This window comes from Chenopodium album, chromosome 22 (genome assembly GCF_948465745.1).
Source record: "Chenopodium album chromosome 22, dcCheAlbu1.1, whole genome shotgun sequence".
In the NCBI taxonomy this organism is placed as follows: domain Eukaryota; kingdom Viridiplantae; phylum Streptophyta; class Magnoliopsida; order Caryophyllales; family Amaranthaceae; genus Chenopodium; species Chenopodium album.
Window position 1 is genome coordinate 386,891 of NC_137855.1, and position 224,465 is coordinate 611,355.

At 34.8% G+C, this 224,465-nt stretch overlaps 28 protein-coding genes and 1 long non-coding RNA gene across 37 annotated transcripts; 11 read left to right on the top strand and 18 right to left on the bottom strand.

Annotated features, from left to right (window-relative positions):
* The first annotated feature begins 7,218 nt into the window (after positions 1-7,218).
* Positions 7,219-9,377, top strand: LOC145603486 (phytoene synthase 2, chloroplastic-like). Its single transcript, XM_081659400.1, has 6 exons — positions 7,219-7,612; positions 7,702-7,752; positions 7,845-8,008; positions 8,096-8,331; positions 8,419-8,611; positions 8,859-9,377. Exons 1-6 carry the CDS (start codon positions 7,291-7,293, stop codon positions 9,018-9,020), a joined length of 1,128 nt encoding a protein of 375 aa, XP_081515526.1. The 5' UTR covers positions 7,219-7,290; the 3' UTR covers positions 9,021-9,377.
* Positions 9,378-9,656: 279 nt separating this feature from the next.
* LOC145603492 (serine/threonine-protein phosphatase PP2A catalytic subunit-like) lies at positions 9,657-15,509 on the bottom strand. Its single transcript, XM_081659405.1, has 11 exons — positions 15,168-15,509; positions 14,174-14,230; positions 13,175-13,258; positions 12,860-12,931; positions 12,104-12,175; positions 11,931-11,971; positions 11,133-11,199; positions 10,814-11,005; positions 10,631-10,720; positions 10,428-10,535; positions 9,657-10,277 (listed from the first exon to the last, which is right to left on the bottom strand). The coding sequence occupies exons 1-11, from the start codon at positions 15,258-15,260 to the stop codon at positions 10,212-10,214; spliced, it is 942 nt and encodes a 313-aa protein (XP_081515531.1). The 5' UTR covers positions 15,261-15,509; the 3' UTR covers positions 9,657-10,211.
* Positions 15,510-17,051: 1,542 nt separating this feature from the next.
* On the top strand, positions 17,052-22,631 carry LOC145603484 (F-box/kelch-repeat protein At1g55270-like). The gene is made up of 3 exons (XM_081659396.1): positions 17,052-17,341; positions 17,650-17,745; positions 20,765-22,631. The coding sequence occupies exons 2-3, from the start codon at positions 17,683-17,685 to the stop codon at positions 22,013-22,015; spliced, it is 1,314 nt and encodes a 437-aa protein (XP_081515522.1). The 5' UTR covers positions 17,052-17,341; positions 17,650-17,682; the 3' UTR covers positions 22,016-22,631.
* A 456-nt stretch (positions 22,632-23,087) lies between these two features.
* On the bottom strand, positions 23,088-23,627 carry LOC145606169 (uncharacterized protein At5g01610-like). Its single transcript, XM_081662219.1, has one exon. It carries the CDS (start codon positions 23,625-23,627, stop codon positions 23,088-23,090), a length of 540 nt encoding a protein of 179 aa, XP_081518345.1.
* A 550-nt stretch (positions 23,628-24,177) lies between these two features.
* LOC145603502 (uncharacterized) lies at positions 24,178-25,400 on the bottom strand. The gene is made up of 2 exons (XM_081659416.1): positions 24,858-25,400; positions 24,178-24,338 (listed from the first exon to the last, which is right to left on the bottom strand). Exons 1-2 carry the CDS (start codon positions 25,314-25,316, stop codon positions 24,285-24,287), a joined length of 513 nt encoding a protein of 170 aa, XP_081515542.1. The 5' UTR covers positions 25,317-25,400; the 3' UTR covers positions 24,178-24,284.
* A 225-nt stretch (positions 25,401-25,625) lies between these two features.
* On the bottom strand, positions 25,626-28,491 carry LOC145603499 (uncharacterized). The gene is made up of 2 exons (XM_081659414.1): positions 27,846-28,491; positions 25,626-26,028 (listed from the first exon to the last, which is right to left on the bottom strand). Exons 1-2 carry the CDS (start codon positions 28,344-28,346, stop codon positions 25,981-25,983), a joined length of 549 nt encoding a protein of 182 aa, XP_081515540.1. The 5' UTR covers positions 28,347-28,491; the 3' UTR covers positions 25,626-25,980.
* A 2,583-nt stretch (positions 28,492-31,074) lies between these two features.
* LOC145603498 (non-specific lipid transfer protein GPI-anchored 14-like) lies at positions 31,075-32,456 on the bottom strand. Its single transcript, XM_081659413.1, has 3 exons — positions 32,018-32,456; positions 31,724-31,828; positions 31,075-31,438 (listed from the first exon to the last, which is right to left on the bottom strand). Exons 1-3 carry the CDS (start codon positions 32,355-32,357, stop codon positions 31,296-31,298), a joined length of 588 nt encoding a protein of 195 aa, XP_081515539.1. The 5' UTR covers positions 32,358-32,456; the 3' UTR covers positions 31,075-31,295.
* Positions 32,457-40,403: 7,947 nt separating this feature from the next.
* Positions 40,404-43,688, bottom strand: LOC145603481 (uncharacterized). 3 transcript variants are annotated; one of them, XM_081659394.1, is made up of 8 exons: positions 43,190-43,688; positions 42,867-42,972; positions 42,401-42,493; positions 42,068-42,263; positions 41,814-41,953; positions 41,199-41,404; positions 40,858-41,027; positions 40,404-40,718 (listed from the first exon to the last, which is right to left on the bottom strand). In XM_081659394.1, the coding sequence occupies exons 1-8, from the start codon at positions 43,500-43,502 to the stop codon at positions 40,554-40,556; spliced, it is 1,389 nt and encodes a 462-aa protein (XP_081515520.1). In that variant the 5' UTR covers positions 43,503-43,688; the 3' UTR covers positions 40,404-40,553. The 3 variants fall into 3 exon arrangements, with proteins under 3 accessions (XP_081515520.1, XP_081515519.1, XP_081515521.1); XM_081659393.1 differs by having other exon boundaries at positions 41,814-41,965; XM_081659395.1 differs by lacking the exon at positions 40,858-41,027 and having other exon boundaries at positions 41,814-41,965.
* Positions 43,689-44,517: 829 nt separating this feature from the next.
* On the top strand, positions 44,518-49,349 carry LOC145603473 (uncharacterized). The gene is made up of 9 exons (XM_081659383.1): positions 44,518-44,774; positions 45,779-46,142; positions 46,542-46,664; positions 46,775-46,814; positions 46,893-46,975; positions 47,143-47,220; positions 47,361-47,414; positions 47,519-47,653; positions 47,747-49,349. The coding sequence occupies exons 2-9, from the start codon at positions 45,846-45,848 to the stop codon at positions 49,109-49,111; spliced, it is 2,175 nt and encodes a 724-aa protein (XP_081515509.1). The 5' UTR covers positions 44,518-44,774; positions 45,779-45,845; the 3' UTR covers positions 49,112-49,349.
* A 343-nt stretch (positions 49,350-49,692) lies between these two features.
* LOC145603493 (uncharacterized) lies at positions 49,693-51,630 on the bottom strand. Its single transcript, XM_081659406.1, has 4 exons — positions 51,255-51,630; positions 51,064-51,147; positions 50,191-50,363; positions 49,693-49,977 (listed from the first exon to the last, which is right to left on the bottom strand). The coding sequence occupies exons 1-4, from the start codon at positions 51,568-51,570 to the stop codon at positions 49,783-49,785; spliced, it is 768 nt and encodes a 255-aa protein (XP_081515532.1). The 5' UTR covers positions 51,571-51,630; the 3' UTR covers positions 49,693-49,782.
* Positions 51,631-58,344: 6,714 nt separating this feature from the next.
* LOC145603490 (uncharacterized) lies at positions 58,345-59,706 on the bottom strand. Its single transcript, XM_081659404.1, has 2 exons — positions 59,090-59,706; positions 58,345-58,948 (listed from the first exon to the last, which is right to left on the bottom strand). Exons 1-2 carry the CDS (start codon positions 59,625-59,627, stop codon positions 58,527-58,529), a joined length of 960 nt encoding a protein of 319 aa, XP_081515530.1. The 5' UTR covers positions 59,628-59,706; the 3' UTR covers positions 58,345-58,526.
* A 3,176-nt stretch (positions 59,707-62,882) lies between these two features.
* LOC145603489 (uncharacterized) lies at positions 62,883-64,479 on the bottom strand. The gene is made up of 2 exons (XM_081659403.1): positions 63,912-64,479; positions 62,883-63,744 (listed from the first exon to the last, which is right to left on the bottom strand). Exons 1-2 carry the CDS (start codon positions 64,447-64,449, stop codon positions 63,323-63,325), a joined length of 960 nt encoding a protein of 319 aa, XP_081515529.1. The 5' UTR covers positions 64,450-64,479; the 3' UTR covers positions 62,883-63,322.
* A 4,173-nt stretch (positions 64,480-68,652) lies between these two features.
* On the bottom strand, positions 68,653-70,380 carry LOC145606170 (NDR1/HIN1-like protein 13). The gene is made up of 2 exons (XM_081662220.1): positions 69,883-70,380; positions 68,653-69,153 (listed from the first exon to the last, which is right to left on the bottom strand). The coding sequence occupies exons 1-2, from the start codon at positions 70,378-70,380 to the stop codon at positions 68,767-68,769; spliced, it is 885 nt and encodes a 294-aa protein (XP_081518346.1). The 3' UTR covers positions 68,653-68,766.
* A 1,247-nt stretch (positions 70,381-71,627) lies between these two features.
* LOC145603495 (dirigent protein 22-like) lies at positions 71,628-72,461 on the top strand. Its single transcript, XM_081659410.1, has one exon. It carries the CDS (start codon positions 71,671-71,673, stop codon positions 72,265-72,267), a length of 597 nt encoding a protein of 198 aa, XP_081515536.1. The 5' UTR covers positions 71,628-71,670; the 3' UTR covers positions 72,268-72,461.
* Positions 72,462-74,530: 2,069 nt separating this feature from the next.
* Positions 74,531-75,393, top strand: LOC145603503 (uncharacterized). Its single transcript, XM_081659417.1, has one exon. It carries the CDS (start codon positions 74,787-74,789, stop codon positions 75,228-75,230), a length of 444 nt encoding a protein of 147 aa, XP_081515543.1. The 5' UTR covers positions 74,531-74,786; the 3' UTR covers positions 75,231-75,393.
* An 8,016-nt stretch (positions 75,394-83,409) lies between these two features.
* Positions 83,410-88,260, bottom strand: LOC145603470 (receptor-like kinase TMK4). Its single transcript, XM_081659380.1, has 2 exons — positions 85,920-88,260; positions 83,410-84,367 (listed from the first exon to the last, which is right to left on the bottom strand). The coding sequence occupies exons 1-2, from the start codon at positions 88,162-88,164 to the stop codon at positions 83,853-83,855; spliced, it is 2,760 nt and encodes a 919-aa protein (XP_081515506.1). The 5' UTR covers positions 88,165-88,260; the 3' UTR covers positions 83,410-83,852.
* Positions 88,261-95,195: 6,935 nt separating this feature from the next.
* On the top strand, positions 95,196-95,723 carry LOC145603725 (uncharacterized). Its single transcript, XR_014104899.1, has 2 exons — positions 95,196-95,320; positions 95,459-95,723. It is a non-coding gene; the product is annotated as an uncharacterized LOC145603725 (long non-coding RNA).
* A 549-nt stretch (positions 95,724-96,272) lies between these two features.
* Positions 96,273-102,963, bottom strand: LOC145604532 (DNA (cytosine-5)-methyltransferase CMT3-like). The gene is made up of 20 exons (XM_081660421.1): positions 102,494-102,963; positions 102,375-102,403; positions 102,153-102,258; positions 101,331-101,438; positions 101,102-101,221; positions 100,910-101,009; positions 100,614-100,831; positions 100,472-100,537; positions 100,085-100,342; positions 99,455-99,513; positions 99,317-99,383; positions 98,904-99,233; positions 98,126-98,194; positions 97,920-98,006; positions 97,719-97,806; positions 97,479-97,591; positions 97,297-97,401; positions 96,972-97,015; positions 96,699-96,872; positions 96,273-96,617 (listed from the first exon to the last, which is right to left on the bottom strand). Exons 1-20 carry the CDS (start codon positions 102,788-102,790, stop codon positions 96,443-96,445), a joined length of 2,613 nt encoding a protein of 870 aa, XP_081516547.1. The 5' UTR covers positions 102,791-102,963; the 3' UTR covers positions 96,273-96,442.
* Positions 102,964-107,004: 4,041 nt separating this feature from the next.
* LOC145603509 (casein kinase 1-like protein HD16) lies at positions 107,005-114,659 on the top strand. The gene is made up of 16 exons (XM_081659425.1): positions 107,005-107,788; positions 107,876-107,995; positions 108,276-108,349; positions 108,441-108,510; positions 108,595-108,650; positions 109,752-109,823; positions 109,963-110,057; positions 110,147-110,213; positions 110,304-110,433; positions 110,532-110,750; positions 110,857-110,999; positions 111,193-111,367; positions 111,497-111,587; positions 112,667-112,824; positions 113,804-113,992; positions 114,346-114,659. Exons 1-16 carry the CDS (start codon positions 107,315-107,317, stop codon positions 114,403-114,405), a joined length of 2,193 nt encoding a protein of 730 aa, XP_081515551.1. The 5' UTR covers positions 107,005-107,314; the 3' UTR covers positions 114,406-114,659.
* A 951-nt stretch (positions 114,660-115,610) lies between these two features.
* LOC145604765 (protein PHOTOSYSTEM I ASSEMBLY 2, chloroplastic-like) lies at positions 115,611-118,608 on the top strand. 2 transcript variants are annotated; one of them, XM_081660712.1, is made up of 6 exons: positions 115,611-115,743; positions 116,157-116,263; positions 116,751-116,916; positions 117,412-117,504; positions 117,634-117,764; positions 118,152-118,608. In XM_081660712.1, the coding sequence occupies exons 1-5, from the start codon at positions 115,653-115,655 to the stop codon at positions 117,762-117,764; spliced, it is 588 nt and encodes a 195-aa protein (XP_081516838.1). In that variant the 5' UTR covers positions 115,611-115,652; the 3' UTR covers positions 118,152-118,608. The 2 variants fall into 2 exon arrangements, with proteins under 2 accessions (XP_081516838.1, XP_081516839.1); XM_081660713.1 differs by having other exon boundaries at positions 118,285-118,608.
* Positions 118,609-118,824: 216 nt separating this feature from the next.
* Positions 118,825-122,385, bottom strand: LOC145604553 (metal tolerance protein 4-like). The gene is made up of 7 exons (XM_081660439.1): positions 122,074-122,385; positions 121,116-121,282; positions 120,590-120,788; positions 120,324-120,502; positions 120,086-120,236; positions 119,489-119,619; positions 118,825-119,403 (listed from the first exon to the last, which is right to left on the bottom strand). Exons 1-7 carry the CDS (start codon positions 122,270-122,272, stop codon positions 119,224-119,226), a joined length of 1,206 nt encoding a protein of 401 aa, XP_081516565.1. The 5' UTR covers positions 122,273-122,385; the 3' UTR covers positions 118,825-119,223.
* A 1,490-nt stretch (positions 122,386-123,875) lies between these two features.
* On the top strand, positions 123,876-139,870 carry LOC145606301 (formate--tetrahydrofolate ligase). Its single transcript, XM_081662315.1, has 5 exons — positions 123,876-124,179; positions 124,782-124,931; positions 137,262-138,437; positions 138,794-138,940; positions 139,373-139,870. The coding sequence occupies exons 1-5, from the start codon at positions 124,018-124,020 to the stop codon at positions 139,646-139,648; spliced, it is 1,911 nt and encodes a 636-aa protein (XP_081518441.1). The 5' UTR covers positions 123,876-124,017; the 3' UTR covers positions 139,649-139,870.
* Positions 139,871-141,261: 1,391 nt separating this feature from the next.
* On the top strand, positions 141,262-143,454 carry LOC145606171 (protein trichome birefringence-like). Its single transcript, XM_081662221.1, has 5 exons — positions 141,262-141,434; positions 141,711-141,903; positions 142,025-142,218; positions 142,309-142,467; positions 142,847-143,454. Exons 1-5 carry the CDS (start codon positions 141,262-141,264, stop codon positions 143,178-143,180), a joined length of 1,053 nt encoding a protein of 350 aa, XP_081518347.1. The 3' UTR covers positions 143,181-143,454.
* Positions 143,455-144,701: 1,247 nt separating this feature from the next.
* On the bottom strand, positions 144,702-146,096 carry LOC145606087 (peroxidase 59-like). The gene is made up of 4 exons (XM_081662146.1): positions 145,878-146,096; positions 145,504-145,686; positions 145,216-145,381; positions 144,702-145,123 (listed from the first exon to the last, which is right to left on the bottom strand). Exons 1-4 carry the CDS (start codon positions 146,094-146,096, stop codon positions 144,702-144,704), a joined length of 990 nt encoding a protein of 329 aa, XP_081518272.1.
* A 4,867-nt stretch (positions 146,097-150,963) lies between these two features.
* On the bottom strand, positions 150,964-154,863 carry LOC145604719 (putative plastid-lipid-associated protein 12, chloroplastic). Its single transcript, XM_081660643.1, has 11 exons — positions 154,520-154,863; positions 154,361-154,414; positions 153,635-153,709; positions 153,082-153,201; positions 152,703-152,894; positions 152,456-152,539; positions 152,250-152,339; positions 151,847-151,900; positions 151,689-151,768; positions 151,403-151,510; positions 150,964-151,304 (listed from the first exon to the last, which is right to left on the bottom strand). Exons 1-11 carry the CDS (start codon positions 154,805-154,807, stop codon positions 151,235-151,237), a joined length of 1,215 nt encoding a protein of 404 aa, XP_081516769.1. The 5' UTR covers positions 154,808-154,863; the 3' UTR covers positions 150,964-151,234.
* Positions 154,864-157,289: 2,426 nt separating this feature from the next.
* Positions 157,290-160,045, bottom strand: LOC145605005 (uncharacterized). The gene is made up of 3 exons (XM_081661009.1): positions 159,905-160,045; positions 159,632-159,725; positions 157,290-159,490 (listed from the first exon to the last, which is right to left on the bottom strand). The coding sequence occupies exons 2-3, from the start codon at positions 159,665-159,667 to the stop codon at positions 157,736-157,738; spliced, it is 1,791 nt and encodes a 596-aa protein (XP_081517135.1). The 5' UTR covers positions 159,668-159,725; positions 159,905-160,045; the 3' UTR covers positions 157,290-157,735.
* A 2,198-nt stretch (positions 160,046-162,243) lies between these two features.
* Positions 162,244-189,530, bottom strand: LOC145604584 (callose synthase 9-like). 2 transcript variants are annotated; one of them, XM_081660471.1, is made up of 52 exons: positions 189,309-189,528; positions 188,814-189,018; positions 188,602-188,699; positions 187,882-188,045; positions 186,991-187,114; positions 185,926-186,036; positions 185,703-185,825; positions 184,865-184,954; positions 184,416-184,513; positions 183,906-184,023; positions 183,375-183,500; positions 182,816-182,892; positions 182,640-182,718; positions 181,320-181,442; positions 179,454-179,556; positions 179,232-179,355; positions 178,940-179,111; positions 178,778-178,830; positions 178,294-178,354; positions 177,977-178,058; positions 177,365-177,414; positions 177,096-177,182; positions 176,925-177,010; positions 176,785-176,809; positions 176,492-176,586; positions 176,262-176,343; positions 175,997-176,157; positions 175,761-175,881; positions 174,880-174,977; positions 174,661-174,751; positions 174,417-174,577; positions 174,214-174,323; positions 172,770-172,904; positions 172,291-172,359; positions 172,032-172,209; positions 171,815-171,929; positions 171,127-171,246; positions 170,490-170,605; positions 170,302-170,385; positions 170,047-170,159; positions 168,992-169,044; positions 168,757-168,933; positions 167,646-167,693; positions 167,183-167,341; positions 165,933-166,046; positions 165,603-165,691; positions 165,366-165,524; positions 165,138-165,240; positions 164,025-164,144; positions 163,248-163,298; positions 162,975-163,157; positions 162,244-162,716 (listed from the first exon to the last, which is right to left on the bottom strand). In XM_081660471.1, exons 2-52 carry the CDS (start codon positions 189,013-189,015, stop codon positions 162,480-162,482), a joined length of 5,718 nt encoding a protein of 1,905 aa, XP_081516597.1. In that variant the 5' UTR covers positions 189,016-189,018; positions 189,309-189,528; the 3' UTR covers positions 162,244-162,479. The 2 variants fall into 2 exon arrangements, with proteins under 2 accessions (XP_081516597.1, XP_081516598.1); XM_081660472.1 differs by lacking the exons at positions 162,244-162,716; positions 162,975-163,157; positions 163,248-163,298; positions 164,025-164,144 and adding an exon at positions 164,154-164,307 and having other exon boundaries at positions 189,309-189,530.
* A 1,672-nt stretch (positions 189,531-191,202) lies between these two features.
* Positions 191,203-210,562, bottom strand: LOC145604583 (callose synthase 3-like). Of its 2 annotated transcripts, none has more exons than XM_081660468.1 (42): positions 210,382-210,562; positions 209,584-209,816; positions 208,310-208,410; positions 207,758-207,882; positions 207,569-207,662; positions 207,289-207,399; positions 207,098-207,214; positions 206,863-206,955; positions 206,477-206,568; positions 206,040-206,166; positions 205,303-205,440; positions 205,138-205,214; positions 204,937-205,051; positions 203,795-203,926; positions 203,588-203,705; positions 203,080-203,417; positions 202,920-202,972; positions 202,774-202,834; positions 202,327-202,408; positions 202,180-202,229; positions 202,006-202,092; positions 201,713-201,847; positions 199,691-199,785; positions 199,477-199,561; positions 199,243-199,403; positions 199,030-199,153; positions 198,714-198,926; positions 198,488-198,639; positions 197,644-197,753; positions 197,406-197,525; positions 197,224-197,292; positions 196,926-197,106; positions 196,661-196,820; positions 195,842-195,961; positions 195,618-195,736; positions 195,431-195,514; positions 194,322-194,434; positions 194,013-194,242; positions 193,132-193,929; positions 193,003-193,053; positions 191,934-192,119; positions 191,203-191,659 (listed from the first exon to the last, which is right to left on the bottom strand). In XM_081660468.1, exons 2-42 carry the CDS (start codon positions 209,780-209,782, stop codon positions 191,411-191,413), a joined length of 5,865 nt encoding a protein of 1,954 aa, XP_081516594.1. In that variant the 5' UTR covers positions 209,783-209,816; positions 210,382-210,562; the 3' UTR covers positions 191,203-191,410. The 2 variants fall into 2 exon arrangements, with proteins under 2 accessions (XP_081516594.1, XP_081516595.1); XM_081660469.1 differs by having other exon boundaries at positions 209,584-209,831.
* Positions 210,563-216,633: 6,071 nt separating this feature from the next.
* Positions 216,634-224,058, top strand: LOC145605141 (uncharacterized). 4 transcript variants are annotated; one of them, XM_081661166.1, is made up of 12 exons: positions 216,634-217,009; positions 217,277-217,428; positions 217,760-217,833; positions 218,078-218,147; positions 219,960-220,081; positions 220,533-220,622; positions 220,766-220,855; positions 221,168-221,354; positions 222,112-222,223; positions 222,306-222,386; positions 222,462-222,536; positions 223,732-224,058. In XM_081661166.1, the coding sequence occupies exons 4-9, from the start codon at positions 218,142-218,144 to the stop codon at positions 222,136-222,138; spliced, it is 522 nt and encodes a 173-aa protein (XP_081517292.1). In that variant the 5' UTR covers positions 216,634-217,009; positions 217,277-217,428; positions 217,760-217,833; positions 218,078-218,141; the 3' UTR covers positions 222,139-222,223; positions 222,306-222,386; positions 222,462-222,536; positions 223,732-224,058. The 4 variants fall into 4 exon arrangements, with proteins under 4 accessions (XP_081517292.1, XP_081517294.1, XP_081517293.1 ...); XM_081661168.1 differs by lacking the exon at positions 217,277-217,428; XM_081661165.1 differs by lacking the exon at positions 217,760-217,833 and having other exon boundaries at positions 216,666-217,009.
* Positions 224,059-224,465: the final 407 nt, after the last annotated feature.

A 224,465-nucleotide genomic window follows, 5' to 3' on the forward strand; every position in this document is an offset into this window, starting at 1 on the left:
ATATGTTGTCATAAACGTTCGTGATAGGCTTGAATTTACGAAATCACTGCAAGTTGTGAATGGGTAAAATAACTGTTTAAGAGTATATTGGATAGTTCCACCAACCCAATTGTGCTGCCAAAGGGTATTAGGGACCATGGTAAACATCTTGGCAATTTAAGTTCCAGACGGAAAAAGGTCAAAAAATTATAAAATTGAATGCTATAATCCACGCTTTTTTAGAATTTTTGAGGTTTCGGGGCTCGGTGGAAAAAAGCCTTGAGACTCTAAGGGATACATCTCGAGGTCATATAATGTCGTTTGCAACCACATATGATCATTATATGTTTTCATAAACGTCCGTGGTAGGCTTGAGTTTACGAAATCACTGAAAGTTGTGAATGGGTAAAATGGCCGTTTAAGGGCATATTAGATGGTTTCACCGAAACAATTGTACTTTTGGGGGGAGGGTATTAGGGACCATGGTAAATATCTCGGGAATTTTTATTTCCAAGTGAAAAAAGGTCAAAAAAAATTAAAAAAAATTGAAGGCTATAATCCACGCTTTTTAAGGAAATTTTGAGGTTTCAGGGCATGGTGCTGAAAAGCCTTGAAACCCTAAGGGATATATCTCGGGGTCATATAATGCCGTTTGAAACCATATATGATTATTATATTTTGTCATAAACGTCCGTGGTATGCTTGAGTTTACGAAATCACTACAAGTTGTGAACGGGTAAAATGACCGTTTAAGGGCATATTGGATGGTTCCACCGACCCAATTGTACTTTCAGAGGGTATTAGGGACCATGGTAAACATCTCCGCAATTTTTATTTCCGGGCGAAAAAAGGTCAAAAAATTATAAAATTAAAGGCTATAATCCACACTTTTTGAGGAAATTTTGAGGTTTCGAGGCACAGTGCCGAAAAGCCTTGAAACCCTAAGTGATACATCTCGGGGTCATATAATGCCGTTTGAAACCATATATGATCATTATATGTTGTCATAAACGTCCGTGGTAATCTTGAGTTTACGAAATCACTGCAAGTTGTTTACGAGTAAAATGACCGTTTAAAGGTATATTGGATGGTTCCACCAACCAAATTGTACTCCCAGAGGGTATTGGGGACCATGGTAAACATCTCGGCAATTTTTAATTCCGGGCGAAAAAAGGTCAAAAAAATTACAAAATTGAATGCTATGATCCACGCTTTTTAAGGAAATTGAGGTTTCGTGACACGGTGCCGGAATACTTTAAAAACATAACGGATACATCTCGGGGTCATATAATGTTGTTTGAAACCATATATGATCATTATATGCTGTCATAAACGTCCGTGATAGGATTGTTTTTACGAAATCACTGTAGTTGTGAATGGGTAAAATGACCGTTTAAGGGTATATTGGATGGTTCCACCAACCCAATTGTACTCCTAGAGGGTATTAGAGACCATGGTAAACATCTTGGAAATTTTTACTTCCGGGCGAAAAAAGGTCAAAAAATTACAAAACTGGAGGCTATTATCCACACTTTTTTAAGAAATTATGAGGTTTCGGGCCCCGGTGGAAAAAAGCCTTGAGACTTTAAGGGATACATCCAGAGGTCATATAATGTTGTTTAAAACCATATATGATCATTATATGTTGTCATAAATGTCCGTGGTAGGCTTGAGTTTACGAAATCACTGAAAGTTGTGAATTGAAAAAATGCCCGTTTAAGGGCACATTGAATGGTTCCATCGACACAATTGTACTCTCGGAGGGTATTAGGGACCATAGTAAACATCTCGACAATTTTTAATTCCGGACGAAAAAAGGTAAATAAATTATTAAATTGAAGGCTATAATCCACACTTTTTTAGGAAATTTTGAGGTTTTGGGGCACGGTGCCGAAAAGCTTTGAAACCCTAAGGGATACATCTCAAGGTCATATAATGCCGTTTGAAACTATATATAATTATTAAATGTTGTCATAAACATCCGTGGTAGGCTTGAGTTTACGAAATCACTATAAGTTGTGAACGAGTAAAATGACCATTTTAGGGTATATTGGATGGTTCCACCGACCCAATTGTACTCCCTGAGGGTATTATGGGCTATGGTAAACATCTCGATAATTTTTTGTTCCGGGCAAAAAAAGGTCAAAAAATTACAAAATTAAAGGCTATAATCCACGCTTTTGATGAAATTTTGAGGTTTCGGGGCACGGTGCCGAAAAGCCTTGAAACCCTAAGGGATACATCTCTGGGTAATATAATGCCATTTGAAGCCATATATGATCATTATACGTTGTTATAAACGTCCGTGGTAAGCTGAAGTTTACGAAATCACTACAAGTTGTGAACGGGTAAAATAACCGTTTAAGGGCATATTGGATGGTTCCACCGAAACAATTGTACTCTCGGAGGGTATTAGGGACCATGGTAAACATATCGGCAATTTTTATTTTCGGGCGAAAAAAGGTCAAAAAATAACAAAATTGAAGGCTATAATCCACGCTTTGTGAGGAAATTTTTAGGTTTCGGGCCACGGTGCCGAAAAGCTGATAGGTTGTCGTACACCTGTGAAAAATAAAATCCAAACAAAACCTCCTAATAATGTAGTAGGATAAGTAGGGTCGATTCCACAGAGAAATGGCTTTTTAATCTAACTTCTAAGGATATGGAAAAACTAAATTATGTCACGAAATTGGGATAAAAAGTAGTCTAAATTAGAATAGGAATAAAACAACTAATAAAAAGACCTAGGGTTATGGTTCACCATGCTTGTAGTTCCAAATCTATCAAATATCAATGATAATTCAATCAATCAATTATCTAGAGCAATTGCTAAGCCTACGGTCGGGTCTTTACGCTCTCAATTCAACATATGTAGTTCGATCGTTAACATAATCAGAATTGCTACTTGTAGGTAAGCCTCTAAAAGTAAGATCTTTCGATTCAAACTCTTATTAACAGTAATTAATCAAACGATTGATCAGGTTGCAAGATTAACAATAAAACACTATCAATTAGAGAAATCAAAATATCAATAACATCAATCAAAATCATAATATAAACATCAATCAAGATCATAATACAAACATGGATTCCCAAACCCTAGAAAGAAACTACACTAGCATGAAATAAATAATCAAAGCTAAATCTAATAAAGAAAGCATAATTAAAATAAAGAATAAAATTACGTCAATTAATAAACTCAAGAACAATCCATGAAGAATCCATAAAGTTGCCCATGAGAAAACTAGAGCTAAGAAAACAAACGTAAAAACGGGCTAAAGGGAAAATTAATATCCCTTGAGTATTTATATTATCCTAAAACTAATCTAAAAATAATTAAAGAAAAGTAATAAGAAAATATAAATTACATAAGTTGTAACATAATTGGATGATAAAAGATGACATGGCCCGAAGACTTTGTGATGATGTGGGATGACAAAGCTACTCGAGGCTTCAAGGGCAGCTCGACCAGACCTGCGGGCGCAGGCTGGTGGCCGCGCCGTGGCAGTAGCATCAGCTGGCCTCGAGTGGGCGCGGGGCAAAGGTGCAGCCAGCCCTGCGGTTTTACACCTCGTCGCTGATTGCATTGCTCGGATTAAAACGGTCATATTTGCTGTTCTAGGAGGATTCTTGGGGCCTGAGACCTAGCATTGGAAAGCTCTTGAAGTCTAGTTTTCAACGCAATTTAAATCGCTTCAATTCAATTTGTAGAACTCAAGTTATGATCAAAAGAGTGAACAAGAGTCGGTTTTGCCACTTTGTAAAACATCATTTTTCTTCGTTTCAAACTCAAATTCAATTCCGATAAGTGCATGACGACCCTTGTGGATGCTATATTCATTCCTCATGCATATAAATCTAAACCTAAGCTTCCACAAACACATATCCTTCTTTAAGTGACCTCCATTCATCGACTTTCAAAACCACTCCGAAAGCGTACAAATAGTTATAGAAACGACATGAAACATTAAGAAAACATAAATAGGGCGTAATAGAGCACAAAACAAACAACTTAAGCATTTGCGTCCTAAAAAGCAACCAAAAAAACCTAAAAAGCTACTATAAACATGCCTATAAATGTGATTCACCAAAAGCCTTGAAACCCTAAGGGAAACATTTCGGGGTCATATAATGCCATTTGAAACCATATATAATCATTATATGTTGTCATAAACGTCCGTGGTAGGCTTGAGTTCACGAAATCACTGAAAGTTGTGAATGGGTAAAATGACCGTTTAAGGGTATATTGGATTGTTCCACCGACCCAATTGTACTCCCAAAGGGTATTAGGGACCATGGTAAACATCCTGGCAATTTTTAGTGCCGGGCGAAAAAAGGTCAAAAAATTACAAATTGAAGGCTATAATCCACGCTTTTTGATGAAATTTTGAGGTTTTGGGGCACGGTGCCGAAAAGCCTTGAAACCCTAAGGGATACATCTCGGGGTCATTTAATGCCGTTTGAAACCATATATGATTATTAAATTGCCAAAAACGTCCGTGGTAGGCTTGCGTTTACGAAATCACTTCAAGTTGTGAACGGGTAAAATGACCGTTTTAGGGTATATTGGATGGTTCCACCGACCCAATTGTACTCCGGGAGGATATAAGAGATCATGGTAAAAATCTTGGCAATTTTTAGTTCCGGGCGAAAAAAGGTAAAAAAATTACAAAATTAAAGGCTAGAATCCACGCTTTTTTAAAAAATTTTGAGGTTTCGGGGCACGGCGCCAAAAAGCTTTGAAACCCTAAGGGATACATCTAAGGGTCATATAATGCTGTTTGAAACCATACATGATCATTATAAATTGTCATAAACGTCCGTGATAGGCTTGAGTTTACGAAATCACTGCATGTTGTGAATGGGTAAAATGACCGTTTAAGGGTATATTGGATGGTTCCACCGAACCATTTGTACTCCCAGAGGGTATTAGGGACCATAGTAAACATCTTGGCAATTTTTATTTCCGGGCAAAAAAAGGTCAAAAAATTACAAATTTGAATGCTATAATCCACGATTTTTTTTACGTAGTAAGAAATTTTGAGGTTTTGGGGCCCGGTTGAAAAAAGTCTTTAGACTCTAAGGGATACATTTCGGGGTCATATAATGTCGTTTGAAACCATATATGATCATTATATGTTGTCATAAATGTCCGTGGTAGACTTGAGTTTACGAAATCACTTTAAGTTGTGAATGAGTAAAATGACCGTTTAAGGGCATATTGGATGGTTCCACCGACACAATTGTACTCTCAAGGGGTATTAGGGACCATGGTAAACATCTTGGCAATTTTTATTTCCGGGCGAAAAAACGGTCAAAAAATTACAATATTGAAGGCTATAATCCACGATTTTTGAGGAAATTTTGAGGTTTCGGGGCACAGTGCCGAAAAGCCTTGAAACCCTAAGTGATACACCTCGGGGTCATATAATTTTATTTGAAACCATGTATGATCATTATATGATGTCATAAATGTCCGTGGTAGGCTTGAGTTTACGAAAGCACTACAAGTTGTGAACGGGTAAAATGATCGTTTAAGGGCATATTGGATGGTTCCACCGACCCAATTGGACTCTTGGAGGGTATTAGGGACCATGGTAAACATCTCGGCAATTTTTATTTCCGGGCAAAAAAAGGTCAAAAAATACAATTAAAGGCTATAATCCACGATTTTTGAGGAAATTTTGAGGTTTCGGAGCACGGTGCCGAAAAGCCTTGAAACCCTAAGGGATACATTCATACATCTCAGGGTCATATATTGTCGTTTGAAACCATATATGATCATTATTTGTTGTCGTAAACATCCGTGATAGGCTTGAGTTTATGAAATCACTACAAGTTGTGAACGGGTAAAAATGATCGTTTAAGGGCATATTGGATGGTTCCACTGACCCAATTGGACTCTTGGAGGGTATTAGGGACCATGGTAAACATCTCGGAAATTTTTATTTCCGGGCGAAAAAAGGTCAAAAAATTGAAGGCTATAAAGTATAATCCACGCTTTTTGAGGAAATTTTGAGGTTTCGGGGCACAGTGCCGAAAAGCCTTAAAACCCTAAGGGATACATCTCAGGGTCATATATTGTCGTTTGAAACCATATATGATCATTATTTGTTGTCATAAACATCCGTGGTAGGCTTGAGTTTACAAAATCACTACAAGTTGTGAACAGGTAAAATGATCGTTTAAGGGCATATTGGATGGTTCCAACGACCCAATTGGACTCTTGGAGGGTATTAGGGACCATGGTAAACATCTTGGCAATTTTTATTTCCGGGCGAAAAAAAGTTCAAAAATTTACAAAATTAAAGGCTATAATCCACTCTTTTTAAGGAAATTTTAGGTTTTGGGGCACGAGTATTTACGTCGCCGGATAATGGTCATATATGGGTTTACACAATATTATATGATCCCGGGATTCATCCCGTAGTGTTCCTTGAAATTCCAACACCAGCTCCCGACACCTTTTAAATCGCTCCGATTTTGTGTATTATTGTAGAGTTGTCGATTCGAGTATTCATGTCGAATTTGGGGGTTGGTTAAATCAAGTCTCGGGTTAAATTAGGATCTGGTTATATGTCGAGTCAATATAGCCTCATATCAGGTTCAAGTTCGGGTCAGATCAATTTCAGTTGAGTTTATTCTGGGTCATTCACCTCTTCGGATATATGTCGGGTTCAATTCGAGCTAAATTCAAATCGGATTCAATTTCAGGTTCGGGTTGTGTGTGGGTTCTAATTGGGTCGGGTACTAGTTCGGGTTCAGATTTTTGTTGGGTCGGATGAAATCGGTTGACGGTTACTCTCAGGTCGGGAGCAGGTTCGAGTTCAGGTCAAAAAGTATTGGATCAAACCGGTTTTCGGTTAACATATGGTCAGGTTCAGGGTGGGTTACACGTCACTAGTTTCACCCCATTGTTCGGGTACAGGTTGTGTTCAGATCATTGCCGGTTTTGAACGAGGTCTCGGGTCGGGTCAGTTTTTTACGGCTCTAAGATAATCCAAGAAGCCTTAAAATAGCGTGGGTCATATTTTTCTGTAAAACAACCAGATATATCAAAATCAAGGAACTATTGGCGTACTTAAACTCCTACTCGTGAAAAAAATGTTGAAAATGACTGTTAAAAATATTCTAGTGGTTGTCCATTCTAGACCAAACTTTCACGAAAATATAGTTGGATGACACTATTTATGACAGCCAGTCAAGTTTAAAACTAATGAACCTCCTATTTTATGAGAAACAAAGTCCTACTTTGAGACAACCACTTCTGCTTCAACTAATCAACAAGAAAACCAAAATAATTCGAGTATCATGAACAACTTTTTATTAGAGCTGCAGTTGCTGCACATAAAGCCTACGAGGGTCGTTGCTGCACACAAATACGGCCGTGCCTCATTAGTAAGAAAATCCAAGGTTGCAAAAGCTGTACTCGAGAGCAAGCCAAAAAGCTCCCTTGTTCTACCCTACAAGGGTGTTGATCCTCTTGTAGAGTCAAAAATCCTACAAATCATTGAGAGGCAGTTAAAGGGTTTTGTTTCCAGGAAAGAAACCCGGTTTGATCCTATCGTGCTTAAAGAGGCCTATGAAACTTGCAGACAAATCTGTGCTGAACGTTCAACCACCTACTATCTAGGTACTTACATACACCTATTGTACTATTTTACATCTTAAGAACCTTGGTGCTGTAAATTTTAATTTTTGAGCCTGATAAAAATGGTATAGGAAGTCTGCTGATGACTGAAGAAAGAAAGAAGGCTGTGTGGGCTGTATACGGTACGTTTGTCTCCCTGCTGACCCTGTTGCCGGTGCTATCAAACAAAAAAATGATCAAGATGCCTAACATGGGTCAAATGATACAATTGCAGCTTGGGGCCAGAGGACGGATGAGCTAGTGGATAAGAACCTTGCAAGCGCGGCTGTATTGGATAGCTGGGAAAAGAGGCTTGAGGACATTTTCAATGGATGTCCTCATGACATGGCAGACACTGCCTTGGCTGATACTTTCCAGCGAATTCCCCTTGACATTGAGGTTTAAGCTACACGCATTTGTTCCTAATTTCCTTCTTAATTTCATGCAATTCAATTTTGAGAATAGTTTATCATTCTTGGTGAGCAGCCTTTCAAAGATCTGATGCAAGGGATGAGAATGGACGCATGGAAAACTCGTTACGAGAGCTATGAAGAGCTTGTACTATACTGCTATTATGTGGCTATAACAGGTTGCTTAATGACTCTCCCTATAGCAGGAATGTCACCAGAATCTGAAGCTTCTACTGAAAGCATTTTTCAAGCAGTGGTTTCCTTGGGGATCGCAAACCAGCTAACTAACATCCTTAGAGATGTAGCAGAAGAGTAACTTCTCTATAATACAAGGGGTATAAAATATTTTTGACCTGTCTCTGTTCAAATAAGAATATGATGTGCATTTCTTTGATTCAGTGCTGAAAGGGGAAGAGTATACCTTCCACAAGACGAGCTCAGAGAGTTTGGGTTGACAGACGAGGACATATTTTCTAAGGATGTAACAGAGAAATGGCGAGAATTTATAAAGAAGCAGATAGCGAGGGCAAGATACTACTTCGATCAAGGAGAGCATATTGCTTCTCAGCTAGACATCTCTAGTAGGTGGCCGGTATGCAACATTGTATTTTTTACTACATTGTACATTCCATTTAAATTGTTACATTTGCTTTTTCAGATCAACACAAATCTATCATTGCATATGCATATTCCAAGAAAACAATTGGAATTCATTCTCAAAAATGCAAAAACAGCATTTAATATCCAACATATGAGGATTTAATCAGATTATAGCAACTATAACATAACTCCTGGTGACTGGACAACACTGACAGTGTTGTAATATACCATATGATTAGGTGTGGGCGTCAATGATGCTGTACCGGAAGATTTTGGATAAAATAGAGGCAAACAATTACGACAACTTGACAAAGCGTGCGAAAGTAGGAAGCACGGAGAAGATGCTTATGCTGCCACTAGCTTATGCCAAAGCCATGGATTGGTATTCTGGTACAAAATGAGTCCCTTGTTGATATTTTCTAAACCAGCACAACAGTCATGGGTGTTATGAACTTGTGACTCAGGCGCGTTGCAAACATGGCAATACCGTCTAAATTCTCCTATGAACATGAAATCACATCACTCATTGCAATGGCCAAACCACCCCGCCAATTACCAAAAGACTATGCACCATGTGCAAGTATTTATGACGGGCAAGACCTACCTAACATGTCAACTGCATCATTTAACACCTTTCTTGTTTTTGTGTAATTAAACTTGTTCAAATAGCATCTCAGATTTCTTTAGTTAGTGTTCTTAAACAAGTTAGGCATCACAAAGAACTAAAGCAACACTTGCTACAAGCACAGCTACGCTCACACTCAACTTCATTCATATGATTAGATTTATTTTCTAATTAGTCTTGCACAATGCAAATGCAGATTTTAACACAACAAAAATTTCTTCAACGTTAACGGAAAAAACAAATCTCTTTCAGCACAAAATTTCACCATTGTAATCGATAGTCTTTGTGCATTTCATGGGTATTGCGCATAAAACATTATAACTAGTCACTACAAATTTCACTTTCTAATTTGCTCAAGGCATAGTTAACTCAAGACCTGAACTAAAATCAAAATCAGAAAGCAACGCCCCTCGACAACAATAAAGTAAAGATGCAAACCCAAGAACTTGAAACAGCGAGAAATGTCTCCAGAGCCCATTAAGAGCACAAGATGTAAGATCATAATGCAGCCGCTAAATACATAATTCTTGGGACTATTGAGGGGAAAAAATTATATAAAGCACCCACTGGAATAGGAAATTAACTATTTGTCTCTCTACAGAAACCCCAGCCCACGAAACAACCATTCTTCTACATTGAATAAACAAAAAAATTAGAAGACAAATAAAAAAGGCCAAAAAAGGACCAAGAAAACAAAGAAAATTTGGCGTTAAAGATACCACAAATGTTTTGCTGGAAATTGGTACATATCCTCCTACAAGCTCCCTAGACTCCTCTTTCGCGAAATTCACCATAATCTAGAAGCATGAAGTCAAAAGAAGATTATCTGCTGTATCACATGTGATTAGCACTTCATTCATCACCATAGGAGAATAACCCCCAATCCATGAAATAGCGCTCAATAAACATAGGATCAGGTAGGAGGCTTTCCACCACCAGAAACCATCTTGTCATTGGCAACTTGAAATCACAGGAAATAATCAGGTGTCCTCCTTGTGACATCAGGCTCCCCTCTTCTTGGAGCAGGCTCAAACTGCGATAATATAGAATAAAACTATCAAGCAACTACCATACACGTTTATTATAATAACCAGTAGAATACAGTAGCCTCGACAATTTACAATTACATTGCACAACGGCCGTGGCATCCTATGTAAGATCTAAAGAGTATAAGCATGTATACCTGAATAAATGTGTGACCTTTACAGTCATCAACTTCCAGGATGGATGCCATATTTCCACACCGATAGCAGTAGTTAGGAGCACTAAATATTGTCACAACTTTTTGGTCCTGGGGGAGGATCAAAACAATTTACATACATCACTTAATAATTCATACAGAAAGATTAAGCACAAACATTTCTGATAAGATATATTGTCACTCACATGTGCCCAATTGAATCCCTCCATCACCAGTTGGTGAGCTCTGGCAATCAGCTTTAGGTTATTGGTATGGTTAAATTGATCAGATATGTCCTGAACAGGGGAAAATTAAAAGAGCATGAACAATCAGGCAGCTCCATGAATATGAAAAGAAGCTAAATAAGCAGGGAGGGTGAATATTTTTACTTGGCCAAAAGTGTATCCAGCTCCCCTAGGTGATATACCCCAACCACAACGGTCGTCAGGGTCAGACCACAAGAGATCACACATAGGTCCCTCGTGAGGAACTTCTTGGACACGATCGAAATTCCGTATATTATCAAGGGTTTCAATGGATGGTGACAATCCACCATGCAGGCAAAATATTTCAGATTCCACCTACAACATCAAACAAACTTTGAGAGTAAGACATTTAAAGACATGTCAACACCAAAAGTAACATACACTGCAATGTAATGAAACAGATGAACATAATGCAAAATTAATATAGCCAAGGTGTACTAACCAATGCAGTCAGCGGAAAATAATCAAACAAATCTGTGAAGGTCTTCCAGACATTAGCATTTCCATACCTGTGGAACAAGGGGGATTCAAATACGCATAAGTTTTTGTTCTACATCTGCAGGGTTACAGTACATAACTAAAACAATAATCAACTATTTGTACATGTCATCTATGTATAACCTTCTCAAAAGAAGTGATTAACTTTGCAACAGTTGGGCAATACCAATATATAAAAGCCCACCCAACCATAATATAGTGTCCTATCCCTAAATACATTCCCCTCCATTTTAAGGCACGTACTAACAAGGCTTTCACCTTAGCCGCATAGGCCATCTTCCAGCATGATAGAGCGTCAACATATTGCTGCCCCATAATTCAACCTAGATGGCTAAGTCCATATCCTATCACCATCAAGCCCTCTCATGGGTTACATGTTGGCATAAACATGATGGATGCACCGTCAGCAAATGAAGCAGGGGGGATTGGGAAAGGATTTCATAGATAACTTACACAAGGATATAAGCTATGAGAACAAAATAACAACAGAAAAAACAAACAAACAGACCACAAGTCATTTGGGTGATTACACTAAAGGTAGGGTAGTGCACCTACAGTCAAGTTTCATCAGCATATTGGTAGTTCCATAACAAATACCTTTTAATAGTTCTGTTACAATCATCTCCACAAAAAGAATTTATCTAATCAGATGTATCTAACTGTAAGCAAGGAGTTCTTCATACAACATATGCCATAGTCAGCTGAATACAGACTGGAAAGAGTTTGAGTGATAGATACTCACTTCCGTAGGCATTCATCATAGAAACCATAAACTTGAGTAATCTGTTCAAAATTACCACCAGGAAATCAGATCAAAGGGACCATCAGTTTTACATAAAAAATTTAATGATATAGCAAGTGGCCTTTGGGAATGAAATTACAAATAAGCTCATCTGCCAATGAGAAGAATTATACCTGACGACTTTCATGATTCCCTCTAAGAATGGTGATCCTTTGGGGATATCGGACTTTAAGTGCAACCAGGAGCTGAATGAGGAAAAAAAAAATGTCCAAGCAAAATCAATTTCAACATCAACAGATTATCATCATAAAACATCTTTGCATAATATACAGCATTAATCATACATATTATCCTAGACATGGAAACCAAAATCAGAAGTTCAGAACATCATCAGCGATGGACCAAGATAGGTCTGGTGAACTAAAAGCTACCAACAATCACCATGGACCATGGCCAACCCAAACAACACACACATTAATCAACAAGGCAGAGAAGGGGAAAAAATCAGTCCTATAATCACTAATATCCATGCCAGGCTAGCAAAACCATAAATTGCTACAAAGCCATGTTACAAGTATAGCCAAGCGCAGTTCCTTCCACACCGAGTGGAAAGTAAGCAAAATCTCCTCCCCAACTCCCCAAGAACTCTGGAATGAGTGTGTTTTCGCAGCATAATTAAAACAGAATCCCCTCTATTACCACCCAGTTTTGTAGTGTCAAGAATTAGGGCTCAAAAATTCAATTAAAGTTGAAATTTAAGAAGTAGGATGTACACAACTCCTCTTAAAAGCAGTATTGAATATTGTTTCAGAGATCCGCATAAGCTGCCAAACATCATCCTCACTACAACAAGCATGACATACAACAGAGTATATTCCTAACTTGCTATTGATTTACTTTGGCACGTAAGGCAATAGAATAATACTCACCGTTACAGTCTCCACCGAATAATATCCTCGGTCAACATAATCACCCATAAATAAGTAATTTGTATCTGGGCACTACAATCAAAAGGAAAAGGCCAAAATCAGTAACAAAGGCTACAATAAAATTGCAAGACCACAACAATGTACACACAATAAATTTATATATATAAGACGTATACACTTGCATTGAAATTTAATCTGCTGGTTCAAAAGGAATCTAGAATATTTGAAATTTAAACATATATATAACAATGAAATACTGCACACATTCAAAAATCAACAGCCAATATATATATAGAGCCCCAACCGAATGCATACCTTTCCCCCAATACGGAAAAGCTCTGCAAGATCATGAAACTGCCCATGGATGTCACCACAAATTGTCACAGGACTTTTCACGGGCTGCGTTCAGACAAAATAAAAAACATGAGGATTAGGAAAATGTACTGGCATGACCACATACTAATAAACACCAAATAATTTGGATAAAGAAAAATGTTCACTGATAGAAAGCCAAATCCAATACAGGTTAGAAAGTAATTCAACCAGTAAACATAGATGCACTCATCCAACCAAATGCATAGGACAACATCAGCAAAACGCAAAAGACAGTAATTTTCAATAAACCCTATATGCATCATAGTCTAAAGAGTAATAACCAACTCATAGTCCATGGACGCCTATAGGGAGAGCAAAGATTAATCTATGTTGCAAAATAAACACCAATCCTGCACATCAAGGATATGGCTAGTTCAAGACCGACTTTGTCCCTCATTCATACATCAAGTGAAATGCTGGCAGGGATTGAGAATTAATTAAACTAATTGTCAATTCCAAACACCAAGCTTTTAACATATTGCTCAAATGCTGGCCCCCTCATTCAAATAACTCAATGAAACACTGAAGATTTGAGAGTGGTTATATTCTTCTTAAGGTTACTAACAGATGTATTTCTGAAATTTAAAACAACAGCCACAAATAGTTGGCCATAATCACCATCACCGTAAAACAGCGTTTAACACATCCTATGAATAAGTTAGACATGCGGGAACGGGATAGCAACATCTTTGCAAAATTGCAAAAACAAAAACGAAAACAAAAAAAAAAATATATAAACTAGGTCATGGAAGTCAAACTCCTGTTAATGAATGGGAAAACCACCCTCCAGTCACATGTACTATGTAAAATTGTAAAAGACTTTAACAGCATAAACCAAGGATCTCTGTCACATCTCTAGCAGTAAGCTATCTGATACATTACCAATCAGATAAATAAGCAGGCACTAGCAAACATAAATGTAGCATGTAGACATCACACCTGAACATTGCTTTCATCCATCAAAATCTCCTTTGCCTTCTCACATAACGTCCTAACCTGCACGTTAACAATAACTCATGTAAGATGAATAGGGTGAGAAAAATTGGTCAACAGCTTCTAAATTGTGGCTGCAACTGAACAGATTGGTCTCTTAGTCGACCAATACCAAGTACTTGCAGCTGTTGCAGGTATAACACTTATATAATATACCATCATCCAGATTAACAAATAACCATTCCAATTTAATAAGATGTCAACAGTAAGTAAGAATCATTCTAAAACATCCTAAACTAGAATAAGCAACAACACATTGGTAATTTGCAGGTTAAACTCTCTCCTTGCGTACGACTCGATAAAACGTGACTCCAGCTTACAAGCTTTTACTAGAAAAGCCGAAAAAAAGTATCCTGCATATAATCCTTCCTCGCCAGGATGAACATAACAAGCAAAACACCCTCTTGTTTTCCTGCCATTGTTTTAGTTGTGCCAGTTGAGATGAATTATTCACTCCATGTAATGAAACCCTGGTTTAATTACTTTCCTCACTTCACACTCACTCATCCGACCTGGTTCAATGCATAGATTCATGAATTCAGATACTTGTTCGAGTCAAAAACTCGTTTTTAACGTCCTTGCGCTTCAAATTGCCTCTTTCTTACAACAAATCCACCCAAACCCAGAATTAAAAGCTGGTTCTAGACAACAAGATGAGCCAATCTATGACTTGCCAGTTGCCATTCAAATAAAATCCAAAAAAATTACACAAATAAGGGGTTATAATAGAAGATAACAAACGGATCTAATTCAATTGAAAAGAAATCAACAAACCCAGAACAAATCTTGCAACTTTCACACATTTCCAGGTACCAGAAACCCAGAAAAACAAAAGAAAAAAACCCAAAATGAACAGATCACAAAAGTTGGACCGTAAATTGATGAAAAGAAAGGAAATGGATCTAGCACATTCGAATCGAAGAGAGAGAAAGAAGAAAACCTCTTGTTCGGAAAGAGGCTTGCACTGCATAAGCTGACCGATCTGCTCATCAAGATTGTGATGAGTGTTAGAAGGAACGGGATCGAAGCTCATCTTGTAAGAAGCGAAAACCCTAGCAGATCTTCCAGAAGCCCAGGAACAATGAAACCCTTTTTCTTCTTCTTCTTCGTCTTCTTCTTCTTCTTCTTCTTCTTCTTCTCCTTGAAGATGGTGAGGAGAGAGAAAGTGGGAAAGAGAGAGAAAGTGAAAGAGAGAGAGAGAAGGAGAGAAGAATGGAGGGATACCCAATTTCAAGAGAAAATTGGGAGGAGAGAGAAAATGAATGAACAACGGTGCTGCTGGAACAGAGAAAACTAAACCCTCGCTTTTCTTCGATTACGATTACCACTCCTTTTTTAAAAAAAAAAAAAAAAAATTAATAATTTCAATTAGTAGGAAAAATAATTAAAATATTATATATTATTGAGATTTTTTTAAATTTTGCGCCTGTAATTTTTAAATTAACATGGTTATTGGGTTAACTCGAAACTAGCATCGCCATTTCCAGATCCTCTTGCCTTTTTGTACTACCTGCCCTGTAGCGCGTGAGTAACACTCAATTTGTGGCTATAAGCAGGTTAATAAATTAAAGATTAAGGGTCTGATCTCATACGATTATTTTAGTTCAGTTCAAGTCGGCTCTAATCAGTTCATTTCAGCTCCTAATTTCCTTCTCTTATAAAATATTCAGTTCATCTCTAATCAGTTCAGTTCAGCTCCAATCAGTTCAGTTCAGCTGAGTCAGTCAATGAGAACAGCCCTAAGAGAGTGAGGGATAGTTTAAGTGGTTGGAGTTTCTCTTTCGATTTCATGAGATCTTGGGATCGATTCTCATTCCTGTCCTTGTGGCCCTTTAAAAACTAAAAAAAAAAATTAAAGATCAAATGCTCGCAAAAAAATAAAAACAAATAAAAAAATAATAAAAAAAAAGATCAAATGGGCCGGACCGGGCCAGTGCCATATCAGGTCGAATTTTTGGGCTTATTGTTTGGGTTCGGGTTTCCAGGTCGGGCTTCGAATTAAAGGGAAAATCACCTCAAAATCGACTTTTCAAGCTAGAATGGGCTGAGCTAATCTAAACTTGATTAATTTTGTCCAAATTGGGTTTTTCAACTGAAGTTCTTTAACAAGGCTATTGTTGGAGTTGAAATGTTATTAGTTCTGAAGTATTATGTACTTACCTGCAAAAAAAAAAAAAAAAAAAAAAAAAAAAAAAAAAAAAACCATTATATAATTTGAGATGTAACAAGGCTATTGTGAATTTGGCCACGTAACTATATACGAAGTATAATTTTAAGAGATTTCACCCCTTTTAGCGGATTCTTCTATCTTACTTTTAACTTAATATATATTAAAGACGTTAATGTTATAATCCAACCATTAATAATATGACATAAACTCGAACCATCAGTATCACCGGAAGATTGATATATCAATCCAATTAATAAACACAAAGGCATTCATCAATTAACATATAATAAAAACACACACCAACCCTCATAAATGAATTGCAAAACTTGTGTAGTAGAATAATTTGCAAATTTTTAGATTAAACAACACAAATACATTGATTCTTAATAATATGCGACCTACTACTCCATATTTTACAAAAGACACCATTTCACATATGGATTTCAATTTCAACCATCTCATACAAAATCGTACATAACAACCTTAAACAACAATGCGTCTAGCAAACCAGCAACTATCAAAGTAGCTAGAAATACCAATATACCATAAATAATACGGCGGGTTTGACCTGTAAAAAATTGTAAAAAGAGGATTGAAATTGAAATATTAGGGACCAAATGTTGTTGATGACAAACTACCTTCGTTTTCTATTCTGGTAGTAGTTGGAGAGTAGACGAAGATTATTTATTAACATCTCATTAATTAAAATACCTTATATTCCTCCTACTTTCTCTCTCTTACCACTAGTTTAATTAATTTTACTCATTAATCATACTACAACTCTACTCTACTAGAAATAGTATACTATTCAAAATCTTGCATTCAAATAGCAAGCCTAATTTCACACTTTTTCTTCCTCCAAAGTCCAACCCCCACCATTTTTTTTCACAAAAATTATAATATAAAGTCAAGAATTATGGTAAATATACTGATGTAATTGTAAGGTGGGTGATCCCCAGCTGTAATTATATCTTCAGTTATGCATTGCTACCCCTTTTTTCTGGGGTTGTAGTTGATTTAAGAGAGAGAAAGTTCAGTTTTTTTAAACCCTCTTCCTTCTTGTTTGCATCTGCAGTGAAATTTAGGGGAAAATAAAAGTTGGGTTGGTTTATTTGAGGTTCAATTGTTTGTCTTTATTATCTGGGGTTGGATCAGATTTGTACTTTGAAGCTTAAATTGTACTCGATCTGCAATTATATTTCTGGGATTTTATTTTTGGTAAAAAAAGATAGCAAATTTGTTGTTTTTACAGATTTTATGAAATTTGTGCTCCTGAATTCTGGATATGGAACGAGGTGCTGAAGAATCGCCAAATGCGCCGAGGGGTTTTCGTCTTCAAGCTCCCCTGGTAAACCTTTTGTTTTTGTTTTTGTTTTTTTTTTTTTAGTTTTTTTATATTTTATAATTTATATTATTTAATCATCCGAAATTTTGTGGATATTATTTTGCTGAATTGTATGGAATTGTGTTGGGTAAATTTTATGGAATTTGATGGCTGTTGTGTTTTGGTAAATGGTTAGAAAAGGTTACCCTTTTATCTAGGTAACTTATTTTTTGGGTTGAGGACTTAGGTTATGCAATTTTTGATAGTTTGTTACTCTTTTTAGATTATCTTTATTGCTAAAAAATACATAGGTACTTGCAATTTACTGGATATTGTTCTCAGTGTTGAAATGTTTATATTTCCCTTTTCTTTTCGTGAGAGTTATGATAAGGGAGGAAACTAGGAAAGTGGTGCTTGAATGCTAAAATAATTTATACTTGATGTACCTTTAATTGTTCAATTTCGAGTTCGTTCTCCACTGTACAATTTATCTTGCATGCTTCCTCCACACCCCCTCCTTTCCAAAGAGAAGGTAAAAAGCCTTGTTCCTTATTCCCCAAATTGATCCCTTGGGCCTTGGCGCTACCTTGACATACCTGTGCTACCCACATCTGTACACTAGTGCCTTAGATGGACATGATAGAAAACTTAAAAATGCTTTGTAAACCTATGTAGGAAGCTTCTAAGTTGACACTTCCAAAGAATTTGAGTAGCAAAGGACTGTTACTCCACAATTCCACATTAGGGATGTAATACACAATTCCTTGTATGTAAGAATATTAGATGACTATCAAGCTATGTGAGTATGAGAGTGTAACATTTTGGGTGTTTTTAGGGGTACCAAGAATTATGGATTGGGTCTTGTTACACGAATGTGATGATTTTTGTCTCTTTTCTTCTTGGTACAAAACTTCTTGATTTTGATGCTAATTCAGTGAACCACAGTATCACATGTTAGAGGAGTTAAACATGCTCACCAGGACTAGCCATATCTGGCAAATAACATTCTTAATATTAGTATTAGCATTTTGACCAGGTTAAATCCTAGTTTTCCTGTTTGGTAATTTTTGATATAGACCCAAAATGTTAAAGTGGAAAATGCTAAGACCAAGTTAGAATTTTGTGTGACATGATTTTTGGAATGATGACTCTTACTTTAACACCTACAACAAAACTTCTATTGCTAATTATAACTGTCTACACTAGCAGATACTCCTAAATCTTAATTGCCAAACAAGGCCATAAAAATTGAAGCAAATTCAGAGAGTACTATCAACTTTGAACAATAGGGGCAGCTATTGCAATGATTGATGCTAGAATATATCCTGGTATGATTCACACACATCTCTGTGGAGTCAGTTTGAGGAAGAATAATGAAAATTACCTTCATACTTGTTCTATCTATATAGGCTAAACCAGGATTTTTGTGGCTGGAAAAAGCAGAACGCAAAAGATAGAACTTAAGTTATGGATCTCATTCCCACCTCTCTTGCGTAGAACACTCCTCGAACCTGCGCCCACGTTGAAAAAAAAGGAGGCAAAATCTGAAGGAAGAATTTGTTCTCCAAGTTTCCCGTTCAATTTCATGGGAAGCTGTTTTATGTGCTTTTCTACTATGTCTCAATCCTAAATGCCGTGTCATCCATATATATCTATGACTTTCTATATGCTTAATCTAATGGCAGTAGAAACTAGAATCTTGCTTCTTCTTGATAGAATTTTGTGAATGAACACTTGAGTCATTTGACATTAGAGGTTTTTAGAGTCTAAGTAGTTACTTGGAAAAGCGGCGATGGTTGGTGAGGATCGAGAGAGAGGGTAACTGAATGTGTGATTTAGCATGACTTTCATGCAAAGTTGCTGCGAATGCTGCCTAAGCCCTATATTTAACTTGACTTTATACACATGGGAAAATGAGGTTGGATCGTACTGAGTTTACTGACTATTGACGCATTTGACAGGAACTACTTTGTATTCATCTTAGGTATGTTTTTTTCATGCTGTTGCATGCAAGCATATGATAGGCTGATAGCCAGCATGGATCACTTAATTGTGTCAAAAATAAAGCTGTTTCCAGCTTCCAATCTTCCAGTAGCCTATGTCTGAACTAGTTAAGGGTCCACTTACCCATGACTGATTTTCCCAAGTCCGTGAACGCTTCTCTGAAGATATTCAAGGAGCACTTATGACAGTCAATAGCATCAAGCCCAGCAATTGTTTTCAAGTTGACATGTGATTCTTATGCTACTGTAAAAATACTCATCAAACATAATCTACTTCTTTTGTTTTTTCCAAATACTTTCTCCTTGTTGAACCTTCACCTGGCTAGACTTTCATTGTCATTATCAATCTGCAACCACTCCCTTTTGCAGCAATGAATTACTGAGATAGCCCTGTTTTCAAATCTTTTAATAGCATTAAAAGTTACACCTGCTACAGTATAATTGTCTCCCATCTGTTTTAATTGAGCGTTGGGCTTTGTGAAGAACCTGATATTCCAACCCCCCCCCCCCCCCAGTAATACTATGGGACTAGAAATGCTTTGGTTAGATTTCTCAAATTTTGATATCAGTGTTCTGTTATGGTACTTATGGGCACACCTATCTGTTATGAGTTTCTTATATCAAGCAAGACCGTGGACAAGTTGCGGGCCTTATGGCCGCTTGTAAGGTATTGGCGCACTATCCTAATCAATTGCAACTAATTTGGTTTTCTTCGCTAAAATGCCTCATCCATAGGTAGAAATCTTAGCAATAACATGCTTCTTCAGCTATTGGCTATTGCCTTCCAGTTAGTTTTTTTTCATGGTTGAGTTAACAGATTGAAAAGTTAATGAATTTTTTTTACAAATGAGAAAGCACACCAAGTGCTAAATTATTCCAATAAACTAACTTTCTGATGTTTCATTATTGTCAATTGCAAATAGTTTAAAGTTGTTTGATGTACAAATTTCTCACAGTTGGGAATAGATGCCTTAAAAAAATTGCTGTTATCCAAGTCAATTTTAATCTCTTGGATTCTCATTTGTGAACAAATTTTCCAGGTTGATTCTGTATCATGCTACTGCAAGGTAGATGCAAGTTTAAAAACGGTTGTCGGTGCAAGAAGATTTGTTCCTGGATCAAAGATCTGTATCCAGCCAGATATAAATCCTCGTGCCCATAAGACAAAAAACTCTCGCAGGGAGAGGACCCGTATTCAGCCACCTCTCTTGCCTGGCCTCCCTGATGACCTTGCCATTGCTTGTCTTATCCGAGTCCCTCGAGTAGAACATCGAAAGCTCCGCCTAGTTTGCAAAAGATGGCACCGACTCCTATCTGGCAACTACTACTATTCTCTCAGGAAAAACCTGGGTATGGCAGAAGAGTGGGTTTATGTCATGAAGAGGGACCGTGATGGAAAGATCTCATGGCATGCTTTTGATCCTACTTATCAGGTCTGGCTACCACTTCCGCCTGTTCCTGTAGAGTATTCTGAAGCCAGAGGGTTTGGATGTGCTGTTCTAAGCGGTTGCCACCTGTACTTATTTGGAGGTGAAGATCCGCTCAGGGGTTCCATGAGACGTGTTGTCTTTTATAGCGCAAGGACAAATAAATGGCACCCAGCACCAAGCATGCTTAGGAGGCGCCATTGCTTTGGTTCTTGTGTAATTGATAACTGCCTTTATGTGGCTGGTGGTGAATGTGAAGGAATCCAACGGGCTCTCCGTTCAGCAGAGGTGTATGACCCCAATAGGAACAGGTGGAGTTCCATTACAGATATGAGCACAGGGATGGTCCCTTTCATCGGGGTAGTGTACAATGGAAAGTGGTACTTAAAGGGACTAGGCTCTCATCGTCAAGTCATGAGTGAATCCTATGATCCTGAGAATAGCTGCTGGAACCCTGTGAATGATGGGATGGTTTCAAGTTGGAGAAATCCAAGCACTACCATGAATGGCCAGCTATATTCTATAGATTGTAGGGATGGATGCAAGCTTAGAGTGTATGACGAGGCAGCTGATTCATGGATCAAATTTATAGATAGTAAACTTCACCTTGGGAGTTCTCGGGCTTTAGAGGCTGCTGCACTCATTCCTCTTAATGGTAAGCTTTGCATTATCCGAAATAACATGAGTATCAGTCTGGTTGATGTCTCAAGCCCTGATAAGCATGTGGAGAGTAATCCTCATCTGTGGGAGAATGTTGGTGGGAAAGGTCATTTTAGGACAATGGTCACTAATATATTGTCGAGCATAGCAGGCCGCAGTGGTTTAAAAAGTCATATTGTGCATTGCCAGGTGCTTCAAGCATGAGAATATATGGACGACTTGCATACCTTGCTTCTGGTATTAGAATTCATCCACTTTATGGTCTTACAGATTCTATTGTCAAATTCATTTGAGGTTCTTTCAGCTTAAGAACCCAATTTTTTTGCTGCTCATCCTATCAGAAGGGCTGTTTCATTGCTTTTGTCTTCTGTGAGACTGTGACATATAGCTTACCTTCACAGTGTATATGTTGTTCCAAATTGTGAAGAGAATTTTTGCAACCGGCCATATTTGAAGAAAGCAGAACAGCACCCCCAAAAGTAAGCAAAAGCTCGCCTTTTTACAGCTAGTGTTTCATGTCTTCCTCTGTGGCGTATTGATTATGCAGCTCATGGCATTATCAGTTTCTATTTGTTGAGGACTTGAGGTAGTTACTGGTTTCAAATGGATATGTAAATCCTGTAGGCTGAAATCTGCAGTTGTTTGCAGAATTCTTAGACTCTTGGTCTTTGTAGTAGTAGTACATTAAAAACCAAACAAAAAATTCATGCAGTGATTCTGCAGATGCTTTTGTGAATATCATGTCGAATTGCTCAAAACTGGTCTCTTCTTTGAATCTTTGTCATGATAAATAATACATGCATGGTCTATATTCTTCCAATCCTCGTACCTTTGAAAAATGAGGTATATGCAGTCGCAGATGCAAGAAGTTCGATTTTTGTTCCCAAAGTTTGTTCAGGACAGTGCATCTTGTATGAGTAAAATAATACATTGGAGGTGCAAGGGCTAGTTTGTTTGCAAAGATAGTTGCGAGTTGGACTCTCTTTTTGTCTAGAAACTCCATAGGTTATAGCGCCTGTCTAGGCATATGGTAAGATTTACCCTGTGACGAAAAGAGAATCCGACAAGCGCTATGAGCTATGGAGTTTAATTATATACAACCTTACAGCACTGGGCGAGAAGATTTACCCTGTGACTGATAATTAAGCAAAGCAAAAACATATCAATGGATAATATACATTGAAAACAAAGTTCAAGAATTTCCTTATTACATTTAACATAGTACAGTAAGATTGCTCATGCAGGAAATAGAAAGATTGAAGATGAAAGACAGGAATTAAAGGGAGTTGTAGTAGTTGACCCTAAATGATCTTGACTTAGTAATTGATGCAGAGGAAGCTTCCTTTTTCATACAAGAGGGTATAGCCTCAAATTGTTGAGCAGGAAATTTCTGACTGAATGCTCCAACATAGAATTCAACCATACCTGTGTCCGTATCCATTTCCATACCCGAAACTGGAACCCAGATGAAGAGCTTCTTGGCCTGAATTCCAGAAACATGGGACACTTTACCATAACTGAGCTTCCCCTTGATGACCTTGTTATAGTACACGAGCTGTTCGTCGAGGAATTCGACATAACAAGGGTGTTCCATGTTTACAGTAAAGCTTCCATCTTGATTAGAGAGGGTGTATGACTTGACTCCATTTGGGATGATGCCCTTTGGGAGGTTGAATTCTGGGAGGATGTCATGGATGTCTTGTGAACCGTTGATGGGGTTGGATGGATGGTCAGGATTAGAGATGCAGAGGGAGGAGAGAGAAAGGATGATGAGGAGAGAGATTGAAGGGAGAAGACGCCATGAAAGAGCAGCCATGAATAGAGAGGTATGAAATTATGCAACAAGTGGTGTTGACTATTGTAGACACAGGGCTTGCTTATACGCTATGTTAGGGTAGATGAAGTTTTGGTGTCAATAATCTTGGATACAATGATTCACTACCCTCCAATATTTTATTTGTCTATTAACTCTACTATAAATATATCTTATTCATGACATCAATTGGTTTTATTTGCCAACGAGTGCTTAGATCAAGTGGTAATGAAGTTGTTCTAGTTTAACCAAGGTATCAAATATTTGAAAAAACATAATTTTATGGTAATTTGATATTTCCTAGGATTATGAAAGTTTATATCATAGACTTTTATATTGGGTAGGTTTTCTTTCGTAGGCTATAAATATTAGCCAAGATCATCAATATAATTCAAGCTATTCTCTCATAAATATTTTACGGTTTTCTTCCCGATACAAATCTTAAATTTAAAGTATAAAGGTGTTAGCCACTAAGCTATTATGACATTTAGTAAAGATTAGATTAAATTTTAATAAAGATTTTTATCATATAAATAATACAGTAACTCTAGGCATTGTCTGGGCCCTAAAAACTAGTTATTAACTTATTAAGTATACATAAAAGTACATGCATTAGAAAACCCGATCAATAGACCCTTCAAGAAGTAGTTGACACTCTGTTCATTCAATAACACAATTTAGCATTTCATCAACTCGAGTTGGAAGCCGTTGCACCTAGCCATCAAGGAAAATAAGTCATCAATTAAACTAAAAACTTGACAACTAAATTAGAATGTAGAGAATAACTTTTAGATGACAAATCACATTATTTTTTTTAAAACATACTCGACAAGTTGTATAATATTCTAACCAAGTCAATAAAATAGGCAATTTTTTTATGAGAATGCATATACTTCATAATAAATAATGAGACGCATTTAAGATACTACCTCCGTTACATATTATTTGCAACGATTTGACATAAAGTAGAGAGGAAAAATGTCTAATCGTTGCAAATAATATGTAACGGAGGTAGTACATGGCCTAAAAATTTGACCTTAATAACAACTTGACAGAATCACATTTTACACGACGATTACAAGCAAGGGTAGGTACTATTACACCTAGACGACCTAGTCATCAACCAACAGATTTAACATCAATCTAACACAACAACATTCTGATATATCAATAATTTAAGAAATTTTGACAAATTAACAATAAGAAAATGGTAGGATCAGAGAAAGAATGTACCTTGAACATCCACAAATGCCGAGAACTACATGAATGAATCGTCTGGAACTGATGAACATCAACTTTCTTGTTGACAAGACCAAATTGCAAGTAAATGTTATCGTTAGGAGGCAAATCAACCTTAATCTCATCAAGTTTGAGCCATAGCAATAACCACTTCACCCGAACTCCCTCCAAGTTAGTGATTGATCCCAGCTTGAGGGTGCCTGATATGAGCTCGTCGTAGCTGACTAAGTACTCATCCAGCTGCACATAGCAAGGCTGCTTTTCGAGTTCCACCACGAAGCTGCCATCTTCAGCAGAGAAGGTGTAGTTCTTGACTGAGTCGGGTAAGAGACCCCTTGGGAGCCCGAAGGCAGGGAGAATTTCATGTATGGAGATGGCTGTCGCCGTGAGTTGGGGGGACTGGAAGAGGATTGTGATGAGGGAAAGGAGAGATAAGATGGTCATAAAACCCATGCTTGAACTGGACCATATGCTGTTTCAAAGAAAGGCGTTGGATAATGTATAACACATAAGATGAGGATTGAGGGTGACAGCTTCCCCGTGATAAACGAGCATATGATTTTTGGCTATGTTTGGTATAGACTTTTAAATCAATTAATACTACAAGTCAATGCTGAGTAAATCAATTAATACTGTACGTTAGTGGCCACTTTTTTCTAATGAGCATGCCTTCTTATCTTAAGAGTGATTTCCCTTAGCTGTGAGATAAATCAATCCCAAATTTTACACTTACGAACAGAAATTAGCAGATGAGCCATAAAGTTAAAAGCGAAGCAGAAACTCAAGTAGATAACACGTAAGAAATAGTAGATTCCAGGATGCCGAAAATATCCATCACAGGATTGTTTTACAGTATTACACACATATACTCGGTACTAGGTAGTGGGTATTACTAGGCTACATTTTCTCCGATGCTTTCATCAGAGAAGAATTCTACACTAAATAGCAATACAAGTGTAAGCCCTTGAAGCATGGGTCATGTACATATTATACTTGATCTTAAGCAGTCCGGAGACCAAACTTCCGTCTTACGGCACGGCCATCTCAGCTTCTGCTATTAGACTATGAGGAAAACAAGCACTCTGTGCCTTCATTCATCACTGATAAGTGATTCATTTTATTCAGTCAGCAACATTGGGATGTCTCCATCAAGAGGCGGTGGAAGCTGCAGATCAAATAAGGCAAGATAAGAGAATGATTTTAATAAGGCAAGATAAGAGAATGATTCTAAAAAGAAACTCAGGCAAGATAAGAGAATGATTTTAATAAGGCAAGATAAGAGAATGATTCTAATAAGAAACTCAGTACACAAAAGTTAAGCTGTAGAAAAATTCTATCAATTATAAAGCACAATTCTAATAAGAAACTCAGTACACAAAAGTTAAGCTGTAGAAAAATTCTATCAATTATAAAGCACAGCACTAAGCATCAACTAAATCACAATGTCCAAATCAGTACAAATTAAAGATAGCGGAAATGTGTGGCCTTAGTTTTTAAAAAACGGAACCACTCACTTAGCTCTTTATCTTGATCAAGCAAGACTATATAGCAGCCATTACAATGCCCAGTACTATCTTCAAGTTAACTTTTGAAACACCAGTGGAAACTTGAGCTCGATAAGGCAGCTTAGCTTAAATTTCACTAACTACCATGTTATTTTACCTTGATGGAGCAAGCAGAATATGCAAGAACCACACAGACTACCATGCAGTAAGTTCTTAGCGATTTCAAGCAGAAAATAACAAAAAAAAGGCAGCCTCACTAGTCACTACCAGCCCACATCCTTGTAATGTTTAGTAAGAGAGACATGCTTTTGAATGATTGTCAAGAGCAGAGTCTTTGTTAGTATTTAAAATTACAACAACAGATTTGAATTGGATATTCTAAACTTTTTGGGAATGGAACGCCAAACCACATTATGAAAATAAACAAACTACATTACCACACAAATGCTCTCCTTTTAAAACATTGGCCTATATATTATCTAAGTTTCCATAACCTTAGAGGCCTTGATCCTATCACGAGCAATCACAGTAACACACATATCAGAAAGTTACTAGAAACAAGTTCTTCAATTAGAAACTTTATTGGAGTATTTTGGGCCCTAAGCACGGATCAAAGTATTGCTACGGTGAAAATAAGAGAGCAGCAACATTTGATAAGTAGCAAGTCAGCAATAATGCGTATACTTGGCAAACTACTCCATAGTATGAGTAATAAGTTAGTAACAACAGATCTAACTTTTGAGCAGAAAACAACACAAAATGACAGCCTATACACCAGCACATGTGTCCCGAATGTGAGCAAGAGACTAGTACAAGCCATGTCTCTTATAATAGTTACTGAATTCTAACAAGAATGATCATGAGACCATAATCAGGAACCTTGTCAGTAGTAAAACTTCATCTCTCAGAATAGTATTGCATTGCAAGATTGAACATTAGAACAGAATGTCAATCCATACTCTTCAACCAAGCAAATAAGATGAGCATAAACACATAACAATTTCCTTAAATCATAAAACAGAGACCGAGGATCGACATGAAGCAAGTTCTACAATTGGCAACTCCAAGTCTCCAAGGGTGTAATGAACTACAGTGATTAAGCATAAATCAAATCTTGCTGTGATTAAATTAGAAAGACACAACCTTAAAAAATTTATTACTCAAGTCAACAAATGACGCCAATAATACAAAATTTAGTGACGACAGTTTCACATCTTTATCTTCTCCCACTATATTAGTCATTTTCCTATTTCACATTGTTTGACTAAGATGAATAATTGGGGATTTATTGATTTATCAATTGCCGAGTTTAGTATCGTAATTCTTGATCAACATAATAGATAATCTATGAAATTTATAATATAATCAGCTTCCAAAATCAACATAATCATAATTCTTGCTCATAAAGTTTGATTAAATTACAATAGAAACATCAAAACATAACAATCGAAAGAAAAAAGGCAAGAAATCATAATACCTGGAAGCTCCAAGAACGAAGATTCGCGCCGCGAGAAGCAGAAACGGAATCACGGCAAGAATGAATAGTTTCAAACTGTTGAACACTGAGCTTCTTGTTAATCAAACCAACCTGAAAGTAAATTGAATCGGAAGGAGGCAAATCGACCTTAATTTCATCAACATCAAACCAAAACAAGAATCGTTTGACTTGAATTCCTTTCAAATTAGTAATGGACCCAATTTTTAGGGTTCCAGTGATGCGTTTGTCGTAGTAAACCAGATAATCGAACTGAATGTAGCATTTAGTGTCGAGGTCAACGACGAACGCGCCATCATCAGGAGAGAGAGTGTAGTTGTTGACGCAGTTGGGTAAGAGGCCGCTTGGGAGGCCGAATTTGGGGAGAATATCGAAGACGGAAGGCGGAGTTGGAGATTGAGAGAAGGATGGAGTTGATGAGAGAGAAAATGTGATGATGAAGAGGAGAGAGAAAATGGTGAGGTAGGGTTTTGCTGAAGCCATTGATGATGTTGAAGATGAAGGTTTTTCAGAGGAGAGAGAGGGGAGTTGGAATTTGTAGGAGGAAGGAGGGTGGAGAAGAAAAATGGAGTTACATTAAAAAATGGATTACTGAGTATGGAAAAGTCCAAAAGCTGATTAGGACGATGATCATAGATAAGATTATGCTATGAAGGCAGCATATTCGATCCTAAATATTCGCAAGAGTCACAACACCTGTTTTCATCTAATGATTTTTTTTCTTACCAAAAAAAAAATAAAAAATAAAAAATAAAAAAAATAAATCTATATTTTATTTTAGTATTTAAAAACACAAACCATCATCCTCGTTATAACACATGTAAATTTAATTTTTCACCAATGTCATATGTCACCTCATTTAACCTTTCTCAAAAAAAAAAAAAAAAAAAAACACTAGCTTTCCAATACATGTATAAATGTTTGGTTCACTTTCCTCCAACTTAGGGTCTGTTCATATTTACTGAACTGAACTGATTGGAGCTGAACTGATTGGAGCTGAACAAAACTGAACTGAATTGATTGGAACTGAATTGAGCTGAAATGAATATTTTATGTGAGAGGGAAATTAAGAGCTGAACTGAACTGAACTGATTGGAGCTGAACTGAACTGAACTGAACTGAAATTAAGTAAATGTGAACAGACCCTTAATATATATCTAATATCTTCTATAATTAGGGCCTGTTCTCTTACGTTGAAATTCAGTTCAGTTCAGTTTAGCTCAGCTCAGCTCAATTCAGTTCAGTTTAGTTCAGTTCAGTTCAGTTCAGTTTAGCTCCTAATTTCATTCTCTTATAAAATATTCATTTCAGTTCAGTTTAGTTCAGTTAAGTTCAGCTGAGTTCAGTCAATGAGAACAGGCCCTTACATTCAATTTTCACATTTTCATCTCCTTTATAAACTATTCATTTTCCAATAAAAAAAAACATATTAAAAAAAATAAAAATTTCTATTATATACCTACTTCGTATATAAACTATACGTGCATTGCAAGGGCTAGAAGGCTATTTGCATCTAACTTCACAAGGTTAGAGCATTTCTCAATAACAAATTAATGGTCAAATAAGGTTACATAGAGCTTGTTCTCTTCAGCTTATTTTCAGTTCAATTCAGCTCTAATAAGTTCAGTTCAGTTCACTTTTTATCTTAATTTCATTCTCTTATAAAATATTCAGTACAGTTTAGTTTAGTTCAGTTCAGTCAGCTCTAATAAGTTCAGTCTAATTCATCTCTAATAAATTCAGTCATGTTCAGCTCAGTTCATTCAATCAGAACAAACCCATAGACACATCATAATATATTAGCTAATTTGCTCTCTAGTTAAATTGTATCTCAATGATCAACTATTAGCTTTGCTATTTACTTGTGTTTCATATGTTAAATACAAGTAGTTAGATAACATTCTCCATCATTTTCTAAAACAAATTAGCTTGCCAAATGATTAAGCAATTTAAGCTAATTTTCATTTTTAACTCCAATGATTAAGCTAAAAGCTTGAGATTTTAAAATTACAATGAAAAAATATTTACTATACAAATAACAATACCAATGTATTTAAAAAATTTAAAAAAGGTATGTGAATTAAGTACTTTGTATTAAATTGTGATAGGAGTTATATTGCTTGGAATCTAAAATTGATACTTAATTCCTTAATTCTAAGAGCCGATTTTAGACATAGTTCCAAGCGAGTTTCGATATCTAAAATTTTGAATGAGTTATGAGTATCCAATTATGCTCACCCCTTCCTCGGCTTGGAGATCCATGTACCCCAATAAAATGACAAGTTTTTTTATTGGCCTTACCCCGCTAAGCCCACTTGCTACAATTGTGTAATCCTCATCAACAATCAAGTCTGGCTTATTACTCCGTAAATAAATGTAAGATATATGGTAGATGCCTATGATTTCGGTAAAATTAATATCTCAACGACTAACAACCTCTAAAAGAATTGAAAAATTATGGGCCACAGGCACAGCCATATAGGGCCAATGAAAGTAACATGCCTGCCGATAAACCCAATTGAAAATTCAAAGCAAGGTTGGATCTTCATTCATGCAACATTATATTGATAGTTCCAACTGACCATAAGATAAGATAAGATATTCTCTCTTGTCTAAGTAATTAGTAATGTTGTTGCCAAAATAGCACCATTACCCAAGGATTACTCTTGCTGCAGCCTCCATCCCAATATTAACTCTATGTTCAGAAATCAGCTCATCGACCTAAACTAACTAATCAAGCACTATTTCTCAAAGTTATGAGACAAAGGCCAAATCGCCATCCAACAACTACTACCCGTTGCTTATGGATGGAAACAAGTTGCCTAGGTACAGTTATGGCACATGATAAAACGAAAGCGATATTAAAATTAATTTATTACATGTCAATGTCGAGTATCACACACAAAGAACGTATCATCTAGAATTATCCGTGGTACATTGCCTATTGCAAAAGCAAGGCCTACGTGTTTATTTAATTCTACTAATAACCACATTATGAAAAGCAAAGCTAATTAGATGAGCAATTTAATTAAAATCAATTAATCAATGTAGTTGTGAGGAAAGCAAAACGATAGGTAGAAACAATTGCGTGGCGCCACTAGCCTAACCTCTGGCTAGTTGCGTAACATTTCACCATTGGACGTACAATAACAAAAGGTCCGATAGTACCAATACTAAGAGTCCTTTCAAATAATTGTAAAAGATTTAAAACTTGTTTTTTGTAACAACTTACTTTTATTACCATTATTCAGATGTCAATTGGTCCATAGAAATTACAACTAAAAATAATCGATAGTAATACATTAACATGTACCTTCATAATAACTCACAAGGGCACGAAGAAATTCTTGTAAAATGGACAAAATTTAAGCAGAAGTGAAGATACATCTTAATAAACCTGTATGATGAACTCAATATTCTTCTAAAATCATGTTAAAAGACAAAGTGTGAAACAAAGCACCAAATCAAGGCTCCATAAGTTGTTTGAGCAACCAACCATCCCTTGCCCTTTCCACTATCACTAGTTTCCTTGGCGCTCGCTCCACCACCACCACCACCTCCTCCAGTAGACTTACCTGCAACACAAGATCACAAGTCACAACTTAAATTTTACGACATACATAAACTCCCCGTCCCCTTCGTTTTACTTTTACCATTTTTTGTGAGACAATCACCGTACATAAATTAAATACAAAGTACAGTATAAATTTTTTTTTAAAAAAATCAAATAAGCATGTGTTAGGTGGGCAGATTTGTTCTTTCATGATGCTAATTGTGGGATATAATTAGATGTTAGTACTAATTGAAATGTAGCAGAAAAGAAAAGAAAAGTTAAAAAAGAAAAAGGAATCAAAGTTTACCAGTAGAAGCTGGAGTCCCACTGGTTGGAGGAGCAGCAGCAGCAGCTTTAGCAAAATCATCGAACACCTTAGCCTCTGGAGAATTAGGTGCCAAGTGCAGAAGTGCTGTTTAACCACAAAAATTTAAGGGAGTATTAATAATTAATTACTGATACTCTAATAATTTCTCCGGCTCCTTTTTGTTCTTCCTACTCTGACTTTTTCCGTATCTAAAAAATGAAGAACAAAAAGGAACGGAGGGAGTGCAATTCAAAGGGCTAGAACGATAAGAAGCAAAAAGATATGTACGCGTACCTGGACATTCATCAACACTAGCATTATCAGTAGCATGACATTCCTTAGGTAGACTAAGAGCCAAGGTAGAATTAACCTTTAAGCCGAGGCTCGGATCGTTACGGTCCTTAACAAGAATACACAAACATTTCTTGCTATCCTTGAGCACTTGTTTGAGACCAGTACAACAATCTTGTGTAGGAGACTTAGCCTGACCACCAACATAAGGAAGACATGTTGCTAACCCAACTAGTTGATTTGCACACTCTTCTTTATCCTTGTTTATGTCACAACTACACTCACTTACTAGCAGCAACACTAAAATTGACAATAAACCTACTTTCCTATGTATTCTTGCCATTTTTTTTGTGTGTGAAACAGAGGTAAAATGAAGAGATAAATAACACTTTAGGATTGAGACGTTATTTAGCTTTTGTGAGTAGGGTAGTAATGCTCAATATAATGGAGCATGGTGCTTTATAAGTGTGCCCATATTAAAATGTTGTCCATGTCACCATTTACAGGTGGCAACTGTAGAGATAGAAAGGACAAGCAATTAGCCAATAATAAATGCAATAACTCCATATACCGTCTTTTACTCAATTTTGCTTCACCTTAAAAAAACAAGAGTAATAATAATTTCTCGATTACATTTTCAATTCTTTTCTCACAAATAAAAGTGTTAATTTATATGAATTCCAAAAACATCAATTCTTGTTCTATATACTGACGAAAAAATATCAATAGCGCCTAATTAATTCAGTCTGGCTGAGTATATAGAAGCAATGGTACCTTGGCAAGTATGTGTGGTTAATAATATATTAGTGTTACGGTTATCTAAAAAATTGAATTTAAATAATGAAGAAGACAGTTTGGCTTCCACAGTTCAATTTTATTTATTTTAATTTTTTTTTTTTTGATATTAATTAGTTTTACAACAAGTATGGCTTCTATTATTATTAATTATTATTAAGTGTATTTAACAATAATGAGGACGACCCGCGTCAAAATGAATCATTGCGATTTGCGACCACCCAATTGTCAAAAGAAAATATTGTCAATTCATCATCACAATTCATAGCATTATCTATGTTAGAAGGGATGGACGGGGTAGGTAATGCCGTAATGGGTCTTGTGAGAATTGTAGTAATTCATATTCACATTTGACATTTCTACTATGGTGTGTAAAGAAAGGAATTCGAAACATATATATGCGCACACATGTACGAATGACCGAATGTTAATGATTTATATACATGGGTACGACTGTACGAGTAAGATTGTACAATATATATTTAAACTTCTTCAAAACTTATATTAATTAATTTGATACTAAATGCCGTCATAATTTATCAAAAAAACTTACATTTCATCTTTCTGATTAAATCTTATAGTTATAGATATATGTATTTGATACTATGACGGTTTTTATATGACTCATAAGTGACAAGCATAACGATACGATTTTCTTATAGATAATGAGAAATATTTTTGTCTTTTATATATGCAAAAATGCCAAAATGCATGACTTGGTTGTGTCGTAGAAGAAGGGATCAATCAACGTGGAAACCAGAATATAGATGCTCCGTAGCTCTAAAGGTAAAAATTAAGTCCATACCAAAGGAAAGATGTTTGTCCAAACAACCCGTGAGGCCGTGATAAGATATTTGTCCAAACAGTCTTATGGCCGAATTAGACAAATATGGGTTAATTAATTTCAACCACAAACATCCAAATAAGTATTCACTCATTCAAAAACAACAAAAATGTACTCTTTTATCTCGTCTCTAATTGTTTTTTTACACTCTAGTCATTTTCTTTACAAAAGATTTCAAATGCAAAATATAAAAAGAACGGAAAAATAACAAGGAAGTAGCACATAACGGATTCTACCAAGTACTAATTGACACGGTCATAATTTTCAACCTTTTGCTCATTACTCTTTTCCCTCGACTCTAGTAGACTAGTAATGACCACTTCACTACTAACCACCACCCGATCACCACCCTCACCACACCACCTAACCATTGCCCAACGTCGCAACCTGACTAGTTGCCACCTGCCGACCTCCACTAGTGCCACCCAAACTAAACCTTTATCTATACCACCACCAACATCTAGGTGTCCACGATGTAGCCCCCACATAAGCTGGCGCTGCCACCTGCCTACCCCTACTAGTGCCGCGTCTAATTATATTCATTTGAATGATTTGATTATATAATTATATTATTTATAACACGTAATTCCTGTTTCTATTTCAGGGCAAACGTTTTCCCTTATTATGCGATTGTATGGTATCTTTCTTTAATACAGAATTCAAGTAGAGCTAGTCCTATTTGTTTAGCTTTTTTTGGGTGGATTTTTTAACTTCCTGATTTCAGAAGTATAGTGTTCATAAATAAAAGTATTTAAAGTACATTCACCATGCCAGGGCTGTATACACTACATTACTAGCTAATACAACATACATGCTTGAAACACTAAATTAGAATTCTCATGTTCATTAATGTCATAGTACGTAAAACATTTGTAAATAATCCTTCTTGTGATGAATTAATAGTCGGAGTTAATTACCAAATACGAGTACTATTTTTACTAAAAAAAGACTCAAATATTATAAAAGACTTTGTCGCAAAATTAAGTAGTGTATGTCATAACTTTAAGGAAAATTTCACATTTGCTACCAGGGAAAGGACCCTAATTCACAATTGCTACCCCTTTAATTTTTTATTTTATGTTACTACCACACAAACACACTAATTATTAAAATCACTACCACTTAACGGAATCTGTTGAGATTTCCGTTAAGTTTATTAAAAAAAAATAAATTAAATTAAAAAAAATAAAAAAAATTAAAAACCACCCACCCAAAAAACCCTAGCCCTCCCCGTCAACCACCCTCCCCCCTCCCCCTACCGGCGGCCAGCGCCCAAGCTGCAGCCGCCGCCGGCGATATTGGTCGGAATTGAAGCCCTTCCCCTCCCCACCCAAAACTAACAACCCCTAACCCTAAACACCCTGCCCGAAACCACCCTAAACAAGTTTTAGGGTTTCGTTTAGGGTGGTTTTGGTGGCAGGGAATTGCGATTGACGTGGCTAGAAAAAGGAACGGGGGACGAGGAAGGGGAGGGGGGTCGATTTGGTGGAGGGAACGGGGTTGGGGGATGATTCCGGGGGTAGTTTTGGTTTCGGTTTGGGGTGGTTGGTCGGGGCAGTGAGAACGGGAAAAGGGGAGGGGGGTTCGCCGTTGGCTGCGTAGGGGTGGGGGAAAGGGGGGGTACGCGCCGGCACCGGCTGAAGTTCTGGGCGCCGGACGCCGGCAATGGGGGAGGGCAGGGGGTGGCAGGGGAGGGGGAGGGTGGTTTTTTTTTATTTCAATTATTTTTTTATTTTTTATTTTTTTTTATTTTTTTTAATAAACTTAACGGAAATCGTAACGGATCCGTTAAGTGGTAGTGATTTTTAAAAAACTCTGATTTAGGTGGTAGTAACATAAAATAAAAAATTAAAGGGGTAGCAAATGTGAATTAGGGTCCTTTCCCTGATAGCAAATGTGAAATTTTCCTAACTTTAACTATGAGGAGTAATAAGCTAAGGACAGCGTGACGACTAAATATATACGTAGTATATGATAGAAATGGAAGACATTGAATAAGTTTGATTGTCTATTTGTCCACGTGTAAATCTGGTGCATGCATTTTCCTGAAGTGCGTACAGAAACTTCCATATACAGGCTGCATATCCTATATATAGTATTTATTCATATCTTCTTTCACAAAAATCTGCTATGTAAATTGAGTTTGTATTCCATAAAAAGGAGGGTTGGGGTTGTTTAAATTGAATGCTAAGATGGAAGTAACAGTTGGGAACGTTACATTTAATTAAGTAGTTGCTATTATGTACCAATCATGAATGATCATCTCAGACAACCTTGCATTATTATTATCATCGTAGCTGGAGCACCACTATTTGCACCCAATCACTCATTCAATTCTAGTTATATATGTACCCTAGCCTATACTCCATCCCTCCGTTTCACTAAGATGCTCGTTCTTCACCCCTAGAATCATTCGAGTTTAATCAGATAATTTTGGAATATAAATTTATTCGATCTACAGCTAAAAACATGAAAGAATCTTTGCTCAATGACGAAACATTAGAGACTTAGTTCTACAACAATTTTACTTTTCATGATATATTACTCATTATTATGCTTCATATATACATACAGCTCGATTCGTACACTAGCTAAACACCTTGGCAGAAGACCCTAACTAATGTATACGGAGTAGAAAAGAGAGTCGTAGACGCATCTCCCTCTAGGAAATATCATTAAGACAATAAGACGAGACACCCACGTACGAGTAATGACAAATTAAAGTTAGGTGCATATCAATAATATCAATGTCCATAGTTTAATTTGTGAAATAAACAAATGTTGTAAAATCAAAAGGGCAAATTCAATTCAATTTGTCAAATAAACAAGTTTTGTTAATACGTTGCAAATTTTTGAACGAGTTAAGAAAGGAAATCATACTCTTAAGCCTTGACAGGCCTTGACAGTAGACATATATATATACATCTATCTATTATACAAGCTAAGTTATATATGCCAACAATGTGCACTATGTTTGTTGTGATTTGAAAGGTATGTTTTGGATTTGTTGTGCATTTGGTGTTAAGAGGAAATTATGAGCTGATTTGGCAACAAGATGAAATTCCCAAGTTGCATTTTGATTTGTTGTGCGTTTATTTCATTAGTTTACCACTTGATTTTGTTGATTAATTCTGGAAATATATTTGTGTTTATTGTGATATGAAAAGGATTTAATTTTGATTGATTGATGTTGGCATTGTATATGCTTGTTGTAATCTGGAAGGTATGCTTTGGTTTTGTTGTGCATTTGGTGTTATGTGGAAATTATAAGTTGATTTGGCAATTAAATGGACTTTCAAATTTATCATTTTGATTTGTTGTGCATGATTTATCATTAGTTACCACTAAGTTTTCTTGCTTTATGAAGAAGATTATACTTTGTTGTGCATGATTTGTTGTGCATGATTTTTCATTAGTTACCGTCAAGTGGGTTGAGCGCCTCGGGCTTGTGCAATGGCAAGAGGCGAATGCCATATGGTATGGTGTTTTCACCCTCTTGATCTGTGTTGCAGAGAATGTCATTGTCGTCAATTGCATTGACAATGAGCTTACACAACGCGTTGGTCCAGACAGCTATAGGGTTGCACTGTTGTAGCAGCCCTACGTATAGTTGATTACCCGGCAAGAAATCAAGTCTGACATCGGGTAACAACCGAGGTATCTTTCAATGTCACAACATCTTCCAGATTGACTACCTCCAAACCCGTCGGACAACAATGATGGTTGGGTGCCGGTGAAAGGAAAATCCGGTAATAAGAACAAGATGGAGCGTCCTAATCAGAAAGTGGTGCAGCAAGGTGGACCCTCTAAAATTTGGGTGGAAAAAAGAAAACAAAATTCGACTTTGGTTGAAATCGAAATTTCTGTTTTAGGAAATTATATATTTTTAATTATCTTCAACTATTACACGTCATATCTCTTTGTCACCTCAGTATCTAGACGTACTCTTCTTTTTCTACCTCTTGTTAAATAAGTCCTCATTCTCTCATCAATCCCCATCTCAAAAAAAAATTATTTTTATGCATTAACAAATTACGTAAAATTATTATAAAATAACAAAATATGTGTAACGGTGTAAATATATCTTATATTTTTTTTTCAACTTTATTATTATTATTATTATTATTATTATTATATTTTGAGTAGGTCGAGAAAATTAAATAAAAAATAAAAAAAGATGTCATATTATGGTGATTATCTTGCACCCGAAGTTAATTGCCAACGAGAGTGAAATAAGCATGGAAAAAGAACTCATATAACTATTTTAGAGTATTTTCAAACTACATTGAGTAAATGATTCATATACTAATTTTTTACTTTTTTAAAAATAAAATAAAAACAGTTGTCTCTAGTTATTGTGTATTGCAGTGAAAAAAAAAACCAAACTCTTACAAATTTAAAGGGATTATACCGGTATGGTGGCCGTAGATTTGCAAAGAGAGCTCAAAATCGAATTAGGACCGGTCTCATTCAATGTATAACATCACCGGAGTTCAAATCTAAACTTTTGAAGCAAGTTATATCTATCTTTGACTCAACCTTCACTCAAGTTAACTACAAGTATGGCAATCAAAAAAGAGTATTCCAATGGCATAATGGAGTAATAAAGAAGGGAGAAGTAGATTTATTCACATATAAAAAAACAAATTGAAAAATGTTTAGTCTTTTAATATCCTATTTAGCATTTTAGCCAAATTTTTAATGCTAACTACTTAAATATGTTTTGGTAGGACTTATAAGTATCTTTTTAGGCTACAAGTCAAATTTATGTAGGTTATAATATGTTTAATCTATAAATCTATTCTTCCTTGAGTTAAAATATCCATTAAAAAATTATATATATTTAATTTAAGTTTGTGTAGTCCATCGATATTATTGTTGATATAAAATTAGTTATTAAAATATAAAATATTAAACTAATATTAAAATTATTTATACATTAACAAATTACGTAAAATTATTATTAAATAACAAATTATGTGTAACTGCGTAAATATTATATTTTTTAGAATTAACTTATATAATTTTAGTTAAAGACAATGCTGGTTTTAAATTAAATCACAATGCATGCATGCTTCTATTATACTATTATAATGACATAAATTTTACTTTATATGGTATATAACTCATGTTACTCATTATTATCTATGTATATATATTTTTGTAGCTCCCATGGACTCGTTTTGAGTTCAGAAATTTCGACCAACGCAAAACAAAAGACGAAAGTTCTGGATGAGTTACTAAAAGTCTTTCCATCCATGGATTATGGTTGTGTAAAGAAGAGAAATTTTTTTTACAAAAATCGTTTTGTGGTTAAAAATGTTAGAATTCATTTTATTTATTCCTTTTTTTCAAATTTATTATTATTATTATTATTATTATTATTATTATGATGATGATGTGTAGGTCGAGGAAATTAAATCAAAAATGAAAAAAAGATGTTATATTATGGTGATTATCTTGCACCCGAAGTTAATTGCATACGAGAGTGAAATAAGCATGGGAAAAGAACTCACATAACCATTTTAGAGTATTTTCAAACTACCTTGAGTAAGGGCCTGTTCATATATACTTAATTTCATTTCAATTCAATTCAGTTCAGCTCCAATCAGTTCAGTTCAGTTCAGTTCAACTCCTAATTTCCTTCTCTCATAAAATATTCATTTCAGTTCAGCTCCAATCAGTTCAGTTAAGTTAAGTTAAGTTCAGCTCCTAATTTCCTTCTCTCATAAAATATTCATTTCAGTTCAGTTCAGCTCCAATTAGTTCAGTTCAGTTCCAATCAGTTCAGTTCAGTTCAGTAAATGTGAACATGCCTTAAATGATTGATTTATTAGTTTTTACTTTTTAAAAATATTTTTTTTTTTATTTTTTATTTTTTTTTTTTTAAGGTTTAAAAAATCAAAATCAAATATACTTAAAAAAGTATTATGTTTTGTGTTGATTTGTTGAATGAAAATGTTGAAGCTTGAAGTGCTAGATGGATAAACTACCAGTTGGGGTTGTAAATTTTTTTTATATTGACTCAAATGTTGACATGTTTTACGAATTAATTGTTGAATAAAAATGTTAAAGGGCTAGGTGGATCAACTATCAATTAGGATTGGACAGTTTGGTTTGGGTTGTCAAATAATTTATTTTGGCTGACTGTAATGTTTTATACGTCAACATGTTTATGAATTTAATTGTATTAGTAATTTTTTTTTGAAGAAGAATACTATATTAATAATTAATAGGAAATTTTGACTTTTACCACCTTCAAAAACCACTTAAATTGAATTTACCACCTCCATAAAAAAAATTACTTTACCACCACAAAAAAAAAAAAAAAAAAAAAATAAAACTTTCGTTTTACCACCTAATCCTAAATATGTTGACGGAAAATGACTGTGGGTCCCACAATCTGTCACTTCCCTCCAAATTTATTGTTCCAAACCCGATTTCCCTCTCTCTTCCTTTTCTCACCTTCCATATTCAAATTCTGTCATTTCTCACCTTCCTCCTCTTAAATTTCTTCTCTCGCCTTTGAATTTCATCTTTGAAACCCTAAATCTACTACATCCTTTAATTTTCGAATTTGGTTGTTGAAGACGAGGTGGAACCACAAAAATCGCAACAGCTCAGCCTTTAATTATGCGAATCTAGAATCCTGTGGGGAAAAAGAAAAGAAAAATCGTTCTAATGACAAATCAAAATAATTTGAGCAGATGTATTGTTCGGCAAAGGAAAACATCCCTTGATATAATTGGATACCTTTATCAAATTCTATAACTGTAATATAAAAATGGCACACAAAATTACATTCCAAAAATGTATCTACTATAGTTAAATTTCTATGAGTATAAATGACCTTTTTTTTTTTGACAAGGAGCCTAAATGACCTTAATACATCCTTAATGTTCAAGTAAATGGATAAAAGTTTGAAAAAAGCAAACTACCAAGGAGTATGTACAACGCAGCATATGTCCATATCAACTGTGCCCATCGCCGACTCTTTCCAGAAGAAGTCAAGTAAGAGGCAAACCAATAAAGAGGTGGGCTAGCAGATAAAAACCGAGTCGCAACCTGCAAAGAAAGAATTAAAGCATTAAAATCAAATAAGGACTCCAAGATGAAGTTTCTAAAGTAGTCATCCTACTCATCCATATTCTACAAAAGATTCTAAACTTAATACTTTAAAAACGACTATGAGAATAACTGTCACCTGAACATGCATAACAAAGAAGGCTGTGGCAGCCATGAAGCTCAAGTGAATAATGAAAGGAATCACACTTGCCGAATAGTATCCAGATTTAACCGAGACCTGATTCTCTTTAGGAAACACAGATCTTTCAACAATCATGGACTTTGGTTGTTGCCTCACAATTATAGGCTCTGTCAAATAGAATACAATGGATTCTGAAGGGGGCTCGGTAAAAAAAATGCTGAAGCTAAATATGACATAGTTCTTCAAGAAATAAAACCAATTCCATGAGACAAATATGCATATAGACACAACAAGTAGACACTTAGTGACTGAAATACAAAAGCAGATATCATTATCACCTTTGTTTGCAGCAGAGAGATATTCATCTTCCAAAGAAGCTGCATTATTTTTCTTTGATGCTGTTCCAAAACCAAGTGAAAAGAAGTTCTCTGGATCAGCTTTCAAGTAAGAAATAATTGAGCAAAATGCCAAAGATAGCACAGGAGATGCGAGCAGAAAATTTGGTAGCTGCTTAAATTGGAAATACTGCAAAAACCCTACACCCCTGAAACAAGGAACGATTCAAGACAGTTAAGGTGGGAAAGACAAACTACACAGACATGACCTTATTAAACTTCTACTATGCAATGACTATATCTGTCAAACCATGAATCAGTCTCAGTCCTCGCAGGCCACTTTTTTAAAAAATATGAGCACTTTTCAGAAATTTTGAAGCTTAAGGTGAATCCTTAGGCAAATCATAACATGTGTAACCAGCCAAGAAAATCTATAAAACAGCTCTATAAGTCATGGCATCAAGCTAGTTTTTCAGTGGATTACATATTGATGATCGCCTCATAATATAATAAACAATCTGGAATACAGAAATAAATCCAACACAATGGAACAACAAAGCATAGGTTGACTGCACTATCAGTATCAGTGAAAACTGTTGGGAAAGAGAAATCGCATACCAGTAATGACTCTGGATAAAACCATATAACAAAGGAATCTTTGCTTTGCACCAAGGTCTCATTTCATCTGAATTGCGTCCATGGCAGATAAGGAAGGGAATGAAAATACATATACACCGCAATGCTCCTGCTAAAAGAATCTGTAGAACCAACTGAAAGCAATGAATATAAAACGTTATCAGGACATCGCATCTTAAACTCTTAAATCCTGCAACAATGAGACATTAGACATGAAGCAAATTAATAGTACTTACATTAGCACGCTTCTTCACATACATGGCATAATAAGACTGGTGCAGGGCCTTAAAACCGTAATATCCACCATTAAGCACTCCATTCGACCTTGCAAAACCAGAGAGCGCAAACAATAGAGCAGGCACATTGTTTACCCCAGACATCAAAAGATACACACCACCAATTGATAGTAGAGCATACAAGCTTTCTGAATAACTGCATATCAGAAAATAAAGTCAGAGAAGATAACATGATCACATAGAAGCATGACTCTATACTCGAAACTAACTAAATATGTGAATTCTAAGTGCTCCATAACATTAAAAACTTAATTAAAGGACAGAGAGTTGTACATTGATGAGTAAAATATCGAAGCTGGATTGAAGCAGAACAAGATAGATGCACGCAGAGATGCATTTCGATCTTTTAAAATGACCACCGAAAGCCTGGCAGGAAACAACATGACACATCAACATATGAGAAACATTACATGCACCGATGCACAGATATTCCATCTCATTACAAATTTGTGAAGAATTACAGGTCAATCAAGGTGTATAAAGACAAAGAACACTTATAATTCATAATTAGTACTTGTTACTATATCAAATTAAGTGTCTTCCAAACGCGAACCTTGCAAATGGCCAGCTGATAGTATACCTTTACACAGTACTCATAAGCCAAAATGCCCTTGAAGAAGATCAATGCAAATTACAATTTACGCCATATTTTCCATCATTGTAGTAATATAAGCTAAGATTATCATTACTTATATAAGTTTAGCCAATAGTAAAGTTGAATTAATGAAGGAAGAGATACCTGTATAAAGATAGTGCAGCAAAGACAAAGGCAACATTGCTGATCACATAACCAGACAATCCCAGCACAGCTCTATACCCGATTACCGAAATCAGCGGCCGGAAAACTATCTTGAAAGCCCAAACAGGATACGATTCAGAAATTAAACACAATAATTCAGCTTGAAAATAGTCAATGTTCAATTAAGCATAAAAAATGTCAAATTAATCAATTCTTTCGTCGATTAACAATCATCATCTCCAATTGAACTTAATTAGGTCATTTTTGTGCTTGAATGTATTGACATTAACGAAATTACAAAGAAAAGAGAGAGAAATAAGAACCTGAGTTAGAAAGGAGGAAAATGAGGATAGGCAAAAGAGGGAAGAAGGCGTAAGACTGCTCGTACTCGTAACCACATTCAGCAATTCGAACGAAGTAGACTGAATCCCAAACAATGCTTTCTTCAATGGCGGAAGCAATTGAAGGGAATAAAATTGGGGGTTTTTTGGATTGGGAAGAATCAGAAAGACAATTAGGGTTTATAGATGCAGAAGTATCGTAAGGACTGAGAAGAGATCTCCATAGAATAATTAGGGTTAGGAGAAGAATCCTTGATGAAATTGCGTATTTGAAGATTGTTCTTGTGTGATTCATTGGAGCTTCAATTGCAAAAAAAGGTGCTACTTTTCAAAAATTAATCTTCTTTTGCATTTTTCAATCAAATGATTATGGATTAAAGATTTAAGCTTTGGTAAATGAGTAAGAAAAGGTTTGGTAATGGAGCTTCAATCGGAGCTCTAATGGCTACTGGCTGAAAATGGGGAAAGAGGAGAGAGACTTTAGACAGTAACGACTTTACAAACACACTATGCACATGATTTTACAATTTTACCCTTAGAATATGTTTTCTTCCGCTTAATTTCAATTCAGTTCTTAATTTTTTTATTTCATAGATAATTCATTTCAGCTCTATTTTTTTTTCAACTCTATTTAATTCAGTTCTAATTAGTTTAATTCAGTAAATTAGAACAGACCCTTAAGATTATGCATTACGTACTTAAATTATCTCACATAAGATAACTACCCTCTTAAGTAGTTAACCCAAAAAAAATAAACCAACTACTCTATCTATTCATAACCCTTTAGCTTTTGATCAATGACAATTGACAAAATGAGAAATTCTTTAAATGAAAAAAAAATGCATAAGTCCAGGTCATTTGGTCCAAAATAAGACCAAATTAAATATTGAGAATTTGAAAATGCAAGATACTGAGACAAGATAAACAACTCTAAAAATGTAATTTGATCTAAAAAGTTTTTAAAGGACATTGAAAACTGATTACATTTTTCAACAAAAAAAAACAAGAATAATTAAGTTTTAGTTTAATTAGATGATCGGTTGTCGACACTAAGAACAGTTTTTAGTAGCAATACTAGAAGAGGAATAATAAAAGGAGTAATTAGTGAGATTTACAAGGAATTTTAACCTCTTAATTCGTGAATCAATTCTCAATTATATCCCACATAAAGAGTATTATAAGAGATTATAAACTTGATTACTTGTCTATATAAAGTAGGATCTTTATTAATTATGAGTATTAGAATGTACTAGTAAATTACTTGTATACTCGGTAGCATTATGCGCATTATGCTCGCAACAGAACTCGTGAGTCGATAGGTGCTAGGAAATCAAGTTAAGAGGTTCTCTTGAGACAAGAAGAAGACCGGTTGAGTGAATTTTTGAGTGGAGAAAATAAAGAAGAAAATGTCCAGTGCTTTCATTCAGAACACAAGCAAATAGCTCAAAGAATCAACATTGTTCTTCATCCCTTCCTTCCAATTTCCATCTGAAAACTGCGCCCTTTCTCCTAATTTGAAAAACCTCAAACTTTTCCAGAAATCGAATTCAAAGTCACTAGCTTTCAGGTAAATGGTTGTGTTATCTTGTTTCATTTCTTGCATTACATAGTTACTCTTTCTCCATCTTCTTGCAGCATCCCAACTTTGAACTAGGGTTTTTTTTAATTTTAATTAATACCATTTAATCTGTATTACATAGGGAAGCTCGTACAAAAATTTCGATTTGATGGTTAATTGAAACCCCTCTTGGATTGTTTACGCCATTGATGAATGATTTAGAATTCGCATAAAATTGGGTTCCTTCTCCTAACCTTAAACTAGGGTTTTTCCTGAAATGGGTTACCAATTTGGTTCATGTATCATAAATGAGGTGACTTAACATATTGGGGTTTTGGTGATGAAGGGGATCTTAGCTTGGAATTTGAACCTAGATACTATATGCTCTTAGATTCGAGTACTTCATAATAATGAAAGTGGACTTGATTTGCAGAGAATAGGATTAATTTCAGTACCAGGATTAGGAGTTACATATGATTTTTGAATGGTTGTTAGGTTAATTGCAACTTAGACAGTTAGACCTATGTTTCGGTCGATTCATCTAATCACATGCCTTGGTGTTGGAACTTCAACACTTTGATATTGGTGCTTGAACTCACCACTTCGTTTCGAGTTACGTACAGTATTATAGTCGAGTTTCACAAATTTGCCTGTAATCAATATCTGCTACCGAGGTTGAGCAATCAACGCTGTCATCTATAATTGCATGATAAGTGCCATGTGTTGGTTTTGAGGATAACCTTTGGATTTGAATTAAGGTTGATTTCCAACATAATTTGCGGAATTTGTCTTAATTGATTATAAGGGCTTGAGCTTGATGAATATTTGATAAGCATAAATGAAAAAGAGGGGGGAGGGTGTTTTTGTCTTGATCACTTGCCTGCTGGTCACGCTAGTTGAGTTGAGCTTTTTTTTTGGTTATGTGCTATATGAGAGGGATTTATGTTTACATAGAGGTACATACTTGTATTTTCTTTGGTATATGTCTCACATTTGGTATTGTCCATTTTTAGACTGCAGCATGGTCTGTATGCATTGATTTTTCAAAGATTATAAGAGGCAAGTTTGAGTGTTGAAAACATGAGTGCAAGAGTTGAAACGACCAATGTTGAGGCACAACGTCCTGCTGCAGCTTCTCCATCTATATCATCAGCCACCGGCACAAAAACATCGATGTTCAAGGGGAAAGCTGGTTTTGTTATACCTAAAAACAAGTTTTCAGGCTCACTAGTTCCCATTTTCAAAGGTGCTAAAAAAACTGAGAGCAATGATGCCGCTATAGATGAAACTAACAGACAACTGCATAGGAAAACTAAGTGGAGCCCTGATCTTACCGAGGATACTTCTGTTAGGAGGGGAAGAGCTTTAGCGTATCAGGTACCAAATTGGGCTTTCATCAACCCCATGGTTTTCTTCTTACCTTATTGTCAGTCTGGATTATATGAAAAACAAATGTTAAAATGTTCCTTTTGAACCTCTGCATTTGAATTTTGTTTTTAAAATGTTTGTTTTATTATGTTTGGGGATTACGTTTTCATAAAACAAAAAAAAACATAATGAGCAAAAATCTCAAGATTTAGAGATGGGTTGAAGACAATTATAGCACCAGGCTGTTTGAGGGAAAGGAATCCAGCTTATGATGCCACAGGGATCGCCATTTCCTCACTTGGTGCTATAAAGTCCATCTCTTCCTTGTGACTGTTCACATAGAAGCTTCCCATTCCAGGTGCCAATAAGTGATAATACTGCCTCTGTGGTGGTACAAATTTTGGGCAGACTCGAGTGGATCAAATCACGCAGCTGCTGAAATCAGGATCATTAGGAAGTGACAGTCAAAATTCAAAGTCAGCAAGAGATGCTCCAGACGGTGAGCTACCTACTATGCAGATTGAGTTCAAGGTACAAGTGTAATGTTTATTCCATATTCTTTTTGTTTTTTTGTTGTGTTTTTGCTGTATTTAATTCACTCTGATCCATTAAACACCCTTGCATGTCCTTTTTTGATATAGAAGTTGCAAAGTTTGGAACTTGAGAGACGAGAAGCTATAGGTATGTTGATTGCTTGACCTTCATGTTCAAATATTGTTCAAATTTTTCCTTTTGTTTAAGACTTAAGCTCATCTTCAGGGGAAATACTGAAGCTGAATCCAAATTACAAGGCGCCATCTGATTATCAGCCTGTAGTGAGGGAAGCTACAGTTCCTATACCTGTACATCCAAACTTCCTTCTTGACACTTTACTAGACTTCCTTTTATTTTTACGCATCACTTCCCCTCTTTTTCATTAATTGCACTTGTTCTATGTTTACTGAATAGTGAACCCTCTGTTGATAGCAATTTAGCACAAGTCCCTGATAAATTTGTATGTGCATTATAGGTAAAAGCACATCCTGATTACAATTTTCTTGGCCTAGTATATGGCACTGATGGTGAAATTCAGAAAAGATTGGAAAAGGTTAGTATTGTTGTGATCCTGCTTTTAACCTTAATTTCTAATTAGCAAATTTGCTCATATTCATCTTCTATACAAGTGTTAAGTAAGAACAGTATATTTAATGTTTATATATTTTTATTTTAATAAATGATAAAATATAGGAAACTGGAACCAAAATACAAGTTTGTGGCACAAAGCCAGAGACCAAGGAAACGGTATATTCTCATATACAACATATGGAATCTATCTGCTTTGTACTTTAATTTTTTTTACCCCTCAGTTTCTCTATTCTCCTGTCTTATCATGTTACCGTATTTAGGTTGAAATTACTGCATCTGAAGGGAGTGATCTTATAACATCTTGTGAGGAGGTATATATTCGTATATCTTCAGACACTTATGAGAAAGCTGATGCCGCAGCTTCCTTGATTGAGTTGCTACTTAGCTCAGTACCAGTGAGTTCCTAATTATGATCACTTTGCTTCCAGATTTATTATTATTTACAAACCTACATAAGATTGCTTGCTCAAGTCATTTTGGCTTTGCAGGTAAAATCTACTGCCTCTACAACTTCAGCTCCTGTAACGGGAGATAAAGATAATGGGGGTCAGGACATAGTTACTACTCATGGAATCAGTGCAGCTGTGGCAAACCAAGAACTGCAATCAGGTGCAGGATCTATACCAACTTCTTCACAAGGCCCATTTCAGCCATACCCAAGTTCATGGTTGCCAACAGGTCAATATAACTCACCTTCTGGACTTGCACCTGTTCCCAATTCTATGGCTTTCCAGTTCAATCCCTCACTTCCACATCCATTATTTGGACCTGGACATCCTGCTCCATATGGATTTGGTTCATCTCACCAGAGTTCTGCAGTTCTGCCCTCTAGGTTACATACATCAACACAAATTATGCCGGGCACATATATGCCTCCTGCTTATTCTGTAGGCCAAACTGGTCCTCCAAGGAATCTTTCTGCTTCTGCATCTCCATTTTCAACTTCCTCTCCTTTAGTAGGTCATCAGCCAATTTTAGCTGGTTCTTCTCAACTAGCTGAGGGAGGCATGACTCCTCCATCGACCTCCTCTGGATGGGCAATGCCTCCTGCTTCTGCTCCACAATCTCTTCTTTCTGGTAGCTTTCCTACAATGGGTTCACAAATGCGGTCTTCCTCACCCATGCCTTCTCAGGGCGTTGCACTATCACCACAAACACAACTATTTCATCCATCCTCAAATAATGCATTAAGACCAGTTCAAAATTCTCTACCTCCATCCTCTGCACCTCATGCTCCAAGTTTTACCCCCCTAAAACATATGGGTCAAACAGCTCCAGGGCTAACACTTCCGGGTTCCAGTGGGTTCACTTTCCAACCTCAACGACCACACGTGGCACCATCGCAGTCTCTCCCTGGATCAGGCTTGCAATTTTCATCTCAAAGACCTACATCAGCACCATTGCCTCCTGCACCACAAGGGCCATCATTCCGTCCAGCATTGCAAAATACAATGCAGCAGCCTGTCAGACAAAACTTCCCAGGTCCACCATTTGGTAATCAGATGGGCCCACGTCCTGGCCACTTTGGGCCTCCAAACCCAAATCAACACATGGGTCCCAGACACCTTGGTCCAGTTCCTCAGGCTCCAAATGCCGGTGGTCCTTACCCTCCTAGAGTAGGGCATTTAGCTCAATATCAGCGAAGTTATCCTGCCCCTCCCTTGAGTCGGCCTGGAGGCAATTTTCCTGCAAATATGCGCCCCAGCCCATCTGGCAGACCACAAGTTTATGATCCTTTTTCTCCTACTTCTATCTCTGCTCCTCGGGCTCAGGGAAACAACAATGGGGTTCCCAGGAAGCAGGACTCAGATCCTGAATATGAGGACCTGATGGCATCTGTTGGGGTCAAATAGCTACAAAATATGCACCTACGAGTTCCTAGTTATGCTGCATGGAGTGCTTAGAGCTGGAACAAATAAGATGGCTCATGTAGGATTCTAGATCTGCTTCTTTCTTTCTTTTAGGCACACTTCATCTATATAAATGGAGAACTTGTTTAGCGTCTTGATTACAATTGCTTAATTTTCTTGTGTTATGAATGGCGATCAATCTACTTGATGATGTAATACCAGAACAGTTTGCTGACAGGAATTACTTTAGGCATTTTGGCAGGGTTATCTGATGTTTTCCCCCTTCGTTTATCTATTGGAAAACAGAGTTGGGTTTCATTCTTTAACAAAGTTTTATGGAGGTTAGTCCGTTTAAGGCATAGATAATCAGCAAATTAGTGGTCAAAAAAATTCATCCCACCGTGCCTCCCACCATTTTAGCACAAAATAAAATCAAAATAACACTTGCATGATTGTTGACACTGTATTATACGGAGTACGAAGTATTCTTTTTATAATCTGGGGGCGATAAAACACTGGAGTATCATTCAACATGGAACTTCAGACAGAACAGGTTGCTGCAGTCTGGAAACAAAGGAAGAGGATAATGAAAATAAGGTTGAGCCAGAGTTGCAAATGTAAACCATGTCAAGTCATTATTTACAAAGTTAGTTGCCTAGTTATAGAGAGGAAAATCAAACGGACGGGCTAGATCTGAGGACTTTCTCTAATTTCTCCGCTTTGGCATAATCCTTCTCTGTTAGAGGTCCGGCAGGAAATGGAGTTATCTCGACAATGAGATGTGGCGTTGGGAGCTCGTCAAATAGTGCTCTAACATTGTTGCAACACACACTTTCTCCATGTGCACTCTCCCTCCTAATCTGGCAACCCTGTAACACAAGAAATCTAGTGATAAGGAAACGTGTTTTATACATATGGAAGTCTAGAGAACATAAGGTAACTTTACAACAAAAATTAAGCGACTTCTTCATACATAACTAACATTAGAAATCCCAGTGGACACAAGGTATATATCGTGATGTGAAACCTTCCAACAGCCTACTTCTATGGACCTCATACAGAGATATTTCTGTTCCTTGTACCTTATGTGAAGAGGCATCTACAAAGTGATCATCCTCAGAGAGCAAAGACGCAATAGCTTTAAGAAGTCGTCGCCCTTCTGGCTTGGAAGGTATCCTATAGTTCCTCCTTAGTGTTCCCTTTGTTGTAGGATGCCATTTGCTCACCAACTTTCGCTTATCAGCAGCTTCTTTGTCTAGTAAACGTAGAAATTGGACAGAATTATTACCTTGATCAAACTTGTGAAAATTAGATGCAACTTTAAATATTTAGATAGACAGCTGTTGGCACAAAAGAAGTTGTACGTTGAACTTAAACTGGCATGAATTAAGTTAAATTATTCATCAATTATGATCATAAGATTCCTGTTCTTCTCCTAGCCTTCAATGTCATGTCCAAGGTTGCTGGATAAATTTCAATGATCTTTTCAAATACGTTTTAGTTGCTCAATTCCACAGGCTATAAATGAAATTTGATTGAACTAGATCAACAAGCCAAAGACAAATAAACAACTTGAAGGAACAAATTCCAAAGTCGAAGTTGGACATTATCGAAATTGGAAGCAAAACTCTCATCAAAAGGCAACATATTTGTCAAATTAGCTTAGAATTTGATACACCCATTTTAGTCACAAAACAAAGGTTTGGATAAAAAGTGAACAAACCTTTATTAAGCAACTGCAATTGCACACTCTTATTCAGCCTAACTACTAATAAGTAAGTGTCCTTATCCTTTTCACATACCACTTTCCACTTTCAGAGCAATGCAGAAAACTTCAAGTTAACAAAATTAAGCACTATGTTTTTCCAACATATACTTGTATAACATACCAAATTAAACATTCATGCCAATAAAAGATAACAACTTTATACTAAAATCAGTGAAATTACACACACCTGGATTCTTTTGGAACTTCTCCAACCATTTAGAGAACCCCAAATCAGCACCATCATCATCATGACTAATTTCAGCATCTAAACCTGAAATTAGTAAAATCCCAATATAGCCATCAATTAAAATTGTACATAACCAACAAGAAATCATAAAAAAATTTCTAAATAGAGAAAATAAACCCAAAATTACTAACCTGAAAGTAGAGGGTTGGATTGAGATCCAGCTAAACCAGTCTTCAAAAGAGCATAAAATACACAAAGTCTACCAGCCCACAAAACAGGGTTCTCAAGCAAAGAAGCACAAATTGCAATTTTATTATTTTTTTTACAATAAGGTTTGGAATTGATTAGATATTTGAGGGTTAATGTGTCTCCAATTGGAAATCCAGGAAGAAGGGATTTGGGAAGCAAAGTAGTATTAGCAGAAGCAACAGAAAATGGGTTGTAATTGTATAACTTGAAATGGGTTGATTGCAAAGATGAGGTGGTCTGTACTAATGGAAACGCCATTGTTGTTTTTTCTCTCTTCTCAAAATTTAATTGATAATGGCTGATTTTAAAGGAACCAATTTTATGATTAAAGAGGATATTCAATTTGGATCGATTTGAGCTTGGTGGGCCTTGAGGATACTATGAAATAGTAGTGGATATTATTTTTATTTTTTAATAAAACGTTAGATAAATTCATAAATTATGATTAATACAAGTACAAACTATGTAAGGTTGGATGAGAAATTCTAAGGGAGTTTATTATCATCATATATGGACCCGGGTTATTATAAACTAGAATTTCTTATGGGAAATCAAATAAAATAAGCAGTTTTGTGAGTTAAATAGACAAATAATATTTATACTTTGGTTTTAATGTGAAGTTAGTACAATAGAACCCCTTGGCCCTTGCCAATCCGTATAGAATAACACGAGTCCAACGATTTCAAGTGGTGAATAATACGAGTAATGATTTACAAATCAAAGTTTCAATGATTTCTATTGGTTCAACGATTGCATTTGTGTTTAGCCTGTGTTTAATGTTATAACCTTGCTATCATTATTGTTTGATGGGTTGGCGACAAACTTAAAAATTCATTTATGTAAATTAAAACCAAACTTCACCCTTATTAATTGTTACCTGGTTTGAATATGGTGAAATTAACCCAAGATTTGACCCATAGTTTAAAGGTATAATTTAAACATACATGAATAACATGATCCAACTCGACAATAATAATCTTGCTACAAAATACATAAGAACTTGATCAGACTTGAAAATAACAAGAAGCCAAACTTGATGGACCAATAATTACTCAATATTATCTTTTGATGTAATGACTCAATCTTGATGATTTTACAGTTTCCAATGCAATTTCATATTATTCCATTCCTGGAGGTTCTTGATTTCAATTACCTGCCAAAGCTTACGAGTTCAATCTCTGAAACTATCGCAAACCTCTCTAATCTTGCGGTTATTGAAATGGATCACGTTAACCTCACTGGACCTATCCCTGAATTCTTAAGCCAGATTAAGACCCTGCAAAACATTCAATTTCTCAATTGCGGTTTATCAGAGACTATTCCCTTAATTATTTCCCTCTTCTTTGTCGCTCCTTCCCGACCTTGAAGTACTTATTCTTAGCGGGTATGTACCTTTCTACATAGTTGTTACATATTAATTGCAATAATAAGGTATTATTTGTGAAACTTAAAAAAAATACTTATTAAAAGATTTGAAGTCGTGAGTTGGGAGTCTTAGGTCATCCTTGGGACATTAAGTCATTCATATAACTCATTGAAAAAATAGGGGTCTCACTTCACAATTTTAAACCCAGCTCTCAGAGCTTCAAATAATGATAAACCACATATTCGTAACCGTCACTTATTTAGTTAGTTACTAATGTCATGAAATTAGTAACTGACATTGTCTTAGTTGGTTACTATTAATGCTTTCGTAACAAGCATAACAAACGCAAGTTACCAATAAGGCGTTATAAATAACATTTTTTCTACTAGTGTATATTGAAGTTTACTAACAAGTGTATTTTGTTATTGGTACGAGGCATCAAAGTAAGCAATTAGCTTACTCCTTATTCTTTTAGAGATCGAGCATGCTTAAATTGTATTAATTCCTAGTATCATGTTTATGGTATTATTTGTTAATTCCTAGTATCATGTTAGGATGCTATTATTGTTTTCTGGTATCATGTTTAGGGTGCTTCGTATTCTTTCTATCATGTTAGTATTATGTTAGGGCTAAACCTTTAATCTTTAATAATGTTTAGTGACATGTTAGGGTTTGTTATTAATCATGTTAGTATCATGTCTAGGATCTTGCTATTAATATTATGCTTTGATGAGATTATGATTATGATGATGATTGTTGGATTTGATAATTATCATGTTGCTTGGTGTATATTATTGTTATTGCTTGATCACGTCTTTTCTACAGGTTTAAAGGAAATTTGTACTTGAAATCACACCTAATAAGATAATTTATAATTTGATTTAGGCAAAAATGAATTTAATTCAAGTGATCGCTAATAATAGAGTCATTTGTGCATTAATAATCAACCAACATAGATTAAACAGGTTTAGAGTTAATCTTATGATTGCATGTTAGTCAGAAAGCGCACATGAATATGAGAAGCATAAAGTAGAGGCTTTTTATAGGGTGGGTTCTTTCTCTTTTAGATTGAATTCGTACCTTCAACCCCGAATATCCAGTCATGGTTCCAGACCACTATGGAGTAAGCGATCTCTAGGATCGTGGAAGGGGTGTACCCTTCACCCTATGAACGGTTTACAAGTTCCTAAAACTTGTTGGCGACTCTTTTGCTCTCGTTTCCTTCCCTTTGGACGCCATTATACTTAAGTAGTGTATGATCACATTGGGGTTCAAGTTTGGGATGCTTGAAATTATTCCCTACACTTATTAAAGTAGAGTTATTTGTAATCCTACTATATTATCAAGGGTTACTTGTTATACAGCACTAGGGTTACTTGTAAGGTTTTACAAAATTTAGTAGAGTTACTCGTAGTTGTTTAAGTATACATTTATTAGTGTTACTTGTAAATTTTGGTTATATTTTCCTTACTTTTTTATTGTTTATGCTTAAACAGGGTAAGGAATTGATTTCAAGACGAATTTTAAATTGTTTTTTAATCTTGCTGAATTGTGTTGAGGTTAAACAAGATAATGACAATCATGGTAATTTTGTAATTCTTTTTTTCCAATATTAAAAGTTTTGTTATTTATGTTTCTATTTCAAATTTTTATATTTTCTTTTTGTATACAGTGACTCTTTTGCATTGTATATATTATGGAGAATGCTGCATATATGAGAATGAATTATTCAGATCATGGGATATGTGGACTGAATTAGTTCAATGTTTATTGTACAAGTAGTATTGTAGTACAATACTTGTACAATGTACAATACTGTACAATATATACTACATTGTATATCTGTATTAGTGTAATAATAATCAATCTAATTAAAAAATAAATTTCAGTTTATTAGGTCAGGGTAAAAAGGGACTAACAAAACACAGTAAAGATTTTATTTCCTATAAAATAAAGATAAAGGACATTCTAACTACTAAGTTTGATATTATTAATCATGCAATTATAATATATTAGGCTAATGTAACACAAAACATATAAGCGCAAAAAGGATCAACTATGTTACCAAATGTAGCCGAATCCATTGTACTCTGATTGGTCAAGCTACCTCCATTGTAGGTGATAGAGGTCCTCGTCTTGGCATCCCATTGCCCAAGTAGTACAATGTTAGTTTTTTCTTTCGGCACAAGGACTTGCTCATGATAAGTACCATCCATCAACTTGATGTATATTGGAGATGTGCTATAGTTTGGAGATGCATTTATGGCCTTGGTTATTGATGTGTGACCTCCAGTGCCATCTATTGACACATGAAATACTGTTTGACCTCCCACCATACAACTCATAATAAGTATTAGAGATTTTAGTAGTAGAAAGAAGGTTTTGTTAAGTTTTATTGCTTTGAAATAAGACATTTTGAAGAGAATGGTAATTGCAAAGGATAACGGTAGTAAGAAATGTATAGGATGATTATCAAAGTGTTAGTCTGTAGTATATATATACACTTCATTTTAAACACAAATAAAAGATAAAATATATTCTTAAACAAAAACATTTAAGGAACTATAGGTTGTTGGCTTGTTGCAATTGATACTAACACTTCCAACAAAATGCATTTTCTACCAATATTATCTATACTATATATTAAAAGGCGTTACTAAAACAGTCTATGTGTCACGAGGATCCCTTCGTTGCGCCACATCATCCAATCAACGCCTTATTACGCCATGTCAACACCCACTAACGCCACGTGGATTTCTTTCTATATGTTTCTCATTGAATGTCATGCACTTATAACTAATGATAAAAAAAAACAAGTCTCCACAAGATTTGAACTTGCAACCTCTAATTCTTGAACAAAGCATCTTACCACCAAACTATGTGATATTTATGTTATTTATGTTATTTTTTGATACAAAATATTTAATATGTATAACAAAGTTAATTACAAGAAAATAAAGTAATGATCCGGGGCTTCGCCCGGGCCCAAATACTAGTGTTACCATTATAAACCGTATCATTTAATTTCACACTAGCCCATCATTGTTCAATCCAATTTTGTTGGACCATCAATGTATTTAGTCCATTAGCTATTTGTTGGTCCATTACTTTGAGTATTGGACTATGCTAGTGGTACGTAGTATACTACTAATATATTTGAGCATGCTAAGATTACTAACCACTTAGCAAGTTGCTTAAGTTTAACCTATTAAAGACTCATACAAATTGCTAATTATATAATTCTTAGATATATATATATAATCAAAAACTATAATAAAGAGAGCATAATAGGCGTAACTTGTAAGAAACGACATACATGCATACATATAATATAGGATAGCTATAGTGGTTTTATTAGTTTTAGATGAACAATAATATACACTACTTCGTATAATAGCTAGTTGTAAGAAAAGCAGGCTAAATAGCCAATATGTAATGTATAGTTTTATTTCCTTATGTAGAGTACAATGCAATTGGAGAAAATTATATATAGTATTATGTAGAATACAATTCAACATAAGAGCAAATAATAGTTGTAACTTGTAAGAGAAGAACACAAAATAACTATATAAATATGCCCCTTTTTTTTTAGCATACCACAGCTATATAGTATCATGCATGCATATCAACCAAAACTAATTAAGTTATCATGGGATCTTGAAACGGCAATTCGACAAATGTGTCTTTTTTTTTTTTTTTTTTTTTTTTTTTGGTGTGTGTTATGTGATTGTGTACCAACTATGATGATTTAGCAAGAGATTTTTTAATAAAAAATATACAATTCCTCACAGTATGTAGTTACTCATATGAAGTTTGAGATTGTGTATAATCAACTTTTTGTCCTTAATTAACTCTTATGTTATGAACTTAAGATTGGTTGTTGACTTAAATTATAACTGATAATCTAATTAACTAGCTAGTTTTTTATGACAAAATTTACTGTGTTAACGTTGAAATTAAAGGTATATATAGTATTTCACATGCACTGCCCTTATTAATAGAGAAAAAAAAAATCTGAACCATATTGAACTTCAATAAACAAATGAATTTACACTTTTATTCTTGAAAGTGTAATTTGAAATTGATAAAATAATAGCTAAATTCAAACCAAATGATAGTTATACATGATAAATATTCAATCTACATATACCTTTCCATATTATTATGATCAATATTAATTCAATATAATTGCAGTACTAGAAATACTAACCAACTTTTGCTACGCACCAATGGTAACCTCCCTTTTTTTTATTATACAAAGTGACCTTAGTTAAAAATTTCATTTCACTCATAACCTTATTTCATTAAATATTAACTATGGTTAGATTTATATTAAAAAAAAAATAAAAAAAAATAAAAAGATTAACCCAAACCACCAAAAACCAGCCACCCCACCTGCCAACAACCAGCATCCTTTCCGGCGATGCTTCTTTAGGTTTCTCCGACCTCCGGCGATGCTGCTCAGGCTCCCTGACTACCGGTGACGCTGCGCGCCTGCTCTACCTCGACCACCGCCAAGTTATATTCCCGCCCACGACCCTCACTCTCCCTCTAAATCGCCGAATTCAAATTCCCGACCACCCCCTTACCATCAAATTACCCAGAATCGACCATCGAACTATATCTCTCTCTTTTTTCTCCGCCTCTTCTTCACCGATCTCTCCGATCCTCACCCAGAATCAAATAATCCTCAAACCCTAAACCCACCACCCCTCAACCAAAACCAACCCCACGGCGAGAATCGAAGGTCAATGGAGAGAAAGTTGTGAGGTTAGGGTTAGGGTCTAGGCGGTGGAAAGGGTGGAGGCGATGGTTCGGCGGTTTGGTGGGAGGTTGGCGTTTCAGATGAGGGGGGTATGTGGGTTCAGTGGCTCCGGTGAGGGTGCGAGGGAGTTGTTGCCTGGGGTTCGGCGGTTTGGGTGTGAGGTTGGTGTTTTAGACGAGGGGGTTGGGTGGGAGGTGGCTCCGATGAGTGTGGAGGTGGTGGTGCTGGCTAGATCTGGTGGGGATGAGGGTGGAAGTGGTGGTTTTCCTTTTTAGTTTTTTTTTTTTTTTCAAAGCCAACCATAGTTAGTTTTTTTTTAATTAATTAACTCTCATTAATGTCATATGTGAGATAAAGTTGTTAATTGGGGTCATTTTGTATAATAGAAAAAAGGGGAGGTTACCATTGGTGCGTAGCAAAAGTTGGGGGTTACCGTTGAGAAATTCCCTTGAATTTTTATATTTCACAAAAGATACACAATTGTTGCACATAATGTAAACCAAAAGTAGTACTAAAAATAGCATTATGCTCTAAGGCCTCTAGCCGATACAAAGTAATATAGAGTAAGCACTAAGAAAGATGTCAACTTAATTAAAAGAAAATTAAAAGTTAGAGATAATAAATAAATAAGTAAATAAATAAAAAGAAGAAGGAAAAAGGAAAAGGTTGCTAGTAATTTGTTGACGTCATGAGTCGGATTGACCAAATGCTTGAACAAATGAAAATGATCTAATTTTGGCCTTTTTTCAATTTACTCGAACTATACTTGTTCATTCAAATAATAATAGTCAAACCTATATACTGCATATCATTTTAAGATATTTGTAGAAAACGTATTACTCCATAATATTGTTGATAAAGATTTCATTATCCGTTATTAGTATGTCATTGTGTCACTAATCTCAGTCATTATAACTTGTACAAGCTAAGTAATAACATAATTATTTTACAATTTGTAAGCTATAGTGTTCATGTATTTACATAAGAAATATCAACATAAACAATTTCGATAATTTCTTTTGTACAAATTTTAGATATCACAACTAAATCCAGACTAAAGGAGTACGGTTGTTGCGTATCCATTTACTTTTCCATGTGATTAATAGCCTTATTATTACTTTTCCCAATCCCACTCATAAAACTATGCGTTTCAGTAAATTTTCCACCAATCTTCTGCGCTTCAACATCTTCTTTCTCTTGATCGAACAAAGCCATAGGACTATACTCCATATTATTCCCATAAATCTTCATCATAAACACATAAAACGACGTCGCAAAGACAGCCAACAATATCAAAAACCAACTAAATTGAATGTTTACGAGCGCCTTTGCACGATGAAGGGACTCCTTTCCATCACACTTGACCACTTGATGGCCTTCTTCTTCATGTATAAAACACCCTTTCGAAATCAAGCTCGGTGTCCACAAAGCGATCCCCATCACCATTTGCCATACTCCTTGGTAGAGTATGCTAAGGGACCTTGTGAACGCAATCACAAAACTTCCTATTAATTAAAAATAATTTTAGTTCAGTAAAAATCAAAATAAAAACATATTAAGTACGTATATACTCATTAAGAAAGTCAAAGTAGTGAGAACAAATAGAGACGAAGAGAATATAATAAATTCTTGTATATTTGTATTACCTTGATACGCGATGCCAAGGATAGTGGAGAACAAAGAAATGAAGATGACTAATTGAAGGAGCCAATGGTACTGGCCTTCGACGCCCGTGTGATCAGCGGAGTGGAGGTGGAAAAGGAGGAGTTGTTGGCCAAATGTGAGGGCGGCGAGGAAATGAAGGACGTCGTACTGAGCAGGGAGACTAGAGCCGCCCCACTTGTCTAGAGCGAGGGCAAAAAACGCATAGACAAAAAAAGTGAGAGAAATGAAGGAGTGCTCAAAGTTTTGAAGGTGGTTCGAAGGGATAGTCCCGTCAGTATCGAAGGGCTGGTGGCGGTTTGGGCCAATAAAGAGCTCCATAGCAACGGAAGAGAAGCAACCTGTCATTATCAAGTAGAGTTCGAGGTATCGAAGATGGGGAAAGTTGGAAGGGAACCATAGAAGGGACTTGTATTTAGGTTCTTTGTTAAGTGCTAGTAACCTAAGGTGGTTAAAGAGGTGCCATAATCCAATGGCAAAGAACCCGAAACCGGGTAAGACGTGCCCGACTAGAGTTCCCATTTGAGGTGGTATTGGCTTGAATTGAGAGGAATGAAGCTAGGGAAGAACGAAAGAAATAAGCTAAGTTATGGTGTAGTGTAGTGTAATATTTTATGTGTTTGAGTTGAGAGGAACGTCAAGGAAATATATATAAAGGGAGGGAAAGTTTAATTATGAAAATTTGTGTAGTAGTATTTTGAATAATAGAGTACAATTGTATCAATGATGGAGCATTATAATTGTAGTAGTAATAAAGATTTCAAAAATAACAAAAAATGACTTTTAATTAATTATCCAATCATAATACCTCATCATTAATCCACAATGAAGGTCATTTGACATGAAGTATGAATATTACAACATTATTAAGGCAGCAATGTACTACGGAGTAATTATTGTAATAAACCCCATTTTTGACATAATGTAATTACCAACACTAATGACGATTCCAGGGTGGTAAATCACTACATCATACAGGATACAACTAGTGTTATGTAGCTCCCATTTTTTACATAAAAAAAATATTACTCCGTATTGCATTATTAATAGTGATGTCAGCTTAAACTAAATGAAATACATAACACATGATGTTAATTTTATTTTATTTTTGTAAAAAAAATTCTTATAGAGTTTAACTATTTTTCTTTAAATGATGCGGTTGAGCATTGTCTAGGAGTAGGACAAGGATTGGTATAGACGTTGAGTAATAATTACATTAATAGTTATCATTTGCAAATGTAAGATTTAAACAACTATGCTTTCGCATGATATAAGACAGAATTGCTAATTGATCTAACTAGAAAATTAATGGTTAGCCGTGGACAATATAACATTTCCTCTCTATTTTTTTAAAACCTTTATCACACCTTTTCGACACACTATTTAAAAAAGTAAGTAGACTAGGTAAATGCATGAATTAAGCTATTATAAAGTTTAAACTCATTACATTCTTCTTATTAATGGTGAAATTTTGTCAATAGTTTAATTTGTTTACATAATCTAATATGTTTCTAAAATACGTGTCAAGATGGTGCATTGCAAGTAAGTAAAAAATGTAACACGATATTTAGATGTACATACCTAAAAAAATTATTTTATTCCGAACTAATTAATGTAAAGTTATCTTTGAATTCTTTTTTATTTTTTAATCAGCCGCCTCATCAACCTCATCCATCGGAGTATATTTTTCCTAAAAGGTGAATCCAACCAAAAAAAATGATAAAAGTAAAACTTTTTAATGTTTGCACACTACTACAAATGTGATCAAGGAGCATCACTGAAATCAAATCTTTTTTTTGTAATCTATGTAAAAGAAATCTTATATTCTAAACAAGCTAAGGGTTACTTTGATTGGGTTATAAGAGACCCCTTTTTATAAATAAGATGTTTCTTGATAAAAGAAACCTTTTATTCTAAATATGGTATTTCTTTGCTTGGAATATAAGACCCCTTTTTTAAATGAGATCGAGGATCCTTTATTTACTCTACATATGCTCATGTATTAAACAATTTTCTTCAATAACAGGTTTTTTTGGTTAAGAAATTCAAAAAGTAATTAATTATGACAATAAGCCTGCTGCCATTTAGTCAAATCTTTGAATCACATACACAGTTTGGTTTACGTATACCCTTATTCTAAGTCACTGGAATATTCAAATACATATACAGATAACATTTGACGTTAGAGAATATTCAGGTGACTATTCGAGCGTATTTATATTGCTTATTTCTTTGGTCAAAACTATAGAATCCCATTGGATAAGAAGCAAATTATATCATGAATTAAACTTTATTTTATTTCCTGTATATGTATGAAGTACTTATATTAATTTATTAGTAGTCATGATTTGACTAATTGATTCCAGATCACATACAAGGTTAACAAGGAGATTCTTATTTAGTTGAGATTATATATATACTTCTTATATACAATTATGACTATGTTTAATTCGCCTAATCTAGATCAAAGTAAAGTAGCATACATTCAATGCATTACCAATTTACCACTATGACAAAGCTAAGTTAATGATATTTATCACATTAAAATTGTATTTAACCTATAAATTTACACCTTTATCTTAATAAAAAAAATTTAAAAAAAAATTTGGGGGGGGGGGGGGGGGGGCGGTGCCACCTAGGACCCTTAATAGGTCCGCCCCTGCTCGTACGTTATATTTCATTTAATATCCAAGCTAGTTCTCTAATTAAGAATTAGCTTTAGGGCCTTAAACCGTATAAATTTTTTGACTAAGGACGAAGAATTTCTAATCGAGATGCATGCTCTAATAACCCATAATAAGCTAAGCACTACATGGTTTAGTTAATTTAATTACAAAAAGATTTATTAAAAGTCAAACATGTAATTTATTCTAAGATGTTTGAACAAAAATTATTGTTGAGAACAATTTTTCATCATCCATCATTAGTTTGTCAGTATTGGGCCTATTCATGTCACTAAAACTTGTGCTGTTGTGCAAGTAATAAAAAGAAATGTGCAAGTAACATTTTTTTTAAAAGAAATGTGCAAGTGACATTTTTGTAAAATTAAAAGAAATATGCAAGTAGTAACATTTAATTATACAAGTAATTATGACTTTCTGTTTAAGTACATCATATCATTGCTCGGTCGGAGTTATACCGAGAACATATACTTCACTTCTTTACCGAAAATTATCAGTTTCCTTCAAGTGATTAGAATTTGGACAAATGTTAAGTAATAATCAATTAGTTTTGCTCAACATTATAAGCTTTTGATGTGTATGTATATGTATACGTCATATATAGAAGCTTATATCACAATTTTATATAATCAGAAAGAATTCCAAAGCAACTTGAGCAAATTATCTATATGTTATGAGCCTAGCTAAGTCAAAGAGGTTATCTATATGCATACTACTTAAGGATAATATGATTCAAGCTTTAATATGTTGATTAGCTCTAATTGTTAAGAGAATTGACGTGTTAAGTGACTAATATTGAATGTCAAAATGAATATGGTGAAACATTACCGATCCCAGTGACCTTTTAGATTTTGATATCCATAAAATGTCACACCTTTGGAATTTGTATGTCAAATTAAATTTCATAGCAAAATATATTAAAATGTCACCATTGATTAAAAACAATCACGAAAGATTTACACCACTCAATTAATTTAACACAGAACTGATGTAAAAGAAAATGCACAAGATACATATATACTCACAATTCTTTTTGTGCCTCGAGAACAAAGTACGAGTAACACACGATGCATATAATATGGACCCCTAATTTGGTTTAAACTGTATCCCAAAATAAAGAAAAATAATAAAAATAAAAAAAGTACAACCTAACCCTTGAAAGCTACAAGCCAAGAAAATGATACCAAAAAATAGATGACAAAACGTCCTCGTAATTCTTGATTTCTTCCCTCAGCAAACTTTACGAAACTTCCTTTTATGTTTAGCCAATTAGCCTATCAATAATCTTCGATTATATCAAGCTAACATCCAAAAAGTATCATCACTAATCACATTTTGGGATCCAACTTAAGGTAATTCAAGTGTAAACTTAAAGAAAATAATGAAGAAAATCGAAAATTATACACAATAATATTCACCACCACTAGTAACCTTCCTAAACACTATTTACTCACAAAAGAATTCCATTATTTCTTTTGTACATACTAGATTGAGCAATGTGACAGCTAAATCCGAACCGGTAGAGATGTTACCCATCTACCTTTCCATATGATCAATAGCCTTATTATTACTATTCCCTGTCCCACTCACAAAACTATGCGTTTCAGGGAAACTTCCACCAATCTTCTGCGCTTCAACATCTTCTTCCTCTTGATCGGACAAAGCCATAGGACTATACTCCATATTATCCCCATAAATCTTCATCATAAACACATAAAACGACGCCGCAAAGATAGCCAACAAAATCAAGAACCAACTAAACTGAATGTTAACGAGCGCCTTAGCTCGATGAAGGGACTCCTTTCCATCACACCTTACCACTTGATGGCCTTCTTCTATATGCATGAAACACCCTTTTGAAATCAAGCTCGGGGTCCACAAAGCGAACCCCATCACCATTAGCCACACTCCTTGGTAGAGTATGCTAAGGGACCTTGTGAACGCAATCACAAAACTTCCTGCTCATAAAAATAAATTTAGTTCAGTAAAAATCCATCAAAGGTAATACATACATAATTACATACATACGTGACACATACTAACAATTTAAAGCATAGTAGTAAGAATGTATAAATAGAGACGGAGGGAGTAAAATATATAATTATATCACGTGTATTGGTGTTACCTTGGTACGCGATGCCAAGGATAGTGGTGGACATAGAAATGAAGATGACTAACTGAAGGAGCCAATGGTACTGGCCTTCGACGCCCATGTGATCAGCGGAGTGGAGGTGGAAGAGGAGGAGCTGTTGCCCAAATGCGAGGGCGGCTAGGAACTGAAGGACGTCGTATTGGGCAGGAAGACTAGGGCCGCCCCACTTGTCTAGGGCGAGGGCAAAAAAAGCGTAGACAAAGAAAGTGAGTGAAATAGAGGAGTGCTCGAAGTTGTGAAGGTGGTTCGAAGGGATAGTCCCGTCAGTGTCGAAGGGTTGATGGCGGTCAGGGCCGATGAAGAGTTCCATAGCAACGGAAGAGAAGCACCCTATCATGATCAAGTAGAGTTCGAGGTGTCGAACATGACGAAAGTTGGAAGGGAACCATGGAAGGGACTTGTATTTATAAGGTCCTTTTAGAGCTAGTAGCCTAAGGTTGTTAAAGAGATGCCATAAGCCAATGGCGAAGAACCCGAAACCCGGTAAGACGTGCCCGATTAGAGTGCCCATTTGAGGTGATGTTGGCTTAAGTTGAGAGCTTGGGATATGATGTAAAAGAGGAAGAAGCTAATTTATGGTGTAATAATATTGTATGTGTATGTTGTGTTTAGAGGAGCGTAAGGAATAAGGGGGTATAAAAAGAGAGGGAGTGTTTAAGATGTAAAAATAAAATTCAAAGAAGTCTAACTCTAGAGAGTTCTACAAAAATGAAAAAAATTAAAAAAAAGCTAGAGTTGAAAATTTGAATGGACTTTTTTATTTGAAGTTTTAAGGTATAAGAAAGTGTTCTAGCTATAAGCTATGTGCATATGTCATGTGACTTGTGAAGGTAGAGGTGGCTTGGGGTTAAAGCTGAAATTAATTAGCTAGCTAATTTAGAAAGAGTTGACTAATGACCCTATACATATTTATTTCTAGAAAATCATACCAACCAAACATAATTATAAAAGTAAAACTCTTTAATGTTTTCACTTTGTTTATAAAATGACATTTTGCATAGTTTCAACAGATTGTAGACTAATATATATAGACTTGTATTAAATGTCAAGGCCAACTTTCAAATTAGATTGAGTTCAAATTCATAGAAAAAGTTTTGTGTGATGTGTCAAGCTAATTTGGTTACACCTTTGATTCTTTAATCTTTTGTGAAAATGATCTTGTTATTTTTTGAAAAATTCTAGTAGATGAAGTGGATATCTAATATAAGAAAGAAATTGTATTGTTGAGTAATGTAATAACTAAACGGCGGAACTCTATCATGCATGTTTTACTTGTTTTTATAAAGCAACTAATATGAAGATTTTCTAGAAGATATTGAGTGCTTCCATGTTACACTACTCTCTAATTAAGAAATCTATCATATTACACGTATTTCATACCTTTTTTTTTTTTTTTTTTTTTTTGTCTGTCATATTTCATTTCTATCAAATTAGTTAAAGTTATAAAATAAAAATTGTCGTTTTAAGGACAAAGTTGATTTATATAACTTAGACCTTAACTACGAATTGAACCATTAATCTACGTATAAGGAACAAACATGTGTGTGAGATCTTTTTAGTTGTTTCCATCAAATTACAAATAAAAATCACCATGCTTTGTATAGAGGGTAAATGTTTGCTGAATAAATGCATTGGAAAAAATAATTTTTCTTTTACAAAAATATAAATAAATAAAGAGTCAAATAAGTAGATTAGTGGTTAACATATAACAACCCTCGGCGGCATTTTCTCTAAATAGTTGCTTTTTTTAAAAATATATATACATATATATTATAATTTCTTTAAATATATTTCTCTTACGGAATACAAAGTATATAAGATAAGATAAATAGGTGAGTGAATAATATGAAAGCAAAATTTATATATTAATCCATATAATATATTTCTTCGATCATGAATTGTATATCCAGCGTGCCTATCTAGAATTAAAATTTGCTTTCAATGAAGTCACTTTCCTAATTAATAATCCATATTATACCTATGATAATTAAGCAGAAACCAACATATCGAGTACGTCAACATTATTTCTCTCCGTTGACCATGACATTTAATTCCACAACGGGCGCAGGCAAAGAATACAGCTTAACTACTTTTCTTTTCTTTTTTTTAAGAAAAAAAAAAATTAAAAATGAAAAAACAAAGTAAGATTGGGTGGATAATTGGATATAATTAGAGCTGTCAATTTGGGTAAATGGGTCGGGTTTGAGTCAGGTTTGTGAGGGTCGAGTCATCTAGGGTCGGGTCAATATGGGTTAATGTCAGGACCTATGTGGGTCGGGTTCGGGTTGGGTCATGCTTGAGTCGGGTCACGTCGGGTTATACATCTTTTCGGGCTCGGGTCGGGTTTAGGTCGGGTCAATAAAAGGTCGGGTTACATTCGGGTCGGGTGAAAAACAAGTCGGGTTAAATTCGGGTTTTTACGGGTTTAAATGAGTTAGGGTCGTGTTCGGGTTCGAGTCGGGTTCGGTTCAAGTCAATTATTTTCGGGTTATAATCAGGTCGGGTCATTATCGGGTTGAGTCGGGTTCGGTTCAAGTCAATAATTTGCGGGTCATAATCAAGTCGGGTCATTCTCGGGTTTGAGTCGGGTTCTATTCAAGTCAATAATTTGCGGGTTATAATTAAGTCGGGTCATTCTCGGGTTCGGGTCGGGTTCGGTTCAAGTCAAAAACTTGCGGGATATAATCTGGTCATTTCCAAGTCGGGTCATTCTTGGATTCAAGTCGGATTTAGTTAATAATTTGCGGGTTACAATCAAGTTGGGTCATTTAAAGTTGGCTGGTCATTCTCGAGTTCAAATTGGCAAGTCAATAATTTGCGGGTTATAATCATGTCGGGTCATTTCCAAGTCGGTCTCGGGTGTGGTAGTCAAAAATTTTCGAGTTATAATTAGATTGGTCCTTTTCAAGTCTTTTTATTCTCGAGTTATAATAATCAAGTCGGGTCATGTTCGTATTCGAGTATCAAATATTGGATTAATAGGGTTTAAGTTTGATATCAGATCGGGTCATATTGGGTCCAATTACATTTTTTAATTTTTTTAATTTATTTAAAACTCCAAATTAAATTACGTAATTTAAAACATTTTCTAAAAAAAAATATTAAATAGACATGTGAATAATAAAATTTGAATTCCCTTAAAAAAATAATAATAATAAAAAAAAAGGCCACTTTTGTTTTTTTATTTTTTTATTTTTTTTGTTTAATTTTTTTTTTTTGGCTGCTGTCGAGTTCAGTTTTTCTTCGACGAGGATTATGTAAGAGATAAGTCAAGTAAGATGAGAAAGACCACTTTTGTTTTATAATTGGAATCCATGTTAATAAATTGAAAAAAAGCCTGAAACTCAATAGTCAATACGGAGTACTCTTTTTATCCTAAAAATTCCTAAATCCTAAAATTCGGGGTAGTAATAGGTCGAGTTTAAATTCGGGTCGGGTCAATAACAAGTCGGGTTGAATTTGGGTCGGGTCAATAACAAGTCGGGTTGATTTCGGGTCGGGTTTGTAATAGGTCGGGTTTAAATTCGAGTCGGGTTAGGAACGGGTCGGGTTGAACTCGGGTCGGGTTAGTAACAGGTCGGGTTGAATTCGGGTTTTGACGGGTTAAATCGGGTTTGGGTCATTCTCGGGTTCGAGTCGGGTTCGGTTCAGGTCAATAAATTACGGGTCACATTCGGGTCGGGTCCTCTTTAGGTCGGTTCATGGTCGGGTTCGGGTCTCAAATACTCGGGTCAACTCGGGTCTAGGGTTGGTTTCAGGTCGGGTTAGGTCGGGTTCGGGTCACCATTTTTTTCGGGTTCAGACGGGTTAGGGTTAGGGTCGGTATTTCGGGTCGGGTCAACTTTTGACAGCTCTAGATATAATTCTTACGTCAGTGATTATCTAGCATGTTAACTGAAGTAGAGGTATTCAAATTAGAAATTTCATATTATTTCGTAGGAGAATTCTGAATTCTTTTTTGTTGCATCCTCTTGCCAGGAAATAACAACAATAGCTAATTAGCTAGCTATGTTCCCAAATGAAATACTTCGTATGAAAGAATTACTTGCTAGGCTTATATTTCACATTTATCAATTCTTATTTTATATCACATACGCCACCTCTAATTATCAATAAGGCCCTGTTCTGTTCACCTTAAAAAAATAATATTAAGTAAAAATAATTTCAATTCAGTAAAAATAAGTTCAGTTCAGTAAAATTAATTTCAGTTCCGTAAAAATAATTTCAGTTCAGTAAAAATAAGTTCAGTTCAGTAAAATTCAGTTTTCTTAAGGAAGAATTATAATATAAAATCAGTAAAAATAATTTCAGTTTAGCAAAAATAATTTCAGTTCAGTAAAATTAATTTAAGTTCAGTAAAAATAATTTAAGTTCAGCAAAAATAATTTCAGTTCAGTAAAATTAATTTTAGTTCAGCAAAATTAAGGTGAAGAGAAAGGAAACTAAATAAAAATTATAAATATGTTAACATTGTATAAGTACAAACAAGACTAACATATATACATAATATTTACTCGTATATAATTTGACTAAAGTTACTCAATTTTTAAAATTTAAATTTCGTGCATCGAAAGAGATTCAAACTAATTTACTTAATGTAACATCAATTTTTTACAATACAACCAACGAGAAATTAAACATATCGCACAAATGAATGGGAAAAAATTAACCCAAATGCTAATAAGTGTTTGTTTAAAAAATTGACCACGGCGACTCAGAGAAGTCAATTTCGTTTATGAGAGTTACTCTTGTTTGAAAATTGAACACCATAATCGATCTTCTTCCCGTTATTGTGTTTACAAGGTGGTAGTAGTTTTATCAGGCATAGTTATTTTTGGATATCACATTTTTGTGATAAAACTTTGATATTTTCTCCAACGGAACTGACCTCAAACTTGCAACCAACCTTAACATCAACTTTCTTGGTAAATAACCAAGTCTTTAACTTAAGAGGGATGTTCAATAATAGGTTCAAAACCAGTGGTTTTTTACGATTTTTGTTGTTATGAGACTGAGACACTAATTCCTTAGGCAAACCTCCTTTGGACGAAACAGCAAGAACCACATCTACTGCATCAGATTTGCCGGATCCTTCATTTACTAGCGCAGGATACGAGCCGTGCCCTATCGCCTTCCCGTTGTACACAAGTGTGGCGTTTCCTAGTCCATACCCGATATCATTCACACTATTTGGGTTCGTTGTCTCCAATGATACCTATTACAATCAACATTAGTACGCACTAACAAACTTAAATATAGACGAGTTATCAATTTGTTAGAATTGAGTACGTACATACATACAATAGGGCAATAGGCTAAGCTAGCATCAAATCATTTGTCTAAAGTCCATATAAGCATTTGTTTAAGGTCCACTAAATATTGATGGAAATTACATACTTTTTACATTATCTATGTTATCTTATATCTTCTTGCTGAAATTATATAATGCTTTTTTTTCGAGATATTTATAATAATATATGAAATTAACTGTACTATTTATATTAAGTGGTAAAAGATGTGCATTTGATGCCATGTAAAATATGAAGTAACATTTTTATGGAATAAAATAAAACTATGAAAGGAGTATGTGGTACCTTGATTGTTTCACTTCTACAATTAAAATATAGAGTCATTTGATTTCATATTGAATTTCCTTAATATCAGTATATTTTATAATTTAAAAACTTTTAATTTCATTCAATATATATAGCTCGCTAAAAATATTGATTAATTATCGGAATCAAAATCATCAAAGATTGACTTCAAAGATCAAGAAAAGTCAACTATTTTTAGCCTCTATTGAAATTAATTAGAAATAATAACCATCAAATTCAACATTATTATCTTCAAACTAAAATTCATGAAGGATATGCAATTGACACAAATTAAAGGAAAATAATAATTAAAATAACGTAAAAAAACAAAAGTTGTAGGGTATAATTACCTGTAACTTAGGAGAAGCATTCTTCTTAGAAGGAGGAGGGTTCTTAATGACAACACGCTTAATAGAGAAATCAGGATTCTTAGGACTCAACGTAAAATGATGCACACAAACCATCACACTAACAATGAAGGCAACCACAAGGAATATAGACAAGCACCAATATGCACACCGCCGGCGACGCCCACTTTGGTTATTTTGCACCGGGTTCCGGTACTTTTCCACAATCCCGGCATTCTCCGGTGGCGGAACCCGGTATATTTGATCCTTAGGGACTTGGATTATGTACGTTGAATGAGGTTGTGGGTTGGAGTTTTCATTTTTTGTTGAAGGGACAATTTGCATTTCCTCGTCTTCATTTTCCGTTACATTTTTCTCGTGATAGATATTGTAAAAATCGTCAAATTCCTCATCTTGATCCTCGTTGTTGGTGGAACTTCGATTGTGGTCGTGGTCGAGGTCATGGTCGTGGTCGTGGTCAAGTGGGACCCGCTCCTCCATCGAAAAAATGAGGAGCGGTAGAAATAGGGGATAAAAATTTGTGTTCTAACAATTAATGTATGGAATTATTATTAGAGCAAAACAAGGAAGACATTGTAGTGTTGAAAAATAATGTTATTATTTTTGTGATTTCTCCTTTTCTTCCTTGTGTTGGAATTGGATTGTTTTTCTGTCATGGTGAAAAATGATGAGGGTGGATAATGGTGGGAAATTATTGGGTTGGAAAAGAGAAAATTAGGGATGAGAGGTTGTTACACCTTCTAAATAAGTCATCTTGTCGTGTTGTCAATTGTCACGCCTTTCCTCTCCCTCTTTGTCTTTCATATGCTTACTTTAGACTTTATTTCACATTGCCACTTTTAACATCAATGTTAAAATTTGACTCTATAGTGTACATTCGATCTTTTACTAACAACATTGTTGATTTGTTGCGGCAAGATTTCCCACAATATCTATATCAACAATCTACACTGTTGCATACTTGCATGCATTTAAATATTTATATTTTTAGTAAAAGAAAGTTATATATCAATCGGTAGGCAAAATGGTCATTTTGATTGCAAATGAATCAAGAAAAATCAACTAAGGTTATATCAAAATTAAATTTAGGGTTCGTTTGGCATCGCTGTGGTTTTCTGTTTTTTGGTTTTTTGGTTTTTAAAAGTATATTATATATGTCACATAATGAATCAAAAATTATTTAGACTTATTAAAATCATGATAATTTTGAAAACTGACAACAGAAAAATGGAAACACCTTTTTCTTGTTTCCTGTTTTTTATTTTTAGTTTTCAAAAAAACAGAAAACTAAAAACCAAAATTGATGCCAAACAAACTCTTAGTTATTTGTTTCATGTTCAATTAGAAGCTATAAATTCCTTTCCGTCAAAAAAATAAAAAAAATAAAAATAAAAATAAGAAGCTATATATTCCTACCATCAAATTGGGTCAGGCCCGTTTAATTAGTAAACATCTTTTTAATTCAAACATCTCACTTGTTTAGTAGGCCTTTGAATATATGTTTATATCACTAATAATGTGTATGGACGACCAAGTCACGTGACTCGTGTCTTTTTATCAAATAATAATTAAGATTAGCTATCACTCCGCTTGATAAATTACAATAAATTAATTCCTATGAACTTAATTAAAATAGCCTACACTTATTTTTTTTGACTTGGTCACCTCAACTCCACTATATATACAAGTATATGGTTGAGATGAAAACACTAAGCACATTCTATTAGGAAAACAATCATAGTCCCCCACCCCACCACACCACACCACATTATGTTTTCCACAATGCAAAGTTTTCTCCAAATAACCATTTTTTCTCTCTTAATCTTCTTCTACTCCCTTTCCCTCCCATCTCCAACCAATGCCACCTTTGATAGAACCATAGAAGATGAAGAAGCCCAAGTCCTTGGTCTAAACTTCAAGAAAGAAAAGCTAAGCCATTTCAAATTCTATTGGCACGACGTCGTTGGAGGGCCAAGGCCAACATCAGTCAAGGTGGTGAACCCGCCAAGGAAGTCCACTACCTCGTTTGGTTTGATGAACATGATTGATAACCCGTTAACGGAAGGTCCAAATATAGAGTCAAAGCTTGTAGGACGAGCCCAAGGGTTCTACGCCTCGGCTTGCCAAACGGACATAGGGCTTCTCATGGCCATGAACTTTGGTTTTGTGGAAGGGAAGTATAATGGTAGCACCATCACAGTGTTAGGGAGGAATATGGTGTTTAATAAGGTTAGAGAAATGCCTGTTATTGGTGGGAGTGGATTGTTTAGGTTTGCTAGAGGTTATGTTCAAGCTAGGACTTATACTTTTAATCCTAAGAATGGTGATGCTACCGTCCAATATGATTGCTATGTTATGCATTATTAATTTTGTACTACTACTATACTTACTAGAAAAACAAACATTTTTAGTGAGTTAGAAAATCAAATATTGATATTTGAAAGTGGTTAATATGTACGATCCACTCTCATATACCGATATAACGTAGCATACTTTGGTAAAAGTTATTGGTAATTTGTAAGAGTGTATCAATTTACCTATTTTTAGGAATTGATTCGTAAGTTTTCAAGGTCTTTATTGTATCGAAATTGAGTTTAACTATCATTTGAGGTATTTTGTTGGTTCTCATTAAGTTGTGTAATCTAAAACTTAATGTACGTTGTATGAATTTCATTTAGTGTGTTTCAATTTAACAAGTTAAAATTTTGTGCGTGTTGGCTACATACTTTTGCGATTTCACCTAAAAAGCCTCAAATAATAAGCACCAATAGGAAAAGATTCAGCTTTCTTAGTACTTGAATAATCATAGTCATGATATGGTCCACATACATATTGATGCATGATTTGAATGAAGCTTTAACAAGAAGCATCCAAGGCATCCAAAAAGTTAAGACATGCTTAATCTAATCGTGGTGTTTGTGATATTTTAACACATTTTTGTTTGAATAATACTTTATGATTCAGCAAGCTCAAATATTTTGTCTACATATATATAGAGGTACAACAGAGAACAATCATCATGAGTCCTTGTAATTTTGCTTGATAATACCGTTAGGTTTGCCAAATGTATTTGTAACTGGTCACTATGAATATTTTGGTGCACCATGAATTTATTTAAGGTACATTTTTTCATTAAAATTAAGTAATATGACATTGTGTAGGTTGATAATGGAATGAGTATTACATACAAGTGTTATACTTATCAATGTGCTAAACATTGTTTTACGATGCATATCTAGCTAATATCACTTTGTATAAGCCTAGCTTAACCTTAGCTATCAAGCCAAATGAACTGACCAATAATCAACTAACCATTCATCGTCGAAAATGAATAAAATTATGTCTAGACTGCTATTGAGTTTTAAGGAGGTCGGCTTTTTTTTATTATTATTATTATTGATTTTATAAGTGGAAATTAAACTTCTCTTGAAGTCAAGTCCAAACACCTAAATAAGTATACTTTGCTATCATTGTATTTACATTTCAACATTTGGCCACATTCCATACACGATAACTTGTTGAAAAAAAGAGCTTTTTTTCCAAAATATTCTATGGCATGTAATAATTAAATAATCACATTAATTAGTGTAGTAACCATTAACAGATGTGCATAGAAATTGAAATTAAAGTGTAAGTATGTGTTTGACAATTATAGCATGGGCAAAGCCATCCTTTCTAGGACTATTCAAGTAGTGGCCCTAGTGGGTGGGTAGGATCACAATACTGAGGTTTGGTAAAATCACAATTTTCAAAGATGAATAAAAACTTGCACCAAATATGGGAAACAATTACTTGATGTCACATAACTTAATTATTTAGTCACCATTTCAAAAGAAAAAAAAATCTTAAACATGGCCTGGTATTGGGTTTGTCATTCATGGGTTTACATGTTTATTTATTGATCTCATACTTTTTGATCTCATACTTTGATAAGAGTTTGGGCTATCAGGCCCATCCGGCATGGTTTATATGCTTGACTTCAAGTTTTGTTGATTGTACATGTGTACCATTAGTCCATTTACTAATATTTAAACTTATTATGTCTCTTTTAAGATTCAACTAATGACCATTCCTTCAAAAAAAAAAAAAAAAAAAAAAAAAGATTCAACTAATGACATACTAGTATATCACCTTAGCTTTGTTTTCCTAAGTTATCCATGCAATTAGATTGCAAGCCATAATTAGCAAGCTCCCGTTTATCTAGTATAAATAAATAAATAAATAAATTAGAAAAAAAAAACATTTATCAAATGACAAATTTTTAACTAAATCAATTAAATATATCATTTAGCATGGCATTTTTGTTATAAAATCAATAATTGTGGAGCTTACATAGTCATATGTAATCAATAGTTGTGGAGTACAATTTTTTGTTTATCAGCCAAATAAACTTGGATTTTCTCAAGTATTCCTTTAAACTGAAAGTATATATTACCTCCGCTTTATATTAGTTACAACGATTTGACATAAAGTAGAGAGAAAAAATGTTTAATCGTTGCAAATAATATGAAACGGAGATAATACTTATAATAGAGTTAATGAATTTGTAAGGATCTCTTATTAATAAAATTTGTAAAGAAATAAGAATAACCACTAGTAGAAATAAATCAATAATAATGAACTCCTAGTAAGCAAGCAAAAGAAGTCAAAAGTTACCAGTACAACTTTACTGTTATACAAAGAAGAAAAAAGAAAATGGAGGAATTTCTTTAGCCACTTGCTGATATCATGATGTCTTCCAACAACAATATCAACATCTATCCAAACATCCTCACTTCATAACTCTTCACCACCCACTTCAAAAGCAGAGTTAATAAAAAAACAGAGTACTTACATTAATTCTGAATCAAAAACATATCTAATAAACCCCAAAAACAAAAATTAAAATGGAAGATTTGATAGCTCAATTTAGCTTCTTATCAAACCAAGCACTCCAAGATAAGAGCTTTGATCCTTCAAACATAGAAGATTTAATGAAATTGTTCGAAATCGAGGCGTACAAATCATGGGCAGCAATGGAGTTAGAGTGTAACAAAGAAGAAGAAAGCGCGGAAGAAGCGATGGAAGATGCAGAGGCGGATCTAAATTCAGCAATGGAAAGTGCAATGGAAGAGGTTAGAAGGTTTGAACAAGAAATGGAGACTGAAGCCATGGCTGAATATTATAGCTTGTTGAATTTAGGTGAAGCTTCTAGAAGAATGGGTAAAACTATGGAAACTGCTGCTTATGTTGCTTCTAAGAAATATATTGAAGGTGCTCTTAATTCTGCTACTAATTCTATGAAATCTGCTTGGAAAGGGATTTCTTCTCATAAAGTTCATCCTTCTTAATTAGATTCATTCATATTCATTTTCTATCAATCAGTGTTTAATTATTTATGTTTTAATCTTATTAAGTTTAATTATTGTATCTTCTATGTAATATGTATGATGATTAAATATTTAAATTAGTCAAGTGTTTTATGCTTGTATTCAATAAGATTATATTAACCTATGTATCTTCTTCACTATATTTTTAGATCAAACTATCTATGTAATCTTAGTGCTTCATTCTTGTGGTAATTAGGATCTATGATTAAATCTCGTTTGCATCATTACTATATTAAATCTTAGGTTACACTCGGCATGTGAATAAATTCTTTTGATAGATGTCAATTTAATTGAATAAAACTGTTTTTTTTTTTAAAAAAAAAAAGTCAAGAAAGTCATTCATCATTCTCTGAATGTAAGTGGAACAATATATGTATTTGGCTAAGAGTGAAGATAAGATCTAAACTAATTAGGTGTTTGTGGGGTTTACTCCAATAAACTACAAACAACGAGCCAACAACGTGGGGCATCACACTGGTCAATAATTACTCCGCAATATACATGTAAAAACTTGCTAAAAAAAAAAACCTAAATTTTGGATTATCAAAGTTCAACCTTCCTTCCCCAAAGGTGGCTTAAAAGAGTTAAAATTGTTGACCATACTTTTTCAAGAAAGGGCCTAATCTTATGGAAAATTGAATACCAGTCCAAAACTTCAAAGCCCTTTGGATTGCACAAAAAAGCCCATACTCCTTATTACAATAGATATAGGCGATGATGCCAAGCTTTATTGAGATGATATTGACTAGTGTTGCATAATTCACAATCACATTTGAGCATGCAACTCTCCTAGTCTATCTTTGGGGCTAACTAAGCGAAGCCAAATCTTGATTATTTTTTGTTTTTTTTTAATATAAGAAGAAAAAAAAAACTTTCTCAGGAGGAGAAAGTCCATGCTTCATATGCACATCGTAGATAGAACTTATTATGCTTTATTTAATGGATTAGACGCATGTCCATGTTCTTTGCACTGTTAAGGTTAAATGAATTTCAAAACGTACAACATCAAATATCACCCTTGTGTAACTCTACGTTATACATGGACTTATAGAGAACTAAAAGCCACATGTTTGAGGTCGGAAGCTTCATTAACAAGGATCATGTATAAATGAGTTCATGCACACAGGTTTATGGAATAGTATCAATTCATCAAAACAAACGAGGTTCCATTGAGCGATTATTATAAAAATGAATAATTGCACATAGATATTTGGTCAAGCACATTTTGTGCGCATAATAAGACTGTACTATATTCCCTCTTCTTTTTTTTTCCCCCTTCCAAATATGCTTTATTTACAATATACAAATAGATAAAGTGATGAAAAACTAAAGTTTGAAGATGGACCAGCATTTCCAGATAATGCTCCTACCAATAATGAATATTATTGTATTGTAAAATTAGCATAATTTTAGATCTCTTTTTCCCATAATTTGGTCCATGGTCGGTTGTACGTGGCAAGTGATCATTGGCCATAATTAAATAATTACTGTGCATGAAAGAATCTATACCATTGAATTTAACACCGGCCTGAAAGTATCTTCATGGATCGGCATAATTTTAAAGGTAGAATTTCTACAATCTAAGTAAAGCCATGACAAAGCCATGTATTAATTAATTAGTAGCATTATTTCAAAGCTTTAAATAATTATTAACTACATAGGGTTACCTACTTGAGCAACACAAGCGTGACAACACGCGATTTCTTATAAATTTGACTCTGTAAAATTTTTATGTACGATTTATAGACTTATATTATTTTTAGTACGAATAAGCCACATAGAGGGAGAATTCAAATGTACGTGTAACCGATATATTGATCATAGATCTTCACTATTGCGTTCCATCACATACAAAGACCAAACAAAGGCATGCATGTGATATGCTACACTTCTATTCATGTGCCATCTTAATCAATTAGCTAACTTTGTTCATCCACTAACAAAAATACATATAGCTCAAGCAAAGAAAGATTTTAAAAGGACGTGATAGTATATGTCTTTTGAGAACACTACATGCTTAATTAGACTTGTTAAATATGATCATATGATTGAACAAGCCAATTTAAGATCATAATTACATTAACGGATACTAACTACTTATTTACAAGCAATAAATTAATATAATCTTATTTTATCTTACTTAAATTGCCTAAAATTTTTCATTTTTTCTAAAAATTGTGGACATGTGTCACTCATGCCCCTTACTAGAGCCGACTATGCACGAGTGACATGACCCATCAGAGAAAGTCATGTATGCACCAAATAAAGTCATATTGCTAGATCCATGTAGTATGCACTACCAGAAATTATATGTGTATTAAAGTATATACTAGTATATAAATACTACCTCCGTTACATATTATTTGCAACGATTTGACATAAAGTATAGAGGAAAAGTGTCTAATCGTTGCAAATAATATGTAACGGAGGTAATAAAACGAGTGTTTGGAGTAGGCTCACAACAAAATTGTTTGATAGTTACCTTATGAAAATGACAACAGCAAATTAAAGTGACCAACCCAATTATACTAATGCACCTCAATTATTGAAATGAATTCATGATTTGGTAAACATCTGCTCCATATATATCAATTTCTAGGTTTGTGCTGATTAATTCCATAAGTGCATCTCATCCACGCATTTTAAAATGAGCGTGGGACATAGCTTCCTCCTAAACCCAACACTTAGCAAACGATTATTAGTATACTTATTTTTTGTTTAATTAAATATGCACCTCCAATCAAACAACATTAATTATCCATAAATTACTTTTTTTTTTTTTTTTTTACTATTATCAAATCAAATTGTACTCTCTCTATTTTAAAAGCATATTCTAATTTACCGTAAATACACATACCAAAACAAAAATAAAGTAGAAACTGAAACTTTTTCATAGAACCGACTTTAAACAAATTACTCCCTCCGTCCCTTAATTAGATTCATTCTTCTCTCTATTATGTGAGTAATGAAGAAAGGAAATAGAAATCTAATTAAGGGACGGAGGGAGTACTATTTTTTATAAAACCGAGGTTGAGAGTATCAATTAAGCTAGTGTATCACTAGAAGCAACTCTCCTACTTTTTGTTGTGTATAAAAGCATCTCCCCCCATTCTATCACACCCTCTCTTCTTCACTCTAGAACCTCTATACTTTTTCCAGAACAATTCCATCCACTTATTTTTCTTCCATTTATATACAACAACCACACACAAAACTTTTCAAAAAAATACCTTATATACCACCAAAAAAAAAATATCATTCAAAACCTTATAATACAAAATAAACCATACAGTTTTTCATACCTCATATATATTCCTAAGAGTTTGAATAATAAAAATTATAACATATAGTTTTTATTATGGCAAGGTATCACAACTCCTACACACAATATTTGTCACCTCCACCAGTGCAACTATGTTTTTTATTCATAGTTGTATTTTTCTTTCTAGGTTTTTCATGGTACATAAACTATGAATCAGTATGGGAAGATTTAATGGATCAAGTGAAGCTAATCCTCATGGTATTCCCTGTACTTCTTCTCTTAGCCGTCCATTGGTTATCGAGCTACGAAGATCGACGGTTGTTGATCCCTTTGCCTGAACAAGACTCCATCCATAGAGCTGGTGGATCACCTTGGGGTGTAGGAATTCTTCTTGTGTTTCTTATGTTCATGATTTCTTATCATACTTCTATTAGGGAAAGTTGGTGGCCCTTGCTTAGCAGATGATTACCATAATCATGATGATGAGTAAATTAAGTAATTAATTAGTGTATAACTGTTGTGTATGTATGTATGTATGTATGTAGTTTTATTTTTTCGTATTATAATATAAAGTTTTCCCCTTTATTATGTCCTTGAATTAAGGCTTTTGTTATGTTTATTTAATGAGAGTAATATAGTTTAATAAGTGATGTATAATTTGTTTAATTTGTGTATGTGGTAAGTAGGAGGATAAAAAGTAAAGTTTGTTTTGATGATAGGGTTAATTTTGCTCATGTAAAATCCTATCTATCTAGTTGTTGTACAAAAATTAAATAGTGAAATTATGGCTCTTAATTATTAATTGGGAGCCTTGTCTCAATGTCTATTATACGTGTATGAATGAACTCAGTTAAAAATTTTAGTAACCTTGTTATAGGGTATTAGGTCCGTCATCTTATAATATGTAATTGTATGAATAAATTAATCTTATGAAAATTGAAGTACATACACACCAGTACATATTTATTTCAATTTTCTTACTATTAATGTATACGGAGAACAATTACTGTATTTGATAGTGATTTATATACACAATATTTGTATTTGTTTATGTATAACTCTATTTTAATTTCGATGTTTAATTTCAATCATGTTTCAACATCTCGCTCTCAAGTTTAAGAGTGTGTTAAGCTGAAATATGAAGACTAAAGCCAATTGGCAAATACTCCGTATAATCTAATCATTAATTAGTGAAATAATAATCTCATTATTAGTTATTCCTGAGCAGAATACTTAACCCCTAAGAATGGAATGGGGTGATGAAAAGTATTCTGATTCTTTACAGCACTCAGGAGAAAAGCTCCATTATTTGGGTGTTTTTAGCATTTTCTAAGGTGGAAGGTCTAGCTGGGACCAAAAAGCTGGAGTGGAGAAATGAGGCAATCTAACAAAAGTAAAAGCTAGGATCAAAATTATTTTGTAATAGAGTATGGGCTTCGTAACTTCAGGGGCCAAAAAAATATTAAATCCAGTTCTAATTCGGGCCCATTGCAGAGTTGTAGTTTTAAAGTAATTAATCCCAAAGTTCCTGCACAAAATAGAAGCATGATACAGCTTAGCAGCCCTTTGTAAACCAATTTTTGCCTATAACATTTTATTCTATTTCCGTCTGGCTTGGTTCGCGATTTAAGGAAACCAAATCAAAGTACGAATACTTGACACTTGCAATTGCCTCGAATGAAAATTAGGAGGAGAGTTCTTGAGATGTTTCTCTTAGGCCATTGTAAGAACTTTACAAGCTTGTTCCATCATACCACTCTTATGACTCTTAGTATACAGTATTGACATTCAGTCATTCAAAGTCGTGTATTGGCAAGGATTTCCAGTCAAAATATTGCAAGTAATTTAGCGAGCTTAGGGAGTATAAGTTAGTAAAACGCAAAGCCAGCTAATAAGGGGCTACGATATTTTGGGTTAGCCTTTTTGTGTCTTGGACTGCCAGGAGAACAAGGGTTGTACTTTTCTGGAATTTCAGGGCCTGATCTTGTAGAATTATATGGGCCAAGCTAAGGTACTATTGCTTGAGCAGCAAGTTGTCAAACTATGGGCCTTGTATGTTGTGTCACTTGCATTGTGTGTGAAAGTGTCCAACCACTGTGAGCTTGGTTTGATAAGCTTTGTCATTCATTTATAACTCTTTTTTCTTTTACTATGTAAGATAGGTCTCGGAACTCCACATAGGTCAACCTATCGGTGTAACGGTTAGGCCTTCTAGAAAGGAATTTCTTGGGTGCTACAAAGGTCTATGGGAAATCAACTTTCCATCCCATAAAACTCTAAAAGTGTTCCTGGTGAAAATGAATTTTAACCGAAAGATTACAAGGTACAATTTTTACCATCAAATCAATGCATGGTTGTTGATCTTGTTGTTACTTTATAGTAGTGGACAAGCGGACAACATGTGGTATGATTTTGAAGTAAATTTGCGTAAGTTCATCACCACAAGACTACAATATTGAAATTTGACAATTAGATTGAAAATGAAACTGAAAAGTTTTCAGTAAAATTAGATTTATGAATGCCTTGTATTAATATGTTCATACAATCATACAGCCCAAATAAGAATAATTTGCAATAACAGAACCAAGATCAGGTACGTTACATTATGTATTTGACTTGGAATAATATATCATAATAGGCAATTTTTTGTATATCAATTGTAGAGGATCCAATGAAATGATTAAATAAATAAACAGCTTAGATTGTGTAATTGATGAGCTGCCAACCCTGCCATAGGATTGTTTCTATGTCCCGCAAACCAGTATTTTATGTCTAAATGGTAACTATGACTTGTACCGAAATTATTTTGTATTATAATTATTTGTGCACTATAATTTTGACATAACAGATAAAAGGATAAGACCAAATAACGCAACTCCAATAATATACTAGAATTAGGGGTGAGCAAAAATTCCGGGTACCCGGAATTGGAACCGGAACTGGTTAGGAACCGGCGGGTCCGGAACCGAGATGGGACCCGGTGGTTCCAATTCCGGGTAATAAATTAAGGACCCGGTTATAACCAATTCCAATTCCAATTCTCATTTTTTTGGAACCGGAACCGGTTGGGTACCCGATTACCCAATATATCCTAAACTAAATAAATTTTAGATAATAAAAATATGTTAAATGTATCTAATTTGTAAAATAAAAAAGTATTATTAATACCTAACATGAATACAAATAGCTTAATGCATATAAAAATATAAGTATTAAACACTAATAATGATACTAACTAAAATAAGAATTATAATTTGTATTATATTTTAAAAATTACATACATAAGTGGATACCCGGAACCGGAACCGGAACCGGTACCCGGTGGTTCCAATTCCAATTTCTAAATTTTAGGACTCGGTTAAACCAATTCCAATTCCGGTTCCGAATTTTAGGACCCGGTTCCAACCAATTCCAAGTCCGGGTCCTAAAATTTTGACCGGGTACCCGGTTTGCTCACCCCTAACTAGAATGAGTTGTATTTTTCAATTTTTTGCGTTATGTATTCTTATTAGTTATGACTTATGATATGAAGTTATTTGTATTAAGAGGTAAGACGGTTTGCACAAATGTTGTTCATGAATACATTACAAAATATGCTAATATTCAGCCGTGAAAGAGACGTGAATAACATTATAGGCTTGTAACTAATACTGTACATGTCCCAAATATTGAGTCCTAAGATTTTGAACACAAAATTGTTGGTTATAAGCTTGTAAATAATACTGTACATGTCCCAAATATTGGACAAGGTGTCCGCAATTATAGGCACAATTTAGACAATAATGTGTGTTGGTCCTTTTCATCATGCCATAAGGAGCTGCGCCTAACTTATGCATAATTATATAACATGACCAAATTCTATTTTCATCAATTCAACTTACATTTCAATAATAAAGTAGTACAAGTAACTAATAATGTCATTATCACTCACCTTATAATTTATTCCTATCTACACTTTACAATTGAGAAAATGATGTACAGCTAAATACTTGTTTATTCCCTCTACTTTCCCCAGCTTTCATTTTCGTTTGTAGGACTTTAGGATCAAATAAACCCAGCTTTGATAGAAAAGACTATATTAGTAAATCATAAGTAGGAAGAACCAATGTATATACTCCCTATATCCGGAAATTATATAGGAATTCCTTTTGATTAGTCCATTATACTCTTATTTTATTCGGTCCAAGTAAAAGTATGACGGTAAAAGTCGTAAAAACGATAATAAAAGAGATAATGAGTCATTTTTTCCGAACATATGATTATATGAACATGGTGTTATTTTCGAATGAAATAAATGAGTAGATATTTAGACATATCAAATGAGCGGTCATAAGTGTCACGGCCTGAGTAGAAGTATACCAAAGTAACCAAACTGGGAAGTTAAGAAAGAATTTGAGAGAATCGGCACAAAGTGACATGTGCATAAAAAAACTACAAAAGTCACCAACGTTGAAAGCTCACTATCAAATCTAGCATGTTACCAAGTCCAAATCCTTTCCTACCACCCCTTATCATCCGCCTTCACATATGCTCTCTCTTTAGTCTATTTTCTCTCTCTCTTTAAGACCAACAAGTTAAACTAACTTTCCAGCTTTAACCTACCAAAAACATATAGATAATGACATTAATAAGATGGATTTCAGAATTTACAAAAGGAGCATAAATCCTTTTTCCAGCTTATGTCCAACTCATATCTAATATTTTTCCCTTCAATCATGTATTTACATTTCCGGCCCGTATTAACTGTCTTGTGTAAAAATATTGAGAATCATCAACATACTTTCAAAATTAGGTAATCGCGGAGATAAAATAGAGAAATTCGTATAAATTAATTAAATGATCACTGGATTGACTACATAAATTATTGAGTCTTTGACTAGTGATTAATACGAAATATGGGGAAAAAAATTATATAAAATTTGAACAATTAAGAATGAAAGAATATGATACAAAATGAAGTTGGATGTACTGTCTGACTTTACTTTTGCTGTGTCACTACACACCATAACCCATGCCACCCCCATGTTCATGTTACATATTGAACATATACTATCAATTTTGCATACCAAACCCATGTGTGGTTTTACATTCTTTAACCACCACCATTTTTCAACTAAAAAATAACTACCCACCCCTAAAAAAAATGTTGTTAGCTCACATGATCTGAATGGGAAATCAGAAACCAAAAATAAGAAATAATGACACCAATAACTACAATTTCACTGACTCTTGCAATCTTGTGAGCCACGAGGTTGAAAGACGGAGTTACCTTCAGCTTTTTAGCTCTGATGAGAATTTTCTGTTCAAGTTTTTAGCATTGATCATCGACAGTCCATTGAGTCGAATGAGTCTGCAAACCCTGAGGGTTTGGATGGAATGCTGTTCTGTGTCCTGCTGAATGACATATCGCTGACCATTGTTGAAGTGCCCTCATTGGCTTGCCATCTTTGTAAAGCTTGGGGGAGACTCATGTGTAGGTCAATGCCATAGGAATCGTCTTCCTCTTGGCTCGAAGGTTTCCACTGCTCAACAAGTGGGCCCAACACGTTTACGGCATGTCCCATGTCGGGTCTCTGATGTGGTTCACGGGCTGTGCAATGGCCTGCCAGCTCAGCAATCCTACAAATGCTCTCAAAGGTTTCATCATCGAGGTCAAGGATGGCATCAATTGACTTTCGGATGTTGTCCTTGTTGATCAAGATTCTGCGGAACCATGTCACCAAATGAGATCTCTCGTCTGGCATTGTCTCATCAAGGGCTTTTCTACCAGTGATAAGCTCCATCAATATAACTCCAAATGCATAGACATCAATTTTGGTGGTCACTCTCCCAGTAACTGTTGGAGAAAAAAGAGCAGAACATGTTAGTATTTATTTCAGAGCACAGATGGGTCTACCAAAATGCAAACATCAAGTTGACAATCACTCCAATGTAAGCTAATTATGTTGGAAAACCTATCAGCCTTATACTTTCAAACTGTTGAAAAAGATAGAAGATCAGAAATTACATCATGGGGGTCCTCAGATTAAACTTTAGATAACTGGTATTAAAGCATGACCACATGAGTAGTACGACTGTACAAGAACATACTTAGACTAATAGAGTAAAACACACAAGGCGCTAAGGCAACCACTGTTAGAGAAATCAAGTTAAGCTGTTCCACAATCCTACATTGCTTCATATGAGCTTCGCCTTACTGCATTTCTAAAATTTGTAATATCTCTAAGCACATTTGCAATTAAACAAAGTAGAGTGCAGCAAAAAAGATTTAAATGTAACAGGCATCTGCCAGCCAGAACTCAGGTCTAGACCCATATGAGATAGTGCTCAGGTATCTTGGCAGGCAACTAATGCAATGAACGCCAACCCCCAAAAACATAACTTAAATTATTAGGCCCTCGTCATTTAAGTCAATAAGTGAGGGGTATACTCGAGCACATGTTCTAAAAACACACAGCAAATACAAGTGTGTGAATAGATCTGTACATCTGCTTACAAGTGCTATGGATTCTTTCTTTCTCGTAAATGGAATGCGGATTGGATATGAGTCTAACGCGGGGGGGGGGGGGGGGGGTGTCAAAATGAAGTTTACCCTTCAATAACAAATAATATATTCCAATAGAACTTTGTTCTGGAATTGCAATAACCATCTACTACTCTACAACAAGATAGAAAGAGCAAATAAAGAAAGATTCACAGTTCAAATGTTCAGTGAGCCACTGTGATTTATTCACAAACTTCAAGGCACAGGTAAATGAGTGCAGCTTATCATCATACTATAAGTTTTATTGAGCCTTTGTTGATTCACAAATGTACCATAATGTGCAGTATCATTATAAAGCCAAACAAACCACAAAACTAAAGAGATAAAATCTAAACCAATACAATATTTTGTAACTTCTCACCAATACATCGTGCTATTTTCAGATTTTTACAGTGTTCACACTTAAGCCGCATGATATCCCCACCAATCACAGGATATAATAGGTCTAATTAGATATCATGCTGATGACTTTACTCCTAACATCCACCCACAAACCAAGTAGCCTATAAATTAGTTTGATTATTATAATCAACAAATAAATGGAATCATAGATTCCCACAAATCAATTACAAGAGTTTAAATAAAAAGAGACTATTGACAGTAATACCTAGCAAAATAGAGATCATGCTTTAAAATCCTACACACATAATTTTGCATCACAGTTAATACAAGTATATGAATTTTCCAGGATCTACTCAAAGTTTAAATATGCTTCCCTAGCAAGAGAAAGAAACTCACGAAGAATTCAAAGTTCATAAAATACAGAGTAGTATGTCTTATTAGCCAATATTAAAATAGCATGACAAAAAGAAAAATCACCAAGAATAACTGAACAGATGCTTACCAGCATATTCAGGTGCAAGGTAGCCGAATGTTCCAGCCAATCGGGTCTCCACTGAATATTTTCCATCAGGAGCATTCTTTACCAAACCGAAATCTGCAACCTTGGCCCTCATGTCATCTCCCAGCAAGATGTTAGAAGGTTTCAAATCTCTGTGAATGAAACTTGTTTGCGCCAAACTGTGTAGATATTCAACTCCCCTGGCCACATCCAAAGCTATGGAAACTCTCTGCTTCCAGGTAAGAGGGGGATATCCAAGCTCTTGCCATTCAAACAGATGTTGGCCCAGGTGCCCTTGTGGCATGTACTCGTATACCAAAAGCCTCTCGTGCCCATTGGTGCAGAAACCTAAAAGAGCAACCAAATGCCTGTGCCTAACTTTTGTAAGGACTGCAATTTCAGCTTGAAACTCACTCATCCCTTTGGTGCCCATAGCTGTAGCTTCCATCCTCTTAACGGCAATCTTAGTCCCATCATGGAGCTCCCCTTTGTAAACAACCCCAAATCCTCCACGTCCCAGTATATTGTCCTCGCTAAAATTGTTTGTAACCTGCCGAAGGACTTGGATAGAGATGGCAACATTCCCGCCTTCAAACACGGGGAAATCACCATGATCACCACTGCTCTGGCTCTGCAACTCACTTGGAACACCAGCATAACCATTTGTTGTCCCCACTACACTGGTCTTCACCATCTCATTATTCCCAGCTTCGGGATTCTGAACCTTCCCAAACTTCCTGTGCTTCTTCTTCATATAGCACTTGTACAGCACAAACATCACAACAACAACAAAAACAAGAACCGCAATCACCACACCCACCACCATACCAGCAGAAACCGATGAATTCTTTGACCCACCACCCGAGCCAGAAGAGGAGCTGCCCCCAGAACCCGGAGAGCCAGGTGGAGCAACATCCTTCCCAATATTCTTATTCCCAGAAGTGAGCAAATTCACCCCAGGACTAAAACTCGGAACCTTCCCACTAATGTCATTATTTGTCAAATCAATCTTCTTAAGCTTGGGCAAGGAAGCTAAAGAGGCAGGGATAGTGCCAGTCAAGTTATTATTACTCAAATTCAACTCCGTCAACGACATCAAATTCGCAAATGCCGGGGAAATGGTACCCGAAAACCCTTGTTTCGCGAAATTAACAGCAACTACGTGGCCACTCGAATCACAGGTCACAAAAATCCAGCTATTACAAGCATCATTACCCATCCAAGCATCAGCTAACTTAATTGGATACCCTAAAGCCCCAGCAACATGAAGCAAAGCAGTAACCTGAGGATCACAATCCCCAGTAACATTCCTACAAAAATGATTATTACCCAACTCTACTACTTTAACAGTCTTAGGAAAATCAGGAAGAGGCCCTTGAATATTGTTATTATTAATAGTAAAATTCTCCAATTTAGGCAAACTAACAATTGAAGGTGGAAGAATCCCAGAAAACTTATTATCCCTAAGTTGAAGATCAAATATCTGAGTACAAGCAGATAAATCAGGAATTGCACCAGTAAATGAATTAGCATGAAGCCATACCTGAGCTAATTGGGTCATACCCGAAACAACATCAATCGGACCCGACAACAACCCATCAACCTGATTATTAACCCAGAAATTCTGAATTGCAGACCCGTTTAACGACCCGGGTAAAGACCCACTCAAATTATTGTAGCTCAATCTCAAATTCTGCAACCCGGGAAACGACTCGAATACATCTGGAATCGGGCCTTCCATTTTCGCATTATTAACATAGAAACTAGCCAAACTCGAAGAATCAGTGAGCTCGGTAGGAAACTGCCATGGCGCAAGGTCTTCATTAAAGGAGAGGGAAAGAGTTTGAAGTGAACTCAACCCAGAAAAAGCCCCAGATGGGATTGAAGTAAAATTGTTATTATCAAGATATACAGTTTGAAGAAGAGAGAGATCAGCTAAAGAAGGTAAAGGGCCACTAAATTCGTTGCTTTGAAGAGAAAGAGTAGTGAGTTGAGAAAGGGTATTAAGGGAAGAAGGAAGTGTAGCTTTGAGAGATTTAGAAGCAAGATTAATGGAGGTAACCCTGTTGCCATTATCACAGTGAACACCCTCCCATTTGCAGAAATCCGTGGAAGAATCCCACCCAGAAGGAGGGGATGATCCGAAGGCTTTCAAGAAGTCATTCATGGCGGATTTGTCGTCAGCAGAGGAGAGAGAAAGAAGGAGGAAGAAGAAGATGAAGAGGGTAGTTGTGGTTGTTTTCGCCATTGAAGGGGAGGAGAGAGAAAGAGAAAAAGGGGGTAATGTTGGTATTAATGGTGGGGTTTTAGGAGGTGTGAAGGAAGAAAAGAAAGTGAGTTGGAATTTGGATTTTTAGGGTGGACAGCTCTTTGAATAATAGAAGACGCGTAATTAAAAAATTTAAAGAAATTTTGTTTAATTTTGTGTTTTTGGAGATTTGGGATTCCTTTAATTAGAAGTTGTTGTTGGAATTGAGTCAATAGGGTATCTTCATTCTTCATTTGCATCTACCATGAGGGGTCCATGAGACCATGACTCCATGGCCAATCTGTTTTTTTACCACGGCGTCGAGATTTTCTTATCGTTGAAAAGGAAGGTAAAAGGTGAGAACTCTATTTGACACCGTATCTGTGTTTTATAAATTAACATTTTTTTTTCTTGAGATTTTCTTTTTAAAAAGGAAGTTAAAAAGTAAAAACTCTATTCATTCTTGGAAATTAGTTATGTGCGTAATATGAATGTCAATCGAGATATTTGCTCCAAAATATCAGTACTTATACGAATTATTCACTTTATTTGCAATAAGACACATTATGTGATAAGGTAAAAAAAAATTAAGAGATTAATGGCACGTGTCTCGTAGTGTAAGATAAGAAAGAGATACAAAGAAATTGAATGTAAAATTTTATGAACGATATACAACTATTATACATGTAGTTAAAGGTTAATGGTTGAAGATTTTAAAATGTATTCTTAAAATGAAAATGTAGAAATGCACTTTTAAATCCTAATCAGCAAGATAATCATTCTTTAGATTTATATCATTCAAGATATTCATAATCATGAGATACTTAAAATCTATTCATCAATATAATCACCTTTTGGGTTCTTTGTTGATTTGTAATACATTTGATGAGAGTATCATCTTTATTTATGCTTGTATCTTTAAACAATAATGCACCACTTATATTTATGTGAATATTATCCATATTTACTTTGGGGAATTGCACAAATGAAAAAGGCATTAGCACTACTAAAAAAAAGTTGGGCATAATATTATGATAGGTTCACAACTCATTAAGAAAAAATAAAAAGGGTAGGCTATGAAAAACAAACGAAATGGTCCCAATTCCCACTCTTATTTTCAACATTTTTGCAATTTAGACGACTTATTTGAATTATAAATTAGATTCACAAGGTAGAAACTAAGAATGTCTTTTAATGAATTTGGGTATAAATAAGAAAAGAAGAAAAATGAAAGATATTTTGAATCGATAAAAGAATATTGGTAATATTATAAATTGATAAATACCTTTTTTCTGGGGAAAAAAAAATTGAGATAGTGTATTGATAAACTTTTTGACGATAATTATTCCAATGAAATTTGGATCATATATTTTATTTCTAAAGTTACCTTTGGTGTGTTTATTCAAAAAAAAAAAAAAAAAAAAAAAAAAAAAAGTTACCTTTGGTGTTATGCAGTAAATTATTTACCAAAGTATAGGAGTATTATTTACCAATTATTCAAAATTAACATATCATTTTCAATTCTATCCATAATCTACTCTTTCAAGGAAAGAAATTATTTGGACAGATCCTAGAATATATGTGGGTCAAATTAGTCCAAGAACGAAGTTCATGGGCTGGGTTTGGAATACAATGGGCCCACACTATTAAAAAAATATATATATATATATGGCGTAATTGGCGTAATTATACAAGTATTTTGAGTTTTAGAAATTGTTTTTTTTTTTTTTTTAAAAAAAAAAAGGGAAGACAAAGACAGTTGTTTATTTTTGCTTATTGCTCCAAATCCAGCGACGGGTGACACTAATTGAATGATTAGATTGAACGCTAAAGAATTATCCCCATCCAACTCAATTATTCTTTCCTTATTTTTCTGGATAACAAGAATTCAACTTTTTCATCAACTGCTCCTATCATTTGTCTTTTTTTTTTTTTTTCTTTTTTTTTTTGGAATATCATTTGTCTACTTGAAAATTATATCTGATGTATCATTGGCAAACACGTGTCAATTTTTAATTTAGTTGTATACTATTAGGCACTTTTTTTTTTTTGTATGTGCAAAGGCTATTAGGTACTTCGCTTGCCATTAACTACGTATGTAAAGATACTTTAGTGGTGTAATGGTATTTTGAAGCTTTATAATTGTACATACAATTATTTTATAAAAGATACACAAATTAATATGTAAATGGTAAATAATAATGATACACCAACGTGAGATATAACAGTACCAATGAGGTAAATAATACTCTAATGATAACTTATAACTTTGCATTATTACACAAAAAAATACCATTTAAAATTTATTTCATAAAACTTTCATGAAATGATCTAATGTAATAAATTTCCAAGTATCCTTTCACTATGTAAATGGTAAACCATAATGATATTCATTAACTTGTTTGGCTATTTTATATTTTATTGAAAATGAGTCTCATTTTAAAAAACGTAACTATGATGCTTATATGAGGTTTCTCGTGTAAAATACAAGATGTAATGCAAATTTATGTTAGCATGATAAACCATTCAACCCTTTGATGTCATGTATGGTCCTCGTGTCCCCTTGTTATCTTTGTAACAATGAAAGAAGAAAAGCACATGCCCATATCATATCATATGAATTAATCTACCTTTATACACATAATTATTGTAACTGGCCAATAAATCATTTGATAACAACTTCATAGGACCCATGCACCCATCAACCAATTATCACATCACATAATATTTGATAATACTACCTCTCTCCAATTAAATAGTAAATATAAGTTCAATTATATTGTATTTACTATTACGTTTTGGGTTGACTCATCGTGTCTATAATCTAATAGTCTTTATATTAATATTAAAGGAAACATTTTATGTTAGGTTTTCTAATGTATTCCCTCTATCTTTCATAATCTCCCATTTAGTTTAAATTTCTTAAATCTTTATTCTATGCAAGTTGAATAAGAATGTCTTGTTATTACTTAAATAGCGTTTTAGCAAAGTTTAAGGCAAAACTTTAAAGCTCGTAGTATTTAGTATAGATAATTAACAGATACTTAAATTGAGCCTAGAACTAGTTTTGTACATTGAAGTTAGAACATATGATAATCGAAGTATTTGTAGTAGGTACTCTGTAAGTCCATAGTCCATGTTTTTGGAAATAAAAGAAATACACAATGGGCCAAGGCCCAACTTTCAGAGGTTAGTACAAGTACAAAGTATGAAACTGAATAAGAAAGGCTTGACAAGTTGACATGATACATAATTTTTTTTAGGAAATTAGTTTCACGGCTGTTAAATATTTTTGACAAAAATGTAATAAAATATAAAGTATATAAAAGATATGTAGAAATATTTCATTTAGATATGTATGAAATATGAAAGAAAATGGTATAAATAGTTAACTTAAAGATTTTACCAAAAAAAAAAAAAAAAAAAAGCCAAAAAGACGGGTAAAGGGTAATGATAAGTGTCATTGGTTATTCGCTTTTAGTATAAGTTAATAGATAGATAGATTACCTGATACTTACCACTACACAAGATTAACAAAACCAATTCACACATGCATATATGAATATATGATTGATCTCCATTGAAGTATATAACCAACCTTTGCTTGAAAAAGAAAATGTATGATCAACCCTTAAATTGAATACAATAACTTTTGTATACATCCGGTGTACAGTAGTTTACTGTACATCGGGGGTCACTTTTTATCAAATTTAGGGTCACTTTTACAATTTTTGGGTAACTTTTATCAATAAAGTATAAATACTTAATAACATTTATTTATGTTAGGGTAACATTTATCCATATTAGGGTAACTTTTGCTTATTTTAGGGGTAACTTTATAACGGATGTACAATATTTATTGTACATCCGATTTATTTAAAAGTTTGTGAATTGAATATACGTAATACATTGCTCTAGTGCTGGTTATGTACTTATGTAGCTAAGGTTAGACACCTGATGGTTAGTATGCATCTCTAAATACTACTCCGTAATAGTCTAATAGTATATCGTAGAAAAAAAAAAAGACATTATAGCTTGATATGCAACACATCTAATTCAAAAATGGTAAACCCTTGTTACTTCCATAATTTAGAAGATCATGGAAAATAATACTATTAGAAGACAACATTGGATGTACTACGTACGAGATTTGGCCCTTAAATTGTCGAAGCTTGTAATAAAGACTACTTTTGAACAAAAAAATGGGCTACTTTTCAACTGTGTTATCACCCAATCCAATCAATTATGGGTGTGAAGAATTATTGCCAATTCAAAGTACAAGTTACTAGCCCAAGAATCCAAGATCACTAATGATTCATCTCAACCAATTAATGTTTATGTTTCTCCTCTTTCTGCATTTTAGATACAATACAAATAACTTCAGCCTCAGGGACCAACTGCTGCTATCTGAAGAAAATCAGAGTATTAGATTTAGGTAATTAGGTAAGGGCCGTGATGTGGTTTTGGCTATTTGCCAAAGGTTTAATCTTTTAAAATGACTATTTTATCCATTTTACGTGAATCAAATATTTAAAAACTTGCAAACAAAAAGGGACTGAGCGAGTAACATTTACTAATCTAGTATTATTCATACCAGTACATAATACAAACCACATAATATCAAGGCCCTGAAAGTTCATGCTTAAACAATTGGCCGTTGTACCAAAACACAGGCACACAGCACTTCAACTTTATACTAGTAATACTTAAACTAAATTCCCTCAAAGCGAAATTCGAATAGCATTACAAATGTCTCACCAACAAATTCATCAAATATATATGGAGCAGAACAATGTTGAAATGTTGAGTTCTAAAATCATCAGCTAACCTCATTTTCCTACAGCATAAAAGACCCTTGCACTGAATATTCCGTTCATATACACTGAGCTACTGACCTTGTCGCGAACCATCCCTATGATATAATGCTTTGTAAGGAAGGTTGATATGAGATCAGAACAAAGATTATGACCAAAACAACTGCAACACCCCATGGTGAACCACCAGCCCGATGAATGTCACCCGGGTTGGACCCTGGCAAGAGGAAGCTTAGGCAGCTCGACGATGGCATTGTTGAAAGCCAGTGGACTGCAATAATTATCAGAAGAGGAGAGATCATCAGCAAACGCTGCAACAGCTCTGCTGCAGTAACTATCACTGCATCATAGATTATGTAACCAAATAAGCCACATAACAGAAGCATAAATGTCATTAGTACCCAATTCTCTGATACTCCCATGTTTGATCTTAGGGAAAAAGCCATTGTTTCTTATCCTTCTTTTTTTTTTTTGGGTGGAGTAGAAAATGTAGCTTAGGATAAAAAGTATAGTAGTACCTCTTCAATTTGTGATGGGATACATCTCAACTTTTTAAGCAAAAATAGTGACTTGTATGGCTGTTTTTTTTGTACAAATGATTCCATTTTCTGGATTGTTCTCTGACTAGTCCTGTAAAAAAAACAAATGTAGTGGAGATTTATATAGCAACTTAGTACAAATTTATGCATGCATTCCTAATAAAAACAAAGGAAACGCCATGTGACATGCAGTAATTTAAACCAAAAAAAGAACTACAGAATGCAATAAGGAAATTTAAGGGTGACAATGTGACACTCCGTCAAAAGCGGAATAAGCATAAGCATGGTTCATATGTAAAAAAGTTAAGGTGAAAAATCGCACTTATTTGTACGCGAATAACCCATTACTTTTTGTAACATACTTGTAATAGGCAACTGCTAATACCTCTATATGTAATACGTATTATGAGTTTTCAACTAAAACACGGTAAAATGTTCACAAGTGGTCGTTCTTTAGACTTATATGTACCTTATCTAAACTTATTGTCCCTTTTCTAAGCTAGTCCGAAAGAACAAGCTTAACACTTTATCAACTAAATGAACACGTTTAAAACACTTCATCATATCATCCAATTCGCTGACTACAGTTTCATTCTTAATTGGCCCATCACTGAAGTTATATGAGCTTATTTAGCCGCATTTGAATTTATCAGTTCTTTGACAATTACCAGGGAATAATGAGCTACAAGTCGCCAGAGTAGGTGATAGATTAGCAAGCAACGAGAACAGAACTAGCATCATGATCATGATGATTAGTTCAAGCAGTAGCTCTCTTGCACCTTAAATCTAGATTAAGAATCTCCTTTTTCTACAGGTTACAGTGTAGTATTAGCTTGGATGATTTAACATTGGTAAAAGAAAAAGAAAAAAAAAAAAAAAACTTTAATCAGAGTGATAAAAAAAAAAAATAATAATAATAATAATAATAAAAAAAAAAACATATTCTGATATCCACCTAGGAATCAGAGTGATGTAACATTATTTGACATGATAAACAAACTTTAATCATCTAATCATGATACTCCGTACATTATTTCCCTTGTGAGTTGTGAATGCCAAATTTGAATTACTACAATCTGATAGCAGGGCAGAAAATGAAAAGAGTCAAAACTTGTACCTATGATGATCAACAAATCATTGACATATTCTAACACATATCATCGTATATCTAGCTCTTTAAGTACACCCGACGTTTTTTTTAAAGCATCACATTCTGTAGGCATGCGTACAATAAAACGTGTTTTTTTCCGTTTTCCGTATCATTTTGAATATTCATATAGCATCATAAATAACATGTCGTTGATTTCAAATGTGTAACTTATGACATATCCATAGTACCTATTGTCTAATTTAGGCATCTACATAACATTTTTAAATGCAAGTATGCAACTACTTTAGAAGCAACAAGAGATACAACAAGGAACAAATTTTTCTATGAGGCATTTTATCAAACATGTACCGTGCAAGCTTTATTCAACCTTTCACATACCACTAGTCCACCACTGCCAAGAAAAGTTTAAACCTTTAAAACCAAAATTAAAAATTTATTAAAACGAAAAACTTAGGAAAGTGAAAAATTAAGTACTTTCGAAATGACCAAAAAGCCACCGCATAAAAAAGAGGCAAACAATTTAAATTCCAAATTTGATAAAACAAAAACCCTAAAATCCCAGTTGAATATTCTTGCAAATCAGAGAGAAAATGGAAGTGGGTGCGAAGAGAGAGAAGGAGAAGCAGAAGGAGACTGAAAAACTTCCTTATGTCGTTGCAAAAGATGACACCAAGCCTGTTCTTCAAGACCCTGTAAAAATTCTCTCTCTTTTTCTTTTTTTCATTCTTTAATGTAGTCGGGATTTGATCTCGGGTTTTGAGTACCGCCCTTGAGACTTTATAAAAAATGTTATGTGCCTAACACGTTATTTGTTCAATTGTAATTTGTAGTTATGGAGTTCAGACCCAACTCAAGCTGAACAAGCAGTGCTGCGGTTGCCACCATTTCCCTTCAGATCAAAATCTTAGCTCAATTTGAGATGTTATAGTGAAATTGCTCCATTTGTAAGAGTTTTTTTGCTTTTTTTGTAATGCTACTTTTGTTGGTTTTTGAACTGATGTACAATTGATTGAGTGATGTGCTGATATAATTATGATTATTTTATGAAATTCTTAATGGTATGAAATGGAAATGTTATCATCTGTTAGTCTGTTACTGATATCTGCCTTGTTTGGTATTCATTTTGTCCAAATTAATTGAACTTATAACATCACTCTCTCTATCCCAAATTAATTGCAACAATGGCACAAGCATTGGAGTAGGAAAGAACCAGTAGTATTAGACATCAACTTAATTACAGTATAACAAATTCATTGCATTTTCACATCGTATAGGGTGAAATTCATCTCTTTTTCATACAAGGTGTTAAAAATTTCAAATTATAACTTCTTACATACAAAAAAAGCTTACTTGAATTTACATTAAATCCAAAATTCCAAAAATCCACTACTTGTGACAGTCAAGAATCTCAGGATGGCAAAATTTAATAATTCATTACAATATTTTGTTAGTGAGGCTAATGTAGGTTTCTCATTTTCGCTATAAGATTTAGCCAAATTCTTAACCCTCTGCTGTTCCATCCTACACTTAAGGTAGGTTTCTCATTTTCGCTATATTACCAAATTCATTTATCAAACCACGTTGCAAACACAATAACTCAACTACAATCAGTTAATTGCTGAATTCTTATTACTGTGAAGTCTAATGAGTCTAATGATCAGGTGCCAAGATGAATCAATGGCTTCGAATAATATAGTATCTAGTACAAGCCAATAAATGAATTGTACACTACACATATCTCACGATTTCTAATGTGACCCAAATAATCAAGAGTTCACTACATAAATTAGTACATATTATATATGATACAATGATCAGGAGTTGTCTTCAACAATTGGAGAAGCTGCCCTGTCATGGATATTTGGAAACTTGGGTGGCAAAGTCATCACAGGCCCGTCCAAAGAACTCTCACTTGCCATTGCTAACGCCAGAGAATAACCTAATGCACGGGCCACAGGAACTGCTACCGCATTACCCACTTGAATATACCTAAAACAGAAACAATGCGAATATATCTTAATTTCGGCATAAAATCAAAAAACCAAAACAAGATCTAAACCAGATATATACCTGTCTTTAACCCCGCCTTTCAATTGATAATAATCTGGAAAACCTTGTAATCGAGCATTTTCTCTTATGGTCAGTACTCTGTCTTGTACAGGATGGAGCACAGCCTGATTATGGGGTTCTGCCCTTGTAACTACAGTAGGAACTGTCTCATCCCACCATAGCCTTGCAAATGGCCTAGTAATTTCAAGATAAAAATATTACAGTAAAATTTAAATAAAATATATATGTATAACTGTACAAGTATATCGAATTACCCAATAAAGTTTCACTTACTTTGAAGATGTCCCCCCAACAAAGGTCATTGCATAATCTGGCACCTGTTAGCAAGCAATAAAATCAAAATGCTTTTCAACAAATTACTGATGTGATGAAGATAACAAGTAAACACTAAACAGTGATTCCACACATAATGGCGAAGATAGTGGAGAAGATCAACAACAATATAAAATTTACTTTAGTTAATGTGTTATTAGTTTACTCTTGCAATAGTCCATGACTCCATGATACTAATTATACTATTGCCAAGGCACTAAGGCATATTATCTAGTATAAGGTTTATGCAGTCTTGGTGCAAAATAAATAAGGGATCAAAGCTTACCAAGGGTTTCTTCGAGGGTAAATATTCCCTCTCAACATCAGGATCCCATTCTACCTTGTTATCAGAACGAACACGCACTCCTGGTAGATCTCGAAAGTTTGCTCCCTGAGCAAAAAGACACTTATTAAATCCAACACCCAAGTGGAAAAGAAGCAAGTAGTCAAGTAAAATATGATTATTACCTTTTTCTTAGGAATCCGACAAGCCCTCTGGTAATCATCAACATTCAAGTTAAGGGGCCGGTGGTCATAGAGTTTGGATATAAACTCTGAGCCATTTCTAGAACCAAGCATAGCTGCAACATAAGAGGGACATGATCTCAAAAAGTGAGTTGGCAAACAGATTTCGCTACATCATACCATTACAACAATGGTCCAAAATAGACAAGACCGTCAAAAAGAAATCAAAACTCAGATAATTACCATCCTTTGTCATTCTAATGAAGCGCTGAAACTCTGTTTTTGGGGGACAGCTATATGGTATCTCATCACGACTCTCAGCATTGGTTACCTGCATTGCCATGACAAAATAATATAGACCACAAAATTGACAATTTGGAACGTAAAAGATAGAATAAACCACCACAGAAATCTGACATACTCAGAGAACTCTCAATCACTTACCTCCGGCATATCAGAGATAGCATCGCCAAGAAAAAGTTTGTTCTCTAATTGAACAGTATGTCCCTCATTATAAGCAACTGTATTTATCTACAATATACATCAGACATTGTCAGTCTTTCGATACTGTATTGTGTGAATCAATGTGCCAGTCTATCGAGACTATAGTGTGAATCAGATGAATAGGGAACAGTGATTCAATTTCATACCTCAAACTCAGTTGGAATAACACCTCTTAGAACAAGGTCATGGGTTGGCAGCGGATATTGTGGTAATTTCTGTATAGAACAAATAAATTAGCTATGAAATATAACGTGAATTTAACAAGCAGCAATGGCTAGACCAGGAAAGAGACAATTATGACTTTTGGAGCTTTATAACATTATGACATAAAAAAAACTCATTCACATCATTTAGTGGAACGAATTCAAGTTCAAATAAGATATCTACTAATAAATCAAAACCTAATTCCTTGTTTAGAGAGTTAACTTCTATGGAAAATTTGGAAATTAATGCAAAAGATTTTTAAAAAACAAAAATCCGAACTGATAAATCCCATGCACAAGTAATTATATAAAGAGCTCAAAGCTAGAGTTCCATTAAGTCTTGAGTAAATAAAAGATAAGAAACCAACGTCTACATATTGTATTTCCTTATTACAAAAAAGTTCACCATGTGATTACCCAATTCTTCAGTATATAAAGAACCTAAAAAAGAGAAAAAAAATCCATGGCTAGTTTAATGCAGTTTACAACATGAATCATTCATATACGGGAAGTTGGGAACCATATCCCTTGATTGGCTTTTGAGCTAAATAAAACATTCCTTTCAAACCAAGCACAAGCTAAATGGTTCAATTATCAGTAGGCAAGGAGCTCAGGATTTAAAGATATGATGATACTGTATGATGTGGTATGCATGTTAACCAAAGCATGGATACTACACATGCAACCTAAGTAATTAAACAATATACCATAAAAACCTTACCTCTGAAGGCTGAGCACCCCATATAAAAACACGCATACGAAACTGGGGTAGTCCATAAGCACCAGCAGCCATCATTCCCATTCGTGCTTGATAATTCATATCAACTAACCTCCCAAGAGCATATCTCCCCAAAAAGCCCTTAGAGAACTTAACCAAGTCAACAACATTCTCCATCAGTGCATATTTTGGCTTCAAATAGTTTACAACATCCATGTAAACTACAAGCTGTTCATTTTTAGGGTCAGCAAGTGGATTTTCAGCATTTCTAAACCGATTGAATCCGCTTATGCCTTGGCATGGAGGTCCACCACATACAACATCAACATCACCCTACAAAACATTATAAATGAGAAATAGTAAGTCCCGATTTTAAGAATGGACTGCAGCAGCTGATAAAGACTGATTTAGCTTACCGGGAAAGGCAGAATTTTTTCCTTGTATCCATTCTTCACAAATTCTCCAATCTTCTCACGACAATTGCTGGTTCAAGAAGTCTTTTAGAAATGATCTACATCTGAAACTACAATTGCAAAGCAAATCAGATTTCTTACCTTAGCCCCTCCAAAGGTTCCCAGGTGTCATCCTTCTCTCCATATCCCTTCCAACGGACCTATTGATTTTGGGAAGGAAATTTAATCATGAGCTTATAGCACAACAGCCAGAACCAACATTACAACCAAGTTTCCTTATCCATAGACGCAACATGCATCATCAATTAACTAGCTTCTTAGTGTTTGCATATTTTTTACAAACATATTTCACTTTTTTATAAGAAATGGTTGCTCCTATAATTTTTTAACCAATGTCACCTAAGATGCTTACATATATGGTAAAGATTTCTTGAATAACAGCATTTATATATCATCAGCAGAAAGATTGCTTAATGCCATTGTATGCTACTCTCGCACCAATGGAGAGTCATAATTGCCAAGGGAGATCTAAAATTAACTAATTAATGACTTAATGTATTGTTGTAATTTTTGTATTTACTTGAAGATATTAACAATACAAGAATGATACTTGTAAGAAATAAAGACAAGTTAAAATATTGTAGTGAAAAAGAAATAGAGGGGGGTAAATACCCAACCACAAATTATGTTTGATCATTTCAAATTTAAATGCATGCCCTTTAGCTAAGTTGAAAAAAAATTAACTAACTTCTCATTTCAAGCACACAATACCTTGAAGTAAAGCCCTTGTTTATCACAGTCTTTGGGATCACCATAACAAATCCCAAGAACTTTTTCAACTTCAAATACTTCTTCATCATCCGGATTATCATCTTCATTGGCATCATCCTCAGCATTGTCATCATCCTCATCAACCATTGAATCAATTATTTCATGTGTGGTTTCACTTTGAATCAAGCCAAAGGATGCACATATCTTTGGCCACTCTTTAAGCAAGGTCAAAAAGTCACCAACAGACTCATTTCGCACCTGTGTTTAAAAGGCACATGATTTAATAAAAGAGTGTTTAAGACCAGTAAGCTTCAACTCTACTGTCTGGAAACAATAAGAGCAGCAACAACAACAATTATAATCATAAGTAATAATAGCATGCATTACATTGGTTTCCGGATGATTGAGTGCTAGACTCTGACATGCAAATTGATTGACATCAACGGCCCACCTCTGTTCAAACAAAAAAGCCATTAGCAGCCTACATACTGTATATCACAAAGAACATCAAATCAAAAGATCCACTAACCGTTACAAGGTTAGACCCATGCAAGTTAGCACCCAGGCATAAACCAGTAGACATTGCACCACACCCACAGTAGAGATCTAATACAGTTATTTCTGAATTGCGTGACTCATTCCCTTGAGTAGGCTCATCAGAATCAGACTTCGCATCACAAACTGCTCCATTGACCTCCTTTTCACTTGAAATAGTTGACTGTGATTCACTTCCAGGACTAGCAGTTTCTGTATGGAAGTAAGGGTCAGATTCTTAGGTGTGTCCAGGCTAGCATTTCACAAAAACATTAAAGCTCATTGACATACCAGCTGGTGGTATTATATATGTGGAGTAGGGTAGCAAGTACTTCATATCATAATAATAATCGCATTCTGGGATTGCTGACAATTTTGAATCAACATCTAACTGCCATCAAGTTAAAGCAGATTTTTAGAAATGTTTCCAAAAGGTTAGTAATAAAACTCATGTTTCAAGGAAGGATCATTCAGGAAACTTACATTGGGAGTAACCCTGACAATGTTAATTTTTTCAAGAAGACAGTCCAATGGATTATCATCCATGATTTCTGAAGCAAACACACGCTTTGCCTCCCTTAGAGTAATACTCCCTTTCATAACCTAAACATTTTAAGATAAAGGCAATACAGAATTAATAAGAAGTTTTATGATAATATAGGTAAGCATGCCTACATAAGCATTAGAGAAATTTCTGAGTCTTTACACTTACAGTGTCCACTGATCTGTAATACCATTGTGCCCTGAAATACAGCAAGCCATCAACCCCCTCGAACATTTCAAGAATCTTACAAATGTATGGTGGTTTACCATCTTCAGACTGAACACAAAATTTAATAGTTTAGCTAGGTTACAAAGATAGCTTTAAACCGTATCCAGCAGTATTTCACTAAATTTAGGGCTTGATGAATAACAAATTTGCAAACAGCTTTCCATATATATAGGTAATCCTAATCAAAGGAGTCAATTTACGTAGATGCTTATGCTTGCACTCTCATATAGCGTTGTTGCTCCATAAGAGATTATGAACACTTGTGTTACATAATTAAAAATAAACCATTAAACACAATCTTTTGATCAATAACATTAAATACTAAGCAGCAGATTTAATATCGTGTAGTCGTGTAGACTCTTCATAATCATAGATTTCCCAGTCAACTTTACCTATATACTAATGATTGCTCCCTTATATAGAGCTTCGCACAAGATTTTTAAATGTTAACAACTAAAAATTCATAGTGATCAACCATAGAGCATACATAATCTTTCAAACAATAACATTGAATACTTCACATCAAATTAAAAATGTGTACACTCTTCAAAATCATGACACTTAATTTGTACACTCACTTAATCTCATTTAATCACAAGCGACACTCTTAAGATTTTCAAGTAAAACCAAACCTTGCAATAATCTCATTAAAATCATCAATCATCCAAATTATAAATACTACCATAAACCCTTCATTTTTATACACCTTTCATGCTTAACAACACCAAATTACACTAAACAAGGACACAATTAGGGCATAACCTGAACATGAGCGTTATCATTCAACTCAAATATCTTAGAACCATCAACCTCAGCCTTCAAATAATGACACTTTGCTGGAATTAGCTCATCATCATCATCGTCAGAACTGCAATAAATTACAATAATTCATGTCAAAACTTCAATTTCTTCCGTCATTTTCACCCAAACTAACACAGATAAACAACAACAAACAACAAAATCACTCAAATTTTTTTATCTTACGTTTTCGATTTCTTTGCTCCTTGTTCCACCTGATCATCAAAAAAACAACCAAAAATAAATAAAAAAAAATTACAAAAAATCAACCATAAATCTGGAGAATTACAGAAAAAAAGGAAAACCTTAGCAGAATAACGATGAGGCCAACGAAGCTTGGCTTCATCGGCGGGAAGCGGATCTCCGAGGAATCTACAATCCGACTCCTCATTTTTAACCGATTTCCGGGAATTTTTCCGGGCAGAATTGGTCGGAGATTCAACAATCTCTTCAACGACCTCTTCATCAACAGGAATGCTAACCTCAGAACTCTCATTTTTGACAACCTTCTCAACCACCTCCACCTTCTGCTTCTTCGAACAGCCCGAAGCATACGTAGAAGACGAAGCAGGCTTCTTCTTCGCTGACTTACGCTTCGGCATTGTTGATCGATGAGAGAGAAAGTGAGGAGAGAGAAAGTTGGAGGAGAGAGAAAGTGAGGAAAGAGAGAGAGAGAGGTGGCGGCGAAGGTGAAAAGAGGAGAATTGAAAGAGAAGGGTTTATAATATTATATATGGAGTTGGATAGAGAGAGAGAGTGAACGGATTGAAGCGGGAAATTGTCGAAAATTTTGGAATAGTGAAATAAAATAATGAAAGAGATCGGGGATTATGGGTGTGCGGGTTTTTCAAGGGGAATTGTTTTGGTTTTTAAAGGCGGGGAAGTTTGAATTTTGAAGAGCTTTGCTGCTATTGCTAGTGCTGGAATATGGAGTTCTGGGATTAAGTATGGGTTAGTCGTTAGTGCCTTGGTGGTGTTTCAATTATTATGGAGTTATTTGTGCAATTAGGATTAAAATTTGGTTATTTCAAGCACCTTTGATTCATTGACACGTGCACTTTATCAGTAAGCTATTTACGAGTATGTATACTTTGTACTTTGTAGTACTGTGTTTGTTTTAGTTGTGCAATGTATTATAGTAGTATTGTTAGATATGTACTACGTATATGTATATGAGACCCTTTCAATAATTATTGAGTGTTGTGCACGTGCATAGGTTACATGACTTACATCTAAAAGGGGTTGAGTAAGATATGGATATTGTCGTATTAGATGACATTAACTATAAAGTGTAAATTATACTTTATTTCCTTAGCTTATTAATAGATGCATTGTTTTTTTTTAAGAAAAGATGAATCATTATGAAATGCTACCTCTATTCCAAAACAATTTATACAACCAAATTCATCACATTTCACCATAAATTTAAATAATTAAATATTATGATTTAATAAAAATAGTATATCATCACAAAGTAAATGGATAGTAAACAAAGTCACAGTGTGTCTATTACTCTAGAATTAAAAGGCAAATTATGAGAATCGATCTCAAGATCCTCTGGAGCCAAGAGGGAAGCTCTAACCACTTGAGTTAGTTATCACTCACTTTCACAAATGGTGTAAAATAGAGCAAGTAATCCAGTGTTTTGATATAGTATATCAGTTCTACAAGTTTCCGTACGTATCAAGGTAGGTTAATGCATGTGCTTGATTATTTAAAATTATCTTTTGTAAAATATATAGAAGTTGTGGATCATGAATTTTCTACAACATTGAATCTACAAGAATGGTAAAATATGATCTACAATCTTCTAGTCATGTCTTTCACCCACCATCTTCAACTATATATACTTGTATTAGGCATTCAATCACATACAAGCACATAAGAAGCCACACCCAAATAAACCTTGTTATATATCAGTTGTCTTTGTTATCTATTATCTTACCATTCATCCTTTAATTTAGGAAATTAAGTCACGATAAAGAAAATCAATATATTAGCCAATGAAAATATTGATTTTTTAAAAACAATTTAATTATGCTATTGCTCTTTTCATTAATTAATTATTTCTCCGTAATAAACAACAAATATATTTACATAAATATAATTCATCAATAAATTAGTTTCGTATAAACCTATAATCCCAAGAAATGAAAATAATAAAACTACAGATTTGTCAAAGAAAATTCATTATAATCCTAATAATCTAACCTAGGTTAATAATTATGACTAAAACTTTGCTCATCTAATTTGTAATTAAATAGGTAATTAGACTAGAAATTAAATTTTCATTTATTAACTGAAAAAATTTCCCAACACATTCACACCGTATCTACATTATATGCACATATGGATCAAAAAAAATTCAATTAAGTTTATTTATTAACTGAAAGAAATTCATTCTAAAACGGTGGTAGATTTCAATGTCTTTTCAATCAAGTTCACGTTAAGCCAACATGTCAAATCTTGATTATCTAGTAATTCCAAGTGATATGATATGATCTTTTATTGCATTTTTTTTGGTGCAAATGAGAGGCAAAGCCTCGGGAAAAAAACAAACAAAGCAAAACTAAGTCGGAACAAGCCGTGGCAAAGCCACCCCTACAACATCATCATATAAAATACGCCCTAAAGCTATATGGGGGAATTGAATCAACTCGATTGGGTTGTTCTGAGAAACACCATGATTATCTAGCCAATCCGCAGCTCTATTTGCATCTTGATAAATATGAAGAACTTCAGTCTGCCATTTAGTGTCTTCGAGCATTTGCTTGCACCTAGTGACGATATGCACACATTCTCCAGTATAGGTCACAGCATTATTCAAGACTTGGACTAGAGCCTGACTATCCAATTGAACTTGAATTTTATTTGCATGCATTCTGCCAGCCAGAAGTAAGCCATATTCAAGAGCTTTGACCTCTGCCATAAAAGCATTACAAGCTCCAATTTTGAGAGAAAAACCATAAGCAAGCTTGCCAGAGTAGTCACGCAATAGACCCCCACCACCTGCAAGGCCTGGAGACCCCTTAGCCGCACCATCAGTATTCAGGGCAAGCCACCCATTGAATTTGCCTGGATACCATCAGTATTTGCATGGTATCTTATTGTATTTTTTAATGCACGTATATTATATATATGATAAATCCCTACCTTATAAAAAGTGGGAGAATACTCTTATGAATAGTTCTTTTACATATTTACCCCCATTGAATTCAAAAGCCTTTTACGTCTGTTGAATCATCAAAATTGATTAATTATTGGTATTTATTTCAATATTTAAAGCATTTTATAGACTCTCCATTATTTAAAAAATATTTAATTATATGATGACTTGTTTAACTTTAATTCGTCTCATCAATAAGTACTTAAAAATTAATATGCAAATTGTGTCAAAAAAATAAAATAATATGCAAATAAATATAATAAAATACCATGCAAATATGTTTAAGACATAAACACCACCGTACCAATCATAATTCTCCTTAAAAGGCTAGCCATCTGCGCGCAACGCGCGCGTAAGAATCCCTAGTTATTTAATAAAATTAGTTTATAGATGTAATTTAATCTGTCAAATATAAATACATAATATTATGTAGTAATTATCTATAAATGTGTAGTAATTAAATCATAATTTACTACAAAGTAAATTTACATTTTCATTTCACGAGTTGAGATTCAGCTTTAATTTAATTATTTGTGAAAATGACTTCATAAAAAAGTACTTCCAAATTACCACATGTATATAAAAGATTACTTGTCTTTTCATGCTATAAGTAATGGATAAAATCATAATTTGTAGGTTGCGATATTCCATTAATTCTCCTACATATCTATTATTTGACCTCCATATTAGTAATTTAATTTGGAAGAGGTTCAATGAAGGTACCAAAGCTCAAGATCACTTTTCAATAAAGGAAAAGGACAAACCTTTTTCCTTTGAGGTTATCATTGTGTGTTTATGTCTCCATTTGTAGTAAGATTTTCTTTGGTGGTGAAAATGGTTGCTTTTAGTGGAAGCGTTTTGATGGAGGAGCTTTAGCGTGGAGGTTCTTCAACATAGGGGAGGAGGAAAGTAAACCCGATACTTACAAAATTGTCAATTATTAATGCTAACTATCGGTTTTTATTATCTCATTAGTTTGACAAATTTCGGTAATAATTAGAAAGTTCTACTCGAGCAACATCAAGATTATAATGTAACATATTAACCACGAAACTTATTAGACAAGATGCCAATTCAATATCATCATAAGCAGCTAGACCCTCTATTTTTAATAAATCTCGAACAAAAAATGGATCTTGTTTAGCATGATTGTTAGAGGCATTATATATCCTACCAGTCATTACGATGATGTGTTTAGAGAAGCCAATCTCGTACATTATGCTATAAGCCTGTAACCCACTTTAACCTATCAACTAATGCTATCCTAGTATGGTTCGATGAGGTAATTGCAACCGATTTTTGCTTAATTGCTTCATAAAGCTAGCGGTTGAGATTGGTTTTTATATACTCCGGTACTCCCTCAATAAAAAAAAAATAAAAAAAAAAATTTCACATACATGCACAAGAGTTGCGTGAAAAAAAGCTAAAAGAAACGTGGAATACCAAACATACCCATGGGCTGTTGGATGCTGTCACGCTAATAAATAGCGATGCTCTTTTATTTTATTTTTCCACAATTTCAGAGAAAATATAAAGCCATTTTCTCGTTTTTTTCTACTTTATTTTATTTATAAACCAAATTTAAAAATAAACAAAATATCAATAAAAAAAGCGATAGAAAAAAAATAAATAGAAATCCAAGTAATAAAAAGAAAAAAATCAGTCTTCATCTTCTTTCTCTCTCTCATCATCGTACAAACTCGAAACTGCAAAGTACAAACCCTAGTAAGGAAGAAAACCACCTCTCTACAAAAATCCCCAATTTCTTCGAATCCTTAACCCTAATTTCATCCCTTAACTCTACATTTCCCTGAACAATTCGATCAATTTTTAAAATTAATTTAGTCGAAGATCACATCGAAAATGCAATCGGATTCAAAATTCAGGTCGTAACAGATCGAATGATGGTAACCCTAGCGAAAACTGAGAATTACGACGCCGATTGTATGGGAACAGAAACATGCCGGAGCTTCAAAGAGGGGTAAACCGACGTCGTACTTCTGTCAAGAATCAGAAATCTGATCATTTGGTTGGTAATTACATTCGAACTCGCGCCGCGGTTGCTAGAGAAACAGCGAAGGCGGCGGAAGCAGCTGGGAAGAAGGTTGTTGAGGAGAGAGAAAGGGTTGTTGTTAAGAATCCCCCAAGAACTAGGTTAGCTGTTAAGAGGGGAAAACAAAAGGTAGAAATCCCAAAAATTAATAACAATAATAATAGTAATAAGAAGAAGATTGTTAGTAAAGTTCCGGTGATTGTGGTCTCTGAGAAAGAAACTCAGTCAAAGGAGAGAGAATCAGAGGAGGAAGAAGAGGAAGAAGAAGAGGAAGAAGAGGAGGAAGAAGAAATGCTGGGTGATGATAGTGGTGGGTTAAGTGCCAATAATAAGGCTACTGGTCAGGATGATGATGGGAATAAATCCCCTTTTCCTGAAAGGGTAAGTTTTTTTATTTGTAAATTTTGATTATAATTGAATTGAAATTATATGTGTGAATTGGGTTGATTTTGTTTGATTGTTTTTCAGGTTCAAGTGGGTGGTTCCCCTTTGTATAAGGTGGAGAGGAAGTTAGGGAAAGGTGGGTTTGGTCAGGTGTTCGTGGGGCGTCGTGTTAATGAACGTGCCACCGGTGTCGGGGCTTTGGAGGTAATGTGTTTTATCATGGTGTGATACATTTGTGTCTGTTTATGTATGCTGTAATGCTACTATATATGTTTTGATTAACATTTTTAACATGTTGGCTAGTCTTGTTTTGAAGCAACTGAAGCTCAATGCAAATTTTGTTTGTTGTTAAACATTGAAAATGAACATTCATTGTTGATATTGAATCAATTTTTATCCTTGTCATGAGATAGTTGAGTGCATATGCTTTCAGTATAACTGTTTATTTGACTGTGCTTATGGATTTTTATTTTGCATTTCGTAGGTGGCTTTGAAGTTTGAGCATAAGAACAGCAAAGGCTGTAATTATGGTCCCCCATATGAGTGGCAAGTTTACAAGTATGTATGAGAAACCCCAAAGACTGAATTTTTTTTGAGTACTTTGAATGTCTTTGCTGTAATACAGCTTTTCAATCTTGTTTTATTGCAGTACTCTTGGTGGTAGCCATGGTGTGCCCAAGGTGCATTACAAAGGGAGGCAAGGAGAGTATTATGTAATGGTATGGCCACTTATCCCTGTTCTTTTACAGGCTTGTATCTACCTGACTACCTGGATATGTTCACTACTAATCACTCATTTGCAGGTCATGGACATGCTCGGACCGAGCTTGTGGGATGTTTGGAATTCTTCTGGGCAGACGTAAGTACTCTGTGTCATCTTTGCTTGATATAATTGGGATTACCTTTGTGCTTATGATTGCTTTAAAGTTTAGTCAAGGTGGTGGTTATGCCATAGTCACTATTATGGTGCCATTATTGCTGTCAAAGTACTGCATCCTAATGATTTACAACTTTAATCAATTTTTCTCAAGTAACATGATGCAATAGTACAGAAAAATATGTGTTGTTTTTTACACATCGTTTTCCTGCAAGGGATTCTAATTGGAGTTGCTGTATAGTATAATTGCTTGCTATTGCTCCTTTGGAGTGTATCCAAGACATTAATTTAGTGGATGAGTTCTATTGTATGCACAAGGGAAACACCACCTTATTAATAGGCTTTTGGAAATGGTTTGAGGCTTTGAGGCTTTGAGTTGTGTGTAGAGTGAATATGTCCAATAGCATGAGTAAGCAAAATTGTGAGCCTGTTACTTAGTGATATAGGAAGAAACTTGTCTGGATTTGTCATGGAATTCAATAATTTTCTAAAACATCTGGTGTATAGGTGCCAGGGATGGCTAACACTTATTGGATAGAATAGGATATAAGTGGTGTCATATCTATTAGTTTTTTTAAGCTTTGATAGAATAGGAGATTTGCATTTTTTTTCCTTCCCCCTGGCAATCAATCTGGTGGTGCACATGGAAAGAAATAAACTGGCAAACTTTTGTGGTGTAACTTCTGTATAAATTTTGCTAACTATTTATTTCTGAATTTTGTAGATAAATTGCTTATGATAGCTAGAGTCATGTTTTCTTTTGTCAATTGCCCTATTAGAATTGAGCAACGCTGCATCGGTGATATACCGTTAGCTTAAATAATATTGCTGAGTCTGGTGGAAGAAGCTGATGTTTGATGAGAATGATGAAGTTCAGTAGTAGTGATTTGATTTTTTTGTGTTGTTTTGTTCTTCGAAGTTAGTTCTTGCTTCAAATGCCTTCCTTTATGCAAACAATTTATGTGTGTCTGTCTGATTTTGCCATGATAGGAATGATCTTTCTTATTCTTCACTTTGTTTTGTTTGTACTTTGACCATCTTGTATGGAATAACCAATCATTTGATGAATTTGCACTTTTGCAGGATGTCAGTTGAAATGGTTGCCTGTATAGCAGTTGAGTCATTATCGATTCTCGAGAAGATGCATACTAAAGGGTACACTAATGCATTCATTAATATTGTCTTATCATATAGCTAGAGACACATCTGAAAAAGTTTCTGTTATGTCTTAGAATTGAAATTTGGTACTTTAGATTTTGAATGTTAATTATGTCGTGTTTTACATCAATATCAGTTATGTGCATGGAGATGTGAAGCCAGAAAACTTTTTACTTGGCCAGCCCTCTACTTCGCAGGAGAAAAAATTGTTTCTTGTTGATCTCGGACTAGGTAATTTTCGTATCTTGTAGGTTCAATCCTCAACTCTATTTGTTACTGTCATATTGTTTGTTATTGATTGTCTTGGCTTAATGTTACAGCTACAAAATGGAGGGATACTTCTAGCGGGCAGCATGTTGAATACGATCAACGTCCTGATATGTTCAGGTAAAACAAAGGCCAGGTTTATAAATAATCTGTATTGTTTTTACTAATTTAGTCTGATTTCCTAATACCATGTGATATGATACTTAACAGGGGAACAGTTCGATATGCCAGTGTACATGCCCACCTTGGCCGAACAGCCAGCAGAAGAGATGACTTGGAGTCTCTTGCATATACACTTATATTTCTTCTGAAGGGAAGGTTACCCTGGCAAGGGTACCAGGTACCTGTTAGCTGTTTCAGCTTAATTATGCTATTTTGCTGCTGCCTGCTACTACTAAAATCTAAGCCTAACATCATTTTTCTCATCATTACTTTTAGGGTGATAACAAATCATTTCTGGTGTGCAAAAAGAAGATGGGAACCTCCCCTGAAGTTTTGTGCTGTTTTTGCCCAACGCCTCTTAAACATTTTGTTGAAATAGTTGTGAATATGAAATTTGATGAAGAGCCCAACTATTCTAAGCTGATATCATTGTTTGATGGGTTGATTGGACCAAATCCATCCATAAGGCCTATAAATACTGATGGAGCTCAGAAGGTAAATACAGCTGTGTCTAGTCTTTTAAGTTTTTTTTTTTTCATTGAAATTCTGTTTGCTAGCATCTTATACTGATTCCTGCTTATTTTATTTTTTTCCCTATTAGATCATCTATCAAGTTGGACAAAAACGTGGAAGGTTAAATGCTGACGAAGATGATGATGGGCAACCAAAGAAGAAGGTCCGTATGGGTGTTCCAGCTACCCAGTGGATTTCAGTTTATAATGCACGATCACCTATGAAGCAGAGGTTGGTTTTTGACGTTTTTAAATATTCCACTATCAGGGTCAGACATTTACAAATTACAACAATCTCTATTTTTCCCACCTGTTTTTATTGCAGATTTCTTAATTTTGCCAATTTTATGCTAATCATTGATTTGGTTTAAACATAAATAAAGATACTGCGCCTTGCCCATTGATGAATCTTTGTTTGGGTGTAGGTACCATTATAATGTTGCTGATGGTCGATTGGCACAGCATGTGGAGAGAGGTAATGCTGATGGCTTGCTTATAAGCTCCGTGGCATCGTGTTCCAACCTGTGGGCGTTGATTATGGATGCGGGCACTGGCTTTACTCATCAAATTTACGAGTTATCAACTCAATTTTTGCATAAGGTAGGCTTATTTTTTAATGGATTATTGAAATTATATATATTCTATTTATTTTTGTGGTATGTATGTTGTTATACTTTCTATATTATTTGAATCGTTTGTCAATGATATTTTATGGTTAAAACTTTGTAGGAGTGGATCATGGAACAATGGGAGAAGAACTTTTACATTAGTTCTGTTGCTGGTGCTACCAATGGTAGCTCCCTTGTGGTGATGTCCAAAGGTTTGTCATAAAACTATTTCTTTTAATATGGTGGATGATCATAAAAATTGACTTTCGTCCTGTGTGCCTTATATTGGGTAATCTTGTTTGCACAAGGTAGGTTTTTTCCCCCCCTTACGTTTTCTTTCAGCTTTGAGTTCCCCCAGCAAGTTGGAGAGGTGATAGTTGATGTTCTGTCTTTGCCTCTCTCAGTCTCTCAACTGTAGGCTGGCGTTCATGTGCCAGTTCTTTTGAAATGAGCTTGGTGTGAACTAAATACTTTCTTCGTCTACTCAAATTGCAACACTTGTTATGTTCAAATCCAGCACTTTCCTTTTGGCAACTCTTAAAACTTCATCCATTTAATTAGCATACTTTTGCCCTTGGGAATCAAATTGGGTTATTTGTATTAACTTCTACCTATTCTCCTCTTTTGTGAAGTTCTTTTACTGTACAATCACATTGGTTAGAAATCCACTTGCATTGTTTCTCATTATGCCTAGAATGTTGTGCAAATTGCAAGTGTTGCAATTAATGGAGTTAGTGTTAAGGCCTTATGCTATGTTACAATTAAGAAGCATTACCATTTTTTTCATTGACAACCATGGAACAATCCTTTTATCATATGGTGTAGTGGTTCTTCTTATTTCCATCTTTTGCATTGAGTTTCTTGGCTCTATTTGCATTTTTTAATCTGCTCCACTTGCAATGGCTCTTCTCCCCGTTCTTGGCCTGAAGGGACCCCCCTGGTTTTTATGATTGGTGCATGGTATGGAAGGCTTGGTGATGTTATGCTCACATGATAAGCTATATGTGTTTCAAAATCCCCGTTTTTGGCTTAAGGGACCCCCCTGGTTTTTATGATTGGTGCATGGTTTGGAAGGCTTGGTGATGTTATGTTCACATGATAAGCTATATGTGTTCCAAGATTTATTAAATTCTAAGTTAGGAAGAATATGGGTCTCTGATCATTTTTGTTAGTTTTCTCATCCATTGACGTTGATACCTATGATTGCAGTTCGGAATCATGTTATGTTATCATGTTATGCATTGACTACAAGTATCTTTTCCTTTCAATAAATAACGAGGTGTTTTCTCAGGTACTCAATACACCCAGCAATCTTACAAAGTGAGTGATGCATTTCCCTTCAAGTGGATAAATAAGAAATGGAGAGAAGGATTTCATGTCACCTCAATGGCTACTGCTGGATCAAGATGGGGTGTTGTCATGTCCCGTAATGCTGGTTTTAGTGATCAGGTACGGATTTTGGAACCAGATAATTATGTCTCACATTTTGCTGTTTTTGATCGCTCTTTAGTTGCCTGTATTTTTTAATGTATGTCTGCATTTTTTTTGCGTGATGGTTGAATTTTGAGCATATACCCATTTGCATTGACTTATGAGTTACATACTTCTCATCCAGAGAAATGGATCTCATGATCCTATTTTTTACTAATGTTAACTGCTGATCAGTTCTCCCGTTCAAAAAAAAAAAAAAAAACACCTGCTGATCAGTTGCAGCAGGTGAACTAAAATTATATTGAAGGACTGTCAGTTTGTAAGGACAACTTCTGCAGAATTACCATACTGGTTACTCTGCCTTTGGGATAGTGGGATGGGAGGGGAGGGGTTTACGCAGTCAGCAGTCTTAAACTGCTATTTTTGTTTTAAAGTTTTAAATACTTCAATCTCTAGTATGAATTTCCATATTCTATAGCTGTTTGAAAATTTTCAAGTTACACTTTTTTGTCACTGCCTTTTAGTGTTGTATTGATGTTTGTTTGCCTTTTCTTTTTTTGCCAGAGTTTTGTCGTTCCGCTTATTTATGGTATTTCTGTCTTTATATGAAACACTTTTCCCGTGTCTCTTTTTGCAAAGAGCAGGTCCTCTGCCAGTCTTAATTTCTTAGTGTCAATAGTATGTTCATTTGGACTTTGTAATTATCTATATTCAGTTGTCACATCATTCTGATCTGCCTATCATATTAATTTAGCTTTTGTAATAGCACTCCCCCTCAGCTGTTCCAAAGTAATGGGGTATCATACGGAATATCAGTAATTTTTAAGGGCTGATGACAGCTATATCCAGTCACTTGAAAATGGTATATGTGATTATTATATCTGGTCATCGGGTGTATATCATATTTAGTGGTTGTGCTATCATTTCCGAGATGTAAATTGGATAGGACAGTATCCTGAAGGCTCTTCCTTTTGTTTTCTGTTACTTTTGTTTCCAGGTTGTGGAGCTAGATTTTTTGTACCCAAGTGAGGGCATTCACAAGCGCTGGGACAGTGGTTATCGAATAACTTCAACAGCTGCTAATATTGATCAATCTGCACTTGTCTTGAGTGTGCCAAAGCGCAGGCCAGGTGATGAAACTCAGGAAACATTGAGGACCTCTCAATTTCCAAGCACACATGTTAAGGTATGTTAATTCAATAATATAAAATTGTAATTGTCTCTCCTCTTGAAGTATGTAAAAGATGAACAGGTCCTTTATATTCCAAAGCATCATTTTGTTTTCTAAAGCTGTTGAGTGTTGTAAAGTCTCCTTAGGGGCATAGGTTTTTTCATTTGGAATGAGCGTCAATTTACCTGATGCATGCTCTGTGATTATATCTTATAAAGTTTTATGGATAAGTGATACTAGGTCTTACTGTCTTAGCACTTGATTGAGGTAAAACCAGTACGTGCAAGTACAGTGCCGATTATAAACAGAGCATATTGTATCTTGATGGACCTTAAATGGTACTGATCACCCTTTGTCATATCTTGCAGGATAAATGGGCGAAGAATCTGTATCTTGCATGTCTGTGCTACGGAAGAACTGTTTCATGATACTCTTGTAATTAGCAAGTTGTAACAGAAAATATGACAAAAACAGAATGAGGGCCTTCTTACTCATCAGTTGGCCCTTTCGTTATGTAAGGGATGGAATTGGCAGCCAAGTTGGGGAACTTTGTTTCTTAAGCAATTATGTGTGAAACAGGTCCCTGTATGTTGTATTGCTATTTGTCACCACTAGTGGCCTCCTTTGTCAATTACAATCGATAAAGTGGTGCTATTTATGTTCATTCTGTTCCCTTCGTGCCTGTTTTATAGGTAAGATAACGATCCAACAATGATTTTTATTTATATTATCTCGAGATTTTGATTCACACCTATCAAGATTCTCAATTACAAGTTTGAGCGAGTTATCTCATTTTGTGTACTTGTGAACTCGTTCATTAGGGGAATTGTCAGGCAGAGATAATTGGTGTTAATGGTAGTTCCGAGTTCGTAATGGTGATGGGAGAGAGTAGTTTCAAACATGCATAACTTTGGAATTTAAAAGATGAATCGTTCTCAAAACACATAATTTGATCCATTACAACTGCATAATCACACTGTTAAATGTTAAGGTTTATTGGGTTACAAGCTCATAACGCCGTTAAATGTTAAGCTTAAAAACCATATTGGGTCACAAGCTCATAAAGCTAACGAAAATTGTCACAAGGTAGCACGTTCTTGGGATAATTAAATCATTGATGCCTTAATTAATTTGAAAGGATTATTTTACTATTTAGTGATCTTGATCATTAGCTTCAAGCCCTCAATAAATTTAACTCAATGGATTTTTTAAACTTTTATTATTGTGAATCCTTCTCAATCAATCAATCTATCATCTCTTGGTTCTAGATCACCATTTTTTCTTAGGTAAGGTTCTAGATCACCATGTCATTTGCAACCTCAACTAGAAAAAAACTAATCATTACATACTGGTATGAATTATTCATGCCTTTATTTGTCTGTCAAATAAGCCAGAATCACAAATGACGTGGTGTTCTTGGACCACCCAATTACTCAAAACCCTATCTCTGATAAACCCAAGATTTACTCGAAACCCGATCAAGCTCAATCCAAAGCCCGGTCTTATCCCATTCTTCAACCCGAATAATCCAGCCATGGTACCAACCTAACCCGACCCGACCCGACCTACGGTCATCCCATATTCCCATCTTTACATTACTTAACTAAGCACAAAATGAACACGGGTGGTAGTAATCAAGAGAAGAAATAGAGAGACAAAGAGATAGAGAGAGAATATGGGGGTGTTGCTGCCTTATCTCTCATCCACAGTCTACTCTTCACTGTTTTCCCAGCTCTCTCCTACATCCAGAAATTCGCCCTCCAATTGTAAGTATATTTCACTTTCTTTCTGCTGTTTTCATGCTTAAATTTGCTGAACTTTGATCGTTTCATTGCATAATTATCTGTTGCTTATTTCTGTAAAATTTGCAGAACATTGATTGTTTCATGGCATATTTTATCATATATATCCAATAAAATTAAGTTGGGCAGTTGAATCACAATTTGTGTTGCGGAATACTAAAACTCTTCATTTAATTGTGTATACCCTGGGAATTTGGAGTTAATAGTATCTTTAATTTCAATATTTTAAAATTCCCATAAAATTTATAGCAATTATTGGTATCAAGGATGCAAGAAATTGATAAATTTTGCAATTGTTGGTAATAACATATCAAAATTTGAGCACTCTTGTTTTAATGTTCTGATTATTATCACTAGTTTCTATCTTTGGTTATTAGTGAATTCCAAGTCGGTTGGATTGCGCGTGAGATCGAGTTTGGAGGATGAGAATTCCGGTAATGTTGCCGGAGCTTCGGATAGCTCATCGAACACTAGCAGCTTAAGGGTTAGTTGATTTATTATAGCCGACCCCTAATCATTTTGGGACGAAGGCTTTGTTGTTGTTGTTGTTGTTCCATTAATATAATTGTTGTTTTGTGCATTACTTGTTGAACTAGCATATCATACATTAATCTCTCATCTTTAATGATTTATTGATACATATTAAATTATTAATACATGGACTATTTGGTAATAATGCTGAGGCATTCTTGATTGAGAACTTTGTGGTATATATAATAATGTATTAATGTTACAATTAGGAGATTTTAAGGTTTAGCAAGGTATTGACAGTCTGCAATTTAGAGAATTTCTCTTATAAGCTAATAAAGTAATAAGATGTCAATTTACCAATTTACTTTTTTGTTGGCTTGTTGCCATCAAATGAAAGGTGAGCCAAGTTCGAGTATGAAGATGTGGAGGAGATTTAATGTTTCTACTTAGAGGGAGTACTTGGGGCTAACATGCTGAAGCTTTATATATTGCTGTTGCAGGATGATCAAGTTGTAACTTCTCGGCGACTTTGCGTTGCGTGTTTATGCTCATCTATAACTTTGATAAGCCCCTCTGGGAAATCTCTGTCCAGACAAGAAGCTATTGCTGCTGAAGGAAAAGAGAGGGCAGTCTGCCGTAATTGTGGCGGTAGTGGTGCTATCATATGTGAGTATAATTTAAAAATTAACTGGTGTGATTTTTTTTGTAAGTAAGACCTAGGTATTGCTGTTTGCCTTGTTTCATGAATGTGGTCTTTGATAAAAGCTGGTATCTGCTAGTTTGGGCTTCATAGTTGCAATCTTCAGATTGCAAGCAAATTTGGGAGAATGGATTCACTTATTCTCTGTCTTTCTGTGGAATTTGACCATGCTATGAGCGATGATGTTCGTCTGAATTTATGTGTCAATCTATTCTTGGTTGAATATAGGTCTTTCAATTTTGCGGACAAGTCCTCGCATGTCCTTGGGGTTAAATTTAAGTCTTTCAATATTTGGGACATATCCTCGCATTACAAGGACATGCTATGTAGGAGCTTTTGTAGGCTGTTTGAAAGAAAGCATGATGATTTCACAGATGTTTTTATCATTTCCTCGTATATCTGCTAGAGCTTCAACTGTTACTTTATGTTGTATAAGTTGTTTGTTTTGCCTTTTCATTTAGGTGATATGTGTGGTGGTACAGGAAAATGGAAGGCTTTAAATAGAAAGCGTGCTAAAGATGTATATGAGTTTACAGAATGTCCTAATTGTTATGGTAAGAACTTATTAACTTTGGCTCCTTATGCTTTGAGACTTCATTTATCAATGCAATACATGGTTCTGACTCTGAGTTTACTGATTGTGGCTGTATCTTCATTTACCTTGAACTTTTCCTGATGTATAGGTAGAGGAAAACTCGTTTGCCCTGTTTGCTTGGGTACTGGCTTGCCAAATAACAAAGGACTTTTGAGAAGGCCCGAAGCAAAGCAGTTGCTGGATAAGATGTATAATGGTCGGCTATTGCCAGGTTCTTAAGTAAGTTTCATTCACATGAGTATGACTTCCCTCTGTTTGAACTTCAGATCTTTGTATCTTTTTCTTTATGGTTAATTATTAGATCAATGCTGTGGGTACTATTGTGTACAATTTATTACTTTGTCATAATTAGTTTTCACATTGTTTTCGATTCCTCTAATCAAGTATGTGTCATGATTTTCCAAAAAGACTAAAAACTCCATATTAGTTTTGCCTTTTTTATCCTCTCTAGTATACTAAAATTCAGTTTTGTACTGGTAATTTGAATACATTAGGAAAAGAGTCGAACATTTCTTCAGACCTTTTATACTAATAAATTGACTGTTATTTCCATTAGTATGTTCTGATTTTTGGATAAATGCCTGAAAATGTTTTGGCTTGGTGCAGATTCTCATATCTTATGCAACCTGAACCTGTATACTGCAAAAGAAGACTACAATACCTGAAATTTTGTGGTAGTATATATATTCATGATATGAATATCATCTTCATACTTGACTAATTGTTGGCGGCAAAGCAGCTTGGTGTGTAGAGAGGAGTCCCAGATTAGTATGCATGCCAGATCTGTACCATGTGATGTATGAGCTTTTGAGATGTAGGGTGCCTCTAAATGTTGATCATACTTCTCCCCTTATCCCCTAGATTTATAGTTTATGGAGCAACGGGATTCGATCCTAGGTTTTTGGCATCATCCTACAACAGTTCAGCACTTCAGCCTACTAAGATTGTTGACGTCCACAGAATTAGAGTTGTAGTAAACCAATGAGCTTTTGAAGTTGATGTAATTACTTATAAAATCAATTCTATTACCACTATTTATTACTGTACCAAATTCTGAAATCTACTTGTTCTAGTAAATTATATCACGATCTGGTTATCTACAGTATTTTTGAAGAAATCTGGTTATCTACATACTTTACGTTAATCATCACATCAAATTATATCACGATCTGGTTATAAAATTACTTATGCAGTGTAAGGAGTCGTTCCAGATTAGCATACACACCACATTCTGCAGGTAAAGTGTGAGATATGACCTTGTAAATGGAGAGAATTCAGGTTGGTTTCAATCATATATTCATATATAATGGTACATGCTGGCTGGTCCCTTGTTACATATGGCCTTCCTAAAAAAAAAAAAAAGTTTACATATGGCCGATACTACAAACTTGTTGCTCTTAGAATTTGTAAACTTTAACCTGTTCCTAGTTGTGCAATCTGACTGCTGTTTTGAATGAATGTATTCTTCACAGTAGCTTGGGGTAATCAGTATTTTGATGCTTAGTGTTCATTCAAAAATGATAGTAGCATAGTGACTTTTGAAGATTTGAAACACAGTTTAGACGTGCACGGTGCACCCAATATCGCAAATCCAGGCTTGTATTGAAGATTAGATTAAAAAATGAGAAAATTGATGGTATAGGAAACCCACGCTTCTAATTTGTGTTCACGTTCATAATCAAGGATCAGTATTAGGCAGCTTGCTTAAAACAGTGTGCTCCGGTTTATGTTCACATTCAAAATCTAAATGGACAAAAGCTCGCTCGACTTCAGGTAGTTTCTCTAGCTTAATCTGCAGTGTCTCTCCAATGGCATGTGCTTCTTTCAAAGGAATATCCTCGGGTAGTTCGATGTCAACCTATTCTCCAGCAAAAGGGGAAAAATAGTCTCATCAGCCTAACTTGAAATTAAAGACAACTACAAAAATCAGGAAATTGACTCACCTCCACAAAATAAAGCACACCAAAAGTGTAAGCACGAACAGTGTCAATACGCTTAACTTGAGGGTGCCTTATAACGAGGTATGTAAACTTTTGCAATACTTCAGGAGGAGCTGTTTGTCCTATAAGTGAAACTGCAGAAGAAATATGCGTTAACATAGTATCATACTCTGGAACTCTAAATGCAGCAAGAAATAGAACAGATTAACTTTCAAGACATGATCATAAGTTCATTCACAAACTACTCTCCGGGTTCCCAAACCAACCTCGTCTCACTGGAAGCACCCATCTAGCAGCAATAGTGTGACTCATGTATGTACAGGCGATAACAAGACAAGATCAAGCATGATGGGGTCTCTTGGCTTTGCTCATAACACTTACAGCGGAGATCACTTCAAGTTTTTTCAAGTTCAACTAAGCTACTCAACTTGAATTTGAAAATTGTAACCAAGCAAATAAACCTACTTCACATGCTGTTATCTTTCTAATCGGGTGCTATAAACTTTTTAAAACCTTATTCTGTATGCTTATACCTCACTCTGAAAGTTTATTCTGAAATTGCTATGAAAGAAATACTTAAGAGTCGTAGTAAGTAGCTACCTGCATTCTCTAAAACAGTTCCTGACCAATTTGCAATCGTATATATTGCAAGGAGAATTGCGCCAGCAGGGTCTATCCACCAGAAAAACTTGTCACCAAGAATTGCAGCAACTAAACCGACCACATTTGTAACCACATCAAAGTAATGATCCTATGCATAGGGGAAAAAAAGAGGTTTATCAAGTGGTTAAATTCAGTGCCAACACAATGGAAACGGATACCTCTATAAGTCATTTACCTTGGCATAAGCTCGAACAATTTCATTTCCAGAGCTTCTGCAGTAAAGGAACAAGACTAATTTTACAACTGTGGCTGATATCATAATCACGCAGAGCCATATATACTGCTCAGATGTCATTTTTTCAGCACCTTCATTCTTGATTAATTGTTCCACAGCCTGTATGAGAACTTGAAATCCTGCAAATCAATATCAAAGTTTGTTGACTTCATCGCTTCCAAACTACTCAGCAATTGATCTAAAGGCTCAAATGGTCAAACACATACCTAGGGTAGCCATAATAGCTGCAAATATGATTATTCCCACTGGCTGGACTCTTAATTTCCCGATAGGGTACTTGTAGATATTGATGTTTTTCATCGAAAGATGAGTAAACCAAAGGATACCGCCAGCCATAAGGTCAAGCAATGAATCTAACGTTGATGCAGCAATGGCTAATGATCCAGTTTTTATGGTAGCATAGATCTAAGCATCAGGCAAAAATAATAGACTTAGTAAACTTTGGACATAATTTAACAGATGCATTTCTGAACAACACATTCTGTTCTGCATTATCATTTTTTTCTGCATTCATACCCAATGAATAACCAACGGCCATATAGAATAAACAAAACTGGATTCACTAAAGCATAGCTTAGCATGTTTTATGCATACAAGTAAAATTAATCCTTCACTTAAAAACATCATCAACCCAAGATCAAGTGGATTATTTTGAATCATCACATTTCACAGTATAAAAGTAAGGTAACTATTAACAAAAAATAAGCTTAGCATAGCTTTACAGCACAATACCTTGAATGCCAAAAGCACAATATTAGCATAATTAGATATCTTCATTGCTCGTTCGTGTTGAGCTTGTTCATCATCATTCTCTTCCGGCAAACCTGATTGGACTACATGATCAACCTCCTCAAAAGATTTCAAGGTAGCGAATTGTCTTTCATAGTACTCTTTCTCTCCTAGGAGAAGTAAATAAGTAGATTAGCCACATAACAACAATCATTATACGGAACAGAAACCATATATGCATTAAATCAGATCATCCTCTATCGTTACTAATCGAATTCTATCTTACCAGTTAGCAAGTTGGTGTTCCATGTCCCAACCTTACATAAGTGTTGTATTGCACATCATTGAATTAAGTGCATACTACACTTCATGAAAAATTGAAGGGGAAAACACCATTTAATTATGCAATGAGCTACAAGTAGCTCATAAGCTCTTATCCAAATAAAGGCAACTAAACTTCATTAATTATTACACTTCAATGTCATTTTCAATTGTACACGGAGAAAAAAAAAAAGGGCAATAATGTAGACGAGATTTAATATCACATCACGGGGCACCACCTGGTGACCCCTACCTTAACCACAAAGTTCATTAGTATCCACATAGTAATTCAATGTCACCCAAATACCATATCAAAGAATATCCCTTTTCCATAACATACTAGCACAAAGCAACACAAAATGAATCCAGCAAATTGAAAATAACTTCACTTTTTCAATTACAGTAAAAAGAACTTTACTTTAGCAAGAATCTTGCACACCCTTTTCCCCTTTTATTCCCTTCTGACTAACTTTTATGTTATAATCAGCTTACAAACAGGAAATACAAAATTGAATCAATTGGGCAATACTATTTTATTTTCCATGTATAAAACATCTGAAGATTAAAAAATAAAACTAATAAAGAGGGAGAAATTAACATTTGATGATTAAAAAAAATAACAAGTATAAGAATTAAAAACCTTGAGTTAAACTATGAGTTTTAGAGAAATCAACATCATAGCAAGATTCATCATCAACCCCAGAACGAAGCTTATCAGGCAACCTGGAAATGAAGTCGTCTCTCAACGAATTGACCGAATTACGACGGCGTAATTTCCCTTGCCGACCGTTTTCACTCAGTTTCCGACTCAATAGTGGCGCGGTTGAATTTGGCTCCATTATTGTTACTCCGTATTTGTTTAGACCCCACCAAAAAAAGGCAAAACTTTAAGGAATAACTTTGTTTAGGAAAGGATTAATTTTGTAAAGCTGAAATTTCAAGGCCACTTTTTTTTTTTTTTTTTTTAGGTTTATTTGGACAGATTGGGCCAATTATATTATTGTATTTTTCTGTCCTATAGGATGTGATTTGTAATTATAATAACAGTGAACATGTGATTAGGATCATAATCAATAATTTTTTTTGTATTAGTATTACTGATGGAATGTGCTTGTGTCATGGTATACAATAATGCACGAGTATACTTAATATTTATAGAGGAAAACAATGTTGAAAGTTATGAAAAAAAAGTTAATGAAAGTTCATTTCTTTATAAGAGTTGTGAAGAGTTAGCGGAATTTGAGGATATGATGAGTACATACTCCGCAATAGTTATGAACTTATGATTTTGTCATAATGAAGTGACTTGAAATTATGATTTTTATTTTTTTAAAAAAATTATGTTGACCAGGCAGTTTTAAGTATATATTAATGGGCTTATTTGGTGAAGCATGCTGTCCAAACCTTAAGTCCAACCAATTAAATAATTTAAAAAAATAAAATAAAATAAAATAAAGTTCAAGGCAAGGTGCTTCCTAATAATTAGAGAATACAGAAGAATATAGGATGATCTCACTTATGCTTCCTCATTGAAGTATTCTTATTCATTCTTAGATATGAAAGTAGAAAGAGTGTCAACAAATACAATTATAGTTTAAGATGATAAAAGAAGGTTATTAAGTTGCTTTATTTATACAATGAATTCCTTTTTTTTTTCAACTTTTTTTTTTCAAAATAGGCTTATTTTCATGTATTTTTTCGGCTGGATAAAGTTAGGCATCGCAATGTCTTCCATATTAACCTAGGATGACTATTTGATGGCTAAAATCTTGTCTTGCATCTTTTAATTATCACTATAACAAATGTCTGAAACATCCAAATTATTGATCAAAATTTGATTTTGGAAATTTAAAGACATGTTGGTATGTTTTATGACTTTAGGAACACTCCATACATCCATTTCAATTTAAAAAAATCCTTACAATAATTCTTAATCGTGGATTATCCCCTTCAATTTTAGATAAATTCCGATTATTTTAAAGTCAAAAGAATTGATCATGACGATTTGCTTTTCAAGTACCCTGTGAGACGCCGAGAGACCATTTAGATATTTTGACTCTTTATTGTCGTTTCACGGGTTATGAACATATGAGTAATGCCTTTACATACCAACTAGTGGCTATGTATATTTACAAATCAATAAGTTCGCATATAGTGAATCTGATAAGGTAGCCAAAGCTATCTAATACATGTGACCCCTTGTGATCTACCATACCAACTCTATCAAGTGGCCTACCTTGGACATTATGGGTTTGAGTTATGACAATCCTCATTTTTCATTGCAATTTTTTTTTAAAAAAAAATTAAAAAATTTGCAAAAACACTAGGATAAAGTGATAAACACTACATTTGAAATTCATAACAAAAGTTATCCACCTCACAAACAACACTAGGATAAAGACCATCCAATCCAAAATATACTTTGTCCTATTATTGAATGAAAATTCCCTTTATTATCCAAAAAACAACTCAAATTAGTATATTCACGACCCATCAATTACAAAGTTGGAATAATAATTGTACAAACTTTGAATCAAAAGAAATATTCATCAATCAAAAAAATAAAAATCAACAAAATAAAAAAATGGGATCATCGAAAACTGTGAGAAAGTTAGAGGTGGCGTCACCTGTACCGGCGGACATTGACATTGCGAATTCGGTGGTGCCGCTTCACATCGCCGACATTGCCGCCGATCTCAATCTCTCTCCTCAACACTACGACCTTTACGGCAAATACAAGGCCAAGGTTCTTCTTCTTATTCTCTCTCCTTTGACCAAATATTTGACCCTGCTTATCCATTTCACTTCACTCTTATCAGTTACTTTCTGTTTCGAAAATGATTGATTTTTTGATCTGGGTTTGCTTAATTTTGTGTTTTTTTTGATGAATTGATTGAGAATTTAAGTGATAGATTGAATTTTTATTTTGGTTTTCCTTTAATTTTGTGTTTTTTTTTTTTTTGATAATTTGATTGAGAATTGAAGTGATAGATTGAATTTTAACCTGGTATTGCTTAATTTTGTGTGGGGGTGTATTTTTTTTTTTTTTTTTTGGGATGAATTGATTGAGAGTTAAGAGTTAAATGATTAATGATTAATTGAAGCTAATTTAAGCAGGAATGGTTACTTTAGATGGAAATTTCCAACTTTTGTCAGTCAACTCATCTTAATTACACAATGTTCTTTTCCCAGATTTAGTTATTTTCTCATTAAAGTTAATATAGACTTTTAGTTTTGTCGCCAATTTGCTTCCACTTCTAGCAATGTATCTTTTACCTTGCCTACTTGATGTGGTTGTTGCTTTTTAAGCACCTTAATTTAGCAAATCTTGATTTTGTCCGGAAATAGGTTTTGTTGTCTGTGTTGGATGAAGTTCAAGACTCCCCAGATGGATATTACGTCGTGGTTGGTGGAATTACTCCGACTCCCCTCGGGGAAGGCAAGTCTACTACCACTGTCGGTCTTTGTCAAGCCTTGGGAGCTTTCCTTGATAAGAAGGTAACTAAGTTTGTTTTAAGTGTTTTGTGATGTTCTATTTACTTGGTTGTATACATAACACTATTTCTCTATCTTTTTTTGGTAAGACTTGATTTTTGTAAGTAGCTTATTACTCCCTCCATTTCTGTCTAAACGTGTCTTTTGAGGTTACGTGCTCAAATTATAAGGAGTAATTAGTCATTGCATTAAGGAGTTTTTAGTTGTTGCATTAAAATCAAAGCTAACAAGTATTAGTACTACTATAGATGAATAGACCGTTTAGGGCAAGTCCTTGTTTTACGAGGATATGCCACGCTGTCTGCAAAGTCCTTCTCGTGCTTACAGATTTGACTATTTTATGCTTGCTAGAAAGTAATGGGTGCTTTGCATGGATTAGCATCTCTTTGACTCTGTAAATTTCTGACATTTGAACTTGAGAGGAAAAAGATTCAAAAATTTATGACATTTGATATATGTACTTAGATGCTTTTGATCACGAGAACTTCATAAATCTAATAAGTATAATCACAATTATGAGATTACCCTTGTAAATGTACTTGATCAGCGGACTTCAGGAGTTCAGGTTCCTAGGTAATACTGAATTACTGATCTATGAGTATGGTAATACATTTATTGTATTAAAATGGCAAGATAAGTTGTTTCTCGAGCCAACTACTATTCCTATTTCATAACTGATTATAAAATGTAAATAACCAAACATTAAATTGATAAAGTGTGGAATATACCTATAGATTATGACTGTAGCAACTATTAAAATGTTAAAACTTGGTTGAGTAAAGTGGAACACTTTATATCTTTTTTTTTTAATTTGTTTTTTCCAACTCTGCTTGAATTCCTATAACGCTAATTCAATATTTGTGTTCCTAGCTATTCCTTTAAAATTTTAAAGTTTTTGAATTTTAAGCAGGACAGTTATAATTTTTGTGTTTGTCATAGATTTTAGAAAATCGTCCATCTTCCTTATTTCCATGATAAAGCCAATGCTTGCGTGGTCCATTCCCTTTTGCTTTATTATTTGGCTCTCTTATCTGTGACCTTTCTATTTGTCCCCTGTATTCCATATTTGGGGTATGATTTTGTGTGCTGTGTATTCATTTATAGTCTTTCTAACTTTAATTGGTTCCTTTCCCACTTTTTTTTTAAAAAATTACCCAACTTGTAATTTACTCTTTATTGGGTACAAGGAGTTCAAGATGTATGCACCTTTATACCTATTTGTTCACCAGTTAGTTGATGGACTGTTTTATCCCTTACTATTTAAATACAGGCAGTTTAGGATGAATTAACACATTGTTAATGTTTTTGTTTTTTCCTATTGGTTTGAATTAGAATTTTATCTTTTAGGGATCACATCATACATCATACATCAAGTTTCATACGTAGTATATGCAAATGAAAGCCTCCTAATTGGAGTTCATTTCTGGTTTTTTTTTTTTTTTTTAGATCCCACCTTCTGAGGCCTATTTCAAAATTCCTATGTAATTTTTCTCCAATTCTTATTATCAGCGGGGAAATAGGCTGGGATGACTTTGTTCTTCTGTTTCCTTGTGAAGCTGTCTTTTGTATTAAGAATTGGGCTACAGATCTTACCTCTCTTAAATTTTACAGTACATAACTTTGTATTCGTTCTTTATTTTGCTTTCTCTTAGGTTTTCATATTTGTATTGACAGAGACCGGTTTCATGCTTTAGTGTTTTATAAGTAAGGCCTGAATTGAGCTATTGACACAATGATCTTCTTTGCTTTCATAATTCTTCAGGGTTCAAAATTCACTGAAACTTTTTCAGTGGCTTTAGCAATGGCTAAAAATATGTTCTAGACAACCTATTCTGTTACCAACATAAAACAACCAACTTTTTGCCTAAATCATTACTTCTGCCACTTGCAATTCCACTTTTCACTTTCTTTCTTTTCTTAGTTCAGTGCAAATTGTAACCGTTCAAAATGTTTAGAAATGGATATAGTAGTAGTAGTAATAGTTTGGTGAATTGATGAAACAGTTTAAGTTGTTGCCCCTAAAAATTTGAGGAAAATTGGGGTATGGCGGGAAAAATTAGTGTAGTAATGCTTCGTTAATCTTGGCAACCATGAGGTTCCATGAGGCCATATTTTGGGTGCTTAGCGTATCTTAATATTTATAAACAACCAATACCAAATTAGCAACTATGGTGGGTGTAACACCTATTAAAAAAAACCAACATCAACAAAGTTGTGAATTTGTGATTACTTAATGGAGGATCTTTACACCTTGATGGAACGACGAGATGCCTAATTGGTTAATGGAATCATCCTTTTCATCTTTGATTGTCTCTACCAAATGTTTGGAAACTCTTTTTCGTAACTTTAGAGACCTATTGCTAGTCATGTTATAGTTCCAAACAAACTTTAATGACCCTTGGAGACACACCCTAGATTCATTTTATTTTTGAAAAAAACTTCCCTAAATTGTGTATATTATAGCTTTTAGTTTTAGAGAAATTTCAAAATTATTTAATCTAATTGAACCAAACTCAATCTCAAGACTTTAGAGAGTTGATGCAATGCCTAAACCAAAATTGGGGAACCTAGGAGGCTGGGACACACCTCTGCATCCATTTTAATTTTGAAAATTTCTTGAAGTTGTTCCGATAACGTGTATTATTCACATCATTATAAATTATTACATAATATTACATCATCATACTTTTATGACATCATTATACTTTATGACATCACTATTTTCAAGTCACATCACTTCATTTTACTTTTATGAAATCATTATAATCAAGCCATGTCAGATTATTATACTTATAAGACATCATTATATTTCAAAATTTCACGAATTTCAAAATAGAAACAAAACTCATTATGTACTTTATAGACATCTTTATATGTGTCTTATGGTTTCAAACCACCTTATATGATCTTAGGAGTCACCCCACGCATTCCGTTCATTTTCTGAAAAAATGTCAAAAATGAACCCGAAATCATGTATTATAGTCTTCAATTTTGGACAATTTTTCATTTTTTTGGACCCGAAAAAAAAATTGCCTAGATGCTTCCTATTGACCCTAATACACCCGGAGAGTCCATTTGGGTGGGTAAAACCATCCAATATGTCTTTAAACTATTAATTTACCCGTTTACAACTTGAATCAATTTCATAAACTCAAGGCTACCACAAACACTTATGACAACATATAATGATCATATATGGTTCTAAACGACATTATATGACCCCTAGATGTATGCCTTAGTATATGAAGACTTTTTGACACCGTGTCCAAAAACCTCCGAGATTGCCCACAAAGCGTGAATTATAGCCTTCAATTTTGCAAAATTTCGACTTTTTTTACGTGGAAATTTTTTTTGCCATGAAGCTTCCTATAGACCCTAATATCTCGTGGGAGTCCAATTGGGTGGTTGGAACCATCCAATATGCCTTTAAGCATCCAATTTACCCGTTTTTGTACATGCCTCCTCTTAAATTGGCTATAACTATTATTCAAAGCCTTCATTCCATAAGTGGAGTCGGCTACATGAACCAATTTTGATTATTCTGTGTAATTACAACAAAGATCCTCTTATTCCATCCCTTACTATCCAATGCCTCATTCTCATGCAAATCCAGCAACTTCATATCCTTCTTAACTCCTTTCAACCAAGTCATTTTCGGAATCCTTCTCCCTCATTTGACCCCTTAATGGTCCCACCTTTCCATTCTTCGTACCGATGCACCCTTGGGTTTCTGTCTTACACGCCTAAGCCAACGATTTTCCTTTAGTTTGCCTGCAATATCTGCCACACCTACCTTCTTGCGAATAACCTCGTTTCTGATTCTATCTCTTAGTCTCTTGGAGTATTCCCGCACTTCCACCTTAATATTCGCATTTTCGTAACCTAAAATAAAAGTAGGCAAGAGGTCTTAAAAAAAAGTAAAATAAAAGAGGACAAGATGTTTCTCATGGGTCCCATTAGACACTGAGAGGCCAATTTGATGGTTAACCATCTACCTTAACTCTTAATTGTGAAGATAGTCAGTTTTGAATAGGGATGTCAATGGGCGGGGCGAGGCAGATGTTGGCCTTCCTATCCCCATGCCCACCTAAAATTTTCATCATCATCCCCATCCCAGCGGCGGGTTCAAAATTCATCCTCATCTTCGCCGCGGCGGGTACAATTTCAAAACCATCTTCGCCCCAGTGAGTACAATTCCAAAACCATCCCCGCCCCACCCCCACTTAGATATCCATCCCCATTTAATCCCCGCCTAAGACCTGCCTAATCCTCACCTCCTAATACACAACCCAACATAATTAAAATAGATTACAAAAAAGAAAAAAAAAACAAAATTATTGTTAATATTACACTCTTTTTTAGTTATAATATTAGTGTATTACAAAGTATTATATCTACTATTTTAATTTACATAATTTTTTTAAAAAATAGTATAAAAGTATATAATTTTGTTATACTACCTCCGTCCCCAAATGATAGTCCCTTATGGGCAAAAATCACGGGAATTAAGAAACTTAAATAAAAGTAGTAAAATTACATTGGAAATATAAATTTGCATTGGGTATGTAAAATAGTAGAGAGAGAAAGTAATAAAAGTACATTGAAAAACAAAATTTACATTGAAAAGTTAAATTTGCACAAATATTGTTGCAATTGAAGAGAATTTTGATAAAAAATTGATATTAATGGTACTTGAAAAAAGCAAATGGGACTATCAATTTGGGACTAAAAATAGGCCATAAGGGACTATCATTTGGGGACGGAGGGAGTAAAAGATATACAGTTGTGGGTGCGAGGTGAGGATGAGGCGGGTATGAAGTAGGGCACGAAGGGCGGGGATAGTGCGGGTACAACGTAAAATCCACCTCCCCCATCACCCATGGCGGGTATGATTTTTATCCCCATCCTTGCCCACCACTCGCTAAAACAAGACCGTGAGGCGGTGATGTGGCGGGTCTCCTACTTGACTCGCCACACTAACATCCTTAGTTGTGGACTTTAGATCATTGTTGACTAAATATCACACCTCACATTTCTATGATCAACTAGTTAGCATTATGATTCAGAACAACATTTTATGATATGGATGCAATCCTCATAAACATGGAGTATTTGACATCTGAGTTCAAAAACTATTTGAAATTGTTCTGATTTAGTGAATTACAACCTTTACTATAGCATTCGGATAACATTTTGGGGTTTAGCAAAGGTAGGCATGGTGGTATTTCCCATGATTCCTATGAATACTCGGGAAGTCTAATCAGGAATCAGAATAATCTGTTGTAACTTCGAACTACCACTTCAATAGATGTAATCATTATACTTTTATGACATCACTATTGTCAAAGCACATAGTTCATTATACTTTTATGATATCTTATAATCAAGTCACATCACATCATTATACTTTTTTGATATCGTTATATTTCAAGATTTAATGAATTACAAAATAGAAACAGAACTCATTCTTGGTACTTTATAGACATCTTTATATGTGTCATATGGTTTCAAACCACCTTAAATGACCCTAGGAGTCGCACCACACATTCAGCTTATTTTTTGAAAATATGTCAAAAATAAACCCGAAATCATGTATTATAGTCTTCAATTTGGGATAATTTTTCACATATTTGGACCCAGGAAAAAATTGTCTAGATGTTTCCTATGGACCCTTATACATCGTGGGAGTCCATTTAGGTGGGTAAAACTATCCAATATGTCTTTAAACTATCAATTTACCATTTTACAACTTACACCGATTTCATAAACTTAAGGCTACCACAAACATTTATGACAAAATATAAAGATTATATATGGTTTCAAACGATATAGCATGACCCTAGGATATATGCCCTAGTATCTCGAGACTTTTTAACACCAGGTCCCAAAACTGCCCAAAAAGTGTGAATTATAGCCTTCAATTTTGCAAATTTTCGACTTTTTTTAACTCAGAATAAAAAATTGCCTAGAAGCTTCCTATAAACCCTAATACCCTCTAGGAGTCAAATTAAGTGGGTGAAACCTTCCAATATAAATTTAAGCATCCAATTTGCCCGTTTTCATACATTCCTCTTGTATTGGCTATATGTGTAATTTTATAAATATTTGACTTTTTCAAACCCAAAAAAAACAGAGGACCAGATGGTTCTCTTGGGTCCCATGAGACACCGAGAGGCCAATTTTATGGTTGGAACCATCTACCTTAGCTCTTGACTATCGAGATAGTCGGTTATGGACTTGTAGATCATCGTTGACTTAATATTACCCCTAACATTTCTATGATCAACTAGTTAGCATTATGATTTAGAACAACATTTTATGATCTAGGGATGTAATTATCATAAACATGGAGAATTTGACACTGAGTTCAAACACTATTTGAAATTGTTCTGATTTAATGTATTACCAGTTTAACACCTTCCATTTAGCATCTGGATAACATTTTCTGGTTTAGCAAAGGTAGGCATGGTGGTATTTCCTATGATTCCTACGAAAACCAGGGAAGTCTAGTTGGCAATTAGAGTCATCTGCTATAACTTCCGACTACCACTTTAATAGATGTAATCATTACACTTTTATGACATCACTATTGTCAAAGTCACATCAGTTCATTATACTTTTATGAAATCATTATAATCAAGCCACATCACATCATTATACTTTTTTGACATCATTACATTTCAAAATTTCATGAATTACAAAATAGAAATAAAACTCATTCTTGGTGCTTTATAGACATCTTTATTTGTGTCATGTGGTTTCAAACCACCTTAAATGACCGTAGGAGTCACACATGCATTCAACTCGTTTTTTGAAAAGTGTCAAAAATAAACCCGAAATCATGTATTATAGTCTTCAATTTTGGATAGATTTTCACTTTTTTGGACACGGGAAAAAAAAATGCCTAGATGTTTCCTATGGACCCTAATATGCCGCATGAGTCCATTTGGGTGGGTAAAACTATCCAATATGCCTTTAAGTTTTCGATTATCCTTTACAACTTACACCGATTTCATAAACCAAAGGCTACCATAAACATTTTTGACAATATATAATGATTATATATAGTTCCAAACGACATTGTATGACATCGGGATGTATGCCTTAGTTTCTCGAGACTTTTCGACACTAGGTCCCAAAACCTCTGAAACTGCCAAAAAGCGTGAATTTTAGCCTTCAGTTTTGCAAATTTTTAACTTTTTCTAAAAATTACCTAGAAGCTTCCTATAGACCCTAATACCCTCTGGAAGTCCAATAAGGTGGGTGGAACCTTTTAATTTGCCTTTATGCAACCTATAGACTTTAATACACCTTGGGAGTCCATTTGGGTGGGTAACACCATCCAATATGCCTTTAAACTGTCAATTTACCCTTTAACAACTTACACCGATTTTATAAATTCAAGGCTACCACAAACATTTATGACAATATTTAATGATCATATATGGTTTCAAATGACATTGTATGACCCTGGGATGTATGCCTCAGTATCTCGAGACTTTTTGACACGGAGTCCAAAACCCCCCGAAACTGCCCAAAAAGCGTGAATTATATCCTTCAATTTTGCAAATTTTCGACCTTTTCTAACCCGGTAACAAAAATTGCCTAGAAGCTTCCTATAGACCCTAATACCTTATGGGAGTCCAATTAGGTGGGTGCAACCATCCAATTTGCCTTTAAGCATCCAATTTACTTGTTTTCATAAACGCCTCTTGTATTGAATATAATTGTAATTTTATAAATATTTTGACTTTTTCAAACCCAAAAAGAAGAGGACTAGATGGTTCTCATGGGTCCCATGAGACACCGAGAGGCCAATTTGATGGTTGGAACCATCTACCTTAACTTTTAATTATTAAGATAGTCGGTTAAGGACTTGTAGATCATCGTTGACATTCTGATTCTGGCCAAAATTTATTAACTAGGGATGCAATCCTCATAAACATGGAGTATTTGACACCGAGTTCAAAAACTATTTGAAATTGTTCTGATTTAGTGTATTACAGCCTTCAATATAGCATCTGGATAACATTTTAGGGATTAGCAAAGGTAGGCATGGTGTTTTTTTTTCCCATGAATCCTATAAAACCAAGGAAGTCTAATCAGCGATTAGAATCATCAATAGATGTAATCATTATACTTTTATGACATCACTATTGTCAAGTCACATCACTTCATTACACTTTTATGACATTATTATAATCAACCCGCATCACTTCATTATATTTCAAAATTTCGTAAATTACATAATATGAACATAACTCATACAGTCATACTTTATAGACATCTTTATGCATGTGTTATGGTTTCAATCCACCTTATATGATCCCAAAAGTCACCCCACGTATTCCGTTCATTTTTTGAAAACATGTAAAAAATGAACCCGAAATTATGTATAGTCTTCAATTTTAGACAATTTTTCACATTTTTGAACCCGAATTTTTTTTTTTGCCTAGATGCTTCCTATGGACCCTAATATACCCCGAGAGTATATTTGGGTAGTTTAAACCATCCAATATTCCTTTAAACTGTCAATATACTCATTTACAACTTGCACCAGTTTAATAAACTAAAAGCTACCACAAACATTTATGACAACACATAATGATCATATATGGTTCCAAACGACATTGTGTGACTCCGGGATGTATACCCTAGTATGGGGGACTTTTCGACATCGGGTCCCGAAACCTCCAAAACTGTCCAAAAAGTGTGAATTATAGCCTTGACTTTCTTTTACCCGAAAATAAAAATTGCCGAGAAGCTTCTTTTAGACCCTAATACCCTATGGGAGTCCAATTATGTGGGTGGAACCATCCAATTTGCCTTTAAGCATCCGTACACACTTCTTGTATTGGCGATAACTGTAATTTTATAAATATTTCGGCCTTTTCAAATCCAAAATAAAAAAGGACATGATGTTTCTCATTAGTCCCATGAGACACTAAGAGGCCAATTTGATTCTTTTAACATCAATCTTAGCTCTTAATTAAGATATTCTGTTATGGACATGTAGATCATCATTGACTTAATATCACCCCTGACTTTTCTATGGTCAACTAGTTGGCATTATGATTCAAAACAACATTTTATGATCTAGGGATGGAATCCTGAAAAACATGGAGTATTTGACATCGAGTTTAGAAAATATTTGAAATTGTTCTGTTTTAGTGTATTACAACCTTCAATTTAGCATGTGGATAGCATTTTCGGGTCTAGCAAAGGTAGGCATGGTGGTATTTCCCATGATTCCTATGAAAGCTAGGGAAGTCTAAACGGCGATTAGAATCATCTATTGTAAGTTGTAACTTCTAACTACCACTTCAATAGAGGTAATCATTATACTTTTGTGAAATCACTATTGTCAAGTCACTTCACTTCATTATACTTTTAAGACATCATTATGATTAAGCCACATCACATCATTATATTTATTTAAAATCATTATATTTCAAAATTTCATGAATTACAAAATAGAAACAAAACTCATTCTTGGTACTTTATAAACATCTTTATATATGTCTTATAGTTCCAAACCACCCTATATGACCCTAGGAGTCACTCCACGCATTTAGTTCATTTTCTGAAAACATGTCAAAAATGAACCCAAAATTCATGTATTATAGCCTTCAATTTTGGACAATTTTTCACATTTTTGGATCTGGAAAAAAATTTGCTTAGATGCTTCCTATGGACCCTAATACACCCTGGGAGTTTATCTATGTAGGTAAAACCATCCAATATTCCTTTAAATGTCAATTTACTTGTTTGCTACTTGCATTGAATTCATAAACTCAAAGCTACCACAAACATTTATGACAACATATAATGATCATACATGGTTCCAAACGACATTGTATGACGCCCCCGATGTATACCTTAGTAAGGGAGACTTTTTGACACCGGGTCCCGAAACCTCCAAAACTGCCCAAAAAGCATGAATTATAACCTTTAATTTTGCAAATTTTTGACTTTTTTGTACCCGAAATTTAAAATTTCCTAGAAGCTTCCAATAGACCCTAATACTATATGGGAGTCCAATTGGGTGGGTGGAACCATCCAATTTGCCTTTAAGTATCCAATTTACTTGTTTTTTTACGCGCCTCTTGTATTGGCTATAATTGTAATTTTAGAATTATTTTGACTTTTTCAAACCCAAAATAAAAGAGGACTGGATGTTTCTTATGGGTCCCATGAGACACCGAGAGGCCAATTTGATGGTTGGAACCATCTACCTTGGCTCTTAACTGTCAAGATAGTCGGTTATGGACACGTAGATCATCGTTGACTTAATATCACCCCTGACATTTCTATGATCAACTAGTTGGCATTATGATTTAAAACAACATTTTATGACCTAGGGGTGCAATCCTCATAAACATGGAGTATTTGACACCGAGTTCAAAAACTATTTGAAATTGTTCAGATTTAGTATATTACGACCTTCAATTTAGCATCTGGATAACATTTTCTGGTCTAGAAAAGGTAGACATGGTGGTATTTCCCATGATCCCTATGAAAACCAGGGAAGTCTAATTGGCAATTAGAATTATCTTTTGTAACTTCTGACTACCACTTCAATAGATGTATGAGAAACCTAAATTTATGAACCAAACTTGATCTTCAGACTTTAGAGAGTTGTTGCTAGGCTATGCCTAATAATGTTTCAAACCAATTTTTGCTACCCTAGGGTACATCCTCTGCATCCATTTCATTTTTGAAAAACATTTACGAAATTGCTCCAAAATCGTGTATTTTAGCCTTTAATTTCTAAAAAAATAATTGACTTTTCCAAACCCAAATTAAAAGTGAACGAGTTCTCATGGACCCCATGAGACTCCGAGAGGCCAATTTGTTGGTTGGAACCATCCACTCTGGCTTTAAACTATCAATTTAGTGGTTTATGGACAAGCTTTTTGTCATTGACTTGATGTCATCTCGGGCCTTTCAAAGATCAACTAGTGAGTGCATATGATTCAAAATAATAGTTTATGTTGTTGGGATGCATTTCCCATAATCAATAGATTTTTTTTTTTTTTTTTTGAATTTGGTCTGATGTCGTGTATTATGGCCTTGAATTATAGCTGATGTCTAGTTTTAGATGATAATCTTCTGTCACATGTTTTAACTATCACTACAACTGATGTCTCTAATATACCTAAAGTTTCAAATAAAACTCAATCTCTAGACTAAAGAGACTTGTTGCTATGCCTATAATGGTTCTAATCAAACTATTATGATTCTGGAGACACTCTATGCATTCATTTTTGTTTTTTTGGAAAATTTCCCAAATTTGATGTGAGATCGTGTATTATAGCCTTTTTTTTAGAGAACTTTCGACTTTCCAAATCTAGAAATATTAGAGGACAAGATATTTCTCATGGATCTCATGAGACCCTAGAAGGCCATATGGGTGGTTGGAATCATCCGTGTTGCCTCTTAACTAACAATTAAGCGGTTATGAACATGCTTATCATTATTAACTCAATGTCACCCCGAGCCTTTTTGGGACCGTATATTGGGCGTATATGGCGCTGAACAACCTTTTATGATTTCAGGATAAACCCCCCACCATTATTAAAAATTCTGACACCGAGTTCCGAAAATTAGCTGATTTTGTGTATTATTATCCCTTTGCATTCAAAACACATTTTGGTAAGACCCAAGGTGCTTCCAATGCTTCCTAAGAGACCCAAGAGGGTTAATAGGTGGTTTGAGCCATTTATTCAGCGCGTCTCACCACAAAAAAACATTCTAAAGTTTGAATTTATGACACCAGTGTTTACTGTTTCTATATTAAATATCTATGTAGATTTATCCTCTTTTTGTGAATGTGTTAACTTACCTTCCAAAGCTGCGTACACTTCTCTGCAGCGTTGGTTGGCTCTTCCTAGATAGGCTCATAGTTTTCTAGAATCCCCCCCTTAGATTGTCATATTCCAAAGTTTACTGAAATACCTAGATCAACTAATTTGATTCTCTAGTACAATGCTCCATCCTTTCCAATATATTGTCCACCTTTCTATATTGTTTGTCCCATGCTCTTGTACTCTTTGGTTAAATAATGTATATTAACACAATCAAATTTCTCTGTTCCCATATATTGACATGCTATAAGCTAGTGTCCCCTCTCTCTCTCCTTTTATTTTTTTTTTCTTTTTCCTTTTTTGATACATGGAAAAAATCAACATGGTCAGTATCTTTGGTAGTATAAATTGCCCCATTGCTTGTGTTATGGACATTTTAAAGATGAATTTTTTCCTTAGTGCTCCATCATAAGTAATTTTTGTGTTTGATCTTTTGAAATCTCTAATCAGGTTCATATTCTTCCAGGTTGTTACTTGCCTTCGTCAACCATCACAAGGGCCAACTTTTGGAATAAAAGGTGGTGCAGCTGGTGGTGGTTATAGTCAAGTGATTCCAATGGATGAGTTCAACCTTCACTTAACAGGGGACATACATGCTATTACAGCTGCAAACAATCTTCTTGCTGCTGCCATAGACACCAGAATTTTCCATGAGGCTACCCAATCTGATAAAGCTCTGTTTAACCGGTTGTGTCCCCCTAACAAAGAAGGTAAAAGAACCTTTTGTAACATAATGTACAGGCGTTTGAAGAAGCTTGGTATTGATAAGACTAATCCAGACGATCTTACACCGGAAGAGGTCACCAAATTTGCTAGGCTTGATATTGACCCTGATTCTGTTACATGGAGGAGAGTTATGGATGTGAATGACCGGTTTTTGAGGAAAATAACTGTTGGTCAGGGGCCTGATGAGAAGGGGATGACTAGGGAAACTGGATTTGATATATCTGTTGCTAGTGAGATAATGGCAGTTTTGGCTCTAACAACCTCTTTGGATGATATGAGGGAGAGACTTGGAAAAATGGTGATTGGAAATAGCAAGGCTGGAGAACCAATAACAGCTGATGACCTGGGCTTAGGTGGTGCTTTAACTGTACTGATGAAGGATGCAATCAACCCCACGCTGATGCAGACTCTGGAAGGAACACCAGTGCTTGTTCATGCTGGTCCTTTTGCAAATATTGCTCATGGTAATTCCTCTATTGTTGCTGACAAGATTGCTCTGAAGCTGGTTGGGTCTGGTGGATTTGTAGTTACTGAAGCGGGATTTGGCTCTGATATTGGAACTGAGAAGTTCATGAACATTAAATGCCGATATAGTGGTTTGACTCCGCAGTGTGCTATTGTCGTTGCCACAGTCAGGGCTTTAAAAATGCATGGTGGTGGACCACAAGTAGTGGCTGGCAGGCCTCTTGATCGTGCTTACTTAACAGAGAATGTGGGTCTTGTTGAGGCTGGCTGTGTTAATCTTGCTAGGCATATTTCAAATACTAAGGCCTATGGTTCAAATGTTGTGGTTGCCATAAACATGTTTTCTACTGACACAGAAGCAGAGCTGAATGCTGTTAGAAAAGCAGCAATTGATGCTGGGGCATTTGATGCAGTTATTTGTACTCATCATGCCCATGGTGGAAAAGGAGCGGTTAGTACTGAATACTCTAGAGTTATCAATATTATGGATGTGATGCTAGACTGAGTAGCCTTTTCAGTCGAAACACCTTTTTCTTGTTTTGTGTTATTGGTTTTTTGTTTTTTATAAAAAAAAAGAAAACTGAAAACAAAAAACGATGCCAAACAATCCCTAACAATCAGAGTAGTGGTATACATTTCTTTGTTTGCAACTAAGCTCCCTATTTATGAGTGTAGGAACTTTGTTTTCCGCTGTGCTTGATATTACTTTAGTAAGATATGGAATCAATGTTACCTATCTCTTTGATTGCCGATTATTTGTGAGTGGAATTTTATCTGGATCTGATGCTCTTCTTTGATATGTTTCAGGTGGATCTTGGCATAGCTGTTCAAAAAGCATGTGAGAATGTAACACAGCCTTTGAGGTTCTTGTATCCTCTGGATGCTAGCATCAAAGAGAAAATAGAGGCAATAGCAAAGTCTTATGGTGCTGCTGGTGTTGAATACTCAGAACAGGTCAGCAATTTGGTTATTTGGACTAGTCTGGGTGATAAATGCTCTTTGATATGCTCCTTAATTGAATTATTTACATTTAAGATTGTTGACTGTTGTACTCCCAGCCTCCTAAAACAGAAAGTTTTGTCTACATGTGCTTATGCAATGCAAGTCTATGTTATAATATCATTTTCTAGACTCACTATTTGGTTAGTGTTGAAGTAATTGTTCCTTTAGTCAATGATATAATCTTCATTTACCTAACAAATATAGAACTAGTGACCAGTTTTTTTATCTTTAAGAAACAGCCATTAATACAACATATGTAAAAGTGTAGATAACATATTTTGGAATCTTTGTATATCAGCACCAAACCATTCATAATGTTAATGCTCTAATCATTGCCATGATATTAGCATGTTGAAAGAGTCTTCCCATTTCTTCTTTTTTTAGGCTGAGAAACAAATCGAGATGTACAGCAAACAAGGCTTTTCCAATCTTCCAATCTGCATGGCAAAGACTCAATATTCATTTTCTGACAATGCTGCTGCAAAGGGAGCTCCAAGCGGATTTATCTTGCCTATTCGGGATGTGAGAGCTAGTATTGGAGCTGGATTTATTTATCCTTTGGTTGGAACCATGAGTACAATGCCTGGGCTTCCTACAAGGCCTTGCTTCTTTGATATTGACCTCGACACAACTACTGGGAAGGTTATTGGTCTTTCTTGAAGATCATATATTCAGGACAGATTTGAGACAATGTTCTCTCTTCCAGCACAAACTTCTTGGAGACCTTTCATTTTGTATGAACTTGTATGTCTTGTGCTCAAATTTTTCTTTTTGCGTCAATAAATAAGTAGAATCTAATTTGCCTTCCCTTTGCTCAGTTTGTGTACCCCAACTTGTGCATCAATGTTGATATAATTATTAATATTGATTTTATACTTCGTATACAGTATTTCATATTATATAGCTGTAGAAACTTGTCAAAGCTACCCACATATAGTAGACGGGCTCATTACTTCTGCTCTAAGTGTTGATTAGAATGTGAGGAACATGTAGATCTGCAAATATTTTTTTTTTTTTAAAAAGCTTACTTCTTGCATCCCAGATTCCCAGTAACTGGGTGAACACATCCTTCTATTGTGTCTTCCCATCATCAGTAGGATGCCTTGTTAGCTCGATGGCTATTCACGGGCTAGGAAGAACGTCTGTGATCCAAGCAATGTGGTGTCTTTGATCACCTTTGGTTCATATTTAGGGGAAATAGAGATGATGAAGTACCCCATTGACATAAATGATGCCTATTGCCCTTAAATTAGATTGGGAAAGATGTCACCATATGTACCTTGTTTTTGTATCTAAATTTGTTGTCGACTTGTTGGACCAAAAAATATTGCTTAACAATATTTGATTGAAATCACATTTTATATAATAATAATTTTTCTTAATTAGCTATAGATACTTTTTAATAACATTAGATATTGATATTAAACACGCGTCATTCTGTTTTTTTTTTTTTTTTCCGAGTCCCAAACCATAATACAAAGTATTAACAAATGGTACAAATGTGGCAAATATTGATCTATGATATTAAAATTACTCCTACATAAATTTTGCAACATTTGTGTGAGGTACATCTATCATAAATCTAATTGTGCAACAAATAAGCTACTATTTTAGGTCATTAATTACTTACGCCGATATTCGAAAATAGATTTATTTCTCTTTTGAAATCAAGAAAGATCCTTAAATTTTCCATATTAGGTTTTCCCTTCGAGAGGAGAAAATCCTCCTACAGAAAATTAGAAAGTCCCTAAAACAATTTTAAACTTAACTAACAATCATCATCAATTACTTTCCATGATTAGTATGCATTGAGAGGCGATAATCATCACTTTTTATCGTCACTCTGCATCAACTATTCCAATTTTTTCTGGGAATTTGGAGAAATAATGGATTACACAACAAAACCACAAATGACAGATCAATCAAAACCCAATTTTTTACCAGTAAAAACACCAAATTTATCTGTAATTTCAGATACCAGAAAATCCATGTTTTGTGTTTATGTTTTTATGTTAACATTCATTTTCTGCATTTTTTTCATTCTTTTTAACAACCCATCTTCTTCTTCATTGAAATACATTGCTAATTTCAAAGACTTCTCTCATTTTTCTTCCTTTTTCACCCATTTCTTCCCCAATTCTTCTCCAAATTCTTCTTTTGTATTAGGAATAAATAATACTAATACTAATAATAGTAACAATCATATTGTCAATAATGTGTCATTATCATCATATAATTATCCTCCAAAAATTGGGGATGAATTGTATGAATCAATGTTAAATTGTGATTTATTTGATGGGAAATGGGTTAAAGATGATTCATACCCACTTTATTCACCTGGGTCTTGCCCACATATTGATGAGCCCTTCAATTGTTATCTCAATGGTAGGCCTGATAATGCCTATGAGAGGTATAGATGGCAGCCTCATGGGTGCAACATTCCTAGGTAATAATGCTGCACTTTTATTGTATTTTTAATTTTGTTGGTCATGAATTTGGACATATTTGTGTTACTGATGTTAGGAACTCATATAAAATTTAATCTTGATATGATTTTACGTGGTACTCCCTCTGTCCCTTGAAGATACGATCAGTTGCATTGTGATTGAGTATGTAAATCCATGAGTATATTATAGTCTCTATTTTTCATGCAGATGAAAATGTGTATTTTTGTTTTGATGAGACTTATTTGAGATGATTTTATGTATTGTTATTATGGCAGATTAAATGGCACCCATATGTTGGAATTGTTGAGAGGAAAGCGTCTTGTTTATGTTGGTGATTCATTGAATAGGAATATGTGGGAATCTCTTGTATGTATACTCAGAAATTCAGTGGGGAATAAAACCAGGGTATTTGAAGCCTCTGGAAGAGAAGAGTTTCGCACTGAGGGCTCTTATGCCTTCATATTTGATGTATGATTGGTGATATTTCATTAACAAGCTTTTTCATTTATTTCATAGAGATGCTAGTCAGTTAATAATTTTGTTTGGATTTATTACATCAGTAATTTGTTGTATGATTGTGATATATTAGGATTACAACTGTTCTGTGGAGTTCTTTAGGTCCCCATTCTTGGTTCGAGAATGGGAAATGCCTGACAAAAATGGAACAAAGAAGGATACATTGAGGCTTGATTTAGTTGAGAGGGAATCTGACAGATATAAGAATGCAGAATTTCTGATCTTCAACACTGGACATTGGTGGAGTCATGAGAAAACTCAAAAGGGGTAATATCCTGCTAGTTCAACTCAACTTTCATGCATTATATTTTCCTACTCCAGGATAGAAATTGATGAATAAAATAAAAATTTGTGCAGGGAGGGGTACTATCAAGAAGGTAGTCATGTCTATAGTCAATTAGAGGTCAATGAGGCCTTTCGACGAGCACTGACAACTTGGGGAAGATGGCTGGAGGCTAACATTGACCCCATGAAAACACAAGTTTTCTTCAGGGGATATTCAAATTCTCACTTTGGGTAAGTTTGACAGCAGAAGTCTAAACATACTTTCAATGTAACAATTGCTGAATTTCAAATTAGTAGATTGTTTTGTGATTTGATTATTATTTTTGTTACAAAGAAGCATAAAATGCTGAGAATTTTGCTGTTCAAAAGAGAAATCTAAAATTGTCAGTCAGTAGCTGTGTCTGATCAGATATTGGTTGTTTATCATTTAGACATGACAAGGATAGATGTGAGTTCTACATATATTCTGAAACTTGTTGCCTGTTCCTTTACTCTGTTTCATGCCTTTTGTTGTTAAGTCTTTTGTTTCTTTTGCTCCAAAATATTTTAGCTCTTGATCACTGCTGATAGTCTCTGTATGAAATTGTCTTTTAACTTTCATGATTTGCAGAGGTGGAAGGTGGGATTCTGGTGGGACATGTGATAAGGAATTTGAGCCGATCAAGAACGAAACAGATCTACCTGAACAACCCCCAATGATCAAAGTAGTGGAGAATGTGATAAAGGGGGTGAAAGTACCGGTTTTCTATCTTAACATCACAACACTGACTGACTACCGGAAAGATGCCCACCCTGCAGCTTATAGAACACAGGAGGAGAGGCTTACACAGCCAAAATATCAAGACTGTGCTCATTGGTGCCTTCCTGGTGTTCCCGATACTTGGAATGAACTAGTGTATTCTCAAATCTTGATAAGAAATTACCAAAAGCAACATCAAGGATAACAGCAACAAGAGCAGTTAAAGGACATGGGTAAATCATTAACGAGGTTTCTGTTTACTGCTTCAGTCCTACATGATAGTGTAGCTGGTATCATGAAATTTACTTTGCTCGGGATCAATTTAGGTTCTTCTCTAATCATGTCTTTGAAGTTGGTTTAGTGAGTGTTTATATTTGAATGTCTGCACCTCGTCGTGGTTGATGAATGCATGCTGTGTCCTTAATTAATGTATAATCATGTTTTATTTACTCTCTTCCTCTTGGACAAAACTTAATTAATGTGGCTTGCTTGTTAGTTGTGCTTGCTTTTATTTGAAATTGTCTTCATTGGCTACTATACTTTATTCGGCCTACTAGTGTTGGGATTGCCTTATTGATTTCGATTAGGGTGTGAGGAGGGGTGGGAAGGGATAGACTTATATGTACCAGATGATTTTTAAAAAGGGCTTCAATTTACAACTTGGATTTAGTTCTTAAGCTCTTGAATTGAGGACTTAGAAATTTTACTTTATGACTATTCCTACATGATGCTTAAGAATTTTGTTGAATGATTATATGATATACATGCTCAAGATTTAAACGAGATAATATTGGCTGTGCAGTAACAAAGTTTTGCATTTGACATAGATAATGTAGTCTAAATAAAAAGGTTAGAAATATGATGAGCTCTCTTAACTGGTAGCCATTTTGCTTCCCATTCATCTTAAGAACAAGTGATTATCATTTTACTTGGACTTCTTTAGTCTTGTAATTTCTGTCCATTTTGTGTATATCTGAAGGCCGGAGTGATGGATGTAGAACTTTTCAAGGGAGCCCACAGGACACAACCAAAGATGATGAAATTTTGGATTACTGCAGCATTGTGGGTAAGTCTTATCCACCTATTGTCTACTACTTTATATGGAGTATTTAGTAAAGAGTAAATTTTTAAGCAAGATATAAGGATGAAAGATAGACAAGCAGAATACAGGCTGAAATAGAAACTTCAATAGCCCTTATTTCCTCGGCCCTCATTGGCCTTGTTTAGTAGTCATTGTTTCTTGGGATTGATAGATATAGCTCTTTCCAGACAATTGTTATGGTGCTATATCTTGTGCCAAAATGAACATGAGCTTGTACATGGTCAGAAAAAATCTTGCAATCTTTGGTAGGTATGTTTCTGTAATTCAACTTTATATTTTAAGGTTTTTGTAATACAATTGTTAAGGAATTTCTTCTTTATATGGGATTTAGTATATTGAATTATGCAAGTGTTAATGTTATCTTTTTAACCATCGTTGATCAGCGCTATCTCTGAGAGTCTGAGATTCTAAGAACTATGCATGTGTTCATCAAACCATTTATTTATTGCTATTGCTTCATCTAAAATACAAACTTTCAATGCTGCACTATGCAAAATACAGACTTCATCTACATATACTACTATTAAGTCTATAACACCATAGGATTGTTAAATCTGATATCAGTATCTTAGGCTGCAACTATAATTCAGGTTCATAACACAAATTTTACTCATTTGAGCAAAATTATGAGTTGATGACCCTGCAATTGGTTCGAATCTGGCCACTTGACCCTGTTAGTGGATTTATGTTTCCCATATTAATCATGGAGTTGATGAAGTCACTAAAAAAGAGGTTCTGATCATTGCTGTAGCTCTCGACGATGCTCTTGGTTGTTGAATTAGCCAGATTGCTGGAATACAACTCTTGGTCTGAAAGGAGGATGCCCTTATTGTTTAGCAAATTTTTGAAGTAATGGTTGTCGAATAAGTCTGTTGAGCTCTGGTCGAGAGCAGTGGTCTTGTTCCCATCGCCGTTGACTGGGCACAAGCTCTGCAGTTGTGATACTAGGCTAGTGTCCATCGTGCTGTCTGGATCTCCAGTATTGGAAAAATTGAACAACCTTGAACTAAAAGTGGCACATCTTGCTAATCCTATTGTATGAGCACCTGCATTAAAACCACCGTACCATTATTGTTTAGTAGATTCAAGAGTTAGCTAGCTAATCTTGGAATAACTCTTAAAAGTATTGTGTACATACCTTGTAAGGCCACAACATCAGTTAAGTTGAGGCCTTGATCACCAAACTTAGAAATGACGATATCCAGGGGATCAAAAGGAGATGGAAGGTTTGCGTTTGCTCCGGTCTGGTTGGCCACCATCCCATCTCTCCTTCCTAGCAATACTCTATACGATGCCCCTCCACTCTGCAACATTAATTTATCAGTCAAGTACATGCTTAAACCAAGACTAATGAATTGCAGGCAGCTATTGCTATTTATGTTCATTTTCATGTGTGATTTTTCTTGATGCATGCAATATGACATACCAATACTACTGAATCGCGGGCAGCTATTGCCAGTATATCAGCACAGGACACAACTCCACTGCATGAACTCTCCACTGCACTTTTGATATTGTCCACAACGTCAAACCCTCTTAGAGAATTCCGGTTAGGAAAAGCGAGCTTTTCACTGTCGCTTCCATCCAAAAGGACAGAGCCATCACAACCCTATTCACAAAATCATAAGGTATTGCTGTTAGAGAAGAAAATCTGTATACAAGTATATGATTATTCTATACGTACAACTACAACTTTTATCCGGCCTGCACAGTCCTGTTTGGCTCATGATCAGCTCGTGCAGTATATGTATTTCATGCATGCATTGGAAGAAATTGAAGCTGTTTGAGAGGAAAACTTACATTGACAAAGCAATCATGGAAGTGAAGTCGAAGCAAAGAAGCTCCCATCCTCATTTCATTCATAATAGCAATTTGAACCTGTTTTCTTACAATCTGAAAGAGATTAGGGCATGTTTTTACATAAAAATTAGCTGTTAGCTGGCATTTCACATCAACAATGTTGAACATCAACAAAGTTAGTAGCAAAATGACAGTTTTTATGCCTCTTGAACTCTTCATACTTAGTGCTAGTATATTAAAAACCACAGATAAGTAAGCCAAGGATTCTAGTTTGTAATGAGAGATGATTATAGTGAAGATAATGAGCTCTAAGTTGCATAACTTAACCATGTTTGGAGCTCTATTTATAACTAGTGGGATTCCGGGTAACGGATAATTAATATTATTAAACTATATCCACTTAACTTAAATTAAAGGTTGAATATATACGTACGTAATATTATTTTAGGATGATCAGAAAAAGTTATTGCGTGCCTCTATGATGTAGTCCTAGTTTGTTATCAAAATTCTCAATGTCACCACTTGAATTAAGTGACAAGGATACATATACGATGATTAACATAACTTGTTGATAATAATAAGAGTCTCCAAGTAGAATTTTGACACATCAACAATTAAAAGTTGAGGCAATGTGACAATTAATTCTGAACAGAGGGAGTTGCGTAGAAAGGTAAAATGCTTTATAGTATGGTGCTTTGACGTATGGCGGCTGTAGCACATTCAATTGTTATAATCTTGCACTAAAACACTTATAACATAATCAATTAACTAATACCCCTATTCATGCACAAGTTCATATCAGTTTCCCTGAGCAGAGTAAGTAGAGAAATTAAGTAGTGGGATCAAACTCATCGCATTTTACTAGTAGTGTACCAATTTCATTTAACTGCATCTTGTATATTTATTAATTATATATATAATAAATGAGTTTTGATAGAGTTTTAAGGTCACCATGTCATCATCTTATAGGTTTATCAAACAAATCATTTGCCTTTAAACAACCAAATAACGGTCATTTTATCCGTTCACAACTTGCAGTGATTTCGTAAACTCAAGCCTACATAGGACGTTTATGACAACATATAATGATCATATGTGGTTTCAAACAACATTATATGACACCGAGATGTATCCCTTAGGGTTTCAACGCTTTACGTAACCAGGCCCCGAAATCACAAAATTATTTCAAAATGCGTGGATAACCTTCAATTTTGTAATTTTTTTTGACCATTTTAGCCCGGAAATAAAAATTGCCAAAATGTTTACCATGGTACCTAATAGCCTTCAGGAGTCCAATTGGGCCGGTGGAACCATCAAATATGCCCCTAAACGGTCATTTTATCCGTTCACAACTTGTAGTGATTTCGTAAACTCAAGCCTACATTGGACATTTATGACAACATATAAAGATCATATGTGGTTTCAAACGGCATTATATGACACCGAGATATATCCCTTAGACTCTCAAGGCTATTCGTCATCGAACCCCGAAACCTCAAAATTTCTTTAAAAAGCGTGGATTATAGCCTTCAATTTTGTAATTTTTTGAATTTTTTTCGCCCGGAAATAAAAATTGCCGAGACGTTTACCATGGTCCCTAATACCCTCCAGGAGTCCAATTGGGTCGGTGGAACCACCAAATATGCCTTAAACGGTCATTTTACCCGTTCACAACTTGTTGTGATTTCGTAAACTCAAGCCTACATTGGACGTTTATGACAACATATAATGATCATATGTGGTTTCAAACGGCATTAAATGACCCCGAGATATATCCCTTAGGGTCTCAAGGTTTTTCGCCACCGGGCCCCGAAATTTCAAAATTTCCTCAAAAAGCGTGGATTATAGCCTTCAATTTTGTAATTTTTTGGCCTTTTTTCGCCCGGAAATAAAAATTGTCGAGATGTTTACCATGGTTCCTAATACCCTCAAGGAGTCTAATTGAGTCGGTGGAACCATCAAATATGCCCATAAACGATCATTTTACCCGTTCACAACTTGCTCTGATTTCGTAAACTCAACCCTACATTGGACGTTTATAACAACATATAATGATCATATGTGGTTTCAAACGACATTATATGACCCCGAGATGTATTCCTTAGGATCTTAAGGCTTTTCGCCACCGGGCCCTGAAGCCTTCAATTTTGTAATTTTTTGGCCTTTTTTTCCCCCGAAAATAAAAATTGGCGAGATGTTTACCATGGTTCTTAATACCCTTCAGGAGTCCAATTGGATCAGTGGAACCATCCGATATGCTCCTAAACAGTGATTTTATCCATTTACAACTTGAAGTGATTTTGTAAACTCAAGCCAATCACGTACGTTTATGACACCACATAATGATCATATATGGTTTCAAACGACATTATATGACACCGAGATATATCCCTTAGAGCCTCAACACTTTTCTCCACGGGGCCCCGAAACCTTTAAATTTCTTCAAAAAGCGTGGTTTATAGCCTTCAATTTTGACTTTTTTTCGCCCGGAAATAAAAATTGCTGAGATGTTTACCATGGTACCTAATACCCTCCAGGATTCTAATTGGGTCGGTGGAACCATCAAATATGCCCCTAAACGATCATTTTACCCGTTCACAACTTGTTGTGATTTCGTAAACTCAAGCCTACATTGGACGTTTATGACAACATATAATGATCATATGTGGTTTCAAACGGCATTAAATGACCCCGAGATATATCCCTTAGGGTCTCATGGTTTTTCGCCACCGAGCCCCGAAACCTCAAAATTTTCTCAAAAAGCGTGGATTATAGCCTTCAATTTTGTAATTTTTTGGCCTTTTTCCGCCCGGAAATAAAAATTGCCGAGATGTTTACCATGGTTCCTAATACCCTCAAGGAGTCTAATTGAGTCGGTGGAACCATCAAATATGCCCATAAACGATCATTTTACCCGTTCACAACTTGCTCTGATTTCGTAAACTCAACCCTACATTGGACGTTCATAACAACATATTATGATTATATGTGGTTTCAAACGACATTATATGACCCCGAGATGTATTCCTTAGGACCTTAAGGCTTTTCGCCACCGGGCCCTGAAACCTCAAAATTTCCTCAAAAAACGTGGATTATAGCCTTCAATTTTGTAATTTTTTGGCCTTTTTTTCGCCCGAAAATAAAAATTACCAAGAGGTTTACCATGGTTCTTAACTTCTTAATACCCTTCAGGAGTCCAATTGGATCAGTTGAACCATCCAATATGCTCCTAAACAGTGATTTTATCCATTTACAACTTGAAGTGATTTTGTAAACTCAAGCCAACCACGTACGTTTATGACACCACATAATGATCATATATGGTTTCAAACGGCATTATATGACACCGAGATGTATCCCTTAGAGTCTCAACACTTTTCTCCACGGGGCCCCGAAACCTTTAAATTTCTTCAAAAAGCGTGGATTATAGCCTTCAATTTTGTAATTTTTTGACTTTTTTTCGCCCGGAAATAAAAATTGCTGAGATGTTTACCATGGTCTCTAATACTCTCCAGGAGTCTAATTGGGTCGGTGGAACCATCAAATATGCCCCTAAACGATCATTTTACCCGTTCACAACTTGTTGTGATTTCGTAAACTCAAGCCTACATTGGACGTTTATGACAACATATAATGATCATATGTGGTTTCAAACGGCATTAAATAACCCCGAAATATATCCCTTAGGGTCTCAAGGTTTTTCGCCATCGGGCTCCGAAACCTCAAAATTTCCTAAAAAAGCGTGGATTATAGCCTTCAATTTTGTAATTTTTGGCCTTTTTTCGCCCGAAAATAAAAATTGCCGAGATGTTTACCATGGTCCCTAATACCCTCCAGGAGTCTAATTGGGTCGGCGGAACCATCAAATATGCCCATAAACGATCATTTTACCCGTTCACAACTTGCTCTAATTTCGTAAACTCAACCCTACATTGGACGTTTATAACAACATATAATGATCATATGTGGTTTCAAACGGCATTATATGACCCCGAGATGTATCTCTTAGGATCTCAAGGCTTTTCGCCACCGGCCCCTGAAACATCAAAATTTCCTCAAAAAGTGTAGATTATAGCCTTCAATTTTGAAATTTTTAGACTTTTTTTCGCCCGAAATTTAAAATTGCCGAGATGTTAACCATGGTCCCTAATACCCTTCGGGTGTCCAATTGGGTCAGTGGAACCATTAAATATGCCCTTAAACGGTCATTTTATTCGTTCTCAACTTGTAGTGATTTTGTAAATTTAAGCCTACCACGTACGTTTATGACATCATATAATGATCATATTGGTTTCAAACGGTATTATATGACCCCAAGATATATCCTCTAGGATCGCAACACTTTTTTCCGCCGGGCTCCAAAACCTTAAAATTTCCTTAAAAAGTGTAGATTATAGGCATTGAAGTGATACACGTACCATTTCTTTGTCCAATGTCAATGTCATTCAATTCAAAGTTGATACACAATCACAGAGACCAAACCCTAAGTTGCTGATTAAGATTATATTAGTTTTGCAAAAGGCTAAAATACTTTTAAGTTGTAAGCAAGCATTACAATTCAGGATTAAGGTCAACTTGTGCATATATACTCTAAATTATTCGATTCAAATATGTCCTATTTTTTAGATTGAATCTTGGTTAAGTGCTTTCTTGCCTACAATTTTTTGTTTGTTCTGTCATATTGCATGTTCTATCTTTTCTCATGAATTATATATTTCAGTGGCATTCAAAGAGATAAGCACTGTTAAGACCCTCAAAGAAGAACTTTTGGTTTTTGAAAAAGTCTAATTTGGCAAGCCAATTAAAGTGTTCAAGTTGTTACAGACAATGTTCATGTAACATTGTGCCTATGTTACTCGAACTCTTCATTTACCTCAAGTACCTGTGTCAAATCCTTGACACTCAGATATGGGTATGACACTTCACACTCGGGCACTTCATTTTAGTTCAAAATCGTAGAATTTTTTTCACAAAATAACTGAGCCGGACACTTGGACGCGTATCCGTGTTGGACATGGGTACCCAAGTCCAAGTAATATAGCATTGTGGGATCAACAAGAAGATTGTAATGCATGCATCGGACGACTGTTACAAATTGTTCTTTTATAAAATTATACGGAGTTGACAGTTATACACTGTCCATTTATTAAATTATGTCATATCTTTTATGTTACAGAGACGAGAATTTCCAACCAGAGTGTCATATATTGTCAAAACAGCTACTTATGACTAACATGGCAAATAAAATGAACACATTTTTTTTACTGTTCTTAGGGATTATAGACAAGAAGGAAGTCTACTGAATTTACAGTTAGAGCATATCTGAAAATTGTGGCTTATTAGAACCCGCGACATGTCTAAACACGAACGTGAACAAACATAATCTTATTGTATCCTCGTGTGATTCTGATCCTGTCATCTGCATACCTGTTACAGTTTGTTAGGAGGGAAAATCTGTTACAAAAATGAGTTTGTAGATCATCAGCAAATTGAAAAAAAAAAAAAACAGGTGATAGATATCTCACAGAAGCTCCAGGTTGAATCTGGTTTCCATATTAACCGGAAGTCCAAATGAACCAAATATGATTGCTGGATCATCCATTTTGACATCATATATCTTACTTTCAGTTTTCCTGTAAGTAACACCAAAAGTGTGTTAGAACCACAGATCTGGAGAAATGTACACAAGATTACAGTAGCATGAAAGCATCATGTTGTGTGAAGATTTATGTTCCAAGTCCATAAAAACATTTGTATCTTTTTTTTGCTTAAATTTAATTGCAAGTACTATACACAGATAACATGACATACTGAAATGTGCCAGTCATGGAGAATCTGAAGCCAAGTACTATGTCAACCAAAAACTTCATTTGTCCATCTTTCTTGATTATCTGAAAAATAGGAAAAATTGAATGTCAGAATTATTCTACATCAAAGTATAGATATAACACTACTTGCTGCAAATTCACCTGTGAACCCATGAGACCGTTAGCTGCATTCTCCAACCAGCTGTCTGTCTCAACCTGCCTCAGAAAATAAAAGTTTAACTTCAATATCAATCAATTAATCAATCAGAGCCTTAATCCCATAAGTGCAACTTCAATAGAAGAAAATAAATGTAAATTCAGATTTCTTATGACTTATGTGGAGTATTATGATTAGAGGAGAAAAATATTAGTCTTTCCGAGAATAGAATAACCATCATTCACAGATACTAAACTAAGTTAATTCTTCTCCATCCTTTCAAGGTTGAATTCTTCTGGCCTTCATGAATGGTGTGACCACTGACCAGCATGCAAAAATATGCAATATTCTATGCATATGATTGACATATGAGGGATGAAACACAGGAGATTCTGACATGTATCATACCTGAGAGCTCCAGATCATCTTCCATTCCCCCTCAAGAAGCTGAGGTTCACCATCCTTATCTTGAGCTGTGAAAATTAGCTTATCAATTGCCTGCAACATTTGCAAATGTAATGGAAACAGCAAATGTAATGGATACAAACATGAAAAACAAAAAAAAAAATTATTATTTACACCTGCTCTCTTAGAAAACTTCACAGAAAACTCACCTCCGTTACTCCAATTCCAGTAGAAATCGCAGAAAGCAACTCTTGCCTAGGTTCAGTTTCCTTCTGGAGCACAAAAGTGGTGCCCTGCACTACAGAACAGTGATAGAGGTCCTTAGATTCATTTTTCAATGTTAAGCATGTAAATAACTATATATGTCACTACTAAGACATTAGATAAATTATATAAATATATGCTTTACAACCATATAATTTTTTTGTACAGAGTATGTATGCTAAAGCTGTATACCTTATTCCCCCTTGAAATACGTAAGTTTCCAGAATCTGACAAATATGTCGTATCCAGCCAACCCTTTGCTTCATCTCCCAGAAGTCTGAATGGCACTGGATAAGGTACCTTAAATGGTAGGAATTTCAAAGAAAAGGCTGCCCTGTCAAACTGGAAAAGAATTCGTTTTCCATCCCTGACAGATGCAACAGCCTGTAGAACGAGGGAATAATAATGTATTGATTCAGTAATTAATGGAAAGGGAGAGGGATTGTGATTGAACTGATGAATCTGGAAAAAAGCTATACACCAATAATGAAAGCTAGTTTATTCTGAGTGCATTATTATAGGAACTACAAAACTACCTAAGCAGTTCGTGCTGGAAATGGGCATAACTTACCTCTACTTTTAGCTCACCAACAGCATCAGAAAATTTCACAATATTTGACACTCGTGGATCATTTGTTCGTAGATATACCTCTTGGAATACACTGAAGAAATCAACTCCTACAAATGTTCTCTGTCATGGAGATACACAATCAACTTTGGATTGAGTAAAAAAGCTTAAAGGAGGAAAATTTAGCACCGGTAGAGATCTGGGTGAAATTGAGGATTAATCACAGGAGAGCTAGAAAAGATATACTGAACAAAAAATAAAGACATTTATTCACATGTCAAGGAAGAAACTTTGCACCACTTAATTAACTATCCTTCTCTCAAGGGAAAACATGTCAAGAAAAACTGAAAAAACAAAGTTACTTCATACTCGTACTATTTTGGAAAGAGTGATGTCTATAATTTGACTCATTTGGATGGAATTTACAAAATCTTCTCAGGTACAATATCATATTTGACATCAGTCATCAGTCATCACCCAAAAACTTTTGGATGAAAGTAACAGAATTCCAATAAAATCATAAATAGATGTAAAGGAGCACAAGATGGAAATAGACCTGAATTGGAGAGGCAGTTCCTGGCCTTGTAGTGAACATCAGTCGCCACTTACCTTCTATCAAACTAGAGCTTGTCTGAAAAATCAAAAGTATAAATTGAGCCAGAAGCATTGGAGCCATGACACGAGTTAAAAAGGACACAATCAAACTCCAATGCTTGTAAGGGAAATGATCTAAGAACAACAAGCAAACAACAACTCCTAGTCCTTCTCAAGTAAGACAAGATTGATGAAACCATACACTTATTTTGCAAACTAAACTACAATCCTACCAATTTTCTTCAACAAATATCTTGAATCAACCACAATCTCACCAAACCTACCACAAGAAGAAAAATTACAAAATCTTTCGATATACATGACCAAACTCCATTCTAACTCAAAGTAGTATTAGCTAGCAACCCAAAGCTCAAATACCTATATTCATATATGTCACTAGTCTTGATTTTATTCACCTTAGTTCCACTTATTTCGAGACTAATAAGTTCAAATAAGTTAATTTCAAGATAAATAAGGGTTAATTTCAAAATATTAGACAAAATAGACAAGGGAAAATCAAGAGAATAAAGCTTTATCCTGAAACAAAGGTTACACAAAAGTTCTAAAGTCACCTAATTCTTAATACGATTAAGGTACACAAACCAGGTTTGGGAACACAATTCGCTACCTAATAAATAAGTTAAATTAGTCCAAACATGTTCATTATGATAATACACAAAGAACTAACCGGATCAGGAACACCTTTAATATCTTCCAGAACTTGAACAGCTCGTTCCACTTCCTGTAATAATCATAATAATTAGAGATTAAACATAATTAATCACAACAATTAAGATCATACAAATAATTAATTTTATTAAAAAACAAAAAAGGAAAGAGATGATACTTTGAGCTGTTGAGGAGAAGCAGCGCGACCTCGTCCTTGGATACCAATTAGAGCATCAACAAGCCGAATCTCATCCCGAGTAAAATTACTAAAAAGCCCTTGTTCTTCAGCTTCATTTGTAAGAGATGATGATGATGATGATGAACAAATGCGAAAATTGGGGTTTTTACGAATGGAATTGAAAGCGATTGCATTGTTAGGGTTTCGATTTGATAAGGAAGAAGAAAATGGTGGAAATTGGGTTAATCGAAACCCTAAACCTAGAGCTGCGATTTCTGTAGTCGCCATTGTTGTAACAGAGGAGAGAGAATCTTCAAACTGACTCACTGACTGAGGTTGGTTGGTTGTTTGTTTTTTCCGTTGTTTTGTGGAGGGAAATGAAGATGGTTGAAGATTGTTTTATTCTTGCCAGGTGGCTTGCCGTTAGTCGGCCAAGTCAGCACACACTTATCCTACTCGTATTTTGGGATAATTATTATTCTAATGGTCACATCCCGTACTTACTAATTTTTCGTGTATAAATTAGAGATCATTTAATCAATCGAATCATTAACCCCATAAGTAGAGTCAGCTACATAAATTAAAAGTGATTTAATATACAATTGGAGTGTATGAAGACTACAAAAAATATTGAATAGACTATTGTTCAGAGGCAACGAAGTTTAGAGTATTGAGAAATGACAGTCAAAATCATAGATTATCATATCTTAAGTACTCCCGTATAAAATTGGTTGGCATTACCAGAAAACAAATTGATGAACATAAGATGTTAAAGTAGTAGAGCATAATTGTGTTATTGTGTAGATAGCACAAGATTTGGCCCAATGTGTTGAATGTGCACAACGGGCTAATATGAACTAGTCAAATTATGCAGAAAAATAATCATGTACTCCTAAACCAAAATTAATACTTGTACTATTTAATAGAAATACTAAGATAAGCTCTATACAAAAATGGTACTATGATATTGTTTATTACAGACGAATAAGAATAAAAAATATACAATGACCTGATCAACTCATTACACGTTAGTATAGTGACTACTGATCGACTATTCTTGCAAAAATGCTGATCCCACAATGTAGCCGAAGACAAACTGCTTTGCTATAGAGCCCGTTGCTCCCTTGCCAGGTTTTTTTTGTTGCGCAATAGAACCTTAACATTAAGCATCCATGATGTTAAGTCATCAATAACTGAACAAGAAAATCAAAATCTTTGTGAATACGCCACATATAATCTCAGTAATTGCATACTTAATACAGAAATCCATAACCTGATTTCTGGAGCCGAGCTCATTTGAAAGAGTAACAACCATCTCATGATTGCATATATTAAACAAACTGTCTGCAACATCTATTTACATATAAGTTATCTGCTTAAGTAGTAACAATGCATAGAAAGACATGAAATTAAATACTTGTACAGCATTTAGATAGCAAGAGCAACGATTGTAAAACCGTATTTATCAACTTTAAGCCACACTATCAGCACCACTGACCCTAAAGTATTGCTTGAAAAGAATGAATGCGCATGGTACAAATATTTTGGCCTGAGCTTTCGAAAAAAAGAAAAAAAAGTTTGGTCTGAAATTCTAGATATAACCTCAAGCTGAAACATTTCAGGAAGGGAATTATAGGTACCAAATACATAAATTTACAGGAAAAGCTCAACTTAAATACAGGAAAAGCTCAACTTAAATACTCCTCTAAGGACCAAATGCTTACAGAAATCACATCAAAAAGTAAAATTATAATAAAGCGAAATAAAAAGGAAGCCAAATCCTCTACCAGGGTTCAAAGGCCAAGATAGGTAAGGTAGCCCAATGACTGGATGAGCTAATCTGGGGAAATATGCTTAATCTAGGAAACAACCTTAAATCCGGATGTGTTGGTGCAATAAACTGAAATTACTCGGTGTAATAACAGTACAACGATGGATAAAACTCAGAAATTTGATTAAACAAATTAATGGTTTTACAACGATAGTAGTAGGTTTAGCCTACAAAGCTCCAATAGTGACTTTAGGTCACAACTCTCCTAAGAAACTACTCCAAAATTCTGCCTAACTTTCTTCTACTCCTCTCTACCTATTTATACTAAAGGCAATTAACCTAGCAAACTAACATTACTAAAATACCCATACTACATTTGATGACTACTAACATACTTAAACTACCCATAATACCCTCCCCTAAGTTAGTTCATTACAGTTGGATTTCATGCCATACTCAACCCAATTTCAGAAAAACAAACATGAGGCAAAAGCAAAGAACTCATAGTCAACTACTCATACAAACTACATCACAACCATATACCAGGATGTGTAGGATTTTATGCTATAATCAACCCAATTACACAAAAACAAACATGTCAATGTAAAACAACTCGTATAAATAATACATCCGACCCTTAGAAGGGTAACAATTAAATCTCAAAAAAGAGCCTTTGCCACAAAGATGATGGACAACAAGATTTCGCTGAGGTAAAACAGAGGAAAACAATTATCAAGATTTAAGAGTTATAAAGCTATACCATACAAACCTATGATCAAGTCCCATACGATGCAAGTTCCTCTCTTAAACAGCTTTACAGATCTTGCCTGTAAAACCTGCGGAGAGCCACTTATATTATTGTATTAATAAATCAGAGAGCTGAATCTTACTAGATGATCTTCATCTTCATCTTCGTCAGCAATCTGCCATATACCACTTGTGGCCAATGCAATGCTCAGCTAGCCATGGAACAAGATTAATATATAATTGGCTATTCAGTAGAATTAAAACATAAACCATCTTGAGAATTATTAAACTTACAGAATGAGTTTGCTCTCCAATGGTAAGTTGAAGAGTATCTTAAAAACATACATGTGATTCAATAAAAAGAAACTATATCAGACACCAAGGTTTTAATGGCATTAAGCCAGAGAAAGGCTGGTACATGACTTACATCCATTTTTAAATGGAAGGTTACAACTTCCCCTCCTTCCGACCTAACTATTTACCCACTGACACAACGTCAACCGAAATTAATATTAATCTAGTCATATGCATTTTAAAACTAGACTCCTAGGACTCCCTACAAAGGCAAAAAACAAGAAGAAACACAAAATATCCAGAGATCAAAGTACTATGTACAGGAGTTAAAACTTTTTCTTCTTCCTACAACTTGAAAAGTCACCGTCGCCAATGCTCTTCTCTAGCTTTCAACTCCACAACCTTCAATCAGTAGATTCAACATTCCTGACTTCCCTGTCTGTCACTAAAGCATCACCCATGCAGACATCTTCAGCAGATCCATTAACCATCACGAAATCGCTCCCTACTGCCTCTGTTCCACCTACCACGGCCTCATCTTGCTTCAAGTTGACCTCAGTTCTGTCCTTGACATCTCTCTCTGCCAAAGTTTCTACTATGAAGGCATCTCCAATAGGTTTTTTCACAGCAACATCAATGTTATCCTCATCATTTCCAACAGATGAGCTAATATCCTTATTATTCTCAGGCTCTATGTGTTCAATTGGTCCTTTTCCAAAATCACTAGGCAGTTCTTCATTATGGCCTTCATCCCGATTGTCTACCATCAACCTATACCCGAGCCCATCATTAGTTAATCCATTATCCTGCATATACTCCTCCAATCCAACACCAGTTCCATGACTTCTCTTGACTCCATCATCATAGACCTCTTTCACAGCAAGCTCCTTGAGTTCTTTGTGCAACGTTTCACCACTGTCTTCCCTCATTGCCTCACCATCTAAAACCCTATTTCCAGGCAAAGAATCAACCTCCTCATTGTGCTTATTAACAACTAAGGGAAGATTCCTAAGTCCTTCACTATCGTTTTCAGACACATTTTCCACAACTTCTTCATTTATATCTTCCACAACTTGATTCTGCCTCTCAAGACACAATAACCTCCTCCTCAGCTCTCCAAGCTCCCTCTCCATCAAGTAAAGCCTCTCCTTAAGAATCAAATTCTCTTCCTCCAGTTGCGCGATATGGGTATCCTGATCATCAACTCTATTCTCCAGCACATTATGGTAATCAGCACCACTGTTCGGGTATATCATCTCAAACCTACTTAAATCATGATCCAACCTCCTCTCAACCTCCACATGCTCCTCAACATCACTCTCACTCGAACCCCCATCATCCTCTTCATCATAATCATCAACTGCCTCATCATGTCCCGGAGACCTAAGCCTAATCAACCCCTTCATCGACCCATACCCATCAACCCCCCACTCCTCCTTAGCCATATCAACCAAAGCCTCCCTCGAGGGCGAGAAAACAGGTGTAGGCAACACCGCAGGTGTCACAGGGCAAGGAGAAACCAACGAAGCAATCCCACCAGACTTCTTAGCTCGAATTATATACGAAGTAGTATTCCTCGGAGCATGAGCATAAGGTCCCATCCTATTAAACTTCTTCTTAGGGTGATAAAACCTCCTAGCCTTAAGTCTATTCTGCTGTTCAAGTTCATAAAGAGTCGGCGGCTGATAGCTCAGACCGTCACCGGGCCCTATCGAAGGCAAACCACCAACACCGCCAATACCGCCACCAGGCAATGCCTTGTTATTATCCTTCCTCCTACCATCTTTCCTCTTATCCATAGGTTTCTTTCCCTTCCAATTATTGTTATTATTATTGTTATTACTACTACGTCCAGGTTTCACAATTCCAGCATACATTTGATTCATAGGATTCGCAAATTTCATAGCATTCATTTGAGGCGGAGGCATTGACCACTGACCGTAGTTCTGACCAACCATCATACTCGGCTGATTCGCCGCCATTTGAGCTTGACTCGCCATCATACTCGGCTGATTCGCCACCATTTGAGCTTGACTAACCATCATATTCGGCTGATTCGCCGCCATTTGTGCTTGACTAACCATCTGATTAACCATCTGAGCTTGATTCTGCGGCGGTGGTGGCATCTGCTGGTTCACCATTTGCGATTGATTCATCATCTGTGAGTGACTCACAATCAACATTTCAGACTCGTTATTCTTCAATTTTTTGAATTGATTTTTCATATAATCATTATAATAATTACTATTATAATTATTCGATGAAACAAACGGAAAATTCGAGTTGTTGTAATTAATTACCTGATGTTGATTCATCATTTGAGACTGATCGTTCATTGTTTATTATGATTTAACCACTCACAAACTGCTTCGTCGAAAAACCCTAATTCAACACCTAATTAAAAACAAACAAACAAAATCGACGAACTTAATCAAAACCTCAACCTCCACAGTATTAAAATCAAACAAATAAATTATAAAAAAAAAAAAATTACAAAAATCAATCGAAAATATCCGATTAAACTTAGATTTAAAATGCGAAAAAATAAAATCAAATTGGTGATCGAAACAAACCCTAGAAAATCAATCAGATTATGTGCAATAAAGATGAAAGTTCAGAGCAAAGAGCACGAGATTCTTCTTCCTTTAATACTTTCTCTCTCTAAAATTAATTTAATTTTGGGGGAAATTTTTTAGATCTCTTAAATTTTTGGTTAGCCGAGAATCGAAAAATAGAGAATCTTTGAGGCTAGTAAGACCTATTTATAGGCGGAAAAGGAAGGAAGCAACGGTTAGATATTAAGATGAGGAATCAACGGATGAGATCTAATCTACGTGGCGTCTAAGCATTTTGTAGCGACATGTTCGGTTTAGGACGCCTCTTCAACACTTAACCGAAATTTTACCCCGCTCTCTTGTCTTTATTTTTTTTAATTAAAACTCTTATATTCTTTTTTCTTTTTTCTTTTTTTAGGCCAAAACTCTTATATTTTTTTTTTTTTTGTTTTGTGACACAAAACTCTTATATTCTTATAAACAATGAAATAACTTTAAAGATAAAATTTGAGAATTTATTTTGAATTCAAGTTGTGTTTGTTCAATATGATTTGGATGCGAATTCAAATGCAACATAAAGATCATATGATTATCTCTATAGGTTTGTATATTTAATCATCCCAAAGAAAATTATCATTTACCAATACTTTTTATATACAACTTGTGCACATAGAGTTAGGTGCATTCACGGTAGTTTTTAAGATTTTAAAATGAGAAAAAAAAAATATTAAATGAGTAAAAATACTCTTAGACTTTTTACACTTTGGTGTAAAAGTCATTATTAAATCTTATCGATATTTATATGAACTTAATTTTCTTGAATCACTTATTTGAATTATTAAAATTATTATACAAGAAAATAAGTAAAAATAAGGTTAAATAAGTAAAACATAATTTTAAACATTTCCCTTCACCTTATTTTTGCTAAATTTTAATCATTTTTACATAGCTATAGTCATTTAAAACGAATTTAAAAAATAAGGTGATTAGACCATAGTTTTTCGAGTCAATAAGTATAGACATTAGTACGTTGATTAGTGACATATTTTTGATCAAATATTTATGTTTTGCCAAAAATTGCTACTAAAGTGTAGACCTGATGTGCTAACTAGCGTGATGTTGAACTCTACCTTAAATTTAACATAGGCCTAATCTATCTATATCTATACTAATATATTAAAAGGCGTTCCTAAAAACGTCTCTACGCCACGTAGACCCCCTCACTACGCCACGTCACTCACTCAACTCCTTATTACGCCACGTCATCCACTCAATTCCTCAATGTGCCACATCATCTGCACTACCAAAAATACTTCATGTGGCCTCAACTATATTAAAATAAAATATATGGATGAAAAGGTTCGAACCCTTGACCTCTTTAAAGAAATGTTATTGTTTAACCATCTAGTTATATATTAAAACCCAAGGCAAGAATTGTAATCATGCCATGTGTCATCATTTTTGCCACGTGTCTTCATAAATTGATAAATGATGTGAGGTCATGTGATGCATGTCATATTAAAACTAATCATCAATTTTCCCTCATAAAAAATTAATGTTCATATATGCTAATTTTTTAATCCTCATTCTTTTGTTTGCTCATCTATACTTTGAAAAATTTATAATGGTAGATAAAAATTCATTTAACAAATAAAACAAACTAATATAAAGTACTCGTATAAAAGTTAGATTACTGCATATTTCATAATGAATTTTGTTAATGTTCAATAAAAAGTATAAAAAATGATTTTTTTTTTTTAATTATAAAACCATCAATAGATTACCCTTTAATTTATTCAAGTTCTTTTTTAAAACAATTTACTATAGTTTTTACATAAAAAAAAAAATGACCCGGGGCATCGCCCGGGCCTCAAACTATAACAATATTATTTTTGTAGATCTTGAAATCCACGTGCATCAAATGACGTTATGTTGAACATAGTAACCCTAATTTTAATGACCTTTATAATGAAAATTCTCATTATTACATTTTAGTTTGAAATGATGACCTTTTATAATGACGACTTTGCTTTAAAATATAAACAAATACACATAATGACCTCTATTAATAGTCCACAATAGTATTTTACTATTTTTGTTAGGGGTGCTAATTGAGTTGAGCAGCTCGCAAGCAACTCGTACTCGACTCGGTCAACGCTCGGTTAAAACTCAACTTGAGTTAGCTCAACTCGAATTCGACTCGACCCGAGATTATGTACTCGACTCGGTCAACGCTCGTTCAAAACCCAATAATGATTGGTATAAAATGTTTTCTACAAGAATTTGCCTTGAAGATATCTTCATGGGTCACAACTATAGCAATGGAATCGCAGGTTGCTTCAGTAGAAAAATACGAGTACTAGCAACAAAATTTCCTATGTAATATTTTTTTGCAAGAAAACAAGATTACGAATTACAGTCCTAACAAAATTACAACCGGCTAATTAGATCTGGCAAAATATACAGGCACGAGGGGCAAGCTCAGTGCCCCAATTCTCTCAAACAAGAGTAAAATACAATGGCTATACCCTAGACAGTAAAAAAAGTTCAAGGGGATGCCTCAACATACAATCACAAGTGCAACGACTGAAAATTATAGTGCAGTGTTGGGGTTGTTTCCGGCAAGGATAAGGGATATCTCTAACCCTCGGCTGAATGCTTGATTGAACATGAGCCTTGTTTGGAATGTGGACACAAAGGGAAACCACGAGAAAAATGCGATAGGAATGAAAATAAGCATGCCCATTCCAGCATCGTAAAGACGCGCAAGTGACCGGATGGACTTCCACAGCCCCAACCTTTTGACATACGGTTTCCAGGCTATCGCAATCTGGTAATTTTAAAGAAAATTAGTGAAGAAAATATCACCACCCAAACAACATAAACATGTGAGAATTTAAGTATAAATGCAAAATGGAAGGCTATATGAGAAAACAAGACACTGCACATATTTACTTCTACAACATGCAAACTCTTTATACAAAGCCAACTTGAAGATAGCACGACACTTTGTTAGGGGAAGGGGCTGAAAATTTTGAAAAAGGGAGAAATGTAATAGCAATGATGTAGAGTTAAACATGAAACTCACCGAAAGAATCATCCAACCAGTAGGAATAAAGGCTAAGATACAGGCAAATATGTCAGAAACCGATAGATCTGTAAGTACAATAGCCACAGCTATACCAGCTAACGCAATCAAGAATGTAAGCCCTTGGACAAAACGCAATATCAGTTGAAAGTTCACCGATGCCTTCTGGCTGAAAGTGAAAACCTGAAGCACAGATTCAAAGTAGATTCACTTACTAAATCAATTGGGATTACCAACATAACATTATTAGCCTTCCAATTCTATAAATCAAACCTTGAAAAGAATTATAAGGCCAGCCAGAGCTGCCCACGAAAAGCCATATATCTGTGGGGGGGAAAAAAAAAAAAAAATCAGCACATTCTTCCGCCAAATAGCAACTCTCTTATTTGACAAACAGCAGAGTGATCTAGACATCTAAAAGAGGATAAAAAGTCCATATTATATTAGTTATCCAAACAAAATCCTCATCTAACATGACCACCAACTATGATACAACATACAGATTAATTAACACCTTGCAATAGATCTAAAAACATAGCAATGTCCATGAGGAAGGATCTCAACATGAACCACCAACTATGATACAACATACAGATAAATTAAAAACCTTGCAATAGATCTCAAAACATAGCATTGTCCTTTAGGAAGGAGTGATAGACTTCCCCTAGAGAAAAAACAAAACCCACTATGAAAAAAAAAGATCAGTGCACCATACAGAAACACTCATATTTAACGAACAACAGAATGATCTAGACATTTACTAGATGATATAAAGTACATATTAAATTGGGAATCCATATAAAATGCTCATCTCAACATGCAATACCAACTATGGATCGACTGAAGATACAACAAACAGGTTAATTAAGACCTTGAAATAGATCTCAAACAGTAGCAGTGTTCTTTAGGAAGGAGTAAAAGACTAGCATCTCTTTTAAAAAAATCATTACCCACAATGAAATAATAGAACTTTTTGCATGCAGATGGAAGCAGGTGACAGGAACCACTAAGCAAAGAGAGATATAATTAGGAGACAAGTTGAGTTCTTACCGCTAAAGAAGTATTGGTCCCTTGTACTTGTAGCTTATATACAATGCCATACTGGAAGACGATAAACCTCAGGCTTAAAATTGTCTCTGCTATCCTCCCACCAAAAGTCCGAATATGCCCCTACCAAAACAATCTTTTAGTTCCAACTTCCAAGAAAGGCAAGAATGCAACAAAAGAGGAACTAATTTCCTGAGGTCATTTTCCACAGAAGGTGTCCATAGTAATGTGGTTGAACGATTTGATGCAGGGTAATTTGAGTTGTTTTTGTGCACCTAAGGAGCCACTGTCTCAACAAAATAATAGTTCAGAAAATAAGCAAATTTAACCACTTTTTTAAGTCAGGAAAGTCTAGAATATAGTAGAGGGCAGAGAAACTTAAAATAAAATAAAAGTAAGTGAAAATTAAAAAAAATTAAAAAAAGATCCCTGAAGGCTCATTTGGTGGTTTAGAGATTCTGTAACCGAATGCTGCTTAAAATGACAAAGGACAAAATAGATACTCCCTCCGTTCCATATTAGTTTTTACACTTATCATAGCACATATTTTAGGTGATAAGTTGTTTGATATCAATTGTTAGTTTATTGGAAAAGCAGATGTGATAGGTGATAGTGGGCTATTATTTTATTGAAAAACTATATTTGATAGAAGATAGTGGTATATTTTTATACTGTATGTGTGAGAGAGTGGGCCTTAACTTTTTGGTAGTGACAAGAGAGGTGATAAAATAATAGTGGAATCTTTCTTAAAAAGGAAGTGTAAAAAACAAATTTGGGACAAGTAAAAAAGGAATATGTAAAAAATAATCTGGGGCGGAGGGATAATTACAAGAGGTTTGCAGAAGGAGAAAAACAAGGTGCTGTTCCACAAAGAGAGAAAGGAAAAAAAAAAAAAAAAAACGATGCTGTATCAGGCTGCAAATGTAAGGGCTAGCTGCTGACGATTACATAGAATGCTGGCCCTAGCAAAAGACGCAGACATGAAGAAAGCGAAAGATAGCCAAAAGGGCAATAACATCAGAAGGATTGGTCCAATTCCTCTTCCCACCAAAGCATGCAGACAAGAAGTAAAAGCATTAGAATTCTATGCCAGAAATTAATAAGTAGAAAAATCACCAATTCCTCTTCCCACCAAGCTTCCCAACTTTCCTCACCCTTAACTCCAATACCACCTCTATAAAGAAGCCAATTGGTCCAATCCCGAAAGTCCTCCACAATCCTATAAAGCAAAAGGAAAAACATGAATTAGACTGGGAGTCTTCCATGCATCATAACACTTAAATATCAATTGAAAATGACAATTGTAGATTTGTAGCTAAGTAGCTTGAACTCATTATTTCTTACTTCTGCCACTCGAAACCAGATGGATTAAACAGGTAGGGAGCAAAGAGCCATGAAAGGGCCATAAACCAACTGCTGACTGAGAGAAGAATGTAGCCTATCGCGCCACCATCATTATAACCATATGCAAGAAATACTATCAACAAAAGGACAACCTCAAGCCTACATCAAAAAGTATACAACTCAAAAACAATCTTCATGTTACAATACAAGCTACAACAAAGATAAAAGAGGATGTACCCTTTGACAAAATGACTCCGAGAGTAGAGCCGGTAGTTTTCACTGAATTTTATATGACGGACAACAAAACCCCTCCCAGTTGCTTGGTACTGTTAAACAAACAATTATTAAACATCAAATGACACAATTCTTGATAAAATCACTTTAATACTCTTCTGTTTCTAAATACACTAACCACTTTGACTTTTACACTGGCCAATAAATTCGACCACTGATATCCCTAATTATATCCTAAGAAAAATATGATATTTTGAATAGTGCATAAGTCAAAGTCAAATAATTGCATGTATTTAAAAAGGGAGGAAGTATAAGGTAGGAAGGTTGACAAACCCGTGCACCACCATGGAGAATGGTCCGACCGAAATAATGTGTTCTTGTTCCCAAAGAAAAGGTGAAAAAGACAGAACAAAGTTGAAATTGCATAGTGATAAAATTCACAATGGCCTGCAATAAAAATAAAATAAATAAAGGAAAGATTATGACTAGATTCTGAATCTCCATTGATCTTCAACATGAAAGGAAATTACAGCTGACAATCAATAACAACTCAAAGAGAATAGCATAGCACAATTATTGCTTAATCATTAAAATTGCAAACTGGACAGACAATTTAGGCATTAAACCATTAAAAGAGCAGTTGAAAAAACAAATCAAGTGCTATTTTCTTCTATTCATGTTCAAATATCCACATCAGTATAAATAAAGCTTAATAGTCACACTGACATTACGGAAGTTATGATCAAACAAAAATACCGAAATATCGGGATCACCAAGAGCAAACATATGAACGTAGTTGGTAGATTTTGTACATAGAGCATCTCAATGGTGAAAGAAAAAAAATTCCCGCAACACTCTACATTTCCCTCTGCTCCACATCAGATTTTTTGTAAAAGATTTTTTTTATCCCACCAATGAAATAAACAAAAAATCTCCTCACCAGAATATTTCCCCAATAACCCACAATATTTCTCACACATAATTATAAAAATCAGAATTAAAAGACATGGGGCCTGTATGATTTTTTTTTTTTTTTCCATTTTTTTGTGAGGAAGTTCACAGCATGCACTTTTGTACAAACCTTCATGAACTTTTTGGTGATTATTTAGTATTTACCACTGGGATGAATTTGTACCCCAAAAGTTACTTCAAAAACCTCACCAATATTGAGTTCTGGCTGCAATTAACCACCACATCATTTCCTCACTAAAGCAGGAGAAGGTACTTGCATAGCATATAAATAATATAACTCAGCATAATTGATTACACCGTAAATTAAACTTTGTCAAAATCATAAAATTTAGATGTAACATCCAATATTGCACACATGAAACATCTACAATCTAACTAAACCTATAATGGATTTTCACATTATTAAAATGTTTTGCACAATATTATTGTATCTAAAATATGCTAATACACTTCCTAACAAGACATAAACAAAGAATTCTTATCATTCTCAAAATAAAAAGTGCATATCATAGATCATTGTAATCAATCATACACTTCCTAACAAATATTTTGCTGTCTGAGGTATGGAGACACATCAAAAAACAAAATCAGGTCAAGTTCCAAAAACATACCCTAAAAAACCCTTGTTCCAGAATGAATCCAAGAATCATTGGGATAGCAGTAAAGATCCCAATCTGAATAAGGAACTGGGTATTAAGGGCTGCACCAAGTGCAGTATTCTGTGAGATACGAGCTTGATCTTGGATTGTCTCACCAACTCCTGACAACGCCTGCAACAAAATTGAGCAAAAGTCCCACCAAGGGAAAATGAGTGAGCAAGCAAAGAAAAAGCCACATGCTTAGGCTTTGAGTGTACTGGACTAGATATAAAAAAAAAAAATAATAAATAAATAAATAAATAAAATAAAATAAAAAATTTGAAAAAAAAAAAAAGAGAGACAGAGAGAAAAACACTACAGTATTTGCATAAGTCAGTTCATCTGATAATATATATTTATCTTAATTATCATTTTCAGCTAGGAAAAAAAAAAGTGCAGGCACACTGTAAATTTGCTAGCAGGATACTCAACGTACCAGATATGATTTCCCATAAAGAAATATATACACAGTCAGCACCGTCAACTGCAAGAAAATAAAAAGTGATAGCTTAGTTACATGCAAATTTTACAAGTACAACAAGGGTTAAACAAGTATTAGACAGCACCTCGTGAAATTAAAAAGGCCAGAGAAACCATTGGAGATTCGTGCAAATAAGCATTGAGCCAATATTAAAAACAAGTACGCAGGTTACCACGCTAATAAGCACCCATTCGATACAACTAGACATACACATTAACAGATGGCAGCAAAATAATCATAAAAGCATCAACAAAATGTTACATTTGATTTCTTTGCAGCAAATGCAGGCAGAGTTTTAAACAAAGTAATTTCTATTGAAATTAAGATTAAGGATATATACTACTCCCTCCATCCACTAATACAAAGCCTCATTTCCTTTTTGAATAAACCAAAATACACCTCCTCTTATTTAAAGGTTGTATTTCTTGACATTATTACCCTCTTTTAGATGAGTTATCTTTTTTGCTTTACTTTTTTGTACTTTTAACATCAATTTCCAACACTTTCTCTCTCTATCTTTTCAATTATTCCTAAATACTTTTTCTTTATCTCTATCTCAGTATCTCTCTCTAACCCCACATGCACATATTTATTTTTAATCATTAGTTTTACAGCATTTACAACTTTCTTAATTCCCGCGCAAAAACCAAAAGAAGCTTTGTATTAAGAGACGCTAGTCAGATAAATCACTCAAAAGATACTCATTATTGGACCCCCTAAGGTACAAGAGTACACTCAACATTCAACATGACTACATGAGTATGGAACTTCACACTTCTTTTTGGAAAAAAGAAAAAATGCAAAGTTTTCAGCTGGCCAATTTTAAAATTTGGACAAGAACACACGTCCAAATCTGGAGTCGGAATAATATTGCTAGCGACAAGAATCCCATTCTTAGGGATACAAAACAAATATGCCACAGAATTAATGATTCCGTACCAATTTTAATGCAAGAAATTGAAAGCACTATTTTGACTCGAATCTCAGTTTCATATCTTTTATGCATTCCTACAGATAGTAAAAGTGATACTGGCAGTAAATTCTACATTGATAAATGGAGCCGTACCATTGTACAAAAGTAATAACCAACAGTTGTGTAGTAGAATGACATCATTCTGAAGAAATCAAAAAGCTGCCCTAGCCGGTAAACATCCCTACTAAGAACTTGTTCACCATTTCCACCAGCAACTTTTCCTTCGAATAGTGCAATCTGGTTGAGCCCTACATCCCGTCCTTTACCAACCTGTAAACTACAGTTAGAGATGATGTTTCAAAAGTATGCAAGTAACTTTAAATTATACCTGAATGTACTCATGATGGGTAATGTTCCCCTGTCTTAAAGTTGAATTGAATCCTGCATTGCAGATTCGGATTTATAACCATCATATTCTTATTTGACAAACATTTTTTTGCAAGTTTCTAAAATCAAATGAACAAAGAAGACTCAAGCTAGATGAGATATGATTTATCATGTTCTTCGCTCACAAACATTTTTATGCAGGATTATGAAATATATAGAACAAAAAAGACTCAGGCTTGATAAAAAAGCGTCCAAAAGCCACGAGGTCCTGGCAAAGAGATATCTCTAATTGTAAAGTGTATCAAACAGACCTATAGTACTAATTTAGTGAGTATAATATATCAGTGTGATACCCCTTAAATTATCACAGGGTTTGAAAACAAACATTATGATGGCGTAATACATAAGATATGGCATATCATACAATTATTAAGAGCCAGAAAGGCTCAATAGGTTTACTCAAGAATGTCGAAGAGGTTGATTATAGCCTCAAAGGAAAAGAAAAGTGAAAACGGGAAAGGGAGACAAAGGACTAGCAAGGTAAATTGGCAAAGTAACGAGACATGAGATCAAGAGAATGGCAAACTTTTTTCAAAAACTATATTATTCAATATTCTTTTATGGCATCAAACATACTGAACAGACTAGTTTGATACTCCCTCCGTTTCGCATTAGTTGCAATAGTAGGCTTGGCTCATAGTTTAAGAAAATTATAGACTAGGCTTATAAGCTTATAACATGAAGTATTGTTAGTAAGAGATAGAAATAGTAAAAAAAAAAAAAAAAAAAAGTAGTGTGAGTGGGGTTGGTAGGAAAAAGAATTAATAAAACATTTGTAAAAGTGGGGTTAGTGGGAGAGAGAAATTATAAAGTAATGGTGCGTCCTTTCCAAATATAGCAGTGTTGCAACTTATATGAAACGGCCAAAAATGGCAATGTTGCAACTAATGCGAAACGGCCGAAAATGGTTAGTGTTGCAACTAATGCGAAACGAAGGGAGTAGAATTACAGTAAAAGACAAAGAAAATGCATGTATTTTTTGTCAGAACAACCTACCAGAAAATATGTCTTCACTAATGTTTATAACGCGAGAGGCCTTGCTTATACCACCACGTGTTATATGGAAAACTCTATCAAAAACGTCTGGATGTCCATAATGCATTCGGACCCTGCGAAATTTGCAACACTTAACTTTAAGAACATCAAAAACATATTTAATTAAGTCGGGAAAAAATATAAAAATAAATAAATAAATAAATAAATAATAAAATATTTGCAAAATAACCTCCAAGTATTACAGGACAAACTTACTTCAAAGGGTTAGCAAGAACTCGTTGTCCAAGAGTTACAAAGCTGGCTTCTTGATTGGACATGAATGAAGCTAATGAAGAAACACTGCATTAAAATGGACAAAGTGGTTTATTATGAAGCATATATACTGGTACATAAGCATATATCATAAGTAAACATAAATTTGTCAGTGTTTTAAAAGAGGGTACCTTCCGGTAAAAACATGTTCTCTAACACCAAGAATAGTGGGGGCACGAAGTCCATGATCAAGATTGAATTCTTCGAGAAGGTTTCTCATCTTCAAAGCCTCTTCAAAATAGTTATCCTAAAACATCATTCAAAGCAACTGAGAAAAAGCCTCAAATGAAAAATTAAAAGAACCAATCATCAAGTGATAAATGTATTGAAACAGTATCAAATTTTCTTTTGCAGGCAAAATCGTGCTCTTTGAAAAATCAACATGCAGCATACATATCAAGCAGCAATAAGTATAATTTAACAACAGCATAAAATCCCTCCATAAGCCCAAGCTAATAACAACAAAATCAGATTGCTTTTTGAACATATATACTTCCTCCGTTTCTTTATAGTTGCAACACACTTTATCACGGAATTTAAGAAAAGTGGACCACACATGTTATAATACACATAAAATGGGGTTAAAAGGTTGTTAGGACTCACTTAGGAGTATTATCAAGTGAACCATGTGCTTTAATTAAAAGTAACAGTACAATTTTCAACACTAAAACCTTCCTTTTATGGTGTGTTTATATATATATATATATATATATATATATATATATATATATATATATATATATATATATATATATATATAATACTTGCCTGATTCATATCAATAGTCTGTACTGCTTGTCCACGAGTAAAGATAACAGCATGATTTTGATTCTCGGGCTTTCCTTCACCAAGTTTAGGATTTCCTGGTAGCTTAACAGAGTAGATTTCCTGCAAAATAAATCTCTTACTTTGTTAATTGGTACTAGAGAAAGAACGTAAACAAGAGAAGACAATAATGTCTTGGACACATACAACACAGACTTCCAAATAAATGTTGCATTACATAAAAGAGATAGAAGGGAAGAGAATGCACTAGAATCGGAGCATCACAGTATACAGTGAAGCTACAATCTACATGTAATAAAATTGGGAAAGAAAACCAAAAGCACAAGTTTCACAAGTGTTCACATTTGACAATATAACCACATATGGTCTCCAACGCTCTAACACATCAGAATTCGGTTTAGAATGAAATATATACTATGTATATACACATGGAAACATATATGAATGAAACTAAACACAAAATTCCAGGGAGAAAGCTCAACCTTTTTGTCATAAATAAGATTGAATTCCAATGCATTATCTGACATGAGGATGAATTTTTAAATATCAAGTGAGACTAATATTGAGTTAAATCACAAAATTTGAAAGCAGACTAAAGAAACTATACAACACAGCATTCCTACGCGTAATGAACCTAGCATGCTACAGCACAGGGAAGAAAAAAAATCACCTTATCTTGTCCATTGATGTCAGCCTTTACAAGTTTGGAGTAGTACTCGGTCTGCACTTTCCCATCCTTCATAGTTTCAACAACATCAATAAAAGCAACCCGAAGAGCTTCATTTCTAGATCACAAGCAAGCAATACAGATCATTAACATGTCAAAGAATGGAATGGATATAGAAGATAGGTGAAAAGGTGACAATACAGACAAACTTAATAACTACCTTTGCATGAGCAAAGAAATATCCGCAGCCTCAGGCTTTCCCTCTTCTTTCTGTTTTCCATATATTTGGCATGTAACTACATATGTGAACTTTAAATCAGCCTGAGCACGTGCTTCAGGAGATAACTCAAAACCCTGGATATTAAGTACATCGTTTCCTGATATTGGAACCTCCAGATCTGCATTTCAATGTCAAAACAATTGATTAATTTTTTGAGCAAAAAAGAAAAAGTAAACACCAGTAATCAAAGATTACACACCTCCAGCAGCAATCCTCTCCAAATAGGTCTGTAGCATGAGGGCTTTACGGTAGTACATCATTCCACGAACTGCAATTTCAGACAAATGTAAAAACACTGATACCCATGAGCGATGGTCATTAAAACATGTAAATCAAAACAACAAAAATAGTACATGAAAGCCCAGCTGAAATTGTGTCCACTAAGGTATGGAAAAAATTTCAGTTTGGCAACCTTCGTTTTGCATATTTTCACTGTAATGACCTAATATTGTAAATACAGTTTCACACTTAGAAATTATATAGCTGTTTAATATATTGCATATAATTTATAAACATTATATATTTTGTTATAAAAAAAATAAAATAAACGATTGTCAACAAAGCAAGTTGTAATTTTGTACCAAAAGGAGATATTCAAAATTTTAAACAGCATGACAATCAAATGGCTAGACATGAAAAAAAATAATAATAATAATAAAAATAAAAAAACACTCATACCAGTTCTTGCTAATGTTTGCCCACGGTAAGATGCCCAAAAACGGAGTTCTTCAATATCATTAGGACTATCAAAAAAATCTGTTTCCTGTGCATTTTCATCACGCCCAATTCGAGCAAGAAAATTCTTCCATTCATCTGTGCAGCACAGGGCATATGTTTATATAAAGTAATTGTAACTCAAAGGATAAATGCTTAATTTAATTATAAACTTTATTTCAAAAGCTGCACCAAATATTAAATCTAATTTATTAGTGATAATCAGATACAAATTTTTATGAAGGACTAATGACAATACAAGGATGCCCCATAGGGACCATACAAAGCATAATGCACTGAACATCCAACTGATGGTAAAGAACCAAGAATTATATTTGTCCTCTCAAGCAATAGATACATAACTAAACACCTCATCCTAAGCACCGATGAAGCCTAAATTCAAACCAAGTAAGAGGGGTAGAATTTAAAGTGGAAAGACTTTTAAAACCAAAACACAGTTACTATGACAGCTCAAAGCTTGACATGGTATTGAAAGAAGAGATGTGCCCAAAACGTGAGCAATACATAAAAGTTCCTCCACGGATTAATCCAAGTGGAAACTAGTCTTTAATACTGCCAGAAATCAGGAGAATATGTACCCCAAGGAGATGCTCCTCTTCCAACAAAATTCCTATGTGAAGAGAAATATTTGCTTAGTCTAAAAATGATAGGGTAGGTTTGGTTATTGGACATTTTGAAAAGTAATATTAAACTACAACAAATATAATACATTTAGCCTTAAAGCTATTGTCATCAGTCTCTCTTTGGAATCAGCTTCATGCATTAAGCTTTTACCACTTCCCGTTTATTAGGAAATACAAAAACAACTTGGTATAGAAGGTATATGATCACCATTGACCAAGCCTTCACTTCATGCATTAAAAAAGGATGGTGACATTTTATAAAACTAATCGAAAATATTAAAAACACAAGGCCAGTCCCCACAGCACAATTCAGCCAAACCAGGCATTCTAGATTAATTGGAGACCATAATTTCCAACTGCCATCCAACAAAAAAAGATCTTTTAATATTTATCTATGACATAACAAAAAATTCTTGCCTAAGCCTCCAGACTTTCAACAACATAGTTCACCTAGCTACCTAGAGGACACTTTTCCACAACACCTTTAATTAGCAAAACTGCCATAGATGATCTTGGACTTGACTACACACTTGTTCACAATTGAACCTGTGAAATATCTTTGCTGTATCTATTCTTGCCAAAAAAGTCATTTTAGTGCATGTTTGGTATGTATATTGGAAAGGAAATAGAATGGAAATAATAGGAAGGAGAAAGGGTAATATAAAGTGCTACAATTATTTGTTGTTTGTTATGCAAATGGAAAGGAACCCCTTGTAAGATAAACAACTACCATAGTATCTTCTCATAACGGTACATAAACCGACCTGGATAGATTTTCTGAAGGTAAAACAAAAGTGATATTCCATCCTCGTTTTTCTTCCGCAGTTCATTCAAACTGTATAGCACCGTCTCTGAATAGTAAGGAGTGAATACGCTGCAAAGCCATTAAAAGACGTTCAGTTCCCACCGTTCAGCTTAAGACAAAACCATTAATATTGGCAGTAATATATCAAGGCATCTTTGTCACCTGAAGGACATCATCTCACGCACAACTTTTGCTGGAGGTATGTCCATAAACAAGGAATTTGTAAAAAATTGAAGTCTTCTTCGAGCCTCAAGATTTTTTGGTATGCTTGATGCAGAATCTTTGATTGTCAAAAGCGAATACAGCCTTTTGATTTGGGCTTTCTGTAGATTGAATATCACTTAAATGCAACAATATACAAATATAGTGATAAATAAAAAAAAAGGTAGTAAAAAAATGACCATACCAATTCAGGATCTTTAGGCCACTTCAACTTCGAAAATAAACTACCTTCCGCCCGTGCTTTTGAAAGCACACTCCATGTCTGCATATGGTCCCTGTGGATACAAACATAATACGACATTCAGCACACAGTATGTACCTACATCTTAAGATTAAGGAGACGTGACGATAAAAGGAGAAGCATGTGATGAATCCTATGAAGTTTGAGTGGGCAAAGACTAACCCCATGCTCACTACCAGTACATCATAATGTATGACATCGTAGAGATCTTGAATGGCTTTAACAGCACCCTTCTCAAGATCTGTTGTCCCGGAACCTTTCTGTTTCACAAGAAGCATAACCAAAGCAAGTCAGAGACCGGAGAACATTAAAAGCATAAGAATATGCACACTTGTGTATAAACCCCATATGCTCCTCCAACCTTGAGAAAAAGAGAACCATATTTTAATATTAGAACAAAAAACAGGCAAACAGCACTATGCCACTATGCCACTATGCCAAATTGCACTTGGTTACCTAGCTGATTAGATACCTTAAAATTTTGAGAAAGCAATGTCTTTTAAGTCTCATTATCACAGATATATAAACCAAGTATCAACTATCAACACAACTATAGCTGTTAAAACATAACAGGTTCACAAAGTCCAATATCAAAGGGAACTCAGCTTAATGCTTGCCCGTTGGAAGAGACATGACACGGAGAGCCCTAATGCGTATTACCGTAGTACCATTACTAAGAGTTTTAAACCATAAATCTGGCAAACGATTAATCATGAACATATCTGGTGCCTCATGCTACTGGGTTTACAATAAACCTCATAGCACTGCATCAGTATTACTTTAACAAGGAACGTTAACAACTATACTATACTAGATAAGACCACCGAAGGAGGTCAAATTCTGATAACCACAGAATATACAAAATCATACAGTAAGACAGTAAGTGCACAATTTCTGACATCCAAAAAGCCAAAATACAAGGATAAGATCAATAAAGCACTAACTTAAATTATTGATTTTATCCTAGTATTCAACGTTCAAAAGCCAATTAACTTAAATACTCCAAACCACACAAATAAGCCAAAAGGAAAGAGTACACATACCAACACTCCCATAAGGGCTGTGACTTTCTGAATAACCAGAGACATCTTGCTCAATTCTAAGTCAATATGGAAAGACTTCTTGGCTATCGATGCTTCAATATCCTCATACACCTTCTCCACCCTGCAGTAAGTCAAACAAGTCATTGGCTTGGATCCTCCAAGTTTCTACACATAAACATCAAGCTTTGCGATAAACATTTTCGTTGTCTGCAGGAGATTTCTATATAACCACAAACCATTTTCTTCCATGCTCCTCCAGGATTTCCATCAGAATAAGCTTTATGGAATGATAGCACTCCAGAACAGCATATTTCATATACTCATCTCTCCAGATCCTTTCCCAAAGCTCATCTTGGGAATCTCTACTTTCTGCCGCAATATCTCGTGCAAGAAATATCTTGCAAAAACAAGTACAGCAACCAAAAAAAAGAAGATACTTTCAGTAATATACAAAAGCAACATTGAATAAAAAAAATAAAGTTTTGACAGAAAACCAGAAACCTTGCTAGCAAGAAGAAAGAGAGGCCATTGAACTAAGGGCAAACTTCCACTATTTTTAGGCATGAGAAGCAACTCCATTTCCCTAATAAAAATAACCAGATGGATCTAAATCAGAGAGGAAGTAATAAAAGACAGGGATGCACCTCAGGCCATAAATAACAGTTTAGTATGGTAAGAATGAAAATTGAAATACTGTAACAAGCAGAGTAGGAGACATTAAAGATACGCACAAGTTGGTGACATAATCTTCTTCACGTAGATTTCTTATAATTTCATTCCAGAAGGGTGAAAATCTAGCCGCATCTTCCTTGCTCGATTCAATGACCTTGTTTTGACAGATGATCAAACGAGTAAGCTATTTGGTGACTTTGGGTTCTTGCACTAAATATAATTGGCTAAACAGTTGCAGCCAACCACAATAACTTGACAATCAAATTAGTTAGCATAAGTTGAAGATAATTATTAACATTCCAAACTAAGATGCCAAGTGAAAGGAAGGTAATCAGCTGTTCACTAAACCAACCTGACCAGCTGCATGCTCTGGAACCCTGCATATAAAAGCAGATACTCAGATGCCAGGAACTGAAAAGGCAGCTAAAGGAAATATCAAAATATTAAGAGAACAGAGCTTTATTAAAAAGGGAAGAAAAAAAGGCGGAAAACCTTTTATAAGGTAAAGCATAAAGTTTATCTATAAATGCTTTTGGAAACTGCTCAAATAGCTGGTGAAGGGCTTCCAATGATCTTATCTGAAATGTTACAGATGATGAAAACTTGCAATCTGATTCCTACGAGTTGAAAAGGAAGTACAATGATAGTTGGAAAGTAGCTCACCTCCCCAAGCCTATCTCTTGCCCCCAACAAAAATCCCCAAATAGCAGATACTACGGTATAAAACACATAGATGTCCAATAGATATATCTGAAACAGATAAAAATGGATAAAAAAAAACATTAAACAACTAAATAACACATTACCTTTTTAGTTTAATGGTTCATGGAAAGATTATACAATATAATATAGCAGCAAACATGTTAATGTAGGGCTGAAAAAAAATGCAAAAACGAGGAGGAAAGGAAGCGGGATTAGTCAAGATAACTCACACAAAATACAGGTGCCCATACACTGAGGACTGTTAAAGCATTGTGGTTATCTGCAAAACCAAACATCAAATCCACAGCAAAAGCTTTAAAACCAGCAAGAAGCGTTATCTTGTAGCATAAAAATTAGACATCAAAATTCCTAATTTATAGCCAAGATTACCAAAAATAATAAATTTGCATTGAAGGACAAAATTTCTAGTCCGTCGTATAACACTCTACCAAGACATATAATCCCAATTTCAGACTATAGGCCCAAGATCAATTTATCACATATTTTTATCAAACTAATTTGGTTTTATTTCTTCTTTTCATTCAAACTTTCCCGTACGCCACAAACATAAGCTTACAACACCAGCAATTTTAATTACTCCAATATATTTGAATTAAGAACTAAACATATCATTCTAATTTTTCAAATTAGATTCTACAGCAGCATTTAGGTTAGTATAAAATTCAGCATGATATTCAACTAAAAACCACGTAAATAGCAAAGACATGGGTAGTTGGGGACATAAAGATTGGACCCATTCACTATAGAAAAATAAAAATCATGCCGCCAAGCAATAAAAAACATGTGATACACTGATACACAAACAATAAATTTTAACTTACTTTGTGATACAAAATCATGCCAAGAATATCGTATATTGTTTGCATTGACTATGATCCTTGTGGGCTTAACCAACGGACGAATCTGATAAGGAAAAAAAAATCATAATCACATCCAAATTTTTATTGGCTGAAGCTTAGTTCTCTCACCTTGATTTTGCTAAATTTAACTTAACTAGACTTGGTTTTTGTTGAAACTAATTAAATAAGCTAAGAAACAGAGCCTAAGACTCCACCATTAAGATTGTTCTGATAGCACAAATATATGAGTAATATGACAGTGGAGAAAGTATTGAAATCAGAATTGTGATTTTACTTACCTGAACAAAATACCCAAATGAAAATTTTCCAGCTAAGACAATAAGCCAGAAAAACATATACCTGCATCAAATATATCAAGTGTAAAACATAAGTTTTATTTCAAATGAGATGAGATACCAAGGCAGACCTATAATCTCCAAAGCTACACATCGATTCAGATGAGCACTATAATAGTCTCAAGCAAGAGAGGACAATCATCAAGCAATTTTCACTATCTCTTAAAGCCTTCTAAAAGTCAACATAATGTGCAAAGGGGCTTTTACCATTAAAAAAATACTTGTAACCCCATTATCAGAATAATTGGAAAATGAATCTCAATGAAACAATATCCATGCATTATCTTAGTTATAGACATGAGAATATAAAATAAAATTTAAAAAAAAAAATAATAATAAGAGTACAATGATGGTGCTCCTATGATTTGACAATGGAACCACAGCCAGCAGGGGATGTCAGCGACAAAAGAAGAGATTGAGGATTTACTTGGCAAAGTCGGATGTCCTCTCATACATTCCACGGCCAACATAATGTCGTTCCTGCAAGACAAGAAAAAGGTGATTAATATATCAGCAAACAAGCAGCAACCTAAAACTAAAAGAAACAAAATAAGACAGCAAACCCTACAAAACTGACAAAAACACAAACCTGACGCATCCATTTGAGGAAGCTGATAACAGCAAAGCGATCACCTTGATCAGCAAGCCGATGGCAGGCTGGTATCCTCATGAGGAAACTAATGAAGAGCTGGAAACCAGCATATATGCCAATCAAAATGACATAGATTCTGTAAATAGTTGCCTCCCCTTGAAGAGACTTCCTGCAACCACCGTTGAGCAAATTCAAAACCTATTAGTGCTAAGCATGGCTGATATTAGAAGAGACTATAAAATCTTCAATAACAGCTACAATTCAGCAAGAGGGTGTAGCAGGAACCTACACATAGAGGAATGTTATGACTGCTGAAGCAAAAGCAAACCACAAAAATCGAAGAAATACTCTAGAAACAGCTGAGTGACGTGTTTTTGAATATGCTCCATACATCATGAGAATGTCCAAAACACCTATCAAGAAATGGCATTTTTAAGACTAAATTGCAAACGCATCAACACAAGATATTCCAGCTGAAAATCAATAAGATCAAAAGAAGAAAGGATCTCACTCTCGATCAATTTCATAACAACAAAGGTTGGCCCAAGACTAAGAACTTGTTTGACAGTCGTTGAATCAATATGCCCACCATTAAAACCAATAATAATCATAGCCTGGAAAAAAAAATTGAATCAGGTAATGAAAAACAAAATTTCACAAGACATGTACATCAGCCATAGATACACAACTAGAAAGAAACTAATAATAGATTTGTTAAATTGTAAGCCTAAAGGATCACAAATCCATATATAACTAGCTCAGTTGGGTGCACTTATATATTTTGCTAATTCTGAACCATAAAAAAAAAAAAGCGGCAATCAAGAGCCCAGATTGAGTTCATTGACGGAAAACTCATTCAGCTCATTCAAATAAAAATTAAAAAAAAAAAGTTGCAATGTGCATTTTCATCCTTTAAAACTCAATTCATTTGAGTAAATCCCTAATCCAAACTTAAAATTTGGCATTGTGCTAAGCATCAGTATTAACAGGTGGGACACTTTAGGTAGTTGCATTATAAATCGTCTATTAGTGGCTTGAAGCCTTGAATAATAAACTAGTTGGTTCTACTAAAAAAATAGCTCTTTATATATAGCCTGTTCAAGAGAGGAAAAGTAGGTTGAATATTAATCAGAGAGAGAGACTGTTAGTTGGGAGAACACTAAACACTCGAATGCTGGCCAGTTTGCCATCAGAGACTTCCACCATGATAATCATCAATACAATCATTTTTTTACTGGTTTATTCCAAATTTGATTTACCAATTTCAGTATTTTTTCTACACATTCTTAAAACCCTAACGTATATCAATCTAGTAAGGTAATTTCAAACAATTTAACTCTCTATCCTACCTATCCCTACACCATACCTTTCACCATCAATATCATAAACCCCGAACCAGTGCCATATAGGAAAGCAACTGCCCAAATGATAACCAAAAAAAAAGATGATGCTACCATATCTAGGTGGCAGAAAATTGGGTTACAAACCAATCTTTTTTTTTTTTTTCCATCTCTACTAGGCGCCATTTTTTCCCTCCTTACTGTTCTTTCTGCATAGCAGACTTTCTACCACATTGTTACAACGGTTTGTAACAAATGGAATCACAGTAATCTTGGTATAAATTTGGGAAGAGTCTTTAGTGCTAAGAATGAAAATCTAGACCATAACCATAAAGGGAAGGAAAAAAAAAACAAACATGTTACAATTCAAATATGGAATTGTTGGCCGCAGAAAAATTTTCTCCCATTTTAATATCTTTATATTGGAAGCTCATTCAACAAAATACAAGATTGTTATTGACTACCATATCACCCAAAAAATTAAAATAGTGGACGAGTGCGACTACCATATCACCCAAATGACTCTTTCCAAAATTAATATCACCCAAAAAATTGACTTTATATTACCCTTTCCTGTTGGGATTCCACATACACAGGTGCGGTTGAAAAAGATGCTTCCAAACAACAACGCTTATAATGGTCAAATCCAAAAAACTCCTTTAAAAACACTTCTTTTATCAGAAAATAGCAGAAGGGTCATTGTGTTTCTTATCAAAAATCTAAGGCAACCTCTTCGTCAGAGCAAAGGCAAGGCTCTGCACACACTACACAGCTCTCTTTAATAACATGACAAGGAAAAATATTAAAGGTATTGTGATGGTAAGGTTGATGATAGTACATGGTGTTACATAATGCATCTTATCATTCTCTTTTAAGGAAATTAAACACCGATTATCTCCAAGACACTGGAGATGTGATGATTCACAATAACAAGCAAAAGCAAATAAGCAACAACCACTATAAAGCAAGGAAATCAAGGATGAGACAAGCATTACCAGATCAATATATAGATTTTGAAGCTATAAAGCACAGAGTACCTGAAACATCATGACAAGGAATATCCAGAGGCGATGGAAACTATGGTACAAATGCCAGAACGTACGATGTTCAACAAAGGATGTTTTTCCCTGACGCTTTCCTCCACCAGACCTCAACAAATGCTACAACATGATGGGACAAGGGACTACATAAGACCAGGAATAAATAAAAACATAACTTTATAGCCTTGCTCATTAAAATATTATTAAATGACTCAAACAAAATTATTACTGTCCTAGATGGGACATCAAGACAACATACAAAACCTAAACTAAAAGTTAGGAAGCCACGCTTTATTGCACGGAAGGCAATCAAAACAAACAGTGCTTAAGAAAAATAACTTTTTTTTGGGTGGGTGTGTGTGTGTGTGTGTGTGTGTGTGTGTGTGTGTGTGTGTGTGTGTGTGTGAGGTATTCAAGTAAGGATAAGGGAAACAACCACATTGACTCCTGTAACGGTGTTTGTTAAGCCTTTTTAATCAACCCATTTACCACTTTGTTTCCCCCACTTCCCTGTACATTCCAAACCCGAGCCTCAACATGGTCAACCATTGCTGACCACCCTATACATCTCACCATTGCCCGACAGCACCTCACCAACAACCAGCATACCACCCCATTACCAAGCACTCACCAGCACCATCCACATGGTAAACCAACGCCCACCTTGACAATCACACCCACCACTGAAAACTACCCACTATCCACAAAAAACCTAACCAACTACCTGAATACCAACCCTCCTACCTCAAAAACCACTGCCAACCACTAAAAACCCACCCCCGTCTATCTAAAAAAACCACTTATAGCCACCCAAACACCACACTACCCACCCGAAAATCAACCCTAAGTTTCACGAAATTTCACCAAACCACCATCCAACATCCAGATGTAAGAGAAAGAGAGTTATCAATGACAACGGGAGAAGCAACGACGGTGAAGGTAAAGATAACAACAAATGAGTGGTTGTGTAAACTACACGCAGGGGTAGTGATGGTGGTTGTAAAGAAAAGTGTAATGGTGGTTGTAAATTAGGGATAACTTTTTATTATATTTCTAAAACAAACAGCATCTAAAACTCTTTCCCTTTTCCCTTCCCCAAATCAATCACCCTTAGGGTAAATGAACCCGATGAAGCCACTGTACCATCAGGATATTATTTCAAAAATTGTATGGACTGTATGCCTTCCAGCTCAAGAAGAAGAAAGAAATCATATGGACAAAGAACCAGAGGAAACCTCAAACAGGAGCTTTTGACAAGGAACATAACAAGTAGATAAAATAAATAAAAGGATTGCATAAACAGTAAATAAATGTTACTTTAGACTTGGTTTCGGGCTTCAAAAAAAATGCTGAGCTTGTACGCCAAGGCCAGCTAAGCTCAAAGCAATGAATTGACCTAAAAGATAACACACATGTTTAATGAGTGTAAAGAAGAGCAACATTAATCCTATCGCCAATTCATTTCAATGAAATGTGCATTCAAGAGCCCTTACCAAAAATATTCATTAAAATCATCATAATTCCTCCACTTAGAGTGAGGTGCTCGTCCATTGTTGTTGTTAGAAGCCTCCTACAGACAAACCAAAAAGATAGTAGCATATAGACAACAAAAGACCTCTTATATCAATATATTAGAAAGAATATTTTTATGGCAAGTTACTCTGATGGCCACAGGATTTTATGGCTTTCAGTTCCTTTAACATCAACATAAGTAGTGCTACTAGACATTCTCAGTGTCTGACTCAAAACCATAGCTACTGCATTAAGATCTTGAAAGGTCCACATAGGTATAACTCTTGCAAAGGTCAGAATATACATGGACAATTGCCATAAGGAGGATCCCGATTTATGCCAATATCAAACAATCCTATTTTTTCATCTAAATAAGTTAAGTTACTCAAAAAGGCTATGGCAAACATATGAATCCAAGGTTAATAGCTTTGGTCAATCCATATATAATTCACGACACATTGAGTCTTACAAACTGCTAATGGTCTATGTTCTACATGATCAAACTAGAAACAAAAGATGAACATGGAACAAAGCACCTACCGCTGCAACCACATCATATAAAGGAGATATCACCCTCTCCAAGAACGAGACGCTATCACCAATTCTGCAGCTATCAGCTTGCTTCAAATCTTGCTGCCTCAGTATCTCACCCAATTCTCTGGCCATCTGAAGAAATTTCAACACATAAGACATTTCAAAATGAGCTAAAATACACCACATTTGGAAGGAGTTCTCAGAAATGCAAAGGGGACAAAAAATATTTCTGATACTAAGGAAGGTTTCATCCTCAGACAAAAAGAATTACACTTATTAATTAAAAAAAAAAAAAAAAAAAGAAGTAGAATGACAATACATGAAAACATCATCGAGTATAACATTTTTCTATGTGCATTTACTGGAACAATAAATTTCAAAGTGAATGTAACCGATATGTTAAAACATCCAATTCACACTGTCAAATCACCAGACAAAATAACTGCAAGTATGTACCAGCCTCGAACAGCTAAGGCTATTTCAAAGATCAATTCAAATTTGAAGAATAAAATAAACGTTCTTCTTAAGTTGACTTACATGATGAAATATGTAGCATAAACACTCTGGAAGGAAGCGAACATTTGCAGCTTCACCCCAAATTAGGTAAAACAATGACACAAACAACAACTTCTTATCCTTGCGAAGGGACTCCAAACTGCACAGCCAAAATTTCCAATTACAAGGTTAATTTTGCCCCCACATACACAAAGTAAGAAAAATAACCTAGAAGATGTTTGATCTCAAAGGCAACGTATAAAAAAAGGCTCTAGGCACACCAAGTTGAAAGGGATTTCCCAGCACCTTATTGAAGGGGGGAATCATTAATAAAAGGTCTATGGAAAAAACTTATGTTCGTATCAAAATCATCTCACCAGACTAAAAAGAGGCAAATGGCCCAGGTCAGGCGCAACTATTTATACACTGCTCAATCGGAGAGGCAATACATACAACGCAATAAATTACACGGACACCAGTAATACTAAAAAAATGTATGTATCTGACAAAATAAATACATCATGATCTATAAAATTAAGTTAGACTTCATACCTGCTCCAAACTGGCTGAAGATTCAAGTAGTTACACCATTTGATATAGTTGTCTAGGGACTTTAAAAATACAGTCTGTACAGCAGCCTCGTCCAATTTCTAACACAAAACAAATGTAAAAGCAACTCAATTTAGCTTAATTAGTATAGGAATAGCTGTACTTAGTAGCTAATGACAAAGATAAAATCATACTAGGTTTTGAACACAAAAGGCCACCCTATAATATGCAGCAGGAAAAAAAATGACAAAACATCTATATCGTATCTAAACCTATAAACAGAAATTAAATAACACACAATTTTATCATACTAAAGTATAATAACTATAACAACATACATGTATAAAAAATATTTCCGATCAGAAACACATTGCTACCTGCCCAATTAAGAATTACACAGCCGTAACACAAACAAGCCAACAATCCACATCAAAAGAACTGAAAGTACCAACCGGATCAATTTCTTCAGGAATTCGAAGCCGAGATTGCTCATTTACAAGGAGAAGAATTATATGCTCCCGCTGATTGGAAACATTGTCCTTCTGCCAGTTGATACAAGGGTAAACACAAGAATGTATCATGAGAAGCTAATGCTAGGCAAGGAATTAATGTACTCAAACAACTGTAAAATAATCAGAAGAACAAAATTCAGCAAAAGAATCAAAGTATTAACAGCATCATTGTAGCATATAGCAGTTGAATGCTGAACTGGCAATAAATAAGTACATGGCCAGCAAAAAATAAGATAAAGATACTGTACTAAAAAGAGTAAGATCAACCAAACACAAAATACTAACTCTTTTCTATCTTTTTAGTTTCTCTCTCCAAATATAGAAAGCAAAAAGGTACATAAGATGACGACCATAAGAACTCGAAAGAGCAAAATAGTAAACTAGTGTACCACTCACACTGAATATGAGTCAATCCTAACTTAAACAAACAAAGAAGCAACAAGCCAAAGATCACAACATTAACCAACAAACACTTGTGACTAAAAATTATATTCTGAAAGATCTTGTCTCTCAGTTCCAAAATATTGTGTCCAGATCACACACGATAGTGAAAGTGTAGTTAAAATTTCCTATGTCATACGATGATATTTGAATACACAATAGAACATTTCAGATAATAGACAAAAATAAATAAAAAAATAAAAAAGGATATTGACCTTAGTCAGCACAAAAACACTTTGTTTATAATCCATGAAACAGATATATAATACCAGCAAACAATGTTCGGTTACGGGAAAAGGAAAGGAGGAAAAAAAAAAAAAAGTAATCTAATTCAGACCTGAAACCCAAAAACAAATTGCAGAAAGTCAAGCATATCAGGGCCTCTGACAGGAGACACAAAATCAACTGGCAATTCTGGTAGACCTTGCATGTCCTTCAAAGCAGACACAGCTGCTTTCACCTGATACAAAGTCAAAATGAATAAACAAAGCACCCAAGTCAAAGCTGTATCTTGATGAGAGTATCATCATGAGATAACTCAGTCTTTTTCACCAACAGACCTCAGGGAAATTGACGATCCTGTTTGATGTGCTTGTAGTATCCAGCGGAATAATATTGTAACCAATCAAATCCTCGGTCATAGCTGCATCTGACTCCATAACCCGCTTAAGCTGGCAGGAAAAAACAAAATAGGATTAATTATAAGCCAAAATTAAAAAAACTTCATTTCTTCCATAAATATCATTTTACAGCCTGTAAATAGTATGGTTAAGGAATTGAATCAAAAATACACCAAAGAGATTGTAACCCATCTACAGAATTAGGGGCAAAAACAATATCAATTAGTGTCTGAGTGATCACATCAACATAAAACAAGAAGGAATAAACACAAGGCAAGTTGCAACAGTAAGAAAACATAACTTTTGCCCTAAACCAAAATCAAATTTAGTTTACAAAGAATCCTTCCTCCGGTTCTCAAAAAAGTTAGAGTTAGGTCCATATAATATAATATGATAATAAAATAATAAAAGAACCCACTAACTTCTATTTATTATTCACCTGAACATGAATCCAGTACAACTTCCTTCCTAATAACATGTGTCCAAGAGAAAACGAAACTTAAATCTGGGGGCAGAGGAATAATTAGATAGACCGACCAAATATAACTAATATGTAAGGTAACAATCTTTCCAAAAGAATACAACACACTCCATAAATATGATAAAGGATGAATGAGCATTTCTCAATGAGCAACAATATATTCATAAATGAGTGGCTTGTCAAACAATGTTTATAAACTGTTCAAGAATGGTATCAGTTTAAAGTTTAAAATAACAAAACACGACAAGCTTTAACCAAGGCTGAGATTAATAATTAATATGCTATTACCTTAGTTACACCCCTAGATCACTGGACTTCTTCGGCAAAGTTAGTCAGAGACGGTAGAAAGATAGGCACAGAAAATGCAGAAGAAAAAAATGACAAGGTAGAAAAAAGATGCTTGGTAAAAAAAGTTAGATACTTCAAAAAATTACAACATGGCTACAAATAAAAATTAAAACCTCATAGGAAAAAATAAATTAAGTTATACAACAACAAATAAAAAACAATTATTCATATCTGACCTCTTCTGGAATCAATGTTTCAGCTTCTTCGGGAGAAACCTCGCTAGTCATTTGTTCAAGTACTTCACCCAACACTTTTAGAGTAGCAAAAATCCGTTTTCTTTTTCTCGTTTTCCTTTCCAACCTGTTATTAGAAAAAAAAAATGTTAAAGTATTCGACACAAGCACCTAGTAACATTAAATATGTTGAAATTAATCCATCATAATTCAATATTAAAACTGTTCATTGAAATTTCCAGGAAAAAAAAAATTAAAATAATGAAAAACACTGCATTCGATAATGATGTACAAGTAAGTTTGACAGCATTAGATAAAGACTATAAAATACACTTCAATTGAAAAATGAAGTTTTTATATTATAGTCACAAGTACGTTGTACACAAACACTGTTACACACAGAACATACTTTAATGGCACAATATGTCAGGAGGATTAGACATATCCCCAAGTAAACAATTCAACCATCTCCAAAATTTTGGAGGATATAGAGAATATGCATGTAAAACCTTGCATATATTTTCAAACTTTATGACCTCAACATTTAGTCATGCAATAACTGCATTGGCTTTTGCTCAGTAATAGACCTAGTTTTTATACATGTTATGCCACAGTAGATGGAATGTTATTCTTCCATGTTTAGCCCAATTGGTAGAAATCACATCGCTGTATATATGTTCAGCTTGAAAACTCCTAAAGGTAAATTATGTGATCATCCATCAAGCACAAGTGTGCTTACGGTCAATTATAGTTAATATTTTAAAAAAATAAGGTATAAATGCAAGTTTGTACTTGATGAATTTAGCACATACTGTTAAAAAATAAACAGAAAGCAGAGAGGGATATAAAAGAAGCCAGAGAAGAAGAAAAATCAGGTCGGGCAGAAGAGCATACTCTCCAAGATTCCCAGTAAAAGCTCCCGATTCCCGAAGCTTCATTTCATCTTCCAATAGCTGATCCACATTATTCATCTGTCTATATTTCCGGTAGAATTCCTGCAAACGAGCAATATCTTGGCTTCTATCTATACTTCCAACTTCTCTCTTTGCTAACTTTTGCTGCACAGATATAAATCCCAAATGAAGATTTTTAGCAAGAGAAAGAAAAATGTAAATGTCTCCTAAGAAGCAAAAAAATAAGAATAATAATGTGGGAAGTGTGGCATTAATCTGACAGAAGTATGACTTTGGTGCCAGGCTATTTACTCAACAGTACTATCCAAATATATGTATCCACATCCGAGCATCATCTAGATACAATATATAAATCTTGGACGCAAACAACACAACAACATTACAGAAACCCTAGAAGATAGTCATTCTAACCCCAGCATTCACAATTTCACATCTTTACCCAAGTTATTAGTTGTGTAACAGGCCAAGTCTAGTAGGATGTATTATCATATCCACAGCACATTCAAGCACACTGCATAAGGCAGCTAACCCACATTTTTAACATATAAAAAGGCACAGTAATACCAAAAGAATACTGCTTGCAATCTAGTATACGCAATTGCTGATAGAGCAAAGTAAAATACGAAGTATATAGTAAGAGAGTTTTTAGCATATATTGCTTCTTTTTCTTCCCAAATTAAAAAGACGGAGGAAGTAATACCTTGATCACAGACATTAAACCAGTCTTGAATTGCATAACACCTCTTCCCTCACTATTAGGATCAAGATTCTGAGCCATGGAGTATGCATGTTCACAAACTACAAGAGAAAACAATATAATATCAAAAACCCATACACAATATTTCGAAGAACCACCAAAAATTCAATAAAATTTATATGGAAGCAAAGCCTAAAACAGAATCGGAACATTACGTATTCGAGCAACATTAGGATCTTCAGCTTGAATTTCATCAGCAGTTCTGAGTATATCATCAATAAGTCTACTATTACCAAGCGAAGACGGCACATTGCCCGCAATCCCAGTTGTGTGTCTCCCATGAGCATCTGCACCACTCCTAGCACTCCTCAAAGCTGCCCTAACCAACCTCTCCCATAGCTCCTCGGCCCGAGACATCTCCTGCTCCCCAAAATTCAATTCGACAAACAATAAATCACGAAATTGCAGACTGAAAACATCTTCAACAACCCCCAATTACCTCATTTTCACAATATAAATCAAATACCAAATTAAACATACAAGTTGACAAATTTTTGATACAATTAAAGGGTTTTTCAAATTAAGAACAGACATTAATAAAAATAACAATCTATCAAATTAACTTTGAAGAAAAAAATCATTCAATTGAGATTTCGACGGTCCATACAGAAAGAGAAAAACAAATAAAAATCAAAAATAGAAATTGATACCTCTGAAACAAAATCTGTCGAAAATTTGAGTAATAGCAGCTTCAAATTCGGTTGAAATACAACATTTTGATCTACTAAAAGAGGAGAAGAGTGTGAAAGTGAAGCTAAAACCCTAAGATCGGGAAATGGATATACAGGTATCGGAACGGAAAATATATTTGAAAACACCACGATTGTTTGCAAAAAGCAAAATTAAATGAAGTGCCAGTTTTTGTTTCTTTGTCCTTTTTTTTTTCTTTTTCTTTTTCTTTTTATTTTACTCGTAAGAGATTTAATCGTCAAAATCGGGTGTTTCCCAAAATAATGTAATAATATAAACTAATTCTATATATACATTGGTCTAAAAACTATTTCCCACAATACCGTCCACGTATGCTCTGTTTCAAGGTTCGGTATTTGCAAGCATAAAACCACTAACATTATTGGCGGTTTTAACTATTATAGAACCTCTAATGGTATTAGAGGTTCTATGCATAGAACCTCTATTGGTATTAGCGGTTCTTTACGTAAAACCTCTAATACCATTAGCGGTTCTATATAAAGAGTTGCTAGTGAGCTAAAGTAGACGTTCTTTGTATAGAACCTCTAATGGTATTAGCGGTTCTACAATAGAACCTCTAATGGTATTAGCGGTTCTACAATAGAACCTCTATTGGTATTAGCGGTTCTATTATAGAATCTCTATTGGTATTAGCGGTTCTATACTGTTAAATTCCACCTAGGAACCGATCCTATGTGGACGGTATTGTGGGAAATAGTTTTAAAACCGACTTATATAGGGAATTAATTTGTATTTTAGCATTATTCAAGGAAATCACTCGTCAAAATCAGGTTTAGTATAAATAAGTTTAGTTATACACTTATATTTTCTTGATTTTCAAAAAAATATACTTATATTTTCTTTGTTCAAACGTATTCGTTACAGTCAAACTTTGTATATACAAGTTTTTTTTTTTTGCGATGAGAACTTTGCATATACTATGTTGATTTAATAATGGTTTGACCTTATTTTTCATATAATAAAATATTAATAAAAATTATAATTATATTATGAGAAAGATGTACGGTGATGTGTCGTATTTCTAATAAATAGTGAATGATAATACGTGATACATATTATTTCATACTACCCCCGTTTCTTTTTATTTGACACGTATTCCTTTTTAGGAAGTTTCTTTTTAGTTGACACGTTTCCTTTTTGGGTAAATTTTTTACCTTACATTTACAAGCTACCCCACTTGTTTTTTTATTCTCTATCACTCTCTCTCCTCTCCTTAATATATGTGCTAAATCAAACGCGTCAACTAAATAGAAACGGAGGAAGTATGTATCAAGAACGTTTTTTGATATATAAATACATACATAAATTTTTTAACAAGATTTTTTTAATAAATTCAACACTATATGGCTAGCCATACGCTGTGGCCACTTCATAATAAAGCGGCCAATTAATTAAGCAATAGAGAGTTACAATGATGAGAAATAGAATTATCTTGACGTATGTTGGTTACTTGAATGAAAAAAAAAAGGTTCTTCTCTTGCATGAGAAAAATCATTCTTTCCAAATTCAAGTTTATCAACAAAAATATCTATCAAATGGCAAAATTGTAAATAATTCAAGTTTATCAACAAAAATATCTATCAAATGGCAAAATTGTAAATAAATCAACTTTTTATTGAATATGAGTCTCATTGTTGATATATTTACTATTTTGCAATATGATAAACAAATTTTGTTTATCAAATTGATAAACCTAGGCTTCCTCTAAATTCAACATGATGTTCATCGGAAATTCTTTGAATTGAGGAAGTCTTTCGCTTAAAGGTCAGGTTACTTACGATTTTTATAGTTTCCCTGTTCTCTGATAAGATAATCATAAAAATTCAAAGTAGGTTGACAAGCTAGGATAGTTTAGCCTTGCAAAAGCTTTTCCAGCAATATATACATTAATTGGCAACCCACGTTTTAAATTACCAAAAATGCTGCATGAATCCATAATTACAACAGCTAGCCACTCAGAACAGGGTAGATAAATTCTTAATGAGAATAATAAACTACAAAATAGCAACTTAATACATGACTAGAGCTACTTCCAATAAGGCTAGTCCTTGTTACGGGATGTGCGGTCTTTGCGATGTCCACCAAGAATACGCGAGATCTGCAGACCTCTACTGAATGCTTGATTAAATAACATTCTGGTCTGAAATTCAGAGACAAATGGGAACCAGGCAAGGAAAGCCACGGGTGTGAATAGAAGCAATCCCATCACAATCTCGTACCCACGCGCAAGCGTCCTCACTGAACCCCAAAATCCAAACTTACGAATAACAGGTTTTATTGCTTGGGCAATCTGTAAATTAATTGAGAACCATCACCAGACAATTTATGAAGAGCAAGAAATGATTAAAATACTAAGTACACTAATGCAATAAAACATATGAAGTACAATACAAAAAAGGGCCAGTAGTAGGGTTATTTTTATAGCTTGCTTCTTTTAAATGCATGCATCTTTTAAGTGCTAACAATTAAACAAGAACTAAACTTTTCATGTCAGTTATCAAGATTAAATGCATCAAGACAAAGTGAACTACTTACTAAAGTTTGACAGTAACAGAAATACTCACCAGGAGCAAACCCCAACCAGTGGGCATGAAAGCAAGAATGCATACTATGATATCCTGCAATGTCATGCCTGGCAACACAATAAGTGTAACCAGAATACCGACAAATGTGAGGAAAATCAAGCCTTTGATAAGCCGAAATACCAGCTGAAAATCTGCACTGAACTTCCGTCGTCCAACAGAAACAGTCTGCAGACAAGGGAGGAACATGTCATGCACTATGGCAACATAACTAATTAGCTTATACAAACTTCACACACTACAATATTGCTCACAGCAAATAACCAACAAGAAAACAATGTACATCCTCACTTCCCCAAAATCTTACACAAACAAACTGATGTACCCCCCACAACAAGAAAGCAACGTATAACCCGACTAACCCCCATTCCCCAAAAACCTCAAAAAATTAAATACGGCCCCCGGAGCAGTCAAGTCAAATTATTGTGCACATGTGTTTATTGAGCAATGAAGAACATGTTACAAATCCTGTTAAGAATATGAAAAGATACCAAGTGATGATAATAACTCAGTTAAGAATACAGAAAGTATATAAGAGGTAGATCAGATAAAAGTGAGTTATAAAAAAGAATAATTATAGGTTACCCAAAACAGAAATGAAGTACTCCCTCCGTTTTTTTATTTTGCATTACTTAGGATTGCACGGAGTTTAGGAGAGTAATATAATATTGTGAGTGTTTGAATAAATTATTTTAGTAAAAGTAAGATGGTGACCATGAAAGAGAAAGCATGTGAGAGAAGATATATATTTTTATTATTTAAGTGGGGACTATGGAAGAGAAAGAAATGATAAAGTAATTTGAGTGGGGTTTAAAGTAAGATAGTGAAATGATAAAATATAGTATAATGTTACCAAATGTAGAAGTGATGCTTTAAAAAAAATTTTTAAAAAAAAAACATAAAAGGAAAGTGAAGCAAATTAAAAAAAAAAAAAAAAAAAAACAGAGGTAGTACATAACCCCATTAAGAATACAAAAAGAAAAAAAGACCAAGCAGGGCATGTCAAATAATATACAGAATATATTGGCATCATTGGTATGTTTGAGCTTACCTTCATTACGAATAATATTAACATGATCACCAACCATGATAGCCCATAGACCTGTAACACAGCTCATTAATTAAGATGACATGCTAATTTTAGTAGAAAAGATAGAAAAACTCTTTGATTCATACATACCAGGAAACTTTTAGTATGTTCTGTGATTTTTAGGTGATAAACAAGCCCATATTGATATATAAAAAACCGCAAAGATAGCAGTATCTCAGCAACAATTCCGCGAAAGCCAGAATGGCGAAGATGCTCCTGTTCCTCCTCCCACCATGACTCCCAACTCTTTTCTGGAGGCACACCAATCCCCCCTCTGTTACTTATCCATTTGTTCCAGTCTGTCCAATCATCAACTATTTTTTGCCATTCAAAGCCAGAAGGGTTGAAAAGGAAGGGAGCAAATAACCAAGTGCCCACCATGAACCACATTGATATGGTGATAAAGATATAAGCAACCGGACTTCTATAAGATTGACCAAAAATCTCATATACAATTAGCAAAATCATAAGCTCAATTCCCTTCACGAAATGGCTCCGAGAATACAGTCTGTAGTTATCCGCAAATTTGGCATGGAAGACAACAAACCCTCGACCTGTAGGTCGATATTTTGCACCTCCATGAAGCAATGTCCTCCCATAGTAATGAGTCTTGGTTCCTAGTGAGAACGTAAAGAAAACTGGAGCAAGTTGCAATTGCATCAGCACAAACTCACTTAGAGCAGTTCGGAAACCTCTTTCCAGACCAATTTCCATCAACATAGGCAATGCCATCAAGAATCCAATTTGAACAAATGACTGAGAAGCCAGAGCAACTTGAAGCGGCTTATTATTCCGAAATCGCCTTTGATTGTTCAGTGATTCCTCAAGGCCACTAAGCACAAGATAAAGACGGCCATATAGGAATATATACACAGTGAGCACAGTAATCTGTAAACAGAATTAAAGTGCAGAAGGTTAGGAGACCAGCTGAAATATTTCATTGACAGCAAGACAGCAAAATGTGTACTTACCAGGGTGCTAAAGTAGAAACCAACTGTGGTGAAATAACATGACAACATTCGGAAATAATCAAAACGATGCCCCAATCTGTATATATCACGACTGACTGTCTGCTCTCCATTGCCATTGGCTATCTTCGCCTCAAACATTGAAATTTGATTAAGCCCCACGTCTCTTCCCTTCCCTACTTGGATATACTCATGATGAGTAACATTTCCTCCACGGAGAGTAGAATTAAATCCTGTAAAAACAATACCATCACGTAAGTTACACACATTGTAACTGACACAGATCAAGTAGAACCAGCACACTACTCTTACCTGCAAAGATATCCTCACTCAAATTAATAACTTTCGAAGCTTTACTCACACCACCTCTAGTAAGATGAAAGAGTCTGTCAAAGACATCCGGATGACCATAGTGGAAGCGGACCCTGGTAAAAAACAAAAAGGAAGTTATATAGTATGCTATGGTTTGGAGAACACCTATTCAGGCAATTGTCTAATGTCTATATAAAAGATTATGCTTCTTCTTAGAGAATAGATGATTTGAAGTTAGAATTCAGCTACGAGCTTATGAGTAAAGACAAAAGACATCTTTGAGTCACATTTCCACACCCAAGTTACCCAAACTCACAGGAATTCCTCACGTAACCATATCGACATAACACTGACACGACACATATTACCAAGACAAAATCGGCAGCGTGCACTTTAATACTACAGGTCATGGAAATTGGGGCTTTTGGTAAGCCAAGCCAAGGCAACTCCTACTGAGGTGCTCCCATCACTTACCAAAGTAGGGAAGAGGTCTGACAAACAGAACAAGTTAATGTCCTAAAGGAGTGAGAAGATTGTGCAAGTGGGGAAACATAGGGTACTGTTTGTATATGTTCACTTTGTATCTTTCAATCTCTTACGATAAAATGTCTCTGTTCACTTTTGTCTTCTCACAGATTACTTCATTCACCATTAAAAAAACTTCTCAGCCGTTACAAAAGCTACACATATTAATTGCTGTGTTCTGATACCCGCGTCCAAATCACACATTGAGTCTATGAGTCCTAACCCTCTATGCCTTAAAAAGTCGTACACTTGCTTTTGTACCTATATCTGGTACTGCTTTAACAAAACTTGCCATTCCCAGATCATGCTACATTTGGAAATTAGTTTGTATACAAACTTGTTTAAGTGAAGTACTGTTTTATACTTGAAAGGTATGATTCCTTTTTCAAATTATAATTGAGCGACCTTCCAAGGGTGAGCAGGGCTTTTTTCCCCCTCAGAGGGGATTTTTGCCTGTTCAAAACTTTGCTTGTGTTGTGCTTCATTGTTAATAAAGCTTACCTTCATCAAAACAATGGTGAGAGACAGAGAGAGAGAGAGAGAGAGAGAGAGAGAGAGAGAGAGTAAGGTGAGGACAAACTTACTTTAATGGGTTAGCTAGCAGTCTCTGACCAATGGTGACAAAACTATGTTCTTGATTTGACATGAACCATGCAAGAGATGAAACACTGCCAAACAAAACAAACACATCTGTAAACAAAAAAGCAAACCAAAAAACGAGAAATTTATTACACAAATGAATTAGAACATAATCACATGAGGAATACCAACCTTCCAGTGAATATATGCTCTCTAAGTCCTAGAATTGTAGGATTTCTCACACCACCATGCTTTATCAGAAATTCTTGAAGCAGATTCCTCATTTTCAAAGCTTCTTCCAAGTAATTATCCTGGAATCTGAGCAAGTGAGAGAGAGAGAGAGAGAGAGAGAGAGAGAGAGAGAGAGAGAGAGAGAGAGAGAAACCAATTATATCATCATTTCAGCAGTCACTAACCTGATTCATATCTATTGTTTGCAATCCTTCTCCCCGTGTGAAGATTATAGCATGATTCTGATTCTCAGGCTTCCCCTCCCCTAAGATTGGGGGGCCAGGAAGTTTAATCCGATAGATGACCTACACAAGAAGGTTCATCCCATCAATGAAGGAAGTATACAAAAATTATTTGGTGTACCTGGTTGCACAATGATCATGGAGCACCCGGTCAAAAGAGCAACATATGTTCATTTATTCTGTATTCTTCTCAATCGACTCATGTTCTTTAAATTTTTTAATAAAAAAAGGAACATGTGTTTTGGTTGAACTACAAGTTCTTCAGGTACGAACGTGGAGATAAAACATGTTTATTGCACTCAAAATACATCTTCTTTATTGCTTTGGGGTTCAAGTGCATTCACTTTAACTCTTATTACATTCTTTAAATGTAGCCTTCATGTTCACTGGGTGCACAAAACAATAATTGGCCAGCATATAAGGTTTAGGGCATTGAAGATCAAAAAAGTACCAAGAATACATTATTTCACACAAAAGTTAATTCCAATTATCTATGAAACTGGCAAGACAAGAATTCAGTACTTACTCACTTATTCAGTCTATAAAATATAACTAGAAAAGAAGGCTTATAAGCACAACCCTAATTCAATAAGTATGCAAATATATATATGCAAATAATTCTTATTTTTAGATATAACATATAACTTCAGTAGACTTGTTTAGTTGGTTTAGGCACAATACGCTATCATACATATATAAATTAATAGTTTTGATGGTAACTACATTATTCAAGGTAACATCAACTAACAAGCACAACATTACCTGATCTAGAGTTTGCCCTTGCTCTTTTGAATTAGAAGAAGATGGCACAGCTTTGGCAAGAGCAGAAAAATAAACCATATGGTCCGTATCTTTACTTTTGGACCTGTCTTCACTCCGGTCTTCAAGCTCATCAACATAAGCCACACGAAGTGACGGATATCTGTCATCATAAAAGACCTTCTCATTATCCTTGTCAAAATCATCAATTAAACAATGGGAAGATTAATTTGACCCCTATATGACAAAGAATAAATTAGACACTCACGTCGTCATCAGCCTCAATATATCTTGCGCACGCGGATCACCAGATCTTTTATGTATACCATATTGCTGGCAAGATACAACATATGTAAACTTCATATCAGCAACAGCTTGACACAGCAATCTTTCACTCTGTGAATTCTCTTCAGTGTTCAGTTCAAGAGCCTTGTAACCCTCCATCAAGACTATCAACAGAAAGTTTTAAGTTAAATACAAACACTATTGGTTGAAATTTGGCAACTTCACTTTCAGATTTAGTACAACAGAATACATGATTTAAATTCCCGGGTTTTGACAGATACCTTTATCATTTGCCATATCAAGGAAGGCTTGAAGTTCTAGAGCTTTACGATAGTACATCATGCCTCTAACTGCAATATACAACAGTTAATTAAACCAGGGGATATTAATGTTGGTGCATTATATCCAGTGATACAGCTGCACAGGTAGGAAGAGCCTAAGGTGATAGACGAAATATTTATACCAGTACGAGTCAAAGTCTGGCCTCTATATGATGCCCAAAGGCGTAACTGAACTGCATGTTCATCAGTGTAAAGATCTTCTTCACGGCATCCAATACGTTCTAGAAAATTATTCCACTCGTCTGTTTGTAGTGACAACATAAAATAAGCATAAAGTATGAACACCGCAAAAAAAAAAAAAAAAAAAAAAAAAAAAGAATTCACTATACAATTAATCAAAAGCAACCAACAGTATGGAACCTGGAAAAATCTTTTGCAAGTAGAATAGAATGGATACACCATCTTCATTTTGATTTTCCAGATCTTGCAGCGAAAACAGAACCTCCTCCGTGTAGTAAGGGGTCAAGACACTGAAATACATCATTGCATCAAAAAATCTTAAAGGTAACTTCTCAGAATGAAGACGCATGTACAGAAACAACATTATAACACTAATTAAGAAAAGAAGTAAACTGGTTTGGAGCATGTGGTTGTTTATCATTAGTAAATTTCGAATTTGGGTCCACGGGGAAATACATTGAACAAAGGGTACCCAACTACCTGCAGCACTTTGAATTTCAATAGAAAAAAAAGGAGGAACACAGCTTCACCAACCAGCCTGATATGGACATGTAACGAACATGTGTTGGATGCAATTTTGGTCGACAAGATATTAGGGGAAAGAAATCTATATATGATCACAGTATAAGGTGGTATAGCCACCTGCCCTGCTATCATATAATCTGACCACGGTAAGGCAAATGATAGGGGTAATCACATGCTGACTTAAACTCCTATTATATACACGAACAAGCAGTCAACAAGACACAACAATAGTAATACAGAGGCAAACACTTTAATTCAATCTAATACTGACCAAAAATCTCCATAAAATGGGGGACAATGTGAATTCACCCAGAGAGAGTAGGAGTGTAGGACCCTTAACTCTGCTATCAGCATATTACAGAGAATGACAAGGCACACAGGTTCCTTCATTCATAAATCTTAAAAGCATTGTTGTGAATATCAAACTATTCTACACCACCATATTGCTAAAACTAGCATGAAATGCATAACACTTTTGCTGAACAAAATTTAAACTTACGAGAAAGAAAGCATATTTCTAACTTTCGGTGCTGGGGGCATGTCCATAAATAATGAATTTGTGAAAAAAGAGAGTCGGCGTCTAGCATCTAAATTTGATGGGACATCCATAGCAGACTCCTTCACAGTAAGCAGCAGGTACAGCCGTTTTATCTGCCCCATCAAAGATATTACTTTAGAACCACAAGTGCAAACCTAGTACATTTTATGCAGTACCAATAAAATACCTTCTCCTTCCAAGCTTCTGTTACTGGTTCAATAGGAAACCTAATTGCTCCTTCCCGTGCAAATAACTCAAAGGATGCCATTCCTGAATTATTTGAAGTCTCCTGAACTTCTTCAATAACACTAGGATCCTCCATTATATCAGTTGTCACCACCTCAAACATGTCCTGAAAATGAAGAACAACTTGATCTCGCTCCTCCTTCTTGTTATCCAGCTGAAAAATTAAATTGATTCAAGTAAGCTTTAAAAGAGAAGAATACAATCTAGTACACAGAGATTCTAGTCTCAAAATAGCCAACTGTAAATAATGTACGGACCAGGCATTTCATTAGCTTGACAAAACTCTCATACAAGTTTGGCAGAGCACTCATCTTGTATTCAGTGACCAGGTCACCTTTTTCTATATGTTTCTCAACATCATCAAATATCTTCTCTATACAGCTGAAAACCATAGATAAAGATCAAAAGTCATTTAACAAGTAAACTTATGCTTTTAGCGTATAAGATACTTCTGACTGCACCTAACTTACTTTTTCTCGAGATCCCCTTGAGCCATGAACTTAATAACACTTTTGAAAGAAGCATAGCATTCACGAACAGCACATGACATATAAGGATCAGCTTCAATTCTCTTTATCAATTCCCGGTCCTTACCATTGCTATCCTTCGCCATATCCAGCGCTATAGGAATCTATAAATCACCAATACAATCAATAAGAAGATATAAATACACACTATGATGGTTCAAAAGCACAATGGCAGACCTTGCTTGCAAGTAAAAATGGAGGCCATTGCATGAGATCAATGTCACGATCAGCCCAATAAGGAACAAGCAACAAGTCCTTTTCCCTGAATTCACAGAACATTCAAAATAAATATTAGCAGTGAGTAAAAACCATATAACTTAGCAAATGAAAATAAAAGCATTTGACATAATAAACAAAGACAAGCATCATAGATAAGTCGTAAGTGTCTCACCGATTTTCTATAAGATCCTCTTCTCTGAAACTTGTGATGATCTGATTCCACAACTGAGCAAAACGAGCAGCTTCTTTCTCTTTATTAGAAGGAATCTGCAAATTCAATTATTAAAATGAGATTTCAATGTATCCTACAGATACAAGTATCAGAATAATATACTACTTCCATTCTCATATAAACTCCTGCAAGTATTATTTAGTTCAATTTAAAAGTAAAGAATCATGCTACCTTAAAAGGGAAATGTACGCCACTTTTTAATGCTCTCTTACAGAATCTACCATAGAAGTCTTCCCGTTACTATTAATTCTTAACGTAAAGGCATCCAAACAGGATGTTTTCTTGAAAACAGAGGACATAATTAAGACAGCGGACAAAGACCCCAGAAGACAATTATAGCCCCATCAGTGTAAGGAGAAGACTCGAACTCCTTTCATCTCTACGTTATACTACCTCTATTCCTTTTTGTTTATGGCTTTTAATATCTACACCTAAAGTGAGTTGGTGAAAGAAAAACTGGAGAGAGTAAAATTAATGGGTGGGTGTAAGAAAAAAGTGGAAAAGTGCAAACAATGCTAAAGTTGGAATAAAGTGAAAGAAAACAATTCTTAGGACTGGACAAATGAGGAAAGTATTAAAACCGTCTAGGAATGGAGGTAATACAATTCAACATGATACAAATCTATCTTTGCTGCATTTGCACATACTTACAACACTTCCCAAAGAGGGAAATGTCACAATATTTGCAACACACTATAGTTGGAATTTTTTTTTTTAGAAAGTTACACTGTTACCTTTCTTTATAAGTTTATAGCCCATTACCTACTAAATTATACTCATAACAATCTCAACCCAATTTAATTGTTTAAGTCATTTGGGCCCACTATTCTTAAATACCATGAAAAAAATGTGTTGCAACTAATAAAGTTATGAGGTACTGTAATTAATGTTTTCCATTTTAGGCATTTCAATCATCATTCAAAAATGAAAGCTACAAAGAATTCATTTTTCAGGGATAGAGGTCAACATATTTTGGGGAAATTGGCGTGGGGTTGTAACATGTATCATCAATATTAAAAATTACGCCATAATCACAGACTTTATTGATAGAATCCAGATTTATCATACTTTAATTGTTGAGATAATATACAAACCATGGTGATGTTAAGACCACAACTTTATATTCTATATGGGGTAAGGCAAAGACCATCAAAGTACACCTTTCGAACACTGGTTCTAGGCCCTAGAGGATACTTTTAAGAGTGAGTGAATTCCAGGAGAAAAAAGTGTAAATAACTAGTACTAGGGGTAAGGCAAAGACCATCAAAGTACACCTTTCGAACACTGGTTCTAGGCCCTAGAGGAGACTATTAAGAGTGAGTGAATTCCAGGAGAAAAAAGTGTAAATAACTAGTAATAGACCAGCATTCAGTGGTGAGGTCCTCTACATTCGGTAACCTCCACAAGTTACTGATATATTCCCTTTTGCCTTCACAAGAACTTCCAAGACAATGTGTATTATGAATGTATAGATCGTTGCATTATATTGAGAAGTCAATTTAACGGAAATTGATTTTGGCACACCCTTTATTGATTTTGGCACACCCCTATGTGAGAAGAGCATAGAAAACTGTGCTCTCACATAGGGGTGTGCCAAAATCATTTCCCCAATTTCACATAAGAAAGTCATTGTTAGCCTATAAGATGACTTTCTATTCTGGATAGAGGACTGGATAATATACATGTTTTACATAACTTCATTGTGCTCCTTGGTTGTATATGAATCACCTAATATCACCTAATGCTATAACGGGCCTCAAATTACAAGCAAGGACACTGAGGAAACAGAGGTAACAAGAAGGGCTATTGTCCAAGGCCATATGGATTTCATTCAAATGCCATTATGATACAACTCTAAAAATCTGCATTCCACAAGTCATCCAGGTGACTCGCCCATTTTCTTACATATATATGGACTTAGAAGGAACATCAAAAGCAGTAACAGAACAAAAGATAGCTTACATCAGGAAATCGTCGAGAGAAAGTGGCCTTCAATCCTTTTTTCTTATGCTCAGTTTTTTCAGCGGGAATAAGGCGTGCGTTAAAAGCACCCGGTAATGACTGAAAACGAGATCTTAACATAACCAAAGTACGGATCTGAATGCAAAATGTTGTTACAAAAATTAACAAAAAAAAATAAGGGTTAGGAGCAGGAAAGAAAAAAGTAAATAGGATGGAAGGAAGCAAAAACAATATACACTCCCCATCCTACTGATACCCAATGCTAAGGAAATTCCTTTAAGAACTAAATTTACCTCTCCAAGACGACGGAATGCACCATATATACCTCCAAACAATGTGGAGAATATAGCATACCAAATCTGGGTATCCATGAAATAGACCTGTAAACGAAAATAAGATTTAAGAAAATACTACTCCAAACACAAATAGTAATTATGAATGATGTATGCTATAAAGTTAAAACATACAAGGATAATTGGAGCCCAAAGTGAAATTACAGCACCAATATTATTCCTGGCTGCAAAAACAACAATATCTCATTAAATAAATTACAGCACAAAATCATAGAATCTCATTTTATGATTGCATAAACAAATAGATGCCATGCTTATTACCTTGAGGGAAAAATTCGTGCCACTTAAAGTGTATTATCCGAATCGACATGATATCTTGTGTTGGACGTACTAAAGGCTTTATCTGCAAGGAAAAATAATAAGCTATGAGCAGGTAGCATAAAAAGGCAAGAAAGAACACTTGTGCACATCTAAGACACATGTGATGCTGGGACTTGAAAGAGAGAAATTGCCAAAGAGACGTAAAAGAAGGATAAAGGTCCAATACTGCATTGAAATATTTTAGAAACAAAAAATGATTTAGAGGTAAATTAATTAGATTTATTAGATCACTCCCATTAATCCATTAGCTAATCATAAATTTGAATAGGAGGCAGAAACTGTGTGGACAACCCGAATCCTTTATGCCTTCACCACAATTGCAAACAAGATAAGCTCAAATGCAGTAGAAATATTCCAGAAATTGATAATTCCACAACAGAAGTGTACCTCAATATAGAAGCTGAATGCCAACTTTGTAGTGAGGAGAAGGACCCAGAACATCGAGTACCTGAAATTTCAGAGGAAACACAAAAATTAATACATGAACAAACCGATTTTCTTATACAAATTGGGTGTCAGAACTTAAAACATACTTGAAAAGTGAAAAGGCACTTTCATGCATTCCCCTTCCAACAAATAGCCGCGGCTGAAAATTTTCAGAATTGTAAAAGAAAATTAAAATTCTGTTAGGGGAAAAAGCCGTAAAGAGAATTCAGAACAAAAGTCAGAGGAGAAAAGATGCATCTAGACAACCTGTGACCACCACATCATCAGCATCACAATCTTCCAATCAGATCTTTCAAGAGTAGATCTTATAAAAGGAAACATAAACAGCACAGCGGAGAGCATATTTGGCGATAAGTAGATAACAACAGCCAAAAAAAACAGTGAAGGCGAGTGAGCGTTGCTCCCAAACCAACTTTTAATAGTTTGCGCGAGTCCTGGAGGAGGATTGTCCCACGAATACGCATATGTGACAGGCAGGATTATCACCCATGCAGCAGCAGAGACAACCTTTAAAATATACCTAAGCTTAACATGAAATGACATGGTTCGTCTAGCTTTCCAACCAAGAATCACATCAAGGACAGCTGCAAACAAGAAAAAAAAAAAGAATAAACATCGAAATTAGTTGCATATGCCATCATAACTCAAAAACCAACAGGGTCAAAATTTGAATGACTAGAATTCATGAAATAAATGAACTTCATGGCATTGATAATGAAAGAAATGTAAGCATCAAACTATATGCAGCACCTACCAAGCACAAGCTTAATTATTGAAGCTGTTATAAAGATGCTTAGTACATTCTTGAAAACTCTTGTTTCAAATATTGCACTTGGGTCTCCTGTGCCATTCCATGCAATGATAATCATGGCCTGAAAATAACCAAAATTGACAAAGCTTACTTCACAATCACAATGTTAAAGATTCTGTCCAGTTGGAGAAATCAGAAGAGACTTATTGCCTGCAAAGCCAAAATAAAAAAGCTCCACATTCTGTCAAAACTTCTGAAGATGTGCCAAAACGATCGGATCTCAACAAAGTTAACTTTTCCAGGCCACGGAGCAGGAAGACGATCTTCATCATTCTTGTTTTCCTGAATATAAACAATGGGCTTATCATTAGGTGATACATTATATTACAGTTGTAGGAATGGACAAGACTTCATCCTAGATTCAATCAGCACATCCAGTAATTCACCATTATAGCACATGAAGTTCATGTCATGAAATCATACAATGTTTTGCAGATATAGACAAGCACAACACAATTCACCTCACGTTTAAATCAGCAGATCCAGGCCATATAGCAATCCAACAGCTAGCATGTAAATAATCCAAGCTATCACACATTTCAGAAATGGTAAGGATTCATACAGTTTTTACCAAGTACTCCTTCCAGCCTTCTTTTGCTTATATTCTACTCCGTTTGCTTTATTCTGTTTTTTGCCTATTCCCCTTACATTATCCCCTTCTTATTCCACAATAACACATTTCCACACTAATACTTGATTCACCTTTTTTACACATCCACTCACTTATCTATAGACTAACTTTATCATAAATTCTCCAAGACTCACTCACCTTTTACAAAATTTTATTGGATGACGTATCTATCGTAACGAATAGAACATAAAAGAATGAAGTATGGACAGATAGTTATATTGACGAAAAAATGTTAAAACTTGGTGGTTCTATTATGTAACAGCCATTCTATAGGATTTTTGGGATTAAAACAGGAATCCAAGTCATTATGCATCTTGATCCATCACTTGGACCAAATTAGATAATATGCACATTCAATCGAGGAGACAAGATTTGGTATCTACTATAGGGAACCAAAAAAAACATTTGAATTATCAACACAATCAATGAGCTTGACCAACAACATCGAAAGGTTTGTCCTATTTGATTTCCATTTGTCTCACGAGTTCTAAATTTTCTTTGTTGCTATGACAAATGATAACAAAAAAGATCCATAATATTCACACACACAATACAGAAACTTAAATCTAAATAATCGATTTCAATATGCTTTGTCCAGTGACTTCTAACCTTTCCATATATGATTACAGAACATAAATCAGTAAAAGTTATGATATCATACCCCACTTTTATCTTGGCGAGGCTCACTTTTTAGTTTGCGACGCTCTTCAAGAGTCAAAGTAAAGAAGTCTTCATGTGTCCGCATTGGCCAGCCCAAGCGGAAACAATCAACTGACCTGCAAAAAATATATATATATATATTGGGAATCGATAATATTGATATACAAAGAAAAAGATGTAGAAAATCTTTACAATAAAATACCAAAAGTATTCATTCAGATCATCATAATTTCTCCACTCTGCATGCTTGGATTTTCCTTTTTTACTACTTTCGGATTCCTGCGAAGCAAGTAATCACATATAACATACTCATAAAGCAAAATTAAGTTAATACAAAAAACTGGCAATAAAGAAATTGAAAATATACCCGTCTTATAACTCCATAAACAGGTGTTACAACTTTTCTTAAAAAGACCTCTTCTGAACCACCATATGCTGGCATCACATTCTCACCCGTCTGGGGACTGACATTTCCAGCAAGCATTCCATAAAGTTCAAACGCCATCTATAGAAGAGGAGAACATCAATTAAAACAAGTCAACCAAATCCACCGATAACTCACGAACTTGGAAATTTACTAAGCAAATTTTTTAAAGCATAGAAAAAACTTGGAAATACACACTATAAAGTAAACTTATCTTACTGCTGCCAATTTCCCTTGGTTTTAAAATTTTATCTTTATTAGTCTTGCTAATATGTTAGCTTGAATCCACTAATCTTGATGTATATTTTATAGCTTTTATGCTTAACATTTTTATATATCTTTAAAATTTGTAAGTTAGGAAACTTTGATTCTCATTCATTGATCATGATTACCAAAAGAGCTATAACTTGATACTATAATAAACTCAAATTATATAAAATATTCCACGATAGCATTGGACTAGTAAAATTACTAACAAAGGAAGGGTGGATCCTAACTTTAGTACCAATAAGCATGCAACGTCAGCAATGAAACATGGACTTGTGAAATTACACGAGGAAAAAAGAGATTTTGACAAATATAAATGAAGTCCAAAGACATTAATAAGTTAGATAATATTTACTAATTATTAGATTGCAATAAGACATTAGAATTGAGCGTACAATGGTTCAGAAGCATACATGGTGATAAATATAGCATAGACATTCTGGCATAAATCTCAGATTTGCAGCTTCCCCCCAGATAAGAAGATACAGGCCCATATACAAGAGTTTACGTTGCTGTACTTCTTGTTGTATTGTCGGCAACCTACAATTTATCAGATAAATTAAGCCACCGATATGATTAACAACCTTATATTTCCCACTAAAGAGCTTACGGATTCCATTGATACCAAAAAAAAAAACCATAGGAGCACTACCAATTATCCCCCCCCCCCCCAAACAACCAAAAACACAGACATAGAAACCAGGTAATATTAAAATCAGGTGTGCATGATAAACTTGCATCGATAAGTAAATACTTCAAAGGCAACAGAATAAATAACTAGTCTTTTAGACATCAAATGGACCATGTGTCAGCCAGCATTGCACAGTAATTAGAGAGCAATGAAGCTCACCAAAGGCTACTCTTGCGGTCCAAGTACGTGCACCATTTCTTATAGCTCTTGAAGAGTTTTTTCATCACTTCTGTCAATGCACGTTCATCCAACTGTAACCACATGATTTTGTTAGAGCAATCTAGAGATCAAATGTACAAGAGCTAACAAAATGGCAATGCAATTGAGTGGCAACGCACTTATAGATAAGGCAATAATGCTAGTCAGAAATAGTGCAAAACAGAGGCAATTCATGATCATGTACACAATTTCTAAATATATATAGCAGTTATATACACAACAAAAGTTTAAGGGTTAATAAAATGAGGTCAAACAAAGAATAATCACACAAGATTTTCACGTAAAGAAATTAAGCACTGAACTTAATTAGGGAGGCATAAATTTACCTTTGGCTGCTGATCAGGCTTTGGGAATTGTCTTATATGAACATTTGCGAGCAATAAAATAAGGTGCTCTCTTTGATTAGCCACATTATCTTTCTGCAAATCATTTTGTATAAACAGCAAATGTCATACAAGCAGGATTATGGTAACAAGTGAACACTTCCCATGATTTCCAAACAAACAAAAACTAATGCACGGTAATAATTATATTATTTGACCATCAAAGAAATATAATCACCTGAAATCCAAACATCGCCTGGAGCCAGTCCAAAATGTCTTCATCTTGTTTTTTCTTGTAGTCCTTTGGCCAAGGAAGGCCTCTGGTATTACGAAGGGCAGACATAGCAGCTTGGATCTGCAAATTGGATCAAGTGTAAAGAGATAGCAGCAAACATAAGCAAATAAGATCAATATTACAGACAAACAAACCTCTGGATATCTCATAATTGCTTGATTCGCACTATCAGGGTCAAGAGGAAGAATATTGTAAGGGGCATAGATTTCGGTTTTCTCTGCAACTTTATTGTGTGTATCCAAGATCTACAAACAGTAAACCCCAACAAAGTTAGTCTATTAGAATGACAGAATAGGCATCAAAATTGATGGCTACAACTTAAAAGACTTACAACTGAAACAAAAGAAGAAAAAAAAACATGCAGAAAAATCAAAACAACCCCATGAAAGATCAATTAATCTCATTTCAGCTCACCTCACGGTCAACTTCCATGGATTGCGTCAAGTTGACAGCCTTTAACACCTCAAAGAGAACATTAGCAGTTTGATATGCCTTTGTGAGCTGAGCACTGAACACACAATTGTTTAATAAGGTGGTAATAAAGCAGCAACATAGCTGACAAAACAATTTCAAATTATTTTCACCCTGTCACAAGCAACTCACCGATCAGCCTTATCAGCAGCATTTTGCAATGCTTGAATATATTTCTTGTAGTAATGCTGATAAAAACTTTGCATCTCCCGAGCATCGCTTTTTTTAACCCTCCCCATCAATGTCGGATCATTTTCCTGCAGGACTGAAATTTATAAGAACAAAGAACCAACCAGATGATAGTAACAGAGATGGAATCTGAAAATGAACTTGCACAATAGAATAAGGTCAGATGCAGCAATCAACAAACTGGTCATACTTCACAACAGAAAATTAAGCAGAAAGTGACAATATTTTTTACTGTCAACGGATCAAATAATCATTTAACGTCAACACCTATAAAGTTTTACCACAAAGATAGATTAATACAAAAAGGAAAAGTACGTCCACAAGTTCAGACATTCTAACAATAATTTCGATACTAAAAGGACCAAGATCATAACTAAGAATTAATCGACCACATTAATCTTAACTGTCAACTCTCAACTGTCAACAGTCAACTTATATCTTCGGAAAAAAAATATAATCCCAACTCAGATTTCAGATAAGACGATGGTGTACAACCTTTTCTAGCCTTTGAAGAAGAGCAGTTTTGAATTGACGGACACCACGTCCACTGGAAGTGGGATCCAAACGATGCGCTTTCTCAAATGCGTAGAACCTACCTGCAAGCCAACATTAGTAATCAATGCACAAAATGAGCATTGAACAGTAAAAATGAAGTTAGTAATGCAAAGTACAGAAAAATTGAGCAAAAGTCAATAAAGTAGACCCTTAGTCCTGAATGAAAGGATCATTCTCCCGATACTATACAGAGAAAAGCATCAAAGAAGAAAGGACATCACAGTATTTCATAAATGGTATCATCTTTGGGTACAGAGATCCCGAGAATACGGACCTCTACTTCGGAATGCTTTGGTGGGAGAAAAAAAAAAAGTTAAACGACATAATGGTCAGCTACACCGAGCTAGTTACTTCCCACTAATATATCAACCAACATATGATTCCAGAAATTAAAAAAATTTCTACCAAGAACAGCTCGACAATCAAACTTTTTAAGTTTGCAATTTATAAAGTATCATATATTCATGTTAATCATTTACTTGTGATGTAGATTGAATTACTCAGGACTTCAAAATTATAGAATTAACTTCCCAAATAGTTGGGTCTGGCCCCAACAAAGTTTCGAGACCTATCAACCAATGTTTGTACTCCATTTCCAATATTCTGTATTTGGGCTCTTCAAGACAAATGGACACTCCAAATGAAGCCAGCAATCAAACAAACATCCTAGAAAGATAATTGGTGACTGGTGCTAAAATAGCATCTTAACTCGTAATTTCAAATTGTTTAAGTAAATGTTCATTGCAGTGACAATTGAGCAGCTCACACCCTCTTCCTTTTAAATTTTCAAACTTTCAAAATCACCATTTTACTTATTAATATGATTGAGAACTAAAGATGCACATACACCCAACAATCAAGATAGCTGGTGTGAGCACCTCAAATTTTGGGTACACTTAACCTATGCAACACAAAACCAATTATATACCTGTCCCACCTTCTCCTTTCTACATAACATCAACAACCAACAGAGCCACTGGTGCTATTCGTGCTAATATAGAATCTTAACTCGTAATATCAAATTGTATAAGTATCTTGACAATCTACAATGTTCATAATGGAGATAATTGAGCAGTCCACACCCTCTACCCTATAAAGTTTGAAACTTTCAAATTCACCATTTTACTTACTAACATGATTGAGAACTAAAGATGCACATACACCCAACAAGGCAACAACCCAAAAAAAAAAAAGAAAGAGAATGGAAAACATACATAAATAAGCAACCCTGGGATTATGCTTTTCAACTTCATTGGCAACACGAAGGATGGGAGCAATTTCAACGAGAGAAGACGGAACAATCTCACTGTCGAAAGCGGTTTCACCAAGGTTCCCCGCCGTTTGAGTCCTCATCAACTTCCTTGCTGGCGGTTGATCAGAACCACCCCCTCTGGAAGTTGACGATGACGCCATCCTTTACTTACTTAATTACTTCACTTCAAAATCCCTGTCCAATTTGAAACTAGAGCATTTCAGTTCAATCAAATCACCCATAAAAGAGATCAATCAAGCTTAATGGTACTAATCCACTGACACCAAAATGCATCAACCTAATTACATACATATAAAAACATCCCATTTCAATTTTATTCAATTTTATTCAATTTAATCAACTGTACTTATCCACTGACACTAAAATGCATCAGCCTAATTATAGACATATAAAAACATCCCATTTCAATTCAATCAACTACTCAATCTAAATTAAATAACTCAAAAATCACAAAGAAAAAAAAAGGCAGTTCTACACAGAAAAAGGAACATGCATCAAGCTAATTATATACTACTATTTAATTTAAACAAAGATAAAATAAAATATTCACTAGATTTCTATTAAATTCAGTCACTAAATTAATTACCAAATACAGCAAATAAATACTAAAAAATAGGATTATCAACAGCATATTACCCCAATTAAAAAAATACACTAAAAAAATACAAAAAAAAAAAAAAAAAAAAAAAACCCAAAAAATCAAGTAAAAAAAGGAAAGTCTAGTGAAAGAAAGAAGTACCAGTAGTTAGATAAAATGGAGCTAAAAAGCAAGTGAAAAGAGCAGCATCGAGCTTAATTAGGTTGAAAAATGGAGAAAACTGCAAGAACAGAGGAGGAGAAGAGAGAAAGGGCAAAAAAAAGTGTGCCCTAGGAGAGAGAAAGTGATACAGTTTTAGAGAGAGAAAGTAGTGTGAGAGCTACTTAAGAGCATCTCCAATGGGAGTACTCTACTTCCATACTTTTTCCCTCTCTCTCCCATTCTCCTTTTGACACATCATCTACTTTTTCCTATACCCCACTTTCCACTATCATAATACTCTTCATCTTCCTCCTCCTCCATAATTTCCCACAATAAGAGGATCCTCTTGTCATACTCTTTTATTCTCTATCTCTTTAATATATATATATATATATATATATATATATATATATATATATATATATATATATATATATATATATATATATATTTGTCACTACATTATTGTACCTATTATTATATATATCACTACATTATTGTACCTATTATTATTTAGTATTAAATTAATTTTGTTTAAATTTTAATTATAGTAAAAATATTTTAATTACCGTTTCAAATTTTTTTTTTTTTTTATTTTAAAATATATATATGTATATTTTGATAAAGTTCCGTTTGCATTGTTGACTGGGTAGAGTATTGCAATGTTGTTTATTTTTTTTAAAGTATTGCATTATTGTTGTTGTACTACAAATTAGAAAAAAAAAGAAGAAAAGAAGTGGGCCAACAATGTACAAGTGTCAAACATTAATAGGATAGTTGGAGGGTCCACTATACAAGAGTACCATGGGAGTACTACTCCATATTTGGAGTATGCTTCCAAATACTCCTATATGGAGTACTTTGGGTAAATTTACCACAATGGGAGTATCCTCCCAAATTGGAGAAATATGGGGGTAGAGTACTCCCATTGTAAGTGCTCTAAGGAGTAAGCAATTAAAGCAATGGAGAAAATTGAAAAAGAAAAAAAAAGACTGATTGATTCAACAAAGTGTGTGAGTGCTACTGTTGCAGTGTTATACTGAACATTTTTGGATTTTACTGTGAATTGTGGGGCCTACTTTCCACTTTTATTCTGGGAGGTTGTGAATTTACGATTTTACCCTCGGTGGTTTTTGTGATTTTGGGTGTTGATTGTGGTGTTTTTGGGGGGAGGTAAAGGGTAGAGTTGGAAAAACAATTTGAATTTTGAAAAAGTGAAAGATTCGTGGAGGTGGTGTGTATTTTGTGCTGAGGTAAATTCAGTAGCCGTTTTAACTTAAATGGGGGTTTTCTTTTGACGATTTTATCCTTGGTAGGAGTAATTTTTTTTTTTACTACTTCCGTCTTTAAGTTTAGCCTTGTTTGGTTCACCTTATTTTTACTTATCTGGTCTAATCTGATATGGTCTGGTCTGATCTGATCTGATATGAATGACAGATTTGACCAAACTTTGACCTTAAATATACGATAATCAAAATATATCAAGTGAGGTCTTGTTAGATTCATAATAATGTGTATTTTATTAATGTGTGATTTCATAATTTTTTTTCACTGCGAAAGTAATAAATTTAACGATAAAAACTACACTGATCTAAACTTATTTTTTCTGAAATAAGCAAAAATAAAGTGAACTAAACAAGGGCTTAGCATGACGGGATTTCTTATTTTTTTGAGTTTTTACTAAGGGTGTCCAACCTTAGCTTGATCAGACAAGTTGTGTAAAATTCACACAATTTAATACGACATGACATTTTCTTTAGTTTGATTAGCCAATTTGGGCATTGGCACATCACGTAGGCTTGCACAACCATGCTCATGTTCAGCTCTATAAGCTTAATTGACATATTGTTAATTCATTTTGAATACTTTAAAGTGACATGTAATTGTTTTATGATTTTTAGTTCGAGCCCCACGCATGTTTGAGTCATTAAGGGTAGTAGGAGAATAATGTAGGGGTATTACGGTATTTGTGGTACTATGTTTATTCCATTTCAGTACTTTTTTAAGGTAAAATTGTTTATGAAATTGTTTACCTAGTATATTTATTTGTGCCCAATTTATATGCATAAAGTGGGACCCAGCTCAAATATCAATATGAGTCAAAGCATAATAAAGCTATGAGCCAACAACCGTTTGCGTTACCCAATAGTCCAATACAACTCTTTTCTTGTTTGCCGCAAATTTTAACATGCACCATGGTGCATGTTAAACTGTGTGCACCACCAGTAATAAGATGTCATGTATTTAACAATTTGTCATCACTATCAACAAGTGAATTGCTAAATACCGCCAACGTTTTTTATCAAACCGCCAACAAAAGTAATGAAGAGACAAGATTACCCTTATTATCCCAATTTGGCTCTCTCTCTCTCCTAAGTCCATCAATATTCAACACTCAAATTCAACCATCAACCACCATCAAAATTAGAGCAACCACCACTGCCACAACCCACACCACCGCCACCTCCCACACTACCACAAGTCCACGACCACTAGTCCACCACCAGCACCCACCATCAAGGTCCACAACCACAAAGAGGTATTGTCTTATATTTTTTATATTACCCAACAGAAGCAGTCAACATCCATCAATAAAACGACGACCCACCACCTTCCTTCGTCGGAGGAAGGTGGTGTTTTTTTAAATCCGGCGACCAACACAACCGGCGCGCAAAACCGATCAACCGGCATGGTAATCGGCGTTCAAAACCGGTTACCTTAGCGGTTGACTAGTTTTGGACGCCGGTAACCGTGGTCAACCGGAGGCCAAAACCGGTCAACCTACACGGTAACCGGTTTTGGACGCCGGTTACCGGCGATGTCCACCAGTTTTGACTGCCGATTGATGACGCCGGAATAATTTAAAAAAAAAAAGTATCCCCTTTCCCACCATCACGTCAATACATTCACCATCCTATGTATTCGCGGTCGTCGTTGTCTTGTACTCGCCAACCCCTTCACTGTCACAAAACTTTAACCACCGCAGCCGCCTCCCTACATTGTTGTGTTGCCGCTGTCCTTCACCTCTGCCCAATGTGGTTGTGTGGATAGTTGGTGACAGTAATGTTGGTCGTGGATGGTCAAAGGGAGGAAAACAAAAAAAGAAATAGTAAGGGTACTATTGTCTCTTTACATCAAATGTTGGCGGTTTTGATAAATAATGTTGGCGGTATTTAACACCCCCCATATTATATCTCAGTATTTTCTCTTTCCTCTCTTCTCCTCCCTTACACTTTCTTAATTTCTGATTTCTCCTCCTCCATTTTCTCTCTCCTCTATTTTTCTCTCTCTTAAATTCTTTCATTATTTTGTTTTTGATTTAATTTCTTCATCACTATTTTTCATCACCATAGATCGAGATCCTTTATATCTTCCTCTTACAATTCATAATTTCTAGCTAATTTCTCTCACCTCTAATTTTCTTTTTCTTAAACTCATTCATTGTTGTTGATTTAATTCTTTCATCGCCATTGTTGATGATTACCATATATTAATTTCAAAATTCGTTTTCTTCAACCTTCAATTATATTTGAAGCTTTGTTAATGGAGTTTTTGCAAAGAAGTGATGTTTAAAATGGCGGATTTGACGAGGAGAAGGTGTTTAAGACGACGGAGATGATAATATTCCAATGAGATTCCATTGTCTAAATCACTATGGCTAGGTTTGAATTTCGAAATATGTAGATTTCATATTATTTGATTTTTTTTGTTAGTGATATATGTGTATTCTATTATTAATAGATCTGTTTTTTGTTATATTTTGGTTTTTTTGAACATTTTAAGTTAAAATATGAACGTAGGATACGTTTCCTATAAATATATATTTTTACTGACATATATTTTTGGATTTATGAACATCTTAACTATAATTTTGAACATGTGATACATTTCTTATGAACTCTTTTTAGATCTATGTATTTTGTAATCATTTTAAAAAAAAATTAAATTAAATTTAAAAAAAAAATGGTGTTCTATATATACTTTATAATCTATATATTTGAACATTTGATTCTTTGGATATGATAATATATTTTGTTTTCGATTTATGATTTAAAACCTTCTTATGTTTTGTAATTATGAACCTATTATGTTAGATATTTGGATATGTATATGTTTGTATGAACAATTGAGTTAGATTGATTATTTGAAAGATATTCATATATTTAATGTTATGTAAGCTGTTGAAAGTTTGTTGAATTTAATTTTCGATTTTTTTTTTTATGATTTTCAATATCATTTATAATTTAATTGTTGAATTGATACTTTAATTTGTATTTTATGAATATAATTTATTTATATCATGTTTTTGAACATTTTCTTAATTTGAGTAACACACTTTCCATTGTATTTATTATCAAAATTGTTATTAGCGGTATCATATTATGAACACTGTTTCTATTTTTATGAACATTTTAGGTTACTTTAATGAATCTTTCCGTTTTACATTATTCTCTGAGTATGTGTATTTGCTGTTAAGAAAATAATTGTAACGTAATTATGAACATTTTTTTCCAATATTTGAACTTCGTTGTTTTATTTTTGAACTCCAGTACTGATTATTATGAGTTGTGTTTGTTTATTGCAGTTAGAACGTATGAAGTTGTTTATGAGGAAAGTCTGAAGGCTGAGCAACATTCTAAGCAGTGTCTTCAGATCAAGAAGTTTTTGAAGGGTGTTTAGTGGTTGGGATTCAGAAGTTTATGTAGGGTGTTCAGTGGTTTGTGGTTAGGGTTAAAAAATTTTTATAGGGGTTTCAAAGGTTTTATAGGGTGTTTAGTGGTTTGTGGTTAGGGTTCAAAAAATTTTGTCGGGGTTTCAGAGGTTTCGTAGGGTGTTCCGTGGTTTGTGGTTGGGGTTCAAAAGTTTTTGTAAGGTGTTCATAAGTTTTGGTAGGGTGTTCAGTGGTTCGTGGTTGGGTTTCAAAACTTTTTGTTGGGTGTTTAGTGGTTTGTGGTTGGGGTTCAGAAGTTTTTGTAGGGGGTTCAGAACTTTTTGTAGGGTGTTCATTGGTTTGTAGTTGGGGTTCAAAAGTTTTGTAGGGTATTTAGTGGTTTGTGGTTGGGGTTTTTTAAAGTTTTTGTAGGGTGTTTAGAGGTTTTTGTAAGGTGTTCAGTGGTTTGTAGTTAGGGTTCAGAAGTTTTTGTAGAGGATTCAGAGGTTTTTGTAGGGTGTTTAGTGGTTTGTGGTTGGGGTTCAGAAGTTGTTGTAGGTTGTATAAAGGTTTTTGTAGGTTGTTTAGTGGTTCGTGGTTGGGGTTAAGAAGTTTTTGTAGTGGGTTCAAAGGTTTTTGTAGGGTGTTCAATGGTTTGTAGTAGGGGTTCAGAAGTTTTTGTAAGAGGTTCATTCCTGAACCGTTGTTGATTCCTGAACTTCTAGTGCTTCTTCAAGCTAACCTACTTCTTGGGAGCTTTTACTTTTTGTTACTCTGCTTGTTGTAGGAATTTTTTCCTTCAGCTTTTTAAAAAGGGCATTCAACAGTGGTCTTTGAAGGGGGGTTCAGAGGTTTCTAGGTGCTTTTCACTTGTTTCTTGGGGCTTTTCATCGGTTTCTACTAGGTTATTTGGGTTTTGTGGTGGCTTTTCAATGGTTTTTGGGGGCTTTCTAGTGGTTTCTGGAGGCTTTACAGAAGTTAATTGGGGCTGTTCAATATTTTGTGGGTGTAGTTATGATGTTTATGGGGGCTGATCAGTGTTTTGTGGGGGGGGGGGGTAGTTCAAAGTCTGTAGGGGTTGTTTAATGTTTTGTGTGGCTGATTAGTGTTTTTGGGGCTGATCAGTATTTTATGGGGGTAGATCAGATGTTTCAGGATGCTAATTAGTGGTTTGTGGGGGCAAATAAGTGGTTTGTGAAGGCTGATCAGTGGCTATTATGTGTTGTTCATAAGTTTCTGGTGGCTGTTCAGTACTTGGTTCATCAATCTGATAATTAAAAATCAAACAACAAAGTGAGCAAACAAATAATATCTAAACAAATTATTACATCATACGAACGTATTTAATTGAATTTCTAAACAAATTAGTACATCATAAAGCATAATATATGGACATAAAGCACAACATATATGAACATCAAACAAAAAATATATCTATAACTATTAAAAGTGAGAAGTTTGCAAGTTGTAAACTCCTTAGTAATAGTGTGATGACAATTTTGCCCCTCAAAAAGTACAATTACGATTTTGCCCTTATTTTGCAGCTGGTGATTTCTTGGTTCCCACTGTTCTCTCTGCCAAAATGCTTAGGTTGTGATCTGTTGGCTGTTGATTGCTTGGGTTTGCTTTGCCCCATTATTCACTTTTCTTTTTTTTTTGAAAAGCTTATTCACTTTTCCTCTCCTCCTTACATTTTCTGACCTTCATTTTTCACTTTTTCAGTTTTCCTCCTCTTCTCCCCTCTCTTTTCACGTTCATAGGTTTTTTTTTTCCCATTTAGGGAAATTCAAAGCTAGAGTTAGGGTTAGAAATTTCCTAAAATCCTCCTTTAATCTTCCTACAATTCGAATTGGAATTAGGATTCCCAGCAATTCTAGCACTACCCATTGTTTCTCTAGCTACGCTCATCAGTTTTTATCTCTTCCATTTTCATCTTCTCTGCTCCTCCTCCATTGAAGCAACTTCAGAGAATCAGAGGTAAGATGGTTTAATTTTAATTATTTGAATATCAATTTGCCTATCTAAGTGCGATTATTTAATTGTTAGTATAGTCAATTTGGGGTTTTCGATTACTGAATCGGCAATTTAGCACCGACAATTCTGGGTACTTGAAATTCTCCCCCTTTTTCTATGATCTGGATTTTTGATTTTTAAAGATATAGATCGAGTTTTGAAATTCTTTTGGTTTAGTTATGGAAATTGAGGTTTATTTTTAACTTAAATTTTCGATCTTTCGTGACTTAGGATTAGGGTTTTCGTTCGGGAACTTTTTTGGGTGGTGTTCAAATAGTGGGGGATCTGACCAACGGCTTAGTAAGAAGTATAGAATTAATAAGCCGATTTTACTTGCGGGTCTCACCGAGGTTGATCTTATGCGGGTTGCTGACTTAGGGGAGGTAATTGCTTCTATAATTTTATTTTATTTTATTTTTTGCTGTAATTTCAACTAAATTCTTAATTTTATTTTATTTTATTTTTGCTGTAATTTTAAAATAATTGGTGTTGATTTCTCGTTCATTCTTCATCCACTATTTCTTATTTTCGTTGTTTTCTTCAGATGAGGATTATTGATAGGGTGGCTTAAATGGGGATTATTGGATTTGATTTTATTAATTATAATCAATGTTGTTGTTGTTTGTGTTTTTTGGAATTGATGGAATTTCACTTTGATTTATTAAGAAACAAGATCAGTTGAAGCTATGCAATTTTTTTGTGAAATTCGAACAGATTTGTAGGTGGTTTGGCGATTTTTTTTGGGGTTTGCAGCAAGATGACTAGACTTCTTTAATGGAAGCAAGAGGGTTTTAATTCTCCTCCCTTTTCTACGATCTGGGATTTTTTTGGGGTATAAGGCTTTAGAATTCTTTTGGTTTTTCTGGTGTTTTATTTTTGTTTTATAAAATAGTTAGGATTTGGGTGTTTTATTTTCAGTTTGATTTAGGAATTCTGATGATTTTTATAGATTACCTAATTAATTAATTTTGTTTTTAGTTTCTCGAATTTAATTGATTTAGGGTTCTGATGAGTTTTGCTTTTGGATTGCAGCTTATCAAGACCAGTTCGGCCTAATTCATGTGATGAAACTCGGAATAGGCATGCGAGCAAATAGATGGAGGTTGGTTTAATCCGGAATATGGCACCAAAATGGTGCTGCCTCAGTTCTTTTACCTATGTTTTTCGTTTTAGATTAATTTATTCTTCGAATGTTTAGGGTTGAATATTTTAGGGTAATTTTGCTCTTACTACTGTTTTTGCTGTAATTTAAGATCGTAAATCGTATACCAACAGTTGAGATAGTTATAATCGGTCGTTTACATACAAACAATTGTGCACATAATAAAACACAATGCTTGGAATGTTATCTTTCTGATGGTTAGGATGGAGATTATCTTTCTGACCCTTATTCTGGTTTTTCAAATCACCCTCTTCCTTGCCATTTTCACACTGCCCATTTTGGACTTGTTAAGGTTCTGCTAAATTATACAAGGTTTATGCTCTTATACTTTCAGTAGTCAAAGTTATTTAGAAAGGTGCATGACCACAATGTACTTGTGTATTGCTTGGTGGCTTATGAGTTCTGATTGCATATCAGTGTGTGTGAGGCAGTGAGGGGAGTCTAAATTGGTCTGTGTTCTCATGGGAATGTGATTAGTGTTCAGCAGTTGATAGTTGGTTTGTATATTTTTTTTTTTTTTTGGAAAATAATAGTTGGTTTGTATTGTTCTCATGGTAGTGTGACTTGCTTTATTTGATTTCCCTGAATTGCTTTATTTGATTTCTCCTGAATTGCTCAGTTTTCGGTGGGTTGCATTCCTCCCTTCTTGAAGAAGGGTCTCTTTGCTCAGTTGAGGTACCATTTGGTCTATCCTCTTTCTTTTTAAAAAAATTATTTCGATTATTCCATAATAATTATTATCAATTTCACTTAATGTATTGTTTTGATGATCCAATTTTCAGCGTTCTTGGTCGACTTGTCGCTCATGGATTTCTAGGTTTGCTTTGGTGGTGTGGCCTTCTCTTACCCTGTTGCTCTTCCCGAGGAACGTCGTCATCTTGAGCATGCCCAGAAACATGGTCATTGATCTCCCTCCTTTTTCAGGTTATTTTGGTTTGGATTGTTTCAAATTGATTCTAAATTTTGTTGATTTTATTTTTATTGGATTTGGAGCTTGTTATGTTGATTGGATCGGGAATTTGATCTTCAAATTATTGGGTTTTATGTTTTGATGATTTGAGATTTTTTTTGGTGAAATGTGCCTTTTAATTTCGCATTTTCTTTTGATTGATTGGTTTATACTCGGTTATTTGGGTTATATTGTTGAATTATGTATAGTCAATTTGGGGTTTTCGCTTATTTAGGGTTTCGAGTTCATCAATTTGGGTTTCTTTTTGGTCCAACTTGTGCCATCTATTAATTTTGGGATTTTTTTTTTTTTTTTTGTTGTTTCTGAGGGTTTTTGGTACATAGAAATGTGTGAAAGCTGCAAGCTTTGTTCTGGGTTTGTGTTTTTTTTTACAACTGATTTTTTTACAACTGAATTAGTTCTGCTGATTTCTTCATATTAACCCCCAATTTGTGTAGAAAGTTTGGATTTTATTTGAATGGCAGCTAACAAGTCATAGATTGGCTCATCTTGTTTCACAAAACAGCTTTTAAATTCTGGGTTAAGTGGATATGCGGTAAGAAAGAGACATTTTAAGGCGCTTAAGAATGAGTTTTCGACTCGAAAAAGTATCTGAATTCATGAATCTATGCATTGAACCAGGTCGGATGAGGGAGTTTGTTTTCAATCTTTTATTACAGTAGTTTTATTTGGGATTTTGGGGGGATTTAAGTGCATGGTTTGGGAATTTTAATTCAAAATGTTTGATATTGTTAATAATTTATGAATTTGAGCCTTAAAATTTCTTCAAAATGGATTGTTAGGTGGGATGCTTTGCAATCGTGAATAATGGAGCAGCCAGTAGCGAAACCCAAGGACGGTGGCTGAACAATCAGAAGAATTTGAAGAAATACAGCTTGGCCCTTTTCCGAACTAAAACTTACAGGTATAATTGTCAAAATTTTCCTCATTTTTCTCTCATCAACTTGATAATTACCTCTATTTATCTGGAATTTCTTCATTTTCTATCAATTTTATCTCACCCCCATCTCTTAAAAGTGAGAAGTTGGCAAGTTGAAAATCTCTTAGTAATAGTGTGATGACCATTTTGCCCCTGAAAAAGTACAATTACAATGTTGCCCTTATTTTTGCTGCTTGTGATCTATTGGCTTCCACTCTTTTCTCTGCCAAAATGCTAGCTGGTGTTCTGTTTTACCTCTTTCCCTCTGTTCACCTTTTGCTTTCCACATTCATCACTTTCTCCAAGATTACAATCAAAATTCAATCTTTGACCTAGGGTTACCATCTGAATTCGATCCCCATTTTCTCTCTCTTTCTCTCTCATTGAACAACAATGGAGTTGGGTAGATTTATCAACGAGCTTCGAGGTGTTACAGTGAAGGAAGTTCCCGACAAGGTGAAGCCTATGCTATCTCGACATTATTCGCAGCACTGAAGCGACTTCTTGGTTTCCACTCCTTCATGAGGTAAGATTTTCTTTCTTATTAATCATCCCGTATCAATTTCACAATCTAGGTTTTGTCGAAATTTATATACTTTTTTCCTTGAATGATTTAGCAAATTATGGCTCTAGGGTTTGTAAATTTTGCGTTATTTTGTTTATTTGCAGAAACAAACAGATTACAAGATGCCTCACTCTCGATCTCACCCAAATCGACGAGGACTCTGTTCGTATGTCTCCTGCTAATGATTCGGCACAGTAAGGTTAATTTATACCTTTAATTTCAATAATTTAAATTGATTTTCTAGAATTTTGGATGAAAATTGAATAGTTGTTTGGGTTTTGTGAAAATTATGTCATTTCCCCTCTAATTTATCTTCAGAGATCTCCCGTTGACCATGACAAATTTCGTTTTTCATTTATTACCTTTTATTGGTGAAAATTGCTTTGCACTTCTTTATTTTTATTTTTTAATTTTATTTATTTCTTTTTTATTTAATTTGGGGGAAATTTGATGTATGAACTATGAATGTATGATTTTAAAGGGTTTTTTGGGTAATTGATTTTCAGAGCGCGGGAATTGTTCTATTACTTGACAGGGGATCAGGTTGATTATGGTGAAGAAGACAGCAAATCATGTGGACATCGCAATTTGGAAGAATTTATGAACAATGTTCTTCAATGGGGTTTTTTTTGTTCTTTGTGCCCATTCTTCTCAATCTTAATTTTCTCACTAGATTGTGCCCGATCTTCTCTGGTAAGTTCTCTGATGTTACCTAAATTAACGAAATGTTGTTCTAATTAAATTTGAATTCGTTTTAGTTTTTGTTCAGTAATAATATTGTTGTTTCTTTCAATTTTCGTTTTTGGGTACTGAATTGTATTTGATTCTTTTTTCCCCTTTTTTGTCCTACCTCAATCCCTAATCTCTTTCGGACCAAGAGAGAATTGAGAAAGATAATTGGACCAAAGTAGTACACAAGACAAATATTTTAGGACGGACGAAGTATTTCGTAAAAAACAAGTTCAGTTTAGTTGTTTATTCTAATTGAAAACTTTTCACCTAGCATAAAAAGTATTCTAATTGCTGAATCATAGGATTACAAAAAGTGAGGAAAAATTGACCTTTGACTCTGCATTTTAAATCAAGAAATTGTGATTCTTTCCCTTTTATGCCTCCTCCCTGTCCAGCCATGAAATTATATAGATTTGCTATTCTAATGTTTGGGTGTAATTCCGTATAAACTTCATGTCTAGCTCTATCCGCTGGTTTGATTGAGTATAGTGATATTCTTAGGCTCCTATTTGGTATTTTTGGGGTATATTAGATAGCCCCCACCTTGGCATATGATTCCTGCAATTTTGTGTATACTGCACCTTCATGTTTAGCTCTCTCCACTGGTTTTATTGAGTACAGTGATATTCTTAGGCTCGTTTTTGGTATCTTGCAATTTTGTGTATACTGCTTGTCCTTGTAATATATTATTTGATTACTTTCCTAAATTATATTACAGATTAGAGAAAAAAAAAGCAGAAGTTGAAAAGCCCAAAAGTACGTTTGTTCGGAGAGCATCTTTTGCCAGCTTGGTGGACTTTATGATTAGCAACAAGAGTTACTTTTCTCAGGTAATTGGATCAACTTATTGCTGCACACATTTGGCAAAATTATTTCTTTGGTTAAGTTTAATCATTGTGTATTATTGAGCAGCGTGGACAGCTAAAACGACCAGACCATGCTGATCTGCGGTATAAATGAAGGATATATGCTCGGCCTCTACAACATTGGAAGGTTCTAACACTGAAATCTGTTGTCATATTTGCTTGCTTCTTTTCTTGTTTAATCTCATTCCTTATGATGTTCCAGAGCCTTGACAAGAATTGCTTGGGTCCATCGAGGAAAGCGTATTGTAGCTCTCTAAACTTGCTTCTCCTTAGAGAGGTGAGTGGATTAAATAGTTCTGGATTGTTTATCATACTTGTTTATCATACTGGCTGCCACCTTGATGTTTAAGGTGCCTTTAAATTAAGGTACAGTGGGATGATTGATAACTTTTTAGAAAGGACTTTGATTATGTTTACACACTGAATCTAAGACATCAACTGCTTTGTGTCCATAGTTGCATACCAATATGTAATAAACTGATTTAAGGAGGGGCACTTTGGATATTCTAGAATCTTTAGGTTAAGTCCTTAGTTTTTATTATAAATAGAGAAAGAGGGGGAAAGGAGAAGGCATGTGGATTTTGGAGTAAGTAGTAATAGAGTAGCAGTAGTTGTAGAGTAGCAATAGAGTAGTAGTTGTAGTATTCTCCAAGACTCAAATCTCTTAGCTTAGCCCTTAGCAACTTTTGTAGCCATTATTTACAAATATCAATCAAAATACCTAAGCTTTCCTCTGATTCTGATTTTACTGTTACATTCAAGCAAAAAGAATTACTCAGTCTATAACATAATATATTTCATTTGAAAATGAAAAAGTTTCTGAGAAATATTCTGCTTACTCTGAGAATCACATTGAATCTGAGACATCAACTGCTTTGCGTGCATAGTTGCATACCAATGTATTTCATTTGAAAATGAAAAAGTTTCTGAGAAATATTCTGCTATGGCGTAATGTTGAGGCATGGTGTGGCATTTAATGGTGAAACATTTTGCTGATTATTATTTTTTTTATTTGTTTTTATGGTCTAAAACTGAATTTTCTTCATGGCTGTGGCATTTTGTCTTCATAGTTGTATTTTTCCCAAATGTCCTTTATTAAAAGAAAAAGGAACGCAAAGGAATTGTTGCTAGACTAGATTCCTAGGTAATTTGAACTGATGATCTATTTACGAAATGGCCGAGATTTGGATAGGATTCTTGAAACACCATCTGAATTTTTGCTTAGAAAGAAAACAATGGTTATAAAGGTTCTTTCGTATATCTATGGGGCACTTTATTAAGGGAAGGAAATGCATATGATTGTTAGATTTGTGGCTCTATCTGCTTAAGGTATTTCATGACCTGCTTGAAATGTAAAGATAGGTTGCATGTTGCCTTTGAATGTTGAATATATATATTTGGGTGATTAGTTATAAAACTGATAGTGTTGGACTCTTGGGTGCCATTGACATCATTCTTAAATTTGTTTGCAGGTAAAGAGAAGTCACCACTGCTTGATTATAATGGAGGAACTAGATTCCCGCGCGTGTGATGATGATGGTGGCGGTGGTGGTTCTTGGAGTAGCGGGTTTTTCTTGACGGACCTTATCAGAATTTTAGACGGAGATAAATGGTTGCGGTCAAGTATCTATATGTAGTTACTATCTTGCAAGTCTTTTATGCTCTGATTATACGGTCCACATAGTAATATTCTGTAGCTCATGGGGTGATTCCCATGACAAAACGATGTATTGATCTGGCAACAAATGAGTTCCATTGATATTCCATAATGCATCATAGTACTGTATCATTTTTCACAATCTTTTATCTTTTGGGTTGAACAACAACACTTCAAATTTGTTAGGCATAAAAAGTGAATGTGGAGTAGCTTGTAGCTAACTATGATTAAAGTCATCAATGTTGCCCCCAAGTGTTAAGTTATGTTAACCCCACGACCTCACATACAAAGATTTTTCGATTAGATTTTTCGAAATTTTTAAAATTCTTTTTCAAATTTGCATTCGATATTTGTTTTCCGGATTGGATATTGGTTCTAAATGAAAATTTCGATCAATTCAATTCCTTGTTATATCTAATATTCATATATAGACATTTTCAATTTCCAACATTGATTTAGAAAATGTTTTACTTATTTGAACTTATTGAATCATTTTAGATGCAATAAAAAAAAAAAAAAAAAAAAAAAATCGGAACTCCAACATTATTG

What these genes read in the sequence shown, in the direction of transcription:
- LOC145603486 (XM_081659400.1), top strand. Translation starts at nt 7,291, where the DNA reads ATGAACAACTTTTTATTAGAGCTGCAGTTGCTGCACATAAAGCCTACG. An exon ending in GAATTCCCCTTGACATTGAG is followed by an intron (nt 8,009 to 8,095) that starts GTTTAAGCTACA and finishes CTTGGTGAGCAG; the next exon opens with CCTTTCAAAGATCTGATGCA. An exon ending in ACATCTCTAGTAGGTGGCCG is followed by an intron (nt 8,612 to 8,858) that starts GTATGCAACATT and finishes CCATATGATTAG; the next exon opens with GTGTGGGCGTCAATGATGCT.
- LOC145603492 (XM_081659405.1), bottom strand. Translation starts at nt 15,260, where the DNA reads ATGAGCTTCGATCCCGTTCCTTCTAACACTCATCACAATCTTGATGAG. An exon ending in GGAATCATGAAAGTCGTCAG is followed by an intron (nt 11,972 to 12,103) that starts GTATAATTCTTC and finishes AATTTTGAACAG; the next exon opens with ATTACTCAAGTTTATGGTTT. An exon ending in TATGATGAATGCCTACGGAA is followed by an intron (nt 11,200 to 11,930) that starts GTGAGTATCTAT and finishes CTTGTTCCACAG; the next exon opens with GTATGGAAATGCTAATGTCT.
- LOC145603484 (XM_081659396.1), top strand. Translation starts at nt 17,683, where the DNA reads ATGGAACGAGGTGCTGAAGAATCGCCAAATGCGCCGAGGGGTTTTCGT. An exon ending in TTCGTCTTCAAGCTCCCCTG is followed by an intron (nt 17,746 to 20,764) that starts GTAAACCTTTTG and finishes CAAATTTTCCAG; the next exon opens with GTTGATTCTGTATCATGCTA.
- LOC145606169 (XM_081662219.1), bottom strand. Translation starts at nt 23,627, where the DNA reads ATGGCTGCTCTTTCATGGCGTCTTCTCCCTTCAATCTCTCTCCTCATC.
- LOC145603502 (XM_081659416.1), bottom strand. Translation starts at nt 25,316, where the DNA reads ATGGGTTTTATGACCATCTTATCTCTCCTTTCCCTCATCACAATCCTC. An exon ending in GGCATTTGTGGATGTTCAAG is followed by an intron (nt 24,339 to 24,857) that starts GTACATTCTTTC and finishes CTTGATGGCTAG; the next exon opens with GTGCAACGGCTTCCAACTCG.
- LOC145603499 (XM_081659414.1), bottom strand. Translation starts at nt 28,346, where the DNA reads ATGGCTTCAGCAAAACCCTACCTCACCATTTTCTCTCTCCTCTTCATC. An exon ending in TTCGTTCTTGGAGCTTCCAG is followed by an intron (nt 26,029 to 27,845) that starts GTATTATGATTT and finishes TTTGATCTGCAG; the next exon opens with CTTCCACCGCCTCTTGATGG.
- LOC145603498 (XM_081659413.1), bottom strand. Translation starts at nt 32,357, where the DNA reads ATGGCAAGAATACATAGGAAAGTAGGTTTATTGTCAATTTTAGTGTTG. An exon ending in TAGTGTTGATGAATGTCCAG is followed by an intron (nt 31,829 to 32,017) that starts GTACGCGTACAT and finishes GTGGTTAAACAG; the next exon opens with CACTTCTGCACTTGGCACCT. An exon ending in TGGGACTCCAGCTTCTACTG is followed by an intron (nt 31,439 to 31,723) that starts GTAAACTTTGAT and finishes CTTGTGTTGCAG; the next exon opens with GTAAGTCTACTGGAGGAGGT.
- LOC145603481 (XM_081659393.1), bottom strand. Translation starts at nt 43,502, where the DNA reads ATGAATCACACAAGAACAATCTTCAAATACGCAATTTCATCAAGGATT. An exon ending in GCTGCACTATCTTTATACAG is followed by an intron (nt 42,494 to 42,866) that starts GTATCTCTTCCT and finishes GTTTCCTGCCAG; the next exon opens with GCTTTCGGTGGTCATTTTAA. An exon ending in ATGTGAAGAAGCGTGCTAAT is followed by an intron (nt 41,966 to 42,067) that starts GTAAGTACTATT and finishes CATTGCTTTCAG; the next exon opens with TTGGTTCTACAGATTCTTTT.
- LOC145603473 (XM_081659383.1), top strand. Translation starts at nt 45,846, where the DNA reads ATGAGTGCAAGAGTTGAAACGACCAATGTTGAGGCACAACGTCCTGCT. An exon ending in AAGCTACAGTTCCTATACCT is followed by an intron (nt 46,976 to 47,142) that starts GTACATCCAAAC and finishes TGTGCATTATAG; the next exon opens with GTAAAAGCACATCCTGATTA. An exon ending in TGCTACTTAGCTCAGTACCA is followed by an intron (nt 47,654 to 47,746) that starts GTGAGTTCCTAA and finishes TTGGCTTTGCAG; the next exon opens with GTAAAATCTACTGCCTCTAC.
- LOC145603493 (XM_081659406.1), bottom strand. Translation starts at nt 51,570, where the DNA reads ATGGCGTTTCCATTAGTACAGACCACCTCATCTTTGCAATCAACCCAT. An exon ending in GAAGTTCCAAAAGAATCCAG is followed by an intron (nt 50,364 to 51,063) that starts GTGTGTGTAATT and finishes TACGTTTACTAG; the next exon opens with ACAAAGAAGCTGCTGATAAG. An exon ending in TAGATGCCTCTTCACATAAG is followed by an intron (nt 49,978 to 50,190) that starts GTACAAGGAACA and finishes CTTGTGTTACAG; the next exon opens with GGTTGCCAGATTAGGAGGGA.
- LOC145603490 (XM_081659404.1), bottom strand. Translation starts at nt 59,627, where the DNA reads ATGGGAACTCTAGTCGGGCACGTCTTACCCGGTTTCGGGTTCTTTGCC. An exon ending in CCTTGGCATCGCGTATCAAG is followed by an intron (nt 58,949 to 59,089) that starts GTAATACAAATA and finishes TTTAATTAATAG; the next exon opens with GAAGTTTTGTGATTGCGTTC.
- LOC145603489 (XM_081659403.1), bottom strand. Translation starts at nt 64,449, where the DNA reads ATGGGCACTCTAATCGGGCACGTCTTACCGGGTTTCGGGTTCTTCGCC. An exon ending in CCTTGGCATCGCGTACCAAG is followed by an intron (nt 63,745 to 63,911) that starts GTAACACCAATA and finishes TTTTATGAGCAG; the next exon opens with GAAGTTTTGTGATTGCGTTC.
- LOC145606170 (XM_081662220.1), bottom strand. Translation starts at nt 70,380, where the DNA reads ATGGAGGAGCGGGTCCCACTTGACCACGACCACGACCATGACCTCGAC. An exon ending in ATGCTTCTCCTAAGTTACAG is followed by an intron (nt 69,154 to 69,882) that starts GTAATTATACCC and finishes TGATTGTAATAG; the next exon opens with GTATCATTGGAGACAACGAA.
- LOC145603495 (XM_081659410.1), top strand. Translation starts at nt 71,671, where the DNA reads ATGTTTTCCACAATGCAAAGTTTTCTCCAAATAACCATTTTTTCTCTC.
- LOC145603503 (XM_081659417.1), top strand. Translation starts at nt 74,787, where the DNA reads ATGGAAGATTTGATAGCTCAATTTAGCTTCTTATCAAACCAAGCACTC.
- LOC145603470 (XM_081659380.1), bottom strand. Translation starts at nt 88,164, where the DNA reads ATGGCGAAAACAACCACAACTACCCTCTTCATCTTCTTCTTCCTCCTT. An exon ending in CCTTGCACCTGAATATGCTG is followed by an intron (nt 84,368 to 85,919) that starts GTAAGCATCTGT and finishes TTTCTCCAACAG; the next exon opens with TTACTGGGAGAGTGACCACC.
- LOC145604532 (XM_081660421.1), bottom strand. Translation starts at nt 102,790, where the DNA reads ATGCCGAAGCGTAAGTCAGCGAAGAAGAAGCCTGCTTCGTCTTCTACG. An exon ending in CTCATCGTTATTCTGCTAAG is followed by an intron (nt 102,404 to 102,493) that starts GTTTTCCTTTTT and finishes TTTGATGATCAG; the next exon opens with GTGGAACAAGGAGCAAAGAA. An exon ending in CTATCTCTGATATGCCGGAG is followed by an intron (nt 97,807 to 97,919) that starts GTAAGTGATTGA and finishes ATGGCAATGCAG; the next exon opens with GTAACCAATGCTGAGAGTCG.
- LOC145603509 (XM_081659425.1), top strand. Translation starts at nt 107,315, where the DNA reads ATGCCGGAGCTTCAAAGAGGGGTAAACCGACGTCGTACTTCTGTCAAG. An exon ending in TATGAGTGGCAAGTTTACAA is followed by an intron (nt 108,350 to 108,440) that starts GTATGTATGAGA and finishes GTTTTATTGCAG; the next exon opens with TACTCTTGGTGGTAGCCATG. An exon ending in CAACGTCCTGATATGTTCAG is followed by an intron (nt 110,214 to 110,303) that starts GTAAAACAAAGG and finishes GATACTTAACAG; the next exon opens with GGGAACAGTTCGATATGCCA.
- LOC145604765 (XM_081660712.1), top strand. Translation starts at nt 115,653, where the DNA reads ATGGGGGTGTTGCTGCCTTATCTCTCATCCACAGTCTACTCTTCACTG. An exon ending in CGGTAGTGGTGCTATCATAT is followed by an intron (nt 116,917 to 117,411) that starts GTGAGTATAATT and finishes CTTTTCATTTAG; the next exon opens with GTGATATGTGTGGTGGTACA. An exon ending in AGAATGTCCTAATTGTTATG is followed by an intron (nt 117,505 to 117,633) that starts GTAAGAACTTAT and finishes CCTGATGTATAG; the next exon opens with GTAGAGGAAAACTCGTTTGC.
- LOC145604553 (XM_081660439.1), bottom strand. Translation starts at nt 122,272, where the DNA reads ATGGAGCCAAATTCAACCGCGCCACTATTGAGTCGGAAACTGAGTGAA. An exon ending in AACTCATAGTTTAACTCAAG is followed by an intron (nt 121,283 to 122,073) that starts GTTTTTAATTCT and finishes TACTTCTCCTAG; the next exon opens with GAGAGAAAGAGTACTATGAA. An exon ending in TTGTTCGAGCTTATGCCAAG is followed by an intron (nt 120,237 to 120,323) that starts GTAAATGACTTA and finishes CCCTATGCATAG; the next exon opens with GATCATTACTTTGATGTGGT.
- LOC145606301 (XM_081662315.1), top strand. Translation starts at nt 124,018, where the DNA reads ATGGGATCATCGAAAACTGTGAGAAAGTTAGAGGTGGCGTCACCTGTA. An exon ending in ACGGCAAATACAAGGCCAAG is followed by an intron (nt 124,180 to 124,781) that starts GTTCTTCTTCTT and finishes GTCCGGAAATAG; the next exon opens with GTTTTGTTGTCTGTGTTGGA. An exon ending in GAGCTTTCCTTGATAAGAAG is followed by an intron (nt 124,932 to 137,261) that starts GTAACTAAGTTT and finishes ATATTCTTCCAG; the next exon opens with GTTGTTACTTGCCTTCGTCA.
- LOC145606171 (XM_081662221.1), top strand. Translation starts at nt 141,262, where the DNA reads ATGTTAAATTGTGATTTATTTGATGGGAAATGGGTTAAAGATGATTCA. An exon ending in CATGGGTGCAACATTCCTAG is followed by an intron (nt 141,435 to 141,710) that starts GTAATAATGCTG and finishes TTATTATGGCAG; the next exon opens with ATTAAATGGCACCCATATGT. An exon ending in CTTATGCCTTCATATTTGAT is followed by an intron (nt 141,904 to 142,024) that starts GTATGATTGGTG and finishes GTGATATATTAG; the next exon opens with GATTACAACTGTTCTGTGGA.
- LOC145606087 (XM_081662146.1), bottom strand. Translation starts at nt 146,096, where the DNA reads ATGAAGAGTTCAAGAGGCATAAAAACTGTCATTTTGCTACTAACTTTG. An exon ending in TCCATGATTGCTTTGTCAAT is followed by an intron (nt 145,687 to 145,877) that starts GTAAGTTTTCCT and finishes TTTTGTGAATAG; the next exon opens with GGTTGTGATGGCTCTGTCCT. An exon ending in CCCGCGATTCAGTAGTATTG is followed by an intron (nt 145,382 to 145,503) that starts GTATGTCATATT and finishes TTAATGTTGCAG; the next exon opens with AGTGGAGGGGCATCGTATAG.
- LOC145604719 (XM_081660643.1), bottom strand. Translation starts at nt 154,807, where the DNA reads ATGGCGACTACAGAAATCGCAGCTCTAGGTTTAGGGTTTCGATTAACC. An exon ending in AGATGATCTGGAGCTCTCAG is followed by an intron (nt 151,901 to 152,249) that starts GTATGATACATG and finishes TTTCTGAGGCAG; the next exon opens with GTTGAGACAGACAGCTGGTT. An exon ending in TCCATGACTGGCACATTTCA is followed by an intron (nt 151,511 to 151,688) that starts GTATGTCATGTT and finishes TGTTACTTACAG; the next exon opens with GAAAACTGAAAGTAAGATAT.
- LOC145605005 (XM_081661009.1), bottom strand. Translation starts at nt 159,667, where the DNA reads ATGAACGATCAGTCTCAAATGATGAATCAACATCAG. An exon ending in AAATGATGAATCAACATCAG is followed by an intron (nt 159,491 to 159,631) that starts GTAATTAATTAC and finishes AGTCACTCACAG; the next exon opens with ATGATGAATCAATCGCAAAT.
- LOC145604584 (XM_081660471.1), bottom strand. Translation starts at nt 189,015, where the DNA reads ATGTCTCGGGCCGAGGAGCTATGGGAGAGGTTGGTTAGGGCAGCTTTG. An exon ending in TCTTTCTTCTTGCTAGCAAG is followed by an intron (nt 176,158 to 176,261) that starts GTTTCTGGTTTT and finishes TGTTTTTGCAAG; the next exon opens with ATATTTCTTGCACGAGATAT. An exon ending in GGAGAGGATTGCTGCTGGAG is followed by an intron (nt 172,210 to 172,290) that starts GTGTGTAATCTT and finishes ATTGAAATGCAG; the next exon opens with ATCTGGAGGTTCCAATATCA.
- LOC145604583 (XM_081660468.1), bottom strand. Translation starts at nt 209,782, where the DNA reads ATGGCGTCATCGTCAACTTCCAGAGGGGGTGGTTCTGATCAACCGCCA. An exon ending in CATTTTTACTTGCAAGCAAG is followed by an intron (nt 199,404 to 199,476) that starts GTCTGCCATTGT and finishes GGTGATTTATAG; the next exon opens with ATTCCTATAGCGCTGGATAT. An exon ending in CTGGTTGGGGTTTGCTCCTG is followed by an intron (nt 191,660 to 191,933) that starts GTGAGTATTTCT and finishes ATTAATTTACAG; the next exon opens with ATTGCCCAAGCAATAAAACC.
- LOC145605141 (XM_081661166.1), top strand. An exon ending in CCTGCTAATGATTCGGCACA is followed by an intron (nt 220,856 to 221,167) that starts GTAAGGTTAATT and finishes ATTGATTTTCAG; the next exon opens with AGCGCGGGAATTGTTCTATT. An exon ending in ATTGTGCCCGATCTTCTCTG is followed by an intron (nt 221,355 to 222,111) that starts GTAAGTTCTCTG and finishes ATTATATTACAG; the next exon opens with ATTAGAGAAAAAAAAAGCAG.